This window comes from Hypanus sabinus, chromosome 1 (genome assembly GCF_030144855.1).
Source record: "Hypanus sabinus isolate sHypSab1 chromosome 1, sHypSab1.hap1, whole genome shotgun sequence".
NCBI classification, from domain to species: Eukaryota; Metazoa; Chordata; class Chondrichthyes; order Myliobatiformes; family Dasyatidae; genus Hypanus; species Hypanus sabinus.
The window spans coordinates 189326873-189570665 of NC_082706.1; the positions used below are offsets into that span (position 1 = coordinate 189326873).

General features: G+C 46.4%; 2 protein-coding genes across 3 annotated transcripts; one reads left to right on the top strand and one right to left on the bottom strand.

The window, feature by feature from the left end:
* Positions 1 to 72350: 72350 nt before the first annotated feature.
* Positions 72351 to 224807, bottom strand: pag1 (phosphoprotein membrane anchor with glycosphingolipid microdomains 1). Of its 2 annotated transcripts, XM_059983568.1 has the most exons (8): positions 224730 to 224807; positions 197416 to 197567; positions 128040 to 128107; positions 108613 to 108819; positions 103825 to 103858; positions 100466 to 100556; positions 98776 to 99275; positions 72351 to 79205 (listed from the first exon to the last, which is right to left on the bottom strand). In XM_059983568.1, the coding sequence occupies exons 4-8, from the start codon at positions 108759 to 108761 to the stop codon at positions 78861 to 78863; spliced, it is 1119 nt and encodes a 372-aa protein (XP_059839551.1). In that variant the 5' UTR covers positions 108762 to 108819; positions 128040 to 128107; positions 197416 to 197567; positions 224730 to 224807; the 3' UTR covers positions 72351 to 78860. The 2 variants fall into 2 exon arrangements, with proteins under 2 accessions (XP_059839551.1, XP_059839554.1); XM_059983571.1 differs by lacking the exons at positions 108613 to 108819; positions 128040 to 128107; positions 197416 to 197567; positions 224730 to 224807 and adding an exon at positions 104574 to 104599.
* Positions 224808 to 224941: 134 nt separating this feature from the next.
* mrpl53 (mitochondrial ribosomal protein L53) lies at positions 224942 to 243560 on the top strand. Its single transcript, XM_059983580.1, has 3 exons — positions 224942 to 225075; positions 234000 to 234112; positions 242864 to 243560. The coding sequence occupies exons 1-3, from the start codon at positions 224984 to 224986 to the stop codon at positions 242989 to 242991; spliced, it is 333 nt and encodes a 110-aa protein (XP_059839563.1). The 5' UTR covers positions 224942 to 224983; the 3' UTR covers positions 242992 to 243560.
* Positions 243561 to 243793: the final 233 nt, after the last annotated feature.

Here is a 243793-nt window from a genome sequence, read left to right on the forward strand (position 1 = left end):
AGACAGGGCTGGGATCACCGACCAGTCTCACTCACTGAGACCTGCACCCAGACAGGGTTGGGATCACTGACCAGTCTCACTCACTGAGACCTGCACCCAGACAGGGCTGGGATCACTGACCAGTCTCACTCACTGAGACCTGCACCCAGACAGGGCTGGGATCACGGACCAGTCTCACTCACTGAGACCTGCACCCAGACAGAGCTGGGATTACTGACCAGTCCCACTCACTGAGACCTGCATCCAGACAGTGCTGGGATCACTGACCAGTCCCACTCACTGAGACCTGCACCCAGACAGAGCTGGGATCACCGACCAGGGTCACTCACTGAGACCTGCACCCAGACAGAGCTGGGATCACCAACCAGGGTCACTCACGGAGACCTGCACCCAGACAGAGCTGGGATCATCGACCAGGGTCACTCACGCAGACCTGCACCCAGACAGAGCTGGGATCATCGACCAGGGTCACTCACGCAGACCTGCACCCACACAGTGCTGGGATCACCGACCAGTCTCACTCACTGAGACCTGCACCCAGACAGAGCTGGGATCACCGACCAGGGTCACTCACTGCGAACTGCACCCAGACAGAGCTGGGATCCCCGACCAGGGTCACTCACTGAGACCTGCACCCAGACAGGGCTGGGATCACCGACCAGGGTCACTCACGGAGACCTGCACCCAGACAGAGCTGGGATCATCGACCAGGGTTACTCACGCAGACCTGCACCCAGACAGAGCTGGGATCACCGACCAGGGTCACTCACTGAGACCTGCACCCAGACAGGGCTGGGATCACCGACCAGTCTCACTCACTGAGACCTGCACCCAGACAGAGCTGGGATCACCGACCAGGGTCACTCACTGAGAACTGCACCCAGACAGAGCTGGGATCACCGACCAGGGTCACTCACGGAGACCTGCACCCAGACAGGGCTGGGATCACCGACCAGGGTCACTCACTGAGACCTGCACCCAGACAGGGCTGGGATCACCGACCAGTCTCACTCACTGAGACCTGCTCCCAGACAGAGCTGGGATCACCGACCAGGGTCGCTCACTGAGACCTGCACCCAGACAGAGCTGGGATCACCGACCAGGGTCACTCACTGAGACCTGCACCCAGACAGGGATGGGATCACCAACCAGGGTCACTCAGGGAGACCTGCACCCAGACAGAGCTGGGATCACCGACCAGGGTCACTCACGGAGACCTGCACCCAGACAGAGCTGGGATCACCGACCAGTCTCACTCACTGAGACCTGCACCCAGACAGAGCTGGGATCACCGACCAGGGTCACTCACTGAGACCTGCACCCAGACAGGGCTGGGATCACCGTACAGGGTCACTCACGGAGACCTGCACCCAGACAGGGCTGGGATCACCGACCAGTCTCACTCACTGAGACCTGCACCCAGACAGGGCTGGGATCACCGAACAGGGTCGCTCACTGAGACCTGCACCCAGACAGGGCTGGGATCACCGACCAGTCTCACTCACTGAGACCTGCACCCAGACAGGGCTGGGATCACCAACCAGGGTCACTCATTGAGACCTGAACCCAGACAGAGCTGGGATCATCGACCAGGGTCACTCACGCAGACCTGCACCCAGACAGAGCTGGGATCACCGACCAGGGTCACTCACTGAGACCTGCACCCAGACAGGGCTGGGATCACCGACCAGTCTCACTCACTGAGACCTGCACCCAGACAGAGCTGGGATCACCGACCAGGGTCATTCACTGAGACCTGCACCCAGACAGAGCTGGGATCATCGACCAGGGTCACTCACGCAGACCTGCACCCAGACAGAGCTGGGATCACAGACCAGGGTCACTCACTGAGACCTGCACCCAGACAGTGCTGGGATCACCGACCAGTCTCACTCACTGAGACCTGCACCCAGACAGAGCTGGGATCACCGACCAGGGTCACTCACTGAGAACTGCACCCAGACAGAGCTGGGATCACCGACCAGGGTCACTCACGGAGACCTGCACCCAGACAGGGCTGGGATCACCGACCAGGGTCACTCACTGAGACCTGCACCCAGACAGGGCTGGGATCACCGACCAGTCTCACTCACTGAGACCTGCTCCCAGACAGAGCTGGGATCATCGACCAGGGTCACTCACGCAGACCTGCACCCAGACAGAGCTGGGATCTCTGACCAGTCTCACTCACTGAGACCTGCACCCAGACAGGGCTGGGATCACTGACCAGTCTCACTCACTGAGACCTGCACCCAGACAGGGCTGGGATCACTGACCAGTCTCACTCACTGAGACCTGCACCCAGACAGAGCTGGGATCACCGACCAGGGTCACTCACTGAGACCTGCACCCAGACAGAGCTGGGATCACCGACCAGGGTCACTCACTGAGACCTGCACCCAGACAGAGCTGGGATCACCAACCAGGGTCACTCACTGAGACCTGCACCCAGACAGGGCTGGGATCATCGACCAGGGTCACTCACGGAGACCTGCACCCAGACAGAGCTGGGATCACCGACCAGGGTCACTCACGGAGACCTGCACCCAGACAGAGCTGGGATCACCGACCATGGCCACTCACGAAGACCTGCACCCAGACAGAGCTGGGATCACCGACCAGGGTCACTCACTGAGACCTGCAGCCAGACAGGGCTGGGATCACCGACCAGGGTCACTCACTGAGACCTGCACCCAGACAGGGCTGGGATCACCGACCAGTCTCACTCACTGAGACCTGCTCCCAGACAGAGCTGGGATCACCGACCAGGTTCGCTCACTGAGACCTGCACCCAGACAGGGCTGGGATCACCGACCAGGGTCACTCACGGAGACCTGCACCCAGACAGAGCTGGGATCACCGACCAGTCTCACTCACTGAGACCTGCACCCAGACAGGGCTGGGATCACCGAACAGGGTCGCTCACTGAGACCTGCACCCAGACAGGGCTGGGATCACCGACCAGGGTCACTCACTGAGACCTGCACCCAGACAGGGCTGGGATCACTGACCAGGGTCACTCACGGAGACCTGCACCCAGACAGAGCTGGGATCACTGACCAGTCTCACTCACTGAGACCTGCACCCAGACCGGGCTGGGATCACTGACCAGTCTCACTCACTGAGACCTGCACCCAGACAGGGCTGGGATCACCAACCAGGGTCACTCACTGAGACCTGAACCCAGACAGAGCTGGGATCTTCGACCAGGGTCACTCACGCAGACCTGCACCCAGACAGAGCTGGGATCACCGACCAGGGTCACTCACTGAGACCTGCACCCAGACAGGGCTGGGATCACCGACCAGTCTCACTCACTGAGACCTGCACCCAGACAGAGCTGGGATCACCGACCAGGGTCACTCACTGAGACCTGCACCCAGACAGAGCTGGGATCATCAACCAGGGTCACTCACGCAGACCTGCACCCAGACAGAGCTGGGATCACCGACCAGGGTCACTCACTGAGACCTGCACCCAGACAGAGCTGGGATCACCGACCAGGGTCACTCACTGAGACCTGCACCCAGACAGAGCTGGGATCACCGACCAGGGTCACTCACTAAGACCTGCACCCAGACAGGGCTGGGATCACCGACCAGTCTCACTCACTGAGACCTGCACCCAGACAGAGCTGGGATCACCGAACAGGGTCACTCACGAAGACCTGCACCCAGACAGAGCTGGGATCACCGACCAGGGTCACTCACGGAGACCTGCGCCCAGACAGGGCTGGGATTACCGACCAGGGTCACTCACTGAGACCTGCACCCAGACAGGACTGGGATCACCGACCAGTCTCACTCACTGAGACCTGCTCCCAGACAGAGCTGGGATCATCGACCAGGGTCACTCACGCAGACCTGCACCCAGACAGAGCTGGGATCTCTGACCAGGGTCACTCACTGAGACCTGCACCCATTCAGAGCTGGGATCACCGACCAGGGTCACTCACTGAGACCTGCACCCAGACAGGGCTGGGATCACCGACCAGTCTCACTCACTGAGACCTGCACCCAGACAGGGCTGTGATCACTGACCAGTCTCACTCACTGAGACCTGCACCCAGACAGGGCTGGGATCACTGACCAGTCTCACTCACTGAGACCTGCACCCAGACAGGGCTGGGATCACTGACCAGTCTCACTCACTGAGACCTGCACCCAGACAGGGCTGGGATCACTGACCAGTCCCACTCACTGAGACCTGCACCCAGACAGAGCTGGGATCACCGACCAGGGTCACTCACTGAGACCTGCACCCAGACAGAGCTGGGATCACCAACCAGGGTCACTCACGGAGACCTGCACCCAGACAGAGCTGGGATCATCGACCAGGGTCACTCACGCAGACCTGCACCCAGACAGAGCTGGGATCATCGACCAGGGTCACTCACGCAGACCTGCACCCACACAGTGCTGGGATCACCGACCAGTCTCACTCACTGAGACCTGCACCCAGACAGAGCTGGGATCACCGACCAGGGTCACTCACTGCGAACTGCACCCAGACAGAGCTGGGATCACCGACCAGGGTCACTCACTGAGACCTGCACCCAGACAGGGCTGGGATCACCGACCAGGGTCACTCACGGAGACCTGCACCCAGACAGAGCTGGGATCATCGACCAGGGTTACTCACGCAGACCTGCACCCAGACAGAGCTGGGATCACCGACCAGGGTCACTCACTGAGACCTGCACCCAGACAGGGCTGGGATCACCGACCAGTCTCACTCACTGAGACCTGCACCCAGACAGAGCTGGGATCACCGACCAGGGTCACTCACTGAGAACTGCACCCAGACAGAGCTTGGATCACCGACCAGGGTCACTCACTGAGACCTGCACCCAGACAGGGCTGGGATCACCGACCAGTCTCACTCACTGAGACCTGCACCCAGACAAGGCTGGGATCACTGACCAGTCTCACTCTCTGAGACCTGAACCCAGACAGGGCTGGGATCACTGACCAGTCTCACTCACTGAGACCTGCACCCAGACAGGGCTGGGATCACTGACCAGTCTCACTCACTGAGACCTGCACCCAGACAGGGCTGGGATCACCGACCAGTCTCACTCACTGAGACCTGCACCCAGACAGAGCTGGGATTACTGACCAGTCCCACTCACTGAGACCTGCACCCAGACAGGGCTGGGATCACCGACCAGGGTCTCTCACTGAGATCTGCACCCAGACAGAGCTGGGATCACCAACCAGGGTCACTCACGGAGAACTGCACCCAGACAGAGCTGGGATGATCGACCAGGGTCACTCACGCAGACCTGCACCCAGACAGAGCTGGGATCACCGACCAGGGTCACTCACTGAGACCTGCACCCAGACAGGGCTGGGATCACCGACCAGTCTCACTCACTGAGACCTGCACCCAGACAGAGCTGGGATCACCGACCAGGGTCACTCACTGAGACCTGCACCCAGACAGAGCTGGGATCATCGACCAGGGTCACTCACGCAGACCTGCACCCAGACAGAGCTGGGATCACAGACCAGGGTCACTCACTGAGACCTGCACCCAGACAGTGCTGGGATCACCGACCAGTCTCACTCACTGAGACCTGCACCCAGACAGAGCTGGGATCACCGACCAGGGTCACTCACTGAGAACTGCACCCAGACAGAGCTGGGATCACCGACCAGGGTCACTCACGGAGACCTGCACCCAGACAGGGCTGGGATCACCGACCAGGGTCACTCACTGAGACCTGCACCCAGACAGGGCTGGGATCACCGACCAGTCTCACTCACTGAGACCTGCTCCCAGACAGAGCTGGGATCATCGACCAGGGTCACTCACGCAGACCTGCACCCAGACAGAGCTGGGATCTCTGACCAGTCTCACTCACTGAGACCTGCACCCAGACAGGGCTGGGATCACTGACCAGTCTCACTCACTGAGACCTGCACCCAGACAGGGCTGGGATCACTGACCAGTCTCACTCACTGAGACCTGCACCCAGACAGAGCTGGGATCACCGACCAGGGTCACTCACTGAGACCTGCACCCAGACAGAGCTGGGATCACCGACCAGGGTCACTCACTGAGACCTGCACCCAGACAGAGCTGGGATCACCAACCAGGGTCACTCACTGAGACCTGCACCCAGACAGGGCTGGGATCATCGACCAGGGTCACTCACGGAGACCTGCACCCAGACAGAGCTGGGATCACCGACCAGGGTCACTCACGGAGACCTGCACCCAGACAGAGCTGGGATCACCGACCATGGCCACTCACGAAGACCTGCACCCAGACAGAGCTGGGATCACCGACCAGGGTCACTCACTGAGACCTGCAGCCAGACAGGGCTGGGATCACCGACCAGGGTCACTCACTGAGACCTGCACCCAGACAGGGCTGGGATCACCGACCAGTCTCACTCACTGAGACCTGCTCCCAGACAGAGCTGGGATCACCGACCAGGTTCGCTCACTGAGACCTGCACCCAGACAGGGCTGGGATCACCGACCAGGGTCACTCACGGAGACCTGCACCCAGACAGAGCTGGGATCACCGACCAGTCTCACTCACTGAGACCTGCACCCAGACAGGGCTGGGATCACCGAACAGGGTCGCTCACTGAGACCTGCACCCAGACAGGGCTGGGATCACCGACCAGGGTCACTCACTGAGACCTGCACCCAGACAGGGCTGGGATCACTGACCAGGGTCACTCACGGAGACCTGCACCCAGACAGAGCTGGGATCACTGACCAGTCTCACTCACTGAGACCTGCACCCAGACCGGGCTGGGATCACTGACCAGTCTCACTCACTGAGACCTGCACCCAGACAGGGCTGGGATCACCAACCAGGGTCACTCACTGAGACCTGAACCCAGACAGAGCTGGGATCTTCGACCAGGGTCACTCACGCAGACCTGCACCCAGACAGAGCTGGGATCACCGACCAGGGTCACTCACTGAGACCTGCACCCAGACAGGGCTGGGATCACCGACCAGTCTCACTCACTGAGACCTGCACCCAGACAGAGCTGGGATCACCGACCAGGGTCACTCACTGAGACCTGCACCCAGACAGAGCTGGGATCATCAACCAGGGTCACTCACGCAGACCTGCACCCAGACAGAGCTGGGATCACCGACCAGGGTCACTCACTGAGACCTGCACCCAGACAGAGCTGGGATCACCGACCAGGGTCACTCACTGAGACCTGCACCCAGACAGAGCTGGGATCACCGACCAGGGTCACTCACTAAGACCTGCACCCAGACAGGGCTGGGATCACCGACCAGTCTCACTCACTGAGACCTGCACCCAGACAGAGCTGGGATCACCGAACAGGGTCACTCACGAAGACCTGCACCCAGACAGAGCTGGGATCACCGACCAGGGTCACTCACGGAGACCTGCGCCCAGACAGGGCTGGGATTACCGACCAGGGTCACTCACTGAGACCTGCACCCAGACAGGACTGGGATCACCGACCAGTCTCACTCACTGAGACCTGCTCCCAGACAGAGCTGGGATCATCGACCAGGGTCACTCACGCAGACCTGCACCCAGACAGAGCTGGGATCTCTGACCAGGGTCACTCACTGAGACCTGCACCCATTCAGAGCTGGGATCACCGACCAGGGTCACTCACTGAGACCTGCACCCAGACAGGGCTGGGATCACCGACCAGTCTCACTCACTGAGACCTGCACCCAGACAGGGCTGTGATCACTGACCAGTCTCACTCACTGAGACCTGCACCCAGACAGGGCTGGGATCACTGACCAGTCTCACTCACTGAGACCTGCACCCAGACAGGGCTGGGATCACCGACCATGGCCACTCACGAAGACCTGCACCCAGACAGAGCTGGGATCACCGACCAGGGTCACTCACTGAGACCTGCAGCCAGACAGGGCTGGGATCACCGACCAGGGTCACTCACTGAGACCTGCACCCAGACAGGGCTGGGATCACCGACCAGTCTCACTCACTGAGACCTGCTCCCAGACAGAGCTGGGATCACCGACCAGGTTCGCTCACTGAGACCTGCACCCAGACAGGGCTGGGATCACCGACCAGGGTCACTCACGGAGACCTGCACCCAGACAGAGCTGGGATCACCGACCAGTCTCACTCACTGAGACCTGCACCCAGACAGGGCTGGGATCACCGAACAGGGTCGCTCACTGAGACCTGCACCCAGACAGGGCTGGGATCACCGACCAGGGTCACTCACTGAGACCTGCACCCAGACAGGGCTGGGATCACTGACCAGGGTCACTCACGGAGACCTGCACCCAGACAGAGCTGGGATCACTGACCAGTCTCACTCACTGAGACCTGCACCCAGACCGGGCTGGGATCACTGACCAGTCTCACTCACTGAGACCTGCACCCAGACAGGGCTGGGATCACCAACCAGGGTCACTCACTGAGACCTGAACCCAGACAGAGCTGGGATCTTCGACCAGGGTCACTCACGCAGACCTGCACCCAGACAGAGCTGGGATCACCGACCAGGGTCACTCACTGAGACCTGCACCCAGACAGGGCTGGGATCACCGACCAGTCTCACTCACTGAGACCTGCACCCAGACAGAGCTGGGATCACCGACCAGGGTCACTCACTGAGACCTGCACCCAGACAGAGCTGGGATCATCAACCAGGGTCACTCACGCAGACCTGCACCCAGACAGAGCTGGGATCACCGACCAGGGTCACTCACTGAGACCTGCACCCAGACAGAGCTGGGATCACCGACCAGGGTCACTCACTGAGACCTGCACCCAGACAGAGCTGGGATCACCGACCAGGGTCACTCACTAAGACCTGCACCCAGACAGGGCTGGGATCACCGACCAGTCTCACTCACTGAGACCTGCACCCAGACAGAGCTGGGATCACCGAACAGGGTCACTCACGAAGACCTGCACCCAGACAGAGCTGGGATCACCGACCAGGGTCACTCACGGAGACCTGCGCCCAGACAGGGCTGGGATTACCGACCAGGGTCACTCACTGAGACCTGCACCCAGACAGGACTGGGATCACCGACCAGTCTCACTCACTGAGACCTGCTCCCAGACAGAGCTGGGATCATCGACCAGGGTCACTCACGCAGACCTGCACCCAGACAGAGCTGGGATCTCTGACCAGGGTCACTCACTGAGACCTGCACCCATTCAGAGCTGGGATCACCGACCAGGGTCACTCACTGAGACCTGCACCCAGACAGGGCTGGGATCACCGACCAGTCTCACTCACTGAGACCTGCACCCAGACAGGGCTGTGATCACTGACCAGTCTCACTCACTGAGACCTGCACCCAGACAGGGCTGGGATCACTGACCAGTCTCACTCACTGAGACCTGCACCCAGACAGGGCTGGGATCACGGACCAGTCTCACTCACTGAGACCTGCACCCAGACAGAGCTGGGATTACTGACCAGTCCCACTCACTGAGACCTGCATCCAGACAGTGCTGGGATCACCGACGAGGGTCACTCACTGAGACCTGCAACCAGACAGAGCTGGGATCACCAACCAGGGTCAATCACGGAGACCTGCACCCAGACAGAGCTGGGATGATCGACCAGGGTCACTGACGCAGACCTGCACCCAGACAGAGCTGGGATCACCGACCAGGGTCACTCACTGAGACCTGCACCCAGACAGGGCTGGGATCACCGACCAGTCTCACTCACTGAGACCTGCACCCAGACAGGGCTGGGATCACTGACCAGTCTCACTCACTGAGACCTGCACCCAGACAGGGCTGGGATCACTGACCAGTCCCACTCACTGAGACCTGCACCCAGACAGAGCTGGGATCACCGACCAGGGTCACTCACTGAGACCTGCACCCAGACAGAGCTGGGATCACCAACCAGGGTCACTCACGGAGACCTGCACCCAGACAGAGCTGGGATCATCGACCAGGGTCACTCACGCAGACCTGCACCCAGACAGAGCTGGGATCATCGACCAGGGTCACTCACGCAGACCTGCACCCACACAGTGCTGGGATCACCGACCAGTCTCACTCACTGAGACCTGCACCCAGACAGAGCTGGGATCACCGACCAGGGTCACTCACTGCGAACTGCACCCAGACAGAGCTGGGATCACCGACCAGGGTCACTCACTGAGACCTGCACCCAGACAGGGCTGGGATCACCGACCAGGGTCACTCACGGAGACCTGCACCCAGACAGAGCTGGGATCATCGACCAGGGTTACTCACGCAGACCTGCACCCAGACAGAGCTGGGATCACCGACCAGGGTCACTCACTGAGACCTGCACCCAGACAGGGCTGGGATCACCGACCAGTCTCACTCACTGAGACCTGCACCCAGACAGAGCTGGGATCACCGACCAGGGTCACTCACTGAGAACTGCACCCAGACAGAGCTTGGATCACCGACCAGGGTCACTCACTGAGACCTGCACCCAGACAGGGCTGGGATCACCGACCAGTCTCACTCACTGAGACCTGCACCCAGACAAGGCTGGGATCACTGACCAGTCTCACTCTCTGAGACCTGAACCCAGACAGGGCTGGGATCACTGACCAGTCTCACTCACTGAGACCTGCACCCAGACAGGGCTGGGATCACTGACCAGTCTCACTCACTGAGACCTGCACCCAGACAGGGCTGGGATCACCGACCAGTCTCACTCACTGAGACCTGCACCCAGACAGAGCTGGGATTACTGACCAGTCCCACTCACTGAGACCTGCACCCAGACAGGGCTGGGATCACCGACCAGGGTCTCTCACTGAGATCTGCACCCAGACAGAGCTGGGATCACCAACCAGGGTCACTCACGGAGAACTGCACCCAGACAGAGCTGGGATGATCGACCAGGGTCACTCACGCAGACCTGCACCCAGACAGAGCTGGGATCACCGACCAGGGTCACTCACTGAGACCTGCACCCAGACAGGGCTGGGATCACCGACCAGTCTCACTCACTGAGACCTGCACCCAGACAGAGCTGGGATCACCGACCAGGGTCACTCACTGAGACCTGCACCCAGACAGAGCTGGGATCATCGACCAGGGTCACTCACGCAGACCTGCACCCAGACAGAGCTGGGATAATCGACCAGGGTCACTCACGCAGACCTGCACCCTCACAGTGCTGGGATCACCGACCAGCCTCACTCACTGAGACCTGCACCCAGACAGAGCTGGGATCACCGACCAGGGTCACTCACTGAGAACTGCACCCAGACAGAGCTGGGATCACCGACCAGGGTCACTGACGGAGACCTGCACCCAGACAGGGCTGGGATCACCGACCAGGGTCACTCACTGAGACCTGCACACAGACAGGGCTGGGATCACCGACCAGTCTCACTCACTGAGACCTGCTCCCAGACAGAGCTGGGATCATCGACCAGGGTCACTCACGCAGACCTGCACCCTGACAGAGCTGGGATCTCTGACCAGGGTCACTCACTGAGACCTGCACCCATTCATAGCTGGGATCACCGACCATGGTCACTCACTGAGACCTGCACCCAGACAGGGCTGGGATCACCGACCAATCTCACTCACTGAGACCTGCACCCAGACAGGGCTGGGATCACTGACCAGTCTCACTCACTGAGACCTGCACCCAGACAGGGCTGGGATCACTGACCAGTCCCACTCACTGAGACCTGCACCCAGACAGAGCTGGGATCACCGACCAGGGTCACTCACTGAGACCTGCACCCAGACAGAGCTGGGATCACCAACCAGGGTCACTCACGGAGACCTGCACCCACACAGAGCTGGGATCATCGACCAGGGTCAGTCACGCAGACCTGCACCCAGACAGAGCTGGGATCACCGACCAGGGTCACTCACTGAGACCTGCACCCAGACAGGGCTGGGATCACCGACCAGTCTCACTCACTGAGACCTGCACCCAGACAGAGCTGGGATCACCGACCAGGGTCACTCACTGAGCCCTGCACCCAGACAGAGCTGGGATCATCGACCAGGGTCACTCACGCAGACCTGCACCCAGACAGAGCTGGGATCACCGACCAGGGTCACTCACTGAGACCTGCACCCAGACAGTGCTGGGATCACCGACCAGTCTCAATCACTGAGACCTGCACCCAGACAGAGCTGGGATCACCGACCAGGGTCACTCACTGAGAACTGCACCCAGACAGAGCTGGGATCACCGACCAGGGTCACTCACGGAGACCTGCACCCAGACAGGGCTGGGATCACCGACCAGGGTCACTCACTGAGACCTGCACCCAGACAGGGCTGGGATCACCGACCAGTCTCACTCACTGAGACCTGCTCCCAGACAGAGCTGGGATCACCGACCAGGGTCGCTCACTGAGACCTGCACCCAGACAGAGCTGGGATCACCGACCAGGGTCACTCACTGAGACCTGCACCCAGACAGGGCTGGGATCACCGACCAGGGTCAGTCACGGAGACCTGCACCCAGACAGAGCTGGGATCACCGACCAGGGTCACTCACGTAGACCTGCACCCAGACAGAGCTGGGATCACCGACCAGTCTCACTCACTGAGACCTGCACCCAGACAGAGCTGGGATCACCGACCAGGGTCACTCACTGAGACCTGTACCCAGACAGGGCTGGGATCACCGACCAGGGTCACTCACTGAGACCTGCACCCAGACAGGACTGGGATCACTGACCAGGGTCACTCACGGAGACCTGTACCCAGACAGAGCTGGGATCACTGACCAGTCTCACTCACTGAGACCTGCACCCAGACAGGGCTGGGATCACCGACCAGTCTCACTCACTCACTGAGACCTGCACCCAGACAGGGCTGGGATCACCAACCAGGGTCACTCATTGAGACCTGAACCCAGACAGAGCTGGGATCATCGACCAGGGTCACTCACGCAGACCTGCACCCAGACAGAGCTGGGATCACCGACCAGGGTCACTCACTGAGACCTGCACCCAGACAGGGCTGGGATCACCGACCAGTCTCACTCACTGAGACCTGCACCCAGACAGAGCTGGGATCACCGACCAGGGTCACTCACTGAGACCTGCACCCAGACAGAGCTGGGATCATCGACCAGGGTCACTCACGCAGACCTGCATCCAGACAGAGCTGGGATCACCGACCAGGGTCACTCACTGAGACCTGCACCCAGACAGAGCTGGGATCACCGACAGGGTCACTCACTGAGAACTGCACCCAGACAGAGCTGGGATCACCGACCAGGGTCACTCACGGAGACCTGCACCCAGACAGGGCTGGGATCACCGACCAGGGTCACTCACTGAGACCTGCACCCAGACAGGGCTGGGATCACCGACCAGTCTCACTCACTGAGACCTGCTCCCAGACAGAGCTGGGATCATCGACCAGGGTCACTCACGCAGACCTGCACCCAGACAGAGCTGGGATCTCTGACCAGGGTCACTCACTGAGACCTGCACCCATTCAGAGCTGGGATCACCGACCAGGGTCACTCACTGAGACCTGCACCCAGACAGGGCTGGGATCACCGACCAGTCTCACTCACTGAGACCTGCACCCAGACAGGGCTGGGATCACTGACCAGTCTCACTCACTGAGACCTGCACCCAGACACTGCTGGGATCACTGACCAGTCTCACTCACTGAGAATTGCACCCAGACAGAGCTGGGATCACCGACCAGGGTCACTCACTGAGACCTGCACCCAGACAGAGCTGGGATCACCGACCAGGGTCACTCACTGAGACCTGCACCCAGACAGAGCTGGGATCACCAACCAGGGTCACTCACTGAGACCTGCACCCAGACAGGGCTGGGATCATCGACCAGGGTCACTCACGGAGACCTGCACCCAGACAGAGCTGGGATCACCGACCAGGGTCACTCACGGAGACCTGCACCCAGACAGAGCTGGGATCACCGACCAGGGTCACTCACGAAGACCTGCACCCAGACAGAGCTGGGATCACCGACCAGGGTCACTCACTGAGACCTGCAGCCAGACAGGGCTGGTATCACCAACCAGGGTCACTCACTGAGACCTGCACCCAGACAGGGCTGGGATCACCGACCAGTCTCACTCACTGAGACCTGCTCCCAGACAGAGCTGGGATCACCGACCAGGTTCGCTCACTGAGACCTGCACCCAGACAGAGCTGGGATCACCGACCAGGGTCAGTCACTGAGACCTGCACCCAGACAGGGCTGGGATCACCGACCAGGGTCACTCACGGAGACCTGCACCCAGACAGAGCTGGGATCACCGACCAGTCTCACTCACTGAGACCTGCACCCAGACAGGGCTGGGATCACCGAACAGGGTCGCTCACTGAGACCTGCACCCAGACAGGGCTGGGATCACCGACCAGGGTCACTCACTGAGACCTGCACCCAGACAGGGCTGGGATCACTGACCAGGGTCACTCACGGAGACCTACACCCAGACAGAGCTGGGATCACTGACCAGTCTCACTCACTGAGACCTGCACCCAGACTGGGCTGGGATCACTGACCAGTCTCACTCACTGAGACCTGCACCCAGACAGGGCTGGGATCACCAACCAGGGTCACTCACTGAGACCTGAACCCAGACAGAGCTGGGATCATCGACCAGGGTCACTCACGCAGACCTGCACCCAGACAGAGCTGGGATCACCGACCAGGGTCACTCACTGAGACCTGCACCCAGACAGGGCTGGGATCACCGACCAGTCTCACTCACTGAGACCTGCACCCAGACAGAGCTGGGATCACCGACCAGGGTCACTCACTGAGACCTGCACCCAGACAGAGCTGGGATCATCAACCAGGGTCACTCACGCAGACCTGCACCCAGACAGAGCTGGGATCACCGACCAGGGTCACTCACTGAGACCTGCACCCAGACAGAGCTGGGATCACCGACCAGGGTCACTCACTGAGACCTGCACCCAGACAGAGCTGGGATCACCGACCAGTCTCACTCACTGAGACCTGCACCCAGACAGAGCTGGGATCACCGACCAGGGTCACTCACTGAGACCTGTACCCAGACAGGGCTGGGATCACCGACCAGGGTCACTCACTGAGACCTGCACCCAGACAGGACTGGGATCACTGACCAGGGTCACTCACGGAGACCTGCACCCAGACAGAGCTGGGATCACTGACCAGTCTCACTCACTGAGACCTGCACCCAGACAGGGCTGGGATCACCGACCAGTCTCACTCACTCACTGAGACCTGCACCCAGACAGGGCTGGGATCACCAACCAGGGTCACTCATTGAGACCTGAACCCAGACAGAGCTGGGATCATCGACCAGGGTCACTCACGCAGACCTGCACCCAGACAGAGCTGGGATCACCGACCAGGGTCACTCACTGAGACCTGCACCCAGACAGGGCTGGGATCACCGACCAGTCTCACTCACTGAGACCTGCACCCAGACAGAGCTGGGATCACCGACCAGGGTCACTCACGCAGACGTGCATCCAGACAGAGCTGGGATCACCGACCAGGGTCACTCACTGAGACCTGCACCCAGACAGTGCTGGGATCACCGACCAGTCTCACTCACTGAGACCTGCACCCAGACAGAGCTGGGATCACCGACAGGGTCACTCACTGAGAACTGCACCCAGACAGAGCTGGGATCACCGACCAGAGTCACTCACGGAGACCTGCACCCAGACAGGGCTGGGATCACCGACCAGGGTCACTCACTGAGACCTGCACCCAGACAGGGCTGGGATCACCGACCAGTCTCACTCACTGAGACCTGCTCCCAGACAGAGCTGGGATCATCGACCAGGGTCACTCACGCAGACCTGCACCCAGACAGAGCTGGGATCTCTGACCAGGGTCACTCACTGAGACCTGCACCCATTCAGAGCTGGGATCACCGACCAGGGTCACTCACTGAGACCTGCACCCAGACAGGGCTGGGATCACCGACCAGTCTCACTCACTGAGACCTGCACCCAGACAGGGCTGGGATCACTGACCAGTCTCACTCACTGAGACCTGCACCCAGACACTGCTGGGATCACTGACCAGTCTCACTCACTGAGAATTGCACCCAGACAGAGCTGGGATCACCGACCAGGGTCACTCACTGAGACCTGCACCCAGACAGAGCTGGGATCACCGACCAGGGTCACTCACTGAGACCTGCACCCAGACAGAGCTGGGATCACCAACCAGGGTCACTCACTGAGACCTGCACCCAGACAGGGCTGGGATCATCGACCAGGGTCACTCACGGAGACCTGCACCCAGACAGAGCTGGGATCACCGACCAGGGTCACTCACGGAGACCTGCACCCAGACAGAGCTGGGATCACCGACCAGGGTCACTCACGAAGACCTGCACCCAGACAGAGCTGGGATCACCGACCAGGGTCACTCACTGAGACCTGCAGCCAGACAGGGCTGGTATCACCGACCAGGGTCACTCACTGAGACCTGCACCCAGACAGGGCTGGGATCACCGACCAGTCTCACTCACTGAGACCTGCTCCCAGACAGAGCTGGGATCACCGACCAGGTTCGCTCACTGAGACCTGCACCCAGACAGAGCTGGGATCACCGACCAGGGTCAGTCACTGAGACCTGCACCCAGACAGGGCTGGGATCACCGATCAGGGTCACTCACGGAGACCTGCACCCAGACAGAGCTGGGATCACCGACCAGTCTCACTCACTGAGACCTGCACCCAGACAGGGCTGGGATCACCGAACAGGGTCGCTCACTGAGACCTGCACCCAGACAGGGCTGGGATCACCGACCAGGGTCACTCACTGAGACCTGCACCCAGACAGGGCTGGGATCACTGACCAGGGTCACTCACGGAGACCTGCACCCAGACAGAGCTGGGATCACTGACCAGTCTCACTCACTGAGACCTGCACCCAGACTGGGCTGGGATCACTGACCAGTCTCACTCACTGAGACCTGCACCCAGACAGGGCTGGGATCACCAACCAGGGTCACTCACTGAGACCTGAACCCAGACAGAGCTGGGATCATCGACCAGGGTCACTCACGCAGACCTGCACCCAGACAGAGCTGGGATCACCGACCAGGGTCACTCACTGAGACCTGCACCCAGACAGGGCTGGGATCACCGACCAGTCTCACTCACTGAGACCTGCACCCAGACAGAGCTGGGATCACCGACCAGGGTCACTCACTGAGACCTGCACCCAGACAGAGCTGGGATCATCAACCAGGGTCACTCACGCAGACCTGCACCCAGACAGAGCTGGGATCACCGACCAGGGTCACTCACTGAGACCTGCACCCAGACAGAGCTGGGATCACCGACCAGTGTCACTCACTGAGACCTGCACCCAGACAGAGCTGGGATCACCGACCAGGGTCACTCACTGAGACCTGCACCCAGACAGGGCTGGGATCACCGACCAGTCTCACTCACTGAGACCTGCACCCAGACAGAGCTGGGATCACCGAACAGGGTCACTCACGAAGACCTGCACCCAGACAGAGCTGGGATCACCGACCAGGGTCAGTCACGGAGACCTGCGCCCAGACAGGGCTGGGATTACCGACCAGGGTCACTCACTGAGACCTGCACCCAGACAGGACTGGGATCACCGACCAGTCTCACTCACTGAGACCTGCTCCCAGACAGAGCTGGGATCATCGACCAGGGTCACTCACGCAGACCTGCACCCAGACAGAGCTGGGATCTCTGACCAGGGTCACTTTCTGAGACCTGCACCCATTCAGAGCTGGGATCACCGACCAGGGTCACTCACTGAGACCTGCACCCAGACAGGGCTGGGATCACCGACCAGTCTCACTCACTGAGACCTGCACCCAGACAGGGTTGGGATCACTGACCAGTCTCACTCACTGAGACCTGCACCCAGACAGGGCTGGGATCACTGACCAGTCTCACTCACTGAGACCTGCACCCAGACAGGGCTGGGATCACGGACCAGTCTCACTCACTGAGACCTGCACCCAGACAGAGCTGGGATTACTGACCAGTCCCACTCACTGAGACCTGCATCCAGACAGTGCTGGGATCACCGACGAGGGTCACTCACTGAGACCTGCAACCAGACAGAGCTGGGATCACCAACCAGGGTCAATCACGGAGACCTGCACCCAGACAGAGCTGGGATGATCGACCAGGGTCACTGACGCAGACCTGCACCCAGACAGAGCTGGGATCACCGACCAGGGTCACTCACTGAGACCTGCACCCAGACAGGGCTGGGATCACCGACCAGTCTCACTCACTGAGACCTGCACCCAGACAGGGCTGGGATCACTGACCAGTCTCACTCACTGAGACCTGCACCCAGACAGGGCTGGGATCACTGACCAGTCCCACTCACTGAGACCTGCACCCAGACAGAGCTGGGATCACCGACCAGGGTCACTCACTGAGACCTGCACCCAGACAGAGCTGGGATCACCAACCAGGGTCACTCACGGAGACCTGCACCCAGACAGAGCTGGGATCATCGACCAGGGTCACTCACGCAGACCTGCACCCAGACAGAGCTGGGATCATCGACCAGGGTCACTCACGCAGACCTGCACCCACACAGTGCTGGGATCACCGACCAGTCTCACTCACTGAGACCTGCACCCAGACAGAGCTGGGATCACCGACCAGGGTCACTCACTGCGAACTGCACCCAGACAGAGCTGGGATCCCCGACCAGGGTCACTCACTGAGACCTGCACCCAGACAGGGCTGGGATCACCGACCAGGGTCACTCACGGAGACCTGCACCCAGACAGAGCTGGGATCATCGACCAGGGTTACTCACGCAGACCTGCACCCAGACAGAGCTGGGATCACCGACCAGGGTCACTCACTGAGACCTGCACCCAGACAGGGCTGGGATCACCGACCAGTCTCACTCACTGAGACCTGCACCCAGACAGAGCTGGGATCACCGACCAGGGTCACTCACTGAGAACTGCACCCAGACAGAGCTGGGATCCCCGACCAGGGTCACTCACGGAGACCTGCACCCAGACAGTGCTGGGATCACCGACCAGGGTCACTCACTGAGACCTGCACCCAGACAGGGCTGGGATCACCGACCAGTCTCACTCACTGAGACCTGCTCCCAGACAGAGCTGGGATCACCGACCAGGGTCGCTCACTGAGACCTGCACCCAGACAGAGCTGGGATCACCGACCAGGGTCACTCACTGAGACCTGCACCCAGACAGGGATGGGATCACCAACCAGGGTCACTCACGGAGACCTGCACCCAGACAGAGCTGGGATCACCGACCAGGGTCACTCACGGAGACCTGCACCCAGACAGAGCTGGGATCACCGACCAGTCTCACTCACTGAGACCTGCACCCAGACAGAGCTGGGATCACCGACCAGGGTCACTCACGAAGACCTGCACCCAGACAGAGCTGGGATCACCGACCAGGGTCACTCACTGAGACCTGCAGCCAGACATGGCTGGTATCACCGACCAGGGTCACTCACTGAGACCTGCACCCAGACAGGGCTGGGATCACCGACCAGTCTCACTCACTGAGACCTGCTCCCAGACAGAGCTGGGATCACCGACCAGGTTCGCTCACTGAGACCTGCACCCAGACAGAGCTGGGATCACCGACCAGGGTCAGTCACTGAGACCTGCACCCAGACAGGGCTGGGATCACCGACCAGGGTCACTCACGGAGACCTGCACCCAGACAGAGCTGGGATCACCGACCAGTCTCACTCACTGAGACCTGCACCCAGACAGGGCTGGGATCACCGAACAGGGTCGCTCACTGAGACCTGCACCCAGACAGGGCTGGGATCACCGACCAGGGTCACTCACTGAGACCTGCACCCAGACAGGGCTGGGATCACTGACCAGGGTCACTCACGGAGACCTGCACCCAGACAGAGCTGGGATCACTGACCAGTCTCACTCACTGAGACCTGCACCCAGACTGGGCTGGGATCACTGACCAGTCTCACTCACTGAGACCTGCACCCAGACAGGGCTGGGATCACCAACCAGGGTCACTCACTGAGACCTGAACCCAGACAGAGCTGGGATCATCGACCAGGGTCACTCACGCAGACCTGCACCCAGACAGAGCTGGGATCACCGACCAGGGTCACTCACTGAGACCTGCACCCAGACAGAGCTGGGATCATCAACCAGGGTCACTCACGCAGACCTGCACCCAGACAGAGCTGGGATCACCGACCAGGGTCACTCACTGAGACCTGCACCCAGACAGAGCTGGGATCACCGACCAGGGTCACTCACTGAGACCTGCACCCAGACAGAGCTGGGATCACCGACCAGGGTCACTCACTGAGACCTGCACCCAGACAGGGCTGGGATCACCGACCAGTCTCACTCACGGAGACCTGCACCCAGACAGAGCTGGGATCACCGAACAGGGTCACTCACGAAGACCTGCACCCAGACAGAGCTGGGATCACCGACCAGGGTCAGTCACGGAGACCTGCGCCCAGACAGGGCTGGGATTACCGACCAGGGTCACTCACTGAGACCTGCACCCAGACAGGACTGGGATCACCGACCAGTCTCACTCACTGAGACCTGCTCCCAGACAGAGCTGGGATCTCTGACCAGGGTCACTCACTGAGACCTTCACCCATTCAGAGCTGGGATCACCGACCAGGGTCACTCACTGAGACCTGCACCCAGACAGGGCTGGGATCACCGACCAGTCTCACTCACTGAGACCTGCACCCAGACAGGGTTGGGATCACTGACCAGTCTCACTCACTGAGACCTGCACCCAGACAGGGCTGGGATCACTGACCAGTCTCACTCACTGAGACCTGCACCCAGACAGGGCTGGGATCACGGACCAGTCTCACTCACTGAGACCTGCACCCAGACAGAGCTGGGATTACTGACCAGTCCCACTCACTGAGACCTGCATCCAGACAGTGCTGGGATCACCGACGAGGGTCACTCACTGAGACCTGCAACCAGACAGAGCTGGGATCACCAACCAGGGTCAATCACGGAGACCTGCACCCAGACAGAGCTGGGATGATCGACCAGGGTCACTGACGCAGACCTGCACCCAGACAGAGCTGGGATCACCGACCAGGGTCACTCACTGAGACCTGCACCCAGACAGGGCTGGGATCACCGACCAGTCTCACTCACTGAGACCTGCACCCAGACAGGGCTGGGATCACTGACCAGTCTCACTCACTGAGAACTGCACCCAGACAGGGCTGGGATCACTGACCAGTCCCACTCACTGAGACCTGCACCCAGACAGAGCTGGGATCACCGACCAGGGTCACTCACTGAGACCTGCACCCAGACAGAGCTGGGATCACCAACCAGGGTCACTCACGGAGACCTGCACCCAGACAGAGCTGGGATCATCGACCAGGGTCACTCACGCAGACCTGCACCCAGGCAGAGCTGGGATCATCGACCAGGGTCACTCACGCAGACCTGCACCCACACAGTGCTGGGATCACCGACCAGTCTCACTCACTGAGACCTGCACCCAGACAGAGCTGGGATCACCGACCAGGGTCACTCACTGCGAACTGCACCCAGACAGAGCTGGGATCCCCGACCAGGGTCACTCACTGAGACCTGCACCCAGACAGGGCTGGGATCACCGACCAGGGTCACTCACGGAGACCTGCACCCAGACAGAGCTGGGATCATCGACCAGGGTTACTCACGCAGACCTGCACCCAGACAGAGCTGGGATCACCGACCAGGGTCACTCACTGAGACCTGCACCCAGACAGGGCTGGGATCACCGACCAGTCTCACTCACTGAGACCTGCACCCAGACAGAGCTGGGATCACCGACCAGGGTCACTCACTGAGAACTGCACCCAGACAGAGCTGGGATCCCCGACCAGGGTCACTCACGGAGACCTGCACCCAGACAGTGCTGGGATCACCGACCAGGGTCACTCACTGAGACCTGCACCCAGACAGGGCTGGGATCACCGACCAGTCTCACTCACTGAGACCTGCTCCCAGACAGAGCTGGGATCACCGACCAGGGTCGCTCACTGAGACCTGCACCCAGACAGAGCTGGGATCACCGACCAGGGTCACTCACTGAGACCTGCACCCAGACAGGGATGGGATCACCAACCAGGGTCACTCACGGAGACCTGCACCCAGACAGAGCTGGGATCACCGACCAGGGTCACTCACGGAGACCTGCACCCAGACAGAGCTGGGATCACCGACCAGTCTCACTCACTGAGACCTGCACCCAGACAGAGCTGGGATCACCGACCAGGGTCACTCACTGAGACCTGCACCCAGACAGAGCTGGGATCACCGACCAGGGTCACTCACGGAGACCTGCACCCAGACAGAGCTGGGATCACCGACCAGTCTCACTCACTGAGACCTGCACCCAGACAGAGCTGGGATCACCGACCAGGGTCACTCACTGAGACCTGCACCCAGACAGGGCTGGGATCACCGTACAGGGTCACTCACGGAGACCTGCACCCAGACAGGGCTGGGATCACCGACCAGTCTCACTCACTGAGACCTGCACCCAGACAGGGCTGGGATCACCGAACAGGGTCGCTCACTGAGACCTGCACCCAGACAGGGCTGGGATCACCGACCAGTCTCACTCACTGAGACCTGCACCCAGACAGGGCTGGGATCACCAACCAGGGTCACTCATTGAGACCTGAACCCAGACAGAGCTGGGATCATCGACCAGGGTCACTCACGCAGACCTGCACCCAGACAGAGCTGGGATCACCGACCAGGGTCACTCACTGAGACCTGCACCCAGACAGGGCTGGGATCACCGACCAGTCTCACTCACTGAGACCTGCACCCAGACAGAGCTGGGATCACCGACCAGGGTCACTCACTGAGACCTGCACCCAGACAGAGCTGGGATCATCGACCAGGGTCACTCACGCAGACCTGCACCCAGACAGAGCTGGGATCACCGACCAGGGTCACTCACTGAGACCTGCACCCAGACAGTGCTGGGATCACCGACCAGTCTCACTCACTGAGACCTGCACCCAGACAGAGCTGGGATCACCGACCAGGGTCACTCACTGAGAACTGCACCCAGACAGAGCTGGGATCACCGACCAGGGTCACTCACGGAGACCTGCACCCAGACAGGGCTGGGATCACCGACCAGGGTCACTCACTGAGACCTGCACCCAGACAGGGCTGGGATCACCGACCAGTCTCACTCACTGAGACCTGCTCCCAGACAGAGCTGGGATCATCGACCAGGGTCACTCACGCAGACCTGCACCCAGACAGAGCTGGGATCTCTGACCAGGGTCACTCACTGAGACCTGCACCCATTCAGAGCTGGGATCACCGACCAGGGTCACTCACTGAGACCTGTACCCAGACAGGGCTGGGATCACCGACCAGTCTCACTCACTGAGACCTGCACCCAGACAGGGCTGGGATCACTGACCAGTCTCACTCACTGAGACCTGCACCCAGACAGGGCTGGGATCACTGACCAGTCTCACTCACTGAGACCTGCACCCAGACAGAGCTGGGATCACCGACCAGGGTCACTCACTGAGACCTGCACCCAGACAGAGCTGGGATCACCGACCAGGGTCACTCACTGAGACCTGCACCCAGACAGAGCTGGGATCACCGACCAGGGTCACTCACTGAGACCTGCACCCAGACAGGGCTGGGATCATCGACCAGGGTCACTCACGGAGACCTGCACCCAGACAGAGCTGGGATCACCGACCAGGGTCACTCACGGAGACCTGCACCCAGACAGAGCTGGGATCACCGACCAGGGTCACTCACGAAGACCTGCACCCAGACAGAGCTGGGATCACCGACCAGGGTCACTCACTGAGACCTGCAGCCAGACAGGGCTGGGATCACCGACCAGGGTCACTCACTGAGACCTGCACCCAGACAGGGCTGGGATCACCGACCAGTCTCACTCACTGAGACCTGCTCCCAGACAGAGCTGGGATCACCGACCAGGTTCGCTCACTGAGACCTGCACCCAAACAGAGCTGGGATCACCGAACAGGGTCACTCACTGAGACCTGCACCCAGACAGGGCTGGGATCACCGACCAGGGTCACTCACGGAGACCTGCACCCAGACAGAGCTGGGATCACCGACCAGTCTCACTCACTGAGACCTGCACCCAGACAGGGCTGGGATCACCGAACAGGGTCGCTCACTGAGACCTGCACCCAGACAGGGCTGGGATCACCGACCAGGGTCACTCACTGAGACCTGCACCCAGACAGGGCTGGGATCACTGACCAGGGTCACTCACGGAGACCTGCACCCAGACAGAGCTGGGATCACTGACCAGTCTCACTCACTGAGACCTGCACCCAGACCGGGCTGGGATCACTGACCAGTCTCACTCACTGAGACCTGCACCCAGACAGGGCTGGGATCACCAACCAGGGTCACTCACTGAGACCTGAACCCAGACAGAGCTGGGATCATCGACCAGGGTCACTCACGCAGACCTGCACCCAGACAGAGCTGGGATCACCGACCAGGGTCACTCACTGAGACCTGCACCCAGACAGGGCTGGGATCACCGACCAGTCTCACTCACTGAGACCTGCACCCAGACAGAGCTGGGATCACCAACCAGGGTCACTCACTGAGACCTGCACCCAGACAGAGCTGGGATCATCAACCAGGGTCACTCACGCAGACCTGCACCCAGACAGAGCTGGGATCACCGACCAGGGTCACTCACTGAGACCTGCACCCAGACAGAGCTGGGATCACCGACCAGGGTCACTCACTGAGACCTGCACCCAGACAGAGCTGGGATCACCGACCAGGGTCACTCACTAAGACCTGCACCCAGACAGGGCTGGGATCACCGACCAGTCTCACTCACTGAGACCTGCACCCAGACAGAGCTGGGATCACCGAACAGAGTCACTCACGAAGACCTGCACCCAGACAGAGCTGGGATCACCGACCAGGGTCACTCACGGAGACCTGCGCCCAGACAGGGCTGGGATTACCGACCAGGGTCACTCACTGAGACCTGCACCCAGACAGGACTGGGATCACCGACCAGTCTCACTCACTGAGACCTGCTCCCAGACAGAGCTGGGATCATCGACCAGGGTCACTCACGCAGACCTGCACCCAGACAGAGCTGGGATCTCTGACCAGGGTCACTCACTGAGACCTGCACCCATTCAGAGCTGGGATCACCGACCAGGGTCACTCACTGAGACCTGCACCCAGACAGGGCTGGGATCACCGACCAGTCTCACTCACTGAGACCTGCACCCAGACAGGGCTGGGATCACTGACCAGTCTCACTCACTGAGACCTGCACCCAGACAGGGCTGGGATCACTGACCAGTCTCACTCACTGAGACCTGCACCCAGACAGGGCTGGGATCACGGACCAGTCTCACTCACTGAGACCTGCACCCAGACAGAGCTGGGATTACTGACCAGTCCCACTCACTGAGACCTGCATCCAGACAGTGCTGGGATCACCGACGAGGGTCACTCACTGAGACCTGCAACCAGACAGAGCTGGGATCACCAATCAGGGTCAATCACGGAGACCTGCACCCAGACAGAGCTGGGATGATCGACCAGGGTCACTGACGCAGACCTGCACCCAGACAGAGCTGGGATCACCGACCAGGGTCACTCACTGAGACCTGCACCCAGACAGGGCTGGGATCACCGACCAGTCTCACTCACTGAGACCTGCACCCAGACAGGGCTGGGATCACTGACCAGTCTCACTCACTGAGACCTGCACCCAGACAGGGCTGGGATCACTGACCAGTCCCACTCACTGAGACCTGCACCCAGACAGAGCTGGGATCACCGACCAGGGTCACTCACTGAGACCTGCACCCAGACAGAGCTGGGATCACCAACCAGGGTCACTCACGGAGACCTGCACCCAGACAGAGCTGGGATCATCGACCAGGGTCACTCACGCAGACCTGCACCCAGACAGAGCTGGGATCATCGACCAGGGTCACTCACGCAGACCTGCACCCACACAGTGCTGGGATCACCGACCAGTCTCACTCACTGAGACCTGCACCCAGACAGAGCTGGGATCACCGACCAGGGTCACTCACTGAGACCAGCACCCAGACAGGGCTGGGATCACCGACCAGTCTCACTCACTGAGACCTGCACCCAGACAGAGCTGGGATCACCGACCAGGGTCACTCACTGAGACCTGCACCCAGACAGAGCTGGGATCATCAACCAGGGTCACTCACGCAGACCTGCACCCAGACAGAGCTGGGATCACCGACCAGGGTCACTCACTGAGACCTGCACCCAGACAGAGCTGGGATCACCGACCAGGGTCACTCACTGAGACCTGCACCCAGACAGAGCTGGGATCACCGACCAGGGTCACTCACTGAGACCTGCACCCAGACAGGGCTGGGATCACCGACCAGTCTCACTCACTGAGACCTGCACCCAGACAGAGCTGGGATCACCGAACAGGGTCACTCACGAAGACCTGCACCCAGACAGAGCTGGGATCACCGACCAGGGTCAGTCACGGAGACCTGCGCCCAGACAGGGCTGGGATTACCGACCAGGGTCACTCACTGAGACCTGCACCCAGACAGGACTGGGATCACCGACCAGTCTCACTCACTGAGACCTGCTCCCAGACAGAGCTGGGATCTCTGACCAGGGTCACTCACTGAGACCTGCACCCATTCAGAGCTGGGATCACCGACCAGGGTCACTCACTGAGACCTGCACCCAGACAGGGCTGGGATCACCGACCAGTCTCACTCACTGAGACCTGCGCCCAGACAGGGTTGGGATCACTGACCAGTCTCACTCACTGAGACCTGCACCCAGACAGGGCTGGGATCACTGACCAGTCTCACTCACTGAGACCTGCACCCAGACAGGGCTGGGATCACGGACCAGTCTCACTCACTGAGACCTGCACCCAGACAGAGCTGGGATTACTGACCAGTCCCACTCACTGAGACCTGCATCCAGACAGTGCTGGGATCACCGACGAGGGTCACTCACTGAGACCTGCAACCAGACAGAGCTGGGATCACCAACCAGGGTCAATCACGGAGACCTGCACCCAGACAGAGCTGGGATGATCGACCAGGGTCACTGACGCAGACCTGCACCCAGACAGAGCTGGGATCACCGACCAGGGTCACTCACTGAGACCTGCACCCAGACAGGGCTGGGATCACCGACCAGTCTCACTCACTGAGACCTGCACCCAGACAGGGCTGGGATCACTGACCAGTCTCACTCACTGAGACCTGCACCCAGACAGGGCTGGGATCACTGACCAGTCCCACTCACTGAGACCTGCACCCAGACAGAGCTGGGATCACCGACCAGGGTCACTCACTGAGACCTGCACCCAGACAGAGCTGGGATCACCAACCAGGGTCACTCACGGAGACCTGCACCCAGACAGAGCTGGGATCATCGACCAGGGTCACTCACGCAGACCTGCACCCAGACAGAGCTGGGATCATCGACCAGGGTCACTCACGCAGACCTGCACCCACACAGTGCTGGGATCACCGACCAGTCTCACTCACTGAGACCTGCACCCAGACAGAGCTGGGATCACCGACCAGGGTCACTCACTGCGAACTGCACCCAGACAGAGCTGGGATCCCCGTCCAGGGTCACTCACTGAGACCTGCACCCAGACAGGGCTGGGATCACCAACCAGGGTCAGTCACGGAGACCTGCGCCCAGACAGGGCTGGGATTACCGACCAGGGTCACTCACTGAGACCTGCACCCAGACAGGACTGGGATCACCGACCAGTCTCACTCACTGAGACCTGCTCCCAGACAGAGCTGGGATCATCGACCAGGGTCACTCACGCAGACCTGCACCCAGACAGAGCTGGGATCTCTGACCAGGGTCACTTTCTGAGACCTGCACCCATTCAGAGCTGGGATCACCGACCAGGGTCACTCACTGAGACCTGCACCCAGACAGGGCTGGGATCACCGACCAGTCTCACTCACTGAGACCTGCACCCAGACAGGGTTGGGATCACTGACCAGTCTCACTCACTGAGACCTGCACCCAGACAGGGCTGGGATCACTGACCAGTCTCACTCACTGAGACCTGCACCCAGACAGGGCTGGGATCACGGACCAGTCTCACTCACTGAGACCTGCACCCAGACAGAGCTGGGATTACTGACCAGTCCCACTCACTGAGACCTGCATCCAGACAGTGCTGGGATCACCGACGAGGGTCACTCACTGAGACCTGCAACCAGACAGAGCTGGGATCACCAACCAGGGTCAATCACGGAGACCTGCACCCAGACAGAGCTGGGATGATCGACCAGGGTCACTGACGCAGACCTGCACCCAGACAGAGCTGGGATCACCGACCAGGGTCACTCACTGAGACCTGCACCCAGACAGGGCTGGGATCACCTACCAGTCTCACTCACTGAGACCTGCACCCAGACAGGGCTGGGATCACTGACCAGTCTCACTCACTGAGACCTGCACCCAGACAGGGCTGGGATTACTGACCAGTCCCACTCACTGAGACCTGCACCCAGACAGAGCTGGGATCACCGACCAGGGTCACTCACTGAGACCTGCACCCAGACAGAGCTGGGATCACCAACCAGGGTCACTCACGGAGACCTGCACCCAGACAGAGCTGGGATCATCGACCAGGGTCACTCACGCAGACCTGCACCCAGACAGAGCTGGGATCATCGACCAGGGTCACTCACGCAGACCTGCACCCACACAGTGCTGGGATCACCGACCAGTCTCACTCACTGAGACCTGCACCCAGACAGAGCTGGGATCACCGACCAGGGTCACTCACTGCGAACTGCACCCAGACAGAGCTGGGATCCCCGACCAGGGTCACTCACTGAGACCTGCACCCAGACAGGGCTGGGATCACCGACCAGGGTCACTCACGGAGACCTGCACCCAGACAGAGCTGGGATCATCGACCAGGGTTACTCACGCAGACCTGCACCCAGACAGAGCTGGGATCACCGACCAGGGTCACTCACTGAGACCTGCACCCAGACAGGGCTGGGATCACTGACCAGTCTCACTCACTGAGACCTGCACCCAGACAGGGCTGGGATCACTGACCAGTCCCACTCACTGAGACCTGCACCCAGACAGAGCTGGGATCACCGACCAGGGTCACTCACTGAGACCTGCACCCAGACAGAGCTGGGATCACCAACCAGGGTCACTCACGGAGACCTGCACCCAGACAGAGCTGGGATCATCGACCAGGGTCACTCACGCAGACCTGCACCCAGACAGAGCTGGGATCATCGACCAGGGTCACTCACGCAGACCTGCACCCACACAGTGCTGGGATCACCGACCAGTCTCACTCACTGAGACCTGCACCCAGACAGAGCTGGGATCACCGACCAGGGTCACTCACTGAGACCAGCACCCAGACAGGGCTGGGATCACCGACCAGTCTCACTCACTGAGACCTGCACCCAGACAGAGCTGGGATCACCGACCAGGGTCACTCACTGAGACCTGCACCCAGACAGAGCTGGGATCATCAACCAGGGTCACTCACGCAGACCTGCACCCAGACAGAGCTGGGATCACCGACCAGGGTCACTCACTGAGACCTGCACCCAGACAGAGCTGGGATCACCGACCAGGGTCACTCACTGAGACCTGCACCCAGACAGAGCTGGGATCACCGACCAGGGTCACTCACTGAGACCTGCACCCAGACAGGGCTGGGATCACCGACCAGTCTCACTCACTGAGACCTGCACCCAGACAGAGCTGGGATCACCGAACAGGGTCACTCACGAAGACCTGCACCCAGACAGAGCTGGGATCACCGACCAGGGTCAGTCACGGAGACCTGCGCCCAGACAGGGCTGGGATTACCGACCAGGGTCACTCACTGAGACCTGCACCCAGACAGGACTGGGATCACCGACCAGTCTCACTCACTGAGACCTGCTCCCAGACAGAGCTGGGATCTCTGACCAGGGTCACTCACTGAGACCTGCACCCATTCAGAGCTGGGATCACCGACCAGGGTCACTCACTGAGACCTGCACCCAGACAGGGCTGGGATCACCGACCAGTCTCACTCACTGAGACCTGCGCCCAGACAGGGTTGGGATCACTGACCAGTCTCACTCACTGAGACCTGCACCCAGACAGGGCTGGGATCACTGACCAGTCTCACTCACTGAGACCTGCACCCAGACAGGGCTGGGATCACGGACCAGTCTCACTCACTGAGACCTGCACCCAGACAGAGCTGGGATTACTGACCAGTCCCACTCACTGAGACCTGCATCCAGACAGTGCTGGGATCACCGACGAGGGTCACTCACTGAGACCTGCAACCAGACAGAGCTGGGATCACCAACCAGGGTCAATCACGGAGACCTGCACCCAGACAGAGCTGGGATGATCGACCAGGGTCACTGACGCAGACCTGCACCCAGACAGAGCTGGGATCACCGACCAGGGTCACTCACTGAGACCTGCACCCAGACAGGGCTGGGATCACCGACCAGTCTCACTCACTGAGACCTGCACCCAGACAGGGCTGGGATCACTGACCAGTCTCACTCACTGAGACCTGCACCCAGACAGGGCTGGGATCACTGACCAGTCCCACTCACTGAGACCTGCACCCAGACAGAGCTGGGATCACCGACCAGGGTCACTCACTGAGACCTGCACCCAGACAGAGCTGGGATCACCAACCAGGGTCACTCACGGAGACCTGCACCCTGACAGAGCTGGGATCATCGACCAGGGTCACTCACGCAGACCTGCACCCAGACAGAGCTGGGATCATCGACCAGGGTCACTCACGCAGACCTGCACCCACACAGTGCTGGGATCACCGACCAGTCTCACTCACTGAGACCTGCACCCAGACAGAGCTGGGATCACCGACCAGGGTCACTCACTGCGAACTGCACCCAGACAGAGCTGGGATCCCCGTCCAGGGTCACTCACTGAGACCTGCACCCAGACAGGGCTGGGATCACCAACCAGGGTCAGTCACGGAGACCTGCGCCCAGACAGGGCTGGGATTACCGACCAGGGTCACTCACTGAGACCTGCACCCAGACAGGACTGGGATCACCGACCAGTCTCACTCACTGAGACCTGCTCCCAGACAGAGCTGGGATCATCGACCAGGGTCACTCACGCAGACCTGCACCCAGACAGAGCTGGGATCTCTGACCAGGGTCACTTTCTGAGACCTGCACCCATTCAGAGCTGGGATCACCGACCAGGGTCACTCACTGAGACCTGCACCCAGACAGGGCTGGGATCACCGACCAGTCTCACTCACTGAGACCTGCACCCAGACAGGGTTGGGATCACTGACCAGTCTCACTCACTGAGACCTGCACCCAGACAGGGCTGGGATCACTGACCAGTCTCACTCACTGAGACCTGCACCCAGACAGGGCTGGGATCACGGACCAGTCTCACTCACTGAGACCTGCACCCAGACAGAGCTGGGATTACTGACCAGTCCCACTCACTGAGACCTGCATCCAGACAGTGCTGGGATCACCGACGAGGGTCACTCACTGAGACCTGCAACCAGACAGAGCTGGGATCACCAACCAGGGTCAATCACGGAGACCTGCACCCAGACAGAGCTGGGATGATCGACCAGGGTCACTGACGCAGACCTGCACCCAGACAGAGCTGGGATCACCGACCAGGGTCACTCACTGAGACCTGCACCCAGACAGGGCTGGGATCACCTACCAGTCTCACTCACTGAGACCTGCACCCAGACAGGGCTGGGATCACTGACCAGTCTCACTCACTGAGACCTGCACCCAGACAGGGCTGGGATTACTGACCAGTCCCACTCACTGAGACCTGCACCCAGACAGAGCTGGGATCACCGACCAGGGTCACTCACTGAGACCTGCACCCAGACAGAGCTGGGATCACCAACCAGGGTCACTCACGGAGACCTGCACCCAGACAGAGCTGGGATCATCGACCAGGGTCACTCACGCAGACCTGCACCCAGACAGAGCTGGGATCATCGACCAGGGTCACTCACGCAGACCTGCACCCACACAGTGCTGGGATCACCGACCAGTCTCACTCACTGAGACCTGCACCCAGACAGAGCTGGGATCACCGACCAGGGTCACTCACTGCGAACTGCACCCAGACAGAGCTGGGATCCCCGACCAGGGTCACTCACTGAGACCTGCACCCAGACAGGGCTGGGATCACCGACCAGGGTCACTCACGGAGACCTGCACCCAGACAGAGCTGGGATCATCGACCAGGGTTACTCACGCAGACCTGCACCCAGACAGAGCTGGGATCACCGACCAGGGTCACTCACTGAGACCTGCACCCAGACAGGGCTGGGATCACCGACCAGTCTCACTCACTGAGACCTGCACCCAGACAGAGCTGGGATCACCGACCAGGGTCACTCACTGAGAACTGCACCCAGACAGAGCTGGGATCCCCGACCAGGGTCACTCACGGAGACCTGCACCCAGACAGTGCTGGGATCACCGACCAGGGTCACTCACTGAGACCTGCACCCAGACAGGGCTGGGATCACCGACCAGTCTCACTCACTGAGTCCTGCTCCCAGACAGAGCTGGGATCACCGACCAGGGTCGCTCACTGAGACCTGCACCCAGACAGAGCTGGGATCACCGACCAGGGTCACTCACTGAGACCTGCACCCAGACAGGGATGGGATCACCAACCAGGGTCACTCACGGAGACCTGCACCCAGACAGAGCTGGGATCACCGACCAGGGTCACTCACGGAGACCTGCACCCAGACAGAGCTGGGATCACCGACCAGTCTCACTCACTGAGACCTGCACCCAGACAGAGCTGGGATCACCGACCAGGGTCACTCACGAAGACCTGCACCCAGACAGAGCTGGGATCACCGACCAGGGTCACTCACTGAGACCTGCAGCCAGACAGGGCTGGTATCACCGACCAGGGTCACTCACTGAGACCTGCACCCAGACAGGGCTGGGATCACCGACCAGTCTCACTCACTGAGACCTGCTCCCAGACAGAGCTGGGATCACCGACCAGGTTCGCTCACTGAGACCTGCACCCAGACAGAGCTGGGATCACCGACCAGGGTCAGTCACTGAGACCTGCACCCAGACAGGGCTGGGATCACCGACCAGGGTCACTCACGGAGACCTGCACCCAGACAGAGCTGGGATCACCGACCAGTCTCACTCACTGAGACCTGCACCCAGACAGGGCTGGGATCACCGAACAGGGTCGCTCACTGAGACCTGCACCCAGACAGGGCTGGGATCACCGACCAGGGTCACTCACTGAGACCTGCACCCAGACAGGGCTGGGATCACTGACCAGGGTCACTCACGGAGACCTGCACCCAGACAGAGCTGGGATCACTGACCAGTCTCACTCAGTGAAACCTGCACCCAGACTGGGCTGGGATCACTGACCAGTCTCACTCACTGAGACCTGCACCCAGACAGGGCTGGGATCACCAACCAGGGTCACTCACTGAGACCTGAACCCAGACAGAGCTGGGATCATCGACCAGGGTCACTCACGCAGACCTGCACCCAGACAGGGCTGGGATCACCGACCAGTCTCACTCACTGAGACCTGCACCCAGACAGAGCTGGGATCACCGACCAGGGTCACTCACTGAGACCTGCACCCAGACAGAGCTGGGATCATCAACCAGGGTCACTCACGCAGACCTGCACCCAGACAGAGCTGGGATCACCGACCAGGGTCACTCACTGAGACCTGCACCCAGACAGAGCTGGGATCACCGACCAGGGTCACTCACTGAGACCTGCACCCAGACAGAGCTGGGATCACCGACCAGGGTCACTCACTGAGACCTGCACCCAGACAGGGCTGGGATCACCGACCAGTCTCACTCACTGAGACCTGCACCCAGACAGAGCTGGGATCACCGAACAGGGTCACTCACGAAGACCTGCACCCAGACAGAGCTGGGATCACCGACCAGGGTCAGTCACGGAGACCTGCGCCCAGACAGGGCTGGGATTACCGACCAGGGTCACTCACTGAGACCTGCACCCAGACAGGACTGGGATCACCGACCAGTCTCACTCACTGAGACCTGCTCCCAGACAGAGCTGGGATCTCTGACCAGGGTCACTCACTGAGACCTGCACCCATTCAGAGCTGGGATCACCGACCAGGGTCACTCACTGAGACCTGCACCCAGACAGGGCTGGGATCACCGACCAGTCTCACTCACTGAGACCTGCACCCAGACAGGTTTGGGATCACTGACCAGTCTCACTCACTGAGACCTGCACCCAGACAGGGCTGGGATCACTGACCAGTCTCACTCACTGAGACCTGCACCCAGACAGGGCTGGGATCACGGACCAGTCTCACTCACTGAGACCTGCACCCAGACAGAGCTGGGATTACTGACCAGTCCCACTCACTGAGACCTGCATCCAGACAGTGCTGGGATCACCGACGAGGGTCACTCACTGAGACCTGCAACCAGACAGAGCTGGGATCACCAACCAGGGTCAATCACGGAGACCTGCACCCAGACAGAGCTGGGATGATCGACCAGGGTCACTGACGCAGACCTGCACCCAGACAGAGCTGGGATCACCGACCAGGGTCACTCACTGAGACCTGCACCCAGACAGGGCTGGGATCACCGACCAGTCTCACTCACTGAGACCTGCACCCAGACAGGGCTGGGATCACTGACCAGTCTCACTCACTGAGACCTGCACCCAGACAGGGCTGGGATCACTGACCAGTCCCACTCACTGAGACCTGCACCCAGACAGAGCTGGGATCACCGACCAGGGTCACTCACTGAGACCTGCACCCAGACAGAGCTGGGATCACCAACCAGGGTCACTCACGGAGACCTGCACCCAGACAGAGCTGGGATCATCGACCAGGGTCACTCACGCAGACCTGCACCCAGACAGAGCTGGGATCATCGACCAGGGTCACTCACGCAGACCTGCACCCACACAGTGCTGGGATCACCGACCAGTCTCACTCACTGAGACCTGCACCCAGACAGAGCTGGGATCACCGACCAGGGTCACTCACTGCGAACTGCACCCAGACAGAGCTGGGATCCCCGACCAGGGTCACTCACTGAGACCTGCACCCAGACAGGGCTGGGATCACCGACCAGGGTCACTCATGGAGACCTGCACCCAGACAGAGCTGGGATCATCGACCAGCGTTACTCACGCAGACCTGCACCCAGACAGAGCTGGGATCACCGACCAGGGTCACTCACTGAGACCTGCACCCAGACAGGGCTGGGATCACCGACCAGTCTCACTCACTGAGACCTGCACCCAGACAGAGCTGGGATCACCGACCAGGGTCACTCACTGAGAACTGCACCCAGACAGAGCTGGGATCCCCGACCAGGGTCACTCATGGAGACCTGCACCCAGACAGTGCTGGGATCACCGACCAGGGTCACTCACTGAGACCTGCACCCAGACAGGGCTGGGATCACCGACCAGTCTCACTCACTGAGACCTGCTCCCAGACAGAGCTGGGATCACCGACCAGGGTCGCTCACTGAGACCTGCACCCAGACAGAGCTGGGATCACCGACCAGGGTCACTCACTGAGACCTGCACCCAGACAGGGATGGGATCACCAACCAGGGTCACTCACGGAGACCTGCACCCAGACAGAGCTGGGATCACCGACCAGGGTCACTCACGGAGACCTGCACCCAGACAGAGCTGGGATCACCGACCAGTCTCACTCACTGAGACCTGCACCCAGACAGAGCTGGGATCACCGACCAGGGTCACTCACTGAGACCTGCACCCAGACAGGGCTGGGATCACCGTACAGGGTCACTCACGGAGACCTGCACCCAGACAGGGCTGGGATCACCGACCAGTCTCACTCACTGAGACCTGCACCCAGACAGGGCTGGGATCACCGAACAGGGTCGCTCACTGAGACCTGCACCCAGACAGGGCTGGGATCACCGACCAGTCTCACTCACTGAGACCTGCACCCAGACAGGGCTGGGATCACCAACCAGGGTCACTCATTGAGACCTGAACCCAGACAGAGCTGGGATCATCGACCAGGGTCACTCACGCAGACCTGCACCCAGACAGAGCTGGGATCACCGACCAGGGTCACTCACTGAGACCTGCACCCAGACAGGGCTGGGATCACCGACCAGTCTCACTCACTGAGACCTGCACCCAGACAGAGCTGGGATCACCGACCAGGGTCACTCACTGAGACCTGCACCCAGACAGAGCTGGGATCATCGACCAGGGTCACTCACGCAGACCTGCACCCAGACAGAGCTGGGATCACCGACCAGGGTCACTCACTGAGACCTGCACCCAGACAGTGCTGGGATCACCGACCAGTCTCACTCACTGAGACCTGCACCCAGACAGAGCTGGGATCACCGACCAGGGTCACTCACTGAGAACTGCACCCAGACAGAGCTGGGATCACCGACCAGGGTCACTCACGGAGACCTGCACCCAGACAGGGCTGGGATCACCGACCAGGGTCACTCACTGAGACCTGCACCCAGACAGGGCTGGGATCACCGACCAGTCTCACTCACTGAGACCTGCTCCCAGACAGAGCTGGGATCATCGACCAGGGTCACTCACGCAGACCTGCACCCAGACAGAGCTGGGATCTCTGACCAGGGTCACTCACTGAGACCTGCACCCATTCAGAGCTGGGATCACCGACCAGGGTCACTCACTGAGACCTGTACCCAGACAGGGCTGGGATCACCGACCAGTCTCACTCACTGAGACCTGCACCCAGACAGGGCTGGGATCACTGACCAGTCTCACTCACTGAGACCTGCACCCAGACAGGGCTGGGATCACTGACCAGTCTCACTCACTGAGACCTGCACCCAGACAGAGCTGGGATCACCGACCAGGGTCACTCACTGAGACCTGCACCCAGACAGAGCTGGGATCACCGACCAGGGTCACTCACTGAGACCTGCACCCAGACAGAGCTGGGATCACCAACCAGGGTCACTCACTGAGACCTGCACCCAGACAGGGCTGGGATCATCGACCAGGGTCACTCACGGAGACCTGCACCCAGACAGAGCTGGGATCACCGACCAGGGTCACTCACGGAGACCTGCACCCAGACAGAGCTGGGATCACCGACCAGGGTCACTCACGAAGACCTGCACCCAGACAGAGCTGGGATCACCGACCAGGGTCACTCACTGAGACCTGCAGCCAGACAGGGCTGGGATCACCGACCAGGGTCACTCACTGAGACCTGCACCCAGACAGGGCTGGGATCACCGACCAGTCTCACTCACTGAGACCTGCTCCCAGACAGAGCTGGGATCACCGACCAGGTTCGCTCACTGAGACCTGCACCCAAACAGAGCTGGGATCACCGACCAGGGTCACTCACTGAGACCTGCACCCAGACAGGGCTGGGATCACCGACCAGGGTCACTCACGGAGACCTGCACCCAGACAGAGCTGGGATCACCGACCAGTCTCACTCACTGAGACCTGCACCCAGACAGGGCTGGGATCACCGAACAGGGTCGCTCACTGAGACCTGCACCCAGACAGGGCTGGGATCACCGACCAGGGTCACTCACTGAGACCTGCACCCAGACAGGGCTGGGATCACTGACCAGGGTCACTCACGGAGACCTGCACCCAGACAGAGCTGGGATCACTGACCAGTCTCACTCACTGAGACCTGCACCCAGACCGGGCTGGGATCACTGACCAGTCTCACTCACTGAGACCTGCACCCAGACAGGGCTGGGATCACCAACCAGGGTCACTCACTGAGACCTGAACCCAGACAGAGCTGGGATCATCGACCAGGGTCACTCACGCAGACCTGCACCCAGACAGAGCTGGGATCACCGACCAGGGTCACTCACTGAGACCTGCACCCAGACAGGGCTGGGATCACCGACCAGTCTCACTCACTGAGACCTGCACCCAGACAGAGCTGGGATCACCGACCAGGGTCACTCACTGAGACCTGCACCCAGACAGAGCTGGGATCATCAACCAGGGTCACTCACGCAGACCTGCACCCAGACAGAGCTGGGATCACCGACCAGGGTCACTCACTGAGACCTGCACCCAGACAGAGCTGGGATCACCGACCAGGGTCACTCACTGAGACCTGCACCCAGACAGAGCTGGGATCACCGACCAGGGTCACTCACTAAGACCTGCACCCAGACAGGGCTGGGATCACCGACCAGTCTCACTCACTGAGACCTGCACCCAGACAGAGCTGGGATCACCGAACAGAGTCACTCACGAAGACTTGCACCCAGACAGAGCTGGGATCACCGACCAGGGTCACTCACGGAGACCTGCGCCCAGACAGGGCTGGGATTACCGACCAGGGTCACTCACTGAGACCTGCACCCAGACAGGACTGGGATCACCGACCAGTCTCACTCACTGAGACCTGCTCCCAGACAGAGCTGGGATCATCGACCAGGGTCACTCACGCAGACCTGCACCCAGACAGAGCTGGGATCTCTGACCAGGGTCACTCACTGAGACCAGCACCCATTCAGAGCTGGGATCACCGACCAGGGTCACTCACTGAGACCTGCACCCAGACAGGGCTGGGATCACCGACCAGTCTCACTCACTGAGACCTGCACCCAGACAGGGCTGGGATCACTGACCAGTCTCACTCACTGAGACCTGCACCCAGACAGGGCTGGGATCACTGACCAGTCTCACTCACTGAGACCTGCACCCAGACAGGGCTGGGATCACCGACCAGTCTCACTCACTGAGACCTGCACCCAGACAGAGCTGGGATCACCGAACAGAGTCACTCACGAAGACTTGCACCCAGACAGAGCTGGGATCACCGACCAGGGTCACTCACGGAGACCTGCGCCCAGACAGGGCTGGGATTACCGACCAGGGTCACTCACTGAGACCTGCACCCAGACAGGACTGGGATCACCGACCAGTCTCACTCACTGAGACCTGCTCCCAGACAGAGCTGGGATCATCGACCAGGGTCACTCACGCAGACCTGCACCCAGACAGAGCTGGGATCTCTGACCAGGGTCACTCACTGAGACCAGCACCCATTCAGAGCTGGGATCACCGACCAGGGTCACTCACTGAGACCTGCACCCAGACAGGGCTGGGATCACCGACCAGTCTCACTCACTGAGACCTGCACCCAGACAGGGCTGGGATCACTGACCAGTCTCACTCACTGAGACCTGCACCCAGACAGGGCTGGGATCACTGACCAGTCTCACTCACTGAGACCTGCACCCAGACAGGGCTGGGATCACGGACCAGTCTCACTCACTGAGACCTGCACCCAGACAGAGCTGGGATTACTGACCAGTCCCACTCACTGAGACCTGCATCCAGACAGTGCTGGGATCACCGACGAGGGTCACTCACTGAGACCTGCAACCAGACAGAGCTGGGATCACCAATCAGGGTCAATCACGGAGACCTGCACCCAGACAGAGCTGGGATGATCGACCAGGGTCACTGACGCAGACCTGCACCCAGACAGAGCTGGGATCACCGACCAGGGTCACTCACTGAGACCTGCACCCAGACAGGGCTGGGATCACCGACCAGTCTCACTCACTGAGACCTGCACCCAGACAGGGCTGGGATCACTGACCAGTCTCACTCACTGAGACCTGCACCCAGACAGGGCTGGGATCACTGACCAGTCCCACTCACTGAGACCTGCACCCAGACAGAGCTGGGATCACCGACCAGGGTCACTCACTGAGACCTGCACCCAGACAGAGCTGGGATCACCAACCAGGGTCACTCACGGAGACCTGCACCCAGACAGAGCTGGGATCATCGACCAGGGTCACTCACGCAGACCTGCACCCAGACAGAGCTGGGATCATCGACCAGGGTCACTCACGCAGACCTGCACCCACACAGTGCTGGGATCACCGACCAGTCTCACTCACTGAGACCTGCACCCAGACAGAGCTGGGATCACCGACCAGGGTCACTCACTGAGACCTGCACCCAGACAGGGCTGGGATCACCGACCAGTCTCACTCACTGAGACCTGCACCCAGACAGAGCTGGGATCACCGACCAGGGTCACTCACTGAGACCTGAACCCAGACAGAGCTGGGATCATCAACCAGGGTCACTCACGCAGACCTGCACCCAGACAGAGCTGGGATCACCGACCAGGGTCACTCACTGAGACCTGCACCCAGACAGAGCTGGGATCACCGACCAGGGTCACTCACTGAGACCTGCACCCAGACAGAGCTGGGATCACCGACCAGGGTCACTCACTGAGACCTGCACCCAGACAGGGCTGGGATCACCGACCAGTCTCACTCACTGAGACCTGCACCCAGACAGAGCTGGGATCACCGAACAGGGTCACTCACGAAGACCTGCACCCAGACAGAGCTGGGATCACCGACCAGGGTCAGTCACGGAGACCTGCGCCCAGACAGGGCTGGGATTACCGACCAGGGTCACTCACTGAGACCTGCACCCAGACAGGACTGGGATCACCGACCAGTCTCACTCACTGAGACCTGCTCCCAGACAGAGCTGGGATCTCTGACCAGGGTCACTCACTGAGACCTGCACCCATTCAGAGCTGGGATCACCGACCAGGGTCACTCACTGAGACCTGCACCCAGACAGGGCTGGGATCACCGACCAGTCTCACTCACTGAGACCTGCACCCAGACAGGGTTGGGATCACTGACCAGTCTCACTCACTGAGACCTGCACCCAGACAGGGCTGGGATCACTGACCAGTCTCACTCACTGAGACCTGCACCCAGACAGGGCTGGGATCACGGACCAGTCTCACTCACTGAGACCTGCACCCAGACAGAGCTGGGATTACTGACCAGTCCCACTCACTGAGACCTGCATCCAGACAGTGCTGGGATCACCGACGAGGGTCACTCACTGAGACCTGCAACCAGACAGAGCTGGGATCACCAACCAGGGTCAATCACGGAGACCTGCACCCAGACAGAGCTGGGATGATCGACCAGGGTCACTGACGCAGACCTGCACCCAGACAGAGCTGGGATCACCGACCAGGGTCACTCACTGAGACCTGCACCCAGACAGGGCTGGGATCACCGACCAGTCTCACTCACTGAGACCTGCACCCAGACAGGGCTGGGATCATTGACCAGTCTCACTCACTGAGACCTGCACCCAGACAGGGCTGGGATCACTGACCAGTCCCACTCACTGAGACCTGCACCCAGACAGAGCTGGGATCACCGACCAGGGTCACTCACTGAGACCTGCACCCAGACAGAGCTGGGATCACCAACCAGGGTCACTCACGGAGACCTGCACCCAGACAGAGCTGGGATCATCGACCAGGGTCACTCACGCAGACCTGCACCCAGACAGAGCTGGGATCATCGACCAGGGTCACTCACGCAGACCTGCACCCACACAGTACTGGGATCACCGACCAGTCTCACTCACTGAGACCTGCACCCAGACAGAGCTGGGATCACCGACCAGGGTCACTCACTGCGAACTGCACCCAGACAGAGCTGGGATCCCCGACCAGGGTCACTCACTGAGACCTGCACCCAGACAGGGCTGGGATCACCGACCAGGGTCACTCACGGAGACCTGCACCCAGACAGAGCTGGGATCATCGACCAGGGTTACTCACGCAGACCTGCACCCAGACAGAGCTGGGATCACCGACCAGGGTCACTCACTGAGACCTGCACCCAGACAGGGCTGGGATCACCGACCAGTCTCACTCACTGAGACCTGCACCCAGACAGAGCTGGGATCACCGACCAGGGTCACTCACTGAGAACTGCACCCAGACAGAGCTGGGATCCCCGACCAGGGTCACTCACGGAGACCTGCACCCAGACAGTGCTGGGATCACCGACCAGGGTCACTCACTGAGACCTGCACCCAGACAGGGCTGGGATCACCGACCAGTCTCACTCACTGAGACCTGCTCCCAGACAGAGCTGGGATCACCGACCAGGGTCGCTCACTGAGACCTGCACCCAGACAGAGCTGGGATCACCGACCAGGGTCACTCACTGAGACCTGCACCCAGACAGGGATGGGATCACCAACCAGGGTCACTCACGGAGACCTGCACCCAGACAGAGCTGGGATCACCGACCAGGGTCACTCACGGAGACCTGCACCCAGACAGAGCTGGGATCACCGACCAGTCTCACTCACTGAGACCTGCACCCAGACAGAGCTGGGATCACCGACCAGGGTCACTCACTGAGACCTGCACCCAGACAGGGCTGGGATCACCGTACAGGGTCACTCACGGAGACCTGCACCCAGACAGGGCTGGGATCACCGACCAGTCTCACTCACTGAGACCTGCACCCAGACAGGGCTGGGATCACCGAACAGGGTCGCTCACTGAGACCTGCACCCAGACAGGGCTGGGATCACCGACCAGTCTCACTCACTGAGACCTGCACCCAGACAGGGCTGGGATCACCAGCCAGGGTCACTCATTGAGACCTGAACCCAGACAGAGCTGGGATCATCGACCAGGGTCACTCACGCAGACCTGCACCCAGACAGAGCTGGGATCACCGACCAGGGTCACTCACTGAGACCTGCACCCAGACAGGGCTGGGATCACCGACCAGTCTCACTCACTGAGACCTGCACCCAGACAGAGCTGGGATCACCGACCAGGGTCACTCACTGAGACCTGCACCCAGACAGAGCTGGGATCATCGACCAGGGTCACTCACGCAGACCTGCACCCAGACAGAGCTGGGATCACCGACCAGGGTCACTCACTGAGACCTGCACCCAGACAGTGCTGGGATCACCGACCAGTCTCACTCACTGAGACCTGCACCCAGACAGAGCTGGGATCACCGACCAGGGTCACTCACTGAGAACTGCACCCAGACAGAGCTGGGATCACCGACCAGGGTCACTCACGGAGACCTGCACCCAGACAGGGCTGGGATCACCGACCAGGGTCACTCACTGAGACCTGCACCCAGACAGGGCTGGGATCACCGACCAGTCTCACTCACTGAGACCTGCTCCCAGACAGAGCTGGGATCATCGACCAGGGTCACTCACGCAGACCTGCACCCAGACAGAGCTGGGATCTCTGACCAGGGTCACTCACTGAGACCTGCACCCATTCAGAGCTGGGATCACCGACCAGGGTCACTCACTGAGACCTGTACCCAGACAGGGCTGGGATCACCGACCAGTCTCACTCACTGAGACCTGCACCCAGACAGGGCTGGGATCACTGACCAGTCTCACTCACTGAGACCTGCACCCAGACAGGGCTGGGATCACTGACCAGTCTCACTCACTGAGACCTGCACCCAGACAGAGCTGGGATCACCGACCAGGGTCACTCACTGAGACCTGCACCCAGACAGAGCTGGGATCACCGACCAGGGTCACTCACTGAGACCTGCACCCAGACAGAGCTGGGATCACCAACCAGGGTCACTCACTGAGACCTGCACCCAGACAGGGCTGGGATCATCGACCAGGGTCACTCACGGAGACCTGCACCCAGACAGAGCTGGGATCACCGACCAGGGTCACTCACGGAGACCTGCACCCAGACAGAGCTGGGATCACCGACCAGGGTCACTCACGAAGACCTGCACCCAGACAGAGCTGGGATCACCGACCAGGGTCACTCACTGAGACCTGCAGCCAGACAGGGCTGGGATCACCGACCAGGGTCACTCACTGAGACCTGCACCCAGACAGGGCTGGGATCACCGACCAGTCTCACTCACTGAGACCTGCTCCCAGACAGAGCTGGGATCACCGACCAGGTTCGCTCACTGAGACCTGCACCCAAACAGAGCTGGGATCACCGACCAGGGTCACTCACTGAGACCTGCACCCAGACAGGGCTGGGATCACCGACCAGGGTCACTCACGGAGACCTGCACCCAGACAGAGCTGGGATCACCGACCAGTCTCACTCACTGAGACCTGCACCCAGACAGGGCTGGGATCACCGAACAGGGTCGCTCACTGAGACCTGCACCCAGACAGGGCTGGGATCACCGACCAGGGTCACTCACTGAGACCTGCACCCAGACAGGGCTGGGATCACTGACCAGGGTCACTCACGGAGACCTGCACCCAGACAGAGCTGGGATCACTGACCAGTCTCAGTCACTGAGACCTGCACCCAGACCGGGCTGGGATCACTGACCAGTCTCACTCACTGAGACCTGCACCCAGACAGGGCTGGGATCACCAACCAGGGTCACTCACTGAGACCTGAACCCAGACAGAGCTGGGATCATCGACCAGGGTCACTCACGCAGACCTGCACCCAGACAGAGCTGGGATCACCGACCAGGGTCACTCACTGAGACCTGCACCCAGACAGGGCTGGGATCACCGACCAGTCTCACTCACTGAGACCTGCACCCAGACAGAGCTGGGATCACCGACCAGGGTCACTCACTGAGACCTGCACCCAGACAGAGCTGGGATCATCAACCAGGGTCACTCACGCAGACCTGCACCCAGACAGAGCTGGGATCACCGACCAGGGTCACTCACTGAGACCTGCACCCAGACAGAGCTGGGATCACCGACCAGGGTCACTCACTGAGACCTGCACCCAGACAGAGCTGGGATCACCGACCAGGGTCACTCACTAAGACCTGCACCCAGACAGGGCTGGGATCACCGACCAGTCTCACTCACTGAGACCTGCACCCAGACAGAGCTGGGATCACCGAACAGAGTCACTCACGAAGACCTGCACCCAGACAGAGCTGGGATCACCGACCAGGGTCACTCACGGAGACCTGCGCCCAGACAGGGCTGGGATTACCGACCAGGGTCACTCACTGAGACCTGCACCCAGACAGGACTGGGATCACCGACCAGTCTCACTCACTGAGACCTGCTCCCAGACAGAGCTGGGATCATCGACCAGGGTCACTCACGCAGACCTGCACCCAGACAGAGCTGGGATCTCTGACCAGGGTCACTCACTGAGACCTGCACCCATTCAGAGCTGGGATCACCGACCAGGGTCACTCACTGAGACCTGCACCCAGACAGGGCTGGGATCACCGACCAGTCTCACTCACTGAGACCTGCACCCAGACAGGGCTGGGATCACTGACCAGTCTCACTCACTGAGACCTGCACCCAGACAGGGCTGGGATCACTGACCAGTCTCACTCACTGAGACCTGCACCCAGACAGGGCTGGGATCACGGACCAGTCTCACTCACTGAGACCTGCACCCAGACAGAGCTGGGATTACTGACCAGTCCCACTCACTGAGACCTGCATCCAGACAGTGCTGGGATCACCGACGAGGGTCACTCACTGAGACCTGCAACCAGACAGAGCTGGGATCACCAATCAGGGTCAATCACGGAGACCTGCACCCAGACAGAGCTGGGATGATCGACCAGGGTCACTGACGCAGACCTGCACCCAGACAGAGCTGGGATCACCGACCAGGGTCACTCACTGAGACCTGCACCCAGACAGGGCTGGGATCACCGACCAGTCTCACTCACTGAGACCTGCACCCAGACAGGGCTGGGATCACTGACCAGTCTCACTCACTGAGACCTGCACCCAGACAGGGCTGGGATCACTGACCAGTCCCACTCACTGAGACCTGCACCCAGACAGAGCTGGGATCACCGACCAGGGTCACTCACTGAGACCTGCACCCAGACAGAGCTGGGATCACCAACCAGGGTCACTCACGGAGACCTGCACCCAGACAGAGCTGGGATCATCGACCAGGGTCACTCACGCAGACCTGCACCCAGACAGAGCTGGGATCATCGACCAGGGTCACTCACGCAGACCTGCACCCACACAGTGCTGGGATCACCGACCAGTCTCACTCACTGAGACCTGCACCCAGACAGAGCTGGGATCACCGACCAGGGTCACTCACTGCGAACTGCACCCAGACAGAGCTGGGATCACCGACCAGGGTCACTCACTGAGACCTGCACCCAGACAGGGCTGGGATCACCGACCAGGGTCACTCACGGAGACCTGCACCCAGACAGAGCTGGGATCATCGACCAGGGTTACTCACGCAGACCTGCACCCAGACAGAGCTGGGATCACCGACCAGGGTCACTCACTGAGACCTGCACCCAGACAGGGCTGGGATCACCGACCAGTCTCACTCACTGAGACCTGCACCCAGACAGGGCTGGGATCACCGACCAGGGTCACTCACTGAGAACTGCACCCAGACAGAGCTGGGATCACCGACCAGGGTCACTCACGGAGACCTGCACCCAGACAGGGCTGGGATCACCGACCAGGGTCACTCACTGAGACCTGCACCCAGACAGGGCTGGGATCACCGACCAGTCTCACTCACTGAGACCTGCTCCCAGACAGAGCTGGGATCACCGACCAGGGTCGCTCACTGAGACCTGCACCCAGACAGAGCTGGGATCACCGACCAGGGTCACTCACTGAGACCTGCACCCAGACAGGGATGGGATCACCAACCAGGGTCACTCACGGAGACCTGCACCCAGACAGAGCTGGGATCACCGACCAGGGTCACTCACGGAGACCTGCACCCAGACAGAGCTGGGATCACCGACCAGTCTCACTCACTGAGACCTGCACCCAGACAGAGCTGGGATCACCGACCAGGGTCACTCACTGAGACCTGCACCCAGACAGGGCTGGGATCACCGTACAGGGTCACTCACGGAGACCTGCACCCAGACAGGGCTGGGATCACCGACCAGTCTCACTCACTGAGACCTGCACCCAGACAGGGCTGGGATCACCGAACAGGGTCGCTCACTGAGACCTGCACCCAGACAGGGCTGGGATCACCGACCAGGGTCACTCACTGAGACCTGCACCCAGACAGGGCTGGGATCACCGACCAGTCTCACTCACTGAGACCTGCACCCAGACAGAGCTGGGATCACCGACCAGGGTCACTCACTGAGACCTGCACCCAGACAGAGCTGGGATCATCGACCAGGGTCACTCACGCAGACCTGCACCCAGACAGAGCTGGGATCATCGACCAGGGACACTCACGCAGACCTGCACCCTGACAGTGCTGGGATCACTGACCAGGGTCACTCACGGAGACCTGCACCCAGACAGAGCTGGGATCACTGACCAGTCTCACTCACTGAGACCTGCACCCAGACAGGGCTGGGATCACTGACCAGTCTCACTCACTGAGACCTGCACCCAGACAGAGCTGGGATCACCGACCAGGGTCACTCACTGAGACCTGCACCCAGACAGAGCTGGGATCACCGACCAGGGTCACTCACTGAGACCTGCACCCAGACAGAGCTGGGATCACCAACCAGGTTCACTCACTGAGACATGCACCCAGACAGGGCTGGGATCATCGACCAGGGTCACTCACGGAGACCTGCACCCAGACAGAGCTGGGATCACCGACCAGGGTCACTCACGGAGACCTGCACCCAGACAGAGCTGGGATCACCGACCAGGGTCACTCACGAAGACCTGCACCCAGACAGAGCTGGGATCACCGACCAGGGTCACTCACTGAGACCTGCAGCCAGACAGGGCTGGGATCACCGACCAGGGTCACTCACTGAGACCTGCACCCAGACAGGGCTGGGATCACCGACCAGTCTCACTCACTGAGACCTGCACCCAGACAGAGCTGGGATCACCGACCAGGGTCGCTCACTGAGACCTGCACCCAGACAGAGCTGGGATCACCGACCAGGGTCACTCACTGAGACCTGCACCCAGACAGGGCTGGGATCACCGACCAGGGTCACTCACGGAGACCTGCACCCAGACAGAGCTGGGATCACCGACCAGGGTCACTCACGGAGACCTGCACCCAGACAGAGCTGGGATCACCGACCAGTCTCACTCACTGAGACCTGCACCCAGACAGAGCTGGGATCACCGACCAGGGTCGCTCACTGAGACCTGCACCCAGACAGGGCTGGGATCACCGACCAGGGTCACTCACGGAGACCTGCACCCAGACAGGGCTGGGATCACCGACCAGTCTCACTCACTGAGACCTGCACCCAGACAGGGCTGGGATCACCGAACAGGGTCGCTCACTGAGACCTGCACCCAGACAGGGCTGGGATCACCGACCAGGGTCACTCACTGAGACCTGCACCCAGACAGGGCTGGGATCACTGACCAGGGTCACTCACGGAGACCTGCACCCAGACAGAGCTGGGATCACTGACCAGTCTCACTCACTGAGACCTGCACCCAGACAGAGCTGGGATCACCGACCAGTCTCACTCACTGAGACCTGAAGCCAGACAGGGCTGGGATCACCAACCAGAGTCACTCACTGAGACCTGAACCCAGACAGAGCTGGGATCATCGACCAGCGTCACTCACGCAGACCTGCACCCAGACAGAGCTGGGATCACCGACCAGGGTCACTCACTGAGACCTGCACCCAGACAGGGCTGGGATCACCAACCAGTCTCACTCACTGAGACCTGCACCCAGACAGAGCTGGGATCACCGACCAGGGTCACTCACTGAGACCTGCACCCAGACAGAGCTGGGATCATCAACCAGTGTCACTCACGCAGACCTGCACCCAGACAGAGCTGGGATCACCGACCAGGGTCACTCACTGAGACCTGCACCCAGACTGTGCTGGGATCACCGACCAGTCTCACTCACTGAGACCTGCACCCAGACAGAGCTGGGATCACCGACAAGGGTCACTCACTGAGACCTGCACCCAGACAGTGCTGGGATCACCGACCAGTCTCACTCACTGAGACCTGCACCCAGACAGAGCTGGGATCACCGACCAGGGTCACTCACTGAGACCTGCACCCAGACAGGGCTGGGATCACCGACCAGTCTCACTCACTGAGACCTGCTCCCAGACAGAGCTGGGATCATCGACCAGGGTCACTCACGCAGACCTGCACCCAGACAGAGCTGGGATCTCTGACCAGGGTCACTCACTGAGACCTGCACCCAGACGGAGCTGGGATCACCGACCAGGGTCACTCACTGAGACCTGCACCCAGACAGGGCTGGGATCACCGACCAGTCTCACTCACTGAGACCTGCACCCAGACAGGGCTGGGATCACTGACCAGTCCCACTCACTGAGACCTGCACCCAGACAGAGCTGGGATCACCGACCAGGGTCACTCACTGAGACCTGCACCCAGTCAGAGCTGGGATCACCAACCAGGTTCACTCACGGAGACCTGCACCCAGACAGAGCTGGGATCATCGACCAGGGTCACTCACGCAGACCTGCACCCAGACAGAGCTGGGATCACCGACCAGGGTCACTCACTGAGACCTGCACCCAGACAGGGCTGGGATCACCGACCAGTCTCACTCACTGAGACCTGCACCCAGACAGAGCTGGGATCATCGACCAGGGTCACTCACGGAGACCTGCACCCACACAGTGCTGGGATCACCGACCAGTCTCACTCACTGAGACCTGCACCCAGACAGAGCTGGGATCACCGACCAGGGTCACTCACTGCGAACTGCACCCAGACAGAGCTGGGATCACCGACCAGGGTCACTCACTGAGACCTGCACCCAGAGAGGGCTGGGATCACCGACCAGGGTCACTCACGGAGACCTGCACCCAGACAGAGCTGGGATCATCGACCAGGGTTACTCACGCAGACCTGCACCCAGACAGAGCTGGGATCACCGACCAGGGTCACTCACTGAGACCTGCACCCAGACAGGGCTGGGATCACCGACCAGTCTCACTCACTGAGACCTGCACCCAGACAGAGCTGGGATCACCGACCAGGGTCACTCACTGAGAACTGCACCCAGACAGAACTGGGATCACCGACCAGGGTCACTCACGGAGACCTGCACCCAGACAGGGCTGGGATCACCGACCAGGGTCACTCACTGAGACCTGCACCCAGACAGGGCTGGGATCACCGACCAGTCTCACTCACTGAGACCTGCTCCCAGACAGAGCTGGGATCACCGACCAGGGTCGCTCACTGAGACCTGCACCCAGACAGAGCTGGGATCACCGACCAGGGTCACTCACTGAGACCTGCACCCAGACAGGGATGGGATCACCAACCAGGGACACTCACGGAGACCTGCACCCAGACAGAGCTGGGATCACCGACCAGGGTCACTCACGGAGACCTGCACCCAGACAGAGCTGGGATCACCGACCAGTCTCACTCACTGAGACCTGCACCCAGACAGAGCTGGGATCACCGACCAGGGTCACTCACTGAGACCTGCACCCAGACAGGGCTGGGATCACTGTACAGGGTCACTCACGGAGACCTGCACCCAGACAGGGCTGGGATCACCGACCAGTCTCACTCACTGAGACCTGCACCCAGACAGAGCTGGGATCACCGACCAGGGTCACTCACTGAGACCTGCATCCAGACAGGGCTGGGATCACCGACCAGTCTCACTCACTGAGACCTGCACCCAGACAGAGCTGGGATCATCGACCAGGGTCACTCACGCAGACCTGCTCCCAGACAGTGCTGGGATCACCGACCAGTCTCACTCACTGAGACCTGCACCCAGACAGAGCTGGGATCACCGACCAGGGTCACTCACTGAGAACTGCACCCAGACAGAGCTGGGATCACCGACCAGGGTCACTCACGGAGACCTGCACCCAGACAGGGCTGGGATCACCGACCAGGGTCACTCACTGAGACCTGCACCCAGACAGGGCTGGGATCACCGACCAGTCTCACTCACTGAGACCTGCTCCCAGACAGAGCTGGGATCATCGACCAGGGTCACTCACGCAGACCTGCACCCAGACAGAGCTGGGATCACCGACCAGTCTGACTCACTGAGACCTGCACCCAGACAGGGCTGGGATCACTGACCAGTCTCACTCACTGAGACCTGCACCCAGACAGGGCTGGGATCACTGACCAGTCCCACTCACTGAGACCTGCACCCAGACAGAGCTGGGATCACCGACCAGGGTCACTCACTGAGACCTGCACCCAGTCAGATCTGGGATCACCAACCAGGGTCACTCACGGAGACCTGCACCCAGACAGAGCTGGGATCATCGACCAGGGTCACTTACGCAGACCTGCACCCAGACAGAGCTGGGATCACCGACCAGGGTCACTCACTGAGACCTGCATCCAGACAGGGCTGGGATCACCGACCAGTCTCACTCACTGAGACCTGCACCCAGACAGAGCTGGGATCATCGACCAGGGTCACTCACGCAGACCTGCACCCAGACAGTGCTGGGATCACCGACCAGTCTCACTCACTGAGACCTGCACCCAGACAGAGCTGGGATCACCGACCAGGGTCACTCACTGAGAACTGCACCCAGACAGAGCTGGGATCACCGATCAGGGTCACTCACGGAGACCTGCACCCAGACAGGGCTGGGATCACCGACCAGGGTCACTCACTGAGACCTGCACCCAGACAGGGCTGGGATCTCCGACCAGTCTCACTCACTGAGACCTGCTCCCAGACAGAGCTGGGATCATCGACCAGGGTCACTCACGCAGACCTGCACCCAGAGAGCTGGGATCTCTGACCAGGGTCACTCACTGAGACCTGCACCCAGAGAGAGCTGGGATCACCGACCATGGTCACTCACTGAGACCTGCACCCAGACAGGGCTGGGATCACCGACCAGTCTCACTCACTGAGACCTGCACCCAGACAGGGCTGGGATCACTGACCAGTCTCACTCACTGAGACCTGCACCCAGACAGGGCTGGGATCACTGACCAGTCTCACTCACTGAGACCTGCACCCAGACAGAGCTGGGATCACCGACCAGGGTCACTCACTGAGACCTGCACCCAGACAGAGCTGGGATTACTGACCAGTCCCACTAACTGAGACCTGCACCCAGACAGAGCTGGGATCACCGACCAGGGTCACTCACTGAGACCTGCACCCAGTCAGAGCTGGGATCACCAACCAGGGTCACTCACGGACACCTGCACCCAGACAGAGCTGGGATCATCGACCAGGGTCACTCACGCAGACCTGCACCCAGACAGAGCTGGGTTCACCGACCAGGGTCACTCACTGAGACCTGCACCCAGACAGGGCTGGGATCACCGACCAGTCTCACTCACTGAGACCTGCACCCAGACAGAGCTGGGATCACCGACCAGGGTCACTCACTGAGACCTGCAGCCAGACAGAGCTGGGATCATCGACCAGGGTCACTCACTGAGACCTGCACCCAGACAGTGCTGGGATCACCGACCAGTCTCACTCACTGAGACCTGCACCCAGACAGAGCTGGGATCACCGACCAGGGTCACTCACTGAGAACTGCACCCAGACAGAGCTGGGATCACCGACCAGGGTCACTCACGGAGACCTGCGCCCAGACAGGGCTGGGATCACCGACCAGTCCCACTCACTGAGACCTGCACCCAGACAGAGCTGGGATCACCGACCAGGGTCACTCACTGAGACCTGCATCCAGACAGGGCTGGGATCACCGACCAGTCTCACTCACTGAGACCTGCACCCAGACAGAGCTGGGATTACTGACCAGTCCCACTCACTGAGACCTGCACCCAGACAGAGCTGGGATCACCGACCAGGGTCACTCACTGAGACCTGCACCCAGTCAGAGCTGGGATCACCAACCAGGGTCACTCACGGACACCTGCACCCAGACAGAGCTGGGATCATCGACCAGGGTCACTCACGCAGACCTGCACCCAGACAGAGCTGGGTTCACCGACCAGGGTCACTCACTGAGACCTGCACCCAGACAGGGCTGGGATCACCGACCAGTCTCACTCACTGAGACCTGCACCCAGACAGAGCTGGGATCACCGACCAGGGTCACTCACTGAGACCTGCAGCCAGACAGAGCTGGGATCATCGACCAGGGTCACTCACTGAGACCTGCACCCAGACAGTGCTGGGATCACCGACCAGTCTCACTCACTGAGACCTGCACCCAGACAGAGCTGGGATCACCGACCAGGGTCACTCACTGAGAACTGCACCCAGACAGAGCTGGGATCACCGATCAGGGTCACTCACGGAGACCTGCACCCAGACAGGGCTGGGATCACCGACCAGGGTCACTCACTGAGACCTGCACCCAGACAGGGCTGGGATCACCGACCAGTCTCACTCACTGAGACCTGCTCCCAGACAGAGCTGGGATCATCGACCAGGGTCGCTCACGCAGACCTGCACCCAGACAGAGCTGGGATCACCGACCAGGGTCACTCACTGAGACCTGCACCCAGAAAGGGCTGGGATCACCGACCAGTCTCACTCACTGAGACCTGCACCCAGACAGAGCTGGGATCACCGACCAGGGTCACTCACTGAGACCTGCACCCAGACAGAGCTGGGATCATCGACCAGGGTCACTCACGCAGACCTGCACCCAGACAGAGCTGGGATCATCGACCAGGGTCACTCACGCAGACCTGCACCCTGACAGTGCTGGGATCACCGACCAGCCTCACTCACTGAGACCTGCACCCAGACAGAGCTGGGATCACCGACCAGGGTCACTCACTGAGAACTGCACCCAGACAGGGCTGGGATCACCGACCAGGGTCACTCACTGAGACCTGCACCCAGACAGGGCTGGGATCACTGACCAGGGTCACTCACGGAGACCTGCACCCAGACAGAGCTGGGATCACTGACCAGTCTCACTCACTGAGACCTGCACCCAGACAGAGCTGGGATCACCGACCAGTCTCACTCACTGAGACCTGCAGCCAGACAGGGCTGGGATCACCAACCAGGGTCACTCACTGAGACCTGAACCCAGACAGAGCTGGGATCATCGACCAGCGTCACTCACGCAGACCTGCACCCAGACAGAGCTGGGATCACCGACCAGGGTCACTCACTGAGACCTGCACCCAGACAGGGCTGGGATCACCAACCAGTCTCACTCACTGAGACCTGCACCCAGACAGAGCTGGGATCACCGACCAGGGTCACTCACTGAGACCTGCACCCAGACAGAGCTGGGATCATCAACCAGTGTCACTCACGCAGACCTGCACCCAGACAGAGCTGGGATCACCGACCAGGGTCACTCACTGAGACCTGCACCCAGACTGTGCTGGGATCACCGACCAGTCTCACTCACTGAGACCTGCACCCAGACAGAGCTGGGATCACCGACAAGGGTCTCTCACTGAGACCTGCACCCAGACAGTGCTGGGATCACCGACCAGTCTCACTCACTGAGACCTGCACCCAGACAGAGCTGGGATCACCGACCAGGGTCACTCACTGAGACCTGCACCCAGACAGGGCTGGGATCACCGACCAGGGTCACTCACTGAGACCTGCACCCAGACAGGGCTGGGATCACCGACCAGTCTCACTCACTGAGACCTGCTCCCAGACAGAGCTGGGATCATCGACCAGGGTCACTCACGCAGACCTGCACCCAGACAGAGCTGGGATCTCTGACCAGGGTCACTCACTGAGACCTGCACCCAGACAGAGCTGGGATCACCGACCAGGGTCACTCACTGAGACCTGCACCCAGACAGGGCTGGGATCACCGACCAGTCTCACTCACTGAGACCTGCACCCAGACAGGGCTGGTATCACTGACCAGTCCCACTCACTGAGACCTGCACCCAGACAGAGCTGGGATCACCGACCAGGGTCACTCACTGAGACCTGCACCCAGTCAGAGCTGGGATCACCAACCAGGTTCACTCACGGAGACCTGCACCCAGACAGAGCTGGGATCATCGACCAGGGTCACTCACGCAGACCTGCACCCAGACAGAGCTGGGATCACCGACCAGGGTCACTCACTGAGACCTGCACCCAGACAGGGCTGGGATCACCGACCAGTCTCACTCACTGAGACCTGCACCCAGACAGAGCTGGGATCATCGACCAGGGTCACTCACGGAGACCTGCACCCACACAGTGCTGGGATCACCGACCTGTCTCACTCACTGAGACCTGCACCCAGACAGAGCTGGGATCACCGACCAGGGTCACTCACTGCGAACTGCACCCAGACAGAGCTGGGATCACCGACCAGGGTCACTCACTGAGACCTGCACCCAGAGAGGGCTGGGATCACCGACCAGGGCCACTCACGGAGACCTGCACCCAGACAGAGCTGGGATCATCGACCAGGGTTACTCACGCAGACCTGCACCCAGACAGAGCTGGGATCACCGACCAGGGTCACTCACTGAGACCTGCACCCAGACAGGGCTGGGATCACCGACCAGTCTCACTCACTGAGACCTGCACCCAGACAGAGCTGGGATCACCGACCAGGGTCACTCACTGAGAACTGCACCCAGACAGAACTGGGATCACCGACCAGGGTCACTCACGGAGACCTGCACCCAGACAGGGCTGGGATCACCGACCAGGGTCACTCACTGAGACCTGCACCCAGACAGGGCTGGGATCACCGACCAGTCTCACTCACTGAGACCTGCTCCCAGACAGAGCTGGGATCACCGACCAGGGTCGCTCACTGAGACCTGCACCCAGACAGAGCTGGGATCACCGACCAGGGTCACTCACTGAGACCTGCACCCAGACAGGGATGGGATCACCAACCAGGGTCACTCACGGAGACCTGCACCCAGACAGAGCTGGGATCACCGACCAGGGTCACTCACGGAGACCTGCACCCAGACAGAGCTGGGATCACCGACCAGTCTCACTCACTGAGACCTGCACCCAGACAGAGCTGGGATCACCGACCAGGGTCACTCACTGAGACCTGCACCCAGACAGGGCTGGGATCACTGTACAGGGTCACTCACGGAGACCTGCACCCAGACAGGGCTGGGATCACCGACCAGTCTCACTCACTGAGACCTGCACCCAGACAGGGCTGGGATCACCGAACAGAGTCGCTCACTGAGACCTGCACCCAGACAGGGCTGGGATCACCGACCAGGGTCACTCACTGAGACCTGCACCCAGACAGGGCTGGGATCACTGACCAGGGTCACTCACGGAGACCTGCACCCAGACAGAGCTGGGATCACTGACCAGTCTCACTCACTGAGACCTGCACCCAGACAGGGCTGGGATCTCCGACCAGTCTCACTCACTGAGACCTGCACCCAGACAGGGCTGGGATCACCAACCAGGGTCACTCACTGAGACCTGAACCCAGACAGAGCTGGGATCATCGACCAGGGTCACTCACGCAGACCTGCACCCAGACAGAGCTGGGATCACCGACCAGGGTCACTCACTGAGACCTGCATCCAGACAGGGCTGGGATCACCGACCAGTCTCACTCACTGAGACCTGCACCCAGACAGAGCTGGGATCATCGACCAGGGTCACTCACGCAGACCTGCTCCCAGACAGTGCTGGGATCACCGACCAGTCTCACTCACTGAGACCTGCACCCAGACAGAGCTGGGATCACCGACCAGGGTCACTCACTGAGAACTGCACCCAGACAGAGCTGGGATCACCGACCAGGGTCACTCACGGAGACCTGCACCCAGACAGGGCTGGAATCACCGACCAGGGTCACTCACTGAGACCTGCACCCAGACAGGGCTGGGATCACCGACCAGTCTCACTCACTGAGACCTGCTCCCAGACAGAGCTGGGATCATCGACCACGGTCACTCACGCAGACCTGCACCCAGACAGAGCTGGGATCACCGACCAGTCTGACTCACTGAGACCTGCACCCAGACAGGGCTGGGATCACTGACCAGTCTCACTCACTGAGACCTGCACCCAGACAGGGCTGGGATCACTGACCAGTCCCACTCACTGAGACCTGCACCCAGACAGAGCTGGGATCACCGACCAGGGTCACTCACTGAGACCTGCACCCAGTCAGATCTGGGATCACCAACCAGGGTCACTCACGGAGACCTGCACCCAGACAGAGCTGGGATCATCGACCAGGGTCACTTACGCAGACCTGCACCCAGACAGAGCTGGGATCACCGACCAGGGTCACTCACTGAGACCTGCATCCAGACAGGGCTGGGATCACCGACCAGTCTCACTCACTGAGACCTGCACCCAGACAGAGCTGGGATCATCGACCAGGGTCACTCACGCAGACCTGCACCCAGACAGTGCTGGGATCACCGACCAGTCTCACTCACTGAGACCTGCACCCAGACAGAGCTGGGATCACCGACCAGGGTCACTCACTGAGAACTGCACCCAGACAGAGCTGGGATCACCGATCAGGGTCACTCACGGAGACCTGCAGCCAGACAGGGCTGGGATCACCGACCAGGGTCACTCACTGAGACCTGCACCCAGACAGGGCTGGGATCACCGACCAGTCTCACTCACTGAGACCTGCTCCCAGACAGAGCTGGGATCATCGACCAGGGTCACTCACGCAGACCTGCACCCAGACAGAGCTGGGATCTCTGACCAGGGTCACTCACTGAGACCTGCACCCAGACAGAGCTGGGATCACCGACCATGGTCACTCACTGAGACCTGCACCCAGACAGGGCTGGGATCACCGACCAGTCTCACTCACTGAGACCTGCACCCAGACAGGGCTGGGATCACTGACCAGTCTCACTCACTGAGACCTGCACCCAGACAGGGCTGGGATCAATGACCAGTCTCACTCACTGAGACCTGCACCCAGACAGAGCTGGGATCACCGACCAGGGTCACTCACTGAGACCTGCACCCAGACAGAGCTGGGATTACTGACCAGTCCCACTCACTGAGACCTGCACCCAGACAGAGCTGGGATCACCGACCAGGGTCACTCACTGAGACCTGCACCCAGTCAGAGCTGGGATCACCAACCAGGGTCACTCACGGACACCTGCACCCAGACAGAGCTGGGATCATCGACCAGGGTCACTCACGCAGACCTGCACCCAGACAGAGCTGGGTTCACCGACCAGGGTCACTCACTGAGACCTGCACCCAGACAGGGCTGGGATCACCGACCAGTCTCACTCACTGAGACCTGCACCCAGACAGAGCTGGGATCACCGACCAGGGTCACTCACTGAGACCTGCAGCCAGACAGAGCTGGGATCATCGACCAGGGTCACTCACTGAGACCTGCACCCAGACAGTGCTGGGATCACCGACCAGTCTCACTCACTGAGACCTGCACCCAGACAGAGCTGGGATCACCGACCAGGGTCACTCACTGAGAACTGCACCCAGACAGAGCTGGGATCACCGACCAGGGTCACTCACGGAGACCTGCGCCCAGACAGGGCTGGGATCACCGACCAGTCCCACTCACTGAGACCTGCACCCAGACAGAGCTGGGATCACCGACCAGGGTCACTCACTGAGACCTGCATCCAGACAGGGCTGGGATCACCGACCAGTCTCACTCACTGAGACCTGCACCCAGACAGAGCTGGGATTACTGACCAGTCCCACTCACTGAGACCTGCACCCAGACAGAGCTGTGATCACCGACCAGGGTCACTCACTGAGACCTGCACCCAGTCAGAGATGGGATCACCAACCAGGGTCACTCACGGACACCTGCACCCAGACAGAGCTGGGATCATCGACCAGGGTCACTCACGCAGACCTGCACCCAGACAGAGCTGGGTTCACCGACCAGGGTCACTCACTGAGACCTGCACCCAGACAGGGCTGGGATCACCGACCAGTCTCACTCACTGAGACCTGCACCCAGACAGAGCTGGGATCACCGACCAGGGTCACTCACTGAGACCTGCAGCCAGACAGAGCTGGGATCATCGACCAGGGTCACTCACTGAGACCTGCACCCAGACAGTGCTGGGATCACCGACCAGTCTCACTCACTGAGACCTGCACCCAGACAGAGCTGGGATCACCGACCAGGGTCACTCACTGAGAACTGCACACAGACAGAGCTGGGATCCCCGACCAGGGTCACTCACGGAGACCTGCGCCCAGACAGGGCTGGGATCACCGACCAGTCCCACTCACTGAGACCTGCACCCAGACAGAGCTGGGATCACCGACCAGGGTCACTCACTGAGACCTGCATCCAGACAGGGCTGGGATCACCGACCAGTCTCACTCACTGAGACCTGCACCCAGACAGAGCTGGGATCATCGACCAGGGTCACTCACGCAGAACTGCACCCAGACAGTGCTGGGATCACCGACCAGTCTCACTCACTGAGACCTGCACCCAGACAGAGCTGGGATCACCGACCAGGGTCACTCACTGAGAACTGCACCCAGACAGAGCTGGGATCACCGATCAGGGTCACTCACGGAGACCTGCACCCAGACAGGGCTGGGATCACAGACCAGGGTCACTCACTGAGACCTGCACCCAGACAGGGCTGGGATCACCGACCAGTCTCACTCACTGAGACCTGCTCCCAGACAGAGCTGGGATCATCGACCAGGGTCACTCACGCAGACCTGCACCCAGACAGAGCTGGGATCTCTGACCAGGGTCACTCACTGAGACCTGCACCCAGACAGAGCTGGGATCACCGACCATGGTCACTCACTGAGACCTGCACCCAGACAGGGCTGGGATCACCGACCAGTCTCACTCACTGAGACCTGCACCCAGACAGGGCTGGGATCACTGACCAGTCTCACTCACTGAGACCTGCACCCAGACAGGGCTGGGATCACTGACCAGTCTCACTCACTGAGACCTGCACCCAGACAGAGCTGGGATCACCGACCAGGGTCACTCACTGAGACCTGCACCCAGACAGAGCTGGGATTACTGACCAGTCCCACTCACTGAGACCTGTACCCAGACAGAGCTGGGATCACCGACCAGGGTCACTCACTGAGACCTGCACCCAGTCAGAGCTGGGATCACCAACCAGGGTCACTCACGGACACCTGCACCCAGACAGAGCTGGGATCATCGACCAGGGTCACTCACGCAGACCTGCACCCAGAGAGAGCTGGGTTCACCGACCAGGGTCACTCACTGAGACCTGCACCCAGACAGGGCTGGGATCACCGACCAGTCTCACTCACTGAGACCTGCACCCAGACAGAGCTGGGATCACCGACCAGGGTCACTCACTGAGACCTGCAGCCAGACAGAGCTGGGATCATCGACCAGGGTCACTCACTGAGACCTGCACCCAGACAGTGCTGGGATCACCGACCAGTCTCACTCACTGAGACCTGCACCCAGACAGAGCTGGGATCACCGACCAGGGTCACTCACTGAGACCTGCATCCAGACAGGGCTGGGATCACCGACCAGTCTCACTCACTGAGACCTGCACCCAGACAGAGCTGGGATCATCGACCAGGGTCACTCACGCAGACCTGCACCCAGACAGTGCTGGGATCACCGACTAGTCTCACTCACTGAGACCTGCACCCAGACAGAGCTGGGATCACCGACCAGGGTCACTCACTGAGAACTGCACCCAGACAGAGCTGGGATCACCGACCAGGGTCACTCACGGAGACCTGCACCCAGACAGGGCTGGGATCACCGACCAGGGTCACTCACTGAGACCTGCACCCAGACAGGGCTGGGATCACCGACCAGTCTCACTCACTGAGACCTGCTCCCAGACAGAGCTGGGATCATCGACCAGGGTCACTCACGCAGACCTGCACCCAGACAGAGCTGGGATCTCTGACCAGGGTCACTCACTGAGACCTGCACCCAGACAGAGCTGGGATCACCGACCATGGTCACTCACTGAGACCTGCACCCAGACAGGGCTGGGATCACCGACCAGTCTCACTCACTGAGACCTGCACCCAGACAGGGCTGGGATCACTGACCAGTCTCACTCACTGAGACCTGCACCCAGACAGGGCTGGGATCACTGACCAGTCTCACTCACTGAGACCTGCACCCAGACAGAGCTGGGATCACCGACCAGGGTCACTCACTGAGACCTGCACCCAGACAGAGCTGGGATTACTGACCAGTCCCACTCACTGAGACCTGCACCCAGACAGAGCTGGGATCACCGACCAGGGTCACTCATTGAGACCTGCACCCAGTCAGAGCTGGGATCACCAACCAGGGTCACTCAAGGAGACCTGCACCCAGACAGAGCTGGAATCATCGACCAGGGTCACTCACGCAGACCTGCACCCAGACAGAGCTGGGTTCACCGACCAGGGTCACTCACTGAGACCTGCACCCAGACAGGGCTGGGATCACCGACCAGTCTCACTCACTGAGACCTGCACCCAGACAGAGCTGGGATCACCGACCAGGGTCACTCACTGAGACCTGCAGCCAGACAGAGCTGGGATCATCGACCAGGGTCACTCACTGAGACCTGCACCCAGACAGTGCTGGGATCACCGACCAGTCTCACTCACTGAGACCTGCACCCAGACAGAGCTGGGATCACCGACCAGGTTCACTCACTGAGAACTGCACCCAGACAGAGCTGGGATCACCGACCAGGGTCACTCACGGAGACCTGCACCCAGACAGGGCTGGGATCACCGACCAGGGTCACTCACTGAGACCTGCACCCAGACAGGGCTGGGATCACCGACCAGTCTCACTCACTGAGACCTGCTCCCAGACAGAGCTGGGATCATTGACCAGGGTCACTCACGCAGACCTGCACCCAGACAGAGCTGGGATCTCTGACCAGGGTCACTCACTGAGACCTGCACCCAGACAGAGCTGGGATCACCGACCATGGTCACTCACTGAGACCTGCACCCAGACAGGGCTGGGATCACCGACCAGTCTCACTCACTGAGACCTGCACCCAGACAGGGCTGGGATCACTGACCAGTCTCACTCACTGAGACCTGCACCCAGACAGGGCTGGGATCACTGACCAGTCTCACTCACTGAGACCTGCACCCAGACAGAGCTGGGATCACCGACCAGGGTCACTCACTGAGACCTGCACCCAGACAGAGCTGGGATTACTGACCAGTCCCACTCACTGAGACCTGCACCCATACAGAGCTGGGATCACCGACCAGGGTCACTCACTGAGACCTGCACCCAGTCAGAGCTGGGATCACCAACCAGGGTCACTCACGGAGACCTGCACCCAGACAGAGCTGGGATCATCGACCAGGGTCACTCACGCAGACCTGCACCCAGACAGAGCTGGGTTCACCAACCAGGGTCACTCACTGAGACCTGCACCCAGACAGTGCTGGGATCACCGACCAGTCTCACTCACTGAGACCTGCACCCAGACAGAGCTGGGATCACCGACCAGGGTCACTCACTGAGAACTGCACCCAGACAGAGCTGGGATCACCGACCAGGGTCACTCACGGAGACCTGCGCCGAGACAGGGCTGGGATCACCGACCAGGGTCACTCACTGAGACCTGCACCCAGACAGGGCTGGGATCACCGACCAGTCTCACTCACTGAGACCTGCTCCCAGACAGAGCTGGGATCATCGACCAGGGTCACTCACGCAGACCTGCACCCAGACAGAGCTGGGATCTCTGACGAGGATCACTCACTGAGACCTGCACCCATTCAGAGCTGGGATCACCGACCAGGGTCACTCACTGAGACCTGCACCCAGACAGAGCTGGGATTACTGACCAGTCCCACTCACTGAGACCTGCACCCAGACAGGGCTGGGATCACTGACCAGGGTCACTCACTGAGACCTGCACCCAGACAGAGCTGGGATCACCAACCAGGGTCACTCACGGAGACCTGCACCCAGACAGAGCTGGGATGATCGACCAGGGTCACTCACGCAGACCTGCACCCAGACAGATTTGGGATCACCGACCAGGGTCACTCACTGAGACCTGCACCCAGACAGGGCTGGGATCACCGACCAGTCTCACTCACTGAGACCTGCACCCAGACAGAGCTGGGATCATCGACCAGGGTCACTCACGCAGAACTGCACCCAGACAGAGTTGGGATCACCGACCAGGGTCACTCACTGAGACCTGCACCCAGACAGTGCTGGGATCACCGACCAGTCTCACTCACTGAGACCTGCACCCAGACAGAGCTGGGATCACCGACCAGGGTCACTCACTGAGAACTGCACCCAGACAGAGCTGGGATCACCGATCAGGGTCACTTACGGAGACCTGCACCCAGACAGGGCTGGGATCACCGACCAGGGTCACTCACTGAGACCTGCACCCAGACAGGGCTGGGATCACCGACCAGTCTCACTCACTGAGACCTGCTCCCAGACAGAGCTGGGATCATCGACCAGGGTCACTCACGCAGACCTACACCCAGACAGAGCTGGGATCTCTGACCAGGGTCACTCACTGAGACCTGCACCCAGACAGAGCTGGGATCACCGACCATGGTCACTCACTGAGACCTGCACCCAGACAGGGCTGGGATCACCGACCAGTCTCACTCACTGAGACCTGCACCCAGACAGGGCTGGGATCACTGACCAGTCTCACTCACTGAGACCTGCACCCAGACAGGGCTGGGATCACTGACCAGTCTCACTCACTGAGACCTGCACCCAGACAGAGCTGGGATCACCGACCAGGGTCACTCACTGAGACCTGCACCCAGACAGAGCTGGGATTACTGACCAGTCCCACTCACTGAGACCTGCACCCAGACAGAGCTGGGATCACCGACCAGGGTCACTCACTGAGACCTGCACCCAGTCAGAGCTGGGATCACCAACCAGGGTCACTCACGGACACCTGCACCCAGTCAGAGCTGGGATCATCGACCAGGGTCACTCACGCAGACCTGCACCCAGACAGAGCTGGGTTCACCGACCAGGGTCACTCACTGAGACCTGCACCCAGACAGAGCTGGGATCACCGACCAGGGTCACTCACTGAGACCTGCAGCCAGACAGAGCTGGGATCACCGACCAGGGTCACTCACTGAGACCTGCAGCCAGACAGAGCTGGGATCATCGACCAGGGTCACTCACTGAGACCTGCTCCCAGACAGTGCTGAGATCACCGACCAGTCTCACTCACTGAGACCTGCACCCAGACAGAGCTGGGATCACCGACCAGGGTCACTCACGGAGACCTGCGCCCAGACAGGGCTGGGATCACCGACCAGTCCCACTCACTGAGACCTGCACCCAGACAGAGCTGGGATCACCGACCAGGGTCACTCACTGAGACCTGCATCCAGACAGGGCTGGGATCACCGACCAGTCTCACTCACTGAGACCTGCACCCAGACAGAGCTGGGATCATCGACCAGGGTCACTCACGCAGACCTGCACCCAGACAGTGCTGGGATCACCGACCAGTCTCACTCACTGAGACCTGCACCCAGACAGAGCTGGGATCACCGACCAGGGTCACTCACTGAGAACTGCACCCAGACAGAGCTGGGATCACCGACCAGGGTCACTCACGGAGACCTGCACCCAGACAGGGCTGGGATCACCGACCAGGGTCACTCAGTGAGACCTGCACCCAGACAGGGCTGGGATCACCGACCAGTCTCACTCACTGAGACCTGCTCCCAGACAGAGCTGGGATCAAGGACCAGGGTCACTCACGCAGACCTGCACCCAGACAGAGCTGGGATCTCTGACCAGGGTCACTCACTGAGACCTGCACCCAGACAGAGCTGGGATCACCGACCATGGTCACTCACTGAGACCTGCACCCAGACAGGGCTGGGATCACCGACCAGTCTCACTCACTGAGACCTGCACCCAGACAGGGCTGGGATCACTGACCAGTCTCACTCACTGAGACCTGCACCCAGACAGGGCTGGGATCACTGACCAGTGTCACTCACTGAGACCTGCACCCAGACAGAGCTGGGATCACCGACCAGGGTCACTCACTGAGACCTGCACCCAGACAGAGCTGGGATTACTGACCAGTCCCACTCACTGAGACCTGCACCCAGACAGAGCTGGGATCACCGACCAGGGTCACTCACTGAGACCTGCACCCAGTCAGAGCTGGGATCACCAACCAGGGTCACTCACGGAGACCTGCACCCAGACAGAGCTGGGATCATCGACCAGGGTCACTCACGCAGACCTGCACCCAGACAGAGCTGGGTTCACCGACCAGGGTCACTCACTGAGACCTGCACCCAGACAGGGCTGGGATCACCGACCAGTCTCACTCACTGAGACCTGCACCCAGACAGAGCTGGGATCACCGACCAGGGTCACTCACTGAGACCTGCAGCCAGACAGAGCTGGGATCATCGACCAGGGTCACTCACTGAGATCTGCACCCAGACAGTGCTGGGATCACCGACCAGTCTCACTCACTGAGACCTGCACCCAGACAGAACTGGGATCACCGACCAGGGTCACTCACTGAGAACTGCACCCAGACAGAGCTGGGATCACCGACCAGGGTCACTCACGGAGACCTGCGCCCAGACAGGGCTGGGTTCACCGACCAGGGTCACTCACTGAGACCTGCACCCAGACAGGGCTGGGATCACCGACCAGTCTCACTCACTGAGACCTGCTCCCAGACAGAGCTGGGATCATCGACCAGGGTCACTCACGCAGACCTGCACCCAGACAGAGCTGGGATCTCTGACCAGGTTCACTCACTGAGACCTGCACCCATTCAGAGCTGGGATCACCGACCAGGGTCACTCACTGAGACCTGCACCCAGACAGGGCTGGGATCACCGACCAGTCTCACTCACTGAGACCTGCACCCAGACAGGGCTGGGATCACTGACCAGTCTCACTCACTGAGACCTGCACCCAGACAGGGCTGCGATCACTGACCAGTCTCACTCACTGAGACCTGCACACAGACAGGGCTGGGATCACCGACCAGTCTCACTCACTGAGACCTGCACCAAGACAGAGCTGGTATTACTGACCAGTCCCACTCACTGAGACCTGCACCCAGACAGGGCTGGGATCACCAACCACGGTCACTCACGGAGACCTGCACCCAGACAGAGCTGGGATGATCGACCAGGGTCACTCACGCAGACCTGCACCCAGACAGAGCTGGGATCACCGACCAGGGTCACTCACTGAGACCTGCACCCAGACAGGGCTGGGATCACCGACCAGGGTCACTCACTGAGCCCTGCACCCAGTCAGATCTGGGATTACCAACCAGGGTCACTCACGGAGACCTGCACCCAGACAGAGCTGGGATCACCAACCAGGGTCACTCACGGAGACCTGCACCCAGACAGAGCTGGGATGATCGACCAGGGTCACTCACGCAGACCTGCACCCAGACAGAGCTGGGATCACCGACCAGGGTCACTCACTGAGACCTGCACCCAGACAGGGCTGGGATCACCGACCAGGGTCACTCACTGAGACCTGCACCCAGTCAGATCTGGGATTACCAACCAGGGTCACTCACGGAGACCTGCACCCAGACAGAGCTGGGATCATCGACCAGGGTCACTCACGCAGACCTGCACCCAGACAGAGCTGGGATCAGCGACCAGGGTCACTCACTGAGACCTGCATCCAGACAGGGCTGGGATCACCGACCAGTCTCACTCACTGAGACCTGCACCCAGACAGAGCTGGGATCATCGACCAGGGTCACTCACGCAGACCTGCACCCAGACAGTGCTGGGATCACCGACCAGTCTCACTCACTGAGACCTGCACCCAGACAGAGCTGGGATCACCGACCAGGGTCACTCACTGAGAACTGCACCCAGACAGAGCTGGGATCACCGACCAGGGTCACTCACGGAGACCTGCACCCAGACAGGGCTGGGATCACCGACCAGGGTCACTCACTGAGACCTGCACCCAGACAGGGCTGGGATCACCGACCAGTCTCACTCACTGAGACCTGCTCCCAGACAGAGCTGGGATCATCGACCAGGGTCACTCACGCAGACCTGCACCCAGACAGAGCTGGGATCTCTGACCAGGGTCACTCACTGAGACCTGCACCCAGACAGAGCTGGGATCACCGACCATGGTCACTCACTGAGACCTGCACCCAGACAGGGCTGGGATCACCGACCAGTCTCACTCACTGAGACCTGCACCCAGACAGTGCTGGGATCACTGACCAGTCTCACTCACTGAGACCTGCACCCAGACAGCGCTGGGATCACTGACCAGTCTCACTCACTGAGACCTGCACCCAGACAGAGCTGGGATCACCGACCAGGGTCACTCACTGAGACCTGCACCCAGACAGAGCTGGGATTACTGACCAGTCCCACTCACTGAGACCTGCACCCAGACAGAGCTGGGATCACCGACCAGGGTCACTCACTGAGACCTGCACCCAGTCAGAGCTGGGATCACCAACCAGGGTCACTCACGGAGACCTGCACCCAGACAGAGCTGGGATCATCGACCAGGGTCACTCACGCAGACCTGCACCCAGACAGAGCTGGGTTCACCGACCAGGGTCACTCACTGAGACCTGCACCCAGACAGGGCTGGGATCACCGACCAGTCTCACTCACTGAGACCTGCACCCAGACAGAGCTGGGATCACCGACCAGGGTCACTCACTGAGACCTGCAGCCAGACAGAGCTGGGATCATCGACCAGGGTCACTCACTGAGACCTGCACCCAGACAGTGCTGGGATCACCGACCAGTCTCACTCATTGAGACCTGCACCCAGACATAGCTGGGATCACCGACCAGGGTCACTCACTGAGAACTACACCCAGACAGAGCTGGGATCACCGACCAGGGTCACTCACGGAGACCTGCGCCCAGACAGGGCTGGGATCACCGACCAGGGTCACTCACTGAGACCTGCACCCAGACAGGGCTGGGATCACCGACCAGTCTCACTCACTGAGACCTGCTCCCAGACAGAGCTGGGATCATCGACCAGGGTCACTCACGCAGACCTGCACCCAGACAGAGCTGGGATCTCTGACCAGGTTCACTCACTGAGACCTGCACCCATTCAGAGCTGGGATCACCGACCAGGGTCACTCACTGAGACCTGCACCCAGACAGGGCTGGGATCACCGACCAGTCTCACTCACTGAGACCTGCACCCAGACAGGGCTGGGATCACTGACCAGTCTCACTCACTGAGACCTGCACCCAGACAGGGCTGGGATCACTGACCAGTCTCACTCACTGAGACCTGCACACAGACAGGGCTGGGATCACCGACCAGTCTCACTCACTGAGACCTGCACCCAGACAGAGCTGGGATTACTGACCAGTCCCACTCACTGAGACCTGCACCCAGACAGGGCTGGGATCACCGACCAGGGTCACTCACTGAGACCTGCACCCAGACAGAGCTGGGATCACCAACCAGGGTCACTCACGGAGACCTGCACCCAGACAGAGCTGGGATGATCGACCAGGGTCACTCACGCAGACCTGCACCCAGACAGAGTTGGGATCACCGACCAGGGTCACTCACTGAGACCTGCACCCAGACAGGGCTGGGATCACCGACCAGTCTCACTCACTGAGACCTGCACCCAGACAGAGCTGGGATCACCGACCAGGGTCACTCACTGAGACCTGCACCCAGACAGAGCTGGGATCATCGACCAGGGTCACTCACGCAGACCTGCACCCAGACAGAGCTGGGATCATCGACCAGGGTCACTCACGCAGACCTGCACCCTGACAGTGCTGGGATCACCGACCAGTCTCACTCACTGAGACCTGCACCCAGACAGAGCTGGGATCACCGACCAGGGTCACTCACTGAGAACTGTACCCAGACAGAGCTGGGATCACCGACCAGGGTCACTGACGGAGACCTGCACCCAGACAGGGCTGGGATCACCGACCAGGGTCACTCACTGAGACCTGCACCCAGACAGGGCTGGGATCACCGACCAGTCTCACTCACTGAGACCTGCTCCCAGACAGAGCTGGGATCATCGACCAGGGTCACTCACGCAGACCTGCACCCAGACAGAGCTGGGATCTCTGACCAGGGTCACTCACTGAGACCTGCACCCATTCAGAGCTGGGATCACCGACCATGGTCACTCACTGAGACCTGCACCCAGACAGGGCTGGGATCACCGACCAGTCTCACTCACTGAGACCTGCACCCAGACAGGGCTGGGATCACTGACCAGTCTCACTCACTGAGACCTGCACCCAGACAGGGCTGGGATCACTGACCTGTCTCACTCACTGAGACCTGCACCCAGACAGAGCTGGGATCACCGACCAGGGTCACTCACTGAGACCTGCACCCAGACAGAGCTGGGATTACTGACCAGTCCCACTCACTGAGACCTGCACCCAGACAGAGCTGGGATCACCGACCAGGGTCACTCACTGAGACCTGCACCCAGACCGAGCTGGGATCACCAACCAGGGTCACTCACGGAGACCTGCACCCAGACAGAGCTGGGATCATCGACCAGGGTCACTCACGCAGACCTGCACCCAGACAGAGCTGGGATCACCGACCAGGGTCACTCACTGAGACCTGCACCCAGACAGGGCTGGGATCACCGACCAGTCTCACTCACTGAGACCTGCACCCAGACAGAGCTGGGATCACCGACCAGGGTCACTCACTGAGACCTGCACCCAGACAGAGCTGGGATCATCGACCAGGGTCACTCACTGAGACCTGCACCCAGACAGGGCTGGGATCACCGACCAGTCTCACTCACTGAGACCTGCTCCCAGACAGAGCTGGGATCACCAACCAGTCTCACTCACTGAGACCTGCACCCAGACAGAGCTGGGATCACCGACCAGGGTCACTCACAGAGACCTGCACCCAGACAGAGCTGGGATCACCGACCAGGGTCACTCACGGAGACCTGCACCCAGACAGAGCTGGGATCACCGACCAGTCTCACTCACTGAGACCTGCACCCAGACAGAGCTGGGATCACCGACCAGGGTCACTCACTGAGACCTGCACCCAGACAGGGCTGGGATCACCGACCAGGGTCACTCACTGAGACCTGCACCCAGACAGGGCTGGGATCACTGACCAGGGTCACTCACGGAGACCTGCACCCAGACAGAGCTGGGATCACTGACCAGTCTCACTCACTGAGACCTGCACCCAGACAGGGCTGGGATCACCGACCAGTCTCACTCACTGAGACCTGCACCCAGACAGGGCTGGGATCACCAACCAGGGTCACTCACTGAGACCTGAACCCAGACAGAGCTGGGATCATCGACCAGGGTCACTCACGCAGACCTGCACCCAGACAGAGCTGGGATCACCGACCAGGGTCACTCACTGAGACCTGCACCCAGACAGGGCTGGGATCACCGACCAGTCTCACTCACTGAGACCTGCACCCAGACAGAGCTGGGATCACCGACCTGGGTCACTCACTGAGACCTGCACCCAGACAGAGCTGGGATCATCGACCAGGGTCACTCACGCAGACCTGCACCCAGACAGTGCTGGGATCACCGACCAGTCTCACTCACTGAGACCTGCACCCAGACAGAGCTGGGATCACCGACCCGGGTCACTCACGGAGACCTGCACCCAGACAGGGCTGGGATCACCGACCAGGGTCACTCACTGAGACCTGCACCCAGACAGGGCTGTGATCACCGACCAGTCTCACTCACTGAGACCTGCTCCCAGACAGAGCTGGGATCATCGACCAGGGTCACTCACGCAGACCTGCACCCAGACAGAGCTGGGATCTCTGACCAGGGTCACTCACTGAGACCTGCACCCATTCAGAGCTGGGATCACCGACCAGGGTCACTCACTGCGACCTGCACCCAGACAGGGCTGGGATCACCGACCAGTCTCACTCACTGAGACCTGCACCCAGACAGAGCTGGGATCACTGACCAGTCTCACTCACTGAGACCTGCACCCAGACAGAGCTGGGATCACCGACCAGGGTCACTCACTGAGACCTGCACCCAGACAGAGCTGGGATCACCGACCTGGGTCACTCACTGAGACCTGCACCCAGACTGAGCTGGGATCACCGACCAGGGTCACTCACTGAGACCTGCACCCAGACAGAGCTGGGATCACCAACCAGGGTCACTCACTGAGACCTGCACCCAGACAGAGCTGGGATCACCGACCAGGGTCACTCACTGAGACCTGCACCCAGACAGAGCTGGGATCACCAACCAGGGTCACTCACTGAGACCTGCACCCAGACAGAGCTGGGATCACCGACCAGGGTCACTCACTGAGACCTGCACCCAGACAGAGCTGGGATCACCGACCACGGTCACTCACTGAGACCTGCACCCAGACAGGGCTGGGATCACCGACCAGTCTCACTCACTGAGACCTGCACCCAGACAGAGCTGGGATCACCGAACAGGGTCACTCACGAAGACCTGCACCCAGACAGAGCTGGGATCACCGACCAGGGTCACTCACGAAGACCTGCACCCAGACAGAGCTGGGATCACCGACCAGGGTCACTCACGGAGACCTGCACCCAGACAGGGCTGGGATCACTGACCAGTCTCACTCACTGAGACCTGCACCCAGACAGGGCTGGGATCACTGACCAGGGTCACACTCGGAGACCTGCACCCAGACAGGGCTGGGATCACTGACCAGGGTCACTCACGGAGACCTGCACCCAGACAGGGCTGGGATCACCGACCAGGGTCACTCACGGAGACCTGCACCCAGACAGAGCTGGGATCACCGACCAGGGTCACTCACGGAGACCTGCACCCAGACAGGGCTGGGATCACCGACGAGGGTCACTCACTGAGACCTGCACCCAGACAGAGCTGGGATCACCGACCAGGGTCACTCACTGAGACCTGCACCCAGACAGGGCTGGGATCACCGACCAGGGTCACTCACGAAGACCTTCACCCAGACAGGGCTGGGATCACCGACCAGGGTCACTCACGGAGACCTGCACCCACTCAAGCTGCTGTCTGTTTCTGCGATTGTCTATATACAGCACATTGTGTTTATTGAGACTTATAAACAGCAGGATAAAATCAGTTGTAATCTGAGGAGTGCCAGCAGTTGAGGGATTTTATTTTTCTTCACAAGGGGATAAATGAATTCAATTTAAATTCAGATTGAATGTTTCGTACATGGATATTACTTGACAACATTTAAATAAAACACAAACAATCCTTAATGATATGCCATTGCATTTTAAATGCATAGATGAAGATGAATACTCCAGACTTGGTCACAATCTTTATAATAGATATTTGACTTGAAGTTGCTACTTCTGTTAAAAAATTATACTTAGTGGTATTTGACTTTACTTACAACACAGTGGATAAATGTTTTGTAGTTACTTAAATGAAAAGTATCACTAAAATTTGAAAGAAAATAAAAATGATTAACTTGCAATAAAAATCCAATATGAACAGATGGTGTATTTATATTTACAATAGCTGTTGTCCATAAATTTGCAAAAATTCATATGATTTTAAATCACGAACATAGTAATACAAGACAATTCTAAAGTTATAAATTATAAGTAATTGGGATACAGATTGAAATAACAGACTTTAATTAATTAAAGAATTCTTATACGGAACATAATGTAGTCCGAGCACTAATCACGTGACAATAATAACATTTTAATATAATTAGTCTTGCAACACACAGGAAGTGAGGTGGATAAATTGTCACTTCTTGGCAGCAGTTTCTTTTGCAGATTTAGGAAAGATGCAATTAATCCCAAATCAAACAGCAACCAAGGGTTAAGCTATCCTGAACTTAAGAGTGAAATATTGTGTGATTGAGTAGTGCCCAAACTATTTAATGCTATTAACACACGCAAAATGTTGGAGGCACTCAGCAGGCCAGGAAGCATCTATAGAAAAGAGGAGCCAGTTGACATTTCGGGCCAAGACCCTTCATCAGGACAGAAAAAAGATGAGAAATTAGACCGAGAAGGTGGGGGGAGGAAGAAATACAAGGTGGTAGGTGATAGGTGAAACCGGGAGAGGGCAAGAAGGGGGCTTTGCTGCCTTCACTATCAATGCTGCCCTCACCTGCATCTCCTCCATTTTGTGCAGATCTGCCCTCACCGTACCCTCCCGCCACCCAACCAGGGATAGGTTCCTCTTGTCCTTGCCTATCACCAATGTTCCCTCTCATTTGTAATGACCAGTGTGCACAAGTTTATTGCCCGGTGACAACAACATGTGTGCATCGAATAATTTATTCAGTAAAACAAGTATAAATAAGTCAGTTCCAAGCCAACGAGGTAGAGGGCAACAAGCTTTCGTGAGCAGTTTAAATTCCTTTATGCACTCCTGGCAGAAGATGTGTTCACATGCGCACACCTTAGCGGGAATATGTCCTACCATCCCAGTAGCCTCTGCATCCAGCACATAATTCTCCATAATTTCCGCTATTTCCAACAGGATCCCACCACCAAGCACATCAACTCTCCCTCTCCACCTCCCCCAACTTTCCACAGGAATTGCTCCCTACGTGAGTCCCTTGTGCATTTATCCTTCCCCACTGATCTCCCACCTGGTACTTATCCTTGCAAGCAGAACAAATGCCATCCTGCCCCTACACCTCCTCCGTTAGTCTAATTTAGGGCCCCAAATAGTCCTTCCAGGTGAGGTGACATTTCAACCGTGAGTCTGCTGGGGTCATCTACTGTATCCAGTGCTCCTGGTGTGGCCTCCTGTATATTGGTGAGACCCAATGTAGATTGGGAGACCGGTTCACTGCATTATGTTCCATCCAACAGAAACGGTGGCATCTCCTGGTGGCCACCCACCTCAATTCTACTTCCCATTCCCACATGTCAGTCCATGGCCTCCTCAACTGTCGTGATGAGGCCACACTCAGGCTGGAGGAGCAATACCTTATATTCTGTCTGGGTTGCCTCCAACCTGATGAACATTGATTTCTCGGACTTCCGGTAACTGCACCCCCCCTTCACCATTCCCCATTCCTATTTCCCTCTCTCACCTTATCTCCTTACCTGCCCATCACCTCCCTCTGGTGCTCCTCCCCTTTCCCTTTCTTCCATGGCCTTTTGACTACTCCTATCAGATTCCCCCTTCTCCAGCCCTTTATCTCTTTCACCTATCAACTTCTTAGCTCTTTACTTCACCCCTCCCACTCCTGATTTCACCTGTCACCTACCACCTTTTCTTCTTCCTCCCCTCCGCCCACCTTCTTGCTCCTCATCTTTTCTTTCCCAGTCCTGATGAAGGGTCTCGACCCAAAACATCGACTGTTTACACTTTTCCATAGATGCTGCCTGCCCTGCTGAGTACCTCCAGCATTTTGTGTATGTAACTTGGATTTTGAGCATCTGCAGATTTTTTTTCATATTTAATGCTATTTACTTCTTCACAAAGTAAAGCAGTCACATTTCCCAACATTCAGATTGAAATTTAACTACAATGAAATACATCATATCAATTTCCTAGGGCATCGTTACATTGAAATCAGAATTCCCCAACTCATTAACAAAATTGCCAAACTTTTTTTCCATTAAAATAACATCTTATTGAACACTGAATTTGTTGAACTTCAAAAGTAAAACACACATTTCATAAAAATAATTAATATAAATTTATCCATTAGTCTTCAGTAAAATGATGTATATATCTTGTAATTTAAACAGTACAAAAGATTTATTCAAAAGAGAATATAAAAGGTATTGAACTTTACATAATATGTAACATGTAACACAAAACGAGGTTCATAGATACCTGCAGCTAAAAACACGTGTAGTTGGTAAATTAACTCATGAAATATGGTCAGTCAAAAAAATTCCTTTACAGCTGGAAATATGGTACTTGTCTGTTATTTTATCATAATTTTCTCCGATCCAGCATGCTTTCCTACATAGCAACTTATTTACTAATCCAGAGCAACTGGCCAGTGTGCTGTAAAATACCTGCACTTGTAGAATGTGGATTTCCAATATTAGTGAAGAATTCTAAAGTCGACAGCTTAAGTCTCCAAGTGGTACTTAAGCTTAAGATATAACTTGCAAATGTATTCCTTAAAAGTCATTGTAGCTAAATGTGATATCAATCTGATTTGTTAAAATAAAACTAAGATGAACATATTTAAACTGTTAGTTTGAAACCATGTCTATATGGTATATCATCACTTTGCTGTGGGTCCATTTGCCCTGGACACCACCGGATCAAAGTGATCGAAGGGAAACTCCATTGTTGTGCTCATTCTGTAAAGGTACATGATGTATGACTGACTTTGGTGTGTAGACATCAGCTTTTTGAGAAAGTGAATTACTCAACATTGTCTGAGCATCACACTCATTTGTTACCATCCCTTGTAAAAAAATGTTAAATACCATAATGGTAACTGGTAACTAAACAGCTTGTGATTGCTTAACAGTATTGAGGGGCATTGGGACAGATTATAAAATCCATTATTCCAATTTTTTTGTTACTATCATAAATATGGTAGAGAAAGACCATTAGAATTCAATAACCCAGTCTGATCCTAATGGTCACATAATGAAGAAACGTTTTCTTTGCTTTCAGTTTTGTCTGATTTTATCCTATGATCACCGTGTGAAAATCTAATTGTTCTATTCTTGTACTTTAAAATAATAATGTGCAATAATAAAATATATCTTAGAAAGTTGACTGCAGTCAGTAGTTAAGATGTGCTCTTTGTTGCTCTGCCTATATGGGACATGTCTACTGTGAAGTGTGCGGCAGATCTGGGAATTTTTCAACTTTCTCCTTTGCTACTTCGATACTGTTTCTGGTGTAGGTGAACAATTGACAATTTTGCTATGATGCAAAGATTTTTCAAATATACCACACTGCATCTTCCATTGTTCCACCAATCTGTACATTTTTCCATTTTGCTTTTATTTCCAGTCTCTGACTTCACTACCCTGTTAGCTCATTATTATCTCAACTGAAAGATCATATTGTATGTGTCCAGTATTTCATTCCCTCCCAGGCAGGTAGAGAAAATAATTTTTACTGAATTCTATTATTTACATTGTGCCTCATGCATTGGAGCTCAAGTGTCCAAACGGGCATCTATAAGTGCCATCATAGTGGAAGTGTAAGGAAACTTCATTGGGGATTGTGTCAGTTCTATGAAAGGAAAGGACATTTATTGATGTTAGCAGATATTTTTCAAACAAGTATGAAGGAATAACACTATCACAGAGCCTTGTTCTTGGAAAAGTCGATATGGAATTAACTACTCCGGTGAATTAAAACAATTGACAGTTATTAACTTATTACCAAAGGAGCCTCGCAAATTTATATAGCTGTGCAGTGGGGAGCATTTTGTCTGGTTGCATCTTAGCCCGTTTTAACGCACAGGATTGCAAGATGGTTGTCTCCATCACAGACAAAACCCTCCGCACCATCGAGGATATTTTTAAGAGGCAATGCTTCAAGAAGGTGGCATTCATCATTAAGGACTCCAACCATCTTGGTAATGCTCTCTTCTTGTTTCTACTATCAGGGAGATCCAGGAGCCTGAAGACCCACACTCAACGATTCAGGAGCAGCTTCCTCCCTTCCATCATCGGATTTCAGAATGGTCCGTGAACACTACCTCGTGGTTTTTTTTTGTACTATTTACTCTGTCGTTGATAGTAATTTAATATCTTTGTACTGTATTACTGCTGCAAAACAGCCAATTTCAAGTCACAATAAATCTTATTCAGATTTCAGGAAATATTTTCTGATATATAGACTACATCACCTATCAATCTGAAAAAAATGATAACTTTGACTTTATGGTTTAACAATCTGAAGGGTTAGAAGTTAATAACAAATCTATCACAATCTACTATCCAAAGCTATACCAAACTACACAGGAATATAGTTTAAATATATGTTCACAGTCAGACCAACAGCTTAATTTGTTAAGGATTGGGAGCTCTTAATTCAGAGAGCATTAACTACACTAACACGTTCCCAGGTCTAGGAAAACTAATCGCTTATTTAACTATCTACTTACTTGAAAAAAAATTAGGATCTATATCAGATCCTACTTGAGAGAAACATAATTGAAAGTGCCTGTCAGTACTTTACACCTGATTGTACATTCACTTCAAAAAGCATTGCAGTAATGACTGATCTAGTCAGAGTTTGAAAACACACAGGAGTCAGTGGCGAGCTGTCTTTGAAGCCGATGGGTGGAACAATAGTTTCTTAAATATTTCTGTTACAGTAACATCACAAGAATAACGTGTGCAGATGAGTAATTCAACCCCTCAACTAAAGCCTGAAATTATCAGGCAAATTGATTTCTGGTACAAATTGACTAAAATAACTAGAGGAAGACCAGAGTGAGAAGAGTTTGTGTAAGTGTCCCTGTCATTACAAGCAGTCAGTTCTGAATAAACCTGACCCAGAGACTTTGTGCTTTTCTATAACTTGAGAAGCAAGTGCAGTTAAGGTTGATTTCTGGTGCAGTGGGTTGAATTAGCCATTTTTTCCCAGAGGTTAGCTTTCCAATTTTTCAGAAATTCTTTTGGAATCAAGCTTTATACTTAATGGAAGACATGTAATTTTCTTATTAGAGTAACACCAACAGGAGAAAGGTAGCTGAGGTTTAGTTGACAAAATGCTTCAATAGTATAAAGCGTAAAGTAGGAAACAACTCAGTGGGAAAACAAAGACTGTGGTTGCACCTGATTGACTTTAGACCAATTCTAATTGACCTGGAGCATAACCAAGCAAGGAAAGTTTAAGTGGTCAATCAAATGCATTCAATTCTTAATTTTTTTGTTGTTCTACACACAATACTTCTTAGCCCTTATGCCACAAGACATGTACTGCACTCAATTCTTTAATTTATGTTAATTCACTTCTTTGCACAGCTCCCCCACCCAAAAAAAAACGATCTGTTGTTGTGCTCTTTTGCGCCTAACTCAAAGTAAAATAACATCACATCCATTCCTATGAGTATAAGTACAGCTCAGGAAAATTGACACCTGGTTTTTGAGTAGAAATTTCAATTGTGATAGCACCATTTTTTTTCTCTCTCTGGCATGCAATCTCTCCACATGATGTCAACAGTGTGCAAACACCAAAATTCAACTCCAGGGTCATTTTTAACCTCACTGGATCTGAAAAAACAACAGTACTTCCTTACTCACAAAGCCTTAATTAACCGAATCTCCCAACAAATTGTGCTATTTATAGAGTCAAAACCAAATGCACTATTTGCCTTCCATGACTTGCTGCAATCTCCAGCACAGCACTATGTGCACAGGGATAGCTTTATTGGTGGAAGTCACACTGTATACCTCAAACTTCTTTGCCTTCGGATCACTCTAGGCAGCCAGTCTCTGCCATATTTCATTGTCTTGTGCTTATTCTTGCATTAGAGAGAAGAATTCATTTTGCTTTCATGCCACAGGGTGGGGCAGATGGGAAGGAGCATCTGCCTCCAAAGTCCAGATGTTCATGGGGAGCATTCATGTGGTATGACTTTTTTAAGAACACCTCCCAGCAACGCCCAGTCTGGAGCATGTCAAACAGGCCTCTTATACAAAGAATACAGCTCTATCAGGCAATATTCTTCGCCAGTCTCCTTTGGCCATTTGGAAGCAGTCTGTCTTCAGCAGTCCTGTCATTACGCTATCGATTTGTAACACCGCTCCTGAAACATTGCAATTGAAGATCATATCCCTTAAAATATTACAAACACCACATTTGATCCACGGTGCTGATGTGATGACACATTAAAAATGTAGTAAAGCAATTTCTAGCCCTTCTTCCCTAAACAAAATTAAATGTAAGTCCCATGTTTACATTATATGAAAATGACAATTGCACTAACTGCAGCCCTTTCTACAACTTAATTCGCACTACTTTTGCATGAAGATGTGCAACCAGAGAAACAAAGGTTTCCAATTTTCTATTCATAACCCTTAAAATAATTTTGCCCTCCCCCTCACTCATGAACACAAAGGAATAAATGCCATCAAATTATTTCTTCCTTACATTCTATTTACAAGGTACCTAAATGCATGTACTCAGATGTTGAACAGCACAGGAACTTTAAAATAAAAACCCAAACGATGTGCGTCAGCAGATTTGCAGGAGGTTCTGCAGTTAAACCGCAGGGGTCCTGGTGTGTTACTTCTGACTCACTTCACGAATGCTTGCATAATCATTCTCCCCCTGGCAGGTAGACTGGTTTCCACCAGCCTCATTGTTCTGTTCTGGAGGAGCCTCTTTCAGACCACTGATGGCTTCGTATCCCGGATCGAGATCTTCACCCCCGGCATCCGCAGACTTGTTTTGCTCTGCTACTTTAGGTGATCGTTCATAGTCACTCACAGATGCATAGAGATGGTTGGGTGTAGACGACAGTCTGCTGGGGGTCACCTCCTCAATACAGGCATATCCAGATTCTAACTCCAAATCTGTCTGACACCATTGCTGCGATGATTTACTCACGGTGGAGTACACGGCGGCAATCTGGGGAGAGACCATTTACATTATTAGAATCCCAGATGGGTAAAACAAGAGACTTCAAAATATTTTCTCTAAATAGCTGAAAAATATTACTTTCCATTCTTCCGCTGACTGAACAACAATAAACCTAAGACCAATACACAGCAAACTCGAGGAAATCTGCAGATGCTGGAAATTCAAGCAACACACACAAAATGCTGGTGGAACACAGCAGGCCAGGCAGCATCTATAAGGAGAAGCACTGTCAACGTTTCAGGCCGAGACCCTTCGTCAGAACTAACCGAAAGGAAAGATAGTAAGAGATTTGAAAGTAGTGGGGGAGGGGGAAATGCAAAATGATAGGAGAAGACCGGAGGGGGTGGGATGAAGCTAAGAGCTGGAAATCAATACACAGCAATTTTCCAATTGGTTTATAATAATTTATAATATCTCACCTTTTTTGATAGCTATACAATTTAAGCATCACTTATTGTAGCAGTCAGTTTTACTATTAACGACAGCAGAATATATTACGAATTAGTTTTACAGGGATAATTTACAAGGATTTTACCTGGACTTAACGACCAGAGTTATAGGGAAAGGTTGAATAGGTTAGGACTTTATTCTCTGGAGTGTAGGAGAATGAGGAGAAATTTTATGGAGCTATGCAAAATTATGAGGGATATAGATAGGTTAAATGCAAGCATTAATATACATTAATTGTATGTGTCATCACGCTACCAAGTCATACATATGTACCTCGCTAGAAATAAGCTCAAAGTTAGACTTGCATTTTGGACTCCCGTGCCTTCCTTTGAATTGGTTTACTGTGTTGAAGTTACAAAATATAACAACTAGAACCAGAAGTCATGGGTTAAGGGTGAAAGGTAAAATGTTTGAGGGGAACATGAGGGGGATCTTCTTCAGTCAGAGGGTGGTGAGGGTGTGGAACGAGCTGTCAGTGCAAGTGGTGGATGCAATTTCTACCCCAACCTTAAAGGGAAGTTTGGACAGTTACTGTACATGGATGTGAGGGGTATGGAGGTCAATGGTCCAGGTACAGGTTGATGGATCTAGGCAGAATACTAGTTTGGCACAGACTAGATGGGCTGAAGGGCTGTCCTGAGCTGTACTACTCTATCAGAAAAAAAATCAGCTAAATTAGGTGAAGAGTTCAAATATCACACTTTTTCTCAATATTCAAATGAATCAACTCAACAAGAATGTAGATAAAGGTTGTTATTTTTTTCCTGTAAATTTCAGATTAGTATGAACACTGCCATGCAGATTAATTCAGAGCGAGATACAATTAAAACAGAGGTTCATTAAGCACAAGAACTGAAGGTGCAGTTATTAGAATTATAGAAAATTAATAGAGGTAGCTAATTTATACGCATGCATACCTACTAACAAGATAGCATTAGAGAGAGGGATAGTTGTTTTCACTGTAAAGTTTGATTGGAAATTAGAGTTATCTCAGAACAACTTCTAAATCCATAGAACAGGCTCCCAAAAGAGGCAGTGGAATAAAAAGCACTGGTAAACACAAATATAAATCAGATACTTTATTTCACATTATTGCAAGCAATTAAGTGGATGGTAATTTGGGAAATTACATAGTTAAGTATAGTGTGCTAATTTGAGTTATCCTGGCAGTTTTCAAGTACGATAAACAAAATTCAGCTGCAGTTGTAGGAATGATTTAATTAAGTTGTTATACTGAAATGAAAACAGAGACACTGGAGGTTTGAAAGTGTTTCAGGCATACGAAATCAGATGTCCCCATTAACAATTGCTTTCAAAAAGCATCCAAATGAAAACAAATCTTATGTTTAGTGTTATATTTCTGAATAATTTCTGAAACATTAAGCTTGCTTTGGTACATTGAAATTAACGTGATGTTTACAGACTTATCACAGAACTTCCCAAACCCTGGTAAACTGAGAGAACAAGGACAGCAGGGGACTGGAAGCATCACTTTTCAAATCAAAATCAAATCAAGTTTAATTATCATTCAAACCATACACAGATACAGCTGAACGAGACAACGTTACTCTGGGACCAAGGTGCAAAACATTCAAAATAGCAAGTAAACACTGAAAAATAGTGAGTAACATAATTCAAAATATTGAGCAAGGAAGCATATTCACTCAAAAAAAATCCTGTATAATCACCCAGAGGCATCCTTCAGAGCCACAACTTCCTGACACAATATCCTTTCCTTCACCAGCAATGTTATAAGGAAAGATTGAATGTTAAGACTTTTATTCCTTGGAATGTAGAAGATTGAGAGGAGATTTGACAGAGGTATACAAAATTATGAGGGGTATAAATAAGGCAAATGAAAGCAGGCTTTTTTCACTGACGTTGGGTGGGATGAAAACTAGAGGTCATCAGGTAAGGATAAAAAGTGAAAAGTTTAAGGGGAACATGAAGGGAAACTTCTTCACTCAGAGGGTTGTGAGAGTTTGGATTGAGCTGCCAGCACAAGTAGTGCATGCAAGCTTGATTTCAATGTTTAAGAGAAGTCCAGATTGGCACATGGATGGTAGGGGTACGGAAGGCTATGGTCCCGGTGCAGGTAGTTGGGAGTAGACAGTTTCGGCTTGGACTAGATGGGCCGAATGTTTCTGTGCTGTACTTTCCTATGACAATGCTCTGGGCATCCTTTCGCTGCCTGGAATGGAGTGGGTTTATTAAGGTAACTCACAACAAGCACCTCAATGGCATTTAGAGCAGGATTTAAACACTAGCCTTGATATCCAAGGGGGAAAAAATGGTAGGTCAAGTCAGTGACCCGTCAACAGTTATGTCAAAGCATTGACTCAGTCCTGAAACACCAACCAAAAATAGCAGCTTATTTGAATAGTAGTAGTTTGGACTGCTTTCCTATAGGTCAAAGCTCTTCACCAATTTTGGAAGGGATGTACTCCAGGCATCTACAGCAGCCAAGTGCACTAGTGTATTACTCAACACTTCAGCTTTGAGTACTTAGCAATTAACATTATTTGCAAACATACAGTACTATATATACAGCTAGGGTGCCTTTGCTCAGTATTTGCAAATGTGGAGTGGAGATGGAGTTCATAAATCTGGCCAGAGGAAAGGATGCTGGGAATGGCGAGGGTAGAGTGCCATGGGAGGGGAGTGGGTGTGGCACAGGTGGCAGAGAAGAAATGCCAGGAACACATGTAAGCAATTTTTGATAAAATATGACATTTAAGATGCAGAATACATGACCAGGGAAACATCACCCACTGCAGCTTGTGTCAGTGACGAACCCTCATGTTGAAACTTGTAGTTTTGTGCCTGAGAAACACAAGGTAGATTTTTTTTTAAAAAAGTTCAATTCGTGTTATATTTTGCTTGACTTGCAATACTAGATGACAGACACTAAATTTGGTGTTGAAGTTCAGCTTTGGTGTCAGTGCATTAACTATCATAGATTAAACCCACCCACACAAACAAATTTTTAAATCTTCAGGAAGAGAATATCCTATTTTTAAACTTAGTACTTAAGCACTGAACTGGCACAGAAGATTACAATCTTCCAGTCTTGTGGGAGATTGAAACATTGGGAGAAAAGGCAGTGTGTGCTGCTGTTGAAAGAAGGCCCCTGTACTTGAGAGACCCTCTCTCTTTCGCTGGTGAGTGAGAGCCTGCCAGTCCTCGAGTCAGGGGGCTCAGAGAAGCAACATGGAAGAACGTACCACTGGAACGGTGAGCCACTCTCTTTGTGGCAGGAGTGACCTTGCTTTTCCTCGCTAGTGAGGGAGAGCCTGTCTGAGATACCGAAGTGCTGGGTTGTGGACTGTAGTTATTGGTGGACCCCAGATCAAGGTTCTTTGGGGGCTTTTGCTGTAGCTTGCATGGAGGGTGGTGGTGGTGGGGGGGCGTTCAGTGCTTTTGCTGGTGCAAGTGGGGGGAGGGTTGACACTTCTGCTGTTGCTTGTGTGTGGGATGGGGTAATTTGGGGTTTTGATGTTTCATTCATTCTTTGGGTTTACTGTTCTGTGGATGCCTGTGAAGAGTAAGAATTTCAGGCTGTACGCTCTATACATTCTCTGACATTAAATTGAACCATTCAAACAAATTTGAATTGCCCACTAAACAAAGACAGCTGAATAACAGTTAGTTTTAATGACTTTCAACCTCTTGTGACTGTTAGGTAGACAATAAGTGTGGATCTCTTTAGATCAAAACCTGAACGTTTTACAGGGGATTTTGTGTCAAATTGAAAATATTTTCTTCGTTTTACATATCTTGTTTACTGCTTTTTGTATACTTCTATTCATGACATCCAGACATCCATCTCATTAATTCAACCACTTGCTCAGCCTTTCCTCTTCTTTCTCAACTCCTAAACTCTTTACGGAGGTGATAATGGACAGTTTGTTCCATTGCTTAAGGACCAGATGTCTTCTGTATGCTGTTATCAGTTCAACAACTCAGTTTATAAAGTTTATAAAGCTAAATGTGATTGACAACTCCCAGTTGTATATTTGACCTTTCAAGTCAAACTGTATTTATCGTTCCAAATAAAGTTCTGTTTCTGCTGTTGGTGTTACTGGCACATTATTGATTTCTGTAACAACACACACACAAAGTGCTGAAGGAACTCAACAGGTCAGGCAGCATCTACAGAAAGGAATAAGCAGTTGATGTTTCATGACAAAACTGTTCATCGGGATTGAATGGGTGAAATCAAGTGAGGCTTTCTTTCATCTTTTACCTCATCCACCTATCACTTCCCTGCTTCTTACTTCATTCTTGGTTGATTAGATTCTTGATTGGTCAGGGCATGGGGGGGATACAGGAAAAAGGCAGGAGATTGGGGCTGAGAGGGAAAATGGATCAGACCCAATGGGCCAAATGACCTAATTCTGCTCCTATATCTTATGGTCTTATAGTCTTCATTCCTCACTCCCACATCCACCTTCCCTCTCACTCGGTTTCACCTTTCACCTGCCAGCTTGTACTTTTACTTATTTTATTTACTGAGATAGTGTAGAACAGGCCCCTCCAGCCCTTCAAGCTGAGTCGCTCAGCAACCCCTGATTTAACCCTAGCCTAATCACACGACTATTCACAATTACCAATGAACCTGTCAACTGGTACCTCTTTGGACTGGGAGGAAGCCCACATGGTCATGGGGAGAATGTACAAACTCCTTTCAGGCTGTGGTGAGAATTGAACCTGGGTCGCTGGTACTGTAAATCATTGTGCTAACCACAGTGCCACTGTGCAGCCCTTTTTCTTCCCCTTCGTATCCTGGCTTCTTTCCCCTTCCTTTCTAGTCCTGAAGGAGGGTCTCAGCCTGAAACATCAACTGTTTATTCCTCTCCATAGACACTGCCTGGCCTGCTGAGTTCCTTCAGCATTTTGTGTGTTGCTCTGGATTTCCAGCATCTGCAGAATCTCTACATTTTTGTTATCAGTTACCATAACTTAGTTTTGTAGTGTCTATAATTGTGGACTTGGGTGAATTAGGAGTAACAGAGTGGCTCTGTAATCAAATTAAACAAACAACATCAAAATCAATAAACAAACAATTGAATAAACACATTTAAGGCAAGCATAGCTGATTACACACAGGAGTTGTTGAAAATGATGGAGATCTGTCATGAACACATGTATATTAAGCTTCATTTCACAGTTCATGAACTGGAGATGGAGAATGAGATATGGACACCAACTTATCAACAGGATAAGGTTACACAAACACTTATTCCAACCAAGCACACCCATTAGAGATTATTCTGTCAAAAGGGACTGCAGGCTGAGGCTTTAATTCAGGTAGGCAGTTCCCGAAATTAGCTTTGAAGGAGCCTCAGCCATTATACATGTCCAATAGATAAAGGTTCTTATATTAGGTGGAACATGAGCCAGACTACTGAAGTAACACACACAAGATGCTGGAGGAATTCAGCAGGTCAGGTTGTATCTATGGAAATGAATAAACAGTTAATGTTTCAGTCCATAACCCTTCTTCAGTATACTGAAAAAATGACCAAGGATCTTCTCCAGAGACTACCAAGGTTGAATTCCTCATTTTCCACCTTGGCAGGCTCCAGCAAGACAGCATAGACATTGATTTCTCTCATTTCCAGTGACCAATCCCCTCTGTTGCCGTATTCTGCTAGCCCTATCACACCTTTCTCCCCTTCCCCATCCTCTCAATCTGCCCAACACGCACAACTTCCTCTCTCTGATTTCCCTCCCCATCTCCTTTCCTTTTCTCCATGGTCCTCTCCCATCAGATTCCATCTTCTTCAGCCCTTTCTCACGTCCACCAATCAGCTTCCAACTCCTTACATCAATCCTACTCTTCCCCCTCCCTCACCTGCCTACCACCACCCTCTTGCCTGGATTCACCTATCACCTGCCTGCTCTTACTCCTCCCTCCCCACCCCAACTTCTAGGGCTGTCTCCGTCTTTCTTTACAGTCTTGATGAAGAGTTCTGACTATTCCCCTCCGTAGCTGCAGCTTGACCTGCTGAGTTTCTACAGAATTTTGTGTGTTGCTCTAGGGAGCTTCATTTGGACTTTCAGAAGTCCTCAGGATACCACACAAGTAGAAGATAATCAGCATTAGTGTACATGGGCTTGGGGATAAAAGCTAGTGTGGATTGAAGACTAGTTAAAGGGCCTAATAGCAGGGATCTAGCGCAATTCTTTACAGACTGGGGTCCGATTCCTACTGCTGTCTATAAGGAGTTTGTACATTCTTCTTGTAACCACATTGATTTCCTGTGGATGCTCCAGTTTACTCCCAGCATTCCAAAGACGTATGGTTAGTGTTAGTGAATTGTGAGTTGTGGGCATGCTATTTTGGCTCCGGAAACATGGTGACATTCAGTACAATCCCCGCTGATTTGAATTGACACAAATGAAGCATTTCACTGTATGGTTCGCTGATAAATAAAGCTCATCTTCATCATTTTCAGGTTGGTAACCTCAACAGAAAACTGAGACAGGACAGAAAAAGAAACATTTTTTGAAATGGTCAGAAATTGAGAACTGCTGGTTTTCAGGGGGACCTGCTCTTCGTTACACATAGGCATGCAGGTATGGCGAGCAGTTAGTGAGGTCAACAGCATTTGCCTTGCACTGCTGTTGGATTTAAAAGTAAGAATTACATTTACACTGGGAAACCACACCTGGAAGGTAGTGTACCTGGACTTCCAGAAAGCTTTTGATAAAGTCCCACATAGGAGATTAGTGGGCAAAATTAGGGCACATGGTATTGGGGGCAGAGTACTGACATGGATTGAAAATTGGCTGGCTGACAGGAAACAAAGGGTAGCGATTAACGGGTCCCTTTCGGAATGGCAGGCTGTGACCAGTGGGGTACCGCAAGGTTCAGTGCTGGGACTGCAGCTGTTTACGATATACATTAATGATTTAGATGAAGGGATTTAAAGTAACATTAGCAAATTTGCTGATGACACAAAGCTGGGTGGCAGTGTGAAATGTCAGGAGGATGTTATGAGAATGCAGGGTGACTTGGACAGGTTGGGTGAGTGGGCAAATGTATGGCAGATCAGTTTAATGTGGATAAATGTGAGGTTATCCACTTTGGTGGCAAGAACAGGAAGGCAGATTACTATCTAAATGGAATAGTTAGGAAAAGGGGAAGTACAACGAGATCTAGGTGTTCTTGTACATCAGTCAATGAAAGCAAGCATGCAGGTACAGCAGGCAGTGAAGAAAGCTAATGGCATGCTGGCCTTTGTAACAAGAGGAATTGAGTATAGGAGTAAAGAGGTTCTTCTGCAGCTGTACAGGGCCCTGGTGAGACCCCACCAGGAGTATTGTGTGCAGTTTTGGTCTCCAAATTTGAGGAAGGACATTCTTGCTATTGAGGGAGTGCAGCGTAGGTTCACAAGGTTAATTCCCGGAATGGCGGGACTGTCATATGTTGAAAGATTGGAGCGACTGGGCTTGAATACACTGGAATTTAGAAGGATGAGAGGGGATCTGATTGAAACATATAAGATTATTAAGGGATTGGACACACTGGAGGCAGGAAGCATGTTCCCGCTGATGGGTGAGTCCAGAACTAGAGGCCACAGTTTAAGAATAAGGGGTAGGCCATTTAGAACAGAGATAACTTTTTCACCCAGAGAGTGGTGGATATGTGGAATGCTCTGCCCAGAAGGCAGTGGAGGCCAAGTCTCTGGATGCATTCAAGAGAGAGTTAGATAGAGCTCTTATAGATAGCGGAGTCAAGGGATAAGGGGAGAGGGCAGGAATGGGGTACTGATTGTGTATGATCAGCCATGATCACAGTGAATGGTGGTGCTGGCAAGAAGGGCCGAATGGCCTACTCCTGCACCTACTGTCTATTGTCTATTGTATCAGAGTGGTTCATTAACAAGGAAGAACAAATTTGCTTCAGAGGAAGTGCAAGAAAGGTTCATCAGATCACATCCTCATGTCTCTTACAAGGACAGGTGAAGCAGACTGGACCATTCCTCTCTTGAATATAGAAGAATGAGACACAGTCTCATTGAAACCTAAATTTTTTTATTTTCTAAAGAAAACAGGGTTTAGATTGGCTAACCACATAGTATGTCTAGAAACTGGATTTCAGAGTCTCAATCTAACAGAATTGTCATTCAGCACAGATGAGAAAAAATTTCTTCATTCTTATGGTAGGGAATTCTTTACCCAAGGAGGCAAAATTCATGATAGGGAATAATCGTTCTTTTGGATATTGAAGACTTCAAGTAATGTGGGTTAGTATATGGAAAGTGAGGTGGAGGTAAAATATCATGTGGTCATATCAAACAGAAGACCCCATATAAGTAGCTGAATTGTCTAATACAAAAACCAGGTATGGTCCATGCTTTATCACACTTCAATGTACTTAGGAGTCAAATCAATGCTTTGGAGCAACACATTTGTTATTGTATATTCTATTCTGCATGTTTGTGGAATTATTAATTCTGTAAGATTAATCTAAAGTTGCGATTAAACTACTTTATTTCATAGACCCTTGAGAAAAGGCAGTGGGTAATAAATCCAAAAACTGTAATGCAAGTCGATGAACCTGCAACCTGAACATAACACGATACAACAGAATTAAATATTAGAGCCGATTACTGCACTTGTTAACTAAGGATGGTAATTAAGCAACAAATTGAACCAGGTGAAAAAGCTGATACAATCCTCTCAATGCATTCTGGAAACAAACAAAGCTGTAGTTTTTGTAGCTTAATCTGTAGAACACCGTGATGCAAATAAAAAGAACTAACGTCTCTGCTAACTGAGACGAGGACTGCCTAAAATTAGCAGCATCAATCATCAAGAGCTCTTGTAGTGCTCATCTCTTGACAGAATTTAAACACCTCTACAAAGATGTTAAAGATAGCTATCTATTCAACCACTTAAAGCCACTTAATTTAGCAATGTAATGAGTCAGTGAATTTTTCTAAAGACCATTCTTCCACCGCTGTAATCCCACAGATTGTAGATTTGTAAAATACAAGGAAACGTATAAACACCTAATGTTACTGAAATCTGAAGGAAAATGTACATGTGGTTAAAACACGGATAATTATGAGGTAGGTAGAGATCTCTCAAATATTCGCACACAGGCATTTGCTCAAGGAATGCAAAGCATTCAAATTCACCAGTGAATGTAAATTATGTGGTTTTCCCTCCACCACTATTGAGAACCAGAAACATGAAAGCCAAGAGCATGTGACTACTAATAAAGGAATGTTAATTATGGGGATCATTCTCCACTACTCTCCTCAGCCAGTTATTAATGGCCAAGAGTACGGGCACATCTTCCTGCTGTGGATGTATGAAAGTATTATTGTGCCATGTTCATCCAGCTAATGATCTGCAAGAAAGCCTTCAAGGGAAGTAAGACTGCTAAGTTGCTTGGGTGGACAGATGAGGAGGTTGGAAAAGGAGAGCTGGTAAACACAGTTAGAAAACCCAACAATCAAGTACAATGTTTTTTGGTAGCCAGCCAAAAAGCACATTTACAGTAAAATACACATCTCAGGAGAAACAGCATGGGCTCATTAATAGGCTGGGAAGAAGCTCTCCAATGCTTGAAAACACTTCAAAGTCCATTACTGAAGCTGAGGACTTATTTCTGTGATAAATTAATGGAACAACTCAGTCTCTTGTGATTTTGAACAAAGGGCAGATTTTTGCCTTTCACTTTGGTTTATGGTCATACATAAAAAAATCCAAACCTTGTTTGCACAAGAAACCAAGTAACTATTTTTTCAGCATAAAATACCATAGGAAGCCTTGTGATGGATGCAGCGTGGTCGAGGAAATGGAATATTTTCACTGAAGTGAGAGTGCATTGAAATACCTGCAGGGTTTTTGAAAAATAATTTGACCAAACCAGTGACCTTTCTCCCCAATCAATTTTAATGTAATTCTGGAGTCAGATTGGATGGCGCATAAGGTACAGCTCTAGTTCGGAAACAAGAGAGAATCTGCAGACTTCGATAATCCAAGCAACACACACAAAATGCTAGAGGTACTCAGCAGGCCAGGCAGCATTAATGGAAAAGAGTACAGTCAACATTTCGGGCCAAAACCCTTCAGCAGGACTGGAGAAAAAAGGATGAGTAGTAGGTTTAAAAGGTGGGGCGACGGGAGGGAGAAACACAAGGTGTTAGGTGAAACCAGGAGGGGAAGGGGTGAAGATAAGAGCTGGGAAGTTGATCGGTGAAAGAGATACAGGGCTGGAGAAGGGGGAGTCTGATAGGAGAGGACCAAAGGCCATGGGAGAAAGAAAAAGGGGAGAGGAGCACCACAGGGAAGCGATGGATGGGCAAGGAGTTAAGCTGAGAGAAGGAAAAGGATATGGGGAATGGTGAAGGGGTGGGGGGTATTACCAGAAGTTCGAGAAATCGATGTTCATGTCATCAGGTTGGAGGCTACCCAGATGGAATACAAGGTACTGTTCCTCCAGTATGAGTGTGGCTTCATCACAACAGTGGAGGAGGCCACGGATAGACATATCAGAATGGGAATAGGAAGTGGAAGTGGAATTAAAACAGGAGATCCCACTTCCATAGGTGCTCGGCGAAACGGGCTCCCAATCTACATCAGGTCTCACTGAGATAAAGGAAGCCACACTGGGAGCACCGGACACAGTACATGACCCCAACAGACTCACAAGTGAAAAGTCACCTCACCTGGAGGGACCAGGAAGCTGCCTGACCTGCAGAGATCCTCCAGCATTTCGTGTGTGTAACTCTAGTTCAGTGAGAGGCAGTACAAACTGAGCTTAACGTCTCTCCTGTGATTACCTTAAGAACATATTTCCCATGTGTGCAGACCATTACGAGTTTTCTAGGCAGAGATAGAGTTTAGCACATACACAGGGTGGCCAATTGCAGCTGACAATATTTTCGGAGATTTGATCATATGATCAAATGACATACAACTTTGGTAGTATTCTGATATTTTTGCATTTAATTATGTCATTGCTATAGAAATGAGATGAGTCACTTGAAAGGTAGGAAGCTTCAGGGAATGTGGCATGATGGAAACAAATAAATTAGAGGTCAAGAGCACCATTTCTGAGGCAAAACTAGAAACGTGAGGATTCTGTTAGAAATAATCAATCAAACTACATTGATAGCCAATTGTAAAGTCATACCATTCAGATTCACCATGTTATTGTTGCTCTAGGATCAGAGGGCACAGCCTCAGAATAAAGTGATATCCCTTTAAAACAGAAGGGAGGAGGAATTTCTTCAACCATTGAGAGGTGATTTCATTCCCACAGTGGGCAACGGAGACCAAGTTACTGAGTGGACTTAAGGCAGAAATTGATTGGTTCTTTATTGGTAAGTGGGTTAAGGTTTACAGAGAGGAATTGGGAGAATGGAGTTGGAAATAAAATCAGCCATGACTTAATGGCAGAGCAGACTCAATGGGCCAAATCTGCTCCCATTTCTTAGGGTCTTATAGTCCTGAAGTATTGGAGAGTCAGCCATTTTTGTAAAATCATCTAAATGCACTGTAAACAAACCAACATCAGCATAAATCAACATTTTCCTCTCTAGAATCGAGAAAGATACACTACTTTAGCTGACACAAGAGTATCAGGTCACAAGCCAGAATGTGAAGGCTCCAAGTGGTTCATAAAATAATTACTCAATTAAATAATGGTCTTAAATTAGTGGATATAGATTAGAGAAGCTAGGGTTTCTCTCCTTTGAGACAAGGCACTTGAGAGAGAAACTGAAGAGGTGTTTAAAATCGGAAAGGTACAAGGCAGTATGGGAAAAGGAAAATAATGTAACCCTCAATAACGAGACTGATTGATGGAAGAGCCAAAGTGTACTTAATGAAAATGTTGAGCAGTTGTGTTCTGGAATGGGCATTGAAACCAGAAGGGAAACGGACAGGTATCAGGGAGAAAACAGATGCCATAGTAGTAAGGTTAGCATGACGTTATTTCAGCTCAGGGAATTGGAGTTCGGAGTTCAATTCTGGCACCTTGTGTAAAATTGTATGTTCTTCCTGTGAGCTTGTGCGTTTCCTCTCACAGTCTAAGGACGTGCCAGTTAGTAGGTTAATGGATCATTGTAAATTCTCCTATGATTAGGCTAGTGTTAAATAGGTGGGTTGCTGGGTGGCGTAGCCTGTTGATCCATATTGTATCATTAAATAAATAAATAAGTACATGGCACAAATACATACAAACTTTGGAAGACAAGTTAGATCGAAGAAAGCAAATGGTTACATGACAAGTCTGATAAGTACAAAATATTCCTGTTTGTAAATTTTATTTCTGTTTGTAAATCATAGTCAGCAGCATCAATGAAAAAATGTCTAACATTTAATTTATTTTTAAAATTGTAGAAGAAAATTTCAGATGGATGGCGGTTGGTAGGATAAAAGAGCAAGTGAGATCTATAGACTATAAGACATAGATATTTAACAATGCAATACTCATCTCGGAAGATTTTAATTTGCACTGTTTCTCTGGAAATTAATTTGCTTTAATGAAGTGCTGTTTAGTTTCTAACAACACAAACACCAAATATCGTTTCTACCCATTCTATTGTATTATTCAATGCATTGAGGTTGGTGTGCAAGAACAGGATCAAAAGTAAAAATGTTTAAAGCTATAATTTTCTTTCAGTTTTATTCTCATTAGTAAAATGAATTGGTACAGGTTAAAAGAAAATTCAATTAATTGTATTGTCTCTGCTAATTGCAGGAACTTGCTTTTTCCCCTTTTCAGCTAAAGATTGTTGAACAATTCAATCAAATTTTATTTATATGTCATTTGACTTATTAGTCACTTTACAACTAAAGGTTAATTGGCCGTTATAATTATAAATCCTTCAAAATTCATTTCTGATGTAATTCTGGTGTGGTTTCCTTGGAAACAGGATTGAAAGAGTTTAATCTGATCTACAGCTCCACCCATTAACCTACCCCACCACCACTACATACCTAGCTTTACCTTATAAGAAAATGAATCTCAAGGTTGTATATGGTGACGTATATGTACTTTTCAAAGTAAACTTATTGTCACTTTGTACATACAATCAGTCTGTGTATATAACTGTTACTTGTACATTGGGTTTTATAGGATAGCTTTCATATTGAATTTTTTTGAGTTTTATTTTGTGTTCTTTTGCTTATTATGTTTTTAATTTATGCTTCATCAAATCCAGAGTAGCAGTCACTTCATTCTCCTTTACACTCGTTTACAGTAAACAATCTTGAGTCTTGAATCTCCTCGAAGTTGGAAGTCAAAGTGTGAAAGGGCAATTTTGTTGATGAAGAAATGTCAATCTCATGAGAACAGAGCCACAGGTAGCCATAACCATAAATCGAAATTGCCATAAATCCTCAAAAACTGCCAGTCGTGCATTTAATGTAACTGGAACTGGTATTAAAATGAGGAAGAGCATTTTCTGAGAGGTTCAAGGAATGAGTTTAGCTCTGCAGAGCCACAATTCTTTCCCAGATAACCAACACATTGAAAAGGCAGCTCCCTTTAACTTCTTAGGAGGAAAGCACTGACTTGCCTTGAAAACACAATGGATCAGATTGACTTCTTAATATTTCAACTTCCCAAAAACAAAGCTGAATGCCCGAAACCAGGAAAATACCCTTGGTGGCCACTTTATTGGGGACACCTGTATGCTAATTCAGATATCTAATTAGCCAATCATGCAACAGCAACTCAATGAAGAAAATCATGCCGACGTGGTCAAGAGGTTCAGTTGTTCAGACCAAACATCAGACTGGGGAAGAAATATGATCCAAGGGAGTGACTGCAGAATGATTGCTGGTGACCGATGGGATGGCTTGAGTATCTCAGACACTGCTGATCTCTTGGGATTTTCATGCACAGCAGTCTCTTGAGTTTACAGAGGATGGTGTGGAAAACCAAAAAAAAACATGCAGTGTGGTGAAAATGCCTTTTCATGTGAAAGTTCAGAGGAGAATGGGCAGACTGGTTCAAGCTGACAGGAAAGTGACAGTAACTCAGATAACATGTTACAACAACGGTGTGGAGAAGAGCATCTCTGAATGCACAACGCATCAAACCTTGAAATGGATGGGCTACAACAGCAGAAGCCCACACTGGGTTCCACTCCTGTACCTAATAAATTGGCCACCGAGTGTATATAATGACCTACACGAGAAAATCTGCAGGTGCTGGAAATCCAAGAAACACACACAAAATGCTGGAGGAACTCAGCAGGCCAGGCGCTTCTATGGAACAGAGTGAACAGCCGCTATTTTGGGCCAAGACCCTTCACAAGGACCTGATGAAGGGTCTTGACTCAAAACGTTGACTATTTACACTTTTCCCTGGATGCTGCCTGGCCTGCATTTGTGTGTGTTGCCTTGTATCTAATGACCTGACCAGAACAGTCACCAAACTACCTTCCACACTGGGCAGTGTAGTTAGAATGCTGTTGAAATTATTTAATCAGTAACCCGCACTGAGAAGTCTTTAAAAGGTGCAGAGAAGCTGTTTCATTGTTGTGTGTTGAGTATATTTCTTCACACCCTAACCCCACCGACCCTCCCCCCCATGTTTTAGCACTTATCTGGGTGGTGACTGAAGCACCCCCCCCATATCCCCGGGACTGTTGTACAAATATGGGTGTGGCAGATGCTGAGCTCAGACTGGAGGGAGGAACAAAGCAAACTGCTACTGGAAAGAGGCTCTCTTCTCCCCACCCATCCCAGCCATTTTCACAGGCCACCTCATCCCGACTGAGAAATTCAGCATCCTGTCCTTATTTCTACATGAGATCCTGCAAGCCAGCTTTGCAAAACTCACCCACTACTATCATCCTACTTGAGGATGTCTGATGTCGTTGCAGACTATACCAAGCATAGCTCACTGTAAAGCAGGCTGTATCAATAACTTGCAATTATTCTGACCCAGAAAAAGGCAGCCTTGTCTCTGCCCATACAGGGCACCATCACTCAGACTCAACAAAACAACCCTCTCAAGAATAGAAACACTATTGGGAGCAGCCAGCCGGTGTACAAGTACTTCCACAGGTGAAGTTTCCTTCTCAGCCACAGGCATGCACAGGAAACTTGCTGGCTGAAGCACTGTAATCCTCAATGGTGTTGTGTGGCTTTGCCGATCATCAAAAATGCAACGTTTCAGAATGTTAAATATTTGCTCAAAGTATTCAATGTTTTCAGATTGTATTGTATACATTTCTTTAATTTAAGTTGGCAACTGGTCCAGACTACTGCCTTTGCTCACTGTAAGCACTATTCCTGTAAAGAATCGCTGAGAGCATGACACTGCAATTAACCTACTGAAAGTAAATAGTGAGAAGCTTAACTTTCCTTTAGCTTTGCATGTTTTTATCAATCTACACCTGCTTACATTTAAGTTACTATAAAGCTGCATTTGCTTCTTTGAATTACTATCTCTGTGATTACAGCAATTCGGCACCACAGTCTGATCTTTTACCCCTCTCTGAAGCTGCCTCCAACAGGTATAGACCCTCCTCTCACAGTATGCTCCCAACTCTAGACTTTGCATCATACAGTATTTAACCATCACCCTCACTCTCTTCAGGCCCTTAGAATTCACTTGCGAGCTTGTTCTTCCTATACATCCTAGATTTTAAACACTTCTCAGCCCAAAATTGTACACAAAACTCGGCCTCACCTTTGCCTTGGCCTACAACTCCATACCCTCACATCAACGTGGAAAAAAGTCCTTCTGTCCAACTCACCCATGCCAACTGTGTTGCCCAGCAAGCTGGTCCCATCAGCTTGTATTAGGCCCAAAGCCCTCAAGACCTTGCCTACCCACCTACTACTCTAAATGGCTTTTAAAAATTGGCTAATATGCCCATCTCAAGCACAATTTCTGGCAACTCGTTCCAAATGTGTATCACCCACTACATGAAGAAGCTGCCCCGATATACTTTTTAAATCTCGCTCCTCAGATTTTAAACTTACTTCCCCCTTCCTGGGGAAGGGACCATGCGCCCTCATTACCTTACATACCTCTATCAGCTTGCCCCTCAATCTCAGATGTTCCAGAGTCCCAGTCTGTGCAACCTCCTCATAACTCAGGCCCCAAATCTGGGCAGCACAGTGATAAATCTTTTATGTACTCTTCAATGTTCAATGACCTCTTTCCTATAACAGGGTAATCAAAACTGCACACAACACTCCAACTGCACCTCACCAATGTTAGATATCTGCAATATGACTTCCCAACTCCTGTAATCAATGCCCTGACTGATGAAGGCCAGAGTGTCAAACACCCCTTTCACTTCTCTGTTTACCAGTAACTATACTTTCAGCAAACTCTGCACTTGAACTCCCAGGTACCTCTGTCCATAGCACTCCCCAGGGTCCTCCTATTCACTATACAGGTCCTACCCTGGTTTCCCGCCATCAAGCTGAAAGCTAAGCAACTATCAATGGGGGGCATTTCCAACCTGGGGTCCACCCAGAACCCTTGCTTAATGGTATTGGTCCATGACATTAAAAAAAAAGGTTGGGAACCCCTGCTAGAGAAACTTTTTCAGGAGCAGGACATTTTTGTCCAAGTGATCCTGGATTGTGCAAGAGGATAACGAGTTCTAATTGACCTGAAGGTGCATCTGCTTACAGTAATGAGACATGTGGTCTTAAGCAGGCCGTCAATATGGACACAGGCAGGCAAGATATATACAGTGGACCCTGGCTAAAGGGACACCTCAGAACCATTACATTTTGATCCAATTAAGCAGCTGCCTCAATTAGCGAAGTTTCATAGCAATAGTTAAAAAAAGGTATAAAAAAACTACCATTTAACTGAGTAACAAGTTATGTATTTAAATGAAAGGCAGAACAAATTAGAACACTATCAATACTACTACAGTACTACAAAAATGTGTATTAGTTCCTAATAGTTATCAACAGGGGAATTCACCCATTGTATGCTGCGTGTTCTTTCGATCAACAACAAAATCAGTACAGACACCTAGTGCAGACAATGGACTACCTTCACACAATACTTTCAACCCCTGCATTCTCCACATCTTCATTTTCATTTCAACATGCAAGATGATTATCGATACCTTCAAAATCTTTGTAATTCCTAACGTGTGGTGAAAACAGTTCATTTTTACTCTGGCCATTTCTGGCATCTCCAAGCAACACACACAAAATACTGGTGGAACGCAGCAGGCCAGGCAGCATCTATAGGGAGAAGCGATGTCGATGTTTCGGGCCAAGACCCTTCGTCAGGACCATCAGCATTTTGTGTGTGTTGCTATTTAAAAACCATTTGCTCTAAGCACAGTGTAGTGTTTAACGGCCACACAAGTGCACGCGACTGATGCTAGTTAGAAACTGTTCGGCAACAGCCTCCTGCCCCTATTAAGCGCCAAAGTGTCCCAAATAAATGAAAGGAATCCAGGCTATTTACTGGACTAGCTTCTGCTGTTTCAGAGTTGTCCCTAATAAACAGCTGCCATGATTCACTGATGGCCCAGTGAACTGGGATCCACTGTACAAAGCTTGCAGCTGCAGTGGACAGCAACTCCATACGTGAATCAGTCTCCGGCCAGCCCGTGCCTTGTGATGCTCACATTCACAAGGTTCTCCGAGACCAAAGCCCCTCCACAAAGCACAATGGTCCACATGTGACAAGTGAGCTGCAGGCAGCAGAAAAAACAGCATCCGTGACTCGAGCGACTTCTGACACTCATACTGAGAGTTTTGGAAAAAGTTAAAATAGATATAAATAATGAAAATAATATTTAACAAGAGGTTCTGCCAGAAATCTGGAGCAACAGGTACAAAATGCTGGGGGAGCTCAGCAAGTCAGGCGGAAGTAATAAATGGCTGATGTTCGGGGTGAGACCCTTCATCGGTAATGTTTAAAAACATTTCGTTTGTGGAAATAATTTTAATGTTTTAGGAAGATAAGCCAAACTACTCATCTGCACTTACAGATCGACTTACACTTACACATGCAGATCGACAGCCCTGCTATTTCCAAGTGTGACAACAACAGCTATGTAGTGAGGGGTCAGAAATGAAAAAAATGTAACCTCATTCAGTTTAATAAGAGAGTCATAGAAAAATACAGCACAGAAACAGGCCCTCTGACCCATCTAGTCCATTTAAACTGTCTCACCCATCGACCTGCATTGGGACCATCATCCTCCATACCACTATTATCCATGTACTTACCAAACTTCTCTTAATTGTGCCCATGGACCACTTTCCGCACTCACCCGACCCTCTGAATGTAGAAGTTTTTGCTCATGTACCCCTTAAACTCTTCACCTTTCATCCTTAACCCATGACCCCTGGTTATAGTCCCACCCAACCCCAGTGCAAAAAGCTTGCTTGCATTTACCCTATCTATACCCCTCACAATTTTGTATTCCTCTACCAAATCTCCTCTCAATCTTCTACATTCTAAGGAATAAAGTTCTAACCTATACAATCATTCCTTATAACTCAGGTTCTCCAGACCCAGCAACCTCCTTGCGAATTGTCTCTGCACTCTTTCAACCTTGTTTACATCCTTTCCTGTAGGTAGGTGACCAAAACTACACACAATGCTCCAAATTAGGCCTCACCAATGTCTTATACAACTTCAACATAAGATTGCATCTCCTACACGCAGCACTTTGATTTATGAAGGGCAATGTGTCAAAAGCATTCTTGACAACCCCATCTAGCTGTGACACCACTTTCAATGAATTATGGGCCTGAATTTGCAGTCCCTTTGTTCTACCACACTCCTCAGTACTCTACTGTTCACTGTGTAAGACCTACCCCTGCTGGCCCAACTGAAGTGCAAAACCTTGCTGTTGTCTGCATTAAATCACTGCAAGGCTTCAATGGCAGGTTCAGGTCCACAGCAGGAGATCCACAGTGTGAAGCCTCAGAGAAACTGATATGTGCACTGAACCTAAGAGGGCGCACTGAATTCATAAAGGCAGCAAACAGCAGGGAAACCAATACTAATTCCACATCGTACCAAGTGCAGGTGGCAGTTTGCAAGATCCTCCAAACAAAATGCTGGGAGCCTCTGAAGTAAGGAAGACGTTTCCATGAATTAAGACCAACAAACAAAATGGCTCACCTCTACGTTTTCATCCAGCGGCTTTATCGGAAGTTGAGGAGGTTCATCTTCAGTAACCAGTATCTGCTCTGTTGAGAGACTGCGATTCACTTTCACCTTGCTTACTGTTGCGTATGCCGCAGTACCATCAGTGGGCTGTTGATTTTGGTCTTGTACCACAATATTCAAATCTGGAGTTTCTGCCTCACTATAAATTTCATTGACCACACTGCCAGTTTCCTCTTTTAGCTCTTTCACAGTTTCATAGAGAGAGTCTTCAATGACTATGTCCTGCGAAGAGCTGTCCTTTAACACTTCATAGGTGTTGCACGCCCCATGTGAGGTCTTGGCTTCATTCACTTCTGTAGATTCTGCGGTTGCTGTTGGATCGTTGCCCGGGATTTCAGGCAGCTCTCTACTCTGAGTACATTTTGCAGATTTACACTGTGCATCCTGGTTTGGCTCAACTGGAAGCAATGCATCTTCAGAGGAATTTACAATTGTACTTTGATCTGAAAGGACTACCAAAGCAAAATTATATAGCAACATTTCTGTTTTTATAAAGCACAATAACTGAGTTGATTTTTCCCCCCACCCAGCTGCAATTAAGGTTTGACAACCAAAAATGGGCATTGATGCAATTAAATAGTTGATACATAGGGGGGAGCCTAATGATGAGGTGATTGGAGGAAAATATGTGGGGTGGGGTGGGGGGGGAATGTCAGAGGTAGATTTTATTTTACACAGAGAGCGGTGTGGAATGCACTGCCAGGGTGGTGGTAGAAGCAGATACATTAGGGACATTTAAGAGACTCAAAATCAGAATCAGAATCAGGTTTATTATCACCGGCATGTGACGTGAAACTTGTTAACTTAGCAGCAGCAGTTCAATGCAATACATAATCTAACAGAGAGAAAAAATAATAAATGAAATAAAACTAATAATAATTAAATAAATCAATTACATATATTGAATAGATTTTTAAAAATGTGCAAGAACAGAAATACTGTATATTTTTAAAAAGTGAGGTAGTGTCCAAAGATTCAATGTCCATTTAGGAATTGGATGACAGAGGGGAAGAAGCTGTTCCTGAATTGCTGAGCATGCTCCTTCAGGCTTCTGTACCTCCTACCTGATGGTAACCGTGAGAAAAGGGCATGCCCTGGGTGCTAGAGGTCCTTAATAATGGATGCTGCCTTTCTGAGACATGGCTCCCTAAAGATGTCCTGGGTACTTAATAGGCCGGTACCCAAGATGGAGTTGACTAGATTTACAACCTTCTGCAGCTTCTTTCAGTCCTGTGCAGTAGCCCCTCCATACCAGACAGTGATGCAGCCTGTCAGAATGCTCTCCACGGTACAACAATAGAAGTTTTTGAGTGTATTTGTTGACTCTTAAGTAAACAAACGGATGAGAGAAAATGGAGAGCTTAGAGGGAGGGAAGGATTAGACTGAACTCGCATTCAGTTAAAAAGGCAAAACGTCTGTACTTAGCTGTACTGCTCCATGTTTCTAAATTGCACTATGCTGATGAAATGATGATATGAATATTGGACAATGACAATGCTAAAATAATCAATATCAATGAAAATAAATGGCGACATTTTGACGACTTCCAGAAATGGACCATTAACCCGCCCAGAGCTGTTAAAAATCTCCCCACTACAAACCATTTAAAATGTTATTTAATTATACCAGTTGCTGCCTTACCGTCTCCATTTGTGAGGCTCTCAGTGTGACCATTTGCTGGGAGTTCACTTCTGAAGCTCACGAGATAACTGTTGGTATCCTTCTCTGAAGGCTGAAAAACATTGGCACAATTGATGTCACTGTGCAGTTTTCAAAAAACAGCTACAATAAGAAATTTGCTCCGCCACTTTTCTTTGAAAAATTTTACACTTGGGTGTGCTTTGGCTGACTGAAATTTAAAAAAAATCTTATACTGCAGGAATAAGATAGGTCTATATCAATTATTGTGCTTTTCAAAAATAGAAATGTTGCTATATAATTTTGCTTTGGTATATCGATAGGTTCTTGTGCAGGTTTGGGTCATTTGAATGGAATTATAAAGTGATTCTGTAGATGCTGGATATCCAGAGTAATAGAGAATGCTGGTGGAACTCAGCAGATCGAGCAGCATTGGAGAGAAATAAAGATCAATGTTGCTTCTTTATGACAAGAAAGGAAGAGTGAAGATGCCAGAATAAGGTAGTGGTTGGGAGGGGGAGGGGATGGAGTACAAGCTTTAAGGTGGTGGTCCTAACAGATTCCTTCTTCAGCCCTTTTCCAGCTATCACGTCCATGCTTCTTAATTCATCCCCCTTCCTACCCCCCACCTACCTTCCCCCTCACCTGACTGTACCTGTATCACCTATATGAGAGAGTGATATGACACAGAGATTCACCAGAAGTTTAAAGTAGTGAGTGGCAGGGGAAAGCCCGAGGAAATTAAAGGGGATCTGCTTGAATCAGATTGCCAGTGGTCTTGATTTGTTGGAAGCCCCCTGTAAATCACGGTGCTGTTGTAAGATTGTTCTGAAAGTGCACATTTAACTTCTACTAAGGCAATGCACAACTATTTCCTCATTGTGCTGTGCCGTTCAATGCCCTTAGACTTGGCAATTTGCAAATGAGTGCCTCATTGAATTTCTGTAACTGAAGTAAATGAAAAACAAGAACAAAACGACCCCTCCTTTTCACATGTTTAATGCTCAAAGAAAAACTACATCATGTTTCATTGGAAGGAGACTGTAAGGCTTTTGGAAATAAAAATAAACTGCGGTATACTTGTTTAAATGCTAGGATACAGATTCTTGTAATACTCCAAGTGACAATTTAAAAATTAAATTGCAACACAGAGGTAAGAGAGATGGGAAATGCAAATGGAGATAAACTGGATGATTAACAAGCAATCTGGAGGAACGCAGCAGGTTGAGTAGAATCTGGGAAGAGGAAGGGAAATGGTGACATTTTGGGTCAAAACTCTGCGTCTCTGGATGGTGAATCAATCATTTTGTTCACTCTTTTGCTTCTCATAACTTGTGGAGCATCACGATGGCGTGGCGGTTACAACGCTTTACAGCACCAGCGACCCAGGTTCAATTCCCACTGCCTCTACGGAGTCTGCATGTTCTCCTGGTAACTGCAGTGGGTTTCCACCAGACGCACTGGTTTCCTCCCACAGTTGTACCAGTTGGTAGGTTAATTGTCCCGTGATCAGGCTAAGATTAAATCTGGACTGCTGGGCAGCATGGCTCAAAGGGCTAGTAGGTCCTATTCCACACTGTATCTCAATAAATAGAAAATAAATAAATAAAAACTGGCTCAAAAGTCTGAGGTAATTCACTTTGGAAGGTTGAATTTGAAGTCAGAATACAGTGTTAATGGCACGATTCTTGGCAATGTGGAGGAACAGAGGGTTCTTGGGTTCACGTCCATAGATCCCTCAAACTTACCAACAAGTTGACAGGATGGTTAAGAAGGTATGGTATGGTGTGTTGGCCCTCGTTAATCATAGGGCTGAGTTCAATTACATTGCAGCTCTATAAATCCCTGGTTAGACCTCAAGTAGAATATTGTGTCCAGTTCTGGCCTCCTCATTATAGGAAGGATGTAGAAGCTTAGAGAGGGTGCAAGAGGAGATTTACCAGGTACTGATTGGATTAGAAAGTATGTCTTATAAGGATAAGCTGAGCAAACTTGAGTTCTCTCTTTGGAGTGATGGAGGGTGAGAGGTAACAATTGAGGTGTACAAGATCATAGAGAGGCCTGGAATGTGTGGACTGATCCTCAGGTGGAATTGGCTAATGCCCAGGGACATAGTTTTAAGTTGATTGGAGGAAAGTATTGATGGGAGGGGGGTGTCAGAAATAAATTCTTTACACAGAGATTGGTGAGTGTTTGGAATGCCTTGCCTGGTGTGGTGGAAGAGGCAGATAGATTAGGGGCATTTAGGAAACTCTTTGAGACAGGAACATGGATGACAGAAAATGGAGGGCAATGTACGAAAGAAGGGCTAGATTGATCTTAGTGGGTTAAAATGTCAACCGACACCATGGCCTGTACGGTGCTTAGCTTAGGCAGGATTAATTAGGAATAGAAAATAAAAAGATAATAGGCACCAACAGTGACCAGGCACAGTGGAATTAATAAAATGTAACAGAAAAGTTCATATGTGGGGGTGGAGTTAGTGTGGAGGGAAGGGGAAGAAGAACGAGATATAGAGCACGTTCAACGTAAAGTCATAGAGTCAAAGTACAACACAGAAACAGGCTCTTTAGCCCATCTAGTCCAAGAGCCCATCCAACGTAGTCATAGAAAAGTACAGCACAGAGGCCTTTTACCTCATCTAGTCCAGTTAAACTGCCTACTCCCTTCAATCTACACCGAGACCTCCATATCTATCCAAACTTCGCTTAAACATTGAAAATGGAAGCTGAATGTACCACTTGCACTGGTGGCTCGTTCCACACTCTCACAGCCCTCTGAGTGAAGAAGTTTCCCCTCATGTTCCCCTTAAGCATTCCATCTTTCACTCTTAACCCATGACCACTAGTTGCAATCCCACCCAATCTCAGTGGGGGAAAAAAATCACAAAGCTAAGAAAATCTGCAGATGTCGGGAATACAAAGCAACACACACAAAATGCTGCAGGAACTCAGCAGATCAGGTAGCAGAAGGGTATTGGCCCAAAATGTGAACTGTCTACTCTTTTCACAAATGCTGCCTGGCCTGCTGAGTTCCTCCAGCATTTTATACCTGCTGCTCAGTGGAAAATGCCCTCTTGCATTTATCCTATCTATATCCCTCATGAAGTTGTATATCTCTATCAAATCTTATCTCATTTAATGGATTCAGCAGGCTGCTGCTTTACTGTAAGGAAATGAGAATATGCAAATTAAATTAGAGATGCTGGGGACAGGGAGAGAAAAGGAGAAGGAAGCAGAGGCAAAAAGGAGTGAGGGAGAGGGAGAGGGCATTAAAATCAGTGCAACATCATTAGCTGAATGACTTATCCAGTGATGTACTATTTGATTCATAGAAAAATAAAAGTGTTGTGGAACACCTACCATGTTTAGTAGATTGTCATCCTTTTCTGAAGATCTGTCAGCAGAAGGACAAATTCATTGTTAGGTCATCAAATGTACTTAAATACATGTTTTGAAATAACAGTTAACCTTGGTCTTCTTTGCCCAGTGACAGTGGCGAAGCGTGCATTACAATGAAGCAGTTGTTTGAAAGCTCTATAATCTAACACAACAATCGACACAACAACAACCTCAAAGCATTAGTCGTTCACATGGTCCCAAACAATACTCTTCGTAAACAGGGATAATGATTTGAAAAAGAAAGTTCCTAGGTTTGGCTCTGACGCCATCCTTTTTACGCAAATTTGGAATTACATGCTGAGTCTGGATTATCTGATCATTTGGGCAGGAATATTAAAGACAGGTGTACAGCCTATTGATCCAACTCATTCATGCTGCCCAAAATACTTGTTTTTAGTTTTTTTTTTGTGTAAGTGAAGAATGGCTGGGGATATATGTTGGTAAAAGTGTTACCCGAGCAAATAATAATAACCAAGTAAAAATCCCCACTGATAAAAACACTATGCTTTTGATTCTGTTGAGAGTACATTCCCTGGTTCCATAAGTACTACTGATGATAAATAAGTCTACAACTGCAATAATTGAACAGCTACAGGGAAAAAATGTGTATGTTTTCTGCATAGCTATTAACAGCTGTGTAATTCTATAGATATTCGAAACAACACCCAGGTACATTGGCGATGATACATCTTTTGAAAATGAAAGCATACCTTCACCTTCCCTTCTGAAAAGAAATCACACTGAGATGGATTCAATTTAAAGGGATCACAATTATTAATTAACTTCCAGTTTGGTCACGATGAATAGCATTTCCATTCCAGAAAAGTTTGTTCTGACCTTAAGTCAGTCATGTGTTGGGGCAACATGTTTAAACACATTTTCCATCCCTCTGTTGTCTGGGCAATAAGAGACCGAAAACAAAGCACCAAACGTTCCGAATACAGTCTAAACAAATCCCTCAGAGGAGGAAAATAGGGCAATAGTTTTCTTTTTATTGTATTAATAAAATCACCTGATCGATGGGAGTAGGCAGTTTTAAATGGTTCAGCATGGACTACATGGGCTGAATGGCCCTGCATTTTCTGTGACTTTACACCAGTTCATTACTCGGAAGAGTTTTAAAAATGCAGATGTTAATGGGGTGATTAATGGAATGGACAAACTATCCTCTCTCAGTTGGTGCATTCACTGTTGAAATCTTTTTAAGGATACCATAACTTTACAGGATTTCTATTTTAAACTAGTTAGTCTGACTTCTGGGGCCTTGGGAAATTCATTAGGTAAAATGAATGATAACCTGCTGTATTATGCCTTTATAATGGCGTGTTGGAAACAGCTATGCTTTGCTTGGAGCATCAGGCTAATCAAAGAAGCCAAAATTTCATTCCAATCTCCACAATTCCACCCCCCACCCCCAACACACTAAGATCATCAACCTTCCCAACACCCTTTCCATCTTAATATTCCTGCTCTCTTAACCATACCCATTCCCTTCTCCATTATTTCCATCTCGAAAATGGGCCAAACTGATCCAGTTCTTGGACTGCCTCCTTTTCTGTAACATTGGTTCCTTATCAATACTTTGTGTATGGACACTCACTGGCCACTTCATTACACACACCTGCTCATAAACCCAAATATCTAATCAGCCAATCATGTGGCAGCAACTCAACGCATGAAAGCATGTAGACATGGTCAAGAGGTTCAGTTGATGTTCAGACCAAACTTTAGAATGGAAAGAAATGTGATTGAAGTGACGATGAGCATGGGATGATTGTTGGTGCCAGATGGGAGGGTTTGAGTATCTCAGAAACCGCTAATCTCCTGGGATCTTCATGTACATCAGTCTCTAGAGCAGGAGCTCCACAGACCCCTCAGTTAATGGTAAGACTCCATGGCATAAAAAAGGTTGGAAATCCCTGCTCTAGAGTTTATAGAGAATGGAGCAATAAACAAAAAAACATCCAGTGAGCAGCTGCTCTGTATGTGAAAATGCTTTAGAGGAGACAGAGGAGAACGGCCAGACTAAATCAAGCTTACAGGAAGGTGGCTGTAACTCAAACACCAGTAGTGTGCAGACGATCATCTCTGAATGCACAGCACGTCAGATCTTGAAGCAGATGGGCTACAGAAGCAGCTGACCATGAACATGCACTCAGTGGAAGTACCTAATAAAATGACCACTGAGTGTGGAGCATAATCCATTTGAAGAAAAATCTAACTGTGGAAGAGCTTTTGCGTTGTCTGGATGCACCAGGTCATCCCACCCACAATCATTGCAAACAAATCAAACATCCTTTTGGATGACTCCCTTCTGGAGATATGTACATATAATTTTAATGCATTTCCAGTATCTTTATCTTTTTGAATGCTATTGATTGTCATTATCTGTATATTGTACGCCTACTATGTCTATAATGGAGAAATTGTATTTGTTCGACTTCAGAAATCATTTGCATACTCATTGAATGATTACTCATGGGTGACTTTAACTTCTGCAAAAGTAATTGGACAATTCATTTTTACTTTTAACACAATAAAATACCAAATATACTTTAAGTACCAATGCCTGTACAATTATTGCTAGAGATGGAAATGTCTTGATGCCACACAATGGAGCTTAAATAAAAACTCAAAAGAATTGTAACGCTAACATGAATCCTTATTGTAGATTGATGCACAGACATTTCAGTCCATTCAGTTATGGGATTGTGATGCTAAATTTGCCCACATGCTGGGATGTACGATAACCAGACTGGCATCTACTGCAAGACCATATTGATAATCTCAGAAAGAAAAGGGCATTATAGACTTGCTACATCCATAAACTCAAATTGTGTTCAGGGCAGATTTCACAAACCAGCAAGAGATTAATAGCAAATTATTAGAAGACCAGCCTCTCCCGCATAAGCCCTTTAATCTTCTGCCCACAATGTTTTAAAAAAACTCACTATAAAACAAAGAAATCTAGGTCATGGTTGCCCTCGCTACAATGAGGAATCTTGGGAGTTAATTAAAATGAATTCACCCTGCTCTCCATTCTCAATGCCAGAGCAAAGGATACAGATTTGGAACTGCTGTATTCCTTAATTTCCACAATCCAGTCAAGTGCATTACTAAAGAGTTATTCTCCTTAGAATGATTATTTTCAGCTGGCTTTGTTTTTACATAAGAGGAGAGAAATATAAATTAATAAGCATTGCATTTCAGTGGAAAAGGTGAAGTAGCTAGATTAACATTACATAATTTCAAAAATACATAATCTCAATTCAAAGTCCCTACATGGACTCATCCCTAGCCTTTCCCCTTTGGATCTCTTTGCATCTTTAATTCTAGCCTGGTTTTAGTTGGTTCACCAATATTGAGATGCCTTCATCTGAATGAGCAGAGATGGATGAAGATTCTGAAAATATTCCACAAGGGTGCAGGGAATAGTAGAGGCTGATACACTAGGGACATTTATTTAAGAAAATCTTAGATAGGCACATGGATGATATAAAAATGGAGGGCTACAATGTATGTAGGAAGGAAAGGCTAGATTAATCTTAGAGTTAGCTCAAAGGTTGGCACAATATTGTGAACTGAAGAGCCTGTACTGTAACATTCGGTTAAGTATCATCATTCACTGATAAAAGAATAATTGGTACATGAATACTTTCCAGTAGTCAGCTGGCAACCAGGCATTCCTGAAATATCGGCATCTCAACTTTTCTTTCCTCTTCTCAAAGATGATGACTCCTGTTGGAGTACAAGTGAAAAGGTACTATGGGCTTCTGGTGCCTTGCAGGGACGTGGGGAAAGATGGGCCAAAGAGCCACTGAGCACATCAATTTTCCCATAGGCACGCTTTTAAACCATACATACTTAGTAAAAGGAATAGATACAGCAATGAACTGTGTGAGCAGAAATAAAAAGCCTCTTTGAGTGACAAAGATAAACCGGATCAAAACCCAAGTTGGCGACTTGAAACAAAAGGAGCTGGTACACATGATAACTTTCACCATTGGTAATCTATAATTGGGTGGTGAGGTGGAGATACAGCTCTATCCAGAGGAGGTGTGTAAGTGCTCCTTCCATCTGCTAGCTTGCATGTCACTCTTGGGCAAGGTGTAGCACCTACTTAGCCCCCCGATCAGGGTCACATGAAGCCCCAGGAGCAGATGGTGGGTGGTTGAATGAGCAGCTGGTGCATACACAAGTCCTGGTTATGAGACCACTGGCGACAGGCAGACAATCTCTGAAAAGTATTGATAGTGACCCGTTTTCTAAAGACACTGCCAAAAAGGAGGCATTGACAAACCACTTCTGTAGAAAAATTTGCCAAGAACAATTATGGTTGTGGAAAGACCATCATTGTCCATGTCATATGACATAGCACATAACAAACTCACTCATTTGCAAATCTCAAAGCATTATCCATACCATCTAGGATACTAAACTCTTTGGTCCATAGAAGGGTTATCAGGTTTCACACTTCCCTTTCTTTCCTGATCTTCCCATCCTTCAATCCCACTCTGAAGCTTGTTCCTTCAGCCACTTCCCGCATCCTTGAATTATATTTTGGTTCTCATCCTGAGTACTGACCCAGTGACAGGCACCAACATCTGGAAAGTTACACGAATGTTACATTAAACAGAGGAAAAGCTGCTTATTGGGTTCCGAGGACTGACTGAAAACTGGGTAATGCACGATTTAGTAGAATAGGAAAGGATACACTTTATTTTGTTTGTTAAAATTAATTTATCTTACCCGTTGCAGCTACTGCACAAGAAAATGAACACAGTCATGACCAAAAAGGCACAAGCAAAGGTAAACAGGCCCCAGAAAACGACTTGATATTGTCCACTGTCAAGTACCCCTGGGATAACGCCAACAACGTCAGGAGAATTCGGAGCCATTAGGAAGGCAGGAGGTTCCTATTACCAAATGACATCAGTTTAGAAATCTTCCTGCAACCTGAAATATATAAAAAGCACAAAATACATTCTGATTAGTAATCAATCATACATGCAACTAAGAGGAGAAGCCTTTTCAGAAAACCATGGCTGATCTTCTATTGCCCAAACCTCACATCCCTATCCTAGCTCCATAATTTCTCAATTCTTTAGAACCAAACATTTGACGATAAATTAAATGTAATTACTGACCCTGCAGAGGGCATTGGGCTGGTGAATTTCAAAAGCTCACTATCCTTTGTGAAGAAATTTCTCCTCATCTTAACTCTAAATGTCCTGTGCTTTGAGAATGAACCCCAACTCTACCAACTCTACACTTATTAAACAGGGGGAACATTCTCTCCAGATCTATCATGTTGCCCCCTATCATCTTTCTGAACTAGTATTACTGCAACATGGCTTCATACCTTTTACACTCAGTGCTACAACCGATAAAGGCAGGTCAGGCATGTCAGTTTTTTGTGAGTTTGTACTTGTATCACCACTTCCAAGGGGCTATAGACTTGCACCCCAAGATCCCTCTGTACGTCAATGCACCCAAAGGTCATACCAGTTACTGCATACTTTCCTCTTACATTTGATCTCCCAAAGCTCAACACTTCACAACTCTCCATATCAAACTCTTCAAATTCATAGCAACATTTTGAATGGTGTTGCTTTCATTTCCTGAAGGAAATCAGAGTTTGCTTGCCAAAGAGAACCGAAAAATGTATTCATACTTGAAGTGATTTTTATTTTAATGGTTACTTCAAACAATATCAGTTGTATGTGACAGGTGGTAAAGTTGAAGTCAACACAAAATGGTGGAGTTGTGGTTTGCTGGGATGGTTGTCAAGGGATTCAGCAGGACATAGATCAGTTGGAAATATAAGGCCACAAATGTCAGATGGGATGCCATTAATTGTAAATCCCACATCAAATCTCTCTGTGGCCTCTTATGGAACTGCAACATTGCAAGCTTTCTGAAACCAACTATGTTGAACAAATGTGCACTGAAAATAGAAAATGACAGAATAACAATTTTGCAAAAGTACTTTGGCACTGGATGAGAGTACTTTAAAACACTGTCACATAACCTCAATGCAGAGTGCAATTAATGCATTGGAATCAGCTTGATTTACTTAAAATCAAGATTTATCTTAATTTAACATATTTTTGTAGATGAATATGCTCCAGTTTTATATCTCTAGATTTATTCTCATTTGAACTTGCATTTCATAGACTTCCTGTTTGATGCATTTATTTTAAGTTAATAAGTTCAGTCACTTTGAAACAGGGAACATGCTTCACTGCCCTTAATCTCAATTTGAGAGGCCACCTCTGATTTTACACAAGTATATTTTTTGTATCCTTGAAAGTCCTTGTTGATATCCAGAATCATTTTAACAGCAGATTTATTTTTAGACTTAAATTGAGACGATTATGTACAACTAGATTGTGGAAAGTTCAGGAGGGAGAAAAGGGGTAATTATTCTTCGAACTCTTTTTGCTGTTAAGGTACTTAAGTGAAGCATCTTTAATGAGGAAGACATTCAGATGGCAGCTGGCTATTACTGTATAACTATCTGAATACAACTTACATATGCTGTGTATTTTGCATATATATTAACACTTTAATCTTTCAAATAAATTTTATATATTAATATATTAAAGAGATGATTTTTAATGGTCTCTAAATGTCCAATGATAAATATTTTTAAAGAGGCAGTTACCTGTTTAAGGGTTGAGGCTTCAGCTGTATAGAAGTTTGAATTCACAAAGTTAAATGACAGAATCAGAATCAGGTTTATTATGCCATATGCTGTGAAATGTGTTGTTTTGTGGCAGCAGTACAGTACAAGACATAAAAATTACAATAATTTCAAATAAATAAATTGTGGAAAAGAGGTGTATCAAGTTCATGGACCGTGCAAAAGTCTGATGGCAGAGGGGAAGTTGTTCCTAAACTGTTGAGTATGGGTGTTCAGGCTCCTGTATCTCCTACCCAATGGTAGTAATGAGAATAATGAACTACGCAGCAAATCCTTTTAAATTTCGACCACTCCAGCATCAACATATTCTCAGCTCCATTCTAGTGCAAGCGTTACACAACCTGAAGTTGTGATGAATAGGCCACTTTGAATACCATGCTGACATGGCAGGTAATTGCTTAAACTAGGCTCAAAAGGTTTGAGGATGGAGCTTTGTTTGCCACACGTACATTGAAACAAAGTGAAATGCATTACATGCCTCAAATCAAATTAGTGAGGATTGTGCTGGACAACCTGCAAGTGTCACCACGCATCTAGATCCAATGTGGCAGGCTCACAACCATTATTGTATGCCTTTGGAACGTTGGAGAAAACTGGAGCACCCAGAGGAAACCGGCATGGTCAGGGAGAGAACTCCCTACAGGCAGTGGAGGGAATGGAGCCGTAGTCTTACAGCCGACGCAGGAAAGCAGTGCGCTAACTGTTACTCTACCGCACTGCCCACATACTCTAGTGTCTAGAGTTTGCTTAAAGCCCCAGTGGAGGTGCAAAGGGACTTGGGAATTCTGGGGCAGGATTTCCAAAAGGTTAACTTGCCGGCTGAATCAGTAGTTAGGAAAGCTTATTCAATGTTACTATTCATTTCAAGAAGACTAAAATATAAAAGCAGGGAAGTAATGCTGAGGTTTTATGAGACTTTGGTCAGACCACATATGGAGTACTGCAAACAGTTCTGGACCCCATATTTTTTAAAATAAAGATGTCCAATACTGGGTGAACGAGTAGTTTTTGGGGTACTGCGTCTGTAGGTATTAATACTTTGCTGTACGCTTGAGTGCTCGGTAGAGGGTACAGATGATTTTTTTTCCTGGTGGGGGAGGGAGTTTGCTGCTGCTTATGTGTGAGAGGGGGAGCTGGGGGGGGGGGCTTTGGGGTTCTAACATTTAAAAATTGTTCATTTTTTGGGGTACTCTGCTTTTGTGGATGTTTGCAAAGAAAAGGAATTTCAGTATGTATATTGTATACATTTCTCTGACATTAAATGTACCTATTGAAACCTATACAATACTTAAAGTGAAGGTTGATATGTTTTTTTTTAATAAAGGCATCAATGTTTATGGGAAGAAGGCAGGAGAATGAGGCTCAGAGGAAAAATAAATAGCCATGATCAAATGATGGCGCAGGCTTGATTAGTGGAATAACCCAATTCTGTGCCCATGTCTTATGGATTTTCCTTATCATCGCTAATGCTTATAGTAATATATCTCATCTAGAGTTATTTAGCAAGGAAACCATAGATTTCTGGCTAACATCAGGACTTCATACAAAACTGGAAAACGTGAACTTTATCATAGGAAAAACTTGCGGCACAGGGCTGTGTGATAAGCTACATGTTCTACCCATTTTACACCTAAGATGGTGTGGCTTAATCCAGCTCCAGCACCATGTTCAAGTTTCCTGATGATATCACTGTTGTGGGCTGTGTCAAAGGTGGTGGTGAATCAGCATACAGGAGGGAGACTGAAAACTTGGCTGAGTGGTGTTGTAACAACAACCTCTCACTCAAGACCAAGGAGCTGATTGTTGGCTTTAGGAGAAGGAAACCACAGGTCCATGAGCCAGTAATCATCGGAGGATCAGAGGTGGAGACGGTCAATAACTTTAACTTCCTGGGTGTCACTATCTCAGAGGACCTGCCCTGGACCCATCATATAAATGTAATAGCAAAGAAAGCACAACAGTGCCTCTACTTCCTCAAGAGTTTGGGGAGATTCAAAAACTTTGACAAACTTCTATTGATGCGTACTGGAGAGTGTACTGACTGGCTGCATAATGGCCTAGTGTGGGAAAACCAATGTCTTTGAATGGAAAATCCTACAAAAGGTAGTGGTTTCGGCCCAGTACATCAAGGGTAAATCCCTCCCAACCATTGAGCATATCTATATGAAACACTGTTGTAAGAAGGTGGCATTCATCATCAAAGATCCCCACCAGCCAGGCTATTGTTTATCTCACTGCTGCCATCAAGCCAAAGGTACAAGAGCCTCAAGACTTGCACCACTACCCCTCAACCATCAGGCTCTTGAACAAAAGAGAAAAACTACACTCATCTATTGAGATGTTCTGACAACAAATGATCTCACTTTAAGGATTCTTTATCTTGTTATTTCATGTTCTTGTTATTTATTGCTATTTATTTATATTTGCAATTGCACGGTTTGCTGACTTCTCTGCTCAACTTGATTGTTTATTGATCCTGCAGGATAAAGAATCTCAGGGTTGTATTTGCTGATGCATAGTTACTTTGATAATAAAACTTACTCCGAACTTCAAATTGTATTCAAAGTAGTTCAGTTGTGTAAAAAATACAGTGTTATAACTTGACATTAAATTGGAGTCGAGAACTAATGAAAATGAATTCAAAGGACTGGAATGAATTACTGGGCTAAAGTTAGGACAGCTTGAACGATATCATATGAAATAGGCCACATAACAATTCCACAATGATTTAAGAAATTCAGAAAAATGCTAGGGGATACTGGGACCTAGCTGGATGGATAAATTTAGGTAAGTTGAGTAACCTTTTCTGTAATTATATTGAAAATATTACCCTTTTCAAGGATCCTGAATCTGTCAGTCTGATTACAAGCAAAAAATACTTTCTTCCCCAAGAATGGGGTTAAGACCACACGATATACAGTAGGAGTAGAAGTAGGCCATTTGGTCCATCGAGTCTGCTCTGCCATTTTATCATGGCTGATCAATTTTTCCTCTCAGCCCCAATCTTTTGCCTTCTCCCAGCATCCATTCATGCCCTGACCAATCAAGAATCTATCAACTTCTGTCTTAAATATATGTAAAAACTTGGCCTCTAATGAATTCCACAGATTCATCACTCTCTGGCTAAAGAAATTCTTCCTCATCTCCATTCTAAAAGGACGCCCCTGTGTCTTGGACTCACCCATCATAAGAAACATCCTCCCCACATTCACCCTTTCAAAGCCTTTTGCCATTCAATAAGTTTCAATTAGGTCACCCCTCATTCTTCTGAATACTATTGAAAACAGCCCCAGAGCCAAACGTTCTGCATGTGACAAGGGGTGAAATTCAGGAATGATCTTCATGAACCTCCTTTGAAACCACTGAAGTTTCAGAATGTCCTTTCTAAGATAAGGGGCCCAAAAACTGCTCACAATACTCCAAGTGAGGCCTCAACATTTCATCCTTGCTCTTATATTCTAATCCTCTAGAAAAGAATGCTAATATCACATATGCCTTCCTCACCACAGACTCAGCTTGCAATTTACCCTTCAGAGAACCCTGAACAAGGACTCCCAAGTCCCTTTGCACCTCAGTTATTTTTGTATTTTCTCTCCATTTAGAAAATAGTCTACCCTTTTATTTCTTCTACCCAGGTGCATGACCATTTACTTCCCAACATTGTATTCCACCTGCAACTCCTTTGCCCATTCTCTTAATCTGTCCAATTCCTCCTGTAGCCTCTCTACTTCTTCAAAATTACCTGACCCTCCATCTATCTTTGTATTGTCTGCAAACTTTGTCACAAAGCCATTAATTCTGTCATTCAAATCATTGGCACGTAATGTAAAAGGAATTGGGCCCAACAAGGACCCCTGTGGTACACCACTGGTCAGTGGCAGCCAACCAGAAAAGGCTCTCTTTACTCCCACTCTTGGCCTCCTGTCATTCAGCCACAGCTTTATCCATGCTAGAATCTTTCCTGTAATACCATGGGCTCGTAACTTGTTAAAGCAACCTCATGTGTGGCACCTTGTCAAAGGCCTTCTGAAAATCCAAGTACACAAAATCAACAGATTTGACGGGTAAGATTTTCCCTTGAGGAAACTGGCTGACTACGGCCTATTTTATCATGTGCCTCCAAGCACCCTGAATCCACAACCTTAACAATCAATTCCAACATCTTCCCTACCACTGACTTCAGGCTAACTGATCTATCAGTTCCCTTCTGAGTTTTTTGGAACCATTAAGGAATGGGATCAGCCATGGTAGAGCAGTCTTGATGGGCCAAATGGCCCCATTCTACTCCTATGTCTTAATGGTCTTATAACAAAAATAAAACGGAGGTCATTCTTATTCAGTAGCCGAAGTTAGAATAAGAACACAATGCTCAAAAGAATGGAATGGACTAGATGGGCTGAAGGGTCTGTTTATGTGCTGTATTTTTCTATAACTAAGACTCTAAAGTGTTGTAAAGATCATTGCTCCAAAATTAATCTTGATTAGTATTGCAGCGGCTGTTTTACAGCAATTTGTTGTTGCTTTAGAGAAAGAAACCATTGCTGGAATTATGCTGCTGACAGTATGCTGGCTGAGTAGAATCTGCATTATAGGCAGCTGCACCAATGGAAACTAAGAAACCCATAAGCTGCATTTATTTGTTACAGATGGCTAAGCCAGGAAGAAAGTTAGCTTGTACTGGAGAAACGCCACCAGCTTAGCTGCCAATAATTACAATATATCCAAGCCAGATAGGACATCGAGGAAACCAAGCCAGTTAAAATACTGGGTGAACATTTTTGTTGTCACTGAATTGGCCAATTAGGGTGAATGGTTTGTAGAGAACCATTGACAATGAGCAGTGAATGGGCCAAGTGTGGCACATTGATGTGAGAGATAGCAGGCTAAATAGGAAATCAGAAATTCAGGAGCTAATTGTGGGCATGTTTCTTTTCCAAAGAGTAGGGAACGGTTTTTGAGTGGTTGGAGGATAGAGGCACATGGGTATAAGCAGAGTTCAGAGTCCCAAAGATCAATTATACAAACTCTTTACCCTTAGCAACCATCTAACATTCCACACCTCTAACTTATGTCCTGGCAATTTCCAGCTATCCTGGAAATGATTTGCTAGTACACAGCACCAGAGCTCCACGTCCACTTTAAAACATTTGCTATTAAAAGCTCAAACAGCTTGTGAAGTATTAAAGCTGTCCAGAATTAACTTTCTTGATATTGAATCTCTGTATTACTCAACATCAGATCTCTATTCATCCAGTATTCCGAGTTATGATTTATCCCATGAAGATTTAATTTGAAAGCAATCCAAGTCACAAAACAATCAAACACACACACACAATTACCCAACATTATTGTGTGATCAATGAATACCATTGCTAATACCTCCTTCACTTTAAACAGAGCCAATTACATTACTGGCTCTGGTATATATTGGGAAAACTGGCATGTATCACACATGAAAGCAACAAGGGCAGTTTACTTAATACATGATATACATTCTTACATGAACTGGACAACATTTATGTAGAAGTGATAAACTTGTCCACAAATCTTTATTTTAAAGAAAATGCAAACTTGATCCCAGTTTAGATTATGATGGGTACTTCAATTTAGTGAAAAACAACTGCTCTTAATGATCATTAAGAGCCAAAGTAAATTGCTTCTGCATATCTTGTTCCACCTTCTGCGTATCGAGAGGCACTGCTGCCACTGAGTGTCTGCAAATGGAATCACACCAGCTGCATTACCGACACAGGCTGACCACAACTTGGATCCTCCATTCACTTCTAATCCCACAGCTCATTGCTGACGTTCTACTTTTAACAGAGAGTGGTCTTTATTCAGCTTCATGGTGAACCTGACACTTTAAGTGGACTCTCAATTAACAGACTAGATTGAGGTTTTTGTTATAATGTTATTACATTCGTTGTCACGTCTATTGCTCCTCGCTAGTTGCCCTGGGAAATGGATAGAAGACTACCTGTAAGTATGTGGAATTTCCACCTAACTGGTGCAGCCGTAGGTCTATGCATTTATGCTCAGTGGCTACTTTATTAGGTACAGGAGTGGAACCTGGTGTGGTCCTCTGCTACTGTTGTCCATCCACTTCAAGGATCAACATGCTGCAAGCTCAGAGATACTCTTCTGCACACCACATTGGTGTTGGGTGGAGGGAAATAGAGATACTGAGCTAATGACATTGACTGCACCTTGGATGAGAACTTTAAGTACTGCTTAAGTATTGAATTGAATTGACTTTATTACTTACATCCTTCATATACACGAGGAGTAAAAATCTTTATGTTATGTCTGGCTAAATGTGCAATTTATAATAATTTATAATTATGTACAACAGGGCAGTCAATATAACATATAAATACAATAACATCAGCTTGAGTTCATCAGTCTGATGGCCTAGTGGAAGAAGCTGTCCCAGAGCCTGTTGGTCCTGGCTTTTATGCTGTGGTACCGTTTCCCGGATGGTAGCAGCTGGAACAGTTTGTGGTTGGGGTGACTCAGGTCCCCAATTATCTTTTGAGTCCTTTTTACACACCTGTCTTTGTAACTGTCCTGAATCGTGGGAAGTTGACATCTACAGATGCGCTGGGCTGTCCACACCACTCTGCAGAATCCTGTGATTGAGGGAAGTACAGTTCCCATACCAGGCAGTGATGCAGCCGGTCAGGATGCTCTCAATTGTGTCCCTGTAGAAAGTTCTTAGGATTTGGGGGCCCATACCAAACTTCTTCAACCGTCTGAGGTGAAAGAGGTGCTGTTTTGCCCTTTTCACCTCACAGCTGGTGTGTACAGACCAGGTGAGGTCCTCAGTGATGTGGATGCCGAGGAACTTGAAGCTGTTTACCCTTTCAACCCCAGATCCATTGATGACAATAGGGGTTAGCCCACATTGAGGGAGCGGTTGTTTTCGTGACACCACTGTGTCAGGGTAATTACTTCTTCTCTGTAGGCTACCTCATTATTATTTGAGATTAGGCCAATCAATGTAATACTATCAGCAAATTAGCAGATTGGAGGTGTGAGTGGTGACACAATCATGAGTATACAGAAAGTAAAGGAGGGGGCTTAGGACACAGCCCTGAGGAGCACCTGTGTTGAGGGTCAGAGGGGCAGAGGTGAGGGAGCCCACGCCTACCGCCTGCCGGTGATCTGACAGGAAGTCCAGGATCCAGCTACACAAGGGTGAAGGCTGAGGTCTCTGAGCTTCTTGTCGAGCTGGGAATGGGGGTGGGGGTGGAAATCATGGTGTTGAATGCTGAACGGTAGTCCAAGAACAGCATTCCCACAAAAGCAACCTTCTTCTCCAGGTGTGTAGAGTTGTGGCTATTGCATCATCGATCAATGGTTGTGTCGGTAGGTGAACTGTAGGGATTCCAGTGTGGGTGGTAGTATGCAGCAGGTGTAGTCCTTGACAAACCTCTCAAAGCATTTGCTTATTATTGAGGTGAGTGCGACAGGATGCCAGTCGTGTGAATACATTGCTCCTCTGTAGAGAGATTTAAGTGCACCAAGTTCCTGGGACCTTTCCTGGTCCCTTAATATCGCCTCCCTGAACAAGGAGGACTTCACTTCCTAAGGAGATTGGGGGACTCTCCACCTCCTATCTTAACTGCATTTTACAGGAGCACCGTTGAGAGCACCCTGCCAAGTGGCATCTCTATCTGGTATGGGAACAGCCAAGCATTGGACTGGATCAGAAGTCCCTACAAAGGACTGTGAGAATGGTTGAGAGGATCATAGACATCACAGACCCTAACCATCCATCAGAGACATTTATTGGGAGCGCTGCATATGCAGGGCTGTTAGTATTATTGAGGATCCCACCCATCCATCCAGCATCCTCTTTAAACTTTCTACCATCAGGCAGGAGAGGCCAATGCATAAAAAAAAGAACGGTTAAAATGAGAAGCAGTTTATTCCCCCAAGCCATTAGGCTTCTGAACTCCCTGCTGCATTGTATTCAAAGTGTCACTAGTTAATCTGATATTTAATTTATTCACCTTAGTTTGTTTATTCATGTGTAATCCATCTGTAGATTTCATCCTTATTTTCATAAGTTATTATGCGTTATGTGTGCTTTGCATCCTGGTTCAGAGAAACATCTCATTTGACGGTATATGTGTATATAATTAAATGACCATAAACTTGACTTGACTAAGGTTTAGTTGCACTGTGCCAAAAGGATGTCTCATTGTAATTTTCCCTTTAGATTGCATATGGTCCACTCATGGACTTTAAGCTAAGTGACAATGCACAAAGAGGAAATGGCCATGTCCAAAACTATATACACCCAGTGGCCAGTTTATTAGGGGCACCTGCTCATTAATGCAAATAGCTAATCGACCAATCATGTGGCACCAATTTCAATGCATAAAAGCACACTGACATGATCAAGAGATTCAGCTGTTGCTCAGAACAAACAACAGAATGGTGAAGAAATGTGATCCAAGTGACTTTGACCATGTACATGCCAGACGAGATGGTTTGAGTATCTCAGAAACTGCTGGTCTCCTGGGATTTTTCAGGCACAACAGTCTCTAGACTTTACAGAGAATGATGCGAGGAACAAAGACAAAACATCCAGTGAGCCACAGTTTTGCGGGTAAAACTGCCTTGTTATTAAGAGAGCTCAGAGGAGGATGGCCAGACTGGTCCAAGCTGACAGGAAGGTGACAGTAACTCAAAGAAGCATGTGTTACAACAGTGGTGTGCAGAACTTGCAACATGTTGGACCTTGAAGTGGATGGACCACAGCAGCAGAAGACAACACCAGGATCCACTCCTGTACCTAATAAAAGCGGCCACTGAGTGTAAATGCACAGACCTACAGATGCACGTAGGTGGAAATTGCATGTACTTACAGACATTTACCGAAGAGATTTTCAGATACCTGCAAATATTCTCCTTACCGAAGATTACTGCTGACCATGTAGAGATCTGTAAAATTAAGAAGTGCACTGAAAGGATAAACAGAGTAATTTTCCTTGGACAGGTGAGTCTAGAACAAGAGGGCAGAGGTTTAAGGTGAGAGGGGAGAGATTTGACAATGCTTCCCTAGAGTATAATAGTTATCTGGAACAAGCCGCCCAAAGAGATGGTAGAAGCAGATACAATTGCAGCATTTAAGGGAGATCTGGACAAGCACTTAGAACAGTGGGCCTAATGGGATTTGCGTGGACAGTCAGTATGGTTGAGCTGTGCTGAATGAGCCTGTTTCTGTGCTGTATAACTGACTTAATATGAAAAATGTCTCAACCCTGCTTTTGCATACACCATGTTAACTTGTCAGCAAAATTAAGCTTTCGGAAAATGCTGAGGTGCTGGAATTTACTGGTGGCAGTATTGCTGAGACGCAGAAAAATATGGCTGGTTTGAGGTGGTCAGCAGCAGAAACATTACAATCATTGTGAATTTCTTTGCGAACGATAACACCAGACTCATTACACTGTACTGGAGACAAATCAGAAAAAGGAATCATCACCTGGAAATCCTGCTCTATGTCAAACACAATTCTGACATTAAGAAATCAAAGAACACAGCAGACAAACAAACATCTGGACTGTTCGGGCTGTGCTGGTTCTTTGAAAAGCAGGGTCATAAAGAAAGCTTTATAAATCAATGTACTGTGTACAGGAGATGGCATGTTATGTTGAATCAAGATGTACAAACAAGTTGGATGAACTCAGCAGGTCAGGCAGCATCCGTTGAAATGAGCATTTCAATGGAGGCTGCCCAACCTGCTAAGTTCATCCAGCTTGCTTGTACGTCTTGATTTGACCACAGCTTCTGCAGTGTACTTTGTATGTTATGTTGAAGTTGTGTAAGTCATTGGTGAGGCCTAATTTGGAGTATTGTGTGCAGTTTTGGTTCTCTACCTGCAGGAAAGATGTAAATAAGGTTGAAAGAGTACAGAGAAAATTTACAAGTATGTAAATACTTGATGACCTGAGTTATAAGGAAAGATTGAATAGGTTAGGACTGTATTCCGTAGAACATAGAAGATTGAGAGGAGATTTGAGTGAGGTATACAAAATTATGAGGAATGTAGATATGGTAAAAGTAAGCAGGCTTTTTCCACTGAAGTTGGGTGGGACTACAACCAAAGGTCATGGGTTAAGGGTGAAAGGTGAGAAGTTTAAGGGGAGCAGGAGGGGAAACTTCTTCAATCAGAGGGCCGTGAGATTGTGGAATGAGCTGGCAGCACAAGTAGTGCATGCGAGCTCGATTTCAATGTCTAAGAGAAGTTTGGATAGATACATGAATGATAGGGATATAGAGGGCTACGGTCCTGGTGCAAGTTAGTCGGAGTAGACAGTTTAAATGGTTCAGCATGGACTAGACAGGCTGAAGGGCTCGTTTCTGTGCTGTTATTTTCTATGACCCTATGTGCAGTTGTGCACACATCAAACCTTCCACAATAAAATGCCCATTTTAATGTGACTTTTGAAAACGAACTTCAACTTTAGAGGTTGATGCTGACAACTCAGTGAAAGAATTTCTAGTATGTTCCCTTCAGCGCTCTTGCCAGTGGTTCCGAGTCCTTCACGTGCAGAGACCAGTGACCACAGATCATTATCGCATCAGCCGGAAGGAATATTTTCTGCTTCATTAAACTCTCATCTCCATTTAAACATATGCAATTGAATCTTAAATTTCTTCATACAAAGATGACATTCTAACCTTTCCGAGCTCTTAAACAAAATCATTCAGCTATATTACACTGTGGGGCCTTTGCTTTTCTGAATGTGGATCCTGCAATTGCCCACAGCTTGAGTTGGATCCATTCAGCTCAAAGATTGCTTGCCCATTTGCAGCATTCAGAGGCGAAGGGAGGAGTCAGCAGCTTTTTTGGGAGTTGTTTTTCAGTTCCGGGGTTGCTGACCCAGTTGTTTTTTTAAACATAAAAGAGAAACCGGCTAGAGTGGTGCATCCATGCTGGGGGTTTAAGTGCCACGATTGACACAGGTGCTGAGGCTTTGGTGATTGGCACATGAGCAGGTGAGTACAGGTGAGGTTCTTCGCAGAATTGTTCCCATTAGAGTAGCTGGGAGGTCAGTTAGGACAGTGGTCTGTGGGAGATCGGGGAGACTACCCGTGTACCTGTCGCAAGCACGCCTAGCTGCAGCTCCTGGCGGAACGTGCGCTGTAGTCATATACTTAGGATTGTTCAGGGTGCTGACTGCAGCATAGAGGAGTTAAGTGAGGTGCTTACAGCCACGGTTCAGGCAGCAGCTCGCTGACGGATCACCAGGATAGATGAGGAGTAGAGACGGTCGATGGCAAACTCCTTGTAGGGAACGGTGAATTCACGACTCTGGAGTACAGCAGAGAGAGAAAGGGGGACGGAGCATGAAGATGTGAGATAAAGGGAGCACCTACAGGGTTGGTACCAGGCAGTGGAAGTCTGTAACAGGCTCACCTGGCCAAAACCACAAACTGTAAGCTAAAGTGAACCCAGGTCCCGTAACAACCCTAGCAAAAGCTTCAAAAAAGAAACTCCAGGAAGCTCGACATAGTACACAAGGTAAAATCGGAACTGCACACAGCTCACACAGCATATTGGTTCTGAAGCTTGAGACTGCAAAAGCTTACCCCACTATGCATACATAGCACAAGTGCGGTACAGATGATTGGTGGGGGGGGGGGCGGGTTTAGAATGTAGATAAGAGGTAGTTTGAGAATAATGAAATTGTTGAATGGGGAAGTATTCCTTCTAGGGGGAGTGACTCTTCTGTTGATGTCAGCTTGTAATAAAGAGGAAGTTTATTCTGAAATTAAATGCCAGACTTCTTTCCGTCTACAGAAAGTGCTGAATGCCCCTGTGGTCGTTCCCCTCAGCAACAAGTCTGCACCATTGGTCATCTATCCCTTTGGATACAGCTGGGAATGGATGACCAAACAGGGCCACAGCCACTGCCAGCAGGTCGGGAGCACTGTGGCCGGCTCTGAGGCTCAGCAGGGAAGGGTAGAGTCGGGCAGAGCAATAGCAATAGGGGGACAAATGGGAGATCCCGTAGCTGCAAAAGGGGCACCAGGGTGGTGTGTTGCCACCCGCGATGTCTCTCAGTGGCTGCAGAACATTCTCGGAGAATTTGAGCAGCCAGATGTTGTGGTGCATGCCATCGCTAAAGACATAGGCACCATGCTATTACAGTTCGGGCCATCGAGAATTTGGAGTTCAAACCCAGGGTCCTCTGTAAGGAGTTCCTATACTCACTCCCTGTAGAGTGCACGAGTTTTCTCTGGGGCCTCCAGTTTCCTCCCACTGTCCAAAGGCATACCAGGGAGGTCATTGTAAATTGTGCTGTGATTAGGTTAGGGCTGAATCGGGGATGTCAAGAGCTGCTGGGCAGTGTGGTTCACGGGGCCCAGTCCACCCTGTATCTCTTAAAGAAAATCGGGGAAAGAGGTCCTACACAGGGAGTATAGGCAGTTAGGGACACAGCTGAAAATTATTCCTGAGGCCACGTGCTAGTCAGGGTAGGAACAGCTGTGGCAGGGGCTCAGGCTCCTGGACCACTGGAACCTCTTCTAGGTGACCTGAACAAGGAGGATGGGTTGCTCCTTAACCACAGGAGAACTAATACCCTGGTAGGGAGGTTTGCTGGTGTTACTAATTTGACAAGGGATGTGAATCAGAGCAGCAGGTTAGAATGTGGAGGGATTGACCAGGAAGGACAGGCAGGAGCAAGGTAATAGACACATTGGGATGGGCAAGTTGAAGTGTGTGTATTTTAAATGCTAGGAGCATTAAACATGTAGGTGATTAACTTAGTGTGTGGATGAACACATGGGACTATGATATTGTAGCCATTACAGAGACTTTTGGTTGAGTGAGGGGCATAAATGAATAGTGAATGTTCCAAGGTTTCAATGTTTTAGAAAAGATAAAGATAGAAGGCCAGCAGGAGTTATGCTATTAATTAGAGAAGAAATCACTCAGATGAAACAAAATGGAGGGCTCAACCTTTGGATCTATAATGTTAAAACTCAATAGTTAGAAAGGTGCAATAATTCACAAAGACCTCCTTAGCACAAGAAGTTTATATGGGGCAATATTTGTTAGGTGCAGCCAAGAGGTTTTCTTAAATCAGTAGTCTAAAAAGAGCAGGGGCCATAATGGACCCAGCCAGGTGACTGACCTTCCAATGGGAGAACTGTTAGGGAAGAGTGATCACAACTTCAGTTTTAAGATAGCTAGAGACTGTTATGAGTGATGGACAATGGGGTGCAGAGTTAACCATCCCCCCCCCGAGAACTATGAACCTTTGCTGTTGCTATGGAGAGGGAGATATATATAAAGCCCAGGCAAGAACATCTGCTACAGATAAGAGGGGGAGGGAGAGACTGTTGATTTACTGTATCATGACTCTTCCTGGATTATTTGCTTTCCACTACAAGGACTGTACTTTGCTCGTTAACATTCCTCAGGAGATAGCAGGAGTGGCCTGATTTGATGGACACGGTCATTCAGAGTTGATGGATAGCTGAGACCCTGTGAATGGGGATAAAAGACAGGTCTGGAGAGACACACCAGGAGACACACCAGTGGACACTACTGAGTGTTGGGAACCCACAGAAAGGTGGGGGCTTTGGAGACCGAACCAGGAGATCGGTCATTAAAGCTCACAGTGTTACAGCAGGGCCGGTGGGGACTTGTGTGTGTGTCCACTCATGCCAGAGTGATGATTCCACCACAGAAGAAAGGTCTAGCTGAAGAACAGAGGGGTCATAACTGAATGGCCACAATGGTACGACGGATTAAGAAAGCCACAAAAGGTTTGCCTGCCACAGCTGTTGCTGTTACATCTTGCTCGCTCTCTCTCTCTAACAATTCCAACACAACAACCATAACTACATCAGCATTTATGGACTGAACTCTATACTTTCCTATGACAATTCATTTACCCCTAGACATCGAGAGCTTGTTTATTGATTATTATTATTCCTACACTTTTAGGTTTACTACCGCTAACTTGTTTTATATGTATATTTGCATTTTGGATATTGTATTGTGTAGTTTACTAGTAAACACCTTTAGTTTGGTACCACCAGACTCCAACGGATTCTTCTTTCTCTGCTGGTCAGACACCCAGTTACGGGGTACGTAACAAGACAAGTATGGATCTTGCAGGAAAGTATTAAATTCAAGAAAGGCAAAATTACATGAGTACTCAGCACTAACTAGGGAAAGACAATTGGGAACAGCTGCTTCTGGGTGTCCAGAGCTGATGTAAAAACCACCCGCACAGAGTGCAGGACAGGAACGTTCCGGTCAGAAGGACAAGGGTGGCAAAGAAAGGAAAACAGATATCAAGAGGTGGTGAGTTCAGTCAAGAAGTAAAAGGAAGTGTATGTAAGGTTTAGGAAGCTAAAATCAAAGAGCCCTTAATTATAAAAATGCTATACAAGAACTCAAGAAGGAAATTAGGAGAGCCAGGAGGGTCTACGAAAAGTCCTTGGCAAATCGGATTAATGAGAATCCTCAGGCATTTGAATACATGCATCTAGAGTAAGAGGATGACTTGGGAGAGGGTAGGACCACTCAAGGATACAAGAGGGAACACATGGTTGTTGATGGAGGATGGGGGCGAGGTCCTAAATGAGAACTTTGCATCAGTAGTTACCAAAGAGGATGTGGAATTTGGGAAGATCAGTGTGGAGCATGGTAATATGCTTGGGATTTGAGATAAAGAAGGCTGTGGTGAGGGGACTCTTAAAGAACATCGAGGTAGATCAGTCCCCAACACCAGACTATTAAGACAGAAGAGCTGAGGTTGCTGGGGCCTTTGTCCAGTATAGTGTCCTCTCTAGCCACATATAATATTAACAGTGTTCCATTAGTCAAGAAGGGAATTAAGGAGAATCCTGGAAATGAATGAATTGCACTTCAGTTGGAAGGAAGTTACTTAGGGATAGAACTTGTGTACATTTCAAAAACCATAGCCTGATGACAGACTGTCAGCACCTCTCTGTGAGGGACAAATCACATCTTTGAGTGATTTCAACATGATTTAAGTTTTGAAGAGGTGATTGAGGATGGAGAGAAGTGTTTGACAAGGTCCTTCGTGGGAGACCCACCCAGACGAATAAGATGCATGACTTGGTGGTAGGAATTCAGAATTGGTTTGCCCATAAAAAAAAAAGGTAGTGGTCGATAGGGCATAGTCTGGCTGGAGGTCAATGACTAGCAGTCTTCTGCAAATACTGCAGCCTCTGCAGTTTGTAGTACATATACATTAGGCTTTGGAAAGTAAGAAGAGACCAAAATGCTGTCGACATTAGAGTGCATATGCTATAATGAGAGATTGGACAAACCTGGGTTGCAGAGGCTAAGGGGAGATCTAACCCTAATTACAATAAGTATATATTTTTTAAAAAACTCCACGAGTAGCATTAAAAAAAAAGGGGAAAAGAAAATACCAAGAAAATGTTCATGGATTCATTGTCCATTCAGAAATTTGAGAGCGGAGGGGAAGAAACTGCTCCTGAAACATTGAGTGTGTCTTCAGACTCCTGTACCACCTCCTTGATGAAGAGGACATGTCCTGTGTGATGGGGGCCCTTAATGATAGATGCCTTTTGAAGGTGTCCTGCATGCAGGGGAGCCGACTGTGTGTACGATTTTCTGCAGCTTTCTCTGATCCTGTGTAATGGCCTCTCCATGCCAAATCAAGTCACTTTTATTGTCATTTCAACCATAACTGTTGGTAATAGTACACAGTAAAAGCGAAACAACGTTCCTCCAGGACCATGGTGTTACCAGATGGTGATGCAACCAGTTAGAATGCTCTCCTTGGTACATCAATAAAATTTGCAAGTGTCTTTGGTGACATACCAATTGTCTTCAAACTCCTAATGAAATGCAGTCACAATTGTGCCTTCTTTGTAATTGCCTCAATATGCTGGGCCCAGGAACCTGATACTGTTCACCCTTTCCATTTCTGACCCCTCAATGAGAACTGGAGTGAGTTCCCCCGACTTCCCCTTCCTAAAGTTCACAATCAATTTTTGTCTTACAGATGTTGAGTACAAGGTTGTTGACGCGACACCACGCAACCAGCTAATTTATCTCACTCCTTTATGCCTCCTCGTCACCATCTGAAATATTGCCAACAATATTTGTGCTATCAGCAAATTTATAGAAGGTGCTTTGAGCTGTGCCTGGCCATGAAGTGGTGGGTATAGAGAGAGTAGTGGGCTAAGCACACATCCATGAGGTGCATCACAGTGGACAGTCAGCGAGGAGCTGTTATTTCCAATCCGCACTGACTATGGTCTCCCAATAAAGAAGGATTCAGGTTGCAGAGGGAGGTACAGAGGCCCAAATTCACGAGTCTTTTGGAATAGAACTGAGGGTGTGATGCAAACCGTGATTCCATGGAAGCATATCTGTGGGCTGCTGAATTTGAGATACTTTTTTTTCTGAACTCCCTCTCTATTATCAGCAGAAAAGACTTCAGCAAGGTAGAAGGAGACCATGTAAAGCAGTTGGGGCTGGTTCTCATATCGCTCAGAGTTGTCACATGGTGAGGTTAATATCCTCTGTTCACTTGGAAGAAACAAACCCACACCGAGTTAGAGAGTAGCTCCTAAGCCATTAGATAGAGGCGATTGAGCTCTTTAATCTTTAACTCTCATAAAATGGGTCCATTGTTTTTCTTCACAGTGAAGAATCAATCTCTTTACAGTGCAAATTACGGCAGACTCCAGGGCAGCCCTTAAGCTGTGGGTGCATATTAGAGACACTTTCGACAGAGGTCCAGCAGAAAACCCAACCCCTAAGGAACAAATGGGGGATGCAAAGAGCACTGGAGCTTGCCAACAGCCAAGATGTGTACAATCTTTAATGCTGTAAGAAAAAACTTCTATGTTCCAAGTGCCCAGATCCCCCAAAGTGCTTTCTTTTTTCCTTAATTCTCATCTGCTGCTTTCCTTTTTGCATTCTGCCTATGTCACTGTGAGGCCTCTAAGCTATTCTATTTTATCGTCTTTTATGATTTTGCCAAGTTTCTTATCAGCTTCAAACTCCAGCCGCCACATCCTTTACACAAGTCCATCAACAGATGAAAAATAATAAGCAATTTCCAAAAAAAGCTTTTGTGAAAACCTCAATGAAAATTATCTACCCACCACATTTAGTTTCTTATTACTTGACGAATTTCGGATCCCTGATCTCACTTTCCACAAACTTCATGGTTTTCAATATTTTTTGAACAAACCACCAGTAGGCCACATTCCTTAAAGCCTTCTGAAAGTCCTGTCATGCATTACCTCAAAAGTTTAAAATCAGATTTGTCAGACATTTCTGTTGCCTTTTCTTGATTAAACCCCAACTTCACGAATGAAAACCATGCCCCGATATCGATCGCCAACAACTTCCCTCTCAATAGTGTCAGACTGAATGAACTGCAACTCTTTGTTAGAACTTTTCTTTCATATGTGGTGCTCTTACATTAGCAAATCTCCAGTCCTCCAAGATCAGTGTTCTCATTAAGAGTAGAGCTGGGGGTGAAATGACATCTGAAACAAAAACAAAAATTAATATTACTGATGACCAGAAATCTAATTAGATTACTGTAAATTCACCAATATCTAATGATCTGACTGGATATACACACCATCAAGACCTTCAATAACTAATACCACTTACTTTAATGCTCACCAGTCTCAACTGCATACCACTCCAGCGAAAAAGCAATCTGGTTGATTCTTAATACACCTGTCCATCCAAAATATAGAGAGAAGCTAAAAGCTGTCTGAAAGGATGGAGCAGTAAAACTTATGATATTAAAAAGAACATATCCAGAGATACTGCAACTTAGACAGTGACACACCATGAGGAAGGGAGTGCCAGATGTAAGTTATTTTGACCAAGGCTGAATGGAGTCCTTCTTAATACAAGGAGAAGGCTAAAGAAGTCTACGTCACTCACATTATGCCCTTTTCTCTCTGTTACCATCATTTAGGAGGTACAGAAGCCTGAAGGCACACATTCAACGGTTCAGGAACAGCTTATTCTCCTCTGCCATCCGATCCCTAAATGGACATTGAAGCTTTGGACACTAACTCACTTTTTAAAAGATATACAGTATTTCTGTTTCTGCACATTTTTAAAAATAATCTATTCAATATACATAATTGATTTACTTGTTTATTTATTATTGTTTTATTTTATTTATTATTTTTTCTCTCTCTCTGCTAGATTTTGTATTGCATTGAACTGCTGCTGCTAAGTTTTAACAAATTTCATGTCATGTGCTGGTGATAATATAGCAGATTATCTGCTATGTTCAGTGAAGTAAAAATGCTTCACATGGTTACCACTAGATGGAGACTACTTTGTTTAAAACTGCGTACAAATATCAAGCCTGCCATAATTCAGTTTTCTAATGAGCACCAGTTTTCTGGAACATTTCTTTGCAGGATAAACTACATCAACAAGAGTGCGGTACAACAGATGACTATTTATGTAATCTGAAAAAAGCCAATAATAAGTAGAATTTTTCTCATTCCCTCTGTACAAAGGAGGTCCAGCCATAAAGAAAGCAACAGATCCTTAAAAATCCAACTATGTACCCATCAAGAAGTGAAACCTAGCTTATTAAGCCAGACGTGAAAGCATTAAAAAAAAAACTCAACAACTTAGGTTAAGAGACCAGATGTGATACAACAGCTGCTGTTTTTCGACGGGGTGGGTCGCAGCTCTGAAGTGCGTGTCTCAAAATGGAGTTGGCCTGCTGTAAGCATTGATTAGGAACTAAAGGCACGCGGCTGGCATTTGCTGTCCTTTGCAAACAATGTTGAAAAAAGAAAGAATTAATGTTTCCAGCTGACATCCACTTATTGGTGGCAGATTTAACAGATCACAAGAAAATACAGAATCATGGAGAAGAGAGAGAGAGAGAGAGAGAGAGAGAGAGAGGAACAAACAGACAATGTGCAGATCTGAGATAGAGTTCTAGCTGAGAAAATGTGAAGGGGATGGTGCTCTGCGTAAAGGGATAAGGGACAGTGTAGTTGATTGCAGAACAGGGGCTCCCAACCTGGGGTCTATGGACCCCTTCATTAATGATATTGGTCCACGGCTGGGAACCAGTGCCCGAGAAGGTTGTGAGAACTCAATCAAAAACTGTTCAAATTCACCAGAATAGAATAATTTTTGGGGGTGGAATTGAGCATTCAAAGGGCAAATGGCAGCTCCAGAATACAGTATGTTTGTAGACTGAGTAACGTGATTTGGTTAAATGATCACCATAATCATGTTCAGGCTTCCCACAGCCAAAGATACCACATTCTAAGCAGCAAATGCAAGGCACTGGAATTGTTTTTCCATGATAGAGTTCACAGAATTCTGTCTAAATATAGAGGGAGAAGGAATGGAAGAGGCAGTTATCAAAACCTTTAACCTTTTATGGGAAGATGGTGAGGGAAGTCATCCAAGAGCAGATTAAGATGATCAAGGAGGGAACAGTTTTCTTAGAATTAAGATGGAGAAGTAACTAGATGTTATTTTTTAACAATTACGTATTAGTGTAGGTCATGTAAATCACCTAATCTCATAAGAGTTTACTGGGGTGGAAACTGGTGAGATTCAAGTTGAGGGTACTAGGAACCTCAGTTCTTGGGGAAAAGCAAATGTTTAGAGTCCTGGTCGCCATAGTTAAATGCCCGTGTGGAAGGCAGCATCATATACTTGGTGTTTCAGAAAAAAACTGATAGGGAGTCCTCACAGTAGACAAGGTGGCCAGATCTGCGGGATTCAGTTGACATTGGTGGACAGTTCACATTTGGAATGAAGTGTGGAGGTGAACAATGTAAATTTTTAAAAAAAGCAAATAAAATGGACTAAATGAAATTGAACAAGTGGACAAAACTGTGAACCAAAAGAAATGCAAGGGCATTTAAATGACTGAATTTGTCCAACTAAAAATACAACGTTGCCTATCCTTAAAATGGAAGGAAACACCCCAAAGGTTACAAGTAGTTTTTTTCTGTTAAGTGTAAAAATAGTCTTTGATTTGATTGCTTAATCTCTATAAGTGTAAAGTAACTCTTATCAGCACTTTAAAGCACAGGAGAAGAGCAGAACGTCCTGAAGCTACAAGGAAGGCAGACAACTTTACATTGCAAATGAATTACTGGGTCTCGTCATGTGGAACTACAATTAATGACTGAAAGCGTTGAGCAAAGATGAACAGATGCCCCAAATCTGAAGTAGTGTTGATAGCACACAGTTAGCAAAAGGATTTTGTGCAGGAAAAACCTTAAAAATGTTTATAAAGTTTGCAATCTCTCACTAGGGTTAGTCACACTGTTGTATATTTAACTACATGTTATATATGTACTTTGTCAACTTGTACAAAATTAATAATGTTAATAATGCTGTGCTAATATTATTTTGTGCTGTATTTGATATACATACCGTGGTCCCTGAGGAACATAGTTTCATTTAGCTGTATACAGTTGAATGATGAACTTGAACTATAGTTTCTTCCTATTTTCTACTGGTTAATTTCATTTCCCATTTGGGTATTTCTAAAACAAAATCACTTGTTTGATAAGGGTAGACATTTGTTGTGAATTGTGCCTCTTCAACATGAGGCATCATTAGTTGCTGGGAATGGAACATTATTCCAAAGCTTCCATCACTACTGAGGTACCAAACTTTGTTGTAAATTCTTTGATTTTAATTTCTATCAAGGGGTCTCCAAAAGACATCGTCCAATTAATAGCAATTCATGGTGATGTTGTTACAGTGTGAACTTCTGATTTGAAATTGCATTGAAATATTGTTGAAATACATTTGCTTGATGCAATACTAAATCAAAGTTCCCTCTACAGCAGAGGTTCCCAACCTGGGGTCCATGGACCCCTCAGTTAATGGTAAGGCTTCAAGGCATTTAAAAAAAATGTTGGAAACCTTGGCTCTGCAGCCAGTTGAAGATGAAATAGGTCTGAAAGCACACAGCAGCAGCATATAAAATTGGTGAATCATCCAGTAACTTAAGACAACTGCATTGATGAAACTTTTATGAATCTGACCAAATACTATGAAAGGGATCAGGACACTGGGACCACAGAACCAAAGACAGATAAGGAGATTAGTATTAGTCACATGTCCATCGAAACATAGTGAAATGTGTTGTTTCTGTCAAATCAAATCAGTGAAGATTGTGCCAGGAAGCCCACAAACGTCACCACACAAGTGTTTCTGGCACCAGCATAGGATGCCCACAACTCTAACCTACCCTAACCGCACGTCTTCGGAATGTGAAAAAGGAGTGCAGGAAACCTCTGTGGTCAGGGGAGAACTTACAAACTCCTTACAGTATTGGCAATTGAACCCCGATCCAACGGGGGAGCTGTAAAGTTCTGCACTAACCATTAGGCTACATGCTGTCCAATTATCTTTAATATTAAGACGCAAGTTTTTGAACCAGCTGAAAAGAGCTTGTACAAACTCTAATTGTAATAACTAGATGGGAGGTGGTGGTTTTGCTTCAATGTGGCATGGCATTAAAAAGATTTAATGGACCAAAAGGCTATTTCCTCTTTATGCAGTCTGATATCATGCATCGGTACACCACCAGCTCAACTTTCATCCCACAACGCTGTTCCAAACATGCACTTACTTTAGAAATTACCAAGGGTTACACATAGCCCTCCATTTTTGTAAGCTCCATGTACCTATCCAGGAATCTCTCAAAATACCCTATTGTATCCACCTCCACCTCTGTCGCTGGCAGCCCATTCCACACACTCACCACTCTCTGTGTAAAAAAAACCCAACTTACCCTTGGCATCTCCTCTGTATCTACTTCCAAGCACCTTTAAACTGTACCATCTTGTGTTAGCCACAGCCCTGGGAAAAAGCCTCTGACTATCCACACGATCAATGCCTCTCATCGCTTTATACACTTCTATCAGGTCACCACCCATGCTCTGTCACTCCAAGGAGAAAAGGCCAAGTTCACTCAACCTATTTTTGTAAGGCATGCTCCCCAATCCAGGCAACACCCTTGTAAATCTCCTCTACACCCTTTCAATAGTTTTCACATCCTTCCTGTAGTGAGGTGACCAGAACTGAGCACAGCACTCCAAGTGGGGTCTTAACATTACCTCTCGGCTCTTAAACTCAATCCAACAATTGATGAAGGCCAATGCACCGCCTGTCTGTCTAGGTACCATATCCGATGCGGACGTTGGTGAACATGGTTTTCCATACAGATCTCCCTTGTACTTTGGATGACTTCCATTTCCTCGATGTGTAGCCACCTGGCTAGGCTTTTGATGTACATAAACCGAGGTCTTCCTCTAGGTTTTCTCCCCTCAATCTTTCCAGAGAGTATGAGTTCTTCTCGTTCATCTTTCCATATGAAGTGTCCTATGAATCTGAGTTGTCTTTTTGTTGGTATGAGTGATCTAACTGCTTGGGCTCTTCTGAGAACTTCTTCATTTGATGTGTGCGTAGTCCATGCTGACTATTCCTAATCATATTATGCCTCTCCAAATTTTCATAAATCCTGCCTCTCAGGATCTTTTCCATCAACTTACCAACCACTGAAGTAAGACTCACTGGTCTATAATTTCCTGGGCTATCTCTACTCCCTTTCTTGAATAAGGGAGCAACATCTGCAACCCTCCAATCCTCCAGAACCTCTCCTGTCCCCATTGATGATGCAAAGATCATTGCCAGATTCTCAGCAATCTCCTCCCTTGCTTCCCACAGCAGCCTAGGGTACACCCCATCCAGTCCCAGAGACTTATCCAACTTGATGCTTTCCAAAAACTCCAGCACATCTTCTTTCTTAATGTCTATATACTCAAGCTTTTCAATCCACTCTAAGTCATCCCTACAATCGCCAAGAACCTTTTCCATAGTGAATACTGAAGCAAAGTATTCATTAAGTACCTCTGCTATCTCCTCTGATTCCATACACACATTTCCACTGTCACACTTGATTGATCCTATTCTCTCACATCTTATCCTCTTGCTCTTCACACACTTGTAGAATGCCTTGGGGTTTTCCTTAATCCTGCTCACCAAGGCTTTCTCATGGCCCCTTCTGGCTCTCCTAATTTCATTCATAAGAACCTTCCTGCTAGCCTTATAATCTTCTAGATGTCTATCATTACCTAGTTTTTTGGACCTTTCATAAGCTTTTCTTTTCTTCTTCACTAGATTTTCAACAGCCTTTGTACACCATATCCTGTACCCTACCATCCTTTCCGTCTCACTGGAAAGTACCAATGCAGAACGCCACACAAATAGCACCGAGCATTTACCACATTTCTGCAGTACATTTCCCCAAGAACATCTGTTCCCAATTTATGCTTCTAAGTTCCTACCTGATAGCTTCATACTTCCCCTTACTCCAATTTAAATGCTTTCCTAACTGGTCTGATCTTATCCCTCTCCAATGCTATGGTAAAGGAGATAGAATTGTGATCACTATCTCCAAAACGCTCTCCCACTGACAGATCTGACACCTGATCAAGTTCATTTCCCAATACCAGATCAAGTGCAGTCTCTCCTCTTGTAGGCTTATCTACATATTGTGGCAGGAAACCTTCAAATATTTGGGAAGTTAAAATCTACCACTACAACAACCTTATTATTATTACACCTTTCCAGAATCTGTCTCCCTATCTGTTCCTTGATCTCCATCTTACTATTGGGTGGTCTATATAAAAACAACACCAAGTAGATGTATTGACCCCTTCCTGTTTCTAACTTCCACCCAGAGACTCAGTAGACAATCCCTCCATGACTTCCTCCTTTTCTGCAGCTGTGATACTAACTCTGATCAGCAGTGCCACGCCCCCACTTCTTTTGCCTTCCTTCCTGTCCTTTCTGAAACATCTAATCCTGGCACTCTAAGTAACCATTCCTGCCCCTGAGCCATCCAAGTCTCTGTAATGGCCACTACATCGTAGCTCCAAGTACTGATCCACGCTCTAAGCTCATCCGCTTTGTTCATGATGCTTCTTGCATTAAAATAGACTCATCTCAAATTATCAGTCTGAGCCTATCCCTTCTCCTTCACCTGCCTATCCTCCCTCCCATACTGTCTCCAAGTTTTCTCTATATGTGAGTCAACCGCCCCTTCCTCCATCTATTGAGTTTGGTTCCCATCCCCAGCAATTCTTGTTTAAACTCTCCCCCGATAGCCTTAGTAAACCTCCCTGCCAGGATATTGGTCCCCCTCGGATTCAAGTGCAACCCGTCCTTTTTGTACAGGTCACACCTGCCCCAAAAGAGGTCCCAATGATCTAGAAATCTGAATCCCTGTCCCCTGCTCCAATCCCTCAGCCACGCATTTATCCTCCAACTCATCCTATTCCTCGCGTGGCACAGGCAGCAATCCTGAGATTACTACTTTTGAGGTCCTGCTTCTCAATTTCCTTCCTAACTCCCTGTAGTCTGTTTTCACGACCTCCTTCCTTTTCCTGCCTATGTCGTTGGTATCAATATGTACCATGACCGCTGGCTGTTCACCTTTCCACTTCAGGATATAGTGGACACAGTCAGAAACATCCCGGACCCTGGCACCTGGCAGGCAAACTACCATCCGTGTTTCTTTCCTGCGTCCACAGAATCACCTGTCTGACCCCCTAACTATAGAGTCCCTATCGCTACTGCCTTCCTCTTCCTTTCCCTACCCTTCTGAGCCACAGGGCCAGACTCTGTGCTGGAGGCATGGCCACTGTTGCTTCCCCCAGGTAGGCCATCTCCCTCAAACATGATTACTTATTGTTAAGGGGGATGCCACAGGAGTAATCTTTTGTACCTGACTCCTGCCCTTCCCTCTCCTGACTGTTACCCACTTATCTGTCTCCTGAGGCCCGGTGTGACTACTTGCCTGTAACTCCTCTCTATCACCTCCTCACTCTCCCTGACCAAATAAAGGTCATTGAACTGCATCTCCAGTTCTCTAACACGGTCCCTAAGGAGCTGCAGCTCGACACACCTGGCCGTCCAGGAGGCTGGGTGTCTCCTAGCCTACCCACATCTGACACCCAGCACAGAACACTGGCCTCACAGACATACTTCCTGTTTCTATTCCTCACTGGCAACTTACCTCGCCTCAACCTGTTATCGCCAAAGCTCTACCACTCTGCCTCAGGTCACTCTGTCAATGACCTCTCCACTAGGCAGTGTCTCCCTTTTATGCCTGAACCTTCCCTGCCATCTACTCAAGATTGCTGCTCTGGTTATAGCCGCTGATCGGCCACGTACAAACACTCTCAAAGCTCCCTTTTTAAATAACCACCACCGACCCGCGAGCAATCCCTCTTGGTAAAGCTCTGTTGATGCCGCTGATAGGCCATGTACAATGACATTAGCACAATTAACATGACATTAATACAATTGTGTTGAAAAAGCAGCATTAGACCCATACAAAAAAGGTTACCATTTCCAGTGAAGGATTAGTGATCTAACTCATACCTTTTAGACATGTTTTTAGCTGTACTTCCTCCTACTGAAGAAACAATGGCTGAACCACCCCTGAAGCAACAGACTCTTGAACCACAGTTCAATTTCACTTGCTCCATCACAACCGATGAACTCACACTCAAGGATTCTTCACCTCATGTTCTCGATATTTATTGCTTATTTATTTATCTATCACTATTATTTCTTCTTTTTGTGTTTGCATAGTTTGCCGACTTCTGCAGTCTGGTTGAACGTCCTAGTTGGGCAGTCTTTCATTGCTTCTGTTATGCTTATTGTTTTACAATTTTATTGAGTATGCCCGTGAGAGAATGAATCTCAGGGTTGTACGTGGTGACATGTATGTACTTTGATAATAAATTTACTTTGAACTTTAATTAACCTTCGAAGTTATTCACTGGCTGCTGTTGCTGGATTAAATTAAAACCTTTGGTAGTTTAGAAGAGAAATTTAGTTTTAAATTTTGTGTAAAAGGTAAAAACACTTGTAGATCAGTCATTAACTATCTATACAGTGGAAAAAATCTGAAGGACTTAACCCAGTACTGCAAGTAAGTTAAGTAGATCAATTCAAATGTCCCAGTGCAAATACCCCAAACATTCTGGATGTATTTATATGAATAACCAAATTCAATAAATGGATCTTTACATCACCCTTTACAAAATGGTCATAGAGCGGAAAAGCCAGCATACATGACAGTAATTGGGTTTAATATATCACAGCAGTGAATACAAATCAGGAATGATGCCACAAAGTAAGAGAACAAAACTAAAGCCTTGTTAATTCTGGCCGAGGAGAGACAGAAAAAAACCCAGAATTCCAGCTATATAGACATTAATTCTTCACAGATCTAAGCCACAATTTCCATCATCCTGCTTTTCCTGGAGCTGGCAAAAAGTTGATTCTCCTTCCACATCAAGTGGATAGAGGTCTGATGAACTCCAGACTGGAACCTTTCATTTTAAATTTTATAAAATAATCAGAATGGAGGAAGGGGATTGCTTCCTGACGTTTAATTATGAATGTTGAAGAATGCTGGAATGGTCTCAAGAATCTGCTGACAAGTTTGTAAATAAAGGAAGTAAACAAGCAGTTCAGAATAGAAAAGAGGTGAGTTCAAACATTTTGATGAAAATCAATAAATTTACTTAGGAAACAGTCATAAATCCAGTCAAGGTCAGTGCTGGTCAAAATAAACAGCTCTCCAAACTAATTCCATCTTCTAGCATATTGTCCACAGCTCCAGTTCTTTAAGTACACATATCATGTATTATTTAAATCTGATTGCCTTTAACATCCTTTCTTGCTGTGAGTACTACAGCCAGATCTCTTGGGTGAAATTTATGCTCATTCCCCTTTTAAGCTCTCTCCTAGATTCTAACCACTCTGTTAAGGTAAATAAGGAAGGACTTGTTTCCTTTATCTAGGTTTCTTACATTCATGTACCTTAAATTTCCCCATCACACTTCCATCCTAAGGAACTTTACTTTAGCCAGCCCTCCTCATAGCTATACCCACAAAATGCTGGAGGAACTCAGCAGGCCAGGCAGCATCTATGAAAAAGAGTAAACAGTCGACATTTTGGGCCGAGACCCTTCAACATGACTGGGGAGAAAACAGATTAGAAGTCAGAGTAAGAAGGTAAGTGCCTTATAAAGCCTCAGCATCACATCCCTGCTCTTGTATCCTAGACCTCTTGAAAGGAATGCTAACATTACATTGCCTTCCTTACCACCGACTCAACCTTTGAGTTAAACTTTAGGGTGTTCTGCACAAGGACTCCCAAAGCTCAGATTTTCTCCACATTTAGAAAAGAGTCAGTACATTTATTTCTACTACCAATAAGTATGACCATGCATTCTCCAACACTGTACTTCATTTGTCACTTCGTCATACTCCTAATCTGTCTATGTCCTTCTGCAGCCGACCTGTTTCCTTAACACTACCTGCTCCTCCACCAGTCTTCGTATTGTCTGCAAACTTGGCAACAAACCATCTATTCCATTATCTAAATCAGTGATAAAAGCATAAAAAGCAGTCCCAACATTGACCCCTGCAGAACACTGCTAGACATTGGCAGCCCACCAGAAAAGGATCCTTTTATTCCCATTCACTGCCTCCTACCAATCAACCAATGCTCTAACCATACCAGTAACTTTCCAGTAATACCATGGGCTATTAACTTTTTAAGCAGCCTCATGTGTGGCACCTTGTCAAAAGCCTTCTGAAAGTCCAAATATGCAACATCCAGTACATCCCCTTTAACTATCCTAAGTGTAATCTCCTCAAATAATTCCCACTGGTTCGCCAGGCAAGATTTTCCCCTTATGGAAACATTACTGACATTATCTTGTCCTGTGTCACCAATACTCCAAAACCACTTCCTTAACAATTGACTCCAACATCTTTCCAACCACTGAGGTCAGGCTAACCGGTCAATAATTTTCCTTCTTGTTGCCTTCCTCCTTTAAAGAGTTAAGTGATATTTTCAATTCTCCTGTACTCTGTCACCATGCCAAAGTCTAATGATTTTCATAAGATCATTACATTGCCTCACCAATCTCTACCACTACCTCTTTCAGAACCCTGACGTGCAATTCATCTGGTCCAGGTGACTTATGTACCCTTAGGTCTTTCAGCTTTGAGTACCTTATCCCTTACACTCACTTCTCTTCCCTCACACCCTTCAACATCTGGCACACAGTAAAGACTGATGCAAAATACTCATTTAGTTCACCTGCCATCTCCTTGTCCTCTGTTATTATTTCTCCAGCCTCATTTTCTACGGTCCTATATCTACTCTCATCTCACTTTTATTTTTTTCTTACATAATTGTAGGAGCTTTACTATCCACTTTGATATTGTCTGCTAGCTTGCTTTCATATTTTATCTTTTCCCGCCTTATGATTCTTTTAGTTACTCTCTGTAGGTATTTAAAAGCTTCACAATCTTCTGTCTTGCCACTAATTTTTGCAGTGTTGTATGCCCTCTCTTTTGCTTTTACATTAGCTTTGACTTCCTTTGTCAGCCACAGTTGTACTCTTTTGCCATTTGAGTATTTCTTCATTTTTGGAATACATACATCTTCCTCATTTTTCCCAGAAACTCACCACATTGCTGCTCTGCTGTCATCCCTGCCAGCATCTCCTTCCAATTTACTTTGGCCAGCTCCTCTCATACCACTGTAATTTCCTTTACTCCAGTGAAATACTGCTCCGCCAGACTTCACTTGCTCCCTATCAAATTTCAAGTTGGTAGTCCTAAGATATTTGAGGCTGGGCCCTTTTCAAAGACAATAAATGACTCAACCCTTCTATCACATTTCTCACATCTAACATTTAAAATATATTCATGTTAACAATGACATTGTCAATGTTTGCCTTTTAAGACAGTAGCAATAAAATCAAGAACCTTTTCTAATTTGGTCTACTTTATCCTTAGTTATCATCTTGCACTTAAAACATTTTTGAACTTTCCTTCATTTTATTTTTTCCACATTCTCCCATTTCCCTTTTAATTGCTCTTCCACACTTCCTCTTCTAAGCTTTCTGATTTACAAATCTCTTGAGGTTATCTTCTATGCATATAGTCCTGGAAGTTAGATTTATTTTTCCAAGATGGCAGCACGACGCAGCTTGCAGCGGCCCCTCTGGAGCTGATTATCTGTTATCTGTGAAGCGAGGTGCCGTGCGTAATCATAATTGATTGAAAACGGATGTGGGAGCATGGAGGAACATTGGGAAATCTCCAGGAAAACCACCTTCGTTGCTGTTGCTGCTGCTACGAGGTCCACGTCTCTGCTGGGAAGAACAGGCCCCCAGTCCTCGGGGTCGCATTGCCAATGGCCGTTGGCGGGGCCATCTTAATACGCTCGGCAGAGGATGGTGCTCGGAGAAGCTGTGCCGGAGGGGATGGTCGTCGGCTCGGAGGTTCGATGGACTCTGAGTCCGCTGCGGTCAGGGCGCTTTTGGTGTGTGCTGCGTCTGCATGGCTGGGTTCAATGGAGCTTTCGTTGTGTGCTGCGTCTGCGAGGCTGAGTCAGGCGGCGCCATGGAAGTCGATAGCAGGGGTATTCCCTTCTGCCACCGGCGTGGGATGGAGAGTCTGTCGGGACCCTGGGGACTTGTGGAACTGTGTGGTGATTTCTTTTGAACTTATTGTCCTTTAACATCTTTGGACTATTTTTACTGTGCCCATAGTCTGTTTTTTTTAATCAATTATGCTATTGTTCACACTATTGTAACTATATGTTGCAACTATGTGGTTTTGTGCATGTCTTGTAGCTTTAGTTTTTGTTCTTGTTTGTCTGGTAGATTTGGAGCTCCTTTCCCAGAAACGCGCTAAGACAGTAGCACGATATTAATATGCAGCAGCCTCTCCGGACTCTGGATTGGGGATTGCCAAATGTTCTTTCTTTCTTTTTCAATCTTTTTATTGAGTTTCATATATACATATAAAAAACATAACATAATAATGAGTAAATTATGAATACAATAGACTTGAAGTCACGTTGATAATAAGATAACAATATCCTATTAAACATCAACAAAAAAAAGTACATCAATCAATCAAGTCCATATGATTATATATGAAAAAAAACAAAAATAACCGTTAAAAGAAGAAAAAATTTGAAAATATATGAAAAAAGTATATATTAAGAAAAATAAAACACTAAACTAAACTAACAATAATAATAGCTTACAAGTAAATGATAGTGTCAAAAAACTCCAGAACTCCATACCTGAACATGAATAAGCAGAAAGAAGGTCTGGAAAAGGCCAAATTAATTCATATGAAAATGTCGAATAAACGGTCTCCAAGTTTCTTCAAATTTAATTGATGAGTCAAAAATAGTGCTTCTAATTTTTCCAGGCTCAGATAAGAAACAGTTTGAGAAAACCACTGGAACGTGGTAGGAGGATTTACTTCTTTCCAGTTTTGTAATATAGACCTTCTGGCCATTAATGTTACAAAAGCAATCATTCGTCTGATTGAAGGGGAAAACTGATTACCCTCTTCATTTGGTATGCCAAAAATTGCAGTAATGAAATGAGGTTGTAAATCTATATTCCAAATTGAGGAAATGGTAGTAAATATGTCCTTCCAATAGTTATGTAAAGTGGGACATGACCAAAACATATGGGTCAATGAGGCCACTTCTGAATGACATCTGTCACATTGAGGGTTAATATGAGAATAGAATCGAGCAAGTTTATCTTTAGACATATGAGCTCTATGTACAATTTTAAATTGTATTAAAGCATGTTTAGCACATATAGAAGAGGAATTAACCATTTGCAAAATTTTTTCCCATTTATCTGTTGATATATTATATCGAAGTTCTTTTTCCCATTCTTGTTTAATTCTAACTGATATTTCTGGTTGTATCTTCATAATCATATTATAAATAAAAGCTACTAATCCCTTCTGACAAGGGTTTAAGGTAAAAATCAAATCTGTAAAATCCACTAAAGTTGAATTAGGAAAAGATGGTAAAACTTTATGTAAGAAATTTCTAATTTGTAAATATCTGAAAAAATTAGATTTAGGTAATTCAAATTTGTTGGAAAGTTGGTCAAATGACATCAAAGTATCTTCAAAGAAAAGATCACGAAAACATTTTATATCTTTCCTTTTCCATATGTTAAAAGCTTGATCTGTCCAAGAGGGTTTGAAAAAGAAATTAAGTAAGATAGGGCTATCAAGAACAAAGTTTTTCAAAGTAAAAAACTTACGAAATTGAAACCAAATTCGTAATGTATGTTTAATAACAGGATTAGATATTTGTTTATTAAATTTAACTAAATCAGCAGGAAGACAAGAACCAAGAACAGAGAATAGAGAATATCCCTTTACCTCATTACATTCCAAATTTACCCACTGTGGGCACAATGGTGAATCCAAATCTAGTTTCCAATACATTAAATTACGAATATTATTTGCCCAATAATAAAATCTAAAGTTAGGTAAAGCTAAACCACCATCTTTTTTAGATTTTTGTAATTGCCTTTTACTTAACCTAGGGTTTTTATTTTGCCACACAAATGAGGAAATTTTTGAATCAATGTTATCAAAAAAAGATTTAGAAATAAAAATTGGTAAGGCTTGAAATAAGTATAAAAATTTCGGTAAAATCATCATTTTAATAGCATTAATCCGACCAATTAATGATAAAAATAAAGGAGACCATCTTGTAGTAAGTTGATGAATTTGATGAAGCATAGGTAAAAAATTCAGTCTAAATAAATCTTTATATTTCTTGGTAATTTTTATACCTAAATAGGTAAAGTTATCAGTAACAACTTTAAATGGTATCCTATCGCTCAATAAAGTTTGTGCATTTAAAGGAAATAATTCGCTCTTATCTAAGTTTAGTTTATAACCAGAAAAAATACCAAATTGAACCAACAAGGATAAAATAGCGGGAATAGACCTATCAGGGTCAGAAATATATAACAGCAAGTCATCAGCATAAAGTGATAATTTGTATAACTTCTCATTACGGGTAATACCAAAAATATTAGGAGATTCACGAATAGCAATAGCTAAAGGTTCTAATGCAATATTAAATAATAAAGGACTTAAGGGACAGCCTTGTCTCGTACCACGAGATAATTGAAAAAAAGAGGATCTATAGTTATTTGTAAGAACAGAAGCAACAGGTTTATAATATATTAATTTAATCCATGATATAAAGTTAGGACTAAAATTAAAATTTCTCAATGTATTAAATAAGTATGTCCATTCAACTCTATCAAAAGCTTTTTCAGCATCTAATGAGATAACACATTCTGGGATTGTGGGTGGTGAAGTATGAATTATATTAATCAATTTTCTAACATTAAAGAAGGAATACCGATTCCTCATAAAACCAGTTTGATCTTCTGAAATAATCTGTGATAGTACTTTTTCTAATCTAATGGCTAAAATTTTTGTAAGAATCTTAGAATCTACATTTAATAGTGATATAGGGCGATAAGATGTACATAAAGTAGGATCTTTATCTTTTTTAAGAATTAGAGAGATATTAGCTTCATAAAAAGATTGAGGTAATCTCTTCTTAGCAAACGCATCATTAAAAATTTCACATAACCAAGGAGAGAGCAAAGAAGAAAAAGTTTTAAAAAATTCTACTATATAACCATCAGGACCAGGAGCTTTCCCTGAATTCATTGATGAGATAGCCTCTCCTATTTCCACCATAGAGATAGGAGCATCTAACAGGCCAAGGTCTTCATCTATCAGTTTAGGAATATTCAAATTGTTAAAAAAATTATCTATCATGGACTGGTCACCATCAAATTCTGATTGATATAAAGATTTATAAAAATCTTGAAAAGTATTATTAATTTCTTTATGATCAGTAGTTAAATTACCGTCTTGTTTGCGAATTTTAATAATTTGTCGCTTAGTCGAAATAGCTTTTAATTGATTAGCTAACAGTTTGCCAGTTCGATCACTGTGAATATAGAATTGAGCCCTGGTCCTAATTAATTGATTTTCAATTGAAGAAGATAATAGTAAACTATGTTCCATTTGAAGCTCAACTCTCTTCTTATAAAGTTCTTTGGAAGGAGTCACGGAATAAATCTTATCAATTTCCTTGATTTTATCCACTAATAAAGCAATATCTAAATATCTTTGTTTTCTTTTACCAACAGAATATGAGATAATTTGTCCACGGATAAAAGCCTTAAAAGAGTCCCAAAGTATTCCTCTGTCGATTTCTTCAGTATAGTTTGTTGAGAAAAACAAGTCAATTTGCTGTTTTATGTAGGTGATAAATTCTGGGTCTTGAAGCAAAGTAGCGTTAAGCCTCCAAGATCTGATATTATTGGAATAGTCCGAAATCTTAATAGATAACTTCAAAGGTGCATGATCCGAAATAGTAATAGAATCATATTTACAATCAATAACATCCGTTAATAACCGATGATCAATAAGAAAATAGTCAATTCTAGAATAGCTATGATACACATGTGAAAAAAATGAAAATTCTTTATCTTTAGGGTTCAAAAACCGCCATATTTCTGTAATTCCCGAATCAACCATAAAAGAATTAATAAGTAGGGCTGATCTATTCGGAAGAGTACGGATAGGTTTAGATCTATCCATCGAAGGATTCAAAAAACAATTAAAATCTCCACCCATTATCAACATATATTCATTTAGATTAGGAAGGGAAGTAAATAAATGTTTAAAAAATTCAGGGCATAAAGTTTGGAGCATAAATATTAACTAGAACAACTTTCCGATTAAAAAGTGAGCCAGTTATCAACAAAAATCTACCCTGTGGGTCAGAAATAATTTCATGATGTGTAAACGATATTGAGGGGTCTATAAAAATAGACACACCCCTAATTTTAGCGGTACAATTCGAGTGAAATTGTTGACCCTTCCAGAACCTAAAAAAAACATTGATTATCCTCCCTCCTGATATGGGTCTCCTGTGCAAAGATAATATTAGCGTTCAGTCTATGGAATACTTTAAATATTTTTTTACGTTTAATCGGATGATTTAAACCATTAGTATTCCAGGAGATAAAGTTAACAGATTTATCCATCATGCTAATATTAGTTGTGTGTATCATAAAAGGTTAAAAAGACACATAACCCACAATTCAGGAAGGAGGAAAATTGATTCAGGAGCAACCGGAGAACATGACTCCTCAACAATATTAATAATTTAAAGTCGGCCCATAAACTAAAAGCAAAAAAATAAAGAGCAAAAGCGTGAAAAAAGATCCCTACCCCCTCCCCCCACCCTTCGAAAAAAAGCCAAGCGGCAGGCGCATAATCTAATACTAACATTACCCCCATTTCAAGATGGCAGCTCTATAAAAAGATTAAAAGAAAACTATATAACACCCAGATTAAGATATAGAGTTGCAAAAAGAAAATATATATCAATCAGAATAAAAAAAACTAATATAATAAAACAATCATTAATAAAAAAAAGTATAAACATCAAAATTTGAAAGTGTAATATACCTTTAAAAGAAATCCCGTGTTCAAATACAAGATGACGTTTCAAAAGCAAAGACTTATGGGAAGAAGAAACGCCATTTTGAAAAAGCCATATTACTAAATACAAATGTGAGTTCAGCAATCTATTAAAAGACAAAATAGGATTAAAAAAAAAGGGATGTAATAAACAGTGCAATATATATATAAAAAAAAGACCAAAAATCCAAAACATTCGTCCCATTTCTAAGTACAGGCAAACAAATAAACGCTTACAAAAAACAGAATCTTACGGGAAAAAGAAACGACATCTTAAAAAAAAGTAAATCATTATTGCAAAATATAAACGTATATAACCAAAACAGAAAGAAGAAAAAAAAGAAGATATTATAAAAATTAAAAGGAACATCTATAAACAATGATGATAGTAAAAAAAAACCAGACCCGTAGATCAAAATAAGAAGTTATAACCCAGCTTCATAGGTTAAAACTTAAAGTAAAAAGATATCCTCTCTCCGAAAAATCTTCCACATAACACATAGTTCAAGTTGCACTAGAAGATCGAAATTCTTCAGCAAATTTCTTCGCTTCTTCCGGAGTGTTAAAAATTTGCTGACTGTTGTCGTTCAGCGTAATTCTAAGCTTCGCTGGATACATTAAAGCTTGTTTAAGTCCAATCGAGTAAATCTCTGCCATCACTGGTTTAAAAGCGATTCTGGCTCTCATTACCTCGTAGGAGTAATCCTCAACAATTCGAAATTTGTAGGTATTGTAAGAAATCATACCTTTTTTACAAGCTAATCGAAGTAAAAGCTCTTTCTCACGAGGATAATGAAGGCGAACAATCACCGCTCGTGGTTTATCAGTCGTAGACGAAAACCTTGCAACTCTGTGAGCGCGGTCAATAACAGGTTTAGTTTGCAAACCTTCATCACCGAAAATTTCCCACAGTAATTTAGAGAAAAATTCAGTTAAATCACCGGACTCAACTCTTTCGGGAAACCCGATAATTCGCAAATTCTGTCTGCGAGATCGATTTTCGAGATCAGTAATTTTAAACTTATACTGATCTACAGTTTTAAGAGTCGATTGTACCTTCTTATCCAACACTTCAATTGTACGTACTTTTTCAACAATTAATTTTTCAAGAGTCGCCAACTTATCTTCATGCCGCTGAATACCTGATGCCTGCGATTGAAGCTTAGTATCAAGCGATCTAACAACTCCTTCAAGTTCAGACATTTTCGTGGTAAGCTTGTTTTCCAAACTTGCCATTTTACTTTCCAGCTTGCTTTCCAAACTTGCAAGTTTAGTGTCCAGAAGATTAGAAATTGCATCGATAGATAAAGGCTCCTTAGACGATTTCTTACTTGTAGCCATTTTAAGTTCGACAGAGTTAGATCAAATATAGTTTTAGGAAAAAAAAAGTCAATCGAAAATATCAACTCATTTGATTAAATTCGAAAAGATTTGATTAAAGGGTGATTATAGTTAAAAAAGTAAAGAGCGCCTAAAAGGCAGGTGTTTACATCGCCATCTTGAAACTCCTCCCCGCCAAATGTTATGTGGATTTTCTGGTGTAGTCTGTTTTGTCATGTGCTTTTGTGATATCATTCTGGAGGAACGTTGTCTCATTTTTTAACTGCATTGCATTTGTGGTTTCTAAATGACAATAAACTGAATCTGAATTTTGTAAAAATTTTTTATAGTTCATTTATTCCTCAAATGCCTCCATTGCTCAAAGACCAATTTACCTTCGACATGCTGTTTCCAGTCCACTTACACTCAAATCAATTTAAGTTTAGCAAAATTGATCTTCCCACTTTGAAATTTTATTCCTGTTTTACCTTTGTGCTTTTCCTAACTAAATGCTGATTTCCAAAAAAACTAAAATGTACTCCCACTGATAATTCCTAATGTAGAAACATCTTTTTGCTCCCATCATCACAATCCCCTGTGATTATTGCTCCCTTGACTTCTATCCTCCTGTCTCTGAAAGGCTGAGCTTCCCATAATACTCTGTCCTTGGTGGCTCTGGCAGCCCAAAGACAGCCTCTCTATCAGGGTGCAGAGCAAAATATAAATGATACACCTTAAATAGCAAATGCTTTAAGCTAACCATCTTGAGATTTTGTCTGTGACCACACTTTGCATAATATCTTTCAGTTTTGCTGTTTAACCAAGGGAGAATAAATATAAGATGACAAATTTACACCAGCAGTTATGTTATCAATATGTACAGATACAATTGAAAAGCTGTAGAGGAAGTAAATTCTTTCAGACCAGAAGTAACATATTAAATATAGTTTAGATATATTAAACGATTTAATCTTACACACACAATATAAAATAACTTGTACCGTGCCCTATCATTCATTTTTTTTCCGCTGCAATTTTTAGAAATCAATTTTCAGCATTGACAAACACAATTTAAACTAGAAAAACAGGTTTTATTGATATTCTGATCCTTACTGTGAGAAAAAATATTGCCAGGGAAAACATGACCTAATGATATTAGACATTGATCTGGATAGAAGAAAGGCAAGATTTAATATCAGATTTATCCAGTTCATTTGAGTTGTGGTCAGGATAAAAATCCTTGGTAACAGTGAGTCAAAAAGGATGCTGCTCCTTTGAACTGGGGTACTTTGTTAGGCTATTCTTTGAGATTGCATCTTCTGAAGGGAGAAGTGACCGAGATGCGGTTCCAGATGTGTAAACATTGGCTACGTTTCTTCTCAGTTTCAACACTCCACTGTACAGTCAAGTCACTTTTATTGTCATTTTGACCATAACTGCTGGTACAGTACACAGTAAAAATGAGACAACACGAGTGAATCTGCAGATGCTGGAAATAAATAAAAAACACAAAATGCTGGCAGAACTCAGCTGGCCAGACAGCATCTATGGGAGGAGGTAGTGATGACGTTTCGGGCCGAAACCCTTCACCAGGAGACAACAATGAGACAACATTTTTTCAGGACCATGGTGTTACATGACACAGTACAAAAACTAGGCTGAAATACGTAAAAAAACAACACAGAAAAAAGACTACACCAGACTACAGACCTACCCAGGACTGCATAAAGCGCACAAAACAGTGCAGGCATTACAATAAATAATAAACAAGACAACAGGGCAGCAAGGTGTCAGTCCAGGCTCTGGGTATTGAGGAGTCTGATAGCTTGGGGGAAGAAACTGTTACATAGTCTGGAATGCTTCGGTGCCTTTTCCCAGACGGCAGGAGGGAGAAGAGTTTGTATGAGGGGTGTGTGGGGTCCTTCATAATGCTGTTTGCTTTGCGGATGCAATATGTAGTGTAAATGTCCGTAATGGCGGGAAGAGAGACCCCGATGATCTTCTCAGCTGACCTCACTATCCGCTGCAGGGTCTTGCGATCCGAGACGGTGCAATTTCCGAACCAGGCAGTGATGCACAGACACTTAACTATAATGACTGTCTACATTTTAAGCCATTTGCCATATTTCTGCCCAGTATCTCTGTAGCTTGCTGCAGTCAACCACACTCTGCTTACAAATACCGCACATGCCAAAACCTACTGTTGGGATTGAAAATCTCAGTAACTCTGAGGACAATGAAACATTGAGCTCACCTACGGAATAAGTGCCTTTAAAGGGAGCTCTCAAATGGAACAATTATTAATAACTAGAATTATTATGAGAGTTGTGGACTTGGACAAGTGAAAAAGTAAAAGTACTTTGAGTAGCTACCAGTATGAGAATCAGATCCTCATAGTGGCAGGTCAGGATAATAGACAAGTCAGCAATAACACAGCTATGTGTATGGTAGTTGACAACATTTTATCCTCACAATGTGAAATCATGGAATGGCTTTACAATCAAATCCGATGTTGTTATGCTGTGGATAAAGCAATATTGACTAAGTTTGTGAAGAAAGCAGCCCAATAAGCTGTTCCCATGCCATAGATGTACAGCACATTCCAAAGCAAAGGATATGAAATGAATTTCATGCAAAAAATAGCTCTATTATTCCCACATTAGATGAAAACACTTCAGCTAATATCCATGGCCTGAGGCAGAAGCAGCTGCTGAACTGGCTCCTTAGAGGAGTTAAGGCAATTCACAATACTTCAACTACACACGTGGTGTTTTCACCATCTAAACCAGATCTAAAAAGATGCTCCACTGAATACATTTGCTGCTTGGAAATAAAATCTTCTTGTGCAAAGACGACCGATTCATCTGAAATGCAGATTTGAAAGCTACCCTTTTCATCTGTATGAAATGTTTTTATTTTGCAGGCCAAGTACAATTTCGTAACCTTGAGCACAGAAAACAAAATTATTCAAAGTTCAATATGCATCAGCACAGCTGCTCAGTCAGACCACAGAAGATACTGGGCTTGAGAAAGTGCATTTCTCGGTCTACAGAATTCCTCTTGGGCTGATTTAGAGTACAGCTCTACACCTCTAACCCCTCTGCCTGCTGAGAAAATATTTGACATGGAATTCTTGAGTATTAACATTTAAAAAAGACCTTCAGGGAACATGGGAAAAGTATTTATCAGCAGCCTCTGATCATGAGGAATGCTTCTGACAAAAGGTCTTTGATTTCTTTGGCAATAGCTGTTATCTTTGCCAAAACCCACCATTATCAAGAGCCCCTCCAAAGGGACTGTTGAATTTAGCAGATGGTATACTATCTAAATAGCACTTTAAATAACTCACACAATCTGAACATCAGAAAAGAGAGAATAATTTGACTAATCAACAAATTATGAAGTTCTATGACTAAAGTTCTATGATTTAAACAATTGAAGTTTAAATCTGCAAAATAATTTCAAAATCCTTTAATTTACAACATTCAAAAGGAATAAAAGATATACACAAGTATAGTTTATTTTAGGGTCAGTCAGTGACTTTAAATGACATTAAAATGTTGATTTTGTAATTTAGCACAAAATTCTCATGGCATTTTAAAACTGGCCATAAATATCTTGAATTGTGGCAAGTTATAATTTCCTCTGATTGTGGTGAAGACCGTTTGTGGTCGAAAATTACGGAAAAACATAATGTAAGGATTTCCATATCAAATGAGCCATGCACGGAAACCCCAAATTCACTGTCTATTTGTGAAGGCTAGTAGTTTTACATTGTTAAACCTGGGCTTTTGTGCTTGATAAATCCACTTGGTAAGCAGTAAGTTTGGGGTGGGTGGGGTGGGGGAGAAACTCAGTAGCTGAAACATTTATGACATGTTTAAAAAATATTTGATGAGAAAAACTGAAAATTAAAAGATAGGCAGTATCCATTCTCATGGTTTAGAGGACTTATTAACAAGCCGAGAATAGAAAGAATGAACAGATTTGTTAACTGGACCTTTATAATATCAATGTAACCAAGTCTTCCAAAATAAGTCTGCTTTTCTAGTTTCCTTCTCCTGATGCAAGTGGCACATATTCGAAGCTTTATGCTTCTCTTATGCAGACTCTCTGTATGCTCCACTTAGTTTGAATATACATGGAACACTGATAATATATCTAGTTTTTCTCATTCTCTAATTAATCTATGAGAGTTAAGCAAGTTTAAAAGATTGGCTTGCTGTTAGGTACAACTGACTGTCAAAGATTAGGAATTTTGAAGGCTTCAGTAAAATTTTGTTCAGAAACATTCAAAAACAATTAAAAGAATGAAAATTAAAGACTTACATTACTTAAGCCGCAATACTTTAAGCAAATCAGAAGAACAGGAAAATTACTTTGTGAATTATGCTCTCCCTCATCACTGTTCCGTCCATTCAAACAAGGGCATCCACAAGGACTGGCCATCGGCTGGAAAATTGCAGCAAGCAATTCAGCAACTGCAGCTCAATTACTGGACTCTGAGTTCCACATTGGAGTGCAGATGAGTAACCACGCTGGAGCTGAGACAGCAAGCTTGGGTTTTTCTTGTTCACACAAGAATCACACCCTTCCTGGCAGCTAACAGTTGTGAGTGGTAGTAGTTCCACCCCATAAATTACTGAGGGACTTGATGAGGTCAATGCTGCGAGGTCACAGTTTAAGAATAAAGGGTCAACCGTTTAGGACAGAGATAAGGAGAGATTTCTTCTGCTAAGATCCAAAAGTTCATCCTCATAGAACCCCACTGGCCAAAATATTCATGCAGTGGAAATACCTGAACTCAAGTTACATCTAGAGTGTGTATCCACTTGAATGAAATGGAACAGCCACGAGGGTGAAGGCAATCAACAAGAACTTTAATCATTTACAATTGTGAAAGGATAAAAACTCCTAACATTGAAGAGTAATAATGCTTTGACCTACCCATACAAGTAGTTGATGTTCAGTTAAAACATAATAAAATCATGAAATGTGGAATGAACACAGAAGATCTTCCATGATCACAGTGAACACAGAATAACTTCGTTCTCACCTTTTTGGAAAACAGAACATTTCTCCATTCCATATTGACCTGAGCAACTCGTGTGTTCAATCATTCAAAGTTGTCCCACGGTACTGTCATCCAACTACTATTTTGCGCTCATTTTTAATATTGCACTCTGCTCATAGCACAGAAGTGTGAGCTTAACCGTTGTTTACATCTTAGAATTGTTTTTTTAATACTTTTTGTCATAGAAACTTGATCCATTCTCAGAGCTTACAAATTCCATAAAGCATTATTAAGGAAGTATTTCAGGATGTATATTGTATACATTTCTCAGTCATTAAATGTACCTATTTATTAATTTCTTAAATTACATATGGTGTTTGTCCTATTAAACTTGGGTCAAAAATTTGTAATTTCCACTTGCTTTTGTACTCTTCTACCGAAAGATTTTGCAATTTTTTTCATAATCTTTTAATGTCAATCCAGATTTTTTTTTTACTGTCTCACTGTTTTGTTTATGTTGTTGTTTCCAGAGTTTGGTACACCAATAGACACAGCATTTCACACACCGTTTAATCCCAGTGCTAACATTCACACAAATGAACAATTTGTTAAAAACTTTCTTTTTTTTAAATAAATTTTTAAATTGAATTTTCAAATGGTTACAGAAAGAAAAAAAATTATCAACCCTTCCACCCCCCCACTAACATATCCCTGCAGAAAGAGAGAGGAAAAAGAAAGAAAGAAAGAATGCCTGGATATTGGAAGATCCCCACATGCACCACGGAGTTCATAATAGCTTTAATATATGTATTTATTTCTTTCCCCAAATAACCAATAATTTTATCTTCAGAGCACCTATATATTTAATCCTATCTTTTGTAAATAAGGGTGCCACATTTTCAGAAATATTTTGTATTTATCTCTTAAATTATAAGTAATTTTTTCAAATGGAATGCAGCTAAAAGCTATATCTATTTTCATTTTCTTAATGTATGTTAAAACTCTTTTTCTTTTCACCGGCCCATTAAGCCCATTAACATTAAAACTCAGTAAAAAAATTCAGTAAATTAGTCATTATTTTTAACAGGGTTACTCCAGTCTATAGTAATACCTAACTTTTCAACTTTTGTAGTACCTTGGGGAATCTTTTTTAAAAATTCTCCGTGTTGCTATGTGTCTCCCCCCCCCACCCCCCGATTGTCCAGGCAAAGAAAGGAAGATTAAAGAAAAAACCCAAAATACTCCCCTACTAATGTTGTGAATAAAGAAAAAACACAACATTACCCCCCCTCCGTTGTGCGGGTCATGGCAATCGCCATGATTACACACGTGAATCCCGTAGCAATCGATCCGAAGTTCCTCCAGCTCCCCCGTAACATAAAAAAGTATATATAAGAGAAGAAAAAATAATATCACTACTCTCGATTAATATTTCTCAAATTTTTACCTTTCTCCCCCTGTATCATATAAATAAGAATATATTTAAATATTCTTCTGTCCTTAAACATCCATCAACTCCATTCACTGTCCCTCTCTTCATCTTTAATCCGTTTCACTTTTAAATCTTTGGCTGTGGTTAGCAAATATTTGGGAGTTCTTGTGCAAATTCTTCTGCATCCCTATAATCAGTAAAAGATCTTCTTTTTCCATCATCCAAAAAAATTATCAGGGTTGCCGGGTGGCGCAATATAAATTTATAACCCTTTTCCCATAAAACTTTTTTCACTGGGTTAAATTCCTTCTTTCTCTTCAAAAGGCCATAACTTATATCAGGATAGAAAAGAACTGTTTTCCCTTCTATCATCAATGGCCCGTTTCTCTTTCAGGCACGTCGGGCAGCCGCCTCCAGGATCTTTTCTTTATCTTGATATCTTAAGCATTTTATCAAGATTGATCGTGGGTTTTGATCAACTTGTGGTCTTGATCTTAAGGCTCCGTGAGCCCTTTCAATTTCAATTAACTGGGTTCCTTCTTTCATTTCCAAAATTTCCAGAATCCATTTTTGAAAAAAATTTATTGGATCTTCTCCCCCATACCTTCTTTAAGTCCAACAATCTTAATATTGTTTCGTCTGCTAAAATTTTCAAGGACATCCACTTTTTCCAACAACCGTTTTCTTTCTGATGTCCAGGCAGAAATATTATCTTCCATTTTATTCACTCTATCAATGGTGTCTCCCGTTATTTCTTCCAAGTTTTTAATTTTTTTGTCCATTTTGTCCCGTCTTTTCATCATTTTATCAAACATAATCTTCATATTTTTAATATTTTTTATTTCTTTTAATGCTTTTAATTCATGCATTATTTGCACTAAAGATTTTTTTTATGTCTCCAATATCACCTCCAACCCCTTCCTCTTGCTCTTGTTTGTCTCTTCATCTTCGTCTGATTTATCCGGAGAATCTGATTCCACCTCATATTCACTTTCACTTTCAGTTCCGATCATAGCTGGGATTTGTAGTTTGGGTTGCTTGTGTTTGCGCACGCCCCTTCCTTCACGCATGCGCAACTCCTGTTGCTCTTTTTATTTGGAAATGGTTGATGTTGCCGCAGTTTCCTGTTCTGTATCACCAGAGGTAAAATGCACTTGAGCCCGAGGCTCTTTCATGGCTGCCGGCCTTGATTCTTTTCCAACTTGTGTTGTCTTCAAAGTAGTAGTTTTCTTCTGCTTCTGTTTAGGAGTCATATCTTAAGACAATCCTGAGTAGTTTATAAGTAATTTTTAAAAAGTATTTACTAACTTTTCTTCACTTAAGCATTATTTTACTAGTTTTTTTTTTTACGGGAGAGCTGGATTTCCACGTCTCGATCCTACGTCATCATGTGACGTCCCCCTAAAATCACTTTCTGATTCATTATTTCCTGAAATATATTGCAAATTAATTGATTAAAAAATCAAATGCACAACAGTAATTGTGCAGTACTTTGTTCAAATATTGAAGAAGCAATAAGGAACACACACAAAATGCTGGAGGAACTCAGCAGTCCAGGCAACATCTATGGAACATATGTACTTTTTTTTAAACCCCACAGATGCTGCCTGGCCTGCATTTTGTGTGTGTTGCTTTTATTTCCAGCATCTGCACATTTTCGCTTGTTTGTAATTCGTAAGGAAGATGTTCTCATTTGAGTTCATCCTTAGAAAACCTGTTAGTGCTCTTTGCATACATGAAGATAACAGAGTACTGGAAAATTTGCCAGACCTACTTCAATTACCAACATTCCTTTCAATCTGGCAATTCTAGGCTTGAAATATTTTCCATGTACATTAGTATTTAGTTAAACAAAAGTTTTTGAAATATCTGAAAATTCTGTATTCCATGCTAAACAAAGTGTAGTCCTATTAAGTCAACCACTACCACAACAATATTAGGTTTAAAGCAATTAAGTTTAAACCCCTAGCGGGCTCAACCACAAGCTGCTTGCAGAAAATATCACCTCGTAGACATTCTACAACTTCGCTCCCTTGGGATCCAGCATCAACCTGATATTCCCAAACTATGTGCATTAGGAATATTGTAACATTATTGTAATGTTATTCATTTTACATGCCTTTTCTATCTCCCATTGTAATTTGTACCCCACATCCTGATTACTTTTCTAATGCCTATATATTACTCCCATTAGAGTCATTTAAAACTTACAGTTTCTTAGCTCTACCCACAAGGATTCTATATCTTCTGATCAAATGCCACCCCTTTCTAATGGTTTCATTTCTCTTTTTTTTAAAAACCCACAGCTGCTCCACCCCTTCTTTCAACACGATGTGCATTCTTGGACATTAGGCTCCCAACTGTGATCTTCTTTCAGCCATGACTCAGTGATGCCTACAAGGTCATACCTAACAATCACTAACTTTGTTACATGATCATCAACTTTTCCTGTATTCAAATATGACACCTTCAGTCCTGTATTCATCACCTTTTTTGATTATGGCCCCATGTTACACTTGAACTCATCCTACTGACTGCAATTTTGCCCCATCATCTGACAATTCTCCGTCGCAGCCTGAATACACACTGCATCCAACTGTGTACCAACTGCCCCATCCTTAGCCCTATCACTCTGATTTCCACCCTCCTACCAAATTAGTTGAAGCCAGTTTTCCAACCTTTTTTTAGGCCAATGCCCCCCAAAAGCAGCTTCATAATTGCCAACGACCCTCTTAGGCACAATATATTTCCCGGAGCCCCCATAGTGTAAAAAATGTCTACCATATGCCAAGGTGAGAAAAACAATACTGCTTTAATTTTTTGTCAATAAACCTGGCTTACACAGTACTTGTGTGCTAATTAGCAACTTTACTATCAATGAGCTTGGTTTTTAGCAAGAGTTGATATATCTGGTTCAAGTTGTGACAGCAAAAGCCTCAAGTCCCACACATAACAATGTCCAAGCAGTTTCTGCTTTTTGTGAGTATATGGTTCTGAAGTGCACTGTACGTGCACTGAAGCCTCTTTCATCAAGGTAGGAGAATGGAAATGCAATAAAGAGTAGTTTGGCTCTTTTCCAAAGACCAAGAAACTTCGTATGACAGTATAGCCACATATCACAAAAGGTGACATTTTTGAAAAGCATTTTGCTTCTTCATCATTCTGAATTTTGATAATTTCTTCTTGCAAGCTCTCTGCTTGCTCTTGCACCTTGCAAAGAAATGGGTTAATTACCTAATCTGGAATTTCCAGATCATTCAAATCCTTGAATTGATTCTGAAAATCCTTCTTCAGTGACTGCAGGTGTAAGCGGTACTCCTGCAAATCACTGTCTGTGAAAGAGGATGTTATACTTACCATGCAGGGGAACTGTGACAATATTCTTCTCCCAATGTTTTGCTTAAATATTTCAAATTCTCCAATAAAAGTAGACACTGTACTTCTTGCCTGGATTAAATTGAAATTCTCACCCTGCAGTTTCATGTTTAGAGTGTTCATTTTGTCATACAGGTCAGCTAGGTATGCCACATCTCCACGTAGAAATTCAATCTTGTTTCCCAAGCTCTTGTCGACTTTGAGCAAAAATTCAATCAGTGTCAAAAAGATCAAAGAAATGTTTTAAGCAGCAGCCTTTTGACAGCCAACACACTTCACTGTGAAGAAGTGAGCGTCAAGCTCTCCATTGTTATTTTGGCATAACTGGCAAAATATTATGCTATTCAATTTTGTTGATATCAGATATTACAAGAGCCATGCTTGAAAAAAAGTCACTGGCTGAGGTTTCTGGCTGCAAGAACTTGATGATGAATTACACAATGGAATGCAAATCGACTTGGAATTTCCTTTTTCATAAATGCCACTGAACCAGCATGGCAACCTGTCATAGACCTCTTCATAAACCTTTCCATTTTTGATAAACTATACATATGCCATTAGCAACGTCTCCTTGTCTCACACAGTTCACTATATTTTGTAGCTCTGTGCATAGTTGATTCTCAATGTCTTCACTCATCTCATCAATACAATGAGGTACAGAGTTATTACTCAAAATAATTTATTTTAAAATACGTATCCATTTTGAGAACAGCGGTGAGCACTTCTGATTGAGCAGGCATTAATCTTTCACCAATTTTATGAGATTTTCCACACTGCTATCATTTTGGAAATGAAACAATAGTGCGGGTTATTATCTAAATGGGGAGAAGGTTCAAGCAGAGGTACAAAGGGACTTAGGAGTCCTCATGCAAAACTCCCAGAAGGTTAATTTACAGGTTGAGTTTATGGTAAAGAAGGCAAATGCAATGTTGGCATTTATTTCAAGGGGAATAGAACATAAAAGCAAGGAGTTAACGTTGAGTCTTTATAAGACACTAGTCAAGCCGCACTTGGATTATTAACAGTTTTGGGCCCCATGTCTCAGAAAGGGTAAGTTGTCATTGGAGAGAGTCCAGAGGAGGTTCACAAGGATGATTCCAGGAATGAAAGGGTTAACATACAAAAAGTGTTTGGCAGCTTTGGGCCTGTACTCACTGGAAATTAAAAGAATTCAGGGGTTCTCATTGAACTACCAAATGTTGAAAGGGCTAGATAGGGTGGATGAGCAGAGGATGTTTCCTATGGTGGAGGTGTCCAGAACTAGAGAGCACAGACTCAAAATTGAGGGTGACCTTTTAGAACAAATGTAAGGAGGAATTTTTTTTTAAGTGCCAGAGAGTAGTGAATCTGTGGAATGCTCTGCACTGACTGTGGTGGAGGCCAAGTCTGTGAGTAATTTAAGGCGGAAGTTGATCATTTCCTGCTTGGTCAGGGCATCAAAGGTTATGGCGGGAAGGCAAGTGTATGGGGTTGAGTGGATCCAAGATCAGCCATGATGGAATGGCGGAGCAGACTCAAAGGGCTGAATGGCCTAATGCTGCTCTTATGTCTTATGATCTAAATCTATAAGAAGCAATGAGACCACTAAAAAAGTCATTTTTAGTTTTCTTGGAATCGAGTGTGCAACACTTTTCCAATGCTTCTTTCATCTTCTGGAATTGAGTAATATCTTAAGTATCCTTTTCAGGGTGTCTTTTATGGAATCTTTCTGCACTCCTAATGGTTTCATGACTTCATTAGACAGTACAGTATTACAAATAAGACAAATGGAGGGTGGGGGGGAAATGCTGATCTGAAAGGAATGGAATAAAACCATACTCCTGGTATGTAACATTGTATCGATGCACTTTTTGTCATTTCTAGTTCTTAGCAGCATTAGAATTCAAGGCCTCACTGCCTTCAGACTCAGAGATCGTGTCTATGTTTTATCCATTATTAACGAGGCTAAATTAAACTAAATAATTAACACAAATTGGGAATCCCTTTTGGACGCCGATGACAGCAGCGAGATGACATGGTCAGCTGGGTCTCCTGCCTCAAGTTAGGGTGCCGCTTGCCCCCCCCCCAAAAGAATCTTGAACGTCTCCTGACGACTTCTATTTCCCCGAACACGCCCCTCCCCTTAGGGCACGTAACCATCCCCACCGGTAATCACTGGTTGAAGCCCTCCCCAACAGCTCTAGTAAACTTACCCACAAGGATAATGGTTCCCCCTTCGTGTTTAGGTGTAACCCATCATTTTTATACAGGTCAGACATTCACCCGAGGAAATCCCAATGATCCAGAAATCTGAAATACTGTCCCCTACTCCAATCCTCAGCCACACATTCATCTGCCAAAACATCCTATTCTTGCCCTCTCTGGCGTGAGGTACAGGCAGTAATCCAGAGATTACTACCCTGGATGTTCTCCTTTTCAGCTCTCTTCATGACTCCCATTCTACTCAACTTTGGCTCTCCCATACGCTGGGGAAAAGACTGTCACCATGAACCTCATCTACATCTCTCATATAATTTTAAACATTTCTTTAAGTGTTCTCTTGTTTTCCAAGGAATAAAGGCAAAGCTTGGCCAATCTCTCCCTCTTGCTTAGGGATTTTAGTCCTGGCAATATCCTTAAACAAGAGAAAAGCTGCAGATGCTGGAAATCTAAGCAACATACACAAAAAATTCAAGTGTTTCGGCCCAAAACATCATCTGTACTCTTTTCCATAGATGCTGCCTTGTCCACTAAGTTCCTCCAGCATTTTGTGTGTGCTCCTTGCAAATTTTTCCAGTTTAATGACATCTTTCCTAAACAGGGTGACCAAAACTGTACACAGCACTTAGAGTGCGGTGTCACGAATGATTTACACAACCGGAACATAATGTCTTTTCACCAGAGCAACACAGACCTGCTGGAGGATCTCAAGTTGGGCAACATCTATGGAAATGATTTTTTGCATAGTTGGGGAATTAAGGGTAATGGGGAAAAGGCAGGTGGGCGGAGGTGAGTCCACGGCCAGATCAGCCATGATCTTATTGAATGGCAGAGCAGGCTCGATGGGCCTGCTCCTATTTCTTGTGTTCTTATGTAACGGTTAACGTTTTGGGGCAAGACCTTTCATCAGTACTCAAAAGGAAAGAGGAAAAAGCCAGAAGGTGGGGGGGGGGGGGAACGAGGGGGAGAGGAAGGGGAAGGAGTAAAATGCTGAGGGGTAATAGGTGGAAATGGTAAGGCGTTGAAGAAGGAGGAATCTGATAGGAGAAGAGAGTGGACCATGGAATCATGGGAAGGAGGAGGGGCATCATCAGAATCAGGTTTATTATCACCAGCATGTGTCATGAAATTTGTTAACTTAGCAGCAGCAGTTCAATGCAATACATAATCTAGCAGAGAAAATAATAAAAATTATATCAATTACAGTAAATGTATATTGTATAGATTAAAAATCATGCAAAAACAGAAATAATATATAAAAAAAGTGAGGTGTTGTTCACGGGTTCAATGTCCATTTAGGAATCAGATGGCAGAGGGGAAGAAGCTGTTCCTGAATCACTGAGTGTGTGCCTTCAGGCTTCTGTACCTCCTTCCCGATGATAACAGTGAGAAAAGGGCATGCCCTGGGTGCTGAGGTCCTTAATAACGGACGCTGCCTTTCTGAGACACCGCTCTTTGAAGATGTCCTGGGTACTCTGCAGGCTGGTACCCAAGATGAAGCTGACTAAATCATGACAGAAGTTCTGCAGCTTCGCATTAGAGGCATTGATCGTGACGTATGGCAGGTGAGGTGAAGAGGTAAGAGGAAGGTCAGAGTGGGAATTGAAGAAAAGGTAATGATGAGGGAAAAAGTTTAAGGGAGGTTGGAGAAATATAGATGCATCAGGTGAAAGCTAACCAGGCAGAACATGCAGCACACACAAAATGCTGGTGGAACGCAGCAGGCCAGGCAGCATCTATAGGGAGAAGCACTGTCGATGTTTCGGGCTGAGACCCTTCGTCAGGACGCAAGCAGAACAGATGTTTCTCCTTCAACCTGAGCAGCCTCACCATGGTAATAGAGGCCGCCATAGACCATGCTGTCTAACTGTGATGGCACTGTCAATACACTATGCATTTGTACTCCATTACACTGTCTAGTGCCCTACTCTTCAAGGTGCAAGTCCTAAACCGCTTTGGATTTGGGATATTATTGTCACATGCAGAGTCATGAAGGCTTGCTTTGCATATTGTTCGTACAGATCAAATCATTACACATTAATGCATTACAGGTGGATCAGGGTAAAAATAATAATGCAGAATAATGTGACGCAGCTTCAGAGAAAGCACAGTGCATATGAACAATAAAGTTCCAAAATGCATCAACTCACACTGAAATCCATTTGCCCCCCTCTGCCAACTTCCCTAACTGATGAAAATCTATGGTCACCTTCTTCCCTTGCAATGCCACCTCCTAATTTTATATCAGTTGAAAAAATCAGAATTGTGGTGTTACTTTGTTCACGCAAAAGGACACAGTATGGCTCCCCTGAACGCACTCTTTGTCAGTACTCTACGACGTTAATGCTGGCAGCACAAGGCCCCAAGAGCAGAAAACTGAAGGAAACAGTGTAAAAAATATCTGGCTTAATTTTGTTCGATGGTGACTAGATCTTTAAATATTGCTTTCCAAAACACTAATATGCTGCATGTTGCAGTAGACCTTTGGGAACCTTGCTCACAGACCAAGAATAAACCAGCTTAGACCAACCAATTTTTAACCACTTCTCACAATACCTCTTTGGGTTGAAAAAAGCAATGTTTACAGGCATTCAAAGGCTGAAGTATAACCATGAATATCTCAATTTGGATCACACTTAGAACATAAATCACTTGAATATTTTTACCGTCAGTTAAATTGATTTTAGCTGAAAATAATCTAGTGCAACATTTTCTTTCCAGTTTAAAAATCTATACTTAAAACAAATTGCCATTAAAATAGATGGACAGCTGCAGAGATCAAAATTTGCACAAGTTTGAAGTATCAAGAGTCATCAATTTTCCAAAGGAACCAGGACATTGCACATAGTTTCCAATGTTCAGTGTGTTGACCTGTCTGACAAAGTAGCAAGCTTAGTGCAAGCTGCTCTTTTTACAGTAAACCACCTCCCTTCAGTATGAGTCCTCTGCTCTGGTGAACTCCTGTTATTTCTTCTTTCCTCACCGACTTCCCAAATCCAAACTCCTCAGTAGAATGGTGATTTTTTTTAAAATGTATTGTCTCAATTCAAAATCTACAATTTTCCATCCTGTTTTTGTTAAATTGGAATTCCAACAACATGATTTGTTTTTTTTGATAAAATCTATTTTTTTAAATTTTTTTTATGGTATAGACTGATAACTGAAGTCCCCTTAGGGACCACATACCCATTTCTGGAAGTAACACGTGCAAAACACTAAAAGAATCAATTGGTCAGGTAGCATCAATGTAGAGGAATAAACAGTTGCTGTTTTGGGCTGAGATCCTTCATCAAAACAGCGACTGCTTATTCCCCTCCGTAGATGCTGCCTGACCTGCTGGGTTCCTCCAGCATTTTGCACGTTACTCCAAGATTTCCAGCACCTGTGAAATCCCTCGAGTTTATGATTTCCATTTTTGTAAGGCTGTCTGTTGCCCAAGGGAAAAGAAATACTACAAAGGGAACCAGAAGAGAATTTAGAAAAAGTTATGCGGAAAAACACAAATTGATAGCACGCACAAAAAGGTATCAATGAGCTCCGATCCCTTGTAGTCTGGGGAGTTTGGCTGACAAACTTCAAAATCTGAAGTTGAAACTTTATTATTTTAATATTTTGCTAAAATGAAAATCATAAATAAATAACCTGCTCCAGCCTGCAAGATAATCTTGTGGAGGTTGAGGTTTTCATCTCTGCCAGTCCGCAGAGGATACATGAATCATGAATTGCAACCCACACAACAAATTCCCATCCAAAGGGCGGTGCACGATTGTGCAAAGGCTCAGTGGAAAAGATGGGTGGACACTGACCACAGTTATTCAATTTGAGATCAAAGCTGTGTAAATTAGTCACCCACCACCATCAGCTGTTAGCTGAATCCACAAAAGTATATGCAATCTATTTTAACTAAGGCTTTAAATATACAACAATCATAAAATTCTCTGTCAGGCAGCTTCCAATCATAAAAAAACTTGCAATCAACAGAAGTAACCATTTAATTCAAAAATTGAACTATTGTTATGTATTAGAACAAATCATGTTTATTCAATGCTATGGGGAGTTGTGGGGGGGGGGGGGTGGGTGGGGAGAGGAAGAGAAATCACAGGGCAAAATTTCTATCCAATATAAATGAATTTTAATTGGACATCCTTTGTCTACTCACCCAGCAGAGCTTTTCCAACAGCTCCCTTTTGGAAAATGCTACAGGGCTATTAAAACAAAAAAAAACTTCACGCCACCTCAAAAGTTAGACTAGGGTTAATCGGGGTTGTGAGGTTGCAGGGGCAACATGGATCAAGGGGCCAGAAGGACCCACTTGGTGCTGCGTTGCTCAGTAAGTAAATGGCTAAGATATTTGCTTGCCTTTGGCTGACAAATCAAGCAGTTGGAAGCTGACATTCAGGTCAAATGTTCAGCCACAACCCTACTTGCTCAAAAGCGCATACAAGAGGTCCCATGGTACTAGTTTAAAAGCCAGAGGATTTCCCACTGATTTCTTGATCAATCTTTAATCTATTATTTAACATTGCTAAAATGGATCAGGTCATACTTCCTGGGAATCACTGTGCAGTTAATGGTTGTATTCATCCTACGCCAATGTCTGCATTGTGAAAGCACTTGATTTGAGGCAGCCCTTAATCACAGCATCTATGGACCCCAAGCAAGAGAGGCTGTGAGAGAACGTGTGCGCGTGTATGCATGTGGTATATGTGGTATGCATACATGGGCATATGTATGGTATGTGGTGTGTGCATGGTTTGTGGATGCGTACGTGCATGTACGTGTGGATGAGCGTGTAAATACATACCAGTACACAAGTATACATTTGCACGTACACACATGTATATTGTACATGTATAAGTTTGCATGTGTGTATGCAAATAGTGCGTTTATGCATGTGGTGTATGTACAAGAGTGCATGCAGATGCGCATGAGCAAGCGTGGTGTGTGGGCCTGTGCACATTCGTGGATGTGTACATGCATAAGTGTACGAGTATGGTGTACGGGTGTGGTGGGTGAGTGGGTGCGTGGATGTGCATATGTGCGTGGACATGCAAGGTGAGTGGTGTCCAGACATGCGTGTGGTGTGTGTACGTGTATATCCATGCACGTACATGCATGTGTGCACTGTCATATATGTAGTGTGTTTGTGTGTGGTGTGTGCCCGTGTACATGGTGTGTACAGTGTGTGTGTTTATACGTGTGCGGTGTGTGTACATGTGTAGTATGGGTGTGCGTGCATTCCTGTGTGGACCTGTATGTATGCGAAAGGGTAGGTGTATGGATGCACATGCACATATGTGTACAGTGTGTGCTCATGTACTGCACATGCATGCACATACATGTTGTGAGTGAACTCATACATGTGTGGATGTGTATGTGTGCACACATGTATGGTGTGTGGGTGTGCATACATGTGGTGTGTACACACGTGGACGTGCACACAGTGAATATATTAGTGAGCTTGTATGGTGTGTTTACTTGTGTGTGTACAGGTTGTGCCTGCGTGGATGCATGGACGTGCGTGCAGGTGTATACACATGTCTGTGTGCATGCATATGTACACATAAAAATATCTTGGTGTAATACATGTTTTTTTCCCCTCAATTACATTGTACTGTTGCTGCAAAGACAACAAATTTCTCAACACATACTGGTGATTTTAAACTTAGAGAAATATCCCAGTTAATCTTACATTAAAAAAGTTTGAAAATGTCCTAATTCCCCATTTGTATGATGTTGGGAATCAACTGAATATAGCATTTTTAATGTCACAGGTGTACAAGAATATTCAATTGTTTCGACTTGGCACTGAGGTCATGCAAAAAGGGACATCCAGGTATCTAGATTAACAAACACAGAATACTGGGAAAAACTCTGCAGGGGTCAGGCAGCATCTGTGGACCGGGCTGAAGAAGCAACATCCCTTACAGGTATCTACACATCCTTCTGACGGCTGACACCAGTGAAAAATTCTGGAGTAAATTCAGAACAAAATTTTCTTTCTCTAAAATTGATTCTGAAATATTCCTCCACCAATTAATTTGGGCATAGCAAAGGTACAGTATATGCTGTGCCCCAGTTGTTTTTTCCATCAAGACCACTCTGCAGTTCCAGCACTCCAGTTCCTCCCAGGAGTCCGCTAATGCAGTCTAGAAAGTGGCATTAAATCACTTTCAGTTTCCATCCTCAGTTATTGCACATTACTGTCCCGGTTTCAAATCCTGGTCAGCTTTAATGTTTTTTGGGGTAATGACAAGCTATAAGCAACGTTATTAGCAATGCTAATCTTGACGACCTGTCAGGAAGAAGAGTTGCTCTATGATTTGTGAATCACCACTAACCACAGATCATTTCCACCCCTCCACTGTTTGCCACAACTCAGAAACTGGTGCTAAGAAATTATATTTACACTATAAATAAATAAACCAATTCATCTGTATGGGTTTTAAATATGTGTCAGAGTCACAGAACCCAACAGCAATCAGCCCTTGAGCCCACCCAGTCTGTATGAACTAATATTTAGTCTAGTCCTATTAACCTGTCCCTGGACCATAGCCTTCCATACCCCTCTCATCCATGTACTTATCCAAATTGCTCTAAAATGCTGAAATCAAACTCTCATTCCATTTCTGTTGGCTGCTCATTCCAGAACTTTCAGCGCTCTGGACTCCCTCCTCCCGCTCCCCTTAAGCATTTCACCTTGCAACCTGAACCCAGCTCTAGTCTCACCCAGCCTAGGTAGAGAAAGCCTGCTTGCAGTTATCCTACCTACACCCCACATCATTTTGTATAGCTCTAACAAATCTCCCCACATTCCCCACCCTATCAAATCTCCCCTCATTCTCCTACACTCTAGGGAATAAAGTCCTAACCTATTCAACCTTACCCCATAACTTAGGTCCTCAAGTCTCGGCAAGATCCTTGTAAATTTTCTCCGCACTCTTTCAATCAGGGCAGGAATGTAGAAAAACAAAATTCAGTTTCTCACATTAGGCACATGATTTAAAAGTTTCCTCGCCGTATAAAATGCACCAAATCAATCCACAATTATTTGCAATAAGAATGAATTCGATTTTCGTTATGTCCGTCGTGTAGTCCATGCTTTATATTCAATACAATACTTTTAAAGCTGTTGGGATATATAACCATATAACAATCACAGCACGGAAACAGGCCATCTCGGCCCTCCTAGTCCGTGCCGAACTCTTAATCTCACCTAGTCCCACCTACCCGCACTCAGCCCATAACCCTCCACTCCTTTCCTGTCCATATACCTATCCAATTTTACCTTAAATGACACAACTGAACTGGCCTCTACTACTTCTACAGGAATGTACAGGAACTACTTCTACTTCTATAGGAATGTAAAATATGCCGAATCAACAAAATATTTGATAGCATTGTGGTTTCAATTAAACACATTTTCAACCTGTTTCACAGAATGGACAAAAGCCTGCAAGATACACAATAGATGACTTGTCTGACCACAGCAGAGATTTAACAGTACATTCACCAATCACTGCTGCTCGACATCAGTCTTATCAGAAGAGGTTTTCATTTGTTACTTGCTCCTTCAGAAGTTTACAGAAATTTAATAGACTGAAAGTTTACGGGTAATTTCTCAATGAACTACATATACTTCACTTTATTACACACACACACACACACACACACACACACAAATACGTTTAGGACTCTATTTGGAGTTCAGTCCAATAGAGAAGTAACTTGTCAGATGCCCCAGTAATCACACATGAAAGAATGAGTATGAGAAAAAAAATCAGAAGTACTCACCTTTCACAAGCTTCCAATCTGACAGCGTTGACACCTGGTTCAGCCTGGATGTGTGGCTTTGACCATTGTTAAATTTATCAACCATTCTATGAAAGATGGTTGTCCTGGACTGCAGGGGTTAATTTTGTCCCCAGCAACCATGGAAGGCTGTGCCATTTGTGATCAAGAGGGTGCTAAATTAGCAAAGCAACATTGGAGTATGTAGAAAATACGAGATTGTATCTTCATATTGCAGGAGCAAGTACAGGTAGCTTACTGTTAGAATTTCGGGTCTAATATCATGGTTTCTTTCCACAGTAAGGATTTGAACATTTGCAAAAGCAGCTTTACAATGATTCTGCCTAGTATGAAGAATGGCAAATTAATATACACAAGAATCATAATTGTACAAAGAAGTGAAAATTTGCAGATGCTGTAAATCCAAGCAACATACACAAATGCTTGAGGAACTCAGCAGGCCAGGCAGCACCTATGGAAAGGAATAAACAGTCAACGTTTCAGGCAAAAACCCTTCATCAGGAGTGGAAAAAAAAGATGAGAAGTTAGAGCAAGAAGGCTAGGGGAGTAGTACAAGGTGGTAGGTGATAGATGAAACCGGCAGAAGGGGAGGGGTGAAGTAAAGAGCTGGTGATTCAAGGACCAACTGGGAAATTAGGAAGGGAAAGTGAGAAATACAGTGGGTTCCGGTTAATTTGGCCTTCAGGGCAGTCATTTATTTGAGACAATGCTTAGAGAACAAAAACTAAACAAGAAAATAACCAGGATTCCTTTTGTTCCCTTGGGATATTATGCCGCTTAATTGGGGAGGAAGACTGTTGCTGAAGTGTTTCTAACTAGCATCAGTCATGTGTGCTTACATATATGCAATGGTTAGAGCAATCAGTTTTTCCAATAGTGTCAGTTGCATGTGTTTGTGTTCAATAAGCAGTGATTTTTGTCACTGATAATTGGCGAGAAATAAGCAGTAAGACAATTCAACGTTGTTTTACACAATGCAGTTTCAAGCACTTAGGTTTGCCAGGAGTGAAAATGAAGGCTTGAAGGATGCAATCGTCTAAATCAGGAGTTCCCAAACTTTCTTGTGCCGTGGACCCCATGTTGGGGTCTTAAGCCTTGTACGAAGGCAATCTGCACTAGGTATCTGTGCTGATTTTGTTCATTAGAATCAATTGAATGAACATGGCAGATGAAGTCCTCTGTTGAAACTAATACAGTTTTACAGTACTGTCAGGTAGTGACAGTGTTTTAATTTGCTCTACATTTCATTTCAATACATAAATTGTTACTCAGTTAAACAGTAGTTTGTCTTTTGTATACCTTTTAACTATTTCCATTAATCTTCAGCTAATTGGGATAGATGCTTAATTGGGCAAAAATATACTGGCCCTGATGCATCTCAATTAATTGGAATCCACTGTATTTTCAGATGACTATTGTATTTGATTCCAGTGAAGAAACTATAAATGCACAATATTTTTCTTTCTTTTGGTAACCAAAGATGCTGAAGGGATCTAGGAAGGCAGGTCCAATCACATTTACAGCTGCAGAAACCACTGATAGCTCAATAGCAACACTATGGCTCAGTTTTGGTCATTTAGCTTTTGCCAAGCTAAAATGTGATTATTCATGCAATACTTCAATACCGCACTAAGTGAAAGCTACTTTGGATTGAGCAGAAGTTGATGGCAAGGCTTGCAGTTTAATGTAAACCAGGCCACAATCATTTGCAACAAGAACAACATCCAAACGAGAGAAAATCTGCAGATGCTGGAAATCCAGAGCAACAACACAAAATGCTGGAGGAACTCAGCAGGCCAGGCAGCATCTATAGAAAAGAGTACAGTGGATATTTCATGACAAGACCCTCTGTCAGGACTGGAAAAAAAAAGATGAGTAAGAATGGGGGAGGGGAGGAAGAAATACCAGGTAGTAGGTGATAAGTGAATCGGGGGGGGGGGGGGGTGCAGACAAGAGAAGTAGAGGGCTGGGAAGTTGATTGGTGAAAGAGATACAGAGCTGGAGAAGGGGGAATCTGAAAGGAGAGGACAGAAGCACATGGAAGAAAGGAAAGGGGGGAGGTGCACCAGACAAAAGTAATGGGACAGAAAAGGTGATAGGGAGAGAGAGGGGGAAATGGGAATGGAGAATCGTGGAGAAGGGTGCCATTACTGGAAGTTCTAGAAATCAATGTTCATGCCATCAGGTTGGAGGCTACTCAGATGGAATACAAGGTGTTGCTCCTCCAACCTCAGTAGAGGTGGCCCTGGACTTGCATGTCGGAATGGGAATGGGAAGTGGAATTAAAATGGATGACCACTGGGAGATCCTGCTTTTTCCTTGCGGACAGAATGTAGGTGCTCAGCAAACTGGTCTCCCAATCTACGTTGAGTCTCACTGACATACAGGAAGCCACACCAGGAGCACTAGATATGGTAGATGACCCCTACATAGATGAGAGTGTCACCTCACCTGGAAGGACTGTTTGGGGCCTTGAATGGTAGTCAGGGAGGTGGTGCAGGGGCAAGTGTGACACTTGTTCCACTGCAAGGATAAGTGCCAGGAGGGAGATGGGTGGGGAGTTACAAATGGACAAGAGAAGTTGCGTAGGGAGGTATCCTGAGGAAAGCAGAAAGTGGGAGGGGTGGGAGGGAAAGATGTGCTTGGTGGTGGGATCCCATTGGAGATGGTGGAAATTACAGAGAATTATGTGCTAGACACAAAAGCTGGTGGAGTGGTTGGTGAGGACAAGAGGAACCCTATCCCTAGTGGGGTGGCAGAAGGATGGGTGGAATGTAGACGTGCATGAAATGGAAGCAAATGGGTTGAGGGCAGCATTGATGGTGGAGGAAGGGAAGCCCCTTTCTTTGAAGAAGGAGGACATCTCCTTCATTCTGGAATGAACGACTTCCAGTTTCATTGAAGAGCCCATAATTTATAGAAACATAGAAAACCTAGAGCAAGCCTAGCCTCCCCTAGCCTTCTAACCTAGAGCCCTTCAGCCCACAATGCTGTGCCAAACATGTACTTACTTGAGAAATTACCTAGGGTTACCCATAGCCCTCTATTTTTCTAAGCTCCATGTCCCTGTCCAGGAGTCTCTTAAAAGACTTTATCATTTCTGCCTCCACCATCGTCGCTGGCAGCCCATTCCACGCACTCACCACACTCTGAGTAAAAAAAAACTTACCCCTGACATCTCCTCTGTACCTACTTCCAAGCACCTTAAAACTGTACCCTCTCGTGATAGCCATTTCACCTCTGGGAAAAAGCCTTCAACTATCTACATGATAAATGCATCTCATCATCTTGTACACCTCTATCAGGTCACCTCTCATCCTCTGCTGTTCCAAGGAGGAAAGGCCAAGTTCATTCAACCTATTCTCATAAGGCATGCTCCTCAATCCAGGCAACATCCTTGTAAATCTCCTCTGCACCCTTTCTGTGGTTTCCACATCCTTCCTATAGTGAGGCGACCAGAACTGAGCACAGTACTCCAAGTGGGGTCTGAGCAGATTATTATATAGCTGCAATATTACATCTTGACTCCTAAACTCAATCCTACTGTTGATGGAGGCCAATGCACCACTTGCTTTCTTAACCACAGAGCCAACCTGCATAGCAGCTGCTTTGAGTGTCCTATGGATTTGGACCCCAAGATCCCTCTGATCCTCCATACTGCCAAGAGTCTTACCATTAATACTATATTCTGACATCATATATGACCTACCAAAATGAACCACCTCACACTTATCTGGGTTGAACTCCATCTGCCACTTCTCAGCCAAGTTTTGCATCCTATCAATGTCCCACTGTAACCTCTGACAGCCCTCCACTCTATCCACCACACCCCCAACCTTTGTGTCTTTAGCAAATTTACTAACCCATCCCTCCACTTCCTTATCCAGGTCATTTATAAAAGTCTTGAAGAGTAGGGGCCCCAGAACAGATCCCTGAGGCACACCACTGGTCACCGACCTCTGTGCAGAATATGACCCGTCTACAACCACTCTTTGCCTTCTGTGGGCAAGCCAGTTCTGGACTCACAAAGCAAGGTCCTCCTGGATCCTATGCCTCCTTACTTTCTCAATAAGCCTTGCATATGGTACCTTATCAAATGCCTTGCTGAAATCCATATACACTACATCTACTGCTCTTCCTTCATCAATGTGTTTAGTCACATCCTCAAAAAAATCAATCAGGCTCGTAAAGCACAACCTGCCTTTGACAAAGCCATGCTGACTATTCCTAATCATATTATGCCTCTCCAAAAGTTCATAAATCCTGCCTCTCTGGATCTTCTCCATCAACTTACCAACCACTGAAGCAAGACTCACTGGTCTATAATTTCCTGGGCTATCTCTACTCCCTTTCTTGAATAATGGAACAATATTCGCAACCCTCCAATCCTTCCGTAGCCTCTCCCATCCCCATTGATGATGCAAAGATCATCGCCAGAGCCTCATCAATCTCCTCCCTCGCCTTCCACAGTAGCCTGGGTATATCTCGTCCAGTCCTGGTGACTTATCCAGCTTGATGCTTTCCAAAAGCTCCAGCACATCCTCTTTCTTAACGTCTATATCCTCAAGCTTTTCAGTCCACTGTAAGTCATCCCTACAATTGCCAAAATCCTTTTCCGTAGTGGATACTGAAGCAAAGTACTCATTAAGTACCTCTGCTATCTCTTCTGGTACCATACACACTTTGCCACTATCACACTTGATCAGTCCTATTCCCTCACACCTTACACTCCTGCTCTTCACATACTTGTAGAATGCCTTGGGGATTTCCTTAATCCTGCCCACCATATTTATATTCAATTCAATTTATATTCAGTATAACACTTTTAAAGCTGTTGGGATGTGGTAAACGCAAGATATGCAGTGGCATAGAGTACAGCGCAAACCCAATCTTCAAAACGGATGAGTTCAAGTAAACACATGCCAAGTGTAGAAAGAACCACAGATTGAAATACCTTCTTTTTGATGGGATGTGGAAATAGCCTTTCAATTTTCTACCAAAGTAAAATTCTATGACATCAAGGTAGGGCTGTCTTCTCAGTAGTCTGGCCAATATGAATCCCACAACACAATAAGTGCCACTGACTTTATGCACAGATTGACTATGATAAATCCTTGCAATACAAAGTAGCACACCAAGTTTAACAGTAACCTTTCAGTAAGTGCTTCATCAGCCTGAAAAGAACAATGTTTCCATCTTGCTACTTTTATGTGCTTATGTTCATTATGATTAGGTACTCCCCCAAGCTAAAACATGTGAAGCAAGTGTTTTTGCTGTGTTCAGATTTGTGAAATCTATTCTGCTAGTTAACAGCCTTTTAGCAGAATTTGTTTAAGGAGGGCAAGGATGGGAATGAGAGTGCACCGGGACAAGCGACAGTCCTGGAAAGATGTCAGACAAGGCAACAAAGTCATAGAAAAGTACAGCACAAAAACAGGCCCTTTGGCCCATCTAGTCTGTGCCAAATCATCTAAACTGCCTGCTGCTATTGAGCTGCTCTGGGTCCATAGCCCTCCATACCCCTACCTATCCAAACTTCTCTTAAACGATGAAATTGAGCTTGCATCCATCACCACCATTGGCAGCTCGTTCCATAATCTCACCGCCCTCTAAGTGAAGTGTTCTCTCTGGTTCCCTTAAACCTCTCACTTCTCACCCTTAACCCATGATCTCTGGTTGTAGTCCCACCCAACCTCAGTGGAAAAATCTTACTTGCATTTACCCTATCTATACCCCTCACAATTTTGTAAGGGAGTCAGAGAATCTATCAAGAACACAGTGATCATAAACACAAGAGATTCCACAGTCACTGAAAATAGAGGAACACAGAAAATGCTGGAGGAACTCAGCAAGTCAGGCAGCATCTATGGATGGAATTAAACATTTGACATTTCAGATCAAGACCCTTCAAAGGATAGGATTCCCATCTATCGATTCCCTTCCATAGCTGCTGCCAGACTTGCTGAGTTCCTCCATCATTTTGTGCGTTTGTTCTTCATGGTCACACAGAATGCAGTGTTCCTTAATGACCACTGGTTATACCTAATTTTTTGCACACTGTAGGATACCTAGCATTAGAAATAAAGATAGTAATGTCAGAGCTGGAGAAACAGTTATGAGGAGAGGCAGGAATGGTTTTCTCTGAAACAGAGGAAAACTGATTGAAGATTTAATTGAAGCTTATAACATTTTTAGATCTACAATTTTGAGCGAAGAACAAAAAAAAAATAACTTCTTAACAGAGGGATGAGTAACAAGTTGAAATTATGTCCAGGAGAATAAGAAAATTCAGAAATGATTTCAATGAGTAAGTCAGGATATGGAATTCACTGCCTGAACAAGTGGTGGTGCTGGAAATGATCAGCAGCATTTAGAAATGCATGAAAGCCATAACCGGCGAGGCTGTCAATTGAGAGTAGGAAGTATAATTAACTAACTGAGCAAGGACATGGATCCATCGCATTCCGTCTGCACTGCAAAGGTCCAGAATGGTGGATACAGTCTCACTGGCTCTGAACTCAGACTTTCAGCACCTAACAACAGCAAAACATATGTTACACTGCTGCTTATCGATTACAACTTGGTGTTTAACGTCAATATTAATTAAAAGGCTTCAAAGCCTGTGCCTCTGTATACCCCTCTGCAACTGGATTCTCGGCGCCGTCATCAGGAGACCAGGGTCGGTGCAGATCCGTAACAGCACCTTGAACTCGCTAACATTCAACGCAGAGGAACATCAAGAACATGTGCTGAGCCCGCTGCTCTCCCGAGGCATGGAGGAGTGAGATAGGTTGTTGAATGATGTTGCAAGAACAACATTGCGCTCAAAAAAAAATCAGCAAGACCAAGGAATTGATAGTGGACTTACTTCATGAAGGGCAAGTCGGGAGAACAGGCGTCAGTTCTCATTTGAAGGCTCAGCACTGCAAGGGGGAGCAGCTTCAAGATCCGGGGCAACAACCTCTCAGAAGATCTATCCGGGACTCAATGCTTCGATGCAATCGCAATGGTGGCATGTCGGCTGCTGTGCTTCATTAGGAGCTTGAGGAGGTTTGGTGCGTCATCACAGAGCGCTACAAAATTTCTATCAGTGTAAAACAGAGAGCATTCTGTCTGGTTGCATCCCAGCCTGGTACGGAGGGTCCCGTGGACAGGATCATAAGAAGCTGCTTTGCGTTGTAGAGCCAGCCAGCTCTATCATGGATCTGAACTGTACTGACATACGCCTGTAATTTCAACTTCCTTTTGTTGCCATTTGTGCAATTTTTTTTGCGCCCGATGGAGAAGGGGAGCATGATGCTCTTCTTTGTTTCATGACCGCCTGGGGAAGATGAGTTTCGGGGTTGTAATGCTGCATACATCCTTCGACAATAAATAGACTTTCAATCTTGAATCTCCACACCAGTGAGGACCATTAAAGTGGTGGTGCTGTCACTAACGGCTCTCACCATCTGAGACACCCTCGTCTCATGGCTACCATTGGGGGAAGGAGGCACGAGAGCCTGAAGACCAACATTCGGCAATTTAGAAACAATTTCTGCCCCCAAGCTCTCCACCCCAACTCCTCCAGCATCATTTTTCTGACACTCCATGAACCATGACCAACACATTATTCCTTTTATTCATTATCCATTTTTATTGCGCTATTTATTTTTGTAATTTATAGCATTTCCTCTGTCTCTGCACTGTACTACTGCTGCAAAGCAATTTCATCTCACAAGTCAGTGATAATAAACCTAATACAATAGGCTGAACAGTTACTGCCTCTATGATTTTAGTAAGGCAGACACATTAAATAGATGACGAGATGTGCAAATTGTAAGTGATCACTTTGGAAGGAGTGAAACACAATTGTATACTCCATAAGAAAAAGTTGTCACTGGGAGCAGGAGTACAAGAACAAATAACAACTGTTATTTAAGTGTTAACTAGCTTCAGTCTGGGACATTTGCCTTTGGTGTGACATCGTTAAATCCATGTAAATTTTGATTTATTGTCAATTTCCCAGTTTGGATTGAAAACAAAGGAGCGAAAACTCATTATCACTTGCACTATTGATTCAGTGACAACTCAGATGTGCTGCCCAGAATGTCACACTTGGCTTGAAGCAGCAATTTATGATCGTGCATTCTCCTTTGGCTACATTTTTCTCAAGGGAAGGCAGGCAAATATTTTCTGATCTTGCATCACTTTCTTCTTAGTTGGGGTCTCACTGACAACTTGTAGCTTGACGTCTCCGTGTCACTTGATGATTGGCATCATTCTGCAATTAGCTTTGCATAAATAGCAGCTCATCAACACCACAGTTTTATAAAAAATGATGCATTTGCACATGAATTATTGATCCAACTTTCTTCACTTCATTTGATGTAATTCATGTTTCTCCAATTCCAATTAATGTTGATTTTAAACACAGAGCAGTACAGCACAGGACAGAATCTTTAGCTCATGATGTTGTGTTGACCTTTTAAACCCACCTTTTAGCCTGAAGGATCAGTCTAATCCTTCCCTCCCACGTAGCCTTCCGTTGTTTTTTCATCATGTAACCTAAAGGGACAGTACAGACCCTTCAGCCCAGAATGTTGTGCAAACCTTTTATTTATTTATTGATTTATTGAGATACCATGTTGGATAGTCCCTTCTGGCCCTTTGAGTCTTGCCACCCAGCAATCTTCTGATTTAACCCTGGCCTAATCATAGGACAGTTTACAATGACCAGTTAACCTATTAACTGGTATGTCTTTGACTGTGGGAGGAAACCCAAGCACACAGAGGAAACCCATTTGGTGGCAGGGAGAACGTACAAACTCCTTGCAGGCAGCACTAAGATCAATCTAACTCATCCCTCCTCTATAACCCTCCATTTTTCTACCATCCATTTTCTACCTACCTAAGAGCTTCTTAAATACCCCTAATAGATCTGCCTCTACCACCACCCCCGGCAGAGCATTCCACACACTCACCACACTGTGTAAAGAGCTTACCTCTGACCTCTCCCCTATCCTCCAATCTCCTCAAAATGATTCCCTCTTCTATTCATGACCGAAATCCCAATGAAGGAAATATTCAAAGTCAACATTCCTTGGTCTACGTTTGGTAAAGTTACACTCAGCATGAAGGATGGGATGGCAATGAAGGATGTGGTATCAAACAGAAGGAAACTGGTTTATTTATCAGTGTTGTGAATGAGAAACAGTACAGCACAGCATGGGAACAGGCCCTTAACCCATTGACAAAGGGTAAATTAAACTAATCCCCATCTGCCTCATGGCCCATACATTTCTTCTTTGTGTCTTCATGCATCTTTTTAAATGTTCTTTTAAACTACGTTAGCATATCTGCCTCCATCACCCTTTCTGGCAGGTACCTGGCACTCTGTGGGGGCAAAAAAAAAGACTTGCTTCAAAACTCCCGAAGTCATTGCTGTGCAAGTTATTAGAGGGGATTCTGAGAGATAGGATCTATCAACATTTGGAAAGACCAGGACAGAGAGTGAGTCAGCTTGGCTTTGTGCATGGGAAATAGTGACCCAAAGTTGGAGTCTTTTTGAAGAACTGACCCAAGATGATAGACAAAGGAGGATGGTAGACAGCCTATGTTTAGCAAGGCTTTTGCGAAGGTACTGCAGAGTAGGCTGGTCCGGTTAGTTAGAGCACATGGAATCCAGAGCGAGCTAGCTAATGGATGCAAAATTGTTTTGATAGTAAGGACAGTGGGTAGAGCTAGAGGATTATTTCTCCAGAGAACACCAGCGGTGTGCTGCATTGAGTGTTGCTTGGTCCACTGTTGTCCGTCATTTATATTAATGTTTTGGATGAGAATGTAAATTCAGAAGGGGCCTTTTGGTTTAACAAATTCAGTTAAGTCCCTGAGAATGAGATTTCCACACTACAGGAAAGACATGATGTGGTAGAGAATGCAGAAGGGATTCACCTGGATGTTGTCTGGAATGGAACATGGTAATTATAAGGAGAGATTGGACTCTATTCTCACCAGAGCATAACAGGCTGAAGGGTGACCTTATGGAGAGTTACTAATTTATGAGATCCAGGAGCACAGGCAGTATAGAATTGTAGCTCTGTGAGAGGACCTTTTTTTTAAAAAAAAGTGATCTGACGGGCAAGTTTTTCCACATAGGAGGAGAATATCTCAAATGCGTGTCGGGGGAGTGTTAAATGTAGATACAATTACAGGATTAAAAAGCTGTTTAGACAGAAAAGGACTTGAATAGAAAAGACACAGAGAGATAAAGGCCTACAGTGGACAAATAAGATTAGCATGGATTGGCATCATGACTGCACGGATGAGTTGGGCCAAAGGGCCTCACTACTGTACTCTACAATTTTACGAAGCACCATGCAACGCACTCGTACAAAATTCAAGAGAAAACTGAGAGAAACTTCCCCATTCCTGATGAAGGGTCTCGGCCCAAAACGTTGGCTACTCTTTTCTCACGGATGTTGCCTGACCTGCTGAGTTCTTCCAGCGTTGTGTACGTATTCTCTGCACTACAGCATCTGCAGTTGTATTTTTGTGTTTTGAAACTGAGAAAATTGTGCTCTCATTTCAAATGTAACTGGAGCCATCGTCTATGCAGTGCTTTGAAGTAGCTTTGCATCTCAGAGTAATGGAAGCTGCTCACTGACTGAACGATTAAATGGCAATTACTCCAAGAGCTTGCAGATGCTTAGCTCAGGGTCTGCCATACCTCAGCTCAACCACTGGCACATAAAATAGATCAGCAGAGAGAGCTGGCCACCTTGATGACAAGGGGTACATCTAACCAAGTATCAAATCAAGAAGTTATCATAAAGCTGATAATGACAGGAAGGAGGGGAGTGCACCCCACCCACCCACATGGTTCGAATTAAAGGAAGCAGCCAATCGTTCCAGTCTCCCAGCAGTCTGCTGCTGCAGTTTCTCAATGCAGTATCCAGGCCTAATCACACCTGGTTGCACCAATGATCTGGCCCAACTACAGCTCAAATAAAGACAACAATCCCCATTCAAGACCTGGACTACACTCAGATTTTGAAAATATGCCACACAAAAGTTTGACAACGACCATCTTTGGCAAAAATTGAATCACCTATTCTGGTGATCATTTATATAAATTGGAACTAGAGTGCTTTCCAAATTCTACAAGGTACCCATTGCCATGTAAAGATTAGCTTTATTTGTCACTTATACAATGTGTTATTTGTGTCAATGATCTACACAGTGCAAGGTTCCAATATAAAAGACTCCAACTTCTAATACAGATAGGGAAGCCAGTTAGCAGAAATAGCTCTTTGGCTCCAAGATTATGATTTTGCCTCAGCTTCTCTTCTCTTCCCAATGGCTCTGCCTGACCAGCTATCTCCAACATACACCTTGGTCAACCTAGAAACATTCAATCCTTAGCAACTCTCTGTCCTATCACAGTTATTTCTGGTGTCCTATCCATCCCTACAACCACTTCTGCTGCAGCTTAAAAGTTAACATTTTTTTCCCACTTTTTCCACTAGTTCTTTGATTTGAAACATTAACTCATTTTATCTTTCCACTGATCCTGCCACACACACCGTTCAAGTGCTTGATAGCAATTTTCATTTTTAACCAGGCTGGAGGAAAGGTCATTTTAACTAAGTTTACATTCTCTAGACTGAACAATGAGAGGAAATTGCACTAGAATTAGAAACAGAATCCATACTAAAATATTGAGGATTCTTACATCTCAACACATTAGATCCAGGGAGGATGTTTCCCCTGAATGAGGAGTTTGAGCAAGAGGCCAGTCTCAGAACAAGTCTAATTTATTCAAACTTCTTGTTCTTTCCCTCACCCTTTTGAGAAGGCTGTGAACATTTGAAATTCTCCATAGCATTCTGGGGTGAAGGTTCTGTCATTCAAAACATCAAAAGGTTTTTGGATATTAAAGAGATTGGTCAAAAGTGCAGGGAAATGGTCTTGATTAAGTCAGAGCAGGCTCAAACTGCTGAATGATCTACCCTTGCTTCCTACATTATAGCAGATCTGTGGCAATATCCAAGTTATGCCACATGGAATTTGTCATCAGCAGCACAAGAAACCCTCTTTTTCTTCATAGCGAAAGATGTAAAGATACAGAAAAACAGGCTATAGATAATAGCAGGAAGAATAAAAATAACTGACAACTGGGTTGTGGCCCTGAACCAATTCTTTGATCTCTTGTTTTTTTGATTTATTGAACTACAAAATTAGACTTTCACTGCAGAACATAACTATTTCACCAAACTGACATTGACATTGTGGCAGAGAATTACTCTATTTTGTGAACTGGGCTTGTGTTAATATATTTCTTCTTTTCATTTCAGTCAATAGTCAAGAGATAAATCTTGTAAACAGCACCTATGTTAAAGACACTGCTCTTGTCAATGTGATTTATTTGCAGTTTCAATTGAAATATTCAGCTGGGTGCTTCAAATTCACACTCATTTCTACTCTCTGTATCGGGCAAAATAAATCCTGCCATGAAGTCTTACTTCGTGACAGATTTATTGTTTTAAAAGCTGTGCAATTCATCATTATTTTGTAACCCATGCTGATTTTAAAGACCTGCAGACAAAATTCACTTCAGCATGCTTTCTCAGAACAGCCAAGAACTATTTCTAAATGATCAAGGAAAATAGACAACATATTTGCTTCTTTTGAAAAAAAAGCATGAATTTGAGAAAGTTATCAGCATTTCGTTCTACACATTTTCCACAAAATGTTAACACGAATTTGAAGGCATCTCTTGAACAAAGAGAAAAGCAGCAAGTAATGAAAGAATGATTGCACACAGGATTAAAGCAACTATTAAAAACTTTAAGATGAGAAGTAAAAATCATTTAGTTAATTCATAAAATGAATGAAAGATGTAGTTGAATTCTAGTCCTATAGCAGTATTCAAGGGATTGCTTTCCTAATGCTTGGCCAACAGCATTCTTTTCGACATTTTAAGCTGTTTATTAGACATTGCTATAATTGGTTGCCAGATTTCTTTATAAAGAGACAGGTTTGACCAATGTCCCCTCTAATTTGTAATGGCCAGTGTGAGCAAAAATCTTGTGCTGTGCAATTTATTGCCCAGCGACAACAACATGTGTGAACTTGAATAGTTTATTTAATAAAAACAGTTCCAATCAGCCAGTTCTAAAATCTGCAGACAAATCATCACAAACTCCAAGTTGTCCACACCGTCCGCATCAGAAACCGGAAAAGGAAACACGATTGATCCTGAAATATACTGAGGGTGACAACCTTTTGTGCGCAGTTTAAATTCCTTTGTGCACTGGTAGCAGAAGGTGTGAGGGAACACTGGCACTGAGCCTGAGGTGATGATTCCTCTTTGTCTCTCCACTGACGCCTTCAGACCTGCCAAGCATTTCTATCGCCTTCTTACTTTTCAAAAAAAAGTTACGAACAAATTTTAAAAATTGGAATTATCAGTGACTACAGATGAGAAAACAGTGCAACTCAAATTTGAAAATCCATTATTCCCTTGTGGGCAATGGTAGCACGCTGCTTATATACAATTTAAAAATCTGCTAGATTACATTTTGGAACTCCTTCCTAACCACATAAATGACTGCATTTTGATCATTTGCCCAATCGGGGGGGGGGGGGGAAACCATAAGGGTTTCCTGTCACTACCAACAGGTGGAAGACTAGGCCCAATCTGTGTACTGGCAGCGAGAAGGGGGGAGGGCAAAATGGAAAATAAGACCAGAAGACATAGGAGCAGAATTAGGCCATTTGGCCCATCATATCTGAACCACCATTCAATCATGGCTGATCCTTTTTCTCCTCCTCAGCCCCACTCCCAGGCCTTTACTCAGAACCTTTGTTGCCATGTCCAATCAAGAACCTATCAATCTCTGCCTTAAATACACCCAACAACCTGGCCTCCACAGCAGCCTGTGGTAACAAATTCTTCAAGCTCACCACTGTCAGGCTAAAGAAATTTCTCTGCATCTCTGTTTTAAATGGGCAGCCCTATATCCTGAGGCTGTGCCCTCTTGTACTAGACTCACCAACCATGGGGAACATCCTTTCCATATCTTCTGTCAAGGCCTTTCAACATTCAAAAGGTTTCAATGAGATCCCCCCTCATCCTTCTAAATTCCAGCAAATACAGACCTGGAGCTGTCAAACGTTCCACATATAATAACTCTTTCATTCCTGGAATCATTGTTGTGAACTTCCTCTGGATCCTCTCAAACGCCAGCACATCTTTTCTAAGATGAGAGGCCCAAAACTGTTCACAATACTCAAGGTGAGGCCTCACCAGTGCCTTATGAAGCCTCAACATCACATCCCTGCTCTTGTATTCAAGACCTCTTGAAATGAATGCTAACATTGCATTTGTCTTCCTCACCACAGACTCAACCTGCATGAGGATCCCCAAGTCCCTTTGCATCTCAGATTTTTGGATTTTCTCTTCATTTAGAAAATAGGCTGCACATTTATTTCTACCACCAAAGTGCATGACCATGCATTTTCCAACACTGTATTTCATTTACCACTTTCTTGCCCAATCTCCTAAACCAGGGGTGGCTAAACCACGGCTCATGAGTCACATGCTGCTTTTTGGCATTCAATGTGCGGCTCATGGAAATATGCTGGTTAACCTCCTTTTTACCACGTGCTGCCATTAAGTAGAAATGAATGGGAAAGCATTTTGGTGATAAATAGAACCACGGGAAACCCCTTGAGACTTAATTCCATCACTCAAGAGTTAGTGAGAATCGCTACGTGGCGCTGAAGACAGAGGCGCGAGTTTCAAAATACATGACGCAGAGCTACGTCTTTGGGCACTCAAAGTGTTAGTGAGTCTAGGCCCGACCTCACTCACGTCACGTACATTAATGCAGTGTAACACAGGATGCTGAATTGTGCAGACCTAGCTGGCACACTGCGGATACAAGTTTTGTCTGTGAAAATTTTGTGAAGGAAGATGGCGTCATCAAATTGTAAGAAACGAAAATATTTTAAGACATTTTAAGCCACAGTGACAGGAAGATTTTGCATTCACTGTTAAAGGAGGTAAACCTTTGTGTCTTATCTGCAATGTGTCACTCAATCATTACAAAGCCAGTAATTTGAAACGCCACTATGAAACAAATCACAAAAACTATTTGGTTGATTATCCACGTAAATTCGAATTATGGAAAAACAAATTAACTGTGTTAAAATCATCTCTAAATAGCCAGCAGACACTGTCGACAACGTTCAGTAAGGAAGCTGATACAACGACTGAAGCTACTTTTGTTATGTCATGGAATATTGCTCGTGCTAAACGCCCATATTCTGATGGCGAATTTGTTGAGAAGAATATAGCTGAAGTTGCTGCAGTGTTAGATCCAAATAACACAAAACTTCAGCGACTAATAGCACAAACACCAGTTTCACACCACAGTACAGAGAGGCCCATCTCCCAGATCAGTGCTGATGTTGCAGGCAAAATGATGTAAAGAATTCCCTTGCATTCAGCTTTACTCGATGAATCTACAGACAAACAAGACAACCCACAACTGGTGGTATTTATTTGCTTTGTTTTCTCTGACGTAACTGTGAAAGAAGAGATGTTGGACTTGGTAGCATTAAAAAAAAACAACTCGTCGTGTTGACATTAAAAATGCACTTGACAGAACCTGACAAATGCTGATGTTCCACTGAATAAACTCTTCAGATGGAGCATCTGCAATGGTGGGGAAAAATGCAGGATTAATTGCACTTATGAAAAGTGATCCCAGCCTTCCAGAGTTTCTCCCTGTTCATTGCATTATTCATCATGAACACCTGGCAGACAGATACTTCAACTATGAAGATGTTATGAAATCTGTCCTTGAAATTGTCAATTTCATTCGCTTAAATGGGAAGACCCACTGCCCGTTCAAAAATTTTATTGAAGAACTGGAGCTTGAAGATAAACCCAGTGATGTCTCTTTCTACTGAACTGTGAGGTGGCTGTCAACCGGCAATGTCTTGAGTAGCTTTGTAGATCTGTTGGAGCCTATTATTACTTTTCTTAAAGAAAAGATCCTATCCTTGACTGGAAAATGATGAATGGATGCAAGATCTGATGTTCCTTACTGATATTACTGAATCATCTAAAATCTCTCAACTTGGCACTCCAGGAGAAGAATAAGATTGTTTCTGATCTTACTCAAACAATTTCAGCTTTCAGAATAAAATAAGAATTTTTCTAAGAGACATATTGTTAAGAAACTTCCTTCACTTTCCCAATCTCAGGAGAAGAATAATGCATTCCCTGATATTGAAATAAAAGACCAGAAACTGGAAGAATACAAAGATAAATTACAAGGACTGCTTGATAATTTCCTAGCTAGGTTGGATGACTTGCAGAAGTTGAAGCCCTGCTTCGCCTTTCTTGTAAATCCATTCATAGTTGATGTGGTCACTGATAGTTGTCCAATTCTCGAACCTCTGGTTACAGAATTGTGGTGAACTACATATACCTGTCTGGACACCCCCCCCCCCCCACTGACTGCTCCTGTGGCTCCTCCCACTGACTGTAGCTCCTCCCACAGACCCCGGTATAAAGGCGATTGGAGCCTGGGCCCTGCCCTCAGTCTCCAGGATGTAGTGTGGTGGTCAATTGCTGCTTGTTCTTTCTTCCAGCCAATAAAAGCCTATATCTCGCCTCACGTCTCGAAGAGTTATTGATGGTGCATCAAGGATCATCTGCTGTGGAAATGGAACTAATGGAATTACAGAAGGACCTGTGTCTAAAGATGATCCATAAATCCCAGTCTACAAGTGAGTTCTGGAAACAAGTTTCAGAAATAAAATATCTTGAACTGAAGAAAACTAGTGTGCGACTCATCTCAATTTTCAGCACAACATACTGCTGTGAATCACTGTACACTGTATTGAAGTTTGTCAAGTCGAAGCATTGTGCAATTCTTACAAATCAACACCTGATGGAACTAATTCGTATAGCCTTGACAACTTATCAGCTGGATTTTCAAGAGCTCACAGCCAAGATGGAGACCCACAAGACCTCTACTGGCAGTAAATAGCGGCTTTAATAGCCTGATAATTGTAGCACGTCTGTTTATGTCATAAAAATTTGATAAGACTGTAATTTTGTAAGGTGGTACCTGATTAAAATATCCCTAATTTTATTGGTTTGCTTTTTTTTAAAAAAACATATTTTCCTCCATATTTTGAACAGATATTTACTTAGACAAATAAATAGCATTAAAAATTTCTCAGTTTTTTTTCCCTTTTATTTTTATTTTTGGCAGTCTAATCTTTTGTTACTGAAATGCAAATTTGCATATTTTTCTTTGATGTTCCCATAGTTCATTACCGTATTAAATATGCTCAATATAGTTAAAACAATCAGTCAAGATTTTGAAAACATTTGGTATATATGTACATTATGATTACTGAAACTAATACAAATTAATAGTTTAAAAACTACATGCATGAATAAATATTATTGCATACATGTATTTCTTAACATTTATATAAAATTTTTGTAACAAAATGTGTATGTGACAATAAAAACGTGTGTAAATTTTGTTCATGTCTTGCAGCTCTCAAACATCTGAAGTTAATCATATGTGGCTCTTACATTGTTTGGCCACCCCTGTCCTAAACTGTCTAAGTTCTTCCGCAGCCTACCCGTTTCCTCAACACTACCTGCCCCTCCAACAATCTTTGTATCATCTGCAAACTTGGCAACATCTATTCCATCATCTAAATCTTTGATACACAGCTTAAAAAGTGGTCCCAAAACTGACCCCTTGTAGAACACCATGAGCCACTGGTAGCTAACCAGAAAAGGATCCTTTTATTCCCATTCCCTGCCTCCTACCAATCAGCCAATGCTCTAACCATGCTAGTGACTTTCCTGTAATACAATGAACACTTAACTTGGTAAGCAGCCTCATGAGTGGCACCTTGTCAAAGGCCATCTGAAAATCCAAATATACAACATCCACTACATTCCCTTTATCTGCCCAATTTGAAATCTCCTCAAAGAATTCCAACAGGTTCAACAGGCAAGATTTTCCCTTAAGGAAACAATGTTGATTTTGTCTTACCTTGCCCTGTGTCACCAAGTACTCCATAACCTCATCCTTCACAATTGACTCCAACATCTTCCCGAGCACTCAGGTCAGGCTAACTGTTCTATAATATCCTTTCTGCTTCAAGAGTGGAGTGACATTTGCAATTTCCTAGTCCTCTGGCACCATGTCAGAGTCCAACGATTTTTAGAAACATAGAACACCTACAGCACAAACCAGGCCCTTTGGCCCACAAAGCTGTGCCCGCATATATCCTTACCTTAGATATTACCTAGTGTTACCCACAGCCCTCTAGTTTTCTGAGCCCCAGGTACCTGTCCAAAAGTCTTTTAAAAGACCCTATCACATCCGCCTCCACCACTGTTGCCAGCAGCCCATTCCACGCACCCCCACTCTCTGCGTAAAAAACTTACCCCTGAGATCTCCTCCGTACCTACTTCTAAGCACCTTAAAACTGTGCCCTCTTGTACTAGCTATTTCAGCCCTGGGAAAAAGCCTCTGACTATCCACAAGATCAATGCCTCTCATCATCATATACACCTCTATCAGGTCACCCCTCATTGTCCGTCACTCCAAGGAAAAAAGGCCTTTGAAAGATCATTACTAATGCTTCCACATTCTTTACCACTACCTCTTTCAGAATGCTAGGGTGCAGTTCATCTGATCTGGGCGACTTATGTACCTTTAGGTCTTTCAGCTATAAGCACCTCATCCCTTGTAATATTAACTGCACACTTCTTTTCCCTCACACCCTTCACCATCTGGCACACTGCTAGTGTCTTCCACAATGAAGGTTGATGCAAAATACTCATTTAGTTCATCTGCCATCTCCTTGGCCCCCGTTATTATTTCTCCGGCCTCATTTTCCAGTGGTCCTATGTCCACTCTCACCTCTTGTTTTTTTTTCCCAAAACATACTTGAAAAAGCTTTTACAATGCACTTTGATATTTTTTGCTAGCTTGCTTTCATATTTCATCTTTTCCCTCCTAATGATTCTTTTAGTTGCTTTCTTTAGGTTTATAAAAGCTTCCCAATCCTCTGCCTCACCGCTAATTTTTGCTTTGTTATATGCCCTCTCTTTTACATCAGCTTTGTCAGCCATGGCCGTACTATCTTGCCATTTGAGTATTTCTTCATTTTTGGAATACATCTATTCTGCACCTTCCTAATTTTTCCCAGAAACTCACCCCATTGCTGCTCTGCTGTCATCCCTGTCAGCATCTCCTTCCTATTTACTTAGGCTAACTTCTCTTTCATACCACTGTAATTTCATTTACTCCACTAAAATAATGCTACATCAGACTTTACTTTCCCCTTAATAAATTTCAAGTTGAACTCAATCATATTGTGATCACTGCATCCTAAGGGTTCTCGTACTTAAATTCCCTAATCAACTCCGGTTCATTACATGACACCCAATACCTGATCCCCTATTTAGGAACAGATAACTGTTGAGAGCCCAGTAAACTACAATCAAGGGAACAGAAACATATTAATGATACTGGTTCGAAATGAGAAATGAACATAATAGGAAGCTCAAGGATTTTGATGAGCAACATTACAGATTTCTGGATCATTGAATTCTATAATTTCAAATGAAAAATGTTTCCTGCCTTTGCCATACACACCTCAAACATCTGTTCACTTCAAGCAAATTAACCTATTAACAGCTCCTCCAGACTTAACATTACTTCATTTATTATCAAAGTACATATACGTCACTATATAGAATCCTGAGGTTCATTTTCTTGCAGGCATATTGATACACCATCAATAACTCTTGGAGATGTGAGGCCAGATATAGGCTTTTATTGGCTGGAAGAAAGAACAAGCAGCAATTGACCACCACACTACATCCTGGAGACTGAGGAAGGGTGGTGTCCCCAATCGCCTTTATACCGGGGTCCGTGGGAGGAGCCACAGGAGCAGTCAGCTGGGGGGGGGGGGCGCGTGTCTAGACAGGTATATGTAGTTCACCACACATACACAGTATATCCCAGAAACATTATAGAATCAATGAAAGTGCTTTTGGGAGGACAAAACCAGCGTGAAAAAGAGTTCAAGTACAATTTAAAAGCAAAAAAATATTGAGAACATCAGATGAAGAGTCCTTGAAAGTGAGCTCTTCGGTTGTGTCAACAGTTCAGTGATGGAGCAAGAGAAGTTGAGTGAAGTTATCCCCACTCGTCCAAGAGCCTGATGGCTGAGGGGTAATAACTGTTCCTGAATCTGGGGATGTTTGTCCTGAGGCTCCTGTACCTTCTTCCAAATGGCAGCAGTGAGAAAAGAGCACAGACTTTGAAGGGCAGCCTTGATGATGGATGATGCTTTCCTGTGACGGCACTCCGTGTAGATATGCCTAATGTTGGGGAGGGCTTTACTGGGCCATATCCACTACTTCGTGTAGGATTTTCTGTTCAAGGGTGCTGGTGTTTTAGTTGCTTACCAATCTATATACCACCCTTTTTATCCTGCTATTGCTTCTTTTATCTGCCTTCCCTTTTCCTCTCCCAACCTATACCTCTCCTCTTCTCTACAATTTAAAGCTCATTTTAGACCATAACCATAAAACAATGGAGAATTAGTCCACTCGGCCCATCGAGTGTACTCCTCCATTTGATCATGGCTGATTTATTATCCCTCCCAACCCCATTTCCTGCCTTTCCCCCACAACCTTTGCCACCCTTACTAATCAAGAACCTATTAAAGTCTGCTTTAAATACTGTACCCAATGATTTGGCCTCCACAGGTCACCCTTGATTTCTAGATTTTTTGACTGAAAAATAATTTAATTGAGCATTAATATTACCTGACCCGGTGAGTAATTTCTCTACATTCCCATTTTATATTTTCAGTTTTTTTCTTTTGCTCTTGATCTACACTCAGTGGCCACGATGTACTGTACACCTGCTCGCTAATACAAATATCTAGTCAGCCAATCTTTTGACAGCAACTCAATGCATAAAAGCATGCAGAAATGGTCAAGAGGTTCAGTTGTTGTTCAGACCAAACGTCAGAACGGGGAAGGAATGTGATCTGAGTGACTTTGACTGTGGATTGATTGCTGGTGCCAGACAGGTTGGTTTCCACATCTCAGAAACTGCTGATCTCCTGGGATTTTCACACACAACAGTCTCAGGTTTTTACAGAGAATGGTATAAAAAACAAAAAAAAAATCAAGTGAGTGGCAGTTCTGTGGGTGAAAAAGCCTTGGGAGACATCAGAGGAGAATGGGCAGAGTTTCAAGCTGATAGTAACTCAAATTAACAATAGTGGTTTGCAGAAGAGCATCCCTGAATTCACAACATGTTGGATCGTGAAGAGGATGGGCCACAGAAGCAAAAGACCATGTTGAGTTCCACTCCGCACCCAATGAACTGACCACTGAATGTATATCAAGGGTATTCTATGCATAGAAAGACAATGTTGATATCACAGTAGCTAAAGATCCCTCAGCCATATTCAAGGCAAGAAGTGTTTTGTTGACCATTGCATCACCATCTCTCAGTTAATCTGCTTCATTGGCTGTTTACGGGATATTCTGTGGTGCAAAATGACTTGTGGGCAAAGCATTAGGCACAATCTCATAGGAGTTTTAAATAGATCCTTCTCATCTTAGCTGAAATGTCTCAACAGAAATAAGACATCTGTGTTATTTGCAGCCCTGCCTATTGCACCAACTTGTCAGCTGACATATGCAGACAAAATTCTTAGAGTCATAGGAAAGTATAGAACAGAAACAGGCCCTTTGGCCCATCTAGCCCATGCCAAACCATTTAAACTGCCTACTCCCATTGTCCATATTATCACTTTGTATGTTTTAACCTATTAGAAATTATTTATAATCAATGTGAAAAGATGTCAATAGCTTTGACTGTTCATCTGAAAGGATTTTGACAATACAAAATAATTATTAAATGATTAATAGCATACTATTTCAATACCTGTGTGCACTTTTCTTACTCACTGCAAATTAATATAGAAAGAGAATTCTTTCCAGAGGTTATAACTAATTCTGTTTTCAAAATCAGCAGAGTAACTGAGTATATTGTAATCCTACACACAAGCATTACAATATTATTTCAGTTGAAGTTCACATCCAGCGTCTATTTGTGCTCCTATTAACAGTACGACATCACTAAAATGCAGTCTTCCCTCTTAAACAGCTACACCCTCTCAGTCACCCTGTGGCTTTCAATGGGGCTCGAAGAAATACTCTGATAATTCATCATCTCTGGCTTAAATACTACCTGATGTTGCCGCTGGTAAGTTCAATCAACAGCTGAACCGACAGCACTGGGCTGGGCAAGAGTGGATGCAATAAATATGATCTCCTCACACGACCCTTCTTACACGATGAATTTTGAAAAGATTTTATGGATACAGCATCACCAATTTAAGATAATTTGCACAAATTGCTCATCCTATCAGTCAATAGCCATCATGACTTATTGGGAATTTGATGTAGCCAAGCTCACTTTTGATTTGCAAGCATAAATGAACAATGGACACCAGGGCATTTTGTCTCCCCTCCTTCCCTCTTTTTCAATTGCCATTCCAGATCCCCTCTTATCCCTTCTCTTCACCAGCCCATCACTTCCCTCAGTGTTCCTCCTCCTTCCCTTTCGCTGTCCTCTCCTATCAGATTCCTCCTTCTTCAGTCCTTTCCCTCGTCCATCTATCAGCTCCCAGCTTCCCAGTTCGCTGCCCCTCCCCAACCACCCACCTTCCTCTTCGCCTGGTTTTACCTATCACCTACAAAAAGTACTGGAGGAACTCAGCAGGCCAGACAGCATCTATGGAAAACAGTACAATAGACAATTTGGGCCGAGACCCTTCAGCTTGACCAGGGAAAAAAAGATGAGGAGCAGAGTTAAAAGGTGGGGGGGGGGGGGTGGAGAAACACCAGGTGATAGGTGAAACTGGGAGGGGGAGGGTTAAAGTAAAGAGTTGGGAAGTTGATTGGTGAAAGAGATACAGGGCTGGAGGAGCGGAAATCTAATAGGAGAGGACAGAAGGCCATGGAAGAAAGAAGGGGGGGGGGGAGCACCAGAGGGAGGTGATGAGCGGGCAAGGAGATAAGGTGAGAGGGGAAAAAAGAGTATAGGAAATTGTGAAGGGGGGGACATTACCAGAAGTTTGAGCAATCGATGTTCATGCCATCAGGTTGGAGGCTACCCAGACGGAATACAAGGTGTTGTTCCTCCAACCTGAGTGTGGCTTCATTGTGACAGTGGAGGAGGCCGTGGATGGATATATTGGAATGGGAACGGGACATGTAATTAAAATGGGAGAATCCAATTTTTCTGGCACATGGAGCGTAGGTGCCCCAACAGACGAGTCATACACTGTGTCCGGTGCGGCTTCCTGTAAGACCTGAAGATTGGGTGACCACTTTGCTGTGCACCTACTCACTCCAATCAACCTCCCAGCTCTTTACTTTACCCCTCCCCGTCCTGGTTTCACCTATCGCTTTGTGTTTCTCCCTCCCCTCCCCCCCCACCAGCTTTCGACTCTACTCATCTTTTTTTTCTCAAGTCCTGCTGAAGGGCGTCAACCCGAAATGTCCACTGTACTCTTTTCCATAGATGCTGCCTGGCCTGCCGAGTTCCTCCAGCATTTTGTGTGTGTTGCTCTTATTTCCAGCATCTGCAGATTTTCTCATGTTTGTGACTGGCTCACCTATCACCTGCCAGCCCGTACTCCTGCCCCTCTCCCTTCCTTTCCGGGCTGGGTGTAGGATCTTGGCCTATTACATCCACTGTTTATTCCTCTCCATACCTGCCGAGTTCCCCTGGCATTCTGTGTGTTGCTCTATATTTGCAGCACCTGCAAAATCTCTTGTGCATTTGATCTCTAACCCACTACAACGTACAAACCCCATTTCTAGAAAAGTTGGGATATTTTCCAAAATGCAATAAAAACAGAAATCTGTGATATGTTAATTCACTTGAACCTTTATTTAACTGACAAAAGTACAAAGAAAAGATTTTCAATAGTTTTACTGACCAACTTAATTGTATTTTGTAAATATACACAAATTTAGAATTTAACCCTTAACCCATGACCTCTAGTTCTTGATTAACCCAACATCAGTGGAAAAAGCCTGCTCGCATTTACCCTATCTATACCCCTCACAATTTTGTATAACTCTATCAAATCTTCTCTCAGCCTTCTATACTCCAAGAATTAAAGTCCTAATGTATTCAATCTTTCCTTCCTACTCGGGTCCTCCAGATCTGGCAATATCCTTGTAAATTTTCTCTCTATTCTTTCAAACTTGTTTACAACTTTACTGTAACTATGTGACCAAAACTGCACACAGTATTCCAAATTAGGCTTCACCAATGTCTTATGCAACTTCAAAGTCCCAGAGTCTTCCTCGACCTTCCCAACTCCCACCCCCCACCAATCACATTTTTCATTTTGAACCACTTTCCTGGTCACTTGCCACATTATCACTACCACCGGGTTTAAGCAGAAGTTGTCAGGGATTTCATGGGCTCCATCTGGGGCCTAAAATGACAAGAGTTTTCCATAGTGCATGGTTACACAACCTTGCTATTCTTTTGATGTTGCATCTGTGGCCCAAAATTTATATGATCTGTTGGGCACATCCATAATTATAAAATATATTTAAAGCCGTCATTCTGAATTTTCAGCCAGAGCAAATGATAAAACTCTAACATGGAAAATAGGTGGAATTGCAGAAATCTGAAATTCCCATTAAATAAAATTAAATATTAAATAAAGCTGAGTACCCAAATTGTAAAAAAAAAACAAATTTTCAAATATCATGCAACACAAAAATATCAGTAACTTTAAAAATGCCTAAAAATACCAAATGTAAAGTTCAGAAACTCTTAAATTCAAACTACATCACCACCAACTTCTTTCACTTCCAGTTTCACCTTTCACAAAACTCTAGGCTGGGATATCAATAATCTTACATTTCATGCAAGAGCAATTTGACTCAAGAGTCACACTGGCCCCAATTTGCAACTATAGACAATAGACAATAGGTGCAGAAGTAGACCATTCGGCCCTTCGAGCCTGCACTGCCATTTTGAGATCATGGCTGATCATCTACTATCAATACCCGGTTCCTGCCTTGTCCCCATATCCCTTGATTCCCCTATCCATAAGATACCTATCCAGCTCCTTCTTGAAAGCATCCAGAGAATTGGCCCCCACTGCCTTCTGAGACAGTGCATCCCACACCCCCACAACTCTCTGGGAGAAGAAGTTTTTCCTTAACTCTGTCCTAAATGACCTACCCCTTATTCTTAAACCATGCCCTCTGGTACTGGACTCTCCCAGCATCTGGAACATATTTCCTGCCTCTATCTTGTCCAATCCCTTAATAATCTTATATGTTGCAATCAGATCCCCTCTCAATCTCCTTAATTCCAGCGTGTACAAGCCCAGTCTCTCTAACCTCTCTGCGTAAGACAGTCCGGACACCCCAAGAATTAACCTTGTGAATCTACGCTGCACTTCCTCTACAGCCAGGATGTCCTTCCTTAACCCTGGAGACCAAAACTGTACACAATACTCCAGGTGTGGTATCACCAGGGCCCTGTACAAATGCAAAAGGATTTCCTTGCTCTTGTATTCAATTCCCTTTGTAATAAAGGCCAACATTCCATTAGCCTTCTTCACTGCCTGCTGCACTTGCTCATTCATCTTCAGTGACTGATGAACAAGGACTCCTAGATCTCTTTGTATTTCTCCCTTAGCTAACTCTATAATAATCTGATAATAATCTGCTTTTCTGTTCTTACTCCCAAAGTGGATAACCCCACACTTATTCACATTAAACATCATCTGCCAAGTATCTGCCCACTCACTCAGCCTATCCAAGTCACCCTGAATTTTCCTAACATCCTCATCACGTCACACTGCCACCCAGCTTAGTATCATCAGCAAACTTGCTGGTGTTATTCTCAATACCTTCATCTAAATCGTTGATGTAAATCGTAAACAGCTGTGGTCCAAATACCAAGCCCTGTGGCACCCCACTAGTCACCACCTGCCATTCCGAGAAACACCCATTCACCACTACCCTTTGCTTTCTATCTGCCAACCAGTTTTCTATCCATGTCAATATCTTCCCCCTAATGCCATGAGCTCTGATTTTATCCACCAATCTCCTATGTGGGACCTTATCAAAAGCCTCCTGAAAATCGAGGTACACTACACCACATAACCCAATGCTATGCAGAATTTCTATACATCTCATGAGCAGCAACTGTTGTTGGCTTTTTAAAAATCTTGTAGTGAAGGTTTATCACTTACATGTCATGAAATTTGTTTTGCTTTGCAGCAAGCAGTACAGTGCAGCACTAGATTATTACCGTACTGTGCAAAAGTCTTAGGTTCCTGAGCTTTTGCACTGCGCTGTATTAAGGAAATTTAATTCAGACACTCACTTTGGTACTTGTTATAGAGCAGTAACATGTTCCAACACGTTCAGAGAATTAATTCATTATAACATTAAAAGCCACTTTCCTTACCGTTTCAACGTAAAACCTGGCAAAGTTTTAAGGGACTCCTCCATTTGGAGTTTAGACCACTATATATAAACTACTACTTTTACATATAAATATAGAAGAGGTCCTGGGTCCATGCCACAAATCATGGTTCTAAAACATGTTGAAAATGTGTACAGTAAGAAAACAATATGACCCAACTACATTCTTTTGACATCATTCTTTTCCTAGCCAAATGCGCTTGTTGTTTTACAAAGCTTGTGGTGTGACAACTGTTTGTAATTTGTTAATCAATACAAAGCAAAATAACAATCCTGGCCACAGTTTTCTACATTTTGCAAATTTCAAGCTATACTTCAGAGTTCATCAAACATGGAAGGAATTCTGCTACAGAAATCTTGGGACAATTCTGTTTACTATCATTTGGGTGTGTAATAAAAAAAAAAGGGGCCATTTTAATGAATCAGTCTAACATGCACGAGTTGGAGCTCACGGTTTTCCCCTTTCGATTTCCCCGGGTTTCATCGGATCATGGCCCCCCTCCAGGTCGAGTCCTGGAACCTCTTCTCTCCGGCAACTTCCCTTTCATCTCCCTCTGAACCAAAGATCCAGCTGATGCCGGTGTCAGGCAAGCAACACGGAAACACACTCCTTCAATTGTACCGCTCACATTCGTTATCTCTAACCACAACCCAAACACTGCTTCTACAGAAAAACCATTACATTAGCAGTGAAACCTTTCCCAAGGTGTTACAGGTGTTCCATGAAAATTGAAGATAATTGAATAAAGATGATGCTTTCAAAAAACTGCATCTAATCACCAACCACCGCATTTTTTATACCTTTCTTCTCCACCACTTTATTGAGATATACAATTAAGCTTATCAAACACAACTTAACTTTAATAGATTAGATTAAGGGCTTTCCCTGATCTGTTACGGTAACACACACAACATGCCAGAGAAACTCAGCAGGTCAGGCAGCATCGATGAAAATGAATAAACAGTCAATGTTTTCAGCCGAAGACTGGAACGGAAAGGGGAAGGTGCCAGAATAAAAGGGTGGGAGGAGAGGAAGGAGGACAAGCTAGAAGGTGATAGGTTGAGCCAGGTTGGTGAGAAAGGGAAAGGGCTGGAGAAGACGGAATTTGATAAGAGAGGAGATTGGACCATGGGGGAAGGGAAGGAGGAGGGGCACCAGGGGGAGGTGATAGGCAGGTAAGGAGAAATAGTAAAAGTCCAGGGTGGGCAATGGAAGAAAATGGGAAAGGGGGACGGGTAAAAGAAAAAAAAATACCAGAAATGGATGTTCATGCCATCAGCAGCCACCGTCAGCTGTTGTTCAAGGAGCTACACATGAAAAAATAAAGCAGGTCATTTGGCTTGTTGTATCAACCTCGCCATCCAGTAACATCATGGCTTATATTTTACTCCAAAGTTTCTTTCATGGGGGTGGAGTTTCAAGATGGCGACGTAAACATCTGCCTTTTAGGCGCTCTTCACTTTTCTAACTATAATCACCCTTTAATCTAATCTTTTCGAATTTAATCAAATGAGTTGATATTTTCGATTGACTTTTTTTTCTTTTAAAACTATATTTGATCTAACTTTGCCGAACTTAAAATGGCTACAAGTAAGAAATCGTCTAAGGAGCCTTTATCTATTGAAGCAATTTCTAATCTTCTGGACACTAAACTTACAGGTTTGGATAACAAGCTGCAAAGTAAAATGGCAAGTTTGGAAAGTAAAATGGCAAGTTTGGAAAATACCTTTACCACGAAAATGTCTGAACTTGAAGGAGCTGTTAAATCGCTTGATACTAAGTTTCAGTCACAGGCAGCGGATATTCAGCGGCATGAAGATAAGTTGGAGACCCTTGAAAAATTAATTGTTGAAAAAGCATGTACACTTGAGGAGTTGGATAAGAAGGTACAATCGACTCTTAAAGTTGTAAATCAGCATAAGTTTAAAATTTCTGATCTCGAAAATCGATCTCGCAGACAGAATTTGCGTATTATCGGGTTTTCCGAAAAAGTTGAGTCCGGTGATTTAACTGAATTTTTCTCTAATTTACTATGGGAAATTTTCGGTGATGAAGGTTTGCAAACTAAACCTGTTATTGACCGTGCTCACAGAGTTGCGAGGTTTTCAGCTGTGGCTGATAAACCACGAGCAGTGATTGTTCGCCTTCATTATCCTCGTGAGAAAGAGCTTTTAATTCGATTAGCTCGTAAAAAAGGTATGATTTCCTACAAAAACTTTCAATTTCGAATTGTTGAGGACTATTCTTATGAAGTAATGAAAGCCAGAATTGCTTTTAAACCAGTGATGGCAGAGATTCACTCGATTGGACTTAGACAAGCTTTAATGTATCCAGCGAAGCTTAGAATTGTGCTGGACGACAACAGTCAACGATTTTTCAACACTCCGGAAGAAGCGAAGAAATTTGTTGAAGAATTTCGATCTTCTACTGCAACTTGAACTATGTGTTATGTGGAAGATTTTTCGGAGAGAGGATATCTTTCTATTTTAAGTTTTAACCTATGAAGTTGGGTTATAACTTTTTGTTTTTTTGATCTATGGGTCCGGTTTTTTTTTTTTACTACCAAAGTTTCTTTCATGTTTTAACCTCATATCAAGCCAGTAACCACTCCCCTATACCCACATCCTTTGTTTTTCTTCATTGTTGTGGCCATTTCACCTTTCTCTTTTCCTCCCTCAACTTGCCCATCACATTCCCCTTTATCACATGGTCTACCGTCCTTTCCTATCAAATTTCTTCTTTACTTCTTCCACCCATCAGCTCCTAGTTTCTCATATCATCCCTCCTCTCCCATCCCCTCATGTCCCTGCTTGTGCTCCTCTCCCTCCTCCATCCTTCCTGTTCTGGCTTCTGCCCTTTCCAGTCCTGATGAAGGATTTCAGGACAGTTTGTTTCCCTCCATAAACGCTGCCTGACTGCTGAGTTCCTCTAGTACTGTGTGACAATTGACTTTATGAATCTCCAATGCCACCAATTTCTTTTTCCAATAAAGGGATCAAAATTGTGGCCAGTGATCCACATGGTGAACAACAGTTCAGAGTGCAAAGGTTGCACTGATATATCAACTCCTGCCTGGGGAGTTACATGGATCCACTTCAGTTTGCCTCCCATCACAAAAGCTCAACAGCAGGTTGCTTTTCAGTGGCTTTTTGCTCAACCCTGCACACCTGGACAATGAAGATATATACATCAGAATGCTCTTCATTGACTACAGCTCTGCATTCAACACTATCATCCATTCAAATTAATCTCCAAGACCTAGGCCTCAATACCTGCCTGTGCAACTGGATCCTCTATTTCCTCGCTTGCAAGCCCCAGTCAGTCTGGACTGGCAACAATATCTCCTCCACAAACACTGTCAGCACGGGTGAACTGCAAGGCTGTGTGCTTAGACCACTGATCTACCAGTTTTACACTTATGACTGTGAGACTAAGTATAGCTCCAATGCCATATTTAAGTTAGCTGAAAGCACCACTGCTGATGGCCAAATCAAAGGTAGTGATGAATCAGCATATAGGAGGGAGACTGAAAATCTGGCTGGAGTGGTGGCACAACAACAACTTCTCACTCAATGTCAGCAAGACCAAAGAGCCGATACTTGTAGGAAACCAAAGGTTTATGAGAGGATGGAGAGGGTCAGTAACTTTAAATTCTTTGGCACTATCATATTAAAGGATCTGTCCTGGGACTAACACATAAATGTCATTACAAAGGCAGCATATCAGAGCCTCTACTTTATTACAAGTATGTGAAGATTCAGCAAGTCATCTAAAACTTCGACAAACTTCTGTAGCTGCACGGTGAAGAGTACACGGACTGGTTGCACCGCAGCCTGGTATGGAAACACCAATATCTTTGAACAGGATTGCCTACAAAAAGTAGTGGATACAGCCCAGTCATCACAGGGAAAGCCCTTCCCAACAACGAGCACATATACAAGGGGCGAAGTCGCAGGAAAGCAGAATCCATCAAGGATCCCCTCCAACAAGGCCATGTTCTCTTTTCGCTCCAGCCATCATGGAGGCACAGCAACCTCAGGTCCCACACCACCAGAAAAAATATTACCCTTCAAACACCAGGCTCTTTACCAGAAAGTATAATTTCACTCACCCCTATACTGAACAGATTTCACAATCTATAGACTCACTTTCAAGGACTCCACAAAACACGTTCTCAATATTTCTGAATTTTTTTTTGTCTTTGCACATTTTGTTGTTTTCTGCACATTGGTTGTTTGTCTTTGTGTACAGTTTTTCAGTGATGCTATTGTGTTTCTTTGTATTTACTGTGGATGTGTACAGTATAACACCAATATTTTAATTTTTAATGGAATATGAGCAGGGATTCCATCAATAGGTACATTTAGTGTCAGAGAAAGGTATACAATATACATTCTGAAGGAGTGCCCCAAAGAATAAATGACAGTTAAAATATTAGAACCCCAAAGCCCCCCCCCACCCCCAAAACCAGCGAAACAAAAAGCATTGGTGCCCTCTACCGAGCACTCAGCAAAGTGTCAATAAAAACACTTGCAGTACCCCCAAAGACGACTCGTTCACCAGGTAATTAATTAAAATTCCCTCTCCCTCTCTCGAAAAATATGGAGTAACACTCACCAAATGCTGGAAGAACTCAGCAGGTCAGGCAGCAGTTATGGAGAGGAATAAACAGCCGATGTTTCCGGCAGAGACCCTGCATCAGGGTTGGTGCGTGTTACTTTGGACTTCCATCATCTGCGGAATCTCGTGTTTATGTAAAACATGGAATTCTTGTTTAAAAAAAAGAACAGAATATCATTAGATGAAAAGTAGATAATGTATATTCATTCTTGTCATTGCACCCAATGAGAGATGTATTAAGGCACTCGAATGAAGAATAGATTTAGAAGGATTACACAAGAAATGCAATGGTATACGTGCACCATGCAGAATAAACAGACTTGGCTTCTTTACTCAGAAAGTGGATTGTCCAATCGAGGTCTTTAAAATTATGGAAGATTTTGATTCAGCTGTTGTAGAGAAAATTGTGGCAAAGAAAGTCACAGAATTCAAAACAGAATACCCTCCAGAAGAGGACAGACAGTGAAATGGAAATGGACAATATAGATACATTTAAAGGGAGACAGGATAACTATATAGAGTGAGAAAGGAATTGACAGCTCACTATTAGATGTATACAAGGATATGCATGGAAGGCCAAACGGTCAGCTATTGTGTTATACGTAACGCAAATCCGAACTTCAACATCTGAAATGTGATCATTTTGAATGTTACTCTTATCTATAGAACAATGAAATCGATTTTCATTGATTCAGGTATAAATTACACATATTTTACAACTTCATGAAAAGCAAGAGTGGGATTAACCAAACACAGTCACATCTCACAACACAGCAAACTAACAAACAGCCACTATGGGTTTTGTGGTATCGGTCAAGGAATAAACATTGGCCAGAGAGAACTTCCTTGTTCTCCAGTGTGACTCCTGTGATTTATAGCATAAAGGAGAGGATAGGATATTAGCATGTCACCTGAAGTAAATGCACAGTACAGTATTGCACAAAAACCTTGGGCATATATACACATACAGATATCTAGGGTGCCCAAGACTTTTGCACAGTACTGTATTTGTCAATGTGGGAAAGAGTGAGTTTGTAAATTTGGCGGGAGCAAAAGATGTTTGGAATGGCAAGGGTAGAGTGCTGTGGGACAGGTGGCAGAAAAGATGTGCCAAGGTGGGGGGGGGGTTATGGGGGAGTGGTACAGGTGCAGACACACCCAGCCCTGAGACATCAGGTGTATGCAGAGATACCAGCCACGTGACAGACGCACTGCCACCTGGCTGGTCGGAGGACACACCACATACCAATCAACATTTGGTCACTCCCAACTGATCAATGTACACCTAAATTATTGGTCACCTTAATTGGATTATCTCACCCAGCCCCATGCCATAAAAGGTGAGACTTGGCCCTGGCTCGGTCTCTCTTACAGACCACCACATTGGAGGTAAGTGCATTGATTTATGTTCGGGAAGGTCTATCGTTTGTCCTGGTAAGGGAGCCGCAGCTATCCAAGGTCAAGGGGGATAGCTGTTGTAGTGCTTTTCCCTTGTTCTTTGTTTGTGTAACCATACCCTGTCCCCACACCGCTTCCTGTGTATTGTAGTTGCTTGTGTTGACCCGACTTCTCCTTGTAAATAAATTCCTTATTATTAAAACTGTGTGTGTCCAGGCCTCTACTGTTGAGACTCAAAGAACCAGTTATTTTCCATCACAACACCAGGCAAGGTTATTTGATTCCAAACAATTAGTTTGTTGATCATCACAGAACGTCTCTCTGGTGCTTCCCACTCCCTCCTCTCTCTCTTCCCCATTTTCCAACCATGATTTCCCTCCCCCTTCCCACTCTCAGTCCACAACAGAGACCCAAATCAAAATCACGCTCAAAATCACTCACATACATCACAAAATTAGGTTTATTTTTGCTTTAGCTTATATACATGTGCCCAAGACTTTTGCACAGTGCTGTACATATTCCACATGACAGTCATAATTATGTTTCTAAACTCCTGCACAGATGAGGTATTTTCATGGAACAACTCCTGGTGACTAAGTGGAAGTCATGAATGCTACGGCCTTGCTCATGCAAATGAGACTGGTGGCGGCTACCGCACACAGTTAGTCTTCCGGATGCGTGGGGGGAAAATACATGCAAGTGGATATCAAGTTATGCAAAATAGATGCAAACTTATTTTCCAAGAAGATAAAATAGTAATTGGAAATACACAAGCCAGTTGATTAACGTGGGGAGAACAGATACTTTGTATGGTTGCTTTTTACAAGAGGGACTGAAATAGCAAAATATCGAAAGAACAGTTAAATAGAAACAGAAAAAGCTGGAAATACTTGAATTGCCAGACCACATCCGTGAGGAGAATATATTTAGGGCCTCGGAAAAGTGGTTCTGTCAACTGCTATGCAGTTGAAGGTCTGTTCAGCCTGGAGCGCAGTTAAAAAATAAAACATGTATATTCCCAGGCATCATCATTAAATTTTTATCCTTCCAAAAAACATATCAGGAGCTACTTCCATAGGCAGAACTATTTGAGGAGAGAGCGTGACATGAGTTGCTGTTCATCACAACAGCGCTCACTGTGATTGGCACCTCCTGCAACCTTAAATTCTGCAACACATAGGCAACTGAACTACTTTGCCAGTGACGATCAAAGACGTGATCACCTTCACCACCCTCTTTCCAGGATCATTTGATGCTCCTGCAAATACCTAATACTACGTCTCAATTTGCATTAGGGTGTCACCCAAGCTCCAGATTCCAAAGGAAGAATTGACTTCGTCTGCCTTTCCTTCAGCCAGCAACAGCAAAATGAGCATGCGAGTTAATCACTGCAGAGCGAAGGCATTCACAGACAGCACATAATTATTACTCCCTCCACAGGCTTCGTGGGCAAACTGTCAGAAGCATCTAATCCCAGAGGATCTCCATAGCCTCTTGGAGAAAAGAACGGTCATCCAATAAGTAATGGGCTTTGCGGATACTTTGAGCCTTCAGGGGTTTTCTCCATTACTGAGGCATTCGTTCTCAATGCAACAGAATTGCCTGTATAACTGCAAAATTTGACAACAGATTAATGCAACAGCATGTGCTGAAATCAGGCTTTATCCAAGACAAATCCCAGCAGCTCTGTTCTAGGAACCTCAGAACTTATTTCACACAGAATTCTTTTTGGGTGGTAGCAAAAAAAGTGGAAGAGGAATTTCTGGGCCAACGTTTCAAGCCAAACACCCTTCATTAGAACTTAGAGAAGCTAAAGCAGAATAAGTGCTAAGATGACGCGAAAACCAAAGGAGAGGCAATAGTGAAGAAGGTAGAGATTGAATAATGTAATTCTTGCTGACTATGTGGGGTTCCATATAGCTCAACTTCCTTGTTCCTTTCTGCTGTGTATAAATGAACTACAGTGTAGTTCATGACAAAGCAGTATGCAAAACAGTGCGTTTTAAAAAATGAAACTGCAGGAAGATACCAATTGACAGGTCAGTAGACAGAAAACTGACAAGTGGAATTCAGCTTGAAAAAACTGTACAACTACTGCATTTTGGAAGCATAAACAGTGGAGTGCATGAAAGCTATCAAGCGTACAAAGATCAGAGGGGTCTTTAAGTCTGTAATTATACATCTTGGAAGAACAGCAAATTTGTTAAATCAGTAATACATCCTTGATGACATAGAGTTGAGGCAAAGAAATTAAGAACTAAAAATGTACGAGATATATTTTGCGTTAATTGATATAATTCATTGAGAGAAAGAAATCACCCAACTTTTCTCGTGGAAAAGGAGGAAATACATGTGAAACAGTATTGGAGTTAGAAATGTTCTAAGCATTTAAAAATAGTAGTCAGGAGGAGTACTTGAGTTGCCAAGGACATGATAGGCCAAATGGCCTCTTTAGGTCACAAATTTCTCTGAGCCTCAATATTAAATTTCATGTTCCCAAGTTATACATCCAACTATCTGCTGATGCAAAGGCACTCAAACAGCTCTAACCAGCATTTTCACATCTCTAGCTAAATATATTTTTAGATTAATGGGGCGTCTTCCTCTTTGAAGTTGTTACCTTACCACAATTTAAAACTTGACCAAATATGCAATAAATATATTTGGATTACATCTATTTTATATCCTTACCTCTTGGATTAAAAAAAAATGATCACTCCTTGTTGGATATCTCTGTAGAGATATCCAGATGAAACATTTGCCATGAGAATTACCCTGAACTGTACATAAGTGAATCCCCAGAGCACATAAACCACAGGAACTTGTGGTTAACACTGAAATAGTTGCAAACATGCATATTACTATTTATAGAAACATTTCCTGCAAGGGCATCAATACTACAAAAATCTTAGTTGAAATATTTCAGGATGTGTTTTGGATATTTCTACTAAAATTGCATGTTTCTGTTCCATTTATGCAATAGCATCAAGAAATTAGACCCTTTATATTTTGCACCCATGAATTCTGCTAGATCAGGGGACAATTGTGATTGCATTTCAAAACAAATTCATCTTGCCTGGCTTTTAAGTGGACTCCAACTTGTTATCTTGCAGTGTTGAGTAAAGGTGAATTTCCCCACCTCTTAAGGCATCGATCAGTAGGTTTAATTCTCCAAATGAAAATCTGCTTCCACACATTGCTGTGCAAGTAAATACTGGTGGTGAGATTTTCAAAGGCTAGTTTATCAGCACAAGCCTTACCATTCTCTTTGTTTCAATCAGTTATGAATGCTGAGTTTTTAAAATCAAAACACAGGATTAATACTTATTCAACATGTTTATGTTCTGTATTTTTGAGACATATATATATATAAAAAAACACACACACACAAACACACATTATTTATATAAAGTCTGTGACATCTGCGATATATTTATTCAGATCCACTGATAAGTCTCAGTAACAGTGTGTAACAATATCAAAGAAACCCACAGACACTACAAAGGTGTGTGAATTTTGCACATTATACAAACTAAATTTCAAATACACACTTTCAATATAGTGTGAGGATAATGCAGCATTCTTTCTCTTCCATCCCTTCTGCAACAATTTGGGAATTCTGTCTGTCACAATTGTTTTTAAACAATAAGGCACTTTAGAGAACATACCAATTCAAATCATTCATTTTATTTAAATGAAAACTATTTACTTTGGATGGACTCAAATATAAAAATAATACGAATAAATTTCCATTCAAAATGTGATTTCTGTAAGGAACTGCTTGCAGAATTCTGATCTTTTTTTTTAAGATCCAAGTATGAGAAACATGGGCGGTGCGGCTCAAGAAGCCAGAAAGGCCTATTCCACATTGTATTTCAATAAATAAAAGAAAGAGAGACCACCATAAGACATAGGTGCAGAATTAGGCCATTTGGCCCATTGAGTTTGCTCTGCCATCCCATCTTGTCTGATTAATTATCTACCTGACTCCCATTCTCTTGTAAATGTTGATGCCATAACTAATCAAGAACTTAACATCCACTTTAAATATACTCAATGACTTGGCCTCCACAGCCATCTGTAGCATTGAGTTCAACAGATTCACTACCCTGACTAAAGAAATTTCCTCCTCATCTCTTTTCGAAATGGACGTTCACTAGATTGAAGCTATGCCCCATGGTTTTAAACTCCCCCACATCCACTCTATCCAGACCTTTCAATATTTGATAGGTTTCAATGACATCCATTTCTCAATCTTCAAAAATTCCAGCAAGTACAAACCCAGAACCATCAAACACTCCTCATATCCCTTTTATTCCCAGAATCATTCTGGTGAACCACCTCTGGACCCTCTCCATTGCCAGCACATCTTTTCGTAAATAAAGGGCCCAAAACTGCTCACAATACTCCAAGTGCAGTCTGACCAATGCTTTACAAAGCCTCAGCAATACAACCTTACTTTTGTATTCCAGTCCTCTTGAAATGAATGCCAACATTGTATTTGCCTTCTTTACTGACTCAACTGCAAGTTAACCTTTAGGGAATCCTACACAAGGACCCAAGTCCCTTAACATCTCTGACTTTTGAATTTTCTCCCCATTTAAAAAATAGTTTCTACCTTTACTCCTTCTACCAAACTGCATTATCATACACTTTCCCTTGCTATACTCCATTTGCCACTTCTTTGCCCATTCTCCTAATCCAAGTCCTTTTTCAGACTCTCTACTTCAACATTACCTGCCCCTCCAATTATCTTAACATAGTCTGCGAACTTGGCCACGAAGCCGTCAATTCCATCATCCAAATCGCTGACATATAACACGAAAAGAAAAGGACCCAACATGAACCTTTCAGAACAGTCACCAGCAGTCAACTTGAAAAGGCCCACTTTATTCCCACTCTTTACCTCCTGCCAGTCAGCTAATCTTCTACACAAGCTAGTATCTTTCCTGTAATACCATGGGTCTTATCTTGTTAAGCAGCCACATGTGTGGCACTTTGACAAAAGCCTTCTGAAAATCCAGTAAACAAATTCCTCCTAGTCTTCTTTGTCTATCCTGCCTCTTGTATCCTCAAATAATTTAAAGAGATTTGTCAGGCAATATTTCCCCTTAAGGAAACCATGCTGACTTCAGCATTTTTATCATGTGCCTCTAGAAACTCATCCTTAGTAATGGACTTCAACATTTTCCCAACTACTGAAGTCAGGCTAACTGGCCTATAACTTCCTTTCTTCTACCTTGCTCCCTTCTTAAAAAGTGGAATGACATTTCCAATTTTCCAGTCCCCTGGAACCATTCCAGAATCTAGTGAATCTTGAAAGGTTACTAATTCCTCCACAATGTCTTCAGCCACCTCTTTCAGAACCCTAGAGTGTAGTCCATCCGGTCCAGGTGACTTATCTACCTTCAGACCTTTCAGTTTCTTAAGCACTTTCTCCTTGGTTATAGCAAATACACTCATTTCTGTCCCCAATACTCTCAAATTTCTGGTATACTGCTAGTATTTTCCGCAGTGAAGACTGATGCAAAAGATTTAAGCTCATCTCTCATTACTACCAATCCACCATCATCTTCCAGTGGTCCAATTTCCACTCTGGCCTTTCTTTTGCACTTTATATATTTGAAAACAAAACGTTTGGCATTGTCTCCTTATGGTTTTTTAGTTGCCTTCTGCTGTTTTTTAAAAGCTTCCCAATCCTCTAACTTCCCATTAACTTTTGCTATATTTTATACCCTCTCTTTACCTTTTTTGTTGTCTTTGACGTCTTTTCAGCCACAATTGCCTCAATCTCCCTTTAGAATACTTTCATCTTTGGGATGTATCCCTCCTGTACCTTCTGAATTGCTCCCAGAAATTCCAGCCATTGCTGCTCTGCTGTCACCCATGCTAGTGTTGCCTTCCAATCAAATCTCTCATGTCTCTGTAATTCCCTTCATACCACTGTAATATTGATACATCTGATTTTAGCTTCTCCCTCCCAAACAGCTGGGTGAATTCTATCATAATAATCAGTATTTACTAAGAGTCCCTTTCCCTTGGCCCCTAAACAAATCTGGTTCATTGCATCATACCCAAACCAGAACTGCCTTTTGCCTAGTGGGCTCAGTCATAAGCTGTTCTAAAAAACATCTCATAGGCTTTCTACAAATTCCCTCTCATAGGATCCAGCAACAACCCAACTTCCCCAATCTACCTGCATGTTGAAGTCCCCCATGACCATCATTACACTGCACATTTGACATGCCTTTCTATCGCCATTGTAATTTGTATCCCACAGCTTGGCTACTGTTCAAAGACCTGTATATAACTCCCTTCAGGGTCTTTTTACACCGACAGCTTCTAAACTCTATCCACAAGGATTCTAAATCTTCTGATTCTATGTCACTAGAATACTGCAGTACAGTACAGGTCCTTTGGCCCTCGATATTGTGCTGACCAAACAAGTCTTATGAGGCAATGTTAGCACAGCTGGGACTTCTCTCTTTGGAGCGTAGAAGGATGAGAGGGGACTTGATAGAGATCTATAAGATTATAAGAAGCATAGATAGGGTGGATAGCCAGTACCTGTTTCCCAAAACACGAATAGCAAACACCAGAGGTACAAAGTTAAGGGAGGGAAGTTTAGGGGTGACATCAGGGGTAAGTTTTTTTTACACAGAGGGTTGTGGGTGCCTGGAATGATTGCCAGGTGGTGGTGGAGGCTAAAACATTAGGGGTATTTAAGAGCCTCTTGGACAGGCACATGGATGAAAGAAAAATAGAGGGTTACGGGGTAGAGTAGGTTTAATAATTTTTTTTTTAAAAAGGAATATATGGGTCACTGCTTTCCAAAGATGTGAATTCACTTTTTACCAACAGAGAGAACCTCTGTCTACCCACCTGTCCTTTTGATAGAATGTCCATCCTTGGATATTAAGCACCCACTATGATCTTCTCTCAGTCACATCTTACTGATGCCCAAAACTTCATACCTGCCAATCTCTAACTGTTTCAAGATTGTCCACCTTATTCCAATATACTGCATGCATTCAAATAGGACAACTTCAGTCCTGGATTCACTCTTTTCAATTTTGCCCCCATGTAACACTTCAACTCAACCTTCTATTTGTAATTCTACCCTGTCAGTCTGCTCTTCTTTGGTCTCTCTAAATACTGTATCTACTTGTATACCAACTGCCCCATCCTCAGCAGCGTCACTCTAGTTCCCATTCCCCCTGCCAAATTAGTTTAAACCCACCCTAACAGCTCCATCAAATCTACACACAAGGATATTGGACCCCTCAGGTTCAGCTGTAACCAATTCTTCTTATACAAGTCATACCTTCCCAGAAGAGATCCCAATTATTCTGAAATCTCAAAATCTGTCTCCTGCACAAATTCTTCAGCCATGTGTTTATCTGCCAAATTACTCTTCTCTTACCCTCACTGGCCTAAGGCACAGGCAGCAATCCAGAGATACCTACCCTGAAAATCCTGCTTTTCAGCTTTCTACCCAACTCCCTGTATTCTCTCTATAGGACCTCCTCCACTTCTGATCCATTTCATTGGTACCAGTATGTACCATGACTTCCGGCTGTTCACATTCCCCCCTTTAGAATGCTGTGGACCAGATCCAAGACGTTCCCCAACCTGGCACCTGGGAGGCCCAATACCATCAAATATCTTTATCATATCCACAGAGTCTCTTGTCTGCTCTTCTAACTATGGAATCTCCTATCACTACCTGACTCACTGTGCCATAGATCTGCTCACTGTGGCTTCTCCATGGTAGGTCATCACCCCTATCCTCCCACCATTATCCAAAGCTGTAAACTTACTACTGAAGGGGAACAGCCACAGGGGGTAAACTGGTAGCCTATTCCTTTCCCCTCTCCTGACAATCATCCTGGTACCTGCCACTTGCAACTTCGAGGTGAACACCTTCCTGCAGCTCTCATCACCTCAGTCTCCCACAGGACACAAAGTTCAAGCTGCAGCTCCACTTCCTTAACACAGTATCTGAGGAGTTGCTGCTCGATACACCATGCAGATGGAGTTATCAGGGACACTGGAGTTCCCACATCTCACACAAAGAACACATTACCAACTTTGGACCCATTCTCAGCACACTATTTACATACTAATAGACAGAGAGGAAAAAAAAACTTACTTAGATCCTCTGGCTGCTCTTGCCAAACCCAGCCTGCTCCTCTTGGCTCAAATAAAACTCAGCCCTGATGAGACTTGCAGTTTTCAACTGGCTCCCACCCTGCAAGATGTCACTCTCTTACTCACTACTTTAAACAATGACTCATTCTTGATGAGACTTGCAGCTTTCAAATGGCTCCTGACCTGCAAGATACTGTTCTCTACTTTGCTACTTCAAACAAGTTTCATATAAGAAATGATGCAAAAGATAATAATATTCATTACCAAGGTTACCAAAACGCTATTTCAAACTATATATAGCACTTCAGATTAAAATTAACCACACACCTAGCAGAGCTTATTCAATCTTTCACATTTACATGACATCTGGCGTCAACCCCAAACACATGTAGCTAGTGATGCACCATCAATAACTCACTCTAAGACGTGAAGGCGAGATATCGGCTTTTATTGACTGGAAGAAGGAACAAGCAGTGAGTGACCGCCATACTACATCCTGGAGACTGAGAGGCCGGGCTCAGGCCTCAATCGCCTTTATACCGGGGTCTGTGGGAGGAGCCACAGGAGCAGTCAGCAGGGAGCGTGTCCAGACAGGTATATGTAGTTCACCACAGCTAGGCTTTGTTATTTCCCCACCTGTATATTTTAAATTTCTTTCTCAACCCACTTCCAATTCAAAAATATGGGTTACAGTACACATCATTCTCTACGCTCATTGAAAAAATGATTCCAAACATTTCTTACAATGCATCAGCACCTTTCTTGCAATGCAGTACACCTGAGAAACTTTTGAGAGAGTGCTAAACAAAACCCAGACCATCAGTGGCAGGACCCTCAGCTGTGTACCTTTTGCACAAAGCCTTTGTAGTGGCTGTACCCAGATTCAGTATCTCTCTCAGCATGTCAGCATTTATAGGTGGATATCTCCTCACACAGGAAGACAGTTCAAGTTTAAGACAGATCACAGTATGCCTTTCACCACGTTGATGATCTTTTTCATTGGCAACAGCCCATACATCATAGAATGAACTTCAGTAAGGACCAATGCAGTCCTTTCCTTTGGCAAACACATAGTCCACAAGGAGGTGGATAATGGTCTCATTTGTACTGAAGCTGAAGTCCGTGATATGGTGGAAGTGAAGCTGTGACAATGCACAAGGATATGATGAAAAGAGCTCTTAACTTACAGCCAGGTAAGATTTAGTGCTTGTTTGTGAACTCTGCCGATGACATTTTGCCAAATGACTGACAGTTAACTCAGGAATCCATTCTCTCCGTCACATCAATTTCCTCCATGACCTTTCAAAGCTGGTGTTCCTCCTTTCCAGCACCTCAGAGTATACAACAGGGGTTCCTAAAGGGGTTTAATGTCATTGGTCCATGGCATAATGAAGGTTGGGAACCCCTGGTATACACCGTCACTTCTTGGTTTCACAAATTCAATTCACACTAGTTAGTCAAAGCTACAAAACCCATGTCACATCTCAGACCAAACCCTAACCTTATAGCAGTCCTCCTACCCTTCTACATACAATTGTGAAAAGTTGTCGGGGGTGGGGGGGGGGGTGGAAAGAGAAGAGAACTAGGTAACCAATGCAAGGAGGTGTCACCATGAATATTCCTTTACAAAACAAAGCACAGTGTGCAAATTTGGAAGGCAGGAACTAAAGCCAGACTAGAAAACCAGCAGGCCAACTACCGAGTGTCAACAAGTCTTTCACCCATCAAACAGGTTGAAATATGCTCTCCATTTGCCCAGAAGCAAACTATCTCAGCAAAACTACTTCAGGTCATTAGAGAAGCTCACTTGATTGGCACCCAATCTTGACCTTAAATTTTCGCTTGCCCCACACCAGGCGTAGCACTACAGCTGAAAACTTCTTCAGCAGCACATCCCAAATCTACAGTCTTCATCAGATAGAAATATACAAGATCCATTAAGGCCAGGGCAGGAAGGAAGAAAGCATACCATTACACAGCAATTTCCCTTTATATTCAACACCTTCCTGACTTGTAAATGTCTTATTGGTATATCATCTAAATCCTGGAACTCAGTACACCACAGGATCCCCGCCCTTAGGAACAGCAGCTATTTGTTAATGTCACATGAAATACCAGCCTTGTTGACATATTGTAAATATATAGAAAGAAGAATTGCCAATCAGTACTCCTGGACCCTACTTTTGTCTCAGTTCACTGATACCATCAATGTGCTGGAGGAGTTCAGTAGGTCAGGCAGCATCTATGGATGGGAATAAACAGTTGAGGTTTCGGGCTGAGACCCTTCATCAGGACTATAAAGGAAGGGGAAAGAAATCGGAACCACTGTCTTGGATCAAAACATCAACTGTTTATTCCCATCTATAGTTACTGCCCGACTTGCTGAGCTCCTCCAGCACGTTGTGTGTGTGTTGCTCTAGATTTCCAGCATCTGCAGTACGTCTTGTGACACTGATACCACCTTGTCATTCAGATCAGGACCGGTTCCTCCCTTCATTGTGTCCACTGCTGTCAGGTTTGCAGCACATACCTTAATGAGAAACTATTTACTACCGATATACACACAATTGGTATGGGCAGCCCTGAGCGCCAAGTCTGTTCCGAAAGAAGTGAGACCTGACTAAATTGAAAGGCTACCAAAAAAAAATCATTTAATGTACTTTATCAGTCACATCATGGATACGTGCAGCGGGGAAAGAGACCAGCTAACCTACCAGTTGCATGCACGTCATAAAGAAGAAAAATACTTAAATTCCACTTCTTAAGACTAATGTTCCTGTCGACAGTGCTTCTCCCTATAGATGCTGCCTGGCCTGCTGTGTTCCACCAGCATTTTGTGTGTGTTGTTGTTTGAATTTCCAGCATCTGCAGTTTTCCTCGTGTTTGTTCCTAACGTGTTGCTTTGTTTTGTTCTACAAGCCACTGAACAATAGTAACCAGACATTGAATCAAAACAGTTAACAAGGAAGGCGGCTGGGGGTGGGGTTGAGTAGAGTTGAGAATGGTATGATCAGTATCCAAATAAAGGACTGAGGGGTTAAAACAAATGGTCCATGAACAGTGCATATGAGAACAAAGATCGGGGGAAATTGATTGATGGTGGAAGAGAAATAAGTAAGATGAAAGGTAATAGAGTCATAGAAAAGTACAGCACTGAAACAGGCCATTTAGCCCATCTAGGCTGTGCCAAACCGCCAACTGCCTACTCTCATGTAAAAAAAATCCAAATTGAGCTCACTCACATGCACCACTTGTGTTGGCAGTTCATTCCACACTTACATCACCCTCAGTGAAGTTTCCCCTCATGTTCCCCTTAAACTTCTCCCCTTTCACTCTTAACCCATGACCTCTGATTATAGTCCTACCCGACCACAGTGGAGTAAACCAGCTTGCACTTATACCCCCCAGTTTTGTATATCTGTATCAAATCTCATCAATCTTTTATGTTCCAAGGAATGAAGTACTATCCTATTCAATATTTCCTTTCAACTCAGGTCCCTCAAACATAGCAACAAAAAGAGCATTTGAGAAGCAAACAGGAAAGAAATTAAGCTTGGTGCTAGCATCATCAGTAAAAGAGAGCAGGGGCTAGCTGGAAATGTCCATGTCTTCGGTATAAATTACGGAAATATGGCTTGCACTTACTATCTAATAAACTGCACACAGTAGATGCATGTGGCAATGCTGCCATTCATTCTACAGTGCTTGTATGGATCTTTGCAGCTGAAACCAGATACTTTTCTGATTTCAAAACATTGTGGAACTTGTGGGATACGGTATTTACATTGAGCCACGTTTTCAGATTCACATCAGCTGCACTTTTACTATTTTTAAAACTCTGCTGTCTGAAGGCAGTCAGGGGTCACAAGGCCAACTAGAAGTTGTCCCATTGAATAAGATGCACTCATTTCTCCATTGCTACATCTTTGCCACAATTTGTTCTGCAGAGCCTCTGCTAGAACAGTACAGGAGCTGGAACCACAGAACAAACACTGGAGGCAGGGAAAAACAACTACTCAGATTTTAACCTGAAGAGTACGTAGACAGCCAAGCTCTCTACCTCCCACAGCAAGTTGGCTACTCTCCGGTTTAATACACGCTCTCCAACTTTATCAGATGGGCACAGCCACCATCAGAAACTGGCAGATACCTGCTGCATCCAATGCTGGTACACAGACAGAAATTCCTTCACACCCAACTTCAGTGCACGGAACCTTCAGCTCTTGGAAAATGTCTCTGCACACTGAAGTTACAGATTGGAGTTGCCAAATACAAACTGTGAGCAAACAGTACACAATTTAGCTTGATGTTATCTACAAGTGCCTGCAGTCCAACTTCATGAGCCAATGTTACTGATGTACAATGATCGGTGAAATGATAAATGAATATATTTGTGCAATATAGTTTACTGATTTTTTTTCTAGCCACAGAATATTCATCGGATTGAGGATTATTGTTCAAAACAATGGCAGCTTAAAAAAATCATGAAATTCAAATCAAGAAAAATGGAATTTTAAAAGGTTCTTATCACAGATTAATCAAATTACACAGTAAATGTCTGTCAATAAATAAGTGTAACTTTCCATTAAAACAATGGCAGTTAGATTGAGTAGATAGAAATGCAATAGTAGAGAATAAAACATTAAGCCAGAATTAACATTGTCTTTCAACATGACAACCAGGTAACTTTGACAGTTATATACAGTTCCATCCCATGCCTTGTTTGGCATATTGGGTGGCAAACTTGCTGTTTCTTCATCATTTGTCTGTTTTACAAGGCCGAATTGCTAGCTCAACACTCAGTCCAGCACGGACGATAAAAAGCATGCAAGGAGCTGGCCCGATTTGAACCTGGGACCTCGTCTGGATACCACGACACCACTGGCACAAACTAGTTGCATGGAGCCGTGTTGCTAATCAAGTTAATTATTTGCGCTTTACTCTGTTGAATATGAGACTCAATTATAGGAAAAGGATTTTTTTTAAAAAAAGGACACTGCAAGGTCTCATTGCATCTATTAAGTAGCATAAATAAATATTTCAAATGAAGTCAAAACCTAAAGCAAGGTGAGCAAAATACCGTAGAAGTTCCTTGAATGAATAAATACCTCTGCTTTCCAATATTATCTCCTGATGCTGCAAAATCTTTCAGCCATTCCTTGTCTGACCTCTTACAAGGTTTCAGCTTGACATACTGTAAGGATCAGGAACATGATTTCTTCATTTCCCCCAGGACACACTGCAGTCCTTTAACTAGCTTTTGTAGACATTATCCAAATTCTTTTCACGTTGGAATCACACATGCCGCACCAAGGGGAACTGCAATTCAGACTTAGTAAATGAGTAGGTTTTTATGATATTGTGCTAGAAGCCATATCAAGCCTTTCCACTGTTCCCACAAGCACAAATAAACCTATTTGTTTTTACAGGAGATGGCATCCATATCATGAGTGTCTTCAACTTAGAAACACAGTATATTCCTTTCATTAATTTTAATTAAAAGTTGCAAGGTACAAATTCTATTCAACAATTGATAAAATTGGACAAAGTTACCTCCAGTTTTACCTACATAAATGTGTACAGAGGTAAAAACGTCTCCAAAGTAGCAATGAACTGGGTAAAATAAAGTTGAACAAAACCATTATTGCATCTTGCACCATAAATGTAAATTGGGACTGTGAGAAATTATTAAAATTCAAGACTTCAAGTGCTAAAAATACAGCATGTGTTTCACCCTCTAATTTGACTACGAAGTCTACTTTAATGAGTAACATTAAAGTATGAGTAACATTTCTTTTCTTTTGTCCTATCACTAGAAGCTTTTTTTATGCCATGGACCAATACCATTAAGCAAGGTGTTCATGGACCCCAGGTTGGGAACCCCTGCACTAGAATATCAGTTGACATGCAGTGTATATCCAACACATGCTAATACAGTGAACCTCTCCCACAGATTTTTGAGAATTGGAGACAGTCTCATTTGTGGACAAGAGATTCCCAAATAAAGCCAAAAATGCAATGAACTGTGTTTTTTCCAGGAGTCAAAAAAGTACAGGACAGAAACAGACCCTACGGCCCATCTAGTCCATGCCGAACTATTTAAACTATCTATTCCCAAAGACAATTTAAACTGTCTATTCCCAGGGACCACACACCCCCGGTACCCCTACCATCCAAGTACCTATTCAATCTTCCCTTATAACTCAGGTCCTCTAGACCTGGCAACATCCTTGTAAATTTTCTCTGCATTCTTTCAACTTTATTTACATCCTTCCTGTAAAGATGAAAGAACATAAAGAGAGGAAGTGTGTGACGCCCTTGTCCACTTGTCCCTCCCTTCTGATCTACCTCCTGCCACTTACCCCTGTAAGCATGACAAGTACCACATCAGCCCCAACACCTCCCCCCACCCCCAGTCAAGGATACAAACAGTCCTTCCAGGTGAAGGAATGCCTCACTTGCAGGTCTTTGAGTTACTTTCTCACATACTCCTGGAGCTGTCTCCTCTACATTGGTAAGACCCGACATAGATTAGGGGCCGTTTCATGGAGACCTTCATTCCATTGGTTGCAAAAGACAGAATCTCCCAGTTTCAGTTCAACTTTCCATTCTCACATGTCTATCCACGGTCCCCTCTACTGCCAGGCCGAGGCCACACTCAAACTCAGATTTTGTGCCTGCATTTTCCATCTGCTTAGCCTCAGACCAGAAGGCATGAACATCAATTTCTCTAACTTCCAATAATTATCCCCCACCTCTTTTTCCATTCCCATTTTGGTTCTCCCTCACCCCTTCTCTTCTCATCAGCCTCCCTCTGGAGCACTCCCCCTTCCATACCACACTGTCCCTCTCCTATTAGATTCCTTCTTCTCAAACTCTTCCCTCTCCCACCTATCCCTTCCCAGTTTCATACTTTATCCCACCTACCAACCTTCCCCCTCACCTGGTCTCAACCTACTAGCTTGTTCTTCTTTCCTTCACCCCACCTTCTTAATCTGGCATCTGCCCCTTCTAGTCCAGATGAAGGGTCTCAACCCAAAAGGTCAGCTGTTTATTCCCCTCCAACAGATGCTACCTGTCTTCCTGGGTCTCTCCAGCATTTTGCTTGTGTTACTCAAGCTTTCCTTCATCTGCAGAATCTCTTGTGTTTAGAAAGCACGCCCAGCTTGCTGGCTCAGAACATGAACTCTTCCCAGGCAAAGACAGCTTTTGAAAATTATCTTATGGTTCTTAAGTACCAAAATGCTGTGTATCTATTACATGAGAGGATGTTTTAAAAAATGACGAGATCACTATCACAAGAAGGACCATGTTACATGGTTAATTATTAAAACATTGCTTTTCCTGCAGTCACTCTTCACAATTGTGTATACTTGATGCCCTTGCCTCTGTTGAGCAAATGCATGAAAGGATTCTCAGTTGTAGACAAGCATAATATGATACACTACATTGGCAATAAGGATGGGTCACACAGAGTTCCCAGGCTGTAGACTGCATTAAGATAGAAAACTAAAAGTCATTTCTGGCAATTAAGTGATTAGGACTTCCCAAAATGAGACTAAGGGTTCAGATTAGGTTCGGTGCAGGCACAAAGAGGGTGCATTACAATGCTTAGGAACTCCAGTGTGGGTGGGGGGGGGGGCTGATGGGGGTGGAAATAGGGGTTGGATCAGTTTTGGACACGTTCTGCTGGGTTAATACACCGTAAAGGCAATGGCTAGCAATGCTGAAACACAGAACGTATTTTAGAATTGGGATTCAAAACTGATGCAACATCAGCAATCCTGTTGCCTTTGCGATAAAGCAACTGATACTCAATTTGAAAAAATAATTTAAGCTAGACGCATGCCACAAACCTGCACTGATGGAAGTATTTCAGTTGGAATTTCAATCCTCATATCAAGATACCAAAAGCATTAACTGGGGATTACAAGTCTGAAGGACTTGTCAAAACAATACAAATTTGGAACACTTTTGTAGGTCAGCACATGGATACAGGCCTCCCCCTTCTGACACAGCTCTTTACTTTTCTGAAGCCAGAAAGAATGGGTGGAAGTGATACTGACAAATGTGAAGGTGCTTGCATTAGCACAAGCTGCAGGTGCAGATTTACCTGGCAAAGCTATATGAACGGGTTTATCAGGCACATTTCCTCCATCGGCGCCCGGTAACTGATATGCAGAGGCTCATTTTGAATTATTGGAAACATGCTAACCACCAGAATCAGAGAATTGGGAAACCATGATTCACGTGACTGTAAAATGGTCTATAACCGATATATAACCAATTATGTCTGGCCAGGACAGAAGCAAAACCACAAGTCAGTATTTGGGAAAGCATGTAACCTTAGGGCACAGCTTTAGGCATCCATCAGCACGAGCCACGGAAAAAAGCACTTCAGAGGCAGGGAGGCACAGACCGCCTATCGTAGAACCTACAAGTGAAATGGCCCAGGAAACCGCTTCCAATGAGATCTGCACATTAATGATGAAGCTGTAGACTGCAGGATCACAACCATACGAGGATAAGAATATGTATAATCCTTCTCTTCCCAAGCTTCTCCAGGGAGAAGCTGGCAACAAGTGGTCCCCATATGACTAGTGGCAGCAGCCTTGTCCATACTTCCGCTGTTTAAATTGCATCTGCTTACACAATGCTTCCTTCCATAGCAGTGCTCATTGTGGTTCTGTTCGTAATTTCCTCCACAAGGCACTTGAGAACATCTGTTCCCGTTCCGACATTCCTCTCACCCACATCATTCCAGAAACATGGCAAGCTTCTCCTCAACTTCACCTCCCAACACTGACTCCTTTTTGGAAGGGTTATGCCCTGACTTGTCCAACACGAGGCCACAAATCACAACAGGATTGGAAAAGGGAATGATCCTGCCAGGGGACATTGAATGGCTTTGATATTTCCAGTAGTGTCCCCTCCTCTTCCCTATGCACCATCCTGAGCTCAGTAAGGCATGTATCAACATTACTTGAACAACCCATTAGACCCCTCATCCAGTGGGGTTTTAAAAAATGGCAAAAATACACAAAATTATAGGGATTGGAATACTGAACAGGTACGGAACATTCAGCCACACAAACCTAGCAATTTCAAAACCTGTTCCTTGCCCCTCAATATTCTTTAAAAAGAAAATGTTAGTCCAATTCACTTTTAAAATTGTCAGCTGACTCATGATCGTTCTGTATTTAATGGCTATCTGGCAAAAACAAATATTTTGCATACATACTTTGACAGTAAAATGAACCTTTCAGGAAGACATTTTTCTAGTAGCTGAAGGAAATGGTCCTGACATCAGCTTGTTTTACTGCCAGTTAATTCTGATCTTGCACATCAGAAGTGATAGCCTCTGTAAGCAACCTTTTTGTAAAACAGAAAATGCTGGAACCACTCGGGCAACATCTGTGGAATGAGAAACAGTAAAGTTTCAGGTCCTGAACTGGCGAGGTAACCCAGACCCAAAACTTTTAACTGTTTGTTTTTTCACTTATTCTGCTTAATCTGCCCTGTGATTCCAGCATCCTCTATTTTTATTTCAGACTTCTAGCATCATTGCTTGTTTTTCCACTTCCAAATCCTTTGATCCTCTCAAACACTAGAAATGACATGGGAATTAACATTACATCAACTGCTCTATGCTAGAGTTCCCTTTCATCCCTCGGCATCACACACCCACCACATCATTGTACTCCTTTTTCACTTCAGCTTGGAACTTGTCAGCTTAAATTTAAGAAACAAGATTACATTATGAATCTCTTTCAAAAGTAGAACAGCAGTGAGAAACATTCAGTGATGCAGTTTATTTTCCCCCTGTCGATGATATGCTTGATGTATTTATTTTTGCTTTAATCAGACCCCCCCTTCCCTTGCCGTTGGGAACTTCATGTAAAAATATTGGCAATGCCAAGCATTTCTCTACATTAAACATGGAAATGCTTAAAAAATTTTAAGCATTGTGAATTCACTTGTTAGTTTAAACAAAATAAAGATTAGGTAAATCATTAAAACTTATTAATAGCGTAATAAAGACACACTTTCTTGCTGTACATTGACCTATCAATATGGAAGGAATATTAAGCAGGAACACAATATCATACGAAATAGCAGCAGGAGTAGGCTATCTGGCCCGTCGATCCTGCTCCGCCTTTCAATAAGATCATGGCTGATCTGGCCATGGACTCACCTGCTTTTCTCCCCATAACCCTCAATTCCCCTACAATGCAAAAATCTATCCAACCTTGTCTTAAATATATTTACTGAGGTAGTCTCCACTGCTTCATCAGACAGAGAATTTCACAGATTCATCACTCTGGGAAAAGCTCATCTCCATCCCAAATCCACCTCCCCAAATCTTGGGGCTTTGTCCCCTAGTTCTAGTCTCACCTACCAGTGGAAACAACTTTCCTAAATTCCAGTGAGTACAATCCCAGGCTCCTCAACCTCTCCTCGTAGTCTAACTCCCTCATCTCTGGAATCAACCTGGTGAACTTCCTCTGCACTGACTCCAAAGCCAGTATATCTTTCTTCAAGTAAGGAGACCAGAACCACACGCAGTACTCCAGGTACGGCCTCACCAGTACCCTGTACAGTGGCAGTATAACCTCCCTGCTCTGAAATTCAATCCCTCTAGCAATGAAGGCCAACATTCCATTTGCCTTCTTGACAGCCTGCTGTACCTGCAAACCAACCTTTTGTGATTTATGCACAAGCACTCCCAACTCCCTCTGCACAACTGCATGTTGCATTTTTTTTACCATTACATAATAATCTGCTCTTTCATTTTCCCTTCCAAAGTGGATGACCTCACATTTACCAACATTGTACTCCATGTGCCAGACCCTTGCCCACTCACTTAACCTATCTATATCTCATGCAAACTCTCTGTATCTTCTGCACAGCTTGCAAAAAAAAACCCTCACATCCTAATAGATCATGTAGTCTGATGACAAATTTTGCATGACAATGTGAATTTGAGACATCTTTCTTCATTAAAATTATATAGTTGTTTTCGAGAAGATGGGACCAAACTAAACTATTAGGTGTGCATCCCCTTAAGAAAGCCATACTTTTCCTGACCTGCCGGAGTTGGGCCTACCAACTTTTCAATGCTGTTTTCCAGGATTTCCTCCTCAGTGCAGCATTTCCATATAAGGGATGCCTCTCCTTTCACGCCATGTAGATAGACACTACATTTTAGAGGGAAACAGCAGGAGATGTAACCAAAATGTAGGCAAGGAACTAGATTTAATGGAATAATCTGTTTGGGCCTGAATCAAGGAAAGAACATGCAGCTACAATGGCTGAAGGGTTTGTCCCCAAGAGGAGCTACTTCCAAAATAAGTCATAGAACATGAACAGTACAGCAAAGGAACAGGCCCTTTGACCCAGAATGTTGTGCCAAAATTATTAAATTAGTAATCAAATGCCAACTAAACTAAAACCCCCTGCCTATACAATGTCCGTATCCTTCCATTTTCCTCACATTTATGTGCCTACCTCACCATCTAGTAAAAGTCCCTAATTGTATCTGCCTCTAACACCACCAGGCACCCACTGTCTCTGTATATAAAAAAAAACTTGCCCCTCACATCTCCTTTGAAATCACCCCTCACCTTAAATGCATACCCTCTGGTATTAAACATTTCAACTCTGGGAATTACTGCCTCTGCCTGTATGGAGTTTGTACATTCTCCTCATGACCACGTGGATTTCCTCCGGGTGCTCCAATTTCCTCCCACAGTCCAAAGACGTACCAGTTGATAGGTTAATTGGTCATTATAGATTGTCTTACGACTAGGCTGGAATTAAACGGAGGATTGCTGGACGGAACGGTATGGCTCTGGAAGGGACTACCCATGCTGTATCTCAATAAAATAAAGTAAAATAATTTTAAAAAGATACTATGTACTCTATGCCTCTCAATCTTACCAACCTCTATCAGATCTCCCCTCACCCTCCGCTGCTCCAGAGAAAATAAACCAAGTTTGTCCAACCTCACGTTCCAGCACATGTCCTCTAATCCAGGCAGCATCCTGGTAAAGCTCTTCTGCACCCTCTCCAAAGCCTTGACATCCTTCCTATGATGTGATGACCAGAACTGTATGCAATGCACCAGATGCAGCCTAGCTACAGCCTAGCTAGAGTTTCATAAAGCTGGAACATAAATTCCTGACTTTTGAACTCAATGCCTCAACTAATAAAGGCATGCCATATGCCTTCTTAACCACCCTATCAACCTGTGCAGCTACTTTTAGGGAGATCTGAATTTGGACCCCAAAATCCCTTTACACATCCCTCCACTCTGCAAGAGCCAAGGCTCTTGCTCTTAGCAGTGTACTCTCCCTTTACATTTGACCTACCAAGGTGCACATTTGTCAGGGCTCCATCTGACATTTCTCCACCCATATCTACAATTGATCTATATCCAGCTGTATTCTTTGCCAGTCTTCAACGCTATCCAACAACACCAAGCTTTGTATCACCTGCAAACTTACTAACCTACCAAACAGTTTATTTTCATCCAGGTCATTTATATGCATCACAAATGGCAAAGGTGCAGATTCCTGCAGAACACCACTAATCACAAACCTCCAGCTAGAACAAGCCCCTTCAACCTCTACCCGCTGTCTTCTATGCACAAGTCAGCTCTGAATCCAAACAGCCAATTCACCATGGATCCTAAGCATCTTAATTTTCTAGATGAGCCTCCCATGAATGACCTTGTCAAGCACCTTACTAGAATCCACATAGATAACATCCACAGCTCTACCTTCACCAATCACCCTCATCTCCTTGTTAACAAACACTATCAAGTTGGTGAGACATGACTTGCCCCACTCACAGCTATGCTAGCTCTCCCTAATTAGGTCAGTTTCCCAAATGTCCATAAATCCTATTCCTAAGAATTCTTTCCTGAAACTTCCATGCCACTGACATGAGACTCACTGGTGGAAAGCTTCCAGGATTATGCCTAGTTCCTTTCTTGAATTATGGAACAACAATAGCTACTCGTCAGTCCTCTGGAGTGGACAACCTGACGTATATCCCATAGACCCTGGGGACTTATCCACTTTAATGCTCTTTAATTGACCTAACTCTACCTCCTTAACTTCAAAATGGCTTAGCATATCGATACACTTCACCTTAAGTACCTTTTGATGTTTGATAACCTAGATGACCAATAGTAAAACAAGTCATTAGTCAGGAGAGAAAATAGATTGTAATTTAATGAATATCACAACTTTTTAATAAAAGCATTTAAAATTGACTGAAGACCAAAGCAAGATAACATTCTCAAAATCTTCTGGTGGAAGAATTTGTGAAAAGCTAATTTCCAATAACTTCCATTTTTATATAACTAGGCAAACATTTTTCATTTAGAATATAAAAACTAGTAAGAACATTGAGGTTGAAATTACAATGTGACAAGCCGGTGGTGGTCCTGAGGAGGGCTAAGGCACCTGTGGCCCCTGTTTCCATTCAAGGGGTCAGTGTGGACATGGTGGAGGATTACAAATACCTGGGGATACGAATTGACAATAAACTGGACTGGTCAAAGAACACTGAGGCTGTCTACAAGAAGGGTCAGAGCCATCTCTATTTCCTGAGGAGACTGAGGTCCTTTAACATCTGCCAGACGATGCTGAGGATGTTCTACGAGTCTGTGGTGGCCAGTGCTATCATGTTTGCTGTTGTGTGCTGGGGCAGCAGGCTGAGGATCAACAATCTCATTTGTAAGGCTAGTGATGTTGTGGGGGTGGAACTGGACTCTCTGACAGTGGTGTCTGAAAAGAGGATGCTGTCCAAGTTGCATGCCATCTTGGACAATGTCTCCCAACCACTCCATAATGTACTGGTTAGGCACAGGAGTATATTCAGCCAGAGACTCATTCCACCAAGATGCAACACTGAGTGTCATTGAAGTCATTCCTGCCTGTGGCCATCAAACTTTACAACTCCTCTCTCAGAGTGTCAGACACCCTGAGCCAATAGGCTGATCCTGGACTAATTTCCACTTGGCATTATTTACTTATTATAATTTAATTATTTATGGTTTTATATTGCTATATTTCTACACTATTCTTGGTTGGTGTGACTGTAACGAAACCCAATTTCCCTCGGGATCAATAAAGTATGTCTGTCTGTCTGTGTAACAAATGAACTACATTTGCAGGAGATAATGGCTACTAAAAATAAAACCAAGACAGAGGAAAGAAATACTCCATCTTAAAATCTTGTAACATTACACAGAACGACATTTAATTTGCATATCAAAGAGACTTGCATAGTTATTCTGCATTATACCACTAATGACAAATTCTTTATCCCAGACGAGCCCCCACATATTGTCGCATGAACAAAATCACCAGAAAGTACTGGTAAATATAAAGCAGTCTCTTTATTTGATTAAAAGAGAGACAGCATATTGAGATCCCTCTCAGAGGAAAAGGTATGCTTGACATTCTATGCGCTAAAGATCAAAGGATAATTTCATATTTACAATGATTCCTATGAACTACATATAACTTACATGCCTCCAGCTTTGCATCCACACCACAGCCACCAAATTAATTTTAATCAGCATTGTCCGGTCTTGCTAACTGTAACTCATGGCTCTTAAGAACCCATTGTTCAAAGCTGCATTTTAAATTTAATCTACAAGTCCATATTCAGATTTGGTGACTGAATTTAGCTTACCCTTCTATAACTTCAGAACCAACTTTCCTTTTTCCAAATATACCATTCTATAAAGATATTTTGCTACTATTGCAGCATGCAATAATAAGTGCCATTCAAATCAAAGGTAATTCCTAAAATGGCGGAATAGTGGTGCAGTATTAACATCAACACCTCAGCTCCAGGAAACAACATTAATTCCTGACTTGGTATGCTGTCTGGATAGACTTCCTCTTTATAACTCTGAGGCTCTATTGACTGCTCCAATTTCCTTCTATATCTCAAAAATTTTTTAACGTTAATTGGCTACTGTCAATGACCCTTTAGCATGGGTCTGTAGAAAATAGGCAGGGATGCAATGGGAGTAATGTGATTGCTCTGTCAGGAGACACATGCACTTGATTGGGTAAATAGCAATCATCTGCAATCACAGCAATGAAGCACCTCTGTACTATTCCACTGACACGCAACCATGAACAAACATACAAATGTTCCTGTGTCACCAAGTATTATAATGTTTGGGTTCGCCAGTCACAAAGTTCTAACCTCAAGCAAATACCTTAAGCCCTATCCAATACAGATAGCTAGGGGTATACTCACTGAAGGTTATACTGTGTCTACCTGTTCTTCAAAGACTAGTTCACTTCCCTGTTTATCCTCCATGGCAAGGTTAACTGGCACCCCCACCCCCCAGACGCGCTCTCTTCTCACTACTGCTATCAGGAAGATGGTACAGGATCATCAGGACTCACACCACCAGGTTCAAGAACAGCTACTACTCCTCAACCATCAGGCTGTTGCCCTGTCATTGAAATGCTTCCACAACCAATGGACTCACTTTCAAGTACTTTTCATTTCATGTTCTCAATATTTATTGCTTATTTATTACTATTTACATCTTTCTTTTTGTATTTGCCAGTTTGCTGTCTTCTGCAATCTGGTTGAACTGATTATAATCTCTCATTGATTCTGTTATGGTTATGTTATGGTCTCCAAATTTATTGAGTATGCCCACAAGAAAATGAATCTCAATTTTATACATAGTGACATAAACGTACTTTAACAAATTTACTTTGCACTTTAAACAATACCCACTATTTGAGTGGTGGGTCCCCCTTCTCTACATGGATGGGGATATTTCCAGCTAACAAAATAGTTTAAACACAGCTCATTTATTTCTAGTGATACATGTTTAACATCTGACAAAACAAAATACATTTAAAACTCTGGTACTCTTTTACTAGATAGAAAAACTTAGACTTTTACAAACAATTTCTAAAATACAAAGGATTTTCAAAACACAGGCAAAATTCCATTAAGCGAAAAAGACGCATCAATGAGCTGTAGATGAACAAATGGTCCATCGCAGAAATCAAAAGGTATAGGTATAAAGTCTCCACCCCCATCTTTATGTCGTCATCTTGATGTTCCTGGATCATCCCTAACAAGCCTGACTACTCTCTACACTTGTACTGATTTTCTGCCACTTGGGTGTCTTCAGAGTTCCCAGATTCCCACTATTAACAATTCAGCTATTTGATGTGCTAAGTGATAGTATCAACCTGCTCAGCAAGCTTCCTTTGACTAAATAATTTAGCCACATTGTCTGGTTTGAAACAAGCCCAATTACTGTAAACAACTCTGCATCCTTACACTGTAACTCTTGAGAATTCAGTCCAGGTGCTGTGGGTCAGTGCACTTGCTTGAAAAGCTGTCCTTTAAACTTCAGACAGATTATCGCTTGCCAGCTGAAGACTGGCTCCCATTTATGAAAGAAGCTGAACAAAGAATATTGGTTGGAAGTTTATCTTGCTCAAACACTTAGATCTCTTAGAAGTTTCAGCAACTATGTTAGAAAGCAGAGCCTGGCAAAAAGAAAGGCCTCCTGGTCCTGGACTATGAGTGTCCATCACGAATTATAAGTGTAACAAATCCAAGTCCCATCCACCCAGTCTCTTGAAGCTGTTTAGTTATCCTTTTTTATTAAAGACTCTGCAAACTATGCTGGCACCACCGTACATAACTAGATTAACACAAAACTGCATTATGAACGTTCATTTCCAAGATCAGTTAAACATTACCTGACCACATATTTGATTTGTTACAGTAAACTGTCACATTCGCATGCAATCGATCAAAATCGTATAAAAGTTAATTAGATTTGGCATTGTCTATATTCAAGAATCCTACATTCAAATTCACCAGGCATGATAACGCGCTTTGTAAACCGAAGCATAATAAAAAAAAACCCTCACATTTGGCTCGGGCTATACACGATTAAAAAAACGAGTAATTTGCACGCGACTAGAAGAATCTTAAATTATATTTTCTCCTGAGACTGTTAGGCTTTAATTACAACTTCTTACTAATGTTTGAAAATACCATCACGAAATTATCTCGGAGAACAATTAAACGAAACGCGTAGTGAATCACAGAACTCGCAACTCAACACAATTTACAGATTTGAATCCAAGTCACATAGGCAACTGTGACGGTTCTACTGAAGAACAATTTTTTTCGATAAATGCGTGCAGAGCTAATGTATTTCCTTCACTGCGCGAAGTCAGACACTTCCATTTACTAGAAAAGATTGAAACTGAACTAAAACAGATCAAGGACATACGTAGTCATTTACTATTTTAATGATTTTAACCGTGTTATACCACATCAGCCTTTTTCATTGTATCCTCAAGCAACAAAGTATTACAAAGCCCTATACTGTACATCAACATCTGAAAACTGCCTTCGGCATGAGAAATTAATGATTCGTTTTAGATACTATTCCCTGTGATATGTCCCAATTATTTCATCTAGATTTTGCAAATCCAGCTGTTGAAAATTAAAAAAGGGAAAACTTGCCACGAAAAATGTCGAACGAGTCCTCTAATTCGCGCAGTGGTTCCTCAACCCGAGTTGTTGGAAATTAAAGGCACTAGTGGCTTAGGTGCTGCACAAATATGAAGCAGTTGATTGCAACGCTGTAACGTAGAGAATAGCGGGCTTGTTTTCCCTATGCAGTTCTCACAGAGCTTTGCTCAGCAGCCAGTCTGCCTGCCTCCAGCTGCCTTTCTTACCTCCCTGCTGCTCCTCCCACACATTGGACCAGACACACAACCCGCTGCAAACAGCTGGGAAGAGCACGACTACGCCTGCGCACCCCCGGGGAACCCCCCCCTCCCCAAAAAGAATGGTATATGAAGAGCGAAGGAATAATTGCACGTGCACCTGCGCAGTGACATAGCCAGGGTAAGGGCAGGGACTACAATTCCCAGCGTGCACAGCGAGACTCAGATCACGTGCGCTCTTTGCCGGCGCCGGCTGCAGTGAAATGGCGGCGGGTAGGGCGAAGGTGGTGCTGAAAGCGGTGAAAGATATCAGCGTGCAATTTTGTCCTTTCCAGTCCAATGTCCGAAGTGCCAGGTAGGGAAGCCCTTCAGAATGAAAACACATCTTCCTAAGTGCTTGTTAAGTGATTTTAGGCCAGGAGTAGACTTGTATTTTCATTTAGCTGCTGGAGTCTGAAGTCATGCCTGATTTGTGAGCTAATCCATAATCCCAGCCTTGCCCCATATGGCCAAGTACATTTAGTGATCGCTCTGTTATTTCAGCATTAAAATTATGAACTGATTGCTGTTTATGAGGAGAGTTATTATTCGTACGTAAATGTGTGGAAGGAACATTCTGATAAATAAACCAGATTACTTTGCTAATTAGTTACACATTTATAGAAAATCCTGAACTCTGCGTTTCTTGACTGTAAATATAATTTGACAAAAACAAGGAAAAAGCTGTAACCGTTGAAGGTAGATGGGGTAGGGTCAGTGGAGAGAATTTAACAGAAATTTAGTTGGATTTCCACTCCCCACAGTACACGATTTAATGTCGATGGGAGGCCAGTTGGCGAGATTTTGCATAACCCTTCTGTTAAGTGGCTGGCTTTGCACTCTGAACAGCTTTGGCTGGTAGTGAGCCCTCTCTGTAAACTCTCAAGCTATTAAAGTTCTCCAGTATTTGCATTCAAGGCACTCAAACAATTGCATCAAAATATATAAAAGTTCTACTTTGGAATGTTAAAGCAAACACACATAACAAAGCAACAATTCATTTAAATTAAGTGAATTAACTCAAATATAATTATGGACTGAAGAGTCTGTACTGTGCTGGAGTTTTCTAAGAAAGGTCATTTACATGAAAATAAAGAAATGCAATATAATTTATGAGAAACCTATACAAAAAGACTGATAAACAACAAATATACAAAGAAGACATTGTACAAATAAAAAAAATACTGAGAACATTGGTTCTGGAGTCTTTGAAATTGATTCTGTAGTTTGTGAAATCACTTCAGAGTTCAGGTGAGTGAAGTTCTCCATGCTGGTTCAAGAGCCTAAAGGTTTAGGGTAATAACTGTTCCAGCACAACCCCATCACCATTATATACACAATCACATCATCCATATCAGATACTTGTACAATATGTTTTATAGGGTTGCTTTTATATTTATTGTGTTCTTTTTTGTTTTATTTTTATTGCGAGCTTATTGTGTTTTATTAATGCTGCTGCGAATCTAGAATAAAATCATTTCATTCTCCTTTACACTTGTGTACAGAGGAATGACAATAAAAAATTTTGAATCTTAAACCTGGTGTTGTAGGACCTAGAGCTCCTGTACCTCTTTCCTGTGATAGTAGCAAGAAGAGAGCATGTATCTGCTCCATGTTAAATTCATTAATTTGGAACATGAACTTTGTCTATCCAAAATAGTCTCTTTCAGTAAAACATTCTGATTGTTTCAGTTTCATCTGCAAAAAATAGTTTTGTACAAAATGTATTTCCTTAACTGAAGAGTAATAGTCCACTTTAGTCATGTGCTAATGTCATAAGGAGAAAAGAAGAAACTGACTTGTGTGGGAAGAAGTTCTAGTTCATTAGCTGATAGATCTGGAATGAACAGTATAGGTTGGACTAAGATCCTAGCAGGAGAAAGATTTAATTTCAAATGAACTCCAAAATAGTGTAAGTGAGGCTTAAAGTGGATATAATAATAATCATCAGTGAATGAAAGGATGGATAGAATGGATAATCCATTACAAATTAAGAACTACACAAAAATAATAATTTACCTTTTACTCCAGTCCCTGGCTTTGACGCTAATGCATTTTACATTCCTATATTCATATTTTTCAACATTACATATTTTTCAGATAATGAAATGCATATGAGAGGAATTATTGAAAAGATTGTTATAATGTATGTGAAGATGACAGAAGAAAGGATTAGTGAGGGAAGAGTTACTGTCTTAGAAATAACAATGGAAATAGGAGAAAAGAACAAAAATAATGAATAGATCAAAAATAATTTTATATAATGTGATCAAGGACAAGAGGGGATTAATCATATAATTAGGGGCAAATTGCATGCAACCAAATAGTGTATGGGGAATTTGAGGAGAAAGAAATAGGCAGATTTGTATTTGAGTAAGTCCACATAATGGTGGGAAATTTCTGGCTGCTCTAAATCAACCTATGGGGCAAGCGGATAAAAAAGAAGTGATGAAATTTTTACAAGACAACACAATGTTCTAACCTGATATGCAAGAAAGACGAAAGAAAGAACAAGAGTCAGATCTGGGAGCGTGAAATGAATCAGGACAGATAGGAAAATTAATTATGGGGGAGCAACTCCCCCATAGACTTGATACAAACTTGGAACAATAGTTATGAATCTAATGTAAGCTTATTTATATAAATCTAAGTGTGTATATCTAATGCATATATATGTGTGTATATGTATATTTAAAGGTAGTTAACTAGTCTAGAGCTCTTTAGGAGAAGGATGATCAGATGTCACTTGAAGATAAACTTCAAAGAGCATGTTTGCTACAGTTAAGTTGTGCAGAGTTCAAAATTTAAGTGGTAAGAATAGGTGATTCGAAAATTCAAAGTAAAATTTATTATCAGTGCACACACGTCACCACATAAAACCATGAGTTTGTTTTACTGCCGGAATACTTAGCAAATCTATAGATAAGTAACTGTAAACATAATCTGTAAGCTGCAAACAGACTGCAAATGCAGATCATAAATAAATAGTAAATATCAAGCATGAAATAACAAGATTAGAAGAGTCCTTAAATGAGTGTAGTTATACCTTTTGTTCAAGAGCCTGATGGTTGAGGGTTAGTAACTATTCGTGAACCTGGTGGTGAATCCTGAGGCACCTGTACGTTGTACCTGATGGCAGCAGCAAGAAGAGAGCATGAACACAAAGTACACTGCAGATGCTGTGGTCAAACAACACGTACAACAAGCTAGAGGAATTAAGTAGGTTGGGCAGCATTTGTGGAAACGAGCAGTCAATGTTTTGGGCCGAGAGAGCATTGCCTGGCAAATATATAACTGCGAATTAAGTAATGATATCAGAAAATGTGATGTCTTGGGTAAATTAAGTATTGAATACAGAATGCTTTAACAGTGGAAAAACATAAGAAGGAAATAATACAATAACATTAGGAGAGGAATGAATGGACAATTGGGGAAGAATAGATGAGGCATGACATGAAAATATCATATTTGGCTAAAATAGCTAGGCATGATTAAAATAATGAAAATTAAAGTAGATACAGGGCCAGGAAGGGATAATACAGACTTAAAATAGATGATATTGGTGCTTATTTTGCCTCTCATTTTTTTTACAGTGGAGACTAAGTGGAAATAACAACACACAGAGGCAAGGGAGATAATGACCTTGATATCACATACAAAATGCTAGAGGCAAAAAGCAGGTCAGACAGCATCTATGGAGGGGAAATAATTAGCCCAAAACTCTTCATTAGGTCTGGAAAGGAAGGGGGAAAGGTGGGAGGAGGGGAAGTGGTACAAGCTGGATCACGGGGGGAGCAGCAAGTGAGAGAGTTTCACTGATTTTGTTGTGAAGTTTGAAGCTCTTCCATTAAAATTCAAAGTTTAGAGTAAATTTATATCAAAGTACATGTATGTCACCATACACAACCCTGAAATGCATTTTCTTTCAGGCATGCTTAGTAAATCCATAAAAGAATAATAACCATAATAGAAGCAATGAAAGACTGCATCAACTTGGTCATTCAACCAATATGCAAAAGACAACAAACGGTGCAAATGCAAGAATAATTAAATAAATAAATAAACAATAAATGATTTTATGAGAAGAAAAGTCCATGAGGGTTGTAAGAATTTTGTAGTGATGGGGCAAGTGAAGCTGAAGTTATCCCTGATGGTTGAGGGCTAATAACTGTTCATGAACCTGGTGGTGATAGCCCTGAGGCCATTGTATGTTCTTCCTGATGGCAGAAGCAAGAAGAGCATGACCTGGATGTTGGGGATCCCTGATGATGGATGCTGCTTTCCTGTGACAACACTGTGCACTATGTAGATTTTTGCTCTATGGTGGAGGGGGCTTCACCCATGAAGGACTGAGCCATATCCACTACTTTTAGTAGGATTTCCCATTCAAGGGCATTAGTGTTTACATACTCTCCACATATCTATAGAAGTTTGTCAAAGTGTTAGATGTAGTTCTAAATCTTTACAAACTCCTAAGAAGAGATGCTGCCATGCTTTCTTTGTAATTGCACTTGTGTGCAAAGCTCAGGACAGGTCCTCTGAAATGATAATGGAATTTAAAGTTGCTGATCCCCTTCACCTCTGATCCTCCGATGAGGACTGGCTCATGGACCTCTAGTTTGCTCCTCCTGAAATCAATAATTGGCAGCTTGGTCTTGCCAGCATCAAGTAAGAAGTTGTTATAGCGTCACTCAGCTACAGTTTCAATCTTCCTCCTATATGCTGATTCGTCACCAGCTTTGATTCAGCCCAGAGCAGGGATGTCATTGCAAACTTGAATATTGCATTGGAGCGGTGCTTAGCTACAGTCATAAGTGTAAAGAATGTAGAGCAGGTGGCTAAGCACGTGACCTTGTAGTGCACTTGTGGAGATTGTGGGGGATATGTTGCCAATCTGAACTGACTGGGGTCTGCAAGTGAGAAAATCAAGGATTCAATTACACAAAGAGGTATTAAGGCCAGGGTCTTGAAGCTTATTGATTAGTTTGAGGGGATGGTGGTATCGAATGCCGAGCTGTAATCAGTAAAGAGCATCCAGATGTATGTATCTCAGCTGTCCAGACCTGTTGTGCCGGTAGGTAAATTGGAGCATATCCAAGTCACTTCTCAAACAGGAGTTCATCACCAACCCTTCACTGTAGATATAAATGCTGCTCAGGTTACCACATTCTTCTTAGGCATAGGTATAAGTGAAGCCTGTTTGAAGCACTTGGGTACCTCAAACTGCCGAAGCGAGAGGTAAGAATCTTAGTGAACACTCAAACCAGTTGATCAGCACAGATCTTTAATACTTGGCTAAGTACCCTGACTAGGCCGGATGCTTTTCATCGGTTCATTCTGCTGAAAACTGCTCGAGTGCTGTTTGCCTGATATCGCAAGATCAACAGGGGCTGTGAGAGTTTGTGATGTTTCCTCCATGCTTTGATAATCAAAGCATGCATTGAAGGCATTGAGCTCATTTGGAAGTGAATCCCTGTTGTCGCCTATGTCACTTTATTTTACTTAATAAGAAGTGCGAGGCTAAGTGATAATGACTCCAGACTTTGCATGTGAACAGTCCAATGCACAAATCTAAAAGTTATTGAGGAAAGTACTCTGCTCCTCTGTTGTTCGTGGGATTGGGAAAAGTGTAATAGCACGGACTAAAGCTTGGTTATTGCATGAAAGACAGAATCATAATAATTGGGACTTTTCAAGGTTGTTAGAAGGTTCCCTCAATGAGATGATGGCCTTCAGTTATTTACTATTGATATTAATGACGCAGGAGAATGCAGAATGTAAGATGTAGTGGTTATTGATAACACTAAAATTGGTGGGACTGCATGTTGTGATGTGGGTATTTGGATCTTGCAACAGGCTATAGATGAGTTGTGTAAGCTGATGAAAACTTGGTAAATGGATTTTAATGTGAGGAAGTGTGTGATCATGCTGTTCAGTAAGAGGAATCAAAAACCACACTTATTTAGAGAGAATGTAAATGAGGAGGAATACAGTAGGTTCTAGGTTCTTATGACTATGTTCACAAATATGTCCAGATACAACAAGAAGGCAAATGGACATTAGAAATAGCATTGTTACAATTATGTAGGCTACAACAGCTACCTCTAAGTGCTGGAAGGCAGCAGAATTAATACTGTCTCTATAAAATTTCCCAAATCCACAGGATAGATAAGAAAACCAATATCAGCATCAATATTTCCAGCATTGAAGTTCTAATTGCACATGATTGGTTCTGTTGGACAGGCTATGTTATTCACGTGTACTACACAGGTTCCTGAAGCATTCACTGTTCTGAGCTGTGTTTTGAGAAGAGACTTCCAGGTGAACAGAGGAAAAGATTCAAGAATGTCCTCAAAGCCTCCTTGAGAAAATGCAGCTCTTCCCTCCTCTCTCCAGGCACTGTACCATGTAATCTCAAGCAGTGTGACACCTATCTGTACACTTTCTCCTTCACAATCTCAAATGTCACTCCTCCCTTTGAGAAAGGAGGAAGGAAAAGGATTGAAATTATAGGCCAATTAGCCTGACTTCGGTGGTTGGAATTCATTATTAAGGATAAGGTTTCAGGGTTCTTGGTAGCATGCAATAAAATAGGCTAAAATCAGCATGGCTTCCGTAAGCCAGAAGAGTATTTCTTTTCCTATCCTGACGAAGGTTCTTGGCCCAATATGTCGATTATTTATTTCCCACTGCAGATGCTGCTTGTCTGCTGAGATCCACCAGCATTTTGTGGGCATTAAGTAGAATTTGATGCCACGTGCTGTGGTAGATAACTCCAATGCATTTATAAGGAAGTAGGAAATTAAGAGATACAGCATAAATTTGAAAGAAATAATTAAAGCGTGGAACTATAAATATTTGCTTAGACTGGTTGAAACAAGTGTCCCAATTCCTTATTGTGATAGCTGTGAGATTTGCTTATAGAGGGTCATAATGAGATCTTTAAGTCACATCTAGATGTTCAGATTATGATTTAATAGGCTTAGAACATTACAGCTCCACACAGGCTCTTGATCAGTCTCACCCTTCCTCTTACATAACAACCTCTATTGTATTTGCCTCTACTGCCACACCTGGCAGGCCATTCTATTTGCCCACCATTCTCTGACGTAACTCTGACATTCCCCTCTGCTTTCCCCCAGTCACCTTAAAATTCTGCACCTTTGTACGAGCGTTGTTTCTGCCCTGGGTAAAAGGTCTCTGGCTGCCCACTCTTTCTGTGCTTCTCATCATCTTGTAAGAAGGCATATGATGTATTGGCCTTCATCAATAGTGGAATTAAATTTAGGAGCCGAGAGGCAATATTGCAGCTGGAGTACTGTGCTCAGTTCTGGTCGCCTCACTACAGGAAGGATGTGGAAGCTATAGAAAGGGTGCAGAGGAGATTTACAAGGATGTTGCCTGGATTGGGGGGAGCGTGCCTTATGAGAATAGGTTGAGTGAACTCGGCCTTTTCTCCTTGGAGCGACGGAGGATGAGGGGTGACCTGATAGAGGTGTATAAGATGATGAGAGGCATTGATCATGTGGATAGTCAGAGGCTTTTTCCCAGGGCTGAAATGGTTGCCACAAGAGGACACAGGTTTAAGGTGCTGGGGAGTAGGTATAAGGGAGATGTCAGGGGTAAGTTTTTTGCTCAGAGAGTGGTGAGTGCGTGGAATGGGCTGCCGGCAAAGGTGGTGGAGGTGGATACGATAGTCTTTTAAGAGACTTTTGGATAGGTACATGGAGCTTAGAAAAATAGAGGGCTATGGGTGAGCCTAGTAATTTCTAAGGTAGGGACATGTTCGGCACAACTTTGTGGGCTGAAGGGCCTGTATCGTGCTGTCGGTTTTCTGTGTTTCTATACCTCTACTTCTATTGGGGTGACACCTTAGTGTAGTGATTAGTACAATGCTTTACAGTACAGACAACCTGGGTTCGATTCCCGTCACTGCCTGTAAGAAGTTTGTACATTCTCCCTGTGACCATGTGAGTTTCCTCCAGGTGTTATGGTTTCCTCCCACATTCCAAAAATGTACCGACTGGTAAGTTAATTAATCATTGTGAATTGTCCCATGATTAGGCTAGGATTAAAGGTTGAAAGGTTCATTTTATTATCAAAAGTATGTATGCAGAATACAACTGAGATTCGTCTTCTCCAGATAGCTATAAAATACAGAAAAAGCATTGAGGTTGTTGAGCATCAAACCCCTAACCCCCAAGCTCCACCCACACAACAAATTAGCAACAGCAATATCAAACCCTCAACCCCTCCATCACCCCCAAAAAAAGTACCATATTGCCCACCTGCCAATCGGCAACAAGAAAGAAAACAGAAAAACTGAAGAAGACGAGTATAAACTACAGTCCACACCAATAATCATATATGTCTAGGAATTTAGAAAATATCCTCTGTCAACATCGAGAACAATAGCTCGAATTCAGTCCTTCTGTAGGGCCTTCATCCGAGAAACGGCCTCCCTAAATCGGGATTGCTGGGTGGCGTGGCTTGAAATGCCGAAAGGGCCTCTTCCATGTTGTATTTCAAATAAAAAAATCTTGAAGACTATACATTTGACAATAAATCTTCTCCAGACCTCCTGTAACTGTTAACCGAGATTTAACAATGTAGCATTTTGAATAATATCACATCTTAGCTTTTATGAAGTATGCCTTTAAAATTTCAGGAAAATTTAGTCTTTTGGAAGATTTGCTTTCATAATTGGGTGGTAGAGTTGAGATACGTCTCTACTGGATGGTCGGTCGTATGGTTATGCAACTGCGGCTGCCAGGCAGGCAATCTCTGAAGAGTGTTGATATGGCTGGGATCACCCGTCTTGTAAAGGCCTTGCCTAGAAGAAGACAATGGCAAACCACTTCTTTAGAAAAGATTGCCAAGAACAGTATAGACATGGATAGAACCACGATCGCACACATCATATGACACGGCACATGATGATGATGGTGACATTCATAAATCCATAAATTTCACATTTTAAAGAAGTTGCAGTAGGTTTATTACTTTGTGTATTTATATGTATTTAATAGTGTGTATTTAGAAGATCTACATACATAGACTGAGATGTAATAACTGCAAAACATGAAATTGGTGCAAAACATGAGACAATTTTATTTGAAACTTGAAATGAAATATAAATGTGGCATCTGTACCAAAATAGCATGAAAAGCCTATTAGCAGTTTAACATTGTTGGCACAATTTGTGTCCATTTACATTTCTTTTCTAATCCTGTTTTGTAGAGAGTTTCTTGCTGCAATAGGAACAGAAAAGGCACGTCAAACAAACTCCAACTGTCGGATTGTAGCTGATGTAAGGCATGATGAGACAGAGCCTGTAATAACTGTAACATTCAGTAAGTTTTGCTTCCCATTTTAGTTTATTAAAAGTGAGGCTTTATCAGAAATGATAAAAGAAGGTTAACATCTATTCCACAGTTTTACTTAGTGTTAGCCTTGGTGTCAGGAGACAAATGTATTTATATATCTTTCTGTGATTGTTGACTGCACTGCTGCATAATTCTTAACATTACATTACTTCTGTTTAGTATTACCCTGTTCTTTGAGTTACATTGATAAGTATAATGGACTGTTCTAACCCAAACTGTAGTTTTTATCTAGTATGACAGCCTGTATTATATGCAATTATGCACAGAATTCATTTTGAGATTGCTTCTTTTACTCAAGCTGATGTCCAGCTTTCTCTGGTCAAACTTAGTACATGCCTCTGGCGCCTGGAATCTCAAGTTTAACATGTGATTGTAGAATAACACTGTGCAGAAGGAGATAGTTCAACCCATCCATGAACTCATCTAATTAGGCCTAATACACTGTCTGTTTCCCACAGCTCTTCTAATTATTTGTTTTCCACTGTTTATTCATTTCAGTATTAGGACATGGAGCAGTACAGCGCAGAAAGAGACCCTTTTCCCACAATGTCTGTGCTGAACACCATGCCAAACTAAAACAATTCTCTTCTGCTTGTATATGATCTATATCCCACCCACCCCCAGCAGATTTGTGTGACTAGTAGCCTCTTAAATGCCACTATTATGTGTGTTTCCACTACTCCCCCCCCCCCCCCAAGCAGCCTGTTCCAGGCACCTACCAGTCTCTGTGTTTCAAAAAAAACAAGCAAAATAACTTTTCCCACACATCTCCTTTAAACTTTTCCCCTCTCACCTAAAAATGTATAGTCTCTGGTACTCAACATTTCTATCTAGGGCAAAATGATTCTGACTGTTTATGGCTCTCATGACCTTATTTTCTGTTAGGTCTCCCCTCAGCCTCTGATGCTCCAGGGAAATTAACACAAGTAGTCCAGCCTCTAATCCAGCCAGCAAACTGGTAAACCTTTTTTCCCAATAAGGCAGCCAGCATAATCAAATACCCCACCCATCCCAATCATTTTCTCTTCTCCTCCTCCCATAGGACAGAAGATACAAAAGTTTAAAAGCATGTACTACCAGGCTCAAAGCCAGCTTTTATCCCACTGTTATAAGATTATTAAATGGTTCCTATTATGAGATGATAGACTCTTTATCTCTTTCTACCCTCTTATGATCTTGCATCTGATTATCTACCTGTGTGTATGGAACCGGAGGAGGTGGTGGAGGTACTTAATGAATACTTTGTTTCACTATTCACTATGGAAAAGGACCTTGGCGATTGTAGGGATGATTTACAACAGACTAAAAAGCTAGAGCATATAGACATTAAGAAAGAGGATGTGCTGGAGCTTTTGGAAAACAACAAGTTGGGTAAGTCACCAGGTCTGTACGAGATATATCCCAGGCTACTGTGGGAGGCGAGAGAGGAGATTGCTGAGCCTCTGGCAATGATCTTTGTATCATCCATTGGGATGGAAGAGGTTCTGGAGGATTGGAAGGTTGCAGATGTTGTTCCCTTATTCCATAAAGGGAGTAGAGATAGCCCAGGAAATTATAGACTAGTGAGTTTTACTTCAATGGTTGGTAAGTTGATGGAGAAGAAAGGGTGCAGAGGAGATTTACAAGGATGTTGCCTGGATTTGGGAGCATGCCTTATGAGAATGGGTTGAGTGAACTCGGCCTTTTCTCCTTGGAGCAACAGAGGATAGGAGGTGACCTGACGGAGGTGTATGTATAAGGTGATGAGAGGCTTTTTCCCAGGGTTGAAATAGCTAACACAAGATGGCACGGTTTTAAGGTGCTTGGAAGTAGGTACAGAGGAGATGTCAGGGGTAAGTTTTTTATGCAGAGAGTGGTGAGTGCATGGAATGGTCTGCTGGCGATGGCGGTGTACGATAGGGTCTTTTAAGAGACTCCTGGACAGGGATATGGAGCTTAGAAAAATAGAGGGCTGTTGGTGACCCTAGGCAATTACTGAAGTAAGTATATCTTCGCCACAGCATTGTGGGCTGAAAGGCCTGTATTGTGCTGTAGGTTTTTTGTGTTTTGGCACTGCACTTTGTCTATAACTGTAACACTTTATTCTGCACTGTGTTACTGTTTTACATTGTACTACCTCAATGCATTGTAATAATTTGATCTGTATGAATGAGAAGTTTTTCACTATACTTCGATACAAATAACAATAATGAACCAATTTACCTAGATTCACATTTCTCAGTTTTGATGCAGGGCACTCTGAACCTGATAGATTAGCTGTTTCACTTTACAGACACTGCCTCACCTGAGTTTTTATATCACTTTCTGTTCTTACTTTATAGCTTTTTGAAATTCTCAGTTTTTAAAATTCTACACTTTGCACATATCCCTGTACTTTTGTCTCCATACCTTAAAATACATTTCTCTCTCCATTTACCTCTCCAAACTCAAGTGCCTTTTAAAACTATCCCTAAGTCATTATGATTTACCTTTTAGTCATTTCTTCTGTGGGCGACTGTCAATTTATGACAGACTTCATATGAACACTATCCAGAGCTTTCCAACCTCATTTGTAGTGCTAAATGTACTGCAGAGGTCAAATGTCAACTTGCTAGAGAGCAATAATTCAAAAGGGATGTTCATTGCCCTACATACATCAGCATGTAGCTTTGGTGGTAATTTGGCAGGAAGTAATCTGTACCCCTTCCCCCACTCACATATCAGTCCAACTTTTAAATTCCCGAGCTAATTAGTAATAAGTGAAATTGGGAATGTGGAAAAATATGTACATGCATATTCTGTAGCTTCCTATATAAGAATGGATTGCACATTTTCATCAAATCTGCATCTGTTTTAGCATATTATATTTTAGAATATTTAATTATATGTTTAAATTTTCAGAACAGCTTGGATGATTCAAACTAGGTAGTTGAATATTAAATTTCACTTAATTTTTTTGTTCATGATGAATTGATTTGAAATTTTAGACCATAGACCATAAGACATAGAGGGAGTATTGGGCCATTTGGCCCACTGAGTCTGCTCCACTATTGGCTGATTTATTATCCCTCTCAACCCCATTTTTTTGCCTTCTCCCTGTATCCTTTGACACCCTTACTAATCAAGAACCTGTCTACCACCACTTTAAATACACCCAATAATTTGGTCGCCACAGCCATCTATGACTATTAATTTCATAGCTTTACCACCCTCTGGCTAAAGAAATTCCTCATTATCTCTGTTCTAAAGTGACTTCCTTGTAATCTGAGGCCCTCTGGTACCAGATACCCACACTCCCCTCCACATCCACCTTTCAATATTCAGTAGGTTTCATTCTTCTGAACTCCAGCAAGTACAGGTCTAAAACCATCAAATGCTCTTAATACATTAACCCGTTAATTTGTAGAATCATTTTTGTGAACCTCCGGACCCTTTCCAATGTCAGCACATCCTTTCTAAGATTGGGGGCTATTAGGAATTTGAGGAGAATTGCTATGTCACCAAAGACACTTGCAAATTTCTACACACATACTGTGGGGAGCATTCTGAGTGGTTGCATCACTGTCTGGTATAGGGTTGGGAGGTGGGTGGCACTGCACAGGATCGGGGAAAAACTGCAGAAAGTTGTAAATTCTGCCAGTTCCATCATGGGTACTAGCCTCCCCAGCATCCAGGACACCTCCAAAAGGCGATGCTTCAAAATGCTGACGTCCATGATTAAGGACCCACATCACCCAGGGCATGCCCTCTTCTCATTGCTACTATCATGGAGGAGGTACAGGGGCCTGAAGACACACACTCAGTGTTTGAGGAACAGTTTCTTCCCTCTGCCATCAGTTTTCTGAATGGACAAAGGACCCATGAACACTACCTCAATATATTTTTTCCCTCTTTTTTTACATTACTTATTTAATTTTTATATATTATAGTATAGTTTTTATTATGTTTTGCAAAGTACTCCAAAAAATTTCATGACACATATTAAACCTGATTCTGATTCATTTAGAGCAATTAATTGTATTTATTTAGCTCTTCCAGCAATGATAAAGAATCTCAGTTCTTCATAAAGTTTCAAGGGGAAGCAATGGACATTTCAGGTTCAGATTTATTAATTACATGTACATTGAAACAGAGTGTGAAATGCCATTTGTGTTATTAATAGCACACCAAGGGATGTACTGGGGGCAGCTTGCAAGTGTCACCACACATTTTGATACCAACATAGCATGCCCTCCATGAATATCTCAGAACACAACAAAACAGAGCTTGTAGGAGGAACTGGAAACAACACTTAGTCTGCATGTGATGTTTGGCCTATTTCTCAAGCAAAACATTTTGTTATCCTTGGAATTCTTTAATTACCTCCAGTCTTTTTAGAGGTGCCAAGCGGGGGGGGGGGGGCACACGCTGGGAGAAAGGAACAACTAAATAGTATTGGATAACCGTTAGTGCATAAGCATTTGCACTATTTTGAAGATGATATGGATACTTGGAAAATTAAATGAGCAACTTCATAATTTATCAAAACCATCAATCAATGAAAATTGTGTTTTCAAGCCATAGAGAATCCTGATGAGCGCTCTCACTTAAATAATAAAGACACTGCAGTAATCATATTTGTAAGGAAAGGTAGCAAGGCAGGCCAATGAGACTGATTTTAGTTGTAGGGAAGTTACTGGAAGGAATTCTGAGGGATAAGATCAGCCATCACTGGGATAGTCAGATTCAGATTCGGATTCAGTTTATTGTCATTTAGAAACCACAAATGCAATGCAGTTAAAAAATGAGACAACGTTCCCCCAGAATGATATCACAAAAGCATATGACAAAACAGACTACACCAGAAAATCCACGTAACGTTTGGCAATCCCCAATCCAGAGTCCAGAGAGGCTGCTGCGTATTAATATCACACTACCATCTAGCGTGTTCCCCGGAAAGGAGCTCCAAATCCACCAGACAAAAACAAGACCTGCACAAAACCACATAGTTACAACAGTGCAAACAGTAGCATAATTGATAAAAAAACAGACTATGGGCACAGTAAAAATAGTCCAAGATGTTAAAGGGCTGTAAGTTCAAAAGCAATCACCGCAGTTTCCACAAGTCCCCAGGGTCCTGACAGACTCGCCATCCCACGCTGGCGGCAGGAGTACCCCCACTAAGGACTTCCAAGGCGCCGCCCAACTCAGCCTCGCAGACGCAGCTCACAATGGAAGCTCTGTCGAAACCAGCCTCGCAGACGCAGCACACACCAAAAGCGACCTGAGTCCGTCGAAAGGACTCCGAGCCGACGACCATCCCCTCTCTCACAGCTTCTCCGAGCACCATCCTCTGCCGAGCGTATTAAAATGGCTTCGCCAACGGCCATCGGCAACGCGACCCCGAGGACTGGGGGCCTGTTCTTCCCAGCAGAGACGTGGACCTCACAGCAGCAGCAGCAGCAACGAAAAGGTCTTCCTGGAATTTCCTGATGTTTCTCCGTGCTTCCACGTCCGTTTTCAATCGATTATGATTGCGCACGGCACCCCACTTCACAAATAACAGATGATCAGTTCCGGAGTGGCCACTGCAAGCTGCGTCGCGCTGCCATCTTGGATCATCATTAAAAGCCTGATCAAGAATAGTCAGCATAGTTGTTTGTAGGAGGTCATAAGAGATAACTAGGGAACAGTTGAAGGTCAGGTAATGGATGTTGCCTACTTCAGTAAGGTCTTTGACAGAATCCACATGGTCAGCTGACCTAGATGGTTAGGTCACGTGGGATTCAGAGGAAGCTGGTGAGGTGGATTCAGAGTTGGCTCAGCGATAGAAAGCTATCTACTAGCTTACTAGGAAATGGTTATCACAGGAGAGCCCAACTTTAAATACATGGATGGAAATTACAATGGACATTTACAAATGGAGAAGATAACAGCTTCTGTTAATCATAAGCTGGAACAATTTGATTCATACTGGGAAAAATGGTTTAACTACATAATGCCTCATCGCCCTGATTTTATTCTCACAGATCAATGAATCTGTTGTAAAAAAAAATCACTCCCTACTTGTACATAGTTCTTTCCTTTTGCTTGTTTTTTTCTTTCCACTCTTTTCTATAAGTGTATACCTCAGATAAATACTTTGTGGAGATTTGTGATATATATGATTATATGATATGTATGTACAATGTCTGAAATAAATCTTATGGAAATGCTTGTTTGATGATGAACTTCAATAAAAAAAATTACAAAAAAAAAAGTAGAGGATGATGGTTGAAGGTTGATTCTCTGACTGGAAGTCTGTGACTAATGGAGTTTAGAAGTGAGTTCCAGAAGTGAAGTTTAGGTCCTCTGTTATTCATTATTTATATAAATGTTTTGGATGTAAATGTACATAGCATGATTATCAAGTTTGTGGATACTAAATTAGGAGTTCTTGTTGATAATGGAGCAGGTTATAATGAATTACAGAGATCCTGATCAGTCGGGGAGATGGGCTAAGGAATGGCAAAGACGTTTGAACTTGGATAAGGGTGAGATGTTCCATTTTGGAAATTCAAACCAGCTAGGACCAATACAGTGAATGGCAGAGTATTGTAGAACAGAGGAAGCTGGATGGACAAGTGCAGAGTTTACTGAAAGCAGCCACACAAGTAGACAGGGTGGTGAAGAAGCCCCTAGCATACTGGCATTCAGTAGTCAGGGCATCCAGTTTAGGAGAAGAGGCATTATATTGCAGTTATACAAGTGGCTGCTGAGGCTGCATTTGGAGCATTGTGTAGCATTTTGGTCACCCTGTTATAGGGAAGACATTGTCAGGACGGAGAAGGTACAGAAAAGGTTTATGATACTGCCTGGACAAGAGAAGCTGGCCAATGTGGATCTTTATTCCTTGGGGCATAGGAGAGTGAGGGATGACCTCACAGAAGTTGATAAAATCACGAGGGATATGGACAAGGTGCATGGCCATAATCTTTTCCCTGGGGTTGAGAAGTCCAAAATTAAACAGCAAAGATACAAGATGAGTGGGGAGTTTTAAGGGAGACCAGAAGGTAGTGTGTACCTGGAATGAGGATGTGATTGAAGCAGGTATAACTGCAACATTTAAGAAGTATTTGGATATTGCATGGTGGGAGGGGCCTGGAGAATTATGGGTCAAGTGCAGGCAACTGGGATTAGTAGGGAGGATGCTGTGGGTCAACATGGACCAGTTGGGCCGAAGGACCTGTTTCCATGCTGTATTGATCTTTGACCCTAAAATCTGTGGGATTATTCCATAGCCTGTAAATTATAAACAGATACCACACCACACCCTTTGCTGTGATGTATGACTGGCTATTCAGCATGATCAGTGCTGATTATCTATCTCAGTATCATGTTCCCCCTCTCGCCTAATGCCCCTTGATACCTTTTGAAACTGAAAATTTACCTTTCTTTGTAAATATATCCTGCAACTTAGCCACCTGTGGCAACAATGGAAAGTGTCACTAGTGTGGCATTTATTTAAGCTTCCAGATTGTTTAATGTCATTTCCAGTACATAAGTGTAAAGGAGAATGAAATAGTTGTTACTCCAGATCTGATGCAGCACAAAAAGAAACAATAAGATAACAACACAGTGATAAGAAGACTTTGAGTGTATGTCTGTGAAATGGCGCTAGGGACAGGAATATCTGTTCATAAGGTGACTGGCAGGAAATGATGATGTAGTCATGGTAGGGAGTTTGGTGGGATGGGGTTGCTGATCAGCCTAACTGCTTGGGGAAAGTAACTGTTTTTGAGACTGGTGGACCTGTCTTGGATACTACATAGTCTTCTTGATGGGAGTGTGATAAATAGTCCATGAGCAGGGTGAGTGGGATTCTTCATGATGTTACTGGCCCTTTTCCAGTACCTTTTTGTATATACAGTGTGTCCTTGATGACAGGTAGGTTGGTGCCGGTGTTGCATTGGATAGCTTTGACATTTGCTGCATGATATGGAAACTGCACTGTGTAAACAGGAAGGCTGGTGCCAGTGATGCGTTGAACAGTTTAAGCAATTGCTGCGTGATACAGAAACTGCACTGTAGAGGACAGGAAAGCTCTACAGCAGATGGTCAAAACTACCTGTCTTCCTGTCCACCACAATGCAGTTCCTATATCATACAGCAATTGTTGGCATTGCCTGCTCAGTTTGTTTAACTTAGATAAACTTTTGCAAGTATCAGTTAGATCAGCTCTCATTCTTCAAATGAGTATAAACCTAGCCAACTTTATTTCTCCTCCTTTGGCAACCTCAGCATCCATTTTTCAACTGAATCTATAGGGAATTGCACTATTTTCATAGAAATAAATTCACCCATTCCGTATAAATATGCCTCAGGCTAGTGGTGCTGAATTTAAAAACAGAACTTAATCATGAACACGAGGTGCATCTTATTTTGTATTTAGTTTTGAAGAACAAGTTATTTTGGGGCAACCTTAGCTTGGCATAGGATGTAATTAGAACTGAAATTTTGGATTTTCTTATGCCTAGCTTCTCTAGAGTTACATTCAGAGTTATCACTTACAAATTTTCTTTCCACTTTCTAGTCTTTTCATTCCAAAACAAGCCTAGTTGCCATATTTGTAGAAAAATTAATTAGTCAAATTGTTTAATGATGTAAGTTATTTGAATGCCCACAAAAAATATGGAGGTCTCATGGCTTGTCTTGTTTATTTTAGGATTCAGTAACTATAACTAACATCATTCATGAGTGTATTTTTTCACCTTTTGACAGATGATGGAGAAAACTTGATAATGAAGTCAGCAAACTTGACAAACAGAGAGATGCTATCAGTTTTCAATGAGAGGTGTATTGCCAAAGACCCCAAGGCAGAAGATGCGGGACAAAAGAAAGCTAACTGAGTTACATTAGTACTATGTTAATGTTTTCACTGGAAATTCAAGCCTGATGAAGTGTTCAATGACTTGGTATTTGTCAAATTTAAAGCTGCAACTAAAGCATTTACGTAATATACTGTCCAGTACAATGAAGCTCCTTTCAGTTCATCATTCAATGGAATTCTGAGTCATGATTTTAGAATTTATGTCCTTCAGAGCTGTGTCCAATAGGATCTGGATTAAGTAGGAACTCGAAAATTTGTAATAACTCAGCAACTGCTAGCAGAACACCCTATTGTGAATAGTGGCATATTATTGTACATATTGACTACAAGAAAACATTTTGTCTTGGTAAGATTACTCAATTTCTTTAGTGATCACTATTTTCCTATTTAACTTACGGCATTGTTTTGTATATATGTACCAGAGAGTCTGAAATAAGGCCAAGAAGAACAGAAAAGATACCTAAAGTGGCATAATTTGCTGTCAGATTTGGATTTTTAAAAATGTGAAATGTATTACTTTTAAGCATTGTAATTTTTTAAACCTAAGACATTCTTTCCAATGAATAAAATTAGCAGTTTGCTTGACAATTTGTTTGTTGCTACCTTTTGAAGAACTTGAGTTTTAGTATATTTATATTTCCTGAATTAATATGGTAGCTAAAATTTTCTTCAGATCACAGTAAATTAAAGAGATTTTCTTCATTATTATGTTACCTAAAAAAACACAGCAGATAATAGAGCATAAAAATCCCATGCCTATTCATGACTTGCAAAATGGTGTGGTCAGGCATCATTTATTTAAGTACTTTCTCTGAGACAGG

Excerpts from the sequence above, each read along its gene's own strand:
- pag1 (XM_059983568.1), bottom strand. The coding sequence starts at position 108,761 with ATGGCTCCGAATTCTCCTGACGTTGTTGGCGTTATCCCAGGGGTACTT. Across the intron at positions 103,859-108,612 it reads TTGTGCAGTAGCTGCAACGG|ATCTTCAGAAAAGGATGACA; the intron begins GTAAGATAAATT and ends TTCTGCTGACAG. Across the intron at positions 100,557-103,824 it reads ATGACAATCTACTAAACATG|CCTTCAGAGAAGGATACCAA; the intron begins GTAGGTGTTCCA and ends AATGTTTTTCAG.
- mrpl53 (XM_059983580.1), top strand. The coding sequence starts at position 224,984 with ATGGCGGCGGGTAGGGCGAAGGTGGTGCTGAAAGCGGTGAAAGATATC. Across the intron at positions 225,076-233,999 it reads TCCAATGTCCGAAGTGCCAG|AGAGTTTCTTGCTGCAATAG; the intron begins GTAGGGAAGCCC and ends CCTGTTTTGTAG. Across the intron at positions 234,113-242,863 it reads TGTAATAACTGTAACATTCA|ATGATGGAGAAAACTTGATA; the intron begins GTAAGTTTTGCT and ends ACCTTTTGACAG.